The 269915-nt window shown below is 40.5% G+C and overlaps 3 protein-coding genes and 1 pseudogene across 18 annotated transcripts; 2 read left to right on the plus strand and 2 right to left on the minus strand.

Annotated features, from left to right (window-relative positions):
- The first annotated feature begins 12556 nt into the window (after positions 1–12556).
- Ankrd28 (ankyrin repeat domain 28) lies at positions 12557–159090 on the plus strand. 7 transcript variants are annotated; one of them, XM_028891267.2, is made up of 28 exons: positions 12557–12909; positions 68200–68283; positions 85068–85146; positions 96369–96439; positions 106917–107117; positions 109295–109382; positions 111240–111382; positions 113361–113573; positions 120764–120842; positions 122478–122592; positions 123902–123984; positions 125714–125777; positions 127367–127435; positions 129531–129671; positions 132774–132885; positions 134783–134809; positions 135138–135212; positions 138852–139053; positions 142632–142719; positions 143078–143195; positions 143276–143495; positions 145918–146005; positions 146090–146173; positions 146782–146927; positions 147688–147770; positions 148136–148218; positions 149950–150041; positions 155513–159090. In XM_028891267.2, the coding sequence occupies exons 1-28, from the start codon at positions 12883–12885 to the stop codon at positions 155797–155799; spliced, it is 3162 nt and encodes a 1053-aa protein (XP_028747100.1). In that variant the 5' UTR covers positions 12557–12882; the 3' UTR covers positions 155800–159090. The 7 variants fall into 7 exon arrangements, with proteins under 7 accessions (XP_028747100.1, XP_028747102.1, XP_028747104.1 ...); XM_028891266.2 differs by lacking the exon at positions 12557–12909 and adding an exon at positions 65571–67103; XM_028891272.2 differs by lacking the exons at positions 12557–12909; positions 155513–159090 and adding exons at positions 65587–67103; positions 150152–151917.
- Positions 48209–48692, minus strand: LOC114708179 (annotated as a pseudogene).
- An 18087-nt stretch (positions 159091–177177) lies between the features above and the next one.
- On the minus strand, positions 177178–209759 carry Btd (biotinidase). Of its 9 annotated transcripts, none has more exons than XM_037208738.1 (5): positions 209643–209684; positions 192280–192404; positions 183384–183642; positions 179517–179666; positions 177180–178654 (listed from the first exon to the last, which is right to left on the minus strand). In XM_037208738.1, exons 3-5 carry the CDS (start codon positions 183636–183638, stop codon positions 177482–177484), a joined length of 1578 nt encoding a protein of 525 aa, XP_037064633.1. In that variant the 5' UTR covers positions 183639–183642; positions 192280–192404; positions 209643–209684; the 3' UTR covers positions 177180–177481. The 9 variants fall into 9 exon arrangements, with proteins under 9 accessions (XP_028747043.1, XP_037064633.1, XP_028747045.1 ...); XM_028891212.2 differs by lacking the exons at positions 192280–192404; positions 209643–209684 and adding exons at positions 186156–186252; positions 186407–186829; XM_028891210.2 differs by lacking the exon at positions 192280–192404 and having other exon boundaries at positions 177178–178654; positions 209643–209759.
- A 38-nt stretch (positions 209760–209797) lies between these two features.
- Hacl1 (2-hydroxyacyl-CoA lyase 1) lies at positions 209798–242531 on the plus strand. 2 transcript variants are annotated; one of them, XM_037208736.1, is made up of 18 exons: positions 209798–209998; positions 210192–210296; positions 214498–214538; positions 216215–216295; positions 218085–218157; positions 221701–221778; positions 222591–222685; positions 224237–224349; positions 227591–227726; positions 229486–229591; positions 231071–231154; positions 231863–231964; positions 234130–234284; positions 235106–235264; positions 236514–236621; positions 240016–240202; positions 241874–241950; positions 242080–242531. In XM_037208736.1, the coding sequence occupies exons 1-17, from the start codon at positions 209909–209911 to the stop codon at positions 241904–241906; spliced, it is 1746 nt and encodes a 581-aa protein (XP_037064631.1). In that variant the 5' UTR covers positions 209798–209908; the 3' UTR covers positions 241907–241950; positions 242080–242531. The 2 variants fall into 2 exon arrangements, with proteins under 2 accessions (XP_037064631.1, XP_028747042.1); XM_028891209.2 differs by having other exon boundaries at positions 241874–242530.
- The last annotated feature ends 27384 nt before the right edge of the window (positions 242532–269915 follow it).

A 269915-nucleotide genomic window follows, 5' to 3' on the forward strand; every position in this document is an offset into this window, starting at 1 on the left:
ATTATTCCCTTCTGTCCACCCACAAAGCCCTTGCCAGTGCCTTCCTTATCACAAGTTCCAGGAAAATCATTGATTCTGGGGGCAGAAGAGACGGCTCAGGGGTTAAAAATAGATCCTGATCTTCAAAAGGACCTGAGTTTGGTTCGAACCCCCCTATCAGGCAGCTCACAACTGCCTGCAACTCCAGCTCCAGGGGTATCTGATCCCCTCTTCTGTTCTCCTCAGGCCCTACACTTACTTCTCTGCTGTCTTTCAAAGCAAGAGTCCTTGGGAAAGTTCTCTGTTTTCCTTCTGTCCACTTCTTTCTCACTCTCTTCTAGCTTGCTCGTCTTTCACTTGTAGCATTTTCCCCAAATACTTCTTACTTCTGACGGTTGCCATCAACCTGTATGTGGCTCAATTCAATGGCTGAGTCTCACTTTCTTTGTGTGGTGCCGGGGATTGAACCCAGGCCATTGTCCATGCTCAGCAAGCCCTCTACCATGAGCTGAAGTCTCAGCTCATTTTTCTTTTTTACTCTCAGTGTTAGCAGTACTCATCTAGTGAACATTCATTTTTTTTCTTTATTTTTATTTTCACACATCTCCTCTTTTTTTTTTAAGACAAGTTCTTTCTTGGTATAGCCCAGGAGATCCTTCTGGATCCACCCCTGTGGTGCTGAGATTCCAAGCCTGCACTGCCATGCCTAGGTTGTTTCTTCTTTCTTGAAATATGCTCTTTTAAGTTTTTGGGTTCTCCTGTCCCACATATTTCCTTTGTTGGCTCTTCTCACTCTATTGAGAACATATTCCACCTACCTCCTTTTATTGCAATAATAGTTTGTGTTATGTAAGTTGATTTTGAGGTATTAAATTCACCTTCAATAAATCCTTCAATTCCTTCATATAAATTGTTCAATTCCTTCAATAAACTCCTTCAATAAATCCTACTTGGTTATAGCACATAGTTGCTTTATGTTGCTGATTTCACTTGGATAATATTTGGAGGAATCTTTCTGCATCTTTCCTCATAAGAAATATTGGTGTATAGTCATCTTGTTACATTCTGTGACTTGGATATCAAGGTAATCCTAGCCTTCTAAAGGAAGCTGGGAAATGTCCTATTTTCTGAAAGAGTTTCTGAAGGATTGCCATTGCTTCTTTTTAAAATATTTTATAGGATTCACCAGTAAAGCCATTGGTCTTGACTTTTCTTCGTGAGATTTTGAATCATTAATCAATGTCTTTTCTCATTGTAAGTTTAGTCAGATATTTTGTTTCTTACTGCGACTACGTAGTGACTACAAGTGAATTTCACCTAAGTTGGTTAATTTGTTACCATTAGTCTATTCATTGTATTAGTTTGCAATACTTTCAAGGTGTGTGGAGTTGACAGCAATACCCTGCTTTCAGCTCTGATTTTAACCATTAGTGCCATTTCTCTGGGGGTTTGTTTTGGTTTTTCTTTGTCGTTCTTTTTGGTCTGCCTAGTGAAAGGCATTCCAATTTTGTGTCTATATATTTTTAAACATTTGGAGTTTCATCTTGTTGATCTGCTGTCTTCCTGCTGCAGTGTTGTTTGTTTAGTTGGCTCTCTTGGTTCTTTGGGTTGACCGGCCCTTGGCCCTCTCTTTCTTATGGTAGCCGGGGAGGTTCTTGGTTTAAGGCCTTTCTTCCCTTCTGACACAGGGAGCTCCAGTTTCACATTCCATGCAGGCGTGGCTTCAGCTCCCCACACACAGGCTGCTGAGTTGAGTTTGTACTCAGCCTAAATAATTCCCCTTGGGACTCCTTCCTCTCACGGGTTACTTAGATATGTTTTAAAATTTCCAAATACTTGATGTTTTTCCAGATTTCTCTCTCTTACATGCTCCTGCTTAATTCCATTGTAATTAGAGAATGTGGTCTCTCAATTTTATTGAGATTTATTTGGGGATCTAACATATGGTCTATCCTGGAGGATTTTCTATGTACATCTGAAATGACATGTTGAGTCTTTAGTGAAATGTTCTATAAATACCAGCTAAATTGATGGTGCTGTCAGTCTCAAATTTCTTAACTGTTTGATCAATTGAGAATTAAGTGCTAAAATCACACTTTTTAAAAATAAATTTTAAGCCGGATGGTGGCTTAAAGGCACATGCCTTTAATCCAAGCACTTGGGAGGCAGAGGCAGGCAGATCTCTGTGATCTACAAAGCATGTTCCAAGACAGCTTGGTCTGTTACACAGAGAAACCCTGTCTCAAAAAACCAAATAAATAATTTTTTAATATATTTAAAATCTAACCAGGTGGTGGTGGTGAACGCCTTTAATTCCAGCACTCAGGAGGCAGAGCCAGGCGGATCTCTGTGAGTTCAAGGCCAGCCTGGTCTACAGCTAGAGATCCAGGACAGGCACCAAAGCTACACAGAGAAACCCTGTCTCAAACAAACAAACAAAAAACCAAAAATATATTTAAAATCTAAAACATAATACCAGGAGACACACCTATACAATAAAATATAATGAAGCAAATTCACACATTCACCACCTCACATAACTATCTTTTTGTGGCAAGAACAGCTACAATACTCACATAGTGAAAGGTCTGAATACGGTATATTCTTATTGACTTGGTACACTCAATTTCTAGACATACTCATTCTACACATTTGATCTTTTGCTTGACTAATTTTTTCCCATTTTCTCTTCCTCCTGCCTCAGGTAGGTAATGTATTATCTGTGTCTATTATTTGGCTGGTTTTTGTTGTTCTTTGTATGTTTTTTAGACTCCATATGAAAGGGAAATCAGATGCATAGTTTGCCTATTCTTCCAGCCTATAAGTTATGTTTTTGTTGTTTTCTTTACCATGAAGAGACATCTTAGTTCGATGTAGTTCCATTTATTTCTGCTTTGATAGGTTGAACTTTTTGATGAGACATCCAAATCATTACCAGAGCCAGGGCCAAAGAATTTTCTTCTAACAGTTTTACGGTTTCAGGCCTTTTCTCCATTTTGAGTTGATTTTTATATGTAGTGTAAGATAGGGAACCAATTTCATTAATTTAGGTATGGAAATACAGTTTCCTCATTATTTATTGAGAAAGTCAACTGTTTCTAATGTGTCTTTTTGGTGCCTCTGTCAAGAATAAGTTGGTCATATATCTTTAGATTTATTTCTGAGTTCTTTACTCTGTTCCACAGGCCTCTAGCTGTTTTTATGCAAGTGTCATGCTGCTTTGATTACTATAGCTTTATAATATAACTTTCAATCAGTATGTGAGAGGCCTTGAATGATATTTTCCTTCTTCAGAACCACATTGGCTGTTTAAGATTGTTTTGGTACATAAAAATTTAGAATTTCAGGAACAATCTCTGTGATATGTCCTTGGAATTTTGATAAGGATTTTACTGAATCTGTCTATTGCTTGGAGTGCCATGGACATTTTTGACAATATTAATTTTTATGATCCATGAGCACAGGCTATCTTTCCATTTCTTTATGCCTTTAATTTCTTAATCCAACACTGAATAGTTTGGAGTGTACAAGTCCTTCATTCCCTTGGTCAAATTCATTCCAAAGTATTCCATGAGATTTATTTAACTATTTTTAATTATGTTTAGGTGTGTGTGTGTGTGTATGTGCAAGTGGGTGCAGGTTGAAGTTACAGATAGTTATGAGCCAGCCTGCCTGACATAGGGGCTGGGAACCGAACTCAAGTCCTCTGGAAGATAGATCAGGAAGCGTGCTTAACCTCTAAGCCATCTCTCCAGGCCCCCTAAATACTTTGATGCTGTCATAGGTGAGATCGTCTTCTTAGGAAATCCCTTCCTCATTATTCATTTGTGTTTGGGGGTGGGGCAGAACAAGGCATCAAGCGTCCTCTTCCGCCACCCTGTCCCTATCTCTTTTGAGGTATTGTCTCCGTGAACACGTGGCCCAAGGTTTTGGGCTAGGTGGGAAGGTAGCAAGCCCATCAACCTCCTTGAAGCTGAGGTCTGCGCATGCTTTGGATGCTAGCTTGTTATGTGACTGCTAGGACCCAACTCCCGTCGAGCTGAGAGAGAAAGGTAGCCAGATGCTCCTCTAACTCTCTGAACTCCCAGGTTTTCACTCTAGCCTTTGAGTCATTTTATTAGAATGATAGAGATTCTGTTAAAGCCGCCTTCAATGGCAGCAACAGAGCCATTGCTGGAGGAACAGAATTCCCCCCAGGCTATGGCCTTAGTAACTGGGCCACTAGTAGTTTAAAGCACAGGCACTGTGACAAAGGTAAAACAGCAAGTTTTCACTTACCTCATTTTGAAGCTAATTCTTAGCATTGCAATGGTCGTGCCTTCTGAGTGTATTAGCCTCTTATCAAAATATACAGTAGTATTCCTAGTTTTAAGCTTATTTTGTTTGCTATACAATCATTCCAGATCTTATATATTTACTACTGTATATTGTATCTTTGGTTTTGCTTTCAACCTACTTACATTTGTAGTTTTAGGTATTTATTTCAATGTCTTTACTTTGAGGGACTTGTTTTGTTGAGACAGAGCCTTGTTGCATAGCCCAGGTTAGTCTTGAACATGGACTTCTGAATGTTGGGATTACAGGCAGGTGCCATTGTTCCCAGTTTAGGTGTGTCTCTTGTGGGCAACATAAAATAGGGTCTTGCTGCTTCACTAGTCTGAAAGAATATACTTAGTGTATGTGAAGCCATGGGTCCAATCTCCAGGACTTAAAACAAAGAGGGCAAAAATGAAATGTAATTGTAAGCACATTAGCTATGGGTAGACTGAACACACTAAGTGTATTCTCTACCTGAGCTCTGCTGTCTAGCCCCTCTTTTTCCGTTTCAGTAATTTGTTTTGTCTTTCCTTATTCTAGTGAATATAATAATTGAATAATATAAGTGTACATAAAATCTTAATATAGTAAAGAAATTTTGCAAGATAAAGATTTCTCATTAGAGAAAATGTGCAAAATATAGGAAACAAATGGTTCGTTTCTGTCATTCAATCATAACTCCAGTTAATATTAGCATAACTTTCTCTGTTTTCCTTTTCCTAAAATGTTTATTTTTTGTTTCTATCATATTGTGTATATAATTATGAAATGTTTATCTTACGCAATCTACTACATATATTGCTCATGTATGTCAAACATAGAAGTGGCGTCATTATCAGAGGGGGAGCAGTTATGCGAAGTCTCCCTCAGTAAAACTGAGTAAATGAAACTATTCTCAATAGCCTGTTGTTGACACAGGTGTTCACTGGTCAAAAGTGGGATGTCTGCTGGGTAAAACCTCTGAAACTGTGAGCCCAAAGAGAGCTTCTGCCCTCTATATTGTTCTCTCAAGGATTTGCCACAGCGATTGAAAGTCTAACACAGCTAAACCTAGTGAATTAATAGTGTGAGACCCTCATGTTAGTTTGTGCGTTATGTGGATATTGTCTTTGCTAACTTCCTTAAGCAATTCCATGAAATTTTGCTTTATGTAACTAAATGCACACAAGTTCAAAACCATGTATTTAAAAAAAAAGATTTTCAAAATCTTTAATTATGTGTGTTTATTGAGTGTGAGTATGTGCATGTGAGTGGCCTGGGCTGGCTGAAGACATTCATAGGCCTGCCTGATGCCACTGGGCTCAGGTAGGTGGAAGTCACCCACAGGCCAGCCTGGGTCCTCAAGGCTTGGGCTGGCTGAAGACATTCACAGGTTCACCCAGTGCTGGGCAGCAGGGTGTCATTATGATGAGCAAATGTGTTGTGGAGAAATGGGAGAGAAAGAAGCGGAATGGGTCTTCTGCTGTGGAAAGAGGTAGAATGGAAGATGTGAAGGTGGTGAGGAGCAGGATGAGAGGGGTAGCCTGTTATGGGGTATTTGTATACGGTGTGAGGATATATTGTTATGATTAGTTTAATAAAGAGCTGAATGGCCAATAGCTAGGCAGGAGGAGGTTAGGCAGGACTTCTGGAGACAGAGAGGACTCTGGGAAGAAGAGAGGCAGAGTTGCCAGCCAGATGTGGAGGAAGCAGCATAGGCAGTATGGAGAGATGAGGTAACAGGCCACACACCAGAATGCTGATTAAAATAAATGGGTAAATTTAAGTTATAAGAGCTAGTGGGACAAGTCTAAGCTAAGGCCAAGCTTTCATAATTAATAAGAAGTTTCCATGTTGTTATTTGGGAGCTGGCTGGCAGGACAGAGAAAGACTCATTACAGTAGCCTGCTTGCCACTCAGAATCATGGTGACATCCCGGCCCAGGCTGCTGCCAAGGGCCATGACTGAGTCCATGGTCCTACCATAGCCAGGGTCTGTGTTGACATCTGTCACCCATGTTGCCACCAAAGGCCACAAGGATGCCCAGTGTCTGGGCTGCCACCTGTGGCCACGCGGGTGTTGGAGGGCCATGCTACTACAGGGGCTTTACTGATCTGAGTGGCCTACACTGCTACCCAGTGCCATGGTAATGTCCAGGATCGAGCTGTAGCTGAGGGGCATGTCTGGGTCCATGGCCCTACTTCAGCCAGAGTCTGATTTGATGTCCTTGGCTCTTGTTACCACTGAGGACCATACCAACACCCAGGGTCTGGCCCACCTCCTGAGGCCATGTTGGAGTCTGAGAACCATGCTGCTGCCAGGCCATACTGATCTGGGTGACCTCAGTTGGCACAGGGGCCATGGTGATGTCTGGGCCAAAGCTGCTGCTGAGGGCCATGTCTGGGTCCATGGTCCTGCTGCAGCTGAGGTCTGTGTTGTCTATGGCTCTTGTTATCACAGGAGGCCATAGGAACCATGCATGATGAAATCCAAGGGCCAGGCTGAGCCGGCCCTGCCCTTCAGTGGCCCTGGGAAAGCTGGCCCTTCCCCTTGCTGGACACTGCAGCAAGAGAACTGCCCCCTCACTATGAGTGTGGGAGAGTTGGCCCTGATGGCATGAATGTAGGAGAGCTGGCTCTGCCCCTCACCTGAGGGCGCAGCCACAGTGGCCAGATCTGACCTCCTCAACTATCACCCAGACCCACATCCAGGGACTTGGGTTGGCCCACCCTAACATCTACCCCATCTACGACCTACTAGAGCATGTGAAGGGACTGGTCCTGCAGAATGATACCGGAAGGATCTCCATGACTCAGGGCGGCCGCCGGATATCCCAGAGGAGATTCAGTGAGGATCCAGTGATGATGTTGTACCAGAAACCAGAGGCCTTGAACCAGACTCATTGCAATGAACATTTGCAAGTAAAGCAGATAAGACAAAAGGGTACACTGAGTGACACACAGTGACTCCTAATGCCACTAAGACAAATGAAGAGATATTGGAGAGGCAGGAAGGACTGAGGAGCAAAGTGGTTTGTTTGTTTGGTTTGGTTTTAATTTTTTTATTTTCTTTATTTTTTTGCAGGCAGGGGGCGGGGGGGGGGGCCGCGGAGATGCTGCAAGGGTGAAGGGTGGATATGGAGAGACTGGGAAATGAGCAGAATTGGGATGCATTATATGAAATTCCCAAAGAATCGAAAAGTTATGTTGGGGGAAAAAAAAAGGGAATCCAGAGCTTTCATTTTCTGCTTCTCTTGCAGCTAGCATGAGGCCTGTAGCATAGGCTGTGCAAACCAGAAAGACCAGTGGAAATGTGAGAAATGGATGTACACAAGCTCTGCACACAGCTTCCATTTTGATGGTTTAAAGATTAGGTTTCTGACAGAGAATTATCACTGATGTTGAAAGCAGAAGAAAATAAAGCAAAGTTGAGCTCCTGGTATTGATGCTTGATGGAAATAGTGAGTGCATCATGTCAGTTCTGTTGTGTGGTTTATGAAAAAAATTTTTTTCAAAAGCCCAAACTTGTTTTTTCTAGCTCTCCCAATGACTCTGTACTGTTCTCATTTTAAGAAACCCTCCATGGAACAACACCCCACACACACTAAGGAGCTTAATGTATATAACAACTTGTCAAAGAATAAAGTCAATGAATATTTCCATTCTGAGTAAGTCTAGAATATCTTAACTTTGAACTGTCTCCTAATATCATCTATTGTATTTCAAGGGTTACTAGTTTAATTGCATGTAGTTTTCAAGTTCTAAAATATCAGAATCTAAAAGAAAGACTACAGCTTTAGGTCGACTAAGATATTTACTAATTCATTCATTTATTCTTTCATCTCTAACCTCATCTCATTTCTTTCTTGGGATTTAACCTCTTTTTTTCTTGTGAGACTATATTCTTCAGGATTTCTTCCTTCCTTCTTTTTAAGATAGTTTATAGCCTAGGCTAGCCCTGACTCCATAAGTAGCCGAGGATGATTCACTGAAGATAATCCTCCTGTCTCTACATTCCCAGGCTGGGATTTTTGACATGTACCACCACATCCAGTTTGTAAAGGTTATACCCAGAGCCTTGTGCATGCTCAGCAAGCACTCTATCAACCAAGCTACATCAACAGCTCCAGGATTTCTTTCAAAGAGCATCTGTGAGCCTGGATTTTAAAATGTTTACCCTTTCTCTTGAAATTTAGTTTAACTAAGCCTAGTGGTGGTGGCGCACACCTTTAATCCTAGTACTTAGGAAGCAGAGGCAGGTGGATCTGTAGCTGGAGAACTTCTCTCCAGGTCCCACCAAGCCCCAGCAGTCCGGCAGCCCACTTATAAAATAAACACACAGATATTATTTAAACTGTTTGGCCTAATGGCTCAGGCTTCTTGTTAACTGTTCTTATATCTTAAATTAACCCATTTCTATAAATCTATACCTGGCAGTGTCTCCCTACCTCAGCCTTCCACTTCCCAGAATTCTCTTCTGTTTGTCTGCCTATACTTCCTGCCTGGCTACTGGCCAATCAGTGTTTTATTAATAACCAATCATAGCAATACATTTGACATACAGAACATCCCACAACATGGATCTCTGAATTTGAGGCCAGCCAAGTCTACAGGGTGAGTTCCAGGACAGTCAGGGCTTCACAGGAAAACCCTGTCTCAACAAAACAAAACAAAACAAAGATAATTTAACTAGTGTTTCAGGTATGGATTCTCAGTCCTTCAGAGACCTTTCCCATCATCTTCATGTTGCTGAAATACCTGCTGGCAAGTGGGCTGTCATTCCTCTAGGTCAGCTTGGCTTTCCTCAGCGTGAATGGCCGCATTTCCATATCCTGCTTGGTTTTCTAGACTTTCACTACTACCTGCTTCACCTTTCAGTTTATTCCTATTGAGACTGTTTCTTCCTTTATCTCATGACATTATCTTTATGTATAATACCTTTCATTCACTCTCTATCCCCCTCCTAAATTCCTTTAGATAAACACTTGGCCCCCATCATGTCTTCTGGGGCTCTGAACTCACCTTCACTGCTTTGGCAGTCCTGTATTTGCATCTTTTGGTAGTTCAGATTCTTCATAAAAAAATCACTTTAATGCAGAAGGGACTATCTGGCAAAAAAAAAAAAAAAAAAAAAAAAAACCCTCGAAATAGTCTATTTCCTACCATAAAGGCCACTTTTCTGGTTTCTCAGGGTATTATACATCAGGTCCTGCAGTGGCAAGCTGGGTGAGTCTGGGTACCATTAACTTCTTTAGGTAGCAACATAAAGAGGTTAATGAAAATTACATCAGGTAAAGAATATGAGGAAGGTACTGAGTAAGCGTCTAACATAGAGTAGATTAGGAAATAAGAGTCTGTGTGACTGCTTAGCTTACAGTAACTTTCCTGGTGATTATATCTCTGCCATTTATTTTGGACATGAGTCCTGATGGAGACTGTCATCAATTCCCAGACCTGGCAGTAATGAATGGCTGAGGCATGGACACATGGGTTTAAGCCAGCTAGTCAGCCTTTACTTCAGTCTTGTTAGGAATACTGACTACTTTATGACTGAGAAGCAATGTGTGAGAGGGTGGCTGGAGACTGTCAATGGTGTACAGAAAAAGAGACCTAAGACTTGGGAGATGGCCTAGTGGGTAGAGTGTGCCTGCTGCACAAGTGTGAGGACCAGAGCTCAGATCCCAGACCTTGCTGGCCACACAGTTTAGCCAAACAGTGTGTGTGTTCCGTGTTCAGTGAGAGACCTTGTCTGAAAAAACAAGGTGCAGATCGACTGAGGAAGACATCCTGTCAAACCTCCACAAAGATGCAAGGATGCACACAAGACACACACACACACACACACACACACACACACACACACACACAAACACACACACGGTTGTGGGAAGGAGACTATGGGCATCATTTTAGTATTTGGCCCCACTGGTTACTATGATGTAGTTAGGACTTTTCAGGAATATAGATTTATTGCTTTTTGTTTTGTTTTGTTTTGTTTTTGAAACAGGGTCTCACTATCCTGGCCAACCTGGAACTTACTATGTAGATCAGGATGGCCTCAGACTCACAGAGTTCCACCTGCCTACTCCCAAGTGCTAGGAGTAAAGGCATATGCTGCCATACCTGGCTGAGCTCTTTAAAATTTTAACACATGAAGGAATAATAATGTATTTTAATGTTAATGGAACTTGAACATGAATGTTTTCATTTTATTGCTTAATTATATAGTTTTATTTCTACTTTTTTTCCAGAGTCAACAGTTGTTACTATCTCAACAACTATGGAAATATAGTTGTTAAAATACTAATATTAAATTTGGAAGAAATTAAATTCCTTCAGAATTTCCACAGCCTTTCATACTGTTATCCTGCTGATTGTGTGAGATGAATAGGCTGGGTAAGATTAAACTTAATTTTCTTTCTTCTTTATTTTTAAATAAAGGGTGAACAAGAGATAAGACATCAAACTGTTCAAAACGGAGAAAAGTGAGTCCACCTAGGACTGAAGCCACTTCTGAGGTATCATCACACCCACAATAACACAGAGATAGTCCGCTGTAAAACAATTTCATCAGTTACTCTTATTAAAATATCATCAGCTCAATCCTAAGACACTGAAATGCACATTTGGTCCATTCTTTCAATTCATACCCTCAAAATCACTTGTATGCTCCCCAAAGTCAATCTGTGCTGTGTTGTCCTTTTAAATTCCAGAACTTTAACCCAGAGAGATTACTAAGGATGGGTGTTCAGTTCTATCAATTTCTGGGTCAACCTCCAGTGTTAGACAGGCATACATATAGAGGAGAATAAAATCTTATGTCCGCGACTGGCTGTAGTACATGGGAAATCGTAATCATAAAGTACTGTAATAAGGTTGTCACAACACCATTGTCTTGGAGAAGTCTGAGGCTTTCAGACCATCAACTCATTCAGTCTTCAATGCACTGATAAAAGAGAGATGGAGTGATAGAATCCTTATTTCATCTCCAGAGCTGATGGAGAAAGGAATCAGGTACTCAAGGAAAGGCCAAGCAAGAACCATTTGTCTTCCTTTGAAGCCTCTTCCATCAGTTAGGAGAATTCCTCCATTTTAAAGTAGCAAATACCGAATTCATATATGGTGAAAAAATATAATTTTAGAAGAGATTCTTTCAACAGATTTCTGGCATGGTTATGTTAAGATATATCAGAAGGCTCATAGTATTAGTTCGTTTGGTCTTGCACTTTGATATTTTCTGTTCTTATGGGGCTAAAGAGTTGTTTTTAAGTGCAGTATTATAATAAACTGACAGTCCTGGCACAGATCCGCATTTCTCTAGACTGCCATTAGGCTCAAATCGATTCTCTAAATAAAGTCTGTCCCAAGAGACACACTGATGCAGGGAAAAGAGGAGGTTTGTTTTTGTTTTTTGTTTTTTAAACCAAGCCGCACGTTTGTGTTCTAACCATCTGTACCTTTTATTAACCAGGGGCTGGAGCCGCCCAAGCGGACAGACATAGGCGAACAACAATCTCCCACACAAGCCTGGAATGGTAACAGTGTGCTGCCGCCTAAGAAAGAAAAGCCTCTTCTGAGCAGTGGGTTGGCGTGGGTGTGTGTGTCAGGGTGAGGGAGTCATTCCTCTTCTCCATCCGAGGATGCTATTTATTGGAAATCTTGCACATCTTTTTGATGTGGGAGGCAAAACCTTTTTGATGATATAGAAAGGGGGAAAAAAAATACATGCAAGATTGAAAAGGGAGCTTTGGAGAGAAATGCTCGGCGGTCACAACCTGTTCAGGCTATGAAGACCACGCCCTTCCGTCCCGCGTGCCAGCAGTCTCCGGTAACCACTTCGCCCCCAAAGCCGCAGAGGCATTCTCATTCTCCCTCCACGTGCGGGTCCGGTTCCCCGGTGCCCTCGCTACTCTCCGGGGAGCAGCACCAGCCCCGAGGCCCCCCCTTGCACCCACTGTGGCTGCTTCATTCACACCTGGCTGAGCCGAACCTAGGCGCACCACCTCCACGTGCCATCCCGGGCCGTTACCCGGTCTGTACCCTGCTTCGGTCCCTCCCCACCTCCCGCCCCGGCTCCGCCCACCGCGCCCGGGGCGCGCGCCCAGCCGCCCCGCCACCTGGCCCGCCCGCTCCGCGCGCCGCCGCTTCCTGTGCCCCGCCCCTCCTTCGGCGGGGAGGCGGGGCCTGGACGCGAGCGAGCGCGGCGGCGTGGCCAATAGGCGCTCGGCTTACTCTGGCCTCTCCCCCGCGCGGCCGCCAATCGCGGCGGGCGGTGGTGGTAATATTGTGGAGTGGAGTTTGGATGCCGCCGCTGCCGCGGGCTGGAGCGGCGCGGCGGCGGGGGCTGCCGGGGTATTTCGGGAAGGGGGTGTGAGGTCGACGGCGAAGGCAGCGGCTGCGTGTGGAGGCGGCCGGGAGAGAGAGGGAGAAAGGAAGAAAGAGGGCGGGAGTCCTCGGTGGAGGAGGCGGGACCGGCGGGGCTCTTCGCGGCGGCGGCGGCGGCGGGCGGCCGGGGAGGCGGCGCCGCCCCCTGCCCGCGCTCCTCTCCTCAACGAAGCCGGCCACCTACCCGCCGGCTCCGGACAGTGGCCGACCGGCGGCGGCCGCCATGGCGTTCCTCAAACTCCGCGACCAGGTAGGTGAGGGACGGCGGAGCGGAATCGCGCCACCGAGGAGCCGGAGGAGGGCGGACCAGCGGCGTGGGCCGCCCGGGCGCCCGCTCAGCGCGGTGGCTGCGAGGGAAGCCGGTGTCCCGGGCCGGGAACGGCGCGAGGCTGCAGCCTGGGACCGCGGGCCGTCCGCCTGTCAGTGCAGCCCTGGCTCCGGGAAACCCACGTGCTGCCGGGGGATCGCGGCCGCCAGCACAGGGGCGGGTTCCGCGCTCGCCGCCCTCGCGTCCGGCGCGCTGCCGGGTAGGCGCCTCCTCTTTCCTGCCAGGTGAGGCTCGGGCCTAACAGGTGGCTTTGCGATGCGGAGTGGCAGCGGTGCTGGCGGCCGTGACCTGGGGTCACGACCTTGCTCTCGGGTTTGCTTCGTAGGATGGTTCATGGTCCAGTGCTCTGCCTCGCGGAGAGGTGGTGGCGGAAGAAAGCAAACCTACCAGTCTTGACTGATTCTGCTGGAGACTGGGGGTTACTGTGCAAATCCCCGGACTTGTTTTCTCTTGACATTTCCTGCACCATCTTGGTTAGTTTTCTTGACTTAGGAAGAGCTTGTCAAAGAACACCTGAAATACCCAGAAGACTCATTCTGAGGGTCTGGAAAAACAACTTTGTATCTACCAATGAAATCGCAACTATGTCTGAATGCTTGTTACCTTTAAAAACGTGAGAATGTGGACTATAAGACTTGGTAATCGGCATCAAGAGATGCACACTCCCCAGTTTTGTTTTCTTTTTTTGAAGGAAAAGGGAAATTAATTTGTGAAATTTCGGAGTCGTGGGACCCTACTAATGCTGAGTACTTATTTTGCCATTATTTTCCTGAATAGGAGATACTGAACAGATTTGAAGGGAAAGTTATTTCCATGTATTGAGAAACCATTTCGAAAGTGAGCACAGGTTTAACAAAAACAATAGGGAAAAACTTAATATGCATTATATTATTTTCTACCAGTTAAAATTTAAGTTCTGAAAAATGAATATTCTATTTAGGCTGATGGCTGGCTTTATGTATCATTTGATATCAACATAGTTTTAACTGATATTGACATTAAGGTATGATACTTTGAAAAACTTCAGTTGATAGTTTGTATTTCAAATTAAGTGAATAACTTTACTGTCCAACATGTTACCATTAGCCACGTATAGAGTCTTTAAATTAATTAAATTAAGAAAACCCAGTTTCTTAGTTGTGCCAGTCACTTTTCAAAAGTGCTCACTAACCCCAGGTAGCTCTCTTGGTTATTGTGTTAAATACCACAAAACCTTTCATTGCTCAAAGTTCTGTCAGAAAAAAACAAAACAAAACAAAAACAAACCAACTGAATAACAAGCAGACTTAAAGCCTAAATCATCTAATTCTTATATAGTCAATACCATGAAACTCAAGATCTAGATTTTCCACTATTTCTAGTAGCACTTTATACCTGTATATTTGGTTCTAGCTTTTCACTTTTGGAAAGATTATTTTGTGATTTCATTGTGTGCATTAGGAATCTGGTGGATTTTTAGAACATCTTAGTTTATAAAAACCATGAAATAAAAGCAATCCATTTGCGTCTTTGCATTTGAGTATTTAGGAACTACAATTTTGAAGCATTTGTAATACTGATCCAGTTATATGTAATATCCTTTAGTACTTGGTGGTGATATTGATCCTTAAAATGTCACCTGTAAATTTGAGAATACTTGAACAAGTTAATGAGATGGCATTGGGAGGGAAGACTAACTGTACTACTAAATAATCGTCTCATCTAGTTCCCTTGAAAGACTTTAAGAACTGAGTTTTTTTTGCCTAATTTAAGGGGAATTGCCCTTTTTAGAAATCAGTTTATGTATTGATATGTTACAAGCTGTTAGAAGTGATGATAGTTACAAAGTGGAATGCAAATAGTTTAACCTTTCCCATTTGTAGGAAAAGCACTTCAACTAAGATGAAGTACTTTTTGGAGGAAGGATGCTAAGATCTGGTTGGTACACAGGATTTTAAGCCTGGAAGGTAGTTGACATAGCTTCTAACTGAAAAGCTTTATATACATTTGAGATAAGGAGTAATATAATTTGTTGTTTTTTTTTTTTTTTTTCTAATCTTGCAAAGCATAGTACATAGAAGCTAGAAATGAGTAAGGGTTTTCTTCAGGCGTTTAAACATGAGGAGGGTTCTACATGGTATAGATATAAAGTTAGAGGTGAAGAGATGGCTCAGTCAGTAAAGTGCTTGCCACCCACATAAGCATGAGGGTCTGAGTTTGATCCCAGAACTCATGTAAAACTGGGCACAATGACACATGCTTATAATCACAGCTCCTGGAAGGCAGAGACAGATAAATCCCCAGGGCTTCCTGACCAGTCAGCCTAGCCTACTTGGCTTATTCCTAAAGAATAACACTACAGGTTGACTTCTGGCCACTATATGCATATATGCATCCACAGGTACACAAAGAAGACAGATAGAAAATCAGTAAGCAAATAAAGGAAATTGTTCTCAGCCATTCAGTAATCAGAATAAGACAGCATTCTCGGTTTGTGCCAGTATGTAATTAAGGGGATAAGAAATAATTACTGTGTTTTCTGCCTATGAGTATATGAAAATATTTTTTAAACTGTTAGGGGTTAGAGAGATTGCTCATTGGTTAAGAGTACTGGCTGCTCTTCTAGAGGGCCTAGGTTCAATTCAGAGCACCTTCAGGTTCGATTCCCAGAACCCATATGACGGCTCACAACTGTCTTTAGCCCCAGTCCCAGGGTACACAACACTCTTCTTACTTCCTAGGGCACTAGGCACACATGTGGTACACAGATATGCAGATGAAACACTGAGACATACAAAATAAATTAAAAATTGTTAGTAAAACGAAACTTTTGTTTTCTGTTGGTAACAGTGGACATGAACTTTTTTCCAATAACAATAAAAAGCATGGGGGGTGGGATGGCAGGCAGAAAGACTAAAAGGAGAAATCTGGGGAGAGGAAGATCAAGGAACAAGTAAAGAAGAGGAGGATGCAGGGAGCCAGCCACCCAGCTACACGGCCAGCCACGGAGTAAGAAGTAAAGAAAGATATACAGAAATAGGAAAAGATAAAAGCCCAGAGGCAAAAGATAGACGAGATAATTTAAGAAAAGCTGGCTAGACACAAGCCAAGCTAAGGCTGGGCATTCATAAGAAAGAATAAGCCTCCATCTAATTTATTTGAGAGCTGGGTGGCAGTCTGCCAAAGAGTCAAAGAATCGAAGCAACCAACTACAGCTAGACAAGGTCTGAGAGTTACTTCAACATTTTGATCCTCAGGCCTGGAATGCTATATAGACCAGACTGGCCTTGAATTTGTAGAGATCTACCTGTCTCTGTCTCCAGAGTGCTGGGATCAAAGGCGTGCACCACCATATTTTTTCCTTATTACTCCAGCTGAGATTTAGTAAATGAGAATGTAGAGAAGGGACAGTCCTGTCTCATTCTTGATGCTTTCAGTTTTTCCCTATTCAGTGTGAAGTTGGCTATTGATTTGTTACAAATAACCTTAATATTTTGAGGTATGATCTTTGTATCACTAGTTTCTAACAGCCTTTTATCGAGGGACATGGATTTGTCATAGGCTTTTTAGGTTTCTATTAAGATCAATTGATTCCCCCCAGTTTTGTGTATTTGTTGCCTTACATTTATTGATTTGTTTATGTTGAGATATTCTTACATCCTTAAAAAGAAACAGACTTGATCCTAGTCTCTTAGTGAATTTTTAAGTTTATTGTGCAAATATTTTATTATTATTTTTTTAATCAAGGAAATTAGTCTGTAGTTTGTCATTGTTCTTACTGTTTTCTTATCTGTGCTGGACTAGTAGAATGAGTTTGTAGTGTTCCTTCCCTTTCTATTTTATGGAACAGACTAAGTAGCATTAATGTTCTTTAAAGATCTGGTAGAATTCAGCCATTGAGGAGTCGAGAATTCATCTGCTTGAGGATTTTTCTTTGTTGAGATTTTTTTTTGTTACTGCTGTAATACTGCTTGCTGTTGATCTTTTAAGGTTGGTTGTTTGTTTGGCAAGTCATACATATTTAGAAGTTTGTTCTAGATATTTTCAATTTATTGGAACACAAGATTTCAAAACACTACCAACAATCCTTTGTGTGTCACTGGTAATCTTTGGTAAAGCTACTTTTTTGGTCTCTACTTTTATTATTTTGGGTCATCTCTTTTTTTGGTTGGTTTAGATGAGAGTTTGTTAATTTTTCAAAGAGAGCCTTTTGTTCTTCTTGGCCCTTTCTGTTGTTGCTTTAGTTCCCATTTTATTTATTTCTGTCCTGATTTTCTTTCCTTCTAATTTTGGTTTTATCAGACTGTGATGCATCATTAGGTTATTCTTTTGTGATGTTTGGTTTTTTGGATATGCACGCCCATAACTATAAGTTTCCCGCTTAAACCCATATTTTATTTTTCTGTATCTCATCCACTTTAGTAATGTTTTCATTTTTATTGGGTTTAGGAAATTTTTAATTTAATTTCTTTAAAAATGTATGGTTTCTTTCTCTATGTTTGTATATTTTTTGTAGTTTCACTTGGTTTTGATTTGGAAAGGTAAACTATTTCAATATTTTTGTATTTGTTAATACTCTGGAGACTGGTGGTTACTGTGCAAATCCCCGGACTTGTTTTCTCTTGACATTTCCTGCACCATCTTGGTTAGTTTTCTCGACTTAGGAAGAGCTTGTCAAAGAACACCTGAAATACTCAGAAGACTCATTCTGAGGATCTAGAAAATAACTTTGTATCTACCAATGAAATTGCAACTTTGTCTGAATGTATGTTACCTTTAAAAACGTGAGAATGTGAACTATAAGACTTGGTAATCAGCATCAAGAGATGCACATTCCCCAGTTGTTGTTTTTTTTTCTTTGAAAGAAAAATTTGTTATGTCCTAAATGCAATCATTTTTTGGAGAAAATACAGCATGTATTCTGCAACTCTTGGATGGGATATTCTGTAGATGTTATTAAATCTATTTGATCTATGATATAGTTTAACTTAAAGTTTCTTTGTTGATTTTTTTTAATCTAGATAATCTGTCATGAGCAAGGAGTATTAAAGTCATATCTTGTAATATGTACACAAGTAGTACTTGTTTGATAAAATTGAGTGCATATGTATTTACAGTCATAACTTGACATTGCTGTCCATTAATACTCAGTCATTTTCTTGCTTCTAATTTTGGTTTAAAGTCTGCTTTTCATATACAAGTATAACCTACTCCTGCTATTTGCTTGAGATGCATGTGCTGATGAGGTGATTTTCTTGCACACAGTTGGCTCTTGTTTTTTAAACTAAACACCTGGTTTGTGTGTTTGAATTGAAAGATAAACCTTGCCTTTAGGGTTATTAAAGGCATGTACAAAATTCTCTTTATTCACCTTAGAAGTTTGCTGGTATATTGAATTTGATCCTTTACTAATTCTCATTTATTTGTTCTTCTAATGAGATTTTCTTTCTTCTTTGAGCTTTCATGATTGTGCTTGTCTGTCTTCCTCTTTGTGTAGTATTCTTGGAAGTATACACTGTAGTTTTGGTAGTCATGACTTGCTTCAGTTTATGCATATTGTGGACATTCTTTATTTCTCCTTCAACTTTTTTTCTTTTCTTTTCTTTTTTTCTTTTTTTTTTGAGACGGTTTCTCTGTGTAGCCTTGGCTGTCCTGGAACTCACTCTGTAGACCATGCTTTCCTTGAACTCAGAGATTTGCCTGCTTTTGCCTCCTGAGTGCTGGGTGTGCGCCACCACCATCCAAGTCTCTTTCAATTTTCAAAGATAGTTTTGCTAGATACAGAAACCTTGTTTGGCAATTACTTTCAGGATGTGAACTATATTAGTACATGCTCTTCTAGCCTTTAGGGTTTCTGTTGAGCTTTTTTTGTTATTTTGATAGGTTCATAGTAGTAAGAACATAACTTCTGCCTTGAAGCTTTCAGTATTATTTGTTTTGTACTCTGGGCATTGTAACTGTAAGATAATATGGAGAGGATTTCTGGTCACTTCAATTAAGAATTCTAAATGTGTCCTATACTCGGATGTCTGTCTCTTTCCTTGTATTTAGGGAATTTTCTACTATAATTTCTCCTCCTCTCTTCCCTCCCTTCCTTTGGTGATAAGATCTTACTGTGTAGCTCAGGCTGCCCTAGAACTCACTATGGTGATCCTCCTACCTCAGAGTCCAAAGTGCTGGGAATATAGACATGTACCATCATATCCAGCTATTGGTTGTAGTATTAAGGCAACTCCACGTAGTTAAAAGGGAGGTTTATTTTGTGGGGTAACTTACAAGTAAAGGGATAGGTTACAGGGTCCGGGAAAGGTGTAGCACAATCCAGAGGTGTTCTCTGGAAAACTCTGCTCAATCTATCTCCACCATCCAGGATCCAGGAGCCAAGAGAGCTGGCACATCCGGATCTCATGACAGTCACCAAAGCCTCAGTAGGGGGGTAGTACTTCCAGGTCAAAGCTGGAACAGCTACCCACTATACCCAGCTTTACAGCTTCCTCTTCTACATCAAAAACTTGTATTCTTGATTCTTAGTTATATCCTGGAGATCTTAAAAGTTGTGATAATGATACATTACCCCCTTTGTTGCTGTCTAAAGTGTGTATTCTCAAGCATTTCTTCAATCCCTGCTTTTCTTCCTTTTACCTGCTCTAGTCTGTTGGTGATACTTTCCATTGAGTATTTTATTGGATTATTGAGCTTTTCATTACCAGGAGCCCCTCCCCTTCCTATTATGTATGTCTTCACTGAATTATCCAGGTTGTTGACTTTCTTGTCCAAGACTTAAATTAACTTTGACATTTATTTATTTATTTGACTCTTCTTTGAGGTCCTTGATCATTTTAAAGTTCTTTTTAATCTAACATTCCAACCGTTTCCTTATTTCTGTATTTGGTTATGGAAAATGTATGCAGTTTTATAGGAATTATGTTGACTTTCTTTCTCATATCGTTTCTCTGCTATGCTTGTGCAGCTATTAGGATAGCTCTCTCTTCTGGTTTATATGTGATCTTCTTAATGAGCAACCTTTTCTTGAGGACTCTATTCCCAATGCTATTCAGAGGAGAAAGCCAATGATGCAGTAATACCCAAGCAAGCCAAATATAGAAATACAATAAAACTTAAAGAGATTGCTCTATCACTGTTAACCATAGAAAAAGAAAGCGCAATCAATGTGCAATAAACTGTGGAATTAAAACTATGAAGGTAAAGTTAGTAAAAGAGTGGAAAAGAGCAGGTAAAGAGAAAAAAGGATAAAGGAAAAAAATAAAGAGAAGAGCAAGAGATAAAAATTTGACTGAAAAGTTAAAAAGAAAAGTAGGTAAAATATTAGCTCAAAGGAAGAAGAGATAGGCTGGAGAGAGAATACAGCAATAGTAGAGCAGCCTTGCATGTCCAATCTCCAGGAGTGTGAAAATAACAGCAACAATAATAAAAAACAGCAATACATAATGAAACGAAGATTTTTTTTTAATAAAAAAAAGTCCTAAGAGGTAATAGAAAGGAAAAGAAAGAATTAGGGTCTGGAGAGATGGCTCAGGTTAAGAGCACTGGCTGCTCTTCCAAAGATCCTGAGTTCCATTTCCAGCAACCACATGGTGGCTCACAACCATCTGTAATGAGATCTGGTGCCCTCTTCTGGCGTGCAGACAGAACACTGTATACATAATAAATACATAAATCTAACAAAACAAAAAAGAATTAGAGGATTCTTTCCAGAATCTATAATAATTGCAATCATGCAGGTCAGGAAGAGGAACAGTTGTTGCCATTTTTCACTGTTTTCACCATACTGGTTGGCGCTGTGTACAGGTCCTCTGTGTGTAGATCAGCCCCAATGGGACATTAGTGACAAGGCCTTAAATGACAATATAGTTTAGATGTTGTACTTCTGTGTATACCTGGGTTTGGTACTAACCCCTGTGGGTGAGGAGATTTCCACTCACACTGGTGGCCCCCAAGTCAATGTGTCTTTGAGTGATAAACATCCAGATGACGATGTCTCCAAGTGCATATGAGAATGAGGAAAACATCCACTTTGGAGAGAACTAAGATATCCCACCAGTCACAGTGCCTACAAGGTCTTAGTCCACATCAAGCAGTAAACCACCCTGTAGGCGGGAGGAAGCCGTGGAAATAGAGCAGCCTGCCATTCTTGGGTTCTTCTCGTCAGGAAACTCCTGTGGCAGAGAGGCACAGCTCAGACTGGAGGTAAGAATGGCATGTGGAGATGGAAGCAAAGCTTACAGTGATGTAGTTCTAAGCCAAGGAATGCCTAAAGCCACCAACCACATTGGAGAAGATAATTTTTCCCCTAACATCTTCAGGGCTTGTCAGTTTGAGATTGTTAACTTCCATGACTGACAGGAAAATTGTTGATTTTTATTTTATTTTAAGAGTTTTTGTTTTGTTTTGAGACAGGGTTTCTCTGCGTAACATTCTTGACTGTCCTGGAACTCTTTTTGTATAGACCAGGCTGGCCTTGAACTGACAGATATCTGCCTGCCTTTACCTCCCAAGTGCTGGGATTAAAGGTATACACCACCACCACCACCTGGCTGATTTTTATTTTCTAAAAGAGAAAAAGTGTGTGTGTGTGTGTGTGTGTGTGTGTGTGTGTGTGTGTGTCTGTCTGTTTGTCTGTCTGTCTGTCTGTCTGTCTGTGTGTCTGTGTGTACACATACGAGTGAAGATGTTTGTAAAGGCTAGGCTTCAGGTTCTTCTTTAGCTGTAGTTATCAGTGATTGTGAGTTGCCCAACACGGGTGCTGGGATCCAAACTTCCATCTTCTGCAAGAGCAGTACATGCTCTTAAGCCATTTCTTTAGCCCAAATTTCTATCGATTTAAGCTACCAGGTTTGCCTTAACAGTAGTCTTAAGAAACTAACAAAAAGATTTAATACATTTAGATTTATAATCCATCTTGAGTCTTGTATATGCAATGTGGTAGGACTACAATTTCATTTTTATGTCTATTTAGTTGACCCCATATTATTGACTTATTATAGCATCTTTATCACAAATTACACAACTATGAGACTTTATTCATTCTCTTCCACTGATCTCTTTGTGTCTGTGTACCAGTACTATGTAGGCTTGATTTCTATAGTTTTGTAGTAGGCTTGAAGATGGGGAATGAGTCCTAACTTTGCTCTTGTTTTTCAAGAATTTGTCTTTATGGGTCATTTATATTCCTGTATTAGTTTTTAGCAACAACCCTGAATTTGTCAGAAAAGACAGTTGGAATGTTTCATAGTTATCGTATTTAATGTGTAAGTCAGTTTGAGAAATACTGAATCTTACAAGTAAGTCTTCAATCTGTGACTATGAATTGGTTCCCATTTATTAAGGTTTTTAAATTTCATTCAGTGTTACTATGTAGAATGTATGTTTTAGACTTCATTTGTTCAATTTACTATTTTTATGATGTTTATTGGAAATGGATTTCCTTAATTTTATTTTCAGAGTGTATATAGAAAGACATTTTTCCCTCCTCTGTGTAGCTCTGGCTGTCCTGGAACTCACAGAGATCTGCCTGTCTCTGCCTCCTGAGTGCAGAAGATTAATGGCATGCACCACTACCTCCCAGCAACAATTCATTTTTTTAATTGCTCTTATACTCTGCATTACTGCATTAGCATTCATTTATTACTACTAATAGTTTTTTAGTGGATTCCAGGGTGTTTTTTTTTTCTTTCTTTTTTTTCCTATGTATAAGATGTATCATCTTAACTGGATGTAACTTTACCTTTTCTTTCTGGTATGGATCCTTTTTATTTCTTCTAGCTTGCTTGCACCGAGGAGAATCTCCAGTACAATATTTCTAGTACAGTATTAAATAGAAGTGATGAGAATAGACAGTTTTTTGGGTACAAGTGGTAGCAGGATCTCAGTGGCGGTTTACACTGTCCTGGAACTCACTATGTAGTCTAGGCTAGCCTCAAACTCATGGCAGTGCTTCTGTCTCAGCTTCCCAGTTGCTGTAATTACAGACATGAGTCACCATGTCTGGGTTGCACATCCTTGTCTTGTTCATAATCTCCTGTCATTCATTATTAAATATGATGCCCGCTGTGAGTTTTTGTAGATGTCTTTTGCTAGACTGATGAAGTTTTCTCTTCTGGTCTTAATTTGTTTATTGGTAACTTCTTAAACATGAATATTAATAGTTTCATCTTGGGCACTGTAACTATTTGAGTAAAATGAGAACTTAGGAAGAAAAAAAATAATCTTTGTTTCACCCAAGATTGTGTTATTGATATAGCTTTTCTATCCTTAAGACTTCTAAACACTTCCTTAATAGCAAGCCCCAAATTTTTGATTATGGATTTGAGTTTTTATTTAAACTCAAATCTTTTCAGCATTTTCCTATTTGATAATTTCATGCCAGATTTAACACAACTTTTTATTCCTTTGATTGGCTGATTCTATTTTGCATCAGATTCTATAACCAGACTGTAAAGCATGCAAAAATGTTTTTGGAGAATTGTTGATAGGAAATATGGCCAAGCATAGTGGCCTCTGCCTGTAATTTCAGCATTTAGAGGAGGTTGAGACAAGAGAATTGCTGCAAATTCAAGGACAGTCTGAGCTACAGTGAGTACCAGCCCAACCCAGGACTACATGGCAAGACCTGGTCTCAATAACACCCCCCTAACCTCACAGCCAAAATGTTACAATATATGATTGGAGCATAGGACTTATGGAGTGTGAAGAAGTTATTTTACTAGAGAGGAGCCAGGTCATGAAGAGTCTGCATTCTAGGGAGTTGGAACTTGATTCTGAATATCCCTGAATAATCCAAAACAGATAGTACAAGATTTCTATTTTGAATGAATTCTGGAGAATTGATAATATTTTGGATCAGTAAAGTACAGGAGTTGGTAGGAAGTTAAATCCATTTGAAATGCTGGACAGCCAGTAAGATAAATTTGATTTTGGAAATATTGAAGTTCTGGTGGAACTTCTAAATGTTGAAGTGTCCTTGAGTGAGCTGTTAAATATGAGAGTGATTTCATAGAAGCGTGTTGTAGGTGGTAATCAAAGTAAATGAATTTATATAGGGAATGAGAAGAAGGGCTCATGATCAAGGAGAATATAATGGAGAACATAGATAGGCTGGGTGGAGGAAAGAAATTCTGAGAAACTACAAGAGGTAAGAAAAAGTCATCAGAGACTGCTTATCACAGGCCAAAGAGGAAAGACTGCCAAGTGGCAACTAGATTCTCTTGGGCTTTGTTTAACTTAGGCTTAAATTGCTCTGATTAAAGAAATAATGTTTTGAAGTCTGGAGAATAGAAAAATTATATCTAACATGATCTTGGTTGAAATGAGAGTAGTTTTCCTTCTAAGGCTTTTATTTTATGCAAATAGTTACAGTCCCCAAGGTGGGAATTACTATTGAATGTCCATCATAATTCAGAACATTATTTTAAACTTTCCTTTGGAAATGATTTTTCTATTTGCCCCAAGCTCTTTACTACTTAGGCCACTGTTTGTTTATGTTTATATTGGAATCACTTGGCAAACTTAAATACAAATTCTTGATGTATGTGTGTTGTGAGAGTCCAGTTACACCACAGACCAAGGAATCACTTTGGATATTGCTCTAGAATCTGAATCTTAACACTTCCTGTGGTCAAGGCTGTTTTGTTCTTAGTAAGTAGGCCCCAATTAACTAATATTTACTACCTGTTCATGCATTTCGTGGTGATGGTGGTGTGTGTGTGTGTGTGTGTGTGTGTGTGTGTGTGTGTGTGTGTGTTTGAGATATAGCCATAGGAAATTTAGCCCAAGTGTTGCATGTTACTTCATTTCTGGCAAATTTGTTTCCTTCCTTGAACATGCCTCTTATTTCCCACCTGTTACCAGAGCCGCTTTAGAAACAATGGGTTCAGATCCTGAACTTCTGTCAGCCTAAGTAGATTCCAGCTTGCTTAGTTTCCCAAGGTGATCCTTCATTAACTTGGAGTCTTCTGAGGATCAAGATTTGCTAAGTGTTGCTCTCAGCTTGTGCTATTTGTGTTTAAAAACTTACTTGGTAGGTGTATCTTCAACAGTTGACTTCCAGTTGTTGTATATTGTTTTTTTTTGTTTTGTTTTTTGTTTTTTTTTTTTGTGATACTTTTAATGGAAACACCCTGATTGTTGGATTAAAAAAAAAAAAGAATTCATGTCTACTATCTATTGATCCTGGATACTGGAGATACATCTATTATAGAACAAGTTATTGCCAGGTGGTGGTGGTGGCGGCGGCGGCGGCGGCGGCGGTGGCGGCATACTCATTTAATCTTGGCACTCGAGAGGCAGAGGCAGGTGGATCTCTGTGAGTTTGAGGCCAGCCTGGTCTATAGAGTGAGTTCCAGGACAGGCTCCAAAGCTACAGAGAGAAACCCTGTCTCCAAATCAAAACAAAACAAACAAACAAAACCCCAAGTTATCTGTTTCCTATTATGGGATAAAATGAAATTAGATAAGGACAGTTATATTAGCCATGAGTTGGAAACATTGAAGAAGTGGCTAATTGCATCCAAGTGTAAAGTTGGAAGGATTTTTTGAAATTTTTAAATTTAATAGAATTTTATTTACTGATGTTATTTTTAAGTTTGCGATTCTTTTGCCCTCCCTCCCTTGTTGTGGGGATTAAATCCAGAATCTTGGGCATTATAAGCTCAGCCTTTTTTTCTTTATTTTGACTCAAGGGAATTACTGTTGATTTTTTCCAGACTATACTCTTAGTCTTATATTAACTGAAATTTAGATAGATTGTTTATCTCTTGTTTTTGTTTGTTTTGAATTTTCCCCCCTTTCTCACATGTTGTTCCATATTAATGTCTGGGTGTACTATGCCTGTTAGCTAAGATTGTAATAGTCAGGTTGGACAAAAATCAGATAACAATGCCCCTTTAGTGTTTGGATTTGGATTGGTTTTGTTTGTTCTGTTTTATTTTGTTTGAGACGGGGTCTTCACTGTAGAGCCTAGGCTGACCTTAAATTTAAGATCCTTCTGCCTCAGCTGCTCCAAGTGGGAGACTGGCTCCCACTTTTCCCCAGGGTGCTCTTGAGAGGGAGAAGTGAGAAATATTAGGTAGAGGTATAGAGGAGGAGAGAAACAGATAGAAACACAGGATAGCCTTGGGAGGACCTGAATCAAAACCCACCAGCCCCTTCTGTCTCTTCTAAAGGGCTTTTTAAAGCAATGCAAAGGGGTGGAGCAAAAGACCTTCCTCAGCACAGCCAAGTGCAGACCCTTCCAAACACCTGGTAACCACGCAAGTAGTCAAGCAATCCTCTAATGCAGCTCTGCTAAGGAAAGCAAGCTCAGATCTCACTAGGAACCTTTGTGGGCCTCCACAACTGCAGGCATTTACTACCATGCTTAACCAGAATTCTGTTTAATGCTTAGTTATGCTGTGTGTTATAGTGCAACTTAAAAAAATACTACTTACTTCACTAATTAATGAAAACATTTTCCATTGTCAAATGAAAGTTGTAAGTAAATTTTGTGTTTGCTGACAAGGGTGGGTCTGGCTTCTTATCATTTTCCATAAATATTTTTAAGGTTCAATTATGTTTAAACATACAGGGTTTTTTTTTTTTTTTTTTTTTTTTTTTTTTTTTTTTTTTACTGCTTAATAGTATTATTTTGTGTGGATATACTGCATACAGTCCAGTTGGTGGAGACTTGAATGGTTTCCCAATTTTGGGAATTATGAATAACATTGCTCTGAATATTCACATATAAGTCTTTGTAAAGATGTGTTTTAATTTTTTCTGGAAGTAGTCCTAGAAGTAAAATTGTTAGTTATGGTAAGTTTATGTTTGCAGACTAGATGAATTGTATATGCTATGTTTTCCTGGATTTGGCTTCCTGGCACTTTGTCTTTAACTTTCATATGGAGGTATTGCTTTCTTCAGAATGCTTCTTAGTAGTAGTCTATCCTGTTGAATTATCTTCATGAGTTTATGAAAAATTAATTGTATTATTTAAACTATTTGATACAGTGAAACAATGTAGGTCAGGACTTTTTGTGGGAGAATTTTAAGTACTAATTCTATTTCAAAAGGTATGGGTTTAGTCATATTTTCTGTTTTCTCTTGAGTTTGTTTTCTCTAGGAGTTTTCACTAGGAGTTTGTTCATTTTTATCATAGTTGGTTTGTTTTTACCAATTCATATTTTTCTTTATAACCATTTTAGCTTCTTTAAGTTGGGTAGTAATGCACTACCTTCCATTACTGAATTGGGTAATTTGTATTTTCTTTTCTTCTTGGTGGGTGTAGTTATATAAAGGCTTACTAATTTTGTTCATCTTTTCAGTTTGATTCTGGCTAATACCATTCCTCTGCTTGCTTTGAGCTTAGCTTGCTTTTGTTTTTCTAATTCTTAAGGTAGAAGTTTGCTTGAAATTTTTCATTTTTAGTATTAATGTTTACAGCTACAAATTGCATTCTGTAAACAGTGTTAATTATATCCTGTTTGTACTGTGTCTTATTTTTATTCAACTTAAAGTGTCTTCTGAGTTCCTTTGATGTCACCTTTGACTCTTGGGTTTTCTTTTAGAACTGATTTAATTTCCAGTGGTTTTGGACTTTCAAATGTTCTTTTGTTGATTTCTAATTTACTTTACAATTGGAGAAAGCTCTTTGCATTACTTCTTTTGAATTTGAACTTATTTCATGACATGGTTTGGGGAATGTGACTCATCGAGAATTTGTTTGTGTTTTGCTATTGTTGGATTCTTTCAGGTGTTTTTTTGAGTTAAGTTAGTAGTGAAGTTCAAATCATCATTGTCTTTTCTGTTTTCCTGCTTATACTTTTATCATTGAGGATGAGATTGGCATCTGCCTGTAACCACTAAATTGTCAATTTCATCTATCATTCTGACTTTTAAAAAAAAGTCACCTATTTGTGGACTTCTTAATTAAGTGCATATGTTTTTATTTGTCATAATTTTCTGCTGAATTGCAAGTTTTAATATAAAATGTCTTTGTCTCTTTTTTTTAAACTTTGAAGTTGATTTTGTCAGCAACTCTATCTTAGCATTATTGTTTTCATGATGTGTTTATTTTCTATCCTGTTGGCCTTTATGTATCTTTGAATATTGAAAGATATATTGAAAGTGTCTCTTCTAGATAGACTATAACCAATGATTTGTGGGAGGTGCTTTTTGAGATGGGGTCTCGCTAAGAGCTTATATTGGTTTGGAACCTAATGGTCTTCGTGCTTCAGCTTCCTGGTAAAGTGATTCCTGAGTGTGGTACATGCTCACCTTCGTTATTTCTTTTTAAAATACAGTCAATCTATCTTTTTCAAAAAGTGTGTGTGTGTGTGTGTGTGTGTGTGTGTGAGAGAGAGATGTGTCTTTGAGTATGTATGTGCTTGTGATGTGGTTTGCCTGTGGAAGTCAGAGGACAGTTTGGGGATGTATTCTTTCCTTCTGCCATGAGATCTAGAGATGGAACTCAGGCCATCATTTTTGTGCCCCAAGTGCTTTCACCACTGAGCCACCACACTGGCCCTGACTTGACTAAACTCCTTTTAATGGAGTGTTTCATCCATTTACTTATTTTAAAATATTTTATTTTTAATTATATATATGTATATATGTGTGTTTCTGTGTGGGTATGTATGTGAGTGCTGGTGTGTCCAAGGAGTCCACCAGAGGTTGCCACCTCGCTTGAACCTGGCATTATGGGTGGTTGTAAGCTACCGGTGTGGGTGCTGGGAACCAAACTTGGTTCCTCTGCAAGAGAAATACGACTTCTTAACCAGTGAGCTGTCTCTCTAGCCTTAATTCTTTTTTGAAATATGTGGGTGGGTTTTTTTTTTCTCTTCCTATTTTATCATTTTTGATTTCTTTGATTTTCAAAAAAATTCTATATTTTTCCAACTTTTTGTTCCATATATCGTGTGTTATTTATTGCAGTGTATTTCATGTGAATGTTGTTAATGCCTCAATGTAGCTAACTCCATTTCCTCTCCTCGTCTTTGTGCTATTATTATTATTATTATTATTATTATTATTATATATATATTTTGTTCATTAGCATAATCTAATGACAGTTTTAATTATTTCTTTCTACAGTGTATACCAGTTTAAAGAATAAAGCAAGGTTTATAGTATTTTTTATTAACCTATACTCTTATCATTTGTAATTCTTTGTTCTTAGAGATTCAAGCTGACCACCTAGTATCATTCTTTTTAACTAATACAGATTTATTATATATAACTCCTCTTTTTTGTGTGCTGTTTCTGCTGTGTATATACATCTTTATATGTGGAAGGCCCAACAGTGTAATTATATTTCTTTTATTCAATAAGCTTTTAAATTAGAAAGAAAATAAAAGTAGTAAATATATTTATACTTTTCCTTTATCTGCAGTTGTCTTTGGCTGTTTTATATTTTCTTCATATGAATTCCAGCAACTATTTAGTTCCATTCTGAAGAATTTCCTTTAGTATTTGACATGTGTTACTTTTTGTCCCATAGTCTCTAACAGTCTCAACACTGTTCAAAAGTCAAAAGTTTCTTGAGACTCAAGGCAAGTGACCCCTTCAGATTTGAGCCTTGAAGAAAGGGCTTTGCAGACTGGATAATGAGAATACTTATTCAGAGATGGCTTAAACAAGCTGTAGAAAGAAAGATAATCTCCTTCTTTCTTTGTGATTTCCTCACTAATTTGGCCAATATTATCCAAGTAGTTAGCTACTTGAAGGCATAAGTAATTACAGATTTGGGGGCTGTGGGAAATGGTTCAGGAGGTACAGTGGGTTCCTTGCAAACATGAAGATGTAAATTCTATCTCTAGAACACATGTAAAAATGCCAGGTATAGCAGAGATGGGAGGACCTTTAGGGCTTGCTGGCCAGTTAGTTTAGCCTTATTAATGAATTATAAGCTAGTAAGAGACTGCATCTCAAAGAAGATAGATAACGTTCTTGGAGGTGACAACTGAAGTAGTCTTCTAGCCTCCATGTGCACATCTGTGTACTCCCACATGGGTGTATGTGCACCATCATATACATAAATACATGTACATACACTTATTAAAAAATAATTACAAAGTGCAGTAAGTTTATTGAGTAGGAATTGTGGAAGCTCATCATGAAGTTTGTGCAACAACAGCTGGGGAACCACTGTTTCAGAGTGGACACTCTGCTTATGTTTGTAGACATGGAATGGGAGTTGTATGTGTTGAAAGAAACAGCCTTTGATGTCTAATTTTACTCTTAAGGAAAGGCTGAACATGGTTTCTTGCTTGTTTTGGTTTGGTTTGGTTTTTTGAGACAGGGTTTCTCTGTGTAGCTTTGCGCCTTTTCCTGGAACTCACTTGGTAGCCAGGCTGGCCTCAAACTCACAGAGATCCGCCTGCCTCTGCCTCTGCCTCCCGAGTGCTGGGATTAAAAGTGTGTGCCACCACCACCCGTCCTGAACATGATGTATTAGCATTACCTTTCAGTAGTTTTGCCATCAACAGGGAAGTGTTACTTAAGTATTTGATGTCCATTATCTTCACTAGTTTTTATCCATAGAAATGTTTGAGAGGCTTTGCTTTGCTTCTAAGGAAAAATTGATCAGAAAATTTATTAATTCCTAGTTTATACTACTAGCTCTTCACAGTATAAAGAGAAAGAGGGAGAAATGTCCCTTCTAGTCTTTCTAGATTCTGTTAACAGCCCTTGCCAACGGTGTTTGTTCCTCCGTGACTCTGCAGAAGACCTTGTTCCTGGACTACAGTTGCTTTTGTGACTACAGGAGCTCTTTTTATCCTTATTCATCAAATCAATAAGCTTTCCTGACTTTTGAGTTTAGCATACTGTTTTTATTGGACTAATAAAAAAAGTTTGACATGAAGCTGTGGGGGAATTTGCTAATTCAGTTCTGAGCTTAAACTTTGTGTTAGTGTTATCAGAGCTGGAGGCAGGTCATAATTTTGCTGAGCACCAAATATATAACAAAGAAGTTTGAATTTAGGTACATAATTATGTTATGGTCTTCCTACATAGTAAATCACAATAACATTTCCACCTACCACATTCAGTATTTTACAGATATTTCTATGGAGAGTACTAAGAACATAGAGAAATGGAGCCTGTTGTTTTATTTTCCAGTAGCATTATCTGAAGTGATAATATTTCTTTGACATGTGTATATATGGTCTGTTTCCCTCAGATTAAATGAACTTTTAGAGTGCTAGGACTGCCATATATCATTATCATTTATAACAGTGTTTTATATATAGTGACATTCAAATAGTAGGTGGATGAATGATGAGTACTAATTAGGTAAGTTTGAGATAGGACCTGGCACCTGTATTTTTTAAAAGGTACCTTGAGTTATCCAAGGTTAAGGATAACTTGCCTTCCCTCTGTGGCTTATAATACTGTGCCTAAGAAGCACATGATACACACTGTATCTTTACTGAAAGATCATTGTTCAGTGTTTACTCCACTTGGAATTGGTAGCCTGACTGGGTTCCTAGAAGGAAGAATTAATCACTGTCACTGAAATACTGCTTGCATGTAGGAACCAAACATAATTGTTCTTTTATCATCAGATAATTAAGTTGAGGAAAGGTGGACAGATGGACTTAAAAATTAGTTTATTCACTTTCTTTTTTAAAAAATATTTTATGTATATGATTGTTTTGCCTCCATGTATATAAGAGTACTACATGTGTGCCTGGTGCCTGCAGAGGCCAGAAAAGAGTGTTAAGATTCCCCTGAAACTGCACTTACAGACAGTTATGAGCTACCATGTAAGTGCTGGGAACCAAACCTGGGTCTTCTGCAAGAGCAGCAAGTGCTCTTAACCTCTGAGCTACCTAATTATTTTTAAAACATCTCCAGTAGTGGGTTACTCTGCCCATGTAATAAGCCAAATCAAACTGAATTAGAAATCCAGATTTAGTGAGCAAAGCATCCCTGGGTGATCTCAGGGGAAGAGAAGAAACCTCTAGGCTGATCCCAAGGAGGCGGGCCTTAAATACCCTCTAGGCATGCATGGTCTTTGAGCAGCTCCAGGGGAGGAACTGACCCTTTGATTGTTAAAAATGGGGAGAGGAAAGGTGCCTCTGATATCTATTAGGTAGAGGCTAGAAATGTTACTCAAAATTTGCACTGAATGGGACATTTCCTTTTAATAAAGAATCACCTTTATTAAAACATCCCCATCTGAGGATGGGGAAATGGCTCAGTAGGTAAACTGCTTACTACATAAACATGAGTTTGGATTTCTAGCATTCACATAAAAGTCAGTTGTGGTGGTATGTGTCTATAACTCAATGCTGAGGGTCAAGACAGGCAATTCCCTGGGGCTTACCAGCTAGTCCAGCCAAAGTAGTGAGCTAGGTTTAATGATAAACCTTGTCTCAAAATGTAAGGTAGAAAGGTCTGGAATATTAGCTTAGTGATTAAGAGCAGTTGGCTGCTCTTCCAGAGGACCAGAGTTCAGCTCCTACCTAGTATCTACATCTGGCAGCTCACAGCCACGTACAACTCTAACTCCAAGGGATCCAACACCATTTCTTGCCTCCATGGGCACCCTTACACATGGTACATGCATATACACACATACATATAAATAAAAATAATAATGATCTTAAAGAATAACAACTTGGATTTCATATTAGAACAACTACGGGGATCCCACAAGTTTTCATTATGGACTACTATCCAGAGGTGAAGAGGTTAAATAATATGGAAGGTCTGACAAAATTAAAGGTGTAAAATATCACCTAAGACTTGGGGCTTAGTTAGAAATGTTTATGTCAGACAATAAGAAGGACTTTCATTGTAAGTTACCAGTAGCAATTGCCTCAGTGACCTAGTTGGTTTCTACACAACCTTCCATAGTTAAAGTGATAAGACATCAAATACCCCAAAAAGCAAATCCTTTTGTGTGCACTGTGGGAATTCGCCTAGTATCTATACATCAAGTCAACTTGGACGAATGTGTTTGTTGAAATGATCACAAAAAGCTCCAGAAAGGAAGATTACATTTCTTGGTACATGAAATGATAGTGACTACTAAGGATAGTTGGTGACACTGACAGACATGATTCAGGGTGTCTTGAGGGAGAACTAGAGTTCTCCAGGGGATCTAATGCCCTCTTGTAGCATCCACAGGCACACATGTCCCAAAACATGGCATATGCACATACACAAACACAAAAATCTTTTTTAAAAAGAAAATAGGATAGAGAAGGGATTAAGAAGGATGTCACAGTGTCAACCTCTGGCCTCCATATATGCCCACACGGGTGAGTGTACCTGCACACACATGCAGCACACATGAGTGGTGGTGGGAGACCCATCTGATTTAAAATTTAGTATTGCTGAGTTTGAAAACCTTTCTCTATAACATTCTGTGTGGCCACACAGTCCACATCTTTATTGTTGTGTGGATATGTATATGGATGTGTATATTCATGGAGACATACAGATACACTAGTTTTGGGCCCTGAGCAAAATTGTATGTCTCATGTACACAAGCCTGTAGGTTATTAATTTGCTTTCATGTAATGAGTTTGATTTTGACCAACCTTATTTTAGAAGTGACCAAGACCATTGAGTAATTTGATCGGACTTAGAGGTCTCAGCAAAACAGTTAAATTAATAATGTGGTTTATTACATCAGAGTAATACAGGTTTAACCCACTAATAGGTAAAGATGCACAGGCCTGGGTCCTGGAAAGTTTAGGCACAGAGATCTACTTGTCTCTGCCTCCTGAGTGCTGGGATTAAAAGCATATGCCACTCGACATCTTTAAAATTTTATTTATTATTTTACCTATTGGTGTTCTCTTTTATAGCTGTGTGGTCAGTGGATGCTTACTTCTCCCAATAGTGATGTAAGACTGAACTTGTGGAGGTTTACTAACCAGTAATAACCCCACCTGAGCTTTGGTGTGCAATGATTTTATTGAGTAATCAATCACAGGTAGGGTTAACCACATATGTGGCTGATCTTAGTCGTTATCCTTTTCAGAGGTAAATCAGATGCTGTATGGCCTAAAGTTCTGAACATATATCTTATTGTTTAGACTATTAGAAATAGACAAAGACCTCTAGTTTTGTTTTTTGTTTTTTTAAAGTAGGTCATTCCAAGGGCTTACAGTTTACCTTCAAGATTAGTAAGGGCCAAACCTTTCTTTGACTAAAGTTAAGTTTTCACTGTATACTGTGGGCTTCATTGTTTTCATTTTTGTTTTTCTCCTTTGGAAAGAAATAGCTACCGAAGGGCTGGAGAGATGGTTCAGCAGTTAATTCCACTTGAAGCTCTTGAGAAGACCTGGGTTCTGTTCTCAGCACCCACCGGGCAGCTTACAACTTCGTGGAACTCCAGTTCCAGGTGATCTGACACCCTCTTCTGGCCTCTGTGGGCATCCAAACACATGCATATACACACATGAAGGAAGACACATATGCACATAAATGAAAGTAAAATATTTTAAAATAATAATTATTATAGCTACCTGAGTTCTCAGAGACTAATTTAAGATCTATGAATGGACTTAAGATTACATTGTACCCATGTATTGTTTAAGGAACTTTTTTGTCCATTGAAAGCAGTGGTTTTAAAAGCATACTCCATGAACCCATAGTCCATTTTACCCTGGGGTAAGATTTCCACATAATAATGAAATATTATATGCTTCTTGTACTTTGTTGAAATTTGTACTAGTGGTACAAAAATGGTGGTACCTACTGTGTATCTTGTTAAGTGTCAAGATGTCTAGTTACTGTTCTGTTGCTGTGAAGAGATACCATAACCAAGGCACCTCTTTTTTGTTTGTTTCTTTGTTTTGTTTTTCAAGACAGGGTTTCTTTGTGTAGTTATGGTTCCTGTCCTGGATCTCGCTCTGTAGACCAGGCTGGCCTTGAACTCACAGAGATCTGCCTGGCTCTGCCTCTTTGAGTGCTGAGATTAAAGGTGTGCACCACCACTGCCAAGGCAACTCTTATAAAAAAAAAAGCATTTAATTGGGGGCTTGCTTACAGTTTTAAAAGGTAAGTGAGTCTATGACCATCATGGCAGGAAGTAGACAGGCATGGCACTGGAGCAGTGGATGAGAACCTTACATCCTGATCCACAGCCAGCAGACAAAGAAAGAAAGCTGGGCCTGACATGGATCTTTGAAACCTCAAAGCTCACCTCCAGTGGCACACCTCTTCCAACAAGTCCACACTTCCTAATCCTTCTCAAATAGTTCCACTCTCTGGTGACTAAGCATTCAAATATATGGAGGCCATTCCTATTCAAACCACCACATAAAGGCCCTATGTTCCATTCCTACACAAAGAAAGAAGGAAAAACATGAAGAAATTATTTTGATTGCATTTAGCTTTTGGGTCTATGGAAGATAATGCTTCAGTACTTCACAGACATGCCTTGTGAATTGCTTAACTAAACTAAGACTTAAAAAATAAATAGTACATTTTTATTTTTAAGAATAACTGACAAATCGTATTTACTCAGACTCAAACAGTCCATTGAAAAGGAAAAAAAAGTAAATTTATCACTTCAAGAAATGTACCTATCAATATTTTTTTACTATCAAGAAAATTAGAACTTTAAAACAGAAATTATAATTGGAAAGATCAGTACTGCCCACCTACACTTAACAGTATTTAGATTTTCTGGTCATTAGCATGAGCAAATGTGTTGGGTGTTTTAGGGGATTGGTATTGTATATAATGTAAAGTATCAATAATTGAAAGATTTGTATAATTCAATAAATAACATTTTCCAGATTATTGATTCATGGTGTTATTAAATCACAATAGGTAAAAGATCCATTCAAAGTGTATTGATTGTGTATTTGTATATATTCTTTTTCAATGCTAGGGGTCAAACTCAGGGTTTCATGTATGTTCTACCAAAATGCTCTATCACTGATTATACTTCTAGACCCTAGCCAGTGGATGTTAATGAAGCATGAAAAGTTTGTTGATATGGTTCCATTGCAGCTAGAGAGATCACTGTATCAATTTAAAAATAATTCTTGTCAAGTTCTGATGTAGTCAAGAGAAAATCCACAGTTACCTGAAAAAGATTTTTAAATGCTGACTTTTTCTGTTTACTTATGGATACAGATTTTCTTTATATAATTGAGCCAGGATGACTTTCTGCTACCAATTGGATACAGAAGCAGCTGAGACTTCTGTTAGTTTTTGTTAAGCTAGTCAGACATTAAAGAGTTTGTGAAAAGTTAAAACAGTGCTACTCACTTCATTTTTAACTTTTTGGTTTTTCTTTCTTTCTTTCTTTCTTTCTTTCTTTCTTTCTTTCTTTCTTTCTTTCTTTCTTTTTTTTTTTTTTTTTAAGTTTTTGTTGTGTGATATTTTGTTTGTGTTCTGACAAATAAAACTTGCCTGGAGATTAGAGGGTGGAGCTAGCCACTAGTTAAACATAGTGGCCAGGCAGTGGGGGCACAGACCTTTAATCCCAGCACTTGGGAGGAGGAAGCAAGAAGATTTAGGAGTTCAAGACCACCCTGGGCTACATAAAATTGAACCAGTCTAAAAGAGAAACAGAGTGGGGCAGTGGTGGTGCACGACTTTAATCCCAGCACTGGGGAGGTAGAGACAGGAATATAAAGCGGGAGGAGACAGGATCCCGCCGCCCTGCCCCCCCCCCCAATTCCGTTTGAGGGCTTGTAGAGATAAATCTCTAGTGGCTGCTGCTCTGCTTCTATCTTTCAGCTTTAACCCTTGATCTCTGACTGTGGGTTTTTATTGTTAAGACTAATTAGGATTGTGCTTAAAGTTTTCAGTTATTTATATTTTGTTTTCAGTTTTAATTTTGAATATAGTAACTATCAAAGGAATTATTCCCACAAGCAAAACTCTTTCAGCTCCCTAGGAATTTAAAAGTGTGAAGGGGTTAGGAGATACAAAAGTTTTAGAGCAGATGGCCCACTAAGATTGGTTGTTATTTTGTCTTTTTTTTTTTTTTCCCCAGAGCTGAGGACTGAACCCACTGAGCTAAATCACCAACCCCAAGATTGGTTGCTTGGGTAGTTTTTTTTTTGTTGTTGTTGTTGTTTTGTTTTTTTCGTTTTTTGAGACAGGCTTTCTCTATGTAGCTTTGCGCCTTTCCTGGAACTCACTTGGTAGCCCAGGCTGGCCTTGAACTCACAGAGATCCGCCTGCCTCTGCCTCCCAAGGGCTGGGATTAAAGGCGTGCGCCACCACTGCCCGGCTGCTTAGGTAGTTTTGAGCATACATTTTTTTTGTTGGGTTAGGCTGCCACAGGCTAGATTTAAGTTCCTTGGACTTTGATGAAAATTTTTTTTCCCCTAGACCTGTGTATAGTTTTAATAAACAAAATTTAGGGTAGAATTTAATAATAATCAATACATTCTAGCTTCATGTGGCTCAAAAATTTATTATAAATCAGATGATTGAAAAATTAAATCAGAAAGAATGAAAAAAAATTAGATGGTGAATGAATTTTCCAGGTCATAATAGACAGGTGATTATGGAGAAAACATTATGTTATGAAAGTTGAAAAGAAGCAAGATAAAAGTTTGAAACTTTAAAGGTAAAAGAATGATATACTGGTAAAAGGATAAATAATACAGATCATTTTAATTTTTGACATATCTTTATTCTAACCTTAAAAAAAGATAGTAGGCTTTCTGATCTGAAAATACTCTCTGTAGGTTTTTAAATTTTGGGTTTGGTTTTTTTGTTTGTTTGTTTTTTGTTTTTTGTTTTTGAGATATGATTTCTCTGTGTACCCGTCCCGGAACTTGCTCTGTTAATGAATGAATTATTATTGGTTGGTAGTAGGACAGTATGTAAGAGAAGCTTACTATGAGTGATTTAGAGGACAAGAAATTCTTTTTTTTTTTTTTTTGAGACAGGGTTTCTCTGTGTAGCCCTGGTTATACTGGAACTCTGTAGCCCAGGCTACAGATCCACCTGTCTCTGCCTCCCAGGGCTGGGATTAAAGGTGTGTGCCACCACACCTGGCTTCTTACATATTTCTTCATACAGTTCATCAGGATTGCCTGGTTTTTGCATTAGAATACTGCTATTAACACCTTTGAAAAGGTTAAGTTTGGTCTGGTTTTAAGAAGACTTTGGGAAATATTTGTAAAGCCATTGAAAAAGTATATCCAATAAAGCTATGAAGAATTCTGTACTAGTCAGGTTTCTTTAGAGGAACAGAACTGGTAGACTGAATCTATGTAAATATTAAAAGAGAATTGATTTAAGTAATTTACATAGGCTGTGGTCTGGCTAGTGGGTTGAGGAGATGGCTTAGAGGGAAGGAGCACTTGCTATGCAAAAATGAGAACCTGAGTTCTAATCCCCAGCAGGTACAATTGTTATTCCTGTAATTTTAGCATTGGAGGGAAGAGACAGGAAAGTCCTTGAAGCTTGCTGGCCTGCTAACCTAGATGATATTTGAGCTTCAGGTTCAGTGAGAGACCTTGTTTCAAAGGTAAATTTTGATGGAACAGGAAACCTGACATCTTTCTCAGGCTTCTGTGTGTACATTCATCCTCCTACATACACAGAAACAAGCATAGACCACACATCTATACATCACATATGGAAAAAACTAGAAAGGGCATTCATAAAAGCCTATTTGAGTAAGATGCAAGTTAAAACATTAACTGAACAATTACAAAGTACAGAAATACAAGTTTTAAAAATTTTAAAATAAAATGAAATAATCTTAGTATTCTTTCCTACTTGGAATGATGTAGTTTCTACCTTTCCTTTGACTGTCTTTTGTAGGATTCTTTGTGAAATGTTCAAGATAAGTCAGTATCTCATGTTGAGGGGATTTCCCTGTGGGAAGACAACTTCTAGAATTTCTAAGGTCACCTTGCCACCAATTACAACCTTGTCCCTGGTGTCTTTAGAATTGTGCTTTCTAAGTGCCTGCCTGTTATTACTTTTGTCACTTGGAAATCTTTTCCCAGCCCCTTCCCTTAGGAGACTACTAAAATCCCCAGGGTACTTCCTCATTCCTGTATAATTCATTCATCCAGTGAGGAGGATTTTGGCTTTTCCAGCATTTATCTCCGTGGCCTCTGTGGAGAATCTCTCAGCTCCTACACTACACTTAAGGCTCTGTCTTCAGAACCTGCTATATTTCAGCAGTTTTCCTCACAGTGTTTCCAGGCTCTGGTTACATCCCCACAGACTGGACAGTCTTCCCCAGCTCTGTATTATCACATTGCCACTGTGTGTACAGGGAGAGTACCTCCTTAACTGATACCTCTGTCCCTGGCTTGGCTGTTGCTTTGTTAAGAAAAACGCCACTGGGCGGCGGTGGTGGCGCACGCCTTTAATCCCAGCCCTTGGGAGGCAGAGGCAGGTGGATTTCTGTGAGTTCGAGGCCAGCCTGGGCTACCAAGTGAGTTCCAGGAAAGACGCAAAGCTACACAGAGAAACCCTGTCTTGAAAAACAAAAAACAAAAAACAAAAAAAAAAAAAAAAAGAAAAAAAGAAAAATGCCAGTTTGGCTTAATCCTTTTTCTTTAGCTTGTTCTCTTATTGGAATAGATTCTTTCACTAGGTGGTAGACAGCTAATAATCTGCCATCTTACCCGGCAATCCTAGCATATTCCAGTATTATATTTTCTGTTTTAGCCTTATTTAAGGTCTTTTGTGTATCTTTTTGAGTTTTTGTTGTTTGTTTTGTTTTCTAGTTATATGGCTAGAATCTTGATGCTGGTTACATTGAATCTGTAGATCACTGTCAATACTGTAGCCATTTTCATAGTATCAATTAATTTAATATGTAACTTAGTTGGGAAATGCTTAGTCCATCTAAGTGCCTTCAGTTTCTTTCTTTAGTGTTTTAAAGCTGTCACTGTAGAAGCTTTCTGCCTATTTGCTTATGCTTATTCCTAGGTCTTTTTTTTTTTAAGCTATCATGAATGAGATTTGTTTCTTGATTTCTTTTTCAGAAAGTTTATTATTGATAGTAAGAAAACCATAGAATTTTTGCATTAATTCTATACCCAACTACTTTTGCTGAAAGTGTATTTAATGCTAAAGGTTCTGTTAAGTCTTTAGGCTCTATTAAATAAAGTGTCATGTCTGCAAGTAGGGATTTGACTTATTTTATATTTGTCTTTTTTTTTCTCCTCTTACTGCTTGAGTACTACATTAATTATAAGTGGAGAAAGTAGATGCCCATGACAAGCTCCCAATTTGAGAAGAAATGCTTTTAGTCTTCCCCATAATATTGACTATAGGTCACATGCAACTTTATTAAGTTCTGCTTTTAGATTCTTTAGTGTTCATAGCCTGAAGGGATGTTGAATTTTGTCAAAGATTTTTTCTGCATTAATTGAGATGGTCATATGATTTCTGTTCTCAAGTCTCTTTATGTACAGTGTTACACTTACTGATTTATGTATGTTGGACCATCTTTTTTGTCCCTGGAATGAAACTGACTTACTCATGGTGCATGGTGTGTGTGTGTGTGTGTGTGTGTGTGTGTGTGTGTGTGTGTGTGACTTTTTGTTGTTGTTGTTTTGTTTGTTTGTTTGTTTGTTTTGAGACCAGGTCTGTGACCTGGCTGTCCTAGAGTAGGACACTATGTAGACCAGGCTGGCCTTAAACTCACAGAGATCTTACTTCCTCCTTCCTCCTAGCTTGAAGAACACTGGTGTTGGCTCTTCTCTAAAGCCGTGGTAGAATTTGACAGTGACTGTTTAGACAGGGCCTTTGTTGTGAGACTGTGTTAACTGCTTCAGTTGCATTATTTGTCTAGGTCTATGTTGTTTATCATCTCTATTTCATTTTTGTATGTCCTGTGTGTTATGATACTACACATGGGAGGCCTGGGCTGCTAGGTACCTGTCTCCACCCCCAACCCCCGCCAGGGGGCGTGGCCGAGACGGGGACCCCTTAAGACTGGGAGGAGTACCTGTTCTCTCTTCTCTACCTCGTGGCCTTGAATGCTGGTGCTTCGGATCAAGGCAGAGCTCTCCTAAGAACGCGTTGGTTCTCCACCTGTGCTCCATCCCTCCTGAATTCCACGACCAACTCAATTATTCTTGTTGTGACTTAAACCCTGAATAAATTCCTTTGACTTTCAAATAGACTCCGGGAAATTATCCCATTATCTAGCCTCCCCCCCCCATTTAACCATTTATCTGGTGCCCAACGTGGGACAAGCTCCAACGGGCATCAGTTCTCTATTTGAGCTACAGCTTATTCCCCACCCCCAACCCCTGCACGCCACTGCGTCCTGTATAGCCACTGTGTATACCTAGTGAGTGCAAGCATGAGCAGACTCAGCGTAACAGCTGTGCCGCCCCAGGCCTACCGACCTGCAGCACCCCCCCCCCCCACACACACACAGAGGCAAGGGATGAGGGGCAATTTTAAAGGGTACATATACTGGGAAATGGAGTAGCAGTGCAGCCGGGCAGGAGAGAGGGGCTGTGGCATGGCGTGAGCTGATGCACACCCAAGCCATGGGTCGGTCGGTGGCAGTGTTGGGAGGTGGGAGCTATGCTCCGCCTAGCTTGACCGAACAATATCAGTGGCAGCAGTGGTAGTGGTAGCGGTAGCGGCAGCAGCAGAAATACAGTCAAGTGACCACAGGTTTCGCTCAGCAGCCAGTGGAGCAGGGCTCAGGGCTGCAAGTCAAGGTCCCATGGGTGGAATAGGCAAATAAGTGACAGAGAAAAGAGATTTAAGAGATAAAATTACAGACAAGAAGAGGAATTAGAGGCAAGGGAAAGACAGAGAACGAGCTTTGCCTGGTGGGCAGTTTCACATGTGGAAAGGAACCTGGCGACCTGTGATGATGTAATTGCTTAGCAGAAACTGGAGGAGCATGGGGAGCAGGCATTGAGGTAGGAGCTGGGTAGGAGAGGGTAGGCACATTTTTCATTCACAGTGAGGTACACTGACCTCCAGTGTTCCAGTGGGTCAACGAGGACCAATGATAATGATGCAAGATAGCCAGTAGCCCATTGTACCAAAGGCTATGGGCCATGGAATTGAGTGGGCACATGCTTTCTCCATACGCTGCCGCATAGGGACAGGGGCCGGGGGGCTTAAAACCCGAAAGACATGTGGTTTTGGTACTGCGATGTTGAGAGACCACAGTCGAGCGATGAGTGAATCCTCACTTGTGGGAAATGGCCAGAATGGAAGGGAGGAATCTTACTGATAGGGTGAAGAGTCCCCACAGTCCTCCAGTCGGAAAAAGTGGTAGATAGTACAGGGTCCCAGAGTTCCCCAGACTGCCAGCGAGCAGGAGAAAGCAGTGGGAGGGCCTACCGATGTCATGGCACCAATGTTATGATACTACTGCATGTGGGAGGCCCTAGCTGGGCAGATGCAGTGGCAGCCGGTGGCATGTGGACAGTCACTCACACCCAGGCACTGCATCCATGTGGAGAGAGTTTATTTGATAGAAAGATAGTCAGAAGCCAGGGCGTGGAGGGGGATTGAGGTTGCACACCTCGTGGGAATGGAGGAGGGGAGGGGCAGTTTTCTTTTTTAAAGGGACTTTATGTCAGGACACTGGGCAGGTCTCCAAGGGGTGGGTCAGAATACTAATACTATGTAGGAATCTATCCATTTCATTTAGATTTTCTAGTTTGGGATAATATTAAGTTTTCAAAGCATTCCTCTGGATTTCCTTGGTATTTGTTGCAATATATATTTTTCAATTGTTCATTGAATTGTTGAATATATCTCTATTTTGGTTTGTTTAAGAGTTTGTCAATCTTGTTTGTCTTTTTATAGAACCAGCTTCATTGATTCTTTATATTCTTTTATTCTCGATTTTTTTTTTTTTTTTAAAGTTCTACCCTAATATACTTCTGTCTACTGATACTGGATTTGGTTTTTTTTTCTAAGACCTTGAAGTACATCACTGAGCTGTTTATTTCAGATTGCTCTGCTTTTGAAATGTAAGCACTCATAGCTACTCATTTCCTGTTAGGAAATGCCTTTGCTGTATCTCAAAGCTTCTGATGATTTGTGTTTTTAATCTGGGAGTTTATAAATTTTTTCCTTAATTTCAAATATTTGGAGAGTCAGAAAATTCCATGTGCTGCTGAGAAGATATTCCCCAGCTGTTGAGTGGAATCTTCTGTAAATGTCTGTTAAGTGCATTTAGCCTATGGTGTGATTAACTCTGAATTTCTTTTATTAATTTTTTTTACGCCTGGAGCAACTATCTATTGATGAGAGTAAGATGTTGACATCACAGACTGTGTATCTGTTCTCTTATGTGTAGTAGCACTTGCTTTATAAAATTGGGAACCCCCCCCCAACATTTAGTGCATATACATTTCAAAATGTTTTATCTTTTAAAAATGTTTTAATTTAATTCTGTATAAATGGCTGTTTTACCCACATGTATGTGTGTGCATCACTTATTTGGCTGTGTGGTGCCCACAGAGGCAAGAAGAGACAGGTCCCTGGAACTGGATTTGCATAAGGTTGTGAGCTACTATGTGGGTGGTGGGAATTGAACCTGGGTTCTCTGCAAGAACAGCCAGTGCTCTTAACCAGTGAACCATCTCTCCAGTCCCATAAAAATGTTCTATCTTCTTAATGAATTATAGTGGCCTTCTTTATCTCTTCTGTCTAGTTGTGAATTGAAGTCTTTGATTTTTATTTGGGAATCTTCCAGTCAACTGCCTATTTTTCAGGGCTAGATTTCTAGTTCCATTGAGAGGAGAAAACTGCTGTAACAGCATCATCAAACTGAGTAATATATAGGTATAGATTTAAACATTGGTTAAAGGCAAACTTTGTTAGTGATTAAGAGCATGAACTGCTGCTCTTCCAGAGGACCCAAGTTTGTTTCCCAGTACCCACATCAGGTTGCTTACAACCAACCACCTGTAAGTTCAGCTCTAGGGAATCCCATATTTTCTGACCTCCAAGGCACCAACTGGCACACACACTTGAGAACACCACGTGAACATGCAAGCACATGCCAAATTAAAAAAATAATCTTTTGGCCGGGTGTTGGTGGCGCACGCCTTTAATCCCAGCACTCGGGAGGCAGAGCCAGGCGGATCTCTGTGAGTTCGAGGCCAGCCTGGGCTACCATGTGAGCTCCAGGAAAGGCGCAAAGCTACACAGAGAAACCCTGTCTCGAAAAACCAAAAAAAAAAAAAAAAATCTTTTGAAGCCCACTAATAGACCCCCCAGTGACCATAGAACAGGAAATGACATTTTATTGCTCTAACACACTGTAATTACATAGACTTCAGTTTTGAGCAAATAGTGTTATGATAGAAATTCTGGTTTATCATTTTATCTTCAGTATTTCTTGATAAGTATTGGATCCCTGGTTGTTGGGTATCCTTCACCAATGCAATAAGCCAAATCTAGCTGAATTAATAAAATCAGAATTAACAATAGAGCAAAGCAACTCCTGGGCAGGAGAGAAAATCGGGGCAGGTCTGGCAACCAGGTCTTAAATATCCTGTAGGCATGGTCTTGAGCAGCCCTCAGGGAGGAGCTGACCCCTGAGGGATGGGGTCTGGAGAGGACAGCTCCAGGTGAAGAGCCACTGCTTGATGCTCTGAGGGCAGGGTTTGGAATGGGAGAGGGGAGTGAGACCAGAGTGGAGATTCCCAACATTTCTGAGATTGATATGAGGAAGCAGAATTACTGGTATATCTATATCTATAGATAGATCTTTATATAGCTATAAAAAGATATGTATACACTTTATTATAGTTATTTTCTTCAAAGTGATTATAACGTTATATTACAAATAACAATTATATTGCTATAACCAGTTGTTAATATCTCTATCACTTATTAACCACTTATAATTTCTTGTAACCACTTGTTAATTTCTCTTTACTTCCAAATTTGCTAAGAATTATTTTAAATTTACAATCTGATGTGTGTATATCAAGTTATATGTTGTAATTTGCATTTCCATATTCCTACTGAGACTGAATGTTTTGGGGTTTTTTTGTTTTTATTTTTTATTTATTTATCTTTTGGTTTGGGTTTTGTTTTTTTGTTTTTTGAGACAGGGTTTCTTTGTGTAGCTCTGGCTATCCTGGAACTCACTCTGTAGACCAGGCTGGTGCCGAACTCACAGAGATCCATCCACTGGCCTCTGTCTTCTGAATGCTGGGATTAAAGGCATGTGTCACAGCACCTAAGTGTTCTTTCTAATGGTAAAGAAGTTCCCTTCTGCATTGTTTGAGTGTTTTAATCATGAAAGCATACTGGATTTTATAAAATGCTTTTTTCTTTGCATCAACTGAGATTGTCAATTTTCCCCCTCATTTAATTAACATAGTGTGGCATTTAAAAAATGTTAGACCACCCTTTACATTCCTGAGATTAAAGTCTCCCTCAGTTACGGTTTGTAATCTTTCATATGCTGCAATATTTAGTTTACAAGAATTTTTGCTGAGGATTTTTATGTTTATATTCATAAAGGATATTGGCATGTGGATGTATTTTTCTTGTACTTTTTGGCTTGGGTAAAGGTAATACTGGCCTTAAGAATTATCGATGTCTACTTAACTCAGCTCGTTTTGTTAGAAAAACAATCACACGTTTTCTTCCTCTGTTTTGAGAAGAGTTCATGTTAAACTTTTAAATTTTTGCTAGACTTCATCAGTGAAGCAGTCCATCCTGGTCTGCTCTTCATCAGAAAGTTTCTTTTTTAAAATTTTATTTGTGTGTGTACATGTGCTGGTGCTTGCAGATCCCCCTACAGCTGCAGTTACAGGTTCTGAGCTTCCCACATGGGCTCAGGGAACTGAACTCCCACTCTTTACAACAGCAGCAAGTGTCCTTAAACACATTGTGTGCTGCATAGAACCACACATTGTTGGGGGCAAACTGCACATTATTTAAATCATCATAATTACAGATCATAATGTACTTTAGGTGTTGTTTTTCAATAATTATAACATTTTTATTTACAAAGCAATTAAACAACTAATTAAAAGATTAAACAATGTTCCTCCTTTTTCCTCGGGCGGCACAAACTCTGCAGGTTCTCATAGGAAATGTTTTCTTTCCATTTACTGAATGCATGTAGGTTCATGCTGCTTCATATCACCTGACAACCTTTTGGGTGGATCTTTACGAGGTGCTCTCCTTGCACCCCCAGGGTGCGCACATTTGTCTCTGTTTCCAGACAGCCTTCATTATTGTCATCTGTTATCCAGTCTTTTTTTTTTAAAGATTTATTTATTTATTACATACACAATGGTCTGCCTGCATGTGTGCCTGCAGGCCAGAAGGGGGCATCAGATTTCACTATAGATGGTTGTGAGCCATTATGCTGGGAATTGAACTCAGGACCTCTGGAAGAGCAGTCAGTGCTCTTAACCTCTGAGCCATCCCTCCAGCCCCCTGTTATCCAGTCTTGCACCACCGATTGCAGAAACTGTTTATATTTCCCTTGCTTGTGGACTGAGGATGTTGTACACGTTAAGTGAGTTGAAAAGTCCACAGTTTATAAGATACAGCACTACTATTTATTCTGTTGTCTATGTCATCTATTTCCTTGGAATGGAACAACAGCAAAGGAATTGATCTGCACAGGCAACACCTTTCATGTGGGCATTGTATTCCTTGATGCAGGTAGGTTTTACAATATTCTCTCCCATTTTCTATTTTTTTTTCTTTTTTCTGTTGTTGAGGCAGAAGTGTCATGGATCATTGATATTATTTGGGCATTGCACTTGTCTTTTCATGTTAAGAGAAGAATATCACCTTTTCTGGAAAATATTATGTCACCTTTCTTCATTCTTAATGTTTTCATTTTCAGATTTGGTAGTAAACCTCTCTTCTCCCTAGTAATCCCACAGACTAGTGTTTTCTGGAGCAGCAATTTAGCAGATGTAGCATTGTAATAATTATCCTGGTAATATAGTGCCATACGCCAAGGTAGGGGCCAAGGACTGAAAGAGTTGTTTCCTGCAGTTTCTTTGCTTCTGCAGTGTGTATCTCCATATTGCAGACATAGCCGGTGTCTCTCTCACACACCTCCCGAACAAGTAAACAGGATTTTGTTATTTTTGCTGGGGTGTATGTGTGAAATTTTAAACATCCTCTCCCTGGAATCATTCTCTCATCCAAAGACAACTGTTGCTTTGGTTTGTATATTGTTCGAAATTTATGAAGGAAATAATTCAGCACAGTATGGAAAAGTTTCCCCCAGCAACTGTCCATTTTGGTGTTACCATTGAAATGCCAGAATGTCCATATTTGTTCAAATCTATGATGACTCATTGTCTGTGGAAATATAGGGGTACATATCAAAGGATCTGTTGACCAATTGTCTTTCAAGTTATCTTTTCTTGTGTGACATATCAGAATAAATAGGCCAAAGAATTTTGTATCCTTCTGTGTAACCAGAGACCACATTCCTGTCCGAGATGGTGTTTTGCAGTTCATTGTGGTTTGATCGTGATAGTTGGACAGCTCTTTGCACAACATTTCAAACAATTCTTAACCAAAAAATATTGGTCACAGAGGGTACAGAGTCACACTGAGATTATCCCAGCATGACCTTCAAACATATGTAAGTGTGGTGGTGTGTCATTTTCCGACTAACAGTTAAATCACTACCACCTTGCTCTTCCTTACAGGTCTAATAATTTCACTGTCAGTAGAATCAGCAGAGTTGTCTCTGGAACTGTCAAAACAGTCATCCATATCTTGGGTCTCAAAAGGAATATCTGATAAATTATCATTAAATACTTCCGGAATTTTATCACTTTCGTTGGTTTCTCTCCTTTTTCTGAGAGAGGGCATTTCTAAAAGCACCAGGAACTTGAAGACTGAAGACTATTTGAATGTAACTGTAATGCTTTATGGGATCATGCAATTTTATAGTTTTTCGTAGATTAGCCTGCACGGTTTCTACCAATGAGATCGAATGAGATTGCTTCATTCAATGTGGACAAGAATAGTGTGTTGACTTCTAAGGTCCATAACAGATGGCTTGTGAAAAGTGAGAAAACTTGTGAGCTATAGAAAATGTATTAACTGCTGGGCCATCTTTTCCATCCCCTATTGGGAAGTTCTTGATTACCAGTTCAATCTTACTTTGTTGTTGTTGTTTGTATATATGTTCAGGTACTTTTTGCGGGGTAGGGGAGTTCGTGTAAATTATCTAATTTGTTGATACACAATTATATTAACCATAATAGTAGTGCTCCCCTTCCCCTCAAGTAAGGTCAGTATGCCTGCTTCTAGTTTTTTTCTTTAAAATTTATTCAACACCACACAATCTCCATTTTCACTGAGATGGCTGACCACATCCATAACTGAAGCAGCCTCTAAACTAGAATTGAATTGCTGAGCCAGCCCCAGCCTCAGCTTTCTTGTCAGCACCAGGGGCACAGCACTCCTGTAGGTGTGTCTGTCTGCCTCCCCTCTTGTGAACCTTGCTGTCGCTCACCCTCTGGACCTTGGTGCTGAGGCCTGCCAGTTTCAGGACCACTACAACTCAGGGTGGCAGGCACGCTCTCCAGAGGTCGGTGGAGGTCATCACAGAGATGTTGGAAGCCATCATTAGCAAGGTACCAATAGAAATGTCTCCAGGCAAACTGCTCCTTCATGTAGCCTTGAGACTTTAGTGACTCATGGCCTTCATTTCATGAAGGTTGGGCACATTCCTGTCTGCGAGCTCGGGGTGTTTGGGCATATGGACACCTTCTTGGCAACCTCACTCCTTCCTTAAAAAGAAGTTCATAGATGGCAATCTGATTCTTCTTCGGCATTAATGTGGTAACTGCAGGGTCTGAGAGGGAGGCTAGAAAGGAAGGTATGCATGGCACAGCGTCCCCTAGGAATTGTTAGATCTGATTTTTATGACTTCTTTCTTCCTTCCTTCCTTCCTTCCTTCCTTCCTTCCTTCCTTCCTTCCTTCCTTCCTTCCTTCCTTCCTTCCTTCCTTCCTTCCTCCCTCCCTCCCTCCCTCCTCCCTCCCTCCCTCCCTCTCTCTCTCTCTCTCTCTCTCTCTCTCTCTCTCTCTCTCTCTCTCTCGTAGGCTGTATTTATTGGGTCCTTCTCTTTGTGTTCAGCTGTGATTTGACAGAAATTTTCTTAATTATGTGCATCAAGAGACAAAAACTCTCTAGTCTTTGCAGAGCCCTTCTGTATTAGAACATTCAGTGTTTAGCAAAACAGCACTGCCTTTCTAAGGTCATCTCTGCTTGTAGAGGAACTAAAAGGTGCACCTGAGGTGAAAGTTGAGGTTCTTACTAGATGTTTTCTGAGCTTTTGTGTAGTCATGGGTATTCATGGAGACTTTGAGAGTTTCCAACATGCATAGTTTTTAAAACCTGTTAATTATCTCCTTTTTCAGCCTCTTCACAAACTTTGAGGTTTGTCTATTGCTTGTTGCAACTATTATATCTTGTCATGGGTGGCTGCAGGTGAGCATTGCCCCCAAATGCTTTTGATATATAACATCTGGGAAGCTACTTCAACCCTAGGACTCGCCAAGTCTTGGAAACCAAAACAAGGTCCAAACCCATCTTTTAGTACCCCCTTGCCAGTAACTGAAAACGAAGGTCAGTTGGTACCAACAACTACAACAATGTGAATTGCTGTCATAGTGATTGCAGTCATTTAAGGAAGTTGGGGGTAGTGAGTAGGTAAGTTAAATTGCCAGAGAGCTTTACCAAAACTCAGCAGCTTCTCCCTCTCTCTCCGTCTCTGTCTGTCTGTCTCTTTCTCTTTTCCTCCTCCTTCTTTTTGTTTTGTTTCTTCTTTTTTGGGGGTGTGTGTGCATGGTTTGAGACAGGTTCTCACTATGTAGCTCTGGGTGTCCTGGAACTCACTATGTAGATCAGGCTGACCTTGAACTTGAACTCATAAAATGCCTTTAAACCTATTGCTTGGGAGGCAAGCAGTGGGTTTAAAGGCATGCGCCCTGGCAACAGCTTCTCTATTAACCATTTTTCTGGGTTTTGTAAGATTGATTAAATTTTACTTATGAAAAAAAATGATTTTGATTGCTTTGCCATGTTCTTCATTACTTTGTGGTAGCATGGAGTTTTTTTTTTGTTTTCGTTTTATTGATTGATTGTGAATTTCATATCATGCATCCCAACCCTACTCATCTCCCCATCCCTCTATATCTGCCCTGTGCCCTTTGTAGCCTCCCCCAAAAGAAAATAAAAATAATAAAAATTTAAAAATAAAAATGCAAATTAGAGAAAGAAAAAAAATAAACATTTTGCAATGGAAGCTGTGATGTGTCATCCAGTCTACCCTTTTCCCAAACAGCTTTACTTGCAAATGTTCATTGTAATGAGTTGGTGGTCTTATTCAAGGCCTCTGGCTTCTGCTACACCATCAATACTGGAACCATGGGATAGAGTTTTAGTATTCCTGACTATGCCGTATTTTAATTTCACTACTGCCTTTTTGAACAAGCTAAATGGAAAGGAATACAATGTTCATTGTCATATGCCATTTTAAAAGTCTTTTTTTTTTTTTTGGATTTTAGTCTTTTGAGACAAGGTTATTTTGTGTATTTTTTAATTTGTGTTTCATATTACATTGCTTGATACCATGCTGGGCAAGTGCAGTTTATACCTTAATTTTCCAGAGTTTGAATGCCATTATAAATGGTATCTGAAAAACTTTAAATTTCTACTTGTTCATTAGTATTATCTAAAACGAACAACATACGACTTTTAATAAAATCCTACTTAGTTCTTGCAGCTTTTAAGTGGATTCGGTGTAATTTTCTACAGAGAAAAGTATGTTCTCTGCTAATGAAAGCAGTTTTATGCCTTCATTTTCCAAGCTCTATGTCTTTATTTCTTTTCACAGTGATGCTAGGGCCTCCACTGAATGGGAGCAGCAAGAATAGACATCCTGCCCTACTTGCTATCTTAGAAATCAATCAATATTTCCCTGGTACCTTTACATTTCTTTAAATATATGTAATTCTCAGTATAGTAAAATTAAATAGTAGTCCAGTTACCCTTCTATCATTAACTGACTGGAATATCTTGTAATTCCAGATGTACTAAAGTGCATGTATGTCTTTGTTTTCTTTGCAGATGTGCACATATGTAAACATCTATGAAAGCACTTCTTATATAGTTCATTTACCTTTCTTCCTTAAGAGATGAACATTTAAGGAAATAGAAGTGTTGTCTCTGGGAATTTTATGTTGTGGACACTTAGTATTTGTGTGAAATTGCTCATTAGTTTGTAGACTGCAAATCTTGCAGAAACAACAATACCCCCAAAATGGAGGGAGGTTGTGACGCTTCTTACAACAAGATACAATTTAGTATTAAGTGTTCATTCATGAGAAAAAGTCCATCACTGTTCTATGTTAAGTAGAGCACAGAGCTGATTCACATGATACATGTGAATGAGATACGATCCATGCTCTTGAAGATGTTCTAAGAAGATGTTCTCTGAAGACTGAGCCTTTACAATCTTCTTTTGTATCTAACTGTGATTTATCTATCAGTATATACACACATTTAGTCTGAGATTGAATCTACTTGTGATCCTAGTTTTATGATACCCAGTGTCTTCCACCATAAAACATTTTGGCAGTAATTTTGAGAACAGATTACTGAGAAACATACTTTGCTGTGTGATAATTTTGTGTAAGAAGCTGCTCTATATATGTTGTGATTATTAGTATATGTGTGTGGGTGTTTTGCCTGCATGCATGTATGTGCATCATCACCAGCATGTCTAGTGCCCAAAAGAGGCCAGAAGATGGTATCAGGTCCCCTGGAACTGAAGTTACAGCACGCTGTGATCTACCATGTAGGTTCTGGGAACTGAACTGGGATCCTTTGGAAGAATAGCTAATGAAACCAAAAAAATCTTGTTCATTGGTGTAATTTTAGCACTTCACATGATATATAAGTAGTTATTAACAAGCAATAAGTTGAGTAAGCTGGGATAAATTGTTAGGCCATCTAATTTGGTTAAAGTAAGAAAATAGAATTTAAGTATTTTTTAATTTTGATACACATTATTTAGTAATCATCAAAAGAGTCACATACTTTTTGAAGTGACTAAATTGTGTCTGTCAGTGCTGTAATAAAGGCTATTGTTTTTAATTAGAAATTTAAGCTTGACTGTGAAAATGTTAAAATCATTACTGTCAAAGTTGGGTATGTTGGCTGGCATATGCCAATAATCTTAATAGTTAGGGGGGCAGAGGGAGAAGAGGGAAAAGAGTTCAGGACTGGCATGGTCTTGTTTATGTATAACAAACAATCCAAAACCTCTCAAAGTTTTACTGGGCAGTGTTGTACATGCCTGTTATACCAGCACTCTGGAAACCAAGGCAGGAGAAGGGTTGTGTGAGTTTGAGGCTAGTTTGAACAACAAAATCAGACCCTGTTGTTGTTGTTGTTTTAGGAATTATAAAGCCCCTCATTCATTTGAGACTGGTTTAAAATATAAGATTTGGAAAATACTTTTATATTGGTAAAATATACTGAAAATTTTTTCTTTTGTATTTGCTGCCACCAAGTGGCAAATCAGTGACATTACCAAGTTTGTTATATAGCTAGATAGTGTACAGAAAATAATGTCCTTTTGGTTTGACTTGGTTTTGTTTTTGAAGTAGAGATTGACTATACAGCTCAAGCTACACTTGCAGTGTAGTTCAGGCTGGCCTTGAACTCACAAGCCTTGAGTGGTAGGATTTACAGGTGTGTTCCACCATACCCAGCCACTGTGATACTTTGAACTAGCTTGATTTGTTCATATTTTTAACAAAGGATAAGTAACACAGTTTAGTACTTCACAAGCCATATCTTACCTTCTTGCACCAGAGCTAGATAAGATCATTTCTATGTTTCTTGCATTTTGCAAAGGCCTATTAGGACATTAGCATCTAGTTACTGTTGACAAAAACGATTTTTTAAAAAAACGGCAAGATTTTTCTAGTGTAGCATGAAAAATAGTTGATGCATACTAGTTTACACAAGTTTAATTCTGACATGTATTCTTTAATAATATTGGACATGAGAATTATGTCATAATTTTTTAGAAGTGGTTTTGCTTATTTTGAAGATAAGCCATTTTGCTAAATTAACTAGTGGGCAACTTATTTTTATTCTAGGAAAACTATTATATAAGAATATATAACATTCTTAGCAAAGAAACTCAAATGTTTAATATTAGGAAATGGGTTACATGAGCATGTTATACTTTTTGTGTATAACATTGATGTAGTCTTTCGAAGTGTTATAGAGGACTGTATGGAGACATGGGTAAATCATCACTCTCTTCAGAAGCACATGCCCACTCCCACACAGCTGTCCTTAGGTGTTTCTCCCTTAACACGCAGTTTAAATCCCTACAAAAACCCATTCTTAATAAACTCCCACTTTGTTTTGAGGGGAAGAAGCAAATTAAAAAGTATGTAACTGAAAGTTTTTAGAAGCCTATATTGAGAAAATACCTAGCAGTATTTGATTTTTAAGAGATATTGTGGTAAATTCTTAAATTTATATATTTAAAATTAATGTTTCATATATAAAGATGTAAACTATTTTATACATCACTGGTGGCTTCTTAGCTTATGGCAAACCATGTATAAACATAATGGCTAAGTGGTTGGATATATTGTCAGAAAATATATTTGGACAAGGTTTTTGCTTGTGTGTGTGTGTGTGTGTGTGTGTGTGTGTGTGTGTGTGTGTGTGTTTAAGATTTAAAAGGATAATTTGTTGCCATCAGTTCTAAAAAAGAAAGCCCCATACTTTGGGTTTCTTCAGGAATCCAGTAAGAATTAGCTTTTATATAAAGGCATTTCTGAAAAATATTTTCCTAAAAGATATATGTGTACATAATATATGTTATATATACATACGGCATGTGTACATCTGTAATCCTCATAGTTGGAAATTGGAGGCAAGAGGATTGAAAGTTTGAGATCAGCCTGGACTTCATAGAAAAACTTCATCTCAAAAAAAAATAGCAGGAATAAAAAAATATATCCTACATAAATTAGTTTTCTTGATAAAAGGATAAAAACTAAATTCTGAACTAGTAAAAATCAAAGTAAATTTTGTATCATTTAATAACTCAGTGTTTTCTTAAAGCACATAGCCCCTTCACTTTGAAGGTTGGCATGCTCTTGCTTTTGATGTCTGTTTTCTGCCACAGGCCTATGATTGGAACTGAAACAACAGAACTACTGCTTCCACCAGAGGAAAGTAATACAGAATTCATGTTAGGTAGGAATTCACAGTATGTCCTGGTAGTCCTGTGTACTAATACTGGCAGCTCTTGTAATTGTGGGTTGGGTTTTTGTTTTGTTTGTTTGTTTGTTTGTTTGTTTTTCCACTACTTATGCCTCCTTACAACTTAACCTTTACACACATATAACTTATCTTTACACGTAATTACATGTAAATTAATAATGTCACTCCCAGTTGGAGGCAGTTCATATATAGTAGTGAGCTCTGTATTGGTGGAGGACTTTAATATGTAGCAACTTAGTGATTCTGGTAGATTTTCAGTGGAAAGGGGCCCATACAGATCTTACTTAATGTTCTCTTTATAGCTTGGAGAAGAAAATATTAAATACCTGAAGATAATGAGCAATGCTGCAGATTGTTTTATTTTGTCCTGTAAAACCAGGAAAAATTGGCATTCTGTTGTTGCCCAGCTGTCTGTTACTTCTCTCATTCTCTTAAATATTAAATGTAATACATACTCTAATCATTATCAGCCACAGTATTTAATCATGAGGAGGCTTCAGTTATGTGAATGTCTCCTGTGGCTTTAGTGACAGTAGTTTAAAAACCTCAAACTCCAGAGGAAAAGCGTTAGACTGGAGACACCAGGAAGGCCCTGAGTTTGATGTTTGTGCTGCGGTTTGGTGGGCTTCACGTTTGGGATGGAAACACGTTCAGGACTTTGTAGTCAGTAAGGAAGAAACTGGTGCAGTAGTTGTTGCTGTCTTCTTGTTAGATGTCTTGTGCTCTCAAAACAGTAATGCTGCTTGATGTTAAGTAGAATCAATACAAACTGGCTTCAACACAGAAAAAGACCCTGATTGGAATTTTATATAATTTGCCTTTAGTTTTATTTAACTTTTCCCCCTTTTTAAAGAAGAAGGCTGTTAGTTAGAAATGGAAAGCTACTTAGTACCCATCTGTGATAGACAGACTATTTGGTATGTTAAACTGCAGTGAATGTGATCACAGTCACAATTTGTGTTCCCTTTTAACAATTCTGACGTATGAGGTACATAACTGTTGGTGAATCTTTACCTGGCCCCCTTTTAAGAAAGTCTAGATTCCATTACAAATGACTACTTTTTATTTTTATTTATTTTTTTTTTTTGGCGGTGCTGATATGCACATACTAGGAAAGTGCTCTCTAAGGGGTCACCCCTCCATTCCCTGTTCTTTCCTTCATACCCCATTTCTCTCCCCACTTCTTACCACACCCCTGTAGACAGGGTGTCACTGTGTAGCACTGGCTTGCCTTGAACTCACTGAGAGCTGCCTGCCTCTACTCTGGTCCACACCCAGCTACTCTCTTCTTACTTTTAAAAGTATATTGAATGGCTCATTTATTATTATGTGGGATGGTCAATGATAACTACCTTTTCACTGGAAATTCTGTGCCTCATCTACTTTCTGTTCATAAACCATTTTGTATTACATGGGTCATAAAGGCTTTGGATAAATCATAAAGTATACCCATTCTAGTTCTTTTCTCAACCCAGCATTTGAGAAATGGATGGGCAAAACAGAAAAACAAACAAAAAAGTCCTATGCCAAAGAGAAAGACAAACAAAACAAAAAACATAAGACTTTGTGTGGTAAATGATTTTAATTGGAAAAATTGCAACAAATTGCAGATTACTAACAACACACAACACATATTTTTTCTGTTAGTAAGTGTTGGAGACATTTCTGAATTTTCCAATCTGCCTTTGCTGTTTCTTTGTAAAAGTTGTAGTTCTTATCTTTTGCCACTGGGTGGTGCATTTGCATTAGTACTACAAGCCCTTTCTAAATTTGTATAAGGAAACATTTGTGAAAATCCATAATAAAATTAAAGTGGTGGTATAGTTTGTTGTACAGTTGAGCTAGTTTTAAACTAGTTCCAAAAAAAAAAATCTTGTGATATCCTGTGCAGTTAGAGAGAGAAAGTGTGTGTGTGTGTGTGTGTGTGTGTGTGTGTGTGAGAGAGAGAGAGAGAGAGAGAGAGAGAGAGAGAGAGAGAGAGAGAGAGAGAGAGAGAGAGACTCATGTAATCCCAGCATTTGGGAGGCAGAAGCAAGAGGATTTTTGTGAATTCAAGACCAGCCTGGTTCTCATAGTGAATTCCAGGACTCCATAGAGAGAACCTGTCTCAATAAAACCAAAAAAAATTAAGAAGTTTTGATAGTGTAGGTGATAGTTTCATCAAACTAGGGATCTTATACATGCTAGGCAAGCTAGCATGACAAGCTAGCTAGACAAGCACACAGATGATATTGTAGTTTAAATGACATCCAAGTTTTAAAAAAAAATCACAATTTCTTATAGTGCTTAAAAAACAAGAAGCTCTGGTTTTAAAAGCTGTCCTTAATGATCATTTTGTCTTTTTCTCCTGGCCCATAGCCATTCACACCTTTATGACAAAAACTTTCCTTTTTAAAAAATAGATACTACCAAATGGCTTATTGACATTTTTTATTTGAATGAGTCAAGATTTTATTTGGGGTTATAACAAGGTTCCAATTCAGAAAAGAAAACAAACATTAAAAATAAGCATCTTAAAATACCCCACCTTGTAGTCTGCTCAGATTATCTGAGTGTGTCTGTTCACATATGAATGCAGGTGCTTTCCAAGGCCAGAGGCATCAGGTCCACTGGAGCTGGAGACAGACAGCTGTAAGCCATCTGGTGTTGGTGCTGGGAACAGAACTTGGGTCTTCTGCAAGAGCAGCTTGCCACTGAGCCAGCTTTCCAGGACTTACTTTGTAGCTTTTGAGGAGTAAATTTAGAGGCTTTTATAACCCAGTGAATTTAGAGCATTGGTTCTCAACCTTCCTAACGCTACGACCCTTTAGTTCAGTTCCTCAGGTTGTGGTGACCCCCACCCATAAAATTATTTTCATTGCTACTTCATAATTGTAATTAGCAACTGTTAGGAATCATAATGTAAATATCTGATGTGCAGGCTATCTGCTATGCGACCCCAGTGAAAGGATTGTTCTACTCCAAAGGGGTTGCGACCCATAGCATAGATGAAAGGCTTTGGCTCTGTAGGTTTACTTTTTAGCAGTGATTTTAATATATGCAGTCTTTATGTTTTGGTAATGGGAGCTTTTGTTACTTAACCTTTCTGGCCCTGACTTTTCTTAGTTATAGGATAGTGTTTCAGTTTAGAAAAATGAGAGTCATTGCTCTAAGGAGTAATGTTACTCAGAAATAAGTATTCGAACTATGAAGGCTAGAATAAATAACCTATAATCCTACTGTGGTTTAATTGCCTTTTGTTGCTTTTTAAAAAAACAAAACAAGAACAAAACACAAGCACATGTTTGAGTGTGCGCACATGCACACACGCACATGTGTGGAACTCTCCCGCTTCCTCCCCCTCTCCCTTCCCCTCCCTCCCCTCTCTCCTCTCTTCCCCTCTCCCCCTCCCTCGTCCCCTCTCTACCCTTTCCCCTCCCCCTCCCCCTTGTCCCCTCTCCACCCTTCCCCCCCTCTTCTGGGCTAGGGAATCTAGCTCAGTGTTAGAACACTTAACTAACATGCATAAGGCCTGAGTTCAATCCCCAACACTCAAACTTTCTGTCGTAATTAAGACTATCTTACACACACACACACACACACACACACACACACACACACACACACAGTTTTATTCCATGTGACATTTATAAGTATTGTTTTGTGTTTTTAGAAATCCCTTACAGAGAAGCAGGGATATAGCTTGGTTAATGGAGTACTTGATTAGCCTTTGTAAGGCCTCTGGAGTTCAGTCTCCAGCATTGCAGGGCAAAGGGGATTTTGAATATCAGATACATGTGCATTATATGGCATGTATTATATTTTAAATCATTCTTTTATTCAGCATTAAGGTGTTTTTCATGTTTTAATGATGTTTAATGATTTTACTATGTGCGCTTTATAAGCTTCATATTATTCCCTTATGTTAACATTTTTTATATAAGTCAAAATGATAGCTAAAAAGTTTGAAAGGCATATTGAAGTTATTGATAGCTGTTTGCAGATTTTTTTCCCCCTCCAGTTCACTGTCTTGTGGTCTCCGGCATTGAATTTTGCAGTAGCTTACTAGTGGTTATTTCTGCTATAGTGGCAGTTCATTTTTAGGCTACCTTTTATGTCTACAGTGAGTTATTTTAATGTATAAACGATTTTCACTTTTCAATTTGGTTTTAAAGGTATATTCCATCATGTGCAGATTTAAAAAGTATTGGCTATAATATAGCACTCATGGCTCTTCATGTCTTATCTGCTCTCTAATTTTCTACCTTATTTTATACAGCCCTACCATATATTCTATGGGTAAAGAGGTGGCTGGGGAGCATTCTAGGTAGAGGGAACAGCATTATACAAAGGCAGAACTGTATGGAATGCCATAGCATATTTTAATTGCAACAAGTTGGCATATATGAAACTTCAGTTAGTAGTAGAAATCATTTAGATTGTGTGTGTGTTACATCTCATAGAGGTCAAAAAACAACTTGTGGGCATTGATTCTCTCCTACCACGTGGGTTTTGGGAATCAAGCTTAGGTTGTCAGGCTTGGCATCAAGTGTTCTCATCCACTGAGCTGTCTGACTGGCCCTGAGACAAATATCCAGATGAACTGGGTAGTGATTTTTGACAGGTATAAACAACAAGAGATAGAAAGTTCACCTAATGAGATGGCACTTGCCTGAAAAGGAGCAATGCTTTTATAGGCAAGTATATTAGTAACGTTTGCAGACTAAAACATGTTATCTTTCCCCGTCTTTCCTCTATACACACACACACACACACACACACACACACACACACACACACACACACATGTGCACTGCGTGTATGTGAACAAAGCAGTAGCCAACGGTAGAGAAGACCTCTAGAACAGCATGGACTTAGGAAAAGAGAAGGTAAAATGACCTCTTTAGAGTAGATAGATTCAAGAGTTATGCTTAAGAAGTTATGATTTTATTCAGAATTTAAGTGAACACAATGAAAATTCTGCCTTTATTTCCTTTCAAAAGACTATAACAAAAAATTTTAATAGACTAAACAGCAGGTAAGGTTTTTTTAGAATATATCTAACATGTCAAAAGTAAAGAAGGCAAAAGGGAAAACTGTTCTAATAATAATTATGAACTACTATCGTATTTTGGAAAGTAAATTTATTTTTTCATATCTCAAGAAGTAGGTTGAAAGTGAGCAAAGCTACTTATCATTGGTGCTGAGTTGAAAGCCAATATGAATTTGAGGGTCTTTTTTCTCTTTAATGTTTTGTTACTCTCAAATCTCCCATTTGATCTGTCTAGTATTACTAGTTTTTTTTTTTTTAGTTTTGGTGGTAGTTTTGTTGTTGTTGTTTTGGCTGTCTTGCTGTGGAGCCCAGTCTGGCCTTGAGTTCATAGACATGTACCACCATACCCAGCTGAATGTGAATTATTCTAAACAGGCTAAATTTTGCCCTTTAAAAAACACTGAAGAGATGGCTTGTTGATTAAGAGACTTGGTGCTCTTGTAGAGGATCTGGATTAAGTTCTATCACCCACATGGCAGCTCACAAGTGCCTGTAACTCCATGTCTAGGAGATCTCATATCCTTTTTCTGGCTTTCATGGGTACCACACACTCACAGGGCGCACACCACATACATGCAGGACTCGTACATACACATAAATTAAGTTCTTAAGAAAGATTATTTACAATTCATGTTGGTTTCTGTAATTTGAAAACACCTGCGTAAATGTAGTATTGCGTTACTGTACTTTAAAAGTTAAAGAGAGCAAGTTTCTATGGTTACCTTATGTTTATTTACTTTTTTAAGCAATAATTACATGAGGCAGCCAAAAATTTCCACTAGTACCAAAAGATTAGTAGCTTATGTGTACGTTGGTTATTCCATACACAAATTAAAACTGTATATATCACTTCCGTTCTAAAGTAACTATCATTTGGAAAATACTAAAGAAAATGACTCATGTCTTTTTTAACTGTAACAGGGTGGAGACATACTGAACATACTATTTTAAAATTCAAGTAATGACTCAGATAGTTTAGAACATTTTTCTTTAGTTCCGTGTATCAAAGAATGCTGAATTTTTTGGGGTATGGTGGTGAGTGCCTTTAATCTCAGCACTTGAGAGGCAAAGGCAGGAGTTCACGGCCAGTCTGGTCTACAAGTTCCAGGACAGCCAAGGCTACACAGAGAGACTCTGTCTTGAAAAAACAAAAAACAAACAGACAACGAAAAATGCTGTGTTTGTGCATAGCAATTTTTATGATTAAAAGCAGGAAAGTATTTTTCTAATGTGTTTATAGTATGGAATTTCTTTTCTAAATAACTTTTTATGACTTTAATAAGCTTATAAAATGCCATGCTTATAACTGTTAAGCAATGTTAATTCTATTAGTTGTAGCTGGTACTAAACTTCTTAAAAACAAAGGAGATATCTTATTAGAATCTATGACTAGTCCATTCTTAGCTAATTTAGTTGTTAAACCTGCCAACAATCATGCTGTAATTTTTCATATTCATCATATACACAGCATCACAGATATTCTTAAAAACTTTTGAGCCAATATAAGGTTAATCATATTTTAATGAGTCTTTTATTTGTAATAGAATATTGTTTGTTTTTTAATATAAGGGGTATTTTAAGCTGAAAATACTTTATATTTAAGATAGAAACTGGATTAAATAGTAAAGGGTCTTAAAGCAGTAGGAATTGAAATACTGTGCTTTAGGTTGAATGGTTTGGTTACTCAATGTGGTGACCATAGGAGGTTGATCACTTTTTCTTTTCAGTTTTTCCCTCTTTCAGACTTAGCATGGACGCTAGGATAACTCCATTCAGTCACAAGATACCCAGCATACTTCATGGCGTTATTATCAAACATGTTGTCCAGTAGGAGGGCTGTTTCCTTCTTTCTCTCCCTTTTTAGGTACAAAAATAAAGACTTTCCTAGAAGCACTACAGCTGACTTCTTGGCATGTGACAGAGCAAGCTAGCTCAGATTGCATGTCAATTACCAAATGAGTCACTTAGTAGGTAGAATAGAATTACCATGATACCTTACTCTATGCAAGATTTTTTTCCAAGTCATGTGGGATATAGAAGTGGACTTTCAAACAAAACTGAAGGTAGGCTGTAAGAAGGGAGGGATTAATGATGGTTAAATTAAAGTTGAATTAATGTAGCAACCAGAGGCAAGCTACATATTACATAGAAAGGTTAAACATTGTCATTTTCTTCCAGAGTTAATTTTCCCACCAGTATAAGTTATTCACAACACACTAATAATGGAAAATACTGTGAGAGTTCTAGAGTTTTTTGTTTTTAAAGAGGGGGCACTCTTAGACTGAAGGAAGCACCTGTATAAATGCCACTGACATAAAAAGAAAATGTCAAATTTAAGAAAATATATTTGAGAATAGGAAATAGGAAAAATTAGTCCTTAATTTTGACCAAATACAATGAAAGTTTTATCTTCAAATGTTTTTCTATTAATCTTCCCTGTGAAAACCATCCTCCTTTCTGCATCCTTGTGATCATAACTCAGGAGTTAATCCTCTTCTAACTGTTGATTGGGGCACCCGGGCTTATTCTGTAGCTTGGCTATTGTTAGTGCTGTGATAATGATGGATACACAGAGTCTTTGTTACATACTATCTTTGACTTCTTTGGGCATATACTGCAGAGTGTTATAGATGGGTCATATGGTAGTTGTATTTTTAATTTTTCAAGGACCGTCCATGTTGATTTCCATAGTGGCTGGACTAATTTATATTACCATCAGCAGTATGTAAGAGTGATCATATTGGAGTTGGACTTGGCAACCCAAGAGGAGGAAGAGTTTTCACAGTCAGGAGTACCATAAAAAAATAAGCTAATAGCTATAATATATACTATTATATATAATATATATAGAGAGATCCTGGTGTAGACCATATAGGCGCCCATGCTTGCTGCTTCAGCCTCTGTGAGCTCATGTGTGCCTTGCTTAGTTGATTCAGGGGGCCTTGTTCTCATCCTCCATCATCTCCTCTGGCTCTGCCAGTCATTTCCCCTCTTCTACAGGATTTTCTGAGATCTGAGGGGAGGGATTTGATGGAGACCTCCCATTTAGTCTCTCTCTCTCTCTCTCTCTCTCTCTCCTCTCTCTCTCTCTCTCTCTCTCTCTCTCTCTCTCTCTCTCTCTCTCTCTCTCTCTCTCTCTCCCCCTCCCCCTCCCTCCTTCTCTCCCTCCCTCCTTCCCCCTTCCTCCTCCCTCCCTTCCTCCCTCCCTCCCTTCCCTCCCTTCCTCTTCCCTCCCTCCCTCCCCTCCTCTTCCCTCCCTCCACATAATGCTGTGGGTCTCAGCATCTTATTTTGGACATGTTAAAAAAAATTAATTTTAGCAGTTTTTGCTAACCCTTTTTAAATGTGATAACTATATAGGAGTATTTAAATTACTCATGTGGGTATCTTCATATCTATTAGATCATACTGGACTAAGATTTGAGTAGTTTATTCATGCAGTACAAATGGTGTTTTTAAAATTTAGAGCCTTTCTCCTCAAATGTAAGAATGAGTTCTGATCCTAAAAGCTCCAGCCAGTTGGTATTGGTTTCTTTGAGAGGAAAAAAAAAAAAACAAGAAAACATAACAGTGAGGTTTGTGGATAACTTTATAAAAGCATCCATTAGTGTCCCATCCCACCCCCCTTTTTTTAAGAGGCTGGACAATTGGAAGTTATCTTACATGCTAGTTACAGTTAATGAATTTGTATGCTGTTCACTTTCTCATGAATGTATGATCTGTGTTTCTTATGTAAGCCTCTGGTCTATGTTGCCGTTCAGTATTTTGTGTTCTTGTACTGCTTATTTTTCTTATTTATAATATAGCACCCTGCTTATATTGTATAAGGTACATACAATATTTTCTGGTTATTTGATGTGCTGTGCATAGAAGAAATAAGATTGTTCAATTAATGCTATGTATTTTGGTAAATGTCTTTAAAATAAATATCCTTGTTCAAGGTGATTTTTGTGTGCCTTTAGATTATTACAGTATATTACATTTTGAGTAGAGTTGGCCAGGTCTTGCCATCCTTTATGACTTTTTCTAAATTAATTAAATTTGTGTAGTACTGATGTGTTAACACTTCATTTTCCAATCATGGTGTAGATGCCGACATAGGGGCTTTAAATTAAATTTTGAATTTTTGTAGGACAGATTTTTATGTAAAGAATGTTGGGAAGCTGGGCAGTGGTTGCGCACGCCTTTAATCCCAGCACTTGGGAAGCAGAGGCAGGTGGATCTCTGTGAGTTCAAGGCCAACCTGGTCTACAAAACAAGGACAACCAGAGCTACACAATGAAACTCTGTCTCAAAATCCCTCACCCCCCACCCCCAACACACACACACACACACACACACACACACACACACACACACACACACAAAATGGTTGGGAAAACCTTCAGGGAAAAGTTGGGCTCAAACAAGAAATAGGATGCAACTTCTTCAGTCAAAAGTAGGTGAACTTACACACTAGATACTTTGGAACAAGTTAAAATTATTTGTATGAAAAAAGGTTCTTTTTTGGAGAAGAATCCTGAAAATGGGCAATAAGATGTTACTATAATTTAATTTTTATATGTATCAAGTATTAGAATGATATATTTGATTCAACTATATGGAGGTGGATAACATTTATGTATGTTACAATAGTTGCATATTTGTCTTTAAAAACATTTTGTATATTTTAAGGTAACTAATAGAAGCAGACATGGTGACATGTACCTAGAAAACCATCTACTAGAGAGGTTGAAGCAGGCGAATCTGTTCAGTGCAGTAGTTCTAGGCCAGCCTGAGCAATATAGCAAGAGCCCATCCACCCTCCCTACAGAAGATAACTGTTGAACCCATGTGAATGTTGGTTCTTGTGTAGGTGGATATTTACAATTTTCATTTAGAATTTCTGACGTTCTTACCTATATTAAGTCTCCCCCCCATGATTTAATAAGTAAATTGGCTTAAACAAAGAGTAGCATTGAAATGCTCATTCAAAAATAACTTATTCACAAATAAATAATATCTTTTGTTACCTAAACTTTCAATAGTATTTATAGGTTTTCTTTAATGATCATTTCTACCACATTGAATTAAAATTTTAAAAGAATTTTATTGGTAGTAGGAATATATATTTTTGGCATCAAGCATTTTAGTCATTGGATGACTGAGCAAAATAATTAATTTCTGAGTTCTTTTTTCCTGTATAAAATGGGAATATAGGAGATTATTATATTAAGGAAGGATATATAGCACCAATCATAAAATGCTCAAAAATAACATGAGTTTGCTTATAAGAATACGGGGTGATAAAAGGGGAAAACACAGACCAAGGTGGGGCATAGTCTGTCTTTGTAATAAATCGGGAAATACTCTCAGTCTTGGGCCAAGTGAGAAAGGTAGTGAAGGCCAGCTTCAAAGGGGCTGGGGTGGTGTGTTTGCAGTGTTTACCTGGGGCATGCTAGACTCGTGCTGCAACCCCAGTCCCCAAACGGTTGGTTTTCACACTTCACTGTAGCTTTGGGGAAATTATTTTTATCGGGAAGGAGGGGTTGGTTGGTTGTTATCTTTGTAAGATTCTGTGCTCTTTTGACATGTGAGTAATTTGGGACAAGAACTTTAAACAATTATTTTATGCAGCTGCTTAATGGGTTTTTAAGACTTTAGAATGTGTTCAGATATGAAGGTATTATTTAATTTTTTTCAGTGAAAATTCAAATGATTCATAAAAACTTTGACATTAGGATTTCCACCTTTATGAAATTTTCAATTTTTTCTTTAAAAAAATGTATGAGTCAATAAATGATTAACCTAGAAGTCATAGCAAGCCTTAACATTTGTTTTCTTTAAACCTCTTTTCATTCTAGAAAATAACATACATCCGAGGGGGGAGAGGAAGGGAAAGGAGAGGGGGAGGAGGAGGAGGAGGAGGAGGAGGAGGAGGAGGAGGAGGAGGAGGAGGAGGAAGAAAACGGTCTTGGCAGAAATAAGAGTAATGCACCTTAACTCAGCTTCATGGTTTTTAGTCTGATGGAATATTTCTCTTTCTTTTTGAGATCTCTCTTGGGAATTCACTACAGACATTCTTACTGCAGCTGTTAACATGGAGTTAAACATTTGCTGTACTGTGGCATGCGAAAGCAGTTAAGCTGTTTGGGATTGTTTACTTGCTAAAGCCAGTGTTAGTCAGCAGAGGCAGTACACCAGATTTCCTTGTGGCTTTTAGTGGAAAATGTTAAAAGCGCACTTATTTTTCAGTTATAGAATTTTCAGTTTGATCTGGATTAGTCACAGAACTGGCATGAACCTTCTAATTGTGAAGGCTGTCCAAATGCACTGTTTTTTTTCCCTGCTAGAGGAAGTTACATCCTGAGCAGTCGCTCAGCTCTCTGGTAAGTGTAACATGTGAGCATTACTAGGCATTTCATCCTGCGGGTTGCAGTCTGTGCTCTTCAGACTGTTGCTGGGTTGAAATGCTTCTGCAGGACCGATTCTGAGGTTGTGTAGATATTTCTCAAGGGCCTTCTCATTGAGGATATCAGCGGCATTTTGCAAGATCATCTGAGGAACAGGAAAGCATCTGAAATCAACTGAAAAGGATAACTGTAGCGGTTTTTTACTGGGGAAGGAAACTGTCTTGGCACAGAGGCAGATGATTGAATAAAGTAGTTGGCTCAGAGAAGATGCACAGTCTGCTGTTTTTCCTCTGAATGAAGACCGTTTAATGGAAGCTGTATTCGTGTAGAGATGAAAGGAAATACTAGCGTGATAAACTACTTTCTTCCCTTCTCTTTTTAAAATGAAAGAAAACTCAGAAGCAGTAATTGGAGCTCAAAGGTCTTCTGATTCTTTTCCTGTCTGCTTGTTGTGTTAGGATTCTCCACTGACACCATTTCTGCCTGGTGCCTGGTTCTTTTTGCTGGGCAGCCAGAAACAACTGCCTGATGGAGAAAGAATGAAAGCTTTGCCGTGCCTATGTTCCTGATGGGATAAAGCTATCTGTGTTTCGGCTGTTACATGCGAAGTCTGGATTAATCAGTTTGTGTTCTCGTACCAGTAATCCTGTTGTCTCCTGTGATCTGACTCATCACGTGTAAATGTGCTGCAGCTTTGCTGTTAATGCAGAGTGGTGGCTGTTTCCTTTTTCTTTCTTTCCTGAACACAGAAAGAATTGTCAACCCTTCAATTTTTAGGATTTATGCTAAATTCTATATCTTTTTGTTTCCTGGATAATATCTGTATTAAGTCAGTGAAACTGAAAAAAAATGAAGACAAAGTAGAAGTGGGAACAGAACAGTGAGATTCTGTTTTTTTATTTTCAGCTACAAGCCGCCCAGCCTACTGGTAACTATATGACCTTGTAGACAAGAGTGGGATATCTGTGGCCACCCTCTCCCATAGCAGTTGTTTCTAATTGCATTTTTTATGCTCTGGTGGCATGTCACCCAAAACAATGATTGTTTTGTACCAGTAAATTTCAGAGCTCAATGTAACTACTTTGGTGGAAGAAAAATATTTTTAAAAGAATTAGTCCTTGACAGAGTTTTAATTATTGACACATTGATGTGAAACTTTTTATAGATTGCAATAACCTGGCAGAAAGAAATAGGTTTTTATTTTAGGAAGTTATGTATCTTAATTTTAAACTTGAGTTTCTCTAATATTATCAACTATAAAACCAGCTGCACTGTTCAGAGAATGTTCATAAGTGGTGTACAGAAGAGGAGGAAAAACTGCTTGTGCTCGTCCCACTGTGACTTCTATCACGTAGTGTGGAGTTGAATGTTTTAAAAGAGCGAATGAGTCGAGTGTGTATTGTTGTTTTGGAGGAGGTAGAAGATGATTCTCCTGTATTCATTTCTAAGTTGCCCCAGGAAAGTAAATCTCTACATTCTCCATCCTCTGGAAATGTATTGGTAAGCTACAAAAGTTTCTGTTGATTATATTTTTTAGAGCTAGTTATGTAAATTTAATTTTTTAAGAATACACTGAGTTAGATTTTCTAGTTTCATTAGAAGCTCCAGGCAGTGTGTGGGTCTGTATGATGCAGTATTATTTGTATGTAAAAGGAGCACATTACTGAGTTTTTCTTTTTCAAATGCTTAGGTTCCACTTTAGACTGTATCTGTTCATCTCCTTATGAGGACTTGAAAATAAACTAAGAAGTAGTTATGAAAACATGCTCTTGTTTTGGTTTTAGATCTGATCTGACAAGAATCAGGAACTCTGCTTATTTTTGAAAAGGTTGACTACTACCAGCAACGTCAAGGCATAGCCTTTTCTATAAAGAATTTTACCTATTTGCATGCAAGACTTTATATTAAAAAGAATCAGGGTACATCCTTAACCTTGTTTTGAACACTGTTGTCAACTAACTCCTTATTTGACTAGTATAGTATGATGCCTTGGAGAGGCTATGTTGTTTTTAGGAAATTATATTTAGACATGCATATGTTTATCTTTTCATATTATTCAGATGTATATTATTTCCTGGTTTTGAATTTTTTTATCAGTTGCTAAATTTCCTTTCTAGGATTTCTATCATATACATATAGTAGGAACCCCATGTATGTTATTCAAAATCTCCTCCTTTCATAGCCCTCAGTGGGATTAAGAATTGCATATTTGACCGGTTCTATTCCAAAAATAGATTTGAATTATCAGACTTATATTTTTTTGTGTGTGTGTGTGTATCTTTGTTTTCATCATATATAAGCAGAGAGCTTTCACATAAGAAATAAAATGAGTGTCTATTGCATTATTTTGATCTAATTGCTTTTGAATAGATTTATTAATTAAGCTTCTTTGTTATACATGCTCCTCACAGGATGAATCCCATACTTTGATATGATCAGGCTGCATAAAATGTCTGATTTATGTTCCTTACCCTCTCAAAAAAGATTATGGCCGTGAGGGAGAAAAAAACATTAGATTTAGAAACCACGCAGAAATATCTTTAAAATTATACATATGATATGATTAATGTTTTGTTACTTTTTTTTTTTTTTTTAGCCATCACTGGTGCAAGCTATATTTAACGGTGATCCAGATGAAGTTCGAGCACTAATATTTAAGAAAGAAGATGTTAACTTTCAGGTAAAACAGTTCACTTACACCAACCTTTTTAACCTACTTTTAAAATATCTCTTTCCTAGTATTGTAATTTTGTTTGCATGTTTTTGTTTAAAAGCATAATTCTGCAACTGTTGTTTTAAGTGAAGGCAGGAAAGTCTTGCTTGGGATCCAGAGGGGTACACTGGACATATGTAATGCACTATATGAAAACCCACAGCTCCTCGAAGCCAATTAAAATGTTTTTGTCCTCTGACCTTTTTACTTTAAAATTTTCAAATACAGGAGTGTTGAAAAAATAGTCTCAAGACCCTTCCTTTGGTTCAACATTGATAACATTTTACTATTTACTCTCATTCACAAAGATAGATCGTGTGTGCATGTGTGTATGTGTATGTGTGTGTAGATACACACGTTCTTCTTTTGTTGAACCATGTTTTAAAAGTAAATTGCAAAGCTGGGCGGTGGTGGCGCACGCCTTTAATCCCAGCCCTCGGGAGGCAGAGCCAGGCGGATCTCTGTGAGTTCAAGGCCAACCTGGGCTACCAAGTGAGCTCCAGGAAAGGCGCAAAGCTACACAGAGAAACCCTGTCTCGAAAAAACAAAAAAAAACAAAACAAAACAAAAAGTAAATTGCAAATATGATAATTCATAATAATGTTTTTTTTAGATATAAGGGTTCTTTTAAAAACTTGACTGAAAAGATTTCTATAAAGTTAAAATGTATCTACTTTGATTATGAAATCAGATGTGATTTCTGTAAATAATTGTGGTGAGAGTTTAATGAAGACTTTATTAGTGTATATTTGCTATACAAAATGGTGGGCTTCATCAATGACATTTTATGTTTAAGTAAATCATGTACTTTTATTTTATTTACTCTCCATTACCCTTTCCTATCCTCCCCATCCCTTCCTCTTTTCAAATAGTCTTTCCATTTTCGTGGGTCATATTTGTTTGATTCTATGTAGACAGATAGATAGATACATACATACATACACACAGAGAGACACATACATATACAAAGGCTCTTGATTTCTAATTAGACTCAATTATGAGGGACTAATTGTTTGAAAACTTTTTGAACTTAAGAACATAGTAGATGTAATATTCTCTGGAAACAAATGTTCCTCTGAGCTAAGGATGACATGAAAAGTCCCATGACTCCTAAAGCTACTGTAACACCACCAAAAGAGATGTTCTAGAATTTTTTGTAATTATAAAAAAGCACATACTACAAACACATCTTGAACTCGGATCTTTCTCTTTAATTTTATAGAGTACACCGACCATTTAATGTTAGTAAATATTTAAAGTTTATCTTTTTTTTTTTTTGAGTTCTGATTATCTGAGTAGATTTGCATTATTGTCTCAAATGGTTGATTTCTAAGAACATGGAGTGTTGACCTAGAGACTACTATCATAACCCCCCCCCCCCAAACCTTTTTTAAGTAAATGGCTTCTTGGATTATATTTAGTTGGAGAAACATGCACCTAATTCAGGATTTACTTATTTTAAATGGAGTACATGGTTCACTTTACCTAATTAGGCTGTCTTAGCAAGTCTACTTTGCCTAGCACAGAAAATAGTTGTAGGGGTATAGATGTATGAGCAGAAGGGAAACAGACATACACTATTTCGTTTGGTTTTTGATCTTTAACTTTAATAATCATTACAAAGCTCGTAGGTGCCATTGCTTTTCTTTTCTTTTTTTTTTTTTTTTTTTTTTTTTTTTTTCGAGACAGGGTTTCTCTGTGTAGCTTTGCGCCTTTCCTGGAGCTCACTTGGTAGCCCAGGCTGGCCTCGAACTCACAGAGATCCGCCTGGCTCTGCCTCCCAAGTGCTGGGATTAAAGGCGTGCGCCACCACCGCCCGGCTTACCATTGCTTTTCTTATTTTATTAGGTCAAAATACCTTAAATGGAGCCTTGTTTTTGAACATCATTAGCACTATAAGAAATATTAGTGGCCCTTCTTTGAGGGAGAATGTAGTAGGTTCCTGGTCATAACAAAGGTTAAGTGTTGAAGAATTATACTCCTTAACTCAGATTTCATGTTTTTAAAGGTTATTTTATGCAAATGTATATATGGTATATGTGTGTGTGCCTATGTATCTCTGCATGTGGAGGCCAGATGTTGACATTGGATGTCTCCTCAAGTTGCTCTTTACCTTATATTTTGAGGCAGGGTCTTTCACTTAATCTAGAGATTTGCCTATCAGTAACCACCCAGCACTGACTGGGGTTACAGATGCTTGCTTCCACCCCTAGATTTTGCATAGCTCCTGGGGATCTGAACTCAAATAAGGCAATTTACTGGCTAAGTAAGTGGAAGCTTATTGCATGTGTAATTTGTTGATGGAAGTTATTTGTTGTAGGTTGGTGATCAAATTCAAGGCCTTACGCATGCTTGTTGAATAATTTACTCCAGAGCAAGATGATTATCAGTTAGTTGTCCTTATGACAATGCAGAGTTTAGGACGTGAGCCTTGTCCTGACAGCATGGGATGAGTAACAACTGCACATATTCAAAACAGACAAAGCAGAAAGAATTTTTTATTCTGTAGATTTACTTTCAAATCAGGAGAAAACATCTTTTCTAGAATACTGATGAAACAGCCCTGCAGTCTTGGTGGTTACAGGCCTGCTCTATCAGCAGGCAAAATAGAAAATGATTATCTATTTATGTAATTAATTAATTTGCTTGTATGAGTTGTGATTTGTTGCCTGCTTCATTTCCTGGGGAAAGAATAGGAACTTGTTTTCATTGCTATGTCTGGAGTGGATCTGTATCTTCATAGGAAGGAGGAACAAAAAAGTAGTTGCTTACATCTGTAATTACCAAGGCTAAATAACTGATTCTTTTACAACAGAAATAACAAACTTCTGGAAAAATGAAAAGTTACTTATGAAAGAAGCACTGTAAACCACTAGGGATAAATAACATAAAAATTAAAGCTATATGGTGTTTATAATATAAAGAACATGTAGACTATAAGTGGAATTTTTTTTATCATTTTAGATGTACACCTTTGAACAAATCCTACCAACTTCAGCACTGACATTATGCTTTTGTTGTATATATGTAGGGTTACATTAATGAGCTTCAGAATCATTCTTGAACCCAGATTTAGGATTCTCCAAAAATCCTCAATAGCTTTGAATGCCTTTCTGACTTTACCCAGAATATTTCATTTGTTTTTTTATTTATATGACTAAAATAATAATTAAGTATCTTTCCTTAGAATATATAAGAATTTGATCTCATATTGTAGTTGTCAAATAATTTAATCTGAAATATTGATGGCACCCCACTTCAGAGAAAAGTCTGATCCATACTTACAGGAAAGCTGTTTTTCTACAAGTAAAAATTATTTTTCTCTATCCAGAGTGGTAGAAATTAGTGTTACTTACAAAATTTGACTTCAGAGACAGACATTTGTATGAACTTTTTAAAAATGTTACTTAGTTTTACTCAAAGAACCATCTTGTGAAGTTAGCAGAAAAATATTTCTATTTCATCATTCACTGTCAAAATAAGATTCACAAAAGTTAAAAATCTCTAGGATCAGTAGATATAGCACAACATTTAGATTTTTTTTAGCTTATGCACTTAGATAAATTTTAGTTTCTTTTAACAATATTTTATACTTTCACTGAGTATGATTTTTGTCAGGTTTTTCTATATTCTGTACTTTTTGTTCCTAATGTAAACGGTGTTTCATTTAATTTGAAATGCTTAAATTTTCCTATGTACACAACCTGTTTAACAGGCCCTCTTCCCTGTAACACAGCCATTCTCACTGAAGATGACCTTTTTATGAGTATGTTGGAAAAAGCTTACATGCTCTAGAAGCTCATTGCAAACAAAAGGCCAAGGTGTATAAATTATAAACACTGTGATTTTTAACATTCCATACCTGAGATGAATCAATTTACATGGAGTAAAGTTCTTTCTGGAAGTACATCTCCACTGGCCAGAATGCACAGCTACCATTAAGATCCTTCTGCTCATTTCTGTGACCCTCAACATCCTTTTTCTGATTGTAGATGGTCTGCCCTGCCACCCATGGGGTGAGACTGTTTACAAAGAAGTATCAAATGCTAGGACTCTGAATTTAGAATCTACCTCTAGCTTTGATTTTCCACTATAGTAGAAACAGGGCACACCCAGGAGAATCCTCTATGTAGAGGTGCAGTGCTATTTTGGATGAGGTATGATATAAGCAAAATGGAACTTACCTTACCCTTCTAATATAGTTCCTAAGTTTATGTCATCCGGTGGGGTCCCTAGACCATACTACATAGCTTTTTTTGACATTTAAAGGTAAAATTTATGGATAGTTACTAGTTGTTTTAGTTGGTATTAACAACTAAAGTATTAGTTACTTTTAGAGGGCAGCCGGTATGAGGAAAAAGCTGCCGTACGTTTATAGATGAAAGTTAATCTCTATGAGATTTGTGTGTATGTATATGTATGCACATGTGTTGTGTGTATATAAATGGAGATCACATGTCAGTAAGGAGTGCCTTTCTGTCACTCTCTGCCTTATTCTTTGAGACAAGGTCTCACTGACCGTAAAGTACTGATCCAGCTAGACGGGCTAGTCAGCAAGCTCCATGGATCTGCCTGTCTCTGTGCCTCCTACCCTTAGTGATGGAATTATAAATATATGTCTGTGTGTGCTAAGGATTCAAACTCAGGTCAGACTTGGCAGCAAGCACCTTGACCCATTGAGTCACCTTGTTGACCCTCATAAGAATTCTTTATTAATCATATTAGAAGGCCTTATCATCTCTTAAACCTTTCCCCCACTCCCTTTCACTGTCCCGTTGGCAGTACCTACATTTTGGGGAGATCACATTCAAATCATTTTGCCCTCAGTGCTCAGGTCAGGAACCTCAACTTTTAGAAAAGCCATTTTTCTAAAAGTTCTTGTCATTAGAGTTTTTCTGACAAGCTGAGTTTTTATTATTGTATTACAGAGAGGAAAGTTACAATTGTAAGATTATCAAGCACAAGATCAAAAAAGTAACTGAAGAAATTATGGAACCCTGGGGCAGGTGGGAGTAGAGACAGGATGGATGCTGATCACTGCCATTCTGCACAACTACTCAAGTGAGCCAAATGTGTAGTTTTTTGGTAACATGGGGCTTCCATTTCAGATCATGTTGCCAGATTATTGGTACATACAAAGCCAATATAAGTAGCTGATACATTCAAAATTGTGCAAATCAAAATACTTTTACTTTGAGTCAGGACTGAAAGGGAAAACTTGCGTCATCCCACTCAATGTTGTATTCACAAAGAAAATATTTTACTCCGCACTACATAATTGAGATTCTCTACTATGAAATGATTGTAGAGTATTTATTAAATAAATATGCAGTTTCATAAAATTGCTAGGAAACCTTAAAATAAATTTTTCATGTCTTATAATCACTGTAGAATACATTTTATCTTAGTTACACATTTAAAAATAACACTATGCTTTTTTTCCTGTTGTTGTCTTGGCACTCTTATGCCAAAGTTACAGGCAGACACAGCCGCACCTGTTTTTTCCCATGTTGGAGGTTTGAACTTAGGTCCCCCTGCTTGCAGAACAACCGCACTTGCACACTGAACCATCTCCCCAACCTTTGTTAGCTTTATAGAGAATCAAGGATTTGAATAAATTTCACCATATTTCAAAGATGCTCTCCTATACCAATAAAATGTAGTAAATGAAGTGTTTTAGAATGTGTGATATATGCTTTTAAAAAAAATCAGGTACAAAATGTAATAATAGCTCAAGTATTTCCAAACATTGGTTTGGAAAAGCAATGGAATTTAGGGAAGGTTTGTGGGGGTTTTTTTTGTTTGTTTGTTTTTGTTTTGTGTTTTTATATAGAAACTGGGTTGCTTATTTGCCTCTCCAAGATTATTTTACATGAATCTTCAGTAATCTCTTTTAGTCTTAGTTTCCATATAGAAGCAAATTGGTATTCAGGGATATAAAGAGTGAGCATAGTATTTAAATTTTTCTGACAACTTTTTTGAACTCAAAAGGCTTTCCCAGAGCAATAAAACAAGCTAATAGGTATGCTTTGTGTTTTGGAAGGGAGTTTCAGTGCTAAGGATTGAACATAAAATCTGGCATGTGAGAGGAAGAGCCCTCTTATTTACTTTTTTTTAAAAAAAATTTATTTTATTTTATTTTATTCATGAGGGTTTTGCCTGCATATATGTCTTGTGAACTATGCAGGCAAGGCCAAAAGAGGGTGTTGGGTCCCTTGGAACTAAAGTTAAAGTTGTGAGTACTATGTGGGTACTAAGAACCAAACCCTGGTCCTCCAAGATGAGTAGCAAGTGCTCTTAACCACTGAGATCTCTCCAGCCTCCTTAAGACTTTGAAACTTGCCAGCCAGTGGTGGCTCAGGCCTTAATCCCAGCATGCAGGAGGTAGAGGCAGGCAGATTCCTGTGAATTTGTGGCTAGCCTGGTCTACAGAGTGAGTTCCAGGACAGCCAGAGCTACACAGAAAAACCCGGGGGAGGGGGTGGGAGGAGGGGGATGACAGGATGACAACGTAAGCTTTAAAACATGTTCTCGCTGAGTTTCCTAGACAAGCGTTGAATTTCCAATATTCCTGCCTTGTCCTTCTGAGTATTTGGGATTACAGGTCTGGCCTTAGCTACTGGTCTTAACTTGGATATCCCATTTCAGAGCCTATATCTTCTGCTAGTACTGATACACCTCCCCCTTAGTTTAAATGGACCTCAGTTGATATTTTGTAAAAATGATTACTGTTGTCCAGTTTTTTTCTCTTCTTGTTCTGAATATTAGCACATCAAAATACCATTTGTACTACAGAATGATGCAGTTCTCATTTTAGGGGACTAGAGAGGTGACTCAGTAGTTACAAGTATGTATTGCTCTTGCAGAAGACCCAAGTTTGTTTGTGATTCACAACTGCCTATAACTGAAGTTCCAGGGGATCCAGCACCCTCTCTGGCCTCTGTGGACACTTACATACATGTATACATGCACACAGAAAAGCATACACGTATATCTATATCTATATCTATAGTCAAATCTTATTTTAAAAATCGTAGTCTTTATTTTTTTTTTTAAGTTTCTGCTCCTAATTTAGTCTTTCATATCTTGAATCCAATAGATCATATAATATACAATATATTATTACTTAGGTCTGAGTTCTCTCTTTCTCTCTCTCTCCCCCTTCCTCCCTCCCTCCTTCCCTCCTTCCCTCCCTCCCTCCCTCCCTCCCTCCCTTCCTCCGTCTTTTTCATTTTTCTTTTTTCAAGACAGGGTTTTTGTGTGTTGCCCTGGCTGTTCTGGAACTCACTGTATAGCCCAGGCTGGCCTCTTTCTCTTGAGTGCTGGGATTAAAGGCATGCGCCACCACTGCCCTGGTCTGAGTTCTTTTCTACAGTAGATTTATTTTAAAATTTTACCTGGTTCCAGTGAATATACAACACAGTTTATACATCCTGCTATTGCTAGGTTATTTTCAGTTTTTGTGTGCTAGGAACAATGAAGCTTATTTTAAACATGTCTCTGGTATACATGGTATACATAAGCTTGTGTTTCTATAGGGTATACATATGGCCTATAGACTGTGTGTGTACATAGCACTTTATAATGTATATTGTTAATTCGTATTCTCATAAGTGCTGTATCAGAATTGTTGGTGTATATCTTTGGACCACATCCTTGGTTTTTTAGTAGAATCTGATATTATAAAGTGTTTGACTTCCTTCCCATTTATTGGCACATAGCACTTAAAACCCTTGAACTTCTAAGTATGATATTGTCTTTTGTATATTAGTCAGATGACTAAGTCTAGGAGCCCCCAAGTAGCTTCAGGATGGGATTCAATCACCCGAAAGACCAAGGCATTATTAACGGTCTTTCATATCCACCTTCTAGCTTCTGGAGAAGAAAGACTCAAGATTGGTGTGATCACCAGTGATCACACACAGGAGTTCCTGAAGGAATGGCATATACACAGGAAGACAGGAGGTCATAAGAACTCTTAATTTATAGTCAGAAGCACAGAAAAGACAACATGGAACTTGTGACTAGTGTACTGTGTCATTTAATACTGTCTCCCAAGTAAGGAGTGTTAGGCCTAAATTTGAATTAAAGGTCATCCAAACAAGTCCACAGCAGGACTGATTGCTTGTTTCCTGATGGTAATAGGGAACCTAAATATGTGACACATTGGTCACAGACATAGGACAGACTATGTTTGTTTGTTCCTATATCCTTAATAAAAAGACAAGTAGCCCAATTGAAAAAACAGGCAAAGGATGAATAGACCTTCAGAGAAAGTGCATAATGGTTGATAAGCACATGAAGACATGTGGAACATGATTAGCCATCAGGGAAATATTAATAAGAGCCACTCAATACACACTGGTATGAAGTTGTGTTTTTTTGGTTTGGGTTAGGTTTTTTTGCGTTTGTTTGTTGTTTGTTTTTTAAGTCAGAGTCTCACTGTGTTACCCTAGCTGGCCTGGAACTCACTATGGTAGACTAGGAACATCTTGAACTCAGAGAGATCTGTTTCCTGAGTGTTGTGATTAAAGGCATGTGCCACAGTGCCTGGTTTGATGGAGATAATTAAAAAGATAGATAGTAACAAATGACTTTAAGAATGTCCAGATTGTAGAGCCCTTGTTCACTCTGCTAATAGAAGACAGAATAGTAGTTCAACTCTAAATATGAGTTGCCATATTACCCAATTGTTTCATTCCTAAGGCTATACCTCCCAAAAATAAAAAACAAGTCCACATGAAGATTTTCTCTCTCTCTCTCTTTTTTTAGTTGTTTTGTTTTTCAAGACAGTGTTTCTCCATATGTCCTTGGCTGTCCTGGAACTAGCTCTGTAGATCAGGCTGGCCTCAAACTCACAGAAATCCTCCTGCCTCTGCCTCTCGAGTGCTGGGATTAAAGGCATGTGCCATCACCACTTGGCATGATTTTTCTATGTAGAAATAAATGTTCATGGCAGTATTACTGGTAATAGACAAAAAAAAAAAAAAGTGTAAGCAGTTCAAATTTCCATCAATTGAGTGAATAAAAAATGTGATATATCCCTACAGTGGAATGTTATTCTCATCAATAAAATGGAATACTAATAATTCTATGGTATAAACAAACCATGAAGATATGTAAGCAAAGCAGGCAAACCCATAGAGATGCAGTATTTATTTATTTTGGTACGACTAGGGAGAATGGAAATAAGGAGGATGGTTTAAGTCTGTAGTTCTCAACCTTCCTAATGATGTGACCATGTACTGCAGTTCCTTGTGTTGTGGTGACCCCCAACCATAACATTATTTCATTGCTACTTCACAACTAGTTTTGCTACTGTTAATGAATCATAATGTAAATATCTGATATATAGGATATTTGATGGGACCCTTGTGAGGATTGTGGCCCACAGGTTGAGAACTGCTGGTTTAAGAAAAAGAAGCTTCTCTGGCATGATGGGATGTCCCAAGGTTGATTGTGAAGATATATATATATATATATATATATATATATATATATATATATATATATATATATATAATTGAGAGTACCACACAGCACTGGATTGTGTATTCAGTATGTTTGCAAATAGCATTTCAATAAAGCTGTTTTAAAAAGAAAATTTATCAAACTTTTTAATCCACAAATTAATGCGAAAGACAGGGCTGCTTCTACAAACTAATGTATACTTCCTATTACAACATTTATTTCTTTTTTAAAAAATGAATGTATTCATGCATTTGTGGAGGACAAAGAGCAACTTTGGAAACCATCCTTAGGATTATCATTCTCCTTTGAGACAGCTTCCTTCATTAACCAGGGGACCACTAATTAGGCTAGACTGACTGGCCAAGAAGCTTCAGGGTTCCTTTCTCCACCTCCCCAATACTGGGATTACTCACACACATACCACCATGAGATCAGACTTACTCATGCTTACAAAGTAAGCACTTTACCAACTAACTGAGACATGTTCCTGGCACTTTTTGTGATCTGTCCCTGGTCCTGTTTGTATCTTTTGGGGTATTCACTTTTAGATCCAGGAAATAAAAGGTAGTACTCAACTATAGTAGCTCTTTCTGCAAGACTTCTGTAACAAATATTTCTTTATGATCCCAAACCCTGAAGTATAGAAAAGATGGACATTTGCTAGGCATGGTGGCACGTGCCTGTAATTCTAGCACTTGGGAGTTAGAGGCAGGATAATTGTGAGTTCAAAACCATGCTGGACATCAGAAGTTCCATGTCAGGCTAGGTTACAGACCAAGATTTTATCTTAGAAAAGGAAAGGAAACCTTTACATTTATGATGAATATAGATGAGTGAATCCCTATTGATTTATAGATTAAAACATTGAGCTTAAGTCCAGTGTCATGGCTTTTGCCTGTAACTAACAGTACTTGAGAGTAGGGCCAGAAGGATTGTACACAAACTTGAGAACAGCCTGAACTACAGAGTGAGACCCTGTCTCAAAACCAAAATTTACAGGAAAAAAATGGCCTTTCATTGACTGCTGGGTTATACACTGAAGAGTCCTGCTAACATTTTTTAAATTAATATTACATAATAAAGTTGAATGAATCACTTAATTATACAGACATGTCTCATTTTATTGAACTTTGCAAATTTGGTGCTTGTTAGACATTAAAATAATTTGGCAACTCTAAATTGGGCAAGTTAATCAGTAGTGTTTTTAGTAGATCAAGTGATCATTGGCATCCTTAAGCTATAAAGTATTTTTAATTAAGGTTATATCTTTTAAGAAATGAAGCTTCTGTACACTTAATAGGCTACAGTAAAGTGTTAAAATGCTATTGCTGCTGCTTTTGTTGTTTTATTTTTTGAGACTGGGTCCCTCTGTGTAGCCCTGGATGTCCTGGAACTCACTATGTAGATCAGGCTGACTTTTAATGAGTTTGTTTGGCATGTACACACACAGCAAGCCTCTTAAGTCTCTTGCCCATTTTTCTTTTGAGTTTTCTCTTGGATTTGCAACAACTTTTCATATTCTGAATGAGCCCCCTTTGAACTGTAGGTGTTATAAATTCTATCCTTGTATTTCAAGTTGCCTTAATTCTTTGTGGTATCATTGAACATGAGGTATTAATTTTAACTTAGTTCAGGTTTTCATTTGTCTTGTTAAAGAAGTGATTCCATCCCCCATGTGTGTTGCACCACAGAAACCATTTACTTGTTTGAAATAGGATTTCATTGTTCTAGAGCTCACCAATTAGGCTGGTGTGGCTGGCTAGTGAGTCCCAGTTATCTTCTGCCTTTGCTTCCCAGATGCTGAGATTGCAAGAACTTGCCACTGTGCCTCTATCTTTTAGAAATCTGTATATGTTAAGAGAGAAGCAGTATACACATGGAAATTGCTTGCTTGGTACATGGAAATCAGGGGACAACCTTGAGTGTGAGCCCTTGAGAGCTTTGCACCTTTTCGTTGAGACAGGATCTAGCATTGACAGGCTAAGCCATTCCCCAGGAACCTTCTTATCTGCATCCCTCAACACTCAGATTGATACAAGCACATGTTTCGTGTGTGGATGGGGGTGCAGGTACTTACCTGGGAGACTGTCAGTCCTTGGGATTTCAATCTTTTGTTTGAGATAAGGTCTCTGATTGGCCTAAATCTTGCAGATGCTTACCTGCACATGGGAGGCCATCAGTCCTCAGGGGCTTTCTACCTTTTGTTGGAGATAGTCTCTGATTGGCCTGAATCTTGTCATGTAGGCCAGGCTACTTAGTCCAAGAACCAGGAATCTGCCTGTCTCTGCCTCCTATCTCACCATCACTGAAATTTGAAACACAGGCATAGTCTCTACTGCACTTTTTATGTGTGTTCATAAATTGATTGGGGATTGAACTCAGATCTTCATGCATAGTAAGCACTTTGCCAAATGAACAGGCTCCCTAACCCATAAAATCTTTAATAACTTGAGTCAAAGATAATATTCCACATTTATGAGAGCTTTAAAATTTTTGCTCTTTACATTTAAAAGCTCTGCAATATATTTAGATTAAATTTTGCATATAATGCAGAGTAACTGGGAGGATTGTCTTTGAGAGGGTCGATATGTGTAAGTATGTATGCTCATATTGATATCATTTGAAATGGGATATCATTTCTGTCTCAAATTTTTTGCTTTAATACGAAGGTTTTAGCTCTTTCATTAAACGTATTTTCTGTCTTTCCCTCTATATTTTGTTTTGGGTTGTTTGTTTGAGACAGAGTTGTCATGTAGTAAGGATGGTTTGTCCTGATCTTCCTGCCTCTCTGTATCCTTCAAGTGCTAGTACTATAGGCATGTACCAACAACTCAGCTTCTTTTCCTTCTTGAACTCCCATAATGCAATATTTATTCTCCTGTGACCTATAGCACCCCCATCTACCTATCTCTCCCTCTCAACTTAAATTGTAAGCACAGTATTTGATTTTGTAGATGTCCAACTCATTATCTTATTTTCTGATATGTTAAAAGTATGATAATTGCTAAGCATTTCAATGTAACAGTATATTCACCAGGAATTTTTTTTTAATTAAGCTGAAGGTTTTTCATTAATAATGTATGGCTCAGCAATGGGAATATTTTTCTTGGACTATACTCACAGTGCATTACCTGTACCTTCCATTTTGAGTTTCTTTAAGTGGTATGAGAAATTAAGCCCTTAACTGAACATCTTAAACCAAGCCTGGTTTAAGCACATGCCTATAATCTTGTCACCATGGCAGCAGAGGCAGGATGATCTTGAGTTTGAGCCTCCATGGATTACATGAAAGTTGTAGGCCAGACTGTGGTACTAGGGTAAAGGTAGTCTGGGAGTAAACTCCTGTGGTTTTTACTTTCACTCTTTACCAAGGCACAGAGCCTAGCGCTTTGGTTGTCTGTCTGATCCTCTTCAGTTCTCTAGCACTTTTTAAATGTTTTTACAACTGTCCTTTATTAAATTTTAAAAATAATTTTGGCCTGTTGATCATAGAAATATTTAGTTCTTCATTCCTGATTTGTCAGTTTAAATGCTATTTAAATAAACCACATATACATAAATTACAAACACATTTTACCCTTGGTAAACACAGACGCCATTGTATGATCAAAGAGTGTGTGGATTTGTTAGTGGAAGACTGTATGAGTCAGAGTACCTCATGTGCAAAAAATAATTATTCATTTTATCCAGGAAACCGAGAATATTGGTTAATCATGTGAGTTAGTTAAATAAAGGTTGATGAAGAGCTTCTTGTGTCTCATTATTTAAGTAACCATTTTGGGGACATCCAGTTTGTTTTCAGCATTTTGTTTCCCACAGTGATTCAGTAAACTGTCATTTATTCTAAAGACAGATTGGAATTTTTTCATTTTAAAAAAGAAGTAATTTTAAAAGCTATACTTTGCTAAAGGGAATTTTAGCTATTTATTGCCTAATTTTCAGTGTTTAACTGAAGTAAAGTAAAATAAGATCTGTATTTTTTCTTTTGTTATTAATTCCCTGCTATTATTTTGATTTACATAGAGGGATATTATGTTCATATGAGTCATTAATAGCTTCATAGTATTCCAAGCACTGAGTCATAGAATTCAGGCATCTCGTAGACACAGATGGTTCCTTTTCTGTGTCATTGTGCTTTCTGTCCTCTTTATTCATTGCAATAGAGATGTTTTTCTGTTTGACTAGGTCTATCACATCTTTATATTAGCAGAGTTTGTTTGGTTAATAAGCAGCACCAGAATGTCTAAATTAGTATTCAACTTTCAGTAAATCTTTCTTTTTCAATGTTTGCTAGATATTCTGTGTTAGCTTTTTAACAATTGTTTTGTACATGATTTCTCTCAATCTATTCTGTTTCCTGGGATGAAAATTGAAATAAAAAACCTGATGTAGTAGATTCTAACTCTGGCCATAGAGCTAAGGACTCTTAGCTTACTAATTCATTTATCATTTGTAACACTAAATTAATTTCCCATGTAGTATTTTATATGGTATTGCTTAAGCGCCCCCCCACCCATTCTTAGCTGTTCTTTAAGAAAGTAATTTAGAGATTCTCAAACCAGAAAATTATTACAAAGTCAATTAAATTTGTTATCTTTTAAAATGTTGAAGCTGAGAAGATAGCTCAGTGGGTAGACTAGACAGGTGTGAGGACCAGAGTTCAAACACCCACATAAAAGCTGGATGTGGTGATCCATGCTTGTAATACCAGCACCAGGAAGGCATAGATTCCTGGAAATCACTGGCCAACCAGACTAGCCTAATCATCATCTGAAGTCCCATGTCCCAGTAGTTAATCCTGTCTGAACAAAGTGCACAGCTCTTGAGAAATGACTCCTGAGGTTGACATCATCTGGCCTCTACATGCACACATACATACCCATGTATCCACACATACAACCCCCTCCCCCAATAAAAAAGCTGTGAAGACTGGGGATTATTCTACTTTATACAAACTTATTTTTCCAAGTAGTCTAGAGGTCAGTGTTCCAAGATGGTGACTCAGTTCTTATGAAATCATCACAATCTTGTTTGACAGTCTGCTGTGATACTGGCCTTACATCTACATGTTCAAAGCTGGCTTGGTTTCACCCCTGCCTTTTAGCCTGTGGGAAGTGGGAAAACGCTCTAGCTGTAAGCTAGTTTTTTGTTTTGTTTTTATTTGTTTTGTCTTTTTAGACAAGCTCTTGCTATATAGCTTAACTTGATCTGGAACTCCACAATGTAGCCCAGGATAGAGTTGAACTATGATATTTCTCCCTCTGCCTCCCAAATGCTGCTATTAGGCATGCTTAGTCACCCAGCTTGACAGTTACCTTTTAAAATGAAGGTGATCTGAAAGTTCTGTGAATTGATTTCAGTCCCCTATTGTTGGTCCACACTAATTATAAGTAACAAAGCTAGGTAATCTAGGGATATAACCTCTCATACAGTAAATGACAAGCTACAGCTTGCTGCTTCTTTTTTTTTTCTGCCCCCAAGACAGGGTGTTTTGTTATTAGTTGTGAAGAGACACTATGAACATGGCAACTCTTGTAAAGGAAAACATTTAATTGGGTGGCTTAGGTGTAGTCCATTATCATTATGGTGGAACATGGCAGCATGCAGGCAGACATGGTGCTGGAGAAGATCTACATCTTGATTCAAAGGCAACAGGAAGTGAACTGCAACTCTGGGTGTGGCTTGAGCATATACGAGACCTCAAACCCCACCCCCACAGTGACATACTTCCTCCAGCAAGGCCATACCTATTGCAACAAAGCCACACCTCCTAATGGTGCCACACCCTATGAGCTTACAGGGGCCAATTACATTCAAACTACCCACACAGTTCCTCTGTGTAGCCCTGGCTGTCCTAGAACTCACTCTGTAGACCAGTCTGGCCTCAAACTCATAGAGATCTGCCTGCCTCTGCCTCCTGAGTGCTGGGATTAAAGGTATAGCACCATAGCCTGGCACAACTTGCTTTGTATAGACAGCAAGTAGAACATGGTGGAAAAGAACTTAATCTATTACAAAAACCCTCATTAGCAATACTAAATGTAAATCTCAAAATAATTATCTCTAAATAATGATTTCTAAAGTATAGCTATGTCAGTGATAGTCCAATGTAATTTTGTATGTGCTTTAATTAAAAGTCTCTTAATGTGACATTATGTTGTACCTTGCTTCATCAATTGGAGTACACTTTTGGAGGAAGAGAATTTTAAAGCTCTACATTAAATGTAGCTTCCCTTTCTGGAGGATGATTTGGGGGAAAAAGATGTGCTTTTTATATTAAAACAAACATGTATGTATTTTGAGTGTGAAAGTAAAAACCAATAGAAACATTAAGACTAACCTTAGTATTGTGTTAAAGGATAATTCTAAATTCACAAAGACATTTTTTTTCCCTGTGCCCCTATGAGTACTCCTGTGGAAACATTTGATGAGTAAATTATCTGATATTTTTAAGTTTGTATTTAATGTGTTAAGCTGTCAATTCTAAACTGTTTTAAAATTGTGGAACTGTATTGGCAAAAGGAAAGTATTGCTCAAGCCAGGCATAATGGTGCAGTCCTTTAATCCCAGCACTTGGGAAGCAGAGGCAGGCAAAATCTGTGAGTTTGAGGCCATCCTAGTCTACATAGTGAGACCTTGTCTTGAAAAAAACATGTATGTGTATATATATATATATATATATATATATATATATATATATATATATATATATATTATATATACTGTTTCCTCGTCTCTATTTTAATTTTTATTTATTCTTTGATGGATTTTATACAGATTGAATATCCTTTTTCTAAAATTATTGGGACTAGAGTATGTGAGACTTCAGATTTTTAAAAATATTTGGGGAATATATATGGGGTGGTTGTTTTGAGGATGAGATTCAAGTTTAATGAATTGTCATCTCACATATTCCTTATACACATCAGCTGAGGACAAGTGTGCATAATATCTTTAAGAATTTTACATGTGAAACAAAATGTCTTCAAAGTTAACTTTCCATTTGTGGTGTCATATTAGTCCTCAAAACCTTTTGGAATTTGGTTTGTTGCAGATTTTCAAAGGAGGACCGAACCATTCAACTCAAGCCGAGGTTTTAAAGCCAGCTACATTTGTAAAGGCTCTTTCTCATCTTAGCAATTGAAACAGTTTATATCTTGTTGTTGAGACTTGCAGAGTAGAGTTGTGGAAATAATAATTTGGTGGTTAGTAATGTTTTCATTTCATTTAAACTATATATTTTTTTATTATTTTAAAAGTGCTATTTCATCTTTTCACAGGATAATGAGAAGAGAACTCCTTTACATGCTGCTGCCTATCTTGGAGATGCAGAAATCATTGAACTGCTTATTTTATCTGGTATGACAGCTCCTGTGATGCGTTCATGTTGTTTGGTTTTGTCATAATTAGTGTTTCTCAAGCCTGACTGCCTACTGAATAGATAACCTGTTTCTTAATATTGGTTTCATAAGCTGAAACCAAATTATTCACTCTACAATTTCTGATCATATAACCTGTTATAGGTGCTTAAAGTACTTTAAGAAGTAGAACAAAGGTTGCTCCTTACAAACTTTCTACTGTGGTAAATACAAGTAATCTTACAGTTTGTTTAAAAAGGTGTGTGGGGGGGCTACTATGAAAAAATGAAAAACATAAATAAGGAGGAATGGGAAAGAAAGAAATGTTTCAAAAGGCCTTATGTATTGTAATTTTCACGGGCCTCATTGAATACAGAGTTACGAGGAGATAATTACATCTCTCCAAAGCTGACTTCTCAAAGGAGAAAGGGTAGTAGTGGTAATAGTGGCCTAGCAGCTAGGTGGGACGAAACAAGTCTTAGTGTATACAGAAATTTAAGGCAGTGCCAACAGAACTTCTTTCTTTAAATGGCTTTTATTGAGATCCGAGGATATAATTCAGTTAGTAAAGTGCTTGTTGTGTAAGCATGCAACTTAAGTTTAGATCCCTAGCATCCTCGTAAGACTCAGATACAGCAGTATACAGCTGTAATCCCAGTACTGGGGAGGCAGAGACAGGTGGATCTCTGGAATTGGATGGCCAGCCAGACTGCCTAGCAAAAGCAGTAAGTTCTAGGTTTAGTGAGAGACCTGGTTTCAAAAAATAGACAGAAAGTTATTGAGGAAGACAGCCCAATATTGGCTTCTGATTTCCATTTGCCACATATATGCCACGTGCACCTACATAAGAAAACACGCATGTGCACACACACCAAAAGGAAAATAGCTTTATTTCAAAATTTTTGAGGGTTTTTAAAATGCCTTTTTAGAAATTATGCTTTATAGGCTGAGTCTGTAGCTCAGTTGGTCTAACATATAGGAAGCCCTGGGTTCTACCCACACCCAGCTCCCCAGCACTTTCTCAACTATATGTGACAGCACACACATTACTGTAATCCTAGCTCTTTAGAGAGAGAAGCAGGAGAATCAGGAGTTCAAGATAATTCTCAGCTACATAACAAGTTTGAGGCCAGCCTACAATATATAATACCCTGTCATGCATGCAAGAGCAGGGAAGATTCTAGTTTATTTCTATTTTTTAACTTCTCTTAAACTTTTCAAGTCTTTTATTATATAACATTAGAACTTACTCTTATTGAATAGCTCTTGTTGATAGCAGACTGCCTATGAATCCCAAAGCAGGCAGTCAAATAGTTTAGAAATATTTTTATTATAGCCAGATTTTTTTATGTGTACGAATACAAGTATGTATGTTCACCACATCTATGCCTGGTACCCACAGAGGTCAGGAGAGGGGCTCTGATTCTCTGAAACCAGAGTTATGCATGGTTGTGAGCTACCACATGGGTGCTGAGGATTTGAACCTAGGTACCGTGCCAGAGTAGTAAGTGCTCTAAATCACTGAGCCATCTCTCCAGCCTCATAACCAGATTGTTTTACTGATACTTGTTTGTAAAAAATACAAGACACTGAATTGTTCTTCTATTGCTAGATTGAACATATAAGTTAGTACTGAAATGGAGTAATATCATTCTTTTGATATTTTAATTCAGACTAGAAGAGCTGAGGAAAGAAATTGAAGTTATGAGCACTGACTGTGCTTTTCCAGAGGAACCAGGTTCAATTCCTAGCACCCACCTGGCAGCTTACAACTGTCTGTAACTCCAGTTCCAGGGTATCCAGCACCCTCATACAGACATACATGAAAGCAAAACACCAATGTACATAAAATAAAAATAATAAATTATAAAATACACAATTTCAAAAAATAATCTCATTAAATTTTTGCCATTATACATGTATTTAAAATTTTTAAATCTGGCTCTTATAACAACATCTACAGTTATACAAAATTAAAAATGATGTGGTGTGGACCTATCTAATATTGTTAGTTTCTTTATGAATTATTTTATCAGCTAAAACTTACTGAAGTTATGAACAAGAAGTTCAAGAGAAAGCATCCTGTTTCCTCTTAACTAAGGCATCTTTTTAATAGAATATGTTGATGAGTCAAAACTTAATACATGGAATTTTTGTCACAAAATTGTTGGAAAACCTTTTTTTTATGTTTTAAAATAGCTGTGCTAGGGCTCGAGGGATGACTCACTGAGCAAAGTGCTTGTCATGTGAGCATCAAGACTTGAATTCAGATCCTCTGAAGCCACCCACGTGAAACCAGGCATGATAGCGGTTTCCAATCCCAGTGTGTCTGTGTGAGATGGAAGGCAGAGACAGGAGAATCTCTAAAAGCTGAGTATGTGGTGGTGAACAGCAAATATAACCCTGTTTCAACCGCAGTGGAAGAAAAGTACCAGCACTCGAGGTTGTCTTCTGACGTACTTACACAACATATATAAAAAGATAAAATAAAAAGTGGCTGCGTAAGAAGTAGCACAGGTCTGTTTATTTTGATGTCTAGGACTTTTGATAACTCTACTGCTGTGGGTTGTTTTTTATTATTTTTATTTATTTATTTATTTATTTGGTTTTTTCGAGACAGGGTTTCTCTGTGTAGCTTTGTGCCTTTCCTGGAACTCACTCTGTAGCCCAGGTTGGCCTCGAACTCACAGAGATCCGCCTGCCTCTGCCACCCAGTACTGGGATTAAAGGCGTGCACCACCACCACCCGGCATATAGTCTACTTTATTGAATATACTGTTGAAACTTAAGGTGGCTCTTTTCCCTCAAGTCCATAGGCTTTTATTGAGTCATCCCTTGGTGATTAACTGTTACCCTTCCTCATCACCACTAGTGTAAAACCACACCATATTGTCTGCTTCATCTCTTCCTTAGCACAGTTTTCTTTGTGGAGAGATGACCTAGACAGCTCCAGATCATCTAAAAGAGTATTTGGGATTTTAGAACACACATAGCCAAGAGAAAGGAGCACATTGACACTAGCACAAAGTATTCTTTTAGAGAACTCAGTAGCCTTCCCTGTATTTGAAGAAGCTTCAATTGAGAGAGTGTCTGTCTTCATTGGTACATATTTACATATAGTAGGTAGAAATTTTTTATATTTTGGTTTATAGTAGTGTTAGTTGTTTTAGTATTACCTCTGTGATTAAAACACAATAACCTATTAACTTATAGAAGGAAGGGTTTATTTGGGCGTGTGGTTTCAGTAGGGTCCACAGTGATAGAGATAGCATTAGAGCAAGAATCAGACATGGAGGCTGGAGGCTGAGGGCTCCCATCCCAAACCTCGAACTGGAATGTAGAGAGAGCGCTGGAAACTGCATGTGGCTTTTAAAACCTCAGAGGCAGCCCTCATTGACACACTTCCTCCAACAAGGTCACATCTCCTAAGCCTTTCCAAACAACTGGGGACTAAGTATTCAAATGCTCGAGATTTATGGAGGACATCTCATTTGAACCTCCATATTCCACTTGTTGGCACACATAGGCTTCTGACTATCTCATAATGCAAATAAATCCATTTAGTCTAACTTCAAAACTCTCCATAGTCTTTTGCAGAATCAACACTGTTTCAAGGCAGTCTCTTCAGCTGTAACCCCCTGTAAAATAAAAAAACAAATACATACTTCCAACATACAGTGATACAAGATACATATTACCATTCCAAAAGGGAAAAATAGAAGCATAGTGTGGAAACCGTAGACCAAAGCAGGACCAAAACCCAGCAGGGCAAACTCCAAATTCTGTAGCTTCTTGTGTGATGTCCAAGTGCTTAGATGGATGGCATTGTCCTTCCAGCTTTACTACCTGCAAGATTACCCCCACCACCACCTTGGAGTCTCCAATTCTGATATCTTGGGGTTTCCAACACAACCCAGATTTTACTTTCCAAAGCTTCAGACAATGACCTTTTCAGGCCTTCATGCAGGGACCCCCCCCCCCCACATACCTAGCCTCAGGGACTCTCTTGAACTGCAGAGGAAGTTTAAGAATCCTTCACAACTCTAAAGCCAGCATCATGTGGGTGACTCTGCCAAGTAGAGCTGCAAACATGGACTGAATTCTGCCCCAACACTTTTAACCACATCAGCAGCACCTATTGTTTTTGTTGTTTTTTAGGAGCAGAAAATTTTTTTCATAGGTTGGAAACTTAGTTGTCTGGGGTCTTGTCCTAAGGGCACCCTTTCTTTTATTCTCCTGAAGATTTGGCCTCTCCTTAATAGTGTGAATCTATGTGTAACATTTATTTTGCCAGTGTCTTTTTTTTTCTCTCCAAACTGTACATTTTGTATTTTTTCTATCCCATTTTCTCCTTTTCATTGTAGACCTACATATTAATGATTGCTAATAACCCTGCAACAGTGCCAATATTCGGCTATCTTGAAGTTTCCAACAAAGAAATTAGTCTATTACTTTTAAATTTAGCCTTAGGCAGTGTGACCAGGTCATGTGCTCATTGCATGAGTTGGCTGTTTGAAACCTGGAGCTTATGCAGGGACACTTGGCTCAGGCTGGGAGGAAGGGACTGGACCTGCCTGGACTGAGTCTACCAGGTTGATCGCAGTCCTCCGGGGAGGATTTGCCCTGGAGGAGGTGGGAATGGGGGGTGAGCTAGGGTTAAGGGGAGGGGGTTTGAGGGGGGAGAATAGGGGAACCCATGGCTGATATGTAGAACTGAATGGTATTGTAAAATAAAATAAATAAAATTTAAAAAAAATTTATTGAAAAAAAATTTAGCCTTAGGAAAGTTCTTAGGACAAGGTCAAAAAAGCAGACATATTATTTGCCAAAATATCAGGAATGGTCTTTAGCCCAGTTACTGATACTGTTTCATCTGAAATCTCTTGAGCTGGGTCTCTACTTTTCCCATGGTTCAAAGCACTACTGTCTTCAAGCTTCTACTAAGATGTCCCACTAAGCTCCCATCAAGCTTCGCTTAAGTGTTCAACCACTTTTCTAGTTTAAAGTTCCATTTTTTTTTTTTTTTTTTTTTTTGGTTTTTCGAGACAGGGTTTCTCTGCGTAGCTTTGCGCCTTTCCTGGAGCTCACTTGGTAGCCCAGGCTGGCCTCGAACTCACAGAGATCCGCCTGGCTCTGCCTCCCGAGTGCTGGGATTAAAGGCGTGTGCCACCAACGCCCGGCTTTTTTTTTTTCTCCATATTCCTTTAAAAAGCAGCATGGTCAAGTCTGTCACAGCAGTAGCCCACTCCTTAGTACCAATTTCTTTATTAGTTACTTTTTTTATTTCTGTGGTAAAACAAGACAACTTGCAAAAGGAAAGGTTTCTTTTGGGCTTACAGTTGCAGAGGGTTGGGGTTCATAATGATGGGGACAATGTGACAACTGGGAGCCAAGAGCTGAGGGCTCACATCATAAACCACAAACAGGAAGCAGAGTAACCTGGGATTGGTATGTCGCCTTTGAAACCTCAAAGCCTGCCCCCAGTGACACACTTTGTCCATCAAGGCAGCATCTAAACCTCTAACAGGACTACCAGCTAGGGACCAAGTGTTCAAATTCAAATGCCCAAAGCCTTTGGGAAACATCTCATTCAAACTACCATGGCTAGTAGTAACTATTTCCTCATTGAAGGTGGTGTTTCTTTATATTATTTTTGATGAATTGTTTTAAGATTAAACTTTATAAAATTTGTAGTTAAATTAATTGGAAAGTAACTATTTCTGCATGATGCAGCTCCAAGATTTGTAAGTAAATAGTGCTTTTGATATTGTACATATAACCAAGCTTTCTTAGAATCTGTAGTTAAGCTGAGATCCACTAGAACTAATAATTGTTTTAGAAGGAATAAAATAATAGCAGTAAGCAATAATTACTTAATATATCTCTTTAATACTATACTAAAATTAGCCTTTTCTTTTACCCCAAGCTCTATGAAAGAATTACAAAGCAAGAAAACTAAGCTAACTTTTATTAGCAATGTGACTTACAACTGAAGCTTGTACTATTGTAGCTGAAAAGCTAGAAGCAGAATTCAGACTCACATTCTGTTCAGTTCATATTACCTCTGCCATAATCCGAATCTCTCTTTTCCCCTGTTCCTACCCTTCTTCATTACCATTATTGCTTCACATAGAGTAGAATTTGAATACACATTAATTTTTATTGTAGAATGTCTGTCCAAAAGACTAAATTTTATCATCACTTAAAAATCGATATTTTGTTTGGAAGCTATTAATTTAATGCTTCCATTCAAATCATCTTAGCTGACTAAGTTGACTGCTGAATTGTTACACTGCCAGCATATGGAAGGCATTCTCAAAAATTCATTTCATTGTCCTCTTAGAAAATAATTCTTAATACAGAACAAGAATCTGCTATTTCTGCCTTTAAGAATTAGACCTAGCCGGGCAGTGATGGCGCACGCCTTTAATCCCAGCACTCAGGAGGCAGAGCCAGGCGGATCTCTGTGAGTTCGAGGCCAGCCTGGGCTACCAAGTGAGTCCCAGGAAAGGCGCAAAGCTACACAGAGAAACCCTGTCTCGAAAAATCAAAAAAAAAAAAAAAAAAAGAGTTAGACCTAAAGTATGAATAATCCCTTGAAAGTGTGCAACCCATGTGTATTAATTAGCCAGGGCTGTCATTGAAAAAAAAAGTGCCATCAAACAGGTAGCTTAAACAACAGAAATTTATCTTCTCACAGTTCTAGTCAGAAACCTGAGATCAAGCCATGAGCAGGACTCCTTCCTTCTTGAAAGCAAAGGCTCTGTAGTGTGCCTCTTTCCCTGGCTTGTGTAGAGGCCTTCTCCCTCTACTTTGAGTCTGTCTGTATCTGTGTCTACATGTCTTGTTCTTTTAAAAAATATTTTTATTCTCTGAGAACTATGTATTGGGGGCTGGAGAAATGGTCCAGCAGTTAAAATAGTCATCAATGCCATCTTCCTTAAACGGCTTTCTTTTTTGCCTTCACATTGTTTGCAATGATTTCTCCTGCCAAAACAAACATCTACCTAGGAGTAGCAGTGGAGATAGGATTCCTAGAGTATAGTTTCTGTTTGAATAACCAGGACATAGTGAAGAGGTTAATCTTTTCTTAGTGACTTTGCATCTTTATAATTCATAGATTTTTATCGTGTGTCATGTGTAGAGCATGTGATAACACTGCTACGGGCTGTTACAGGTTTGCTTGTTTTGTATTCTCTCCACAGAGTTTATGTTGTAAGGGAGTATAATGCTCTTCTTCTTCTCCTCCCACTCCTTTTTATTTTCCTTTCTTTCTTCCCTGTTAACCTTTCTGACTAGTATGCTATACTCTGTTTTTGGTTTTTTGAGGCAGGATTTCTCTGTGTAGCTTTGCGCCTTTCCTGGAACTCACTCTGTAGCCCAGGCTGGCCTTGAACTCACAGAGATCCACCTGGCTCTGTCTCCAAAGTGCTGAGATTAAAGGCGTGCGCCACCACCGCCCGAGTAGTATTCTGTACTCTTGACTAGCTGTTGGACCACATAACTACTCTGGCTGTATCTTTTTCATTACTAGATTGGCTTTGTTGTCTAATGTATGTATTAATGTATAGCTGATCCTAGCAGAGTTCCTTGTAGAACAGAACTCTGTTGCCTTCAGGGAGTTTACTGGAAGAGGCTCTAGCAATCTGACACATCAAAAATGTGCTGCTTTGCTTGTGGCTCTTAGATCATTATTATTGTTGCTGTGATTATTTCCTTTTATAGAAATACAGCCAACTACTGTTCTTGAAAATACGCATTACTATACATGTTTGTTAACATGCAAATTACATGCAAATTAACGAATGTGTGTAGGAGAGAGGCCTTTTTCATTGGTGCCCACAGAGTTTTTCATAAATTGGCCTTTGCATACAAGAAATTAAAACATTTGGTTAGTGCTTTTATTTTTACTTTTTAACATATTTTTATTGATTATTGGGAATTTTACATAATGTACCCTGATCATTCTACTTCCCAGTCCTCCCTGGTCTGCCACCCACCTTGTCCACCCCCTCCCCCCAAAAAAGTCCAATTTATGTTATCTATATAGTCACTGGAGCTGGTCAAACTCCTATGAGCAGCCTCTTAAAGAAGAGTGAGTCCTTCCCCACCCGCACCCTGCCAGCAGCCGTCTGGCGTGGAGAGCTACACTTAAGCACACCATGCTACACAGAATACACTTACCACATTTTTAAGAGTTCTCTTCGATGGCTTCCTGTCTAGGTTATTACTTTTGGGGGCTGAGGGTGGAAGGGGCTGTCTGATTAGTGCTTTTCAAAGAGGCCTAGGATGTAACAAAAGATAGCCATCTTCTAAAAAAAAAAGTTTAAAATCCCATCATTGAACAAGCCCTATATTTTTTAGTATTATTTGTCACAAATAGTAGTGTGATATCCTCAGTTAATTTTTTTAATGGATTCTTTATTGTAGTTGCTTGTTTCAATAAATTAATTTTGATTGTTATTAAACTTGAAGAAGGAAAAAGACTGTCAGAACAAAACAGAGTGAACAGGGAGTTTTCTTTTGAATTTTGATCTCCTTAGTGTACCTATAATTAGATTGTTTCCATGTTGTTATGTATCTCATAACCCATGTCCAAAAGAAAGACTTAAAAAAAGAAAAAAAAAAATTATCCAGTTCCTGGTTCATTTCCTATTGTTTGTGCGTGAAGCCAAATTCTTGGAAATTTTCATAATCATCCCTTAATTTCTTCCTGAATATGTTTTACTTTTTGAGTAGGCATACAAAGGTTATTCTGTACATAAATAACATGAGCTATAATAACAGAGAATAGCAATGAAGTAGCTCTTCTCCCCACCCCATCCTCCTGTGTGCCTGCCCACTATTCAGTGTGCCCCATAACCAACCACTCAGGCACCTACTCTTGTAATAGCTTGTTTTCCTCTAGAGTTTCAGTATTTGTATTAAGCAAATATAAATATAGACTTATCTCTTCCTATTTCTAATTAAAGGTAAGAGATATTTCTAGTTACTGCTTTTTTTCACTTGGTACTTCTCAAAGCTGTAGTAGCACATGGAGTGCCTCAGTATTTTGTGACCACCACATCTGTTCTCTTGTCGTTACTTTAATGCTGACTTCTTGAAGACGTTTATGAAATCTCATCTTTTTGCCTTTATGTATTTTCTCATCTAGTTGTCTGTGTATATCTTCAGGCCTATATCTCTACTATGTATGTCTACATTTGTGGACATGAGTATTTATGTAGAAAGAGCCGCGGGGATAATAGAGCACGATGGAACTCCTCAGCAGACAGATGAAAGAGTGACAGACCCTATTGGCCTTTATGAAGTAGGACTTGAGCCTTCCAAAGAAATGAAAATTTCAAATATTTTTACCTAGATTCAAAACCGAGTCTGACTTCGCTGTGCCGGCTCATGTGCTTTAACTGCCTTGGCCTCCAGGGGCCTAAATAGTTATTACACGGATGTACTCCAGTCTGGGGTGCGCTTTGTTATAGAGCATTTCTGTACCATCCCAAGATCCTGAGTTCGAGCCCTAGCATGACGAACTGTTTAAAATGTAGACACTACTCCCTTTGATCAGGGCGTTATTTTTGACTTCACTCCTTCCTTCTCCGCATTCTGGAAAGCTCCCATTGGCTCTTGTGTCATTGTCGTCACTGTCGATGCCTAGAGAACTCAACTACTCTCATTTTTTTCTTTAATTTAAAACAATTTTTTATATTCATTTTACATACCAACCACAGATACCCCTCCTTCCGCTCCTCCCTCCAGCCCCTTCTCCCCCCAAACCACCTGTCCTCCAAAAGGGTAAGGTCTCCCATGATGGGGACAGCAAAGCCTGGTACATTCAGTTGAGGCAGGACCTATTCCCTCCCTGCTTTATCAGGGGTGAGCAAGGTGTCCGACCATAGGTAATGAGATCCAGAAAGACAGTTCAGATCCTGATCCCACTGATAGGAGCCCTTCAAACAGACCCAGCTGCACAACTGTCTCCCTATGCAGAGGGTCTAGTCGGGTCCCATGTGGGTTCCACAGCTGTCAGTCTACTCTCAAATTTTTAGTACATTTGTTTTCTGCATGTTTTATAATCTCTTGTGCTCAGGACTTCTAAATCTACCATCAACATATGTACTGAGTTTGCTATATGATAATCTTTGTACCAAGATATCATGAAATCTGTTTTATAGATGAAGAAACTTAGGTTCTGAGGGGATACCCAACTACATTAGGGCTATGACATAAAGTCACTGCACTTGATTATCTGTTCCCTGGACCCTCGCACTTAAAAACACAGAAGCAATGTAAGCATTAGGAAGTATGAATTCTAGCAATACTTGACTCTGATTTGTGTACATAAGTATAAAACTGCAGAAATTTATTAAGGATTATTCATCATAATTTTTTTTTGATCATCTAGAAAATTAGGAATTGGGGTTTGCAGCATAAATGTAGAGTGGTGTATAGGACAGAACCTATCTGTCCAGAATCTGGCCAGTTGAAAAGCCAGAGTAATTTCTTTTCTGCTCACAGCATACTACTACTGTAAGCCTCTTGTATTTGGTTCATTTTTTTAAAACTTTATAATGTAATATTTGTATCTTGTTGGATGTATTAATATTTTGTTGGTACTTTTGTCTGTTGACTTAAATTTTTTTTTTAATTACACATACTTGATTTTTTTAAAAACCCTTCTTTAAACTTTAGGTATAACCAAGAAAGACATGTAAATTGGTTTGTTTCTTCTTTGTTTTCCTACATTTATAAACATTGGATCCATTTTTTATGATAACCTTATAATATCAGTCTGTTTATAGTTAGACCTGTACAACTATCTTTGTGTTACTTTATGACATAATACATTCAAGAAATGCAATGAAGATTTTAAATTAATATACAATTCATCTTGGAGTAAAATTGTGTTCATTTCTTTTAAGTATTTGAGGTTAACACATACTTTAAAGTAGGATTTGATTTTATCTTGAATATGCTCTGTATAAAGGTGGCTTTTCTAGCCTAGATATAAAATGATGTTTATTTTTAATAAAAAGAACTGATTCCTATTGTGATAATCACATCAACTTAAAAGAATGATTTTGTTTTATAACTTAAGGGTAATTTATTGGCAGAAAATATACAAGTAATTTTTCATTTGTTATCCAATTGGGACTACATCTAACTTTAGATTTATTAAAAATAATTCGTATAAAATATTTCAATTATTTTTTCTTCTTGTTACAGGAGCTAGAGTTAATGCCAAAGACAGCAAATGGTTGACACCTTTACACAGAGCAGTTGCATCTTGTAGTGAGGTATGACATTTCTCTTAGTCAATGTATATAAAGAAGCACTAAGTAAGCCTGCATGGGTCCAGCTTAAAACTGCATTTTTAATAGAAGAAAAAAACTACTAAAATGTCTAGGCTGGTCATTTTACTTCAGAATTTGTACAAACTAAGCTAATTGTTACATTTCTCCTTTTGTATGTAAGGCTCTTAGAGTCTGGAATAAACAAGAGTAGAAACCCTGTATCTGTCCTTCCAAGAGAAAAAAAATATTTTTTTTAAATTTTATTTAGTTTTATTTTTTATTGGTGTTTTGTCTGTATGTATGTATGTCAGTGTGAGGGTGTCGGATCCCCTAGAACTGGAGTTATAGACAGTTGTGAGCTGCCATGTGGATGCTGGGAATTAAACCTGGGTACTCTGGAAGAGTAGTCAGTGCTCTTAATCACTGAGCCATCTCTCCAGCCCGAGAAAGTGTTTTTCTAACACATAATCCTCTTCAAGTCTTTTCTATACTGGTTCATAATACCCTGTCCCAAGGTTCTGCTGAACATAATGTCATCAGTATACAATGATTAATTTGTAGAATTTATTTGAATGTTGAAGTTAACTTTAGGAATATTACTTTTAAGTACGTGTGTGTGTCCGTGTCCATCCCTGCATTCATGCTCTCGTGTGTTTGGGCACACCTGTTTATGTGTGTAAGTGTGCTTGCATTTGTATGCACGTGCATGTGGAGGCCCAAAGTTGACATCAGATGTTTTTCTTGGTCACTACCCACTTTATTCATTGAAATGGGGTCTCTTTCTGAACTGAGAGCTCACCAACCTCTGGCTAGGCTAGCTAGCCAGCTTGCCCTGGGTATTTTCTGTTTCTGCCTCCAAAGTGCTGGGATTATAGGTAGCTGCCATACCTACCTGGCTTTTTTTTTTTTTTACAATGGCTCTAGGGATCTATACCTAGGTCCACATATACTTGTACTTTATCAAACACTGTGCCATTTCTCCAGCCCTTAATGCCCATTTCAGTTTGAAAAGTATTGTCTTAATGTAATATGAGGTGTCTCCCATGGATAAAAGACTCTTTCCTGTTTATAATTCTATATACTGTTTGTGCATTAAGATAACTGACATTTTATTCTTAATGTTTTTGTTATCTTCTCGACCTTATAACACCTTTATAAGAACAGATATTTGAAGGCAGCTATTTAGTGACCGAGAACCCGGACCTTACTTTTTCTATCATTTTACCGCTTCATTAAAGTACATGAGATACTTAACTTGCCCTTTCATGTCTCTTTTTATTTAGTTTTCCGTATCCCCAGAGGGAGCTACAGTTATGATTTATATACTGTCATTTTCCCTGTAGAATTTTGTAAAAATTGAATCAAACAATATGTTCTATTTTGTTTTGATTTCTGCAATATAACCTTTTTAAGATTTGTTGATGCTGCCAGTGTTAATAATGAGTTTCCCTTTATTGCTGAGTAATATTATACAGTTTGCCTTTGCACTTTCTTATTGATAGATATTTGCGTATTTAATTTTATGACTGTTGAAAAGACACTGATATGAGCATTTGTCCTTATTGGGTTTATTTTGTTTGTTCAACTTGACACAGCTTGTCACCCGAAATGAGAATTTTTTTTCTCTTTTTTTTTCTTTTGAGACAGGCTCTCACTCAGTAATGTGGGCTAACATCAAACTCCTGATCCTCCTGCCTCATCCTCTTAAGTGCCAGGATTGTAGATGTCTATCACCATACCCAGCTTGGTCTGCTGTATGCTGGGGGTGGGGGGTGTTTTGCCTGCATGTATATCCGTGTACCACATATGTGATTTGTGCCCACGGGTACAAATACATCCAGTCCCAGTTCTCCTGGCACTGGAGTTATAGATGATTGTAAGAGTCTGTGGGTCCTGTAAATTGAACCCGAGGCCCTTTCAAGAGCAGCCAGCACTCTGAACTGCTCAACCATCTCTCCAGCCCCAGAAGAGGGAATCTTTATTGAGAAAATGGTGTCATTAAGATTTTGGCCTGTAGGCAAGTCTATGGGGTGTTGTCTTGATCAATGGTTGATGTAGGAGGGCTCAACCCACTGTGGGTGGTGCATCCCAGGGTAGGTGGTCCTGGGTTATATAAGAAAGCACGCTGAACAAGTTAGGAAGAGCAAAGTAGTAAGTGGCACTCCTCCATGGCTTCTGCTTATCTGTCCCAGGTTCCAACCTTTAGTTCCTGCTCTGACCTCCTTTCCTGATAACTTTAAGATGAAACAAACCCTTTCTTTCCTCACTAAGTTGCTTTTTGGTCATGGTGCTTTATCACAGCAATAGAAACCCTAACTAACTAAGGCAGCAGTCTTGAAGAGGTTTGTTTATTTTCTCTAACTGGAGTGGAATTGTGGGGTCATAGGCCTCTGTCTATTTTTGATACACTGCCTGACTTGCTCAACAAGCTAGTAGATTACTGAGCACCTCCTCGGGTTTTTTTGCCGACCCTATTAAGTACTAATGCTGTTTCCTATATTTCAGACGGTTCTTTCTGATTGTTCTTTATTTCAAAGACCAAAGTTGTGCTTATGTCATTTAGTCATCCTTGAACCCTTGTAACTTTATAGCTATTCACACTTTAATGTTCTCCATTCTAGCAGCCTGCAAGAATATACTATAGAGATTCAGCTGTATATTAAGCTATACCTAGAAAATTCAAGGCATTTTTCTAGAGGAAGCCATTTATCACGGAATATTTGGTGTTACTCAGTTTTTAATATATCAGCTGTCTTCTGCTATGAAATTCTTGTGTGCCCATATACTACTAGGCCATTGGCGAACAGTTTAGCCTCTCAGACTTAACTGCTGATCCACTTGGTAACTAACACTCCTGCAGGGCCTAGGAGACAGGATGCTGGCTGTAGATGCATAGCTTTGTTTCTTGTGCAAATGAAGCTCAGACCATGCCTTGCCTTCAGGCCTAGTAGCACCACAGAGCTATTGACTGAGGACAGTAGGGCTTTTTCCATAACCTAGTGCAGTAAGGACTGGGGCAGATTCTCTGGTCAGAGCAGAGTCCTGTGATGGGAGAGAAAACAGGCAGAGCAGCGTGGCCAGAGGAGAGGAGAACAAGGAGAATTTCTATAGATGGTGAGGCAGAGTCATGTGGCCGGAGAGAAGAGGAGAGGAGAAGGCGGAGTTTCTAAGGGCCAGAGTAAGGAGCAAGGAAGGAAAGATGGAGGACGAGGGAACAGAGGACAAGATGAGTTCGAGAGCATAGGCGCATACTAAAACTCTGAGGACAGGAAAAGTGGGCACAGAGAGGAGCTGAATGTGAGGGCAGAGCTGAAGCTGTATAGATAGAATTTTGTCATAGAGGAATAAAGTAAATGGACAAAGAGTGTGGTGTCTGTTGTGCCCTGGGCACGAGACCCCCAAAGAGACCACCAGAGACTCAACTCACCGAAATGCAAAAGCAAGGTTTATTTCAATTCATGCCTCGGCAGGGACCTCTGTGGAGCACCCAGACACAGTGGAAGCTAGAGGAGGTGCCCGCCCCTCTGCAAGCTCAGTTTTTAAAGGCAAAAATCACAAGGTTACATCATTTAGGGGTGCTAGTACGGGTACAATTCTGATTGCTCAAGTTTTAGAGGCTTTTCAGAATTTCTGTGTTATCTTACTTTGTAGTTTTAACCGGTTGTTTGTCAAACTTTATAGATTACCTCCGGCATTGGGGCATTCTGTGGTTAATCAATTGTTACCCGATAGTCCTTTAAACATCCTAACTTTGTACTTTGACCAACTCCAGCACGGGGGCATTCTATGGTTAATCAGTTGCTACCAGATGGCTCTTCAAACATCCTGACTTTGTCCTGGGACTTATATCAGCAGCTCTGAGAATTTTGAAACTCAGGGCTGTTTCAAGCTGGGGTGAGGGGCTTGCTTGAAATGGGGGTGCTTTGGCTCTTCAGTGTATATCGATTCTTTTCCCTCAGATACCCCATGCCAGATGTAGTGTCTTCCCCCAGGACTCTGGGAGGAATCCTCTCAGGGCAGGTCCCTAGGAAAATTCTGTTACTCCATGTGAATTAGTTAGATATATCTTATAGCAATTTTGAAAAGAATGGTGGTCAGTTAGTATCCTCTTTCTCCTAGATAAAACTCCCAAGGGGCAGTTTTACAAAACTTGAATAGTATGTCTTGTAAGTGATAGAATTAAGTTCTTTTTATGTGCCCAGGACTGAGAGCTGAGTAATATAGTAGTTCTATTTTTAATTTTTTTAAGGAACCTCCAAGCTGATATCCATAATGGCAGTATTCATTTTCACCTCCAGCAGTGAATATGGGTTCCTCTTTCTCCATATCCTTCCCAACATTTGTTGACTGACAAGCAGAGCCAATGAGCTGTGAGCTTGACCAGCATCTGCTGGGAGGTCCCTCAGCTATGTCACAGCTGGAGTGTGGCCCTGTTGGAAGTTCCAGAAAGTCCTTGAGCACTGGCCAGGGGCCTGTTCTGACAGGTGGGCCTGTGTGAACTCATCAGCTGTGCAAGCAATTTGAAAGTGAAATTAGACTCTCAAGCCAGAGTCACACAGTGGCCAGTCTCAAAGTCCTTTGCAGATGGGGATCAGCACAGTGGCTTGAAGTGCCCTCTCTCAGGGAGCACAGTAAGATCCAGGGCCACCTCCAGTTTTTGTGCTGTTCCAGTTGGCATTAGCTTTGCACTCTCAGGGCTCACAGCTTAGGGTTGGTTCATTAACACATCAGAGAGCCTCCCTTAGGCTTGACTCCTCTCTGAGTTGCCTTGGGACTGGCTGTTTAACACAGCGTGCACACGTGACATTCTTCAAATTCACACACAAAATCAATTTTACACAAGATGGTTTAAGTTATGTTCCCAGCACTGTCAGATTTATTTATTTAGATTTATTTACTTTGATTTTATGTGTCTGAGTGTTTTGCCTGCAGAGGCCAGATGAGAACCTTAGTCTGTAGCATGAAATCTAATTGTTAATATAATAAAAAACCCAGAACCAGATTTTGGGGTGAAACTGAATGATCAGAGAAGCAGAACAAGCCACAGCCAACCTCACCTCACCAACTCCTCAGCTTGATCCTGTCTCCTCAGACTGAAAGCCTCTGAGCCCTCACCCAAAAGGATCTCAGTTGAACTGCTTTATTGGTCCCCTAGATCTGGAGTTACAGATGATTATTGTAAGCTGCCATGTGGGTGCTCAGATCCAAACTGGGGTCTTCTGCAAGAGCAGCAAATACTCTTTAACCTCTGAGCCCTCTCTCTAGCCCCTGTTGTTAGTTTTCTTGTTGATGAGTTGGGGTAAGAGTAGTTTTAATTTGTGTTTCCCTGATGGTTAGAGATACTGAATACTTTTTAAAATCAGTTACTGGCCATCTGTGTAAGATGAATCTTAAAAAGGTCTTATTAATTAAAAACCCAGAGCCAGATATTGGAGTGAAAACTGAGAGATCAGAGAAGGAGAAAGAAGCCAGCCACATTCTTACCCCTAGAAAATCCTCAGCCTAAGAGACAGCTACTTCCTGTATACTCACACCTATAAACCCTTTCTTGTGCCCTGCCCTCTTACTTCCTCTCTCTGCTCAGCTTCTTCTTTCCACCCAGCTCTATCACTTCCTGTCTGTACAGACCTCCAGACCTCTATGGTTAACTAGTGCTGGGATTAAAGGCATGTGACACCACGCCTAGTTCTGTGCCCAGTGTGGCCTTGAACTCATAGAGATCTGGCTAAATCTCTGCCTCCCAAATGCTAGGATTAAAGGCATGTGCTACCACTGCCTGGGCTCTGTGTTTAATACAGTGGCTGGCTTTTTCCTCTGATCTTTATGTAAGCTTTATTTATTTGAGCACAAATAAAATATCACCATATATCTGAGTCTCTCTGTTTGAAAACTGCTCAGTTTACTTGCCCATTTGTTGATTGGCAGTTTTATTTCCCTAGTATTTAATTTATCCAGTTCTTTGTAAATTCTGGATATTGGCCCCTTGTGTAAAGTGTAGCTGAAAAGATTTTCTCTCTTCTTTGCTGTTTCCTCTGTTGATAGTTTCTTTTGCTAATAGTTAAATTTTTATATAGTCTCATCTGTTGATACTTAAGGCTAGTTCCTGTACTGATGGTGTTTATTCAGAAAGTTCTTGATAAACCTAGCATCTTGAAGGGTATTTATCTGTTTTCTTTTATTTTAATGTTTCAGGTTTAAAATTAAGGGATTTGATCCAATTTTGAATTTTTTTTTTTTGTGGTCTGATTGTTCTTTATTTTATATCTAGAATCCACTTATGAGTGAGTACATACCATGACTGTCTTTCTGGGTTTGGGTTACATCACTCAGGATGATTTTTTCTAGTTCTATCCATTTGCCTGCAGATTTCATGCTTTCATTGTTTTTCTCTGCTGAGTAGTACTCCATTGTGTATATGTACCACATTTTTTTAGTCCATTCTTCCGTTGATGGGCATCTAGGTTGTTTCCAGGTTCTGGCTATTACAAATAGTGCTGCTATGAACATAGCTGAGCATGTATCTTTATGGTGTGAATCAGCATTCCTTGGGTATATGCCCAAGAGTGGGATGGCTGGGTCTTGAGGTAGTTCGATTCCTAATTTTCTGAGAAACAGCCATACTGATTTCCACAGTGGTTGTACAAGCTTACATTCCCACCAACAGTGGAGGAGTGTTGCCTTTGCTCCACATCCTCTCCAACATTGACTGTCATTGGTGTTTTTGATCGTAGCCATTCTGACAGGTGTAAGGTGGTATCTCAGAGTTGTTTTGATGAATTGATTTTTTTTTTAGCAAGGTGAAAAATTAATCTGATTTCATTCTACTGCAGATAAGATATCCAATTTTGAGAGCACTATTTGTTGAATAGGCTATCTTTTTTTCAAATACATGCTTTTTGTCTCTATTGTCAAAATTAAGTGGGCATAGCTTTGTCTTTTATTTCTGGGTCCTTGTAGCAGGAATCTTAAAAGTACTTATTAATAAAATCAAACCTGAGGCCAGTTATTGGGGTCAATGCTGGGAGGTCAGAGAGACAGAACAAGCCACAGCTATCTCACCTCGCCGGATTCTCAGCTGGTCTTGTCTCCTCAGACTGGAGGCCTCTGAGTCCTCATCTGGAATGGGTCTCAGCTGAATTACTGCTCAAAAGCCTGAAGCTTAACCAGGCCAAATGCTTAACCAGCCAAAAACTTCTAGTTTCTGGTTCTCACGCCTTATATATCTTTCTGCTTTCTACCACCACTCCCTGGGATTAAAGGCTGGCTTTCTGGGATTAAAGGCGTGTGTCACCATGCTTGGCTATTTCCAATGTGGCCTTGAACTCACAGAGATCCAGAGGGATTTCTATCTCTGGAATGCTAGGATTAAAGGTGTGAGTGCCACCATTTTCTAGCCTTTGTATTTAGTGGCTGTCTGTTCTCTGACCCCAGATAAATTTATTAGAGTACACAATATTTTGGGGAACACAATACCACACCACAGGTCCTCCTTTCTGTTGGTTCTCCTTCCTGTTTTTGTGCCAGTAGGAGACTGTTTTTTATCACTATACTGATGATAAAGTTTGGGAGCAGGTATTGTCATAATCCAGCAGTGTTCTTACTCCTTAGGATTACTTTGGCTATCTGTACTCCTTTGTGGTTCCATGTGATTCTTTAATTGTTTTTTCTAAATATATTCAGTGTGACAGTATACTTACTGATTTGTTTATGTGATCTGTGAATGTATCAGATTTTTGATAATTACAGTAAATGTGTATATTTTTGATATTATAGCAATTTCCACAATATTAATTCTGCCAGTCCAAGAGTATGGAAGGTCTTTCCATCATCTAGTACCTTCTGTGATTTCCTTTTTCAATGTCTTGAAGTTTTTGTTGTTTGGAAGTCTTTTTATTTTTTGACTAGGTTATATTCCTAAATATTTCAGGTTTTTTGGAGTTATTTTGAATGGAATATTTTTATAATTTATTTCTCTGAGAGTACTTTGTTGGAAAATATGAGGGCCACTGGGATATATTTTTTTGTGTTGTTTTTTTTTATTCTGCAACTTTATTGTGTTTACTAGATCACAAAGATTTCTAGTAAACTATATAGTACTTCTTAAGTCAAGGATCATGCCATCTACAAATAAAAATAATTTGACTTCTTCCTTCCTTATTTTTATCTATCTTCTGTGTCTTTCTTTTGCTATAACTAAGACTTTGAGTACTGTATCAAATAAGAGAGGGGAGATTGGGCATTCTTATGTCTTATTCCTGATTTTAGAGGAAATGCTCTCAGTTTTTCTCCATTTAATATAATGTATGTTATAAGTTGGTTGTATATACTCTATTAATTTGAAGTATATTCCATCTGTTCCTAATATCTCCAAAACTTTATCATGAAGGTATAATGTATTTTGTCAAATATCTTCTTAAAATCAGTCAAAATGATTATGTGGTTTCCGTCCTTAAATTCATTTATATGGTGTATTATATTTATTAATTTATATATGTGAACCAACATTGCCTTTCTGGGATGAAGCCCACTTGGTCATAATACATAATCTCCTTAATATAATATGTTCCTGAATTCTTTTTGCCAAGTATTTTTCTGAGAATTTTTGTATCTATCTTCATTAAAGAAACTGGTCAGTAGTTTTATTGTTGTTCTTGTGTCTTTATCTGGTTTGGGCATCAGAGTAATACTCACTTCATAGAATAAATTTGGTAGTGCTCCTTCATCTTCTGTTTTGTGGAAAAAGTTAAGAATTGGTAAGAGATCTTTCTTGAAAGTTTAATAGAATTCAGCAGTGAATCAGCTTTTTGGACTTTTCTTTGATGGGAGGACTTTGACTATGTCTTCAATCTCATTACTTGTAATGAGTCTCTTTGCATTATTGATATCATCTAAGTTTATTTTTTTAGGTGATATACATTTAGAAAATCTATTTCTTCTGAGTTATCTAGCTTTTTAGAGTCTAATTTTTCAAAATGGTCCTACTAATGTTCTATATTTTGCTGGAGTCTCTTATGATGACACTCTTTTGATCTAACAACCAATTCTGATTGATTTTGTGTTTTGTTATTTTAATTTTTATTTCTTTAATTTATTCCCTAATCTTTATTATTTCTTGCCATCCACAGAGATATTTGCACTCCCATGTTTATTGTTGCTTTATTCACTATAGCAAGGAAATGAAAGGAACCTAGTTATTCATCAAGAGATGGATGGATAATTAAAATCTGATACAAATGGAATATTATTCAACTCTAAAGAAAAATAAAATCACAATTTGCAGAAAAATTGATGAACTTACAATATGTAATCTTAATTGAGGTCAAACAGTTTCAGAAAGAAAAAATACTGCATGTTTTTCCTCATGTGGACTCTAGTCTATAATTTATATATTTATATAATGTATATAAACAAACAATGTGTATACAGTATAACATGTAAGAATGAGAACAAGAAAGGGTAAATGTTAGGTGGTGAGGAAGGGGGGAAGCAGGTATAGGACACAAACTATGAAAGAATATAAAGCTCATTGTTTTTCTAGTTTAGCTCTCATGGATTTGGGATGGAGGTTGTGGTAAATTAAATGCATAAAATAATAATTGATGTTGAAAGTAAGATTTATTGTGAAGTTCCACAGCTTCAGGATGACTCTTCTAACCATGAAGTTCATGCAATTTGGAGTCTGGCTGACTTCTTTGTGTGACTTTTTTTTATTTGCAAGTTCTTGAAAATAAAGTTTTAATTATTTTAAAAAGTCATAATATTGAGATTCTGTTCTAGTTCTGTTGCTTTTCATTTTCATATGTGTTTTTGTACTTACCTACTAAAGATAAGATTATCACTGTAAGGAGACAGTTTTGCTGTTTTAATTATGATTATATTGCTTAATGCCAGTGACATGCTAAATTCCTGGAATCCTGCATACATCTGCTTTATAAAAGTGATAGTGTAAGGTTCCCATATGCTTCTAAGGAGATGAATTTCTCGGTATAGTAATGCTTAAGTTGTTTCAGTAGTAACATTCATGTTAAATAGAATTGCAATAAAGACCTTTTATGTACTAATTTAATGAGCCAGACCTAGTGTTTTTTTTCACTTGGTAAAATGTAATGCATAATTCTTTGAGAGATGAGAAATGTCTTTTTAAGTTTCTGTATGTTTAATATTAAATAATAAATCTAATTTAAGCTATATGTGTATGCTAATGTATTTTGCTAATAAGAAACAAGATATGAACACTTAATGAAAAACATGCATTTGTTTTTTTTTCTTATACATTTTAATAGAGTGCTGTGCTTTTAGTGAGAAAAGAGAATATTTTATCAAGATACATCTTTTTATGGTTCTAAGTACTATCTTTAAATTCAAAATACTTTCTTAAATTCCCATACTTATTGTGAGCTCCTTCAAAACTTTTATTTTCTCCATATGACTACATCTTCATAATTTCTAAAAGTATTCACTTCTCTTGTTTATATTTTAGGAAGCAGTTCAGATACTTTTGAAGCATTCTGCCGATGTTAATGCTCGAGACAAAAATTGGCAGACCCCTTTACATATAGCTGCTGCTAATAAAGCTGTAAAGTGCGCCGAGTCTTTGGTACCTCTTCTGAGTAATGTGAACGTATCGGATCGAGCAGGGAGAACTGCATTACATCATGCAGCTTTCAGTGGGCATGGCGAGGTAGGTGCATTCAATTAGAAACTGATTGTCTTTCTTCCAGCCTTCGGGTATTAATGAATTTGCCTTCTTTTAATTCATTCAGTTCATAGGAAAAACAAACAGAATTTGCCAGCTTTTTTCTTTTTCAGTGATATAAATGTTCTCAAATTTAAAAATTTACTTAGTACTTAATACACATACACTAGAATTTCACAATGACCTAGAATGACAGCATTGTCAGCTCTACGATAACAAGAGATGTATTCTGTCATTGTCTACAAAGTACAGTGAGATAGCAATTTCACTGTTCTTTCAGAAGGAAGGATAATAGCAAAGAAAGGCAGTGTTTAGAAATGATGCTTTCTTCTAGTTTGTATTGAGATAATTCCTTAGTGACAGAACCAGTGAAATAAAACAGATTAAGAAAATAGTTAGGCTGGAGAGATGGCTCAGTGGTTAAGAGCACTGGCTGCTCTTCCAGAGGTCCTGAGTTTAATTTCCAGCAACCACATGGAGGCTCACAACCATCTGTAATGAGATCTGATGCCCCTTGTGGTGTGTAGGCAGACATTCAGGCAGAACACTATAAATAAATAAATCTTTTTTTTTTTTTTTGTTTTTCGAGACAGGGTTTCTCTGTGTAGCTTTGCGCCTTTCCTGGAACTCACTTGGTAGCCCAGGCTGGCCTTGAACTCACAGAGATCCGCCTGCCTCTGCCTCCCAAGTGCTGGGATTATAGGCGTGTGCCACCACCGCCCGGCCCAAATAAATAAATCTTTTTAAGAAAAGAAAATAAGTCACCACAGAGCTGGGGAGATGACTCAGGCCATAAGTACTTTCTATGCAAGCATAAGGGAGGACCTGAGTTCATATCCCTAGCACCCACATAAAGAGTAGGTGTGGTGGTACACACCTATAACCCAGCCAAATCTCTGCAACTTGTTGATCAACCTGCCTATCCAAACTGGTAAACTCCAGGTGAGAGACCCTGTCTTAAAAAAAAAAGTTGGAGTGCTAGGCAAAGGTGGCACATGTCTTTAATCCCAGCACTTAGGGAAGCAGGCAAATCTCTTCTTGAGTTCAAGGCCAGCCTGGTCTACAGAGTGACTTCCAGGACAGCCAAGGCTACAACAGAGAAACCCTGCCTCAAAAAACAAAAAAAAAAAAAATAATAATAATAATAATAATAATAATAATAAAAAGGTGGGGCATGGTGGAGGAAAACACCCAATATCAATCTGGTCTACACACACACACAAACAGGTATACACTACACACAAAATAGTTAATCTTTCAAGCATTTGTAAGCCTAGCTGAACCAGAGTTAGAGGAACCTTTGTCCAACCTCCCCTTCTCCCCCTCCCCCGCCTTCCTTCTTTCCTTCTGTTCTTTCTTTCTTTTTTGTACTATTGTTCTTACTCTCTTTACTTCCCTTTCTTAATTTAAGATGAAATATTACTATGTTCCAAACTCCTGAACTCCAGGCTGTCCTCCTACCTCAGCCTCTTCTAAGCAGCTGAAACAATGTACCCAAATCCTAGTCCTAGTATGCAGACAAAAGAACACAAATTTTTTGAATGGCCTTTGCAAGATTTTGCAGCTGGAAACCTAGTAGCCTTGTTGTTCTTTTCATTTTAATGCTCTGAATTCTTGATCAACTGTAGCATAGATCACAAGAGAGAAACAATCATAAATATTATATTATTATTGATTCACTATGAGATAATAGACTTTGTAAATATTGAATTTGAAATAAAGACTTTAAAATGTAAAATTTGAAAATAGACTGTAATACTTTGATTTAAACATAGTAGATCTACCATGAGGGATAAAATTAAATTTCAGACATTACTGGTACGAGACAGTTCTTTACATTCTAATAATACTTTAGGCTATTAATAGCAACACAACTTCTATTTAAGTATTCCATCTTTAGACTTGCAAGGTTTGTACTTACTTAGATGTTCATAAAATACTGAGTTGCAAAGTGGCCTCTTAAAAGAAGCTGCAGCCTGACTTTAGTAACACAGTGAACTCCCTCCCATGTTATCATATTAAATGTCCTTCGATATTTATCAATATTCAATTTAGTTCCTTTCTACAACTTCAGTGATTCAGTACTAGAGAAATCAAGTTAAATAATCACAGGGCATATTTATAAACAATTCTACTTCTGAAACTGTTTACTTTTATTCCAGATGGTCAAACTACTCCTGTCCAGAGGTGCCAATATTAATGCTTTTGACAAGAAAGATAGACGTGCCATCCATTGGGCAGCATATATGGGTATATACTTTTTAAATTTACTTTTGACAATATATTTAGGGGAAATAATGCATTTTGGGTTTGGCATTTATGAAACTTTTTTAAGTATAGCAATAAGTTATATAATATGTGAGGTTGCTGCCCAAACAGAACAAGTAGAAGTTAAGTTTTACTACAACAGTACACTGGATCTAGTTTATAAAACTAAATGAAACGAGACATCTCAGATGGTTTCCTGGGATATTTAACTTAAGATGGGTGTTTACTAAAAGCTCGTTCTCATATCCATTCTTCTTTTTATTGGGTTTTTAAAGTGTAAGTTGTAAAGATGAATTGAGAAGCACCTTATTAAAATCTGGAGGTATAGCTGAAGTGATACTGTGTTTTGCCTTGCATGCACAAGGCCTTGGGTTCAATCTCCATCACTGCAAAAAAAAAAAAAAACTAAACCTATTATGAGCTAAGCACTGTGTGTGTGTGTGTGTGTGTGTGTGTTCATGTTCGTACATGTACATGTGTGTTAGGTCAACTTCCAGTGTCATTCCTGAGGAGCTATCTGCCTTCTTTTCTGACTGGGGCCTTTGACTGGGACCTAGGGTTATATTAGACTGGCTGGCCAGAAAGCTCCAGAGATTTTTTGTTTCTGCCTTCCCAACACTGGGATTATAAGTGTACAGTCACACTTCTAATGGTACCATTTTGGTCATATACCCTATTTTGATAGCCAAAACCTAAAAATGTGGTCTGACTACCAAAAATAATGGGCCTTTTCTTATATAAGGAAATTTTTTCTTGTGTTAAAGGTAAAATAGCCAGGAGTTCTGCTTCATTCTAAAGTCTGTCACACTGTGTGGAGTTTTATATCCTTAAGTTTTCAATACTTTCCTGAATATTCTATTGTTGGTTATTCATTGAGACAGTTTAAAACTGTGTATGAGCTTTAAAACAACACATTTTGTGTTAAAAAGGTTGGCACAGTCAATGGAGTATAGTGAGCCTTTCACTTTAAAGAAATTAGGTTTGACTTAATAGTTATTTTCATGAAATGAAGGCAGAATAATTTTGTGGCTTGCTTAAAGTTGAGCTTCTAAAATAGTTAAGTGTATGAATCTTAGTCTGGTCCTAGCATGAGTCAGATGTCCTTGATACACTTGATTATGATTTAAAAGGTCTTCTGTGCTTTGGAGTTAGCAGTACATTCTTCATCTACCTTTGTTACTAGAACAGAATACCCATGATTGGGTAGTTTATCCTGAGCAGAATTTTGTTTCCTGTAAGTTTTAGAGCTTTGGAAGTCCAAGATGAAGGTTCTGTCATCTGGTAAATGTTCTCCTTCCACCTGTGTCATGTGCTGACATGACGGAGAACATCACAGAATAAAGGAGAAGAGAGAGACGTTAAATGACCTTTGGGCAGAGGGACAAGATCTAGTCAAGGCTGACACTAGATAAAATAGTAAACAGTATTATTGTTAATTGTTCTCACCACCAAGATTTGTCAAAATTATTCTGAGTTCTTGGATTTTTTTTTCTATCCTCTTGAATTACAGCATGAATTATTAGTCGTCATGCATCATAAACTTAATGTGTTGTTTTACATTTCTTTGGGGGTGGCGGATTTGGTGGTGGTTGTTGTTTCGTGACAGGGTTTCTCTGTGTAGCTTTGGAGTCTGCCCTGGAACTCACTCTGTAGACCAGGCTGGCCTCAAACTCACAGAGATCCGCCTGCCTCTGCCTCCCAAGTGCTGGGGTTAAAGGCGTGCGCCACCACCGCCTGGCCTGTTTTACATTTCTTAAAATGTATTCAGGATATATTTAATAATTTCTATGTGCTGATCTGTTTGGATTCGTTTGCTTATTTTTATAAATGTATCTTCAGGTCACATCGAAGTAGTGAAATTACTTGTGTCTCATGGAGCTGAAGTGACGTGCAAGGATAAGAAGTCTTACACACCTCTTCATGCAGCAGCCTCTAGTGGAATGATCAGTGTAGTCAAATACCTTCTAGATCTTGGAGTTGATGTAAGTATATAGTTTAAGCAGTATAAATTAATGTATTGTTCTGTGTTTTTACTATATTGTCAGAACTTAGGTTTGAAAGATAACAGTAATATCTTTGTCTTTTTACCAAATCTTTTCAAACCTTTAATTAGCTAGTGTCCTGATATGATCAATATATATTGTCTTAGTTAGGGTTACTATTGGCTGTGCTGAAACACCATGACCAAAAGCAAATTGGGGAGGAGAGGGTTTATGTGGCTTATGCTTCCCTATCACTGTTCATCGTTGAAAGAAGTCAGGGCAGAAATCTAGAGGCAGGAGCTGCTTCAGAGGCCATGGAGGATTGCTGCTTACTGATTTGCTTCTTAGAGTTTGCTAAACTCTCTTTCTGTATCACCCAGGAACACCAGCCCAGGAATGGCACCACCCACAATGGGCTGGGCCCTCCACATCAATCATTAATTAAGAAATTGCCCTATAGGTTTGTCTACAGCCTGATCTTATGGAGACAGTTTTCTTGATTGAGGTTCCCTCCTCACAGATGACATATAACACTAACCAATACAATAGGTAATTAGTCAAAATATATAAAGAGTTAAAGCCAATTCCAAAGATGAGTGATTTGCCCAAAGCTTTTTTTTTTCCATCACGTTTCAGGTCCTGTAGCTCTGTTCTTCCGGTTCTCTGGGAACCAGCAGATCAGACACATGTTGATTAGGTAGTTGTGTTATTGTCAGTTTTCTGAGTAGTAAGTCTAACTTTATTTAAGTGACTGTAGCAGATCACATTATCATGGGATTCTGACAAAAGCAAGGGAGGAAGACGAAATACTTATTAATCAAATATACGTATGAGTACTATAAACACTGTAGTAATACCATTCATTTTGATTAGGGAAGAATCCTGCTCACTTGGTATATATTTGATCCCTGAATAAGAATACATGTAGCTTTTATATGACAGTCTTTAGATACATGTCCTTTATTCTCTCTTTTATTATATTTACTCTTTTGGTTTTGGGGACAGTCTCATTGTGTAGCCCAAGTTGGCCTCAAATTTGGAATCCTCCAGTCTCAGCTTTCAAGTGCTTGGGTTATAAGTATATGCCACCATCCCTACCCTAATGTTATTTACTCTTATTGTAGGGGCACGTGGATCAAACCTACTGATTCTTGAAAGTAGTGAGTAAGGAGAAAGAGTGCAAAGAGAGGGAGGCAATAAAGCTGTCAGAAAGTATGTGGTTCTAGTTTAGACAAGACATGCTAGGACTATAGAGGTGCACTGACTGTTTGAGGACTGTGAGAAACACTGTACTGAAAAACGAGGAAGGAAGACATTGAAAATGTGGGAATTGGAAGAAGTTACAAAACACCCAGACATATTGTTGAGTGGGATCCTGAAAAGTACAAGATGGCTAAAAGTTTCATTTTTGTTCACCAATGCCTGTAGCTGTTTCAACCAATTAGCATAATGGACTTAAAAGATCTCTGAAACAGATGAATGAAGCATCCTTGTTTCTGCTCACCATTTGTAATAAATTCTCCCTTAGCTCAAAGACTTTCGAAAATACATTGTTTTCTTTCTTTCTTTTCTTTTTTTTTTTTTTTTTTGGTTTTTCGAGACAAGGTTTCTCTGTGTAGCTTTGCACCTTTCCTGGAACACACTTGGTAGCCCAGGCTGGCCTGGAACTCACAGAGATCCGTCTGCCTCTGCCTCCCGAGTGCTGGAATTAAAGGCATGTGCCACCACCGCCCAGCTGTTTTTATTTTCTTAAAATAACTCTTGTGGAGGAATTTAACATTATATGTGTGAAATACATTCTCTAAATGTATGTAACCATTTAACATTAAATTGCTTATTGTTATGTTTATTATTGTAAGACAACTTAAACATTATAAATCTTATCTTTTATTTATCCCTTTTTCCATAACTGATAATTTAAAATACCCTACAGTAGTAATAGAAGAATTACTTAACATTCACATTTTTTCTCCTGTAGATGAATGAACCCAATGCCTATGGAAACACACCTCTTCATGTGGCCTGTTATAATGGCCAGGACGTTGTTGTGAACGAACTCATAGACTGTGGTGCTAATGTGAATCAGAAGAATGAGAAAGGATTCACTCCTTTGCACTTTGCTGCTGCATCCACACATGGAGCACTGTGTTTAGAACTCCTGGTTAGCAATGGGGCTGACGTCAATATGAAGGTATGAAACAAAGTTAGAACCCATGCTTTCTGTACTTAGTTAACTGTCTAAAACAATATTCATAACACAGACCATCTAGAATTTAAAAGACCTACTGGTGAGCTTAAGAACGTGGAAAAGGCCAGGCGTGGTGGTGCACGCCTTTAATCCAGCTCTCTGGAGGGAGAGGCAGGCAGATCTCTGAGTTGAGGCCAGCAGAGCTGCACAGTGAAACCCTGTCTCTACTGCCAACCAACCCCCCTCAAAAAAATATTAAAAAAAAAAAAACATGGATAAATCTCTAAAATATTATACTGAATCAGGGAACGAATTTAGTACATTTTCCATCTATGCAAGATTCTAGAACAAATGGAATTCTGTTTATTTGGAGTTCCAGAATTTATAGTCAGGGGGCAAATAACAGATCAATTGTTGCCCATGGGAAAGAAGGATCGCCTGGGCAAGGGGCATGAGGAGACCTTACAGGGTAATGGTGCTGCTTTGTACTTGGCAGGCCTTATGAAATGTAGATAAGCACTTGTGGAAACTCACCGGGGTTCTTAAGACTAGTGCACTTACTTCATTATATGTAAACTTTGTGTTAGAAGGGAAACAGTAGGTGTTAAATAATGAATGATACACCCTGATTGTCACATAGTGATTACATTTGTGACTAACTCTAAAGCATCAAATAATTGTATCGATAATGTGATGAAAAACAAGGAGTAAAATGTTGGTGGTAGAGTCCACACATGTATATGGATATTCATGCTTTAATACTGTTTTGAAACTGGTTTCTTTTCTGAAATTTCTGTTATAAAATTTTTCATGGTGTTAGGGTAGAAATATTATCTGTATTTACACGTAAAGAATAGTCATTTGGCTTCTTGTTCATAATTGCTTTTAGCAGTAAGCGTTTTAGAAATATGTTAAAATTCAGGAGTCAAATTTATTTTCACTGTGTAATACTGTGAAAAACACAGGTAACCAAGATTTTAAGCATTATTATTTCATAGTATATAATTATTTTACATTGTTAAAAAGTTTTTTAGTTTGCTCCTGTATCATTCATCATTTACAGTACTTGACAAACCCCATCTTGTGTTACCAAGAAAGCCACAATCAATCAAATTTGAATCATGTAGGATTAGTAGAAATATGTAAGCTTACAAATACTGTTTATAGAGAATTTCTGCTCCTTTTGAACGTGAACGTAGATGAGCACTGCCTTTCTTAATTGAGAACACTAACCTACACAGGAGAAGTGAAGCAGCATTAAGTCTAGTGGGAGTTAGTTCATTCTTTTCTCTCTCAACTGAGGGACAAATTTATTTAGTTCATACTCAGGGAAGGAAGACCAGAAGGTATCATTAAGAGCCTCTAGTATGCTTTGAGCTAAACTGTCTTTTTAAAGTTCTTTTAAATTTTAAATTACTATTTTATGTGTATGGATATTTTGCTTATATACATGCCTGGTGCCCATGGAGGCCAGAAGTGGGAGTCAGATCCCTGGAACTGCAGTTACAATTGTGAGTCACCATTTGGGGGCTGGGAGTCAGACTGGGGTCACAGGTACTCTTAAATGCTGAGCCGTCTCCAGCCCCTAAACTATCCTTTTAAAGAATTTACCGTTAAGGGTTATGGAAATACTCAGTACAGTGGCTTGCCTAGCAGCCACTGGTAAACCTTCTCTTAGAAACAAAGTGGGTGGCTCCTGAGGCACAGCCCAGTGTTGTTCTTTGGCCTCCATGTGCTTGCACATTTCCACTAATTTGCACACACAAACAGGTACACAATGTATACATTTAAAGATAAGCATAATGGCAGACACTGTAATTCTAACACTTGGGAGCTAAGGCAGGAGGATGGTGATTTTGAGCCCACCCTATCTCAATTAAAAACAAAACATCGCCCGGTGGTGGCGTATACATCACATGGTGATTAAGCAGATTTGAAGCCTACACTAGATATCTAAAACTTGCCTAACAATGTATAATAGCCCTTTAAATTCAGTTGTCTGAATTATATTAGTACTGAGTTACATTGAAGTATGTTTCTTAGGTTTTGACTTCTGAAGTCCACCTTGCTGTGAAATTGTACAAAGATTATTGATGGCTCTAGGTTTTCAACCAACAAGAATATTAAGTCTCATTGACTTGTATTTCCTATATTTGTCAAGTCACTGTTTATTGACCACATCCTTAACATTTGACCTGTTAGGGAAACCATTTTACTGATCATTTACTCCCTCCCTGCTACTGCTGTTCTTTCTACCCTTCTCTTTGTTTTGTTGTTCCTAATCTTAACTTGGAAATATAGAAATTGAATTTAAATTTATAATAATTCACTTTCTAAACATTTGATCTTTACAAGAGCAGTAGAAGTAAGTGAATGGGCTTTAAAACGTAATTATGGTCTTGCTTTTATAACTTTCTTACTGTGAGCCTGACTACATTGACTGCTTTGGTTGCATACATACACACCTTCTCCTGCTTGCTGTGTTATTCCATAATTTCCATATGGCTCCCTTCCTTCCCTTATTCCTGTGCTGGCTAGTGTCATGTCAACCTGACATAAGCTGTAGTTATCTGAAAGGAAGGAACCTCACTGGAGAAAATACCTCCAGAAGATACTGCAGTGAGGCATTTTCTTAACTTGTGATTGATGGGGGAGGGCCCAGCCCACTGTGGGTGTTGTCATGCCTGGGCCGGTGGTCCTGGGTTCTGTAGGCGGGCAGGCTGAGCAAGCTAGGGGAAGCAAACCCATAAGCAGCACCCTCCTTGGCTTCTGCATTAGCTCTTGCTTCCAGGTTCCTGTCCTGACTTTGTCGATGATAAACAGTGCTGTGAAAATGTAAACTGAATAAATAAACCATTTTCTCCCAAGTTTTGGGAATGGTGCTTCTGAAAGGATGATACACGGTGCTGGTTGCGGCACTGGTTACCTCGTGGAAAGATCACAGTCACGACAGAACCCATCGTTAGTCTTCGGAGCTTTCTTAGGAGGGAAAAGGGGGAAGGGAAAGAGGAGAGCCAGGCCAGGACAGAGAGAAAGATGGTGGGGTGGGCGAGAGGGGAGCAGAGCAGAGAGAGGGTGGGGTCTGCGTCCAGCTTTTAAGGTGTGTATGTAGTCGCCAGCGCACACTGATGACCTGGAACTGCGCATATGCAGTCATGTAGCTGGAGTGAGGGCAGAATCCTAACATTCCAGACTTTTTGCTTATTATAAAAAAGCAAGTGAATAGGAATAGGGGCGTCGTTTCTCCTGGAAAAACTGCTTCCAGCTGACTTCGTGGGCGTTGGTTGCCTCTTGGGGAGGGTAGGAAAGGGGGCCTTCCAAGGTAGACAGGCGTCCTGGGATGGTGGGTAAGGCTGTCCCACTGCCCTGGAGCCATCCATCCCTCTTGGATTGGCACTCTGTCTGCTTTTGTGTCTGACAGGATGCTGGTGAGACAGGAAAAGCCTGAAGTAGATCCATCATGTAGCTGCAGTGAGGGCAGAATCCTAACAGCTTCACCACAGCAATAGTAGCCCTAACAAAAACAATTTTCCTCCCAGTTTCTGGAGACAGACTCTCATGTAGTCCAGAGTAGCCTTTAACTTGCTATATGCCGAGGTTGGCCTTGCATATATATACATCATAAGTGCTGGGATTATTTATATGTGAGTATAACCACAATGCCTGACTGTCTTTGAGACACTTTTCTTACTACATACCCCAGCATGACCTCAGACTCAGTACTCTTCCTGCTTCAACCTCTTGAGTGCTGAAATTGTGTACAAGACCAAATGCTCTGTTCATCCTTAAGAATAAATTTTTCACCTGGACTTTAATCCCAGCACTCAGGAGGCAGAGGCAGGTGGATCCGTGAATTTGAGGTCAGCCTGGTCTACCAGTGCTACACAGAGAAACTGTCCATTTCCCCTCCTCAAAAAAAAAAAAAATAATAATTTTCGTGCTGGGCAAGGTGATACTCGGGAGGCAGAGGCAGACAGATCTGTGAGTTCAAGGCCAGCCTGGTCTACAGAGTGAGTTCCAGGACAGCCAGCACTATGTAGAGAGACTCTGTCTAAAGAAATAAATAAAAGAAAAGAATAAATTTTTCAACTAAAAAATATCACTAAAGTTTAAGCGTAAAACTACTATAAAATCTGTGACTTTTGTTATTACTGGCTTCTGATAACAACTCCTAGAATGTTGGTTTATTTGCTGGCAAGAAGGCTCAGCGGATCAGGGCACTTGCTGCCAAGCCTCACAACCTGAATTTGATCCCTGGAGCCCACATAATGGAAGTTATAATCCTGCAAGTTGGCTTCTGACCTCTACACTGTGACACATGTACATATATGCACAAAATAAATAATACGTAAATAGATGTAAAAAAATTAACTCCTAGCTTCATTCTAATATGATTTTAGATGATTAAAAACAATCTCTGTATTTTTCTCCATTTCAAAGAGAAATAAATATGCTCTCCTACTGGTGCTAAGGTATATTTTTCAACTGGTAATCTTAATCTTTTCTTCCTTGGAATATTTAAGAATACCTTCTATAATAGTATGTAGAAAGTAAAAATATTTTAATTAATGTTTTCTGTATGCTTATACAAGCCCATTTCCTTTTTTTTAATAATTTATTTTTATTTTATGTGCATTGTTGTTCTGCCTGTATGCATGTCTGTGTGGGGATGTCAGATCTTGTAGTTACAGACAGATGTAAGCTGCCATGTGGGTGCTAGGAATTGAACTCATGACCTCTGGAAGAGCAGTCTGTGCTCTTAACCTCTGAGCCATCTCTCCAGTCCCACAATTCCATTTCTTAAGGGCTAGAAGACAAAGTGAAATTCTTTCATCTCAGGTTGTATGTTTCCTCACTTATAAAACAGAAATAATAGTGTATTTTTACACCAGTTTTTTTATATTTGTATACTTAAAAGTGTGTGTGTGTGTGTGTGTGTGTGTGTTCATGCATGTGGAGGTTAAAGGACAACTTGCAGGATTAAGTCTCTTCTTCCACCATGTGTATCCAGAGATCAAACTGAACTCATCAGTGAAATGAAGCACAAAAAGGTCACGGTCACGACAGAACCCAGTATTATTTTAGAGCTTTATTGGGGGAGTGGGGCGTGAAGACAAGAGAACCAGACCTGGAGAGGGAAGCATGTGCAGAGAGAGGGGAGATGGAGGGGAGAGAGAGAGAGAACAGGGTCTGAGTCATGGCTCTTTAAGGCGCAGATGGGCTTACAGAGCCATGCCACACATGCGCAGATTGTGTGACCACACTGAATGTCCGTGATCACCAGCACACACTGATGACTAAGACGCAAGACCCTTTAGTTAACTACTGAACTGCTCATGTGCAGTCATGCAGCTGGAGTGAGGGCAGAATTTTAACAATCAGACTTGGCAGCAAGCTGTTTTTCCCAGTAGGCCATCTTTCTGGCCTAAAAATAATAGTGTTTATCTCATAGGGTTGTGAGGATTAAATGACTGGCATATATGAACTATTTCAAAATTATACCTAAAACATATTTACAATACTTAAAAATGTTAACTGAAGTTATATCTTTCTTTTTTTGTGTGTTTTCGAGACAGGGTTTCTCTGTGTAGCTTTGCACCTTCCCTGGAACTCGCTTTGGAGACCAGGCTGGCCTCGAACTCACAGAGATCCTCCTGCCTCTGCCTCCTGAGTGCTGGGATTAAAGGCATTCGCCACCACCGTCCAGCCTAGTTATATCTTTCATATTTCACTGTATTATGAATCCTGTTTTCATTATACATTTTTATTCACTTTGCTTCTTGTCTATAAAAAAAATGGCTGTAAAATATCAACACTGAGTTGGAATTTACCACATAGTGAACACTTTTGAAAACATAAAACTAGAATGCTTTTGTTAAATACCTTTGTGCTTTTTTTTCGTCCTAGTTAAAGGAATAAAATAAAAAGTATAAGTATGCTATGTAAGCAGTTTTAGACTGTGCAACAGACCTATAAGGTGTAGATAGTATTGTCCTCATTTTCAGTTGAGGAAGTAAAGGCTCAAGAAAGTTAGCAACTTGTCCAATTTCTTGTTTCAAGAGTCAGAGCTGAGATTCTTTGACTAATGTTGCTGTGGTTCTGGAGTCTGCATACATACATGCTTTCTAATCCTTTTTCCAATGTTTCTAGATTATTAGAAATTCCTCAGGATTACTAGATGGTTTATGCTTTTAAAAAAATCATAAAATTAAAGAAACAAGCTGGGCATGGTAGTGTGTCCCTATAATCCCAGCACTTGGGAGGCTGAGACGGGAGGACCACAAGCTCAAAACCATTTTGGACTATGTCGTGAATTTTAGGTGACATCAAATGCCTGTCCTAAAACAAGGTAGCAAAATTATAGACTCAAACATCCCATAACTATTGATGCCCATATAGCATGAAAAGTTTTACAAGGTTAATACAAACTTGGAACATTTGTTATAGTATATGTACAGAAGGCATACCGAATAGTGCTGAAGGATTAGGAGCGCCAAACAGTTTCTTTCCTTTGTATAGTTTAACTACCACAAGATTTTAGAGATAAAATAATACCATTTAACCAGGAAGAAAATAGCACATAAGTCAGTCATTGTTTTTTGCATTTGGAATTTCTTCTGAACTATAGAAATGCACAGCCAGGCAGCCCGATTGTCTTAATTCAAGTAAATAGCTAACAATATTGATTACAAGTAATTATAAACAAATTAAGACAGTGGATTTTTTTAAATGATTTATAATAACTAAAGATGGGAGGTTTTTGGGTTTCATAAAATCAAAAGCATCAGTGCAAGGTGAAAGTTTGAATGTTAAACTTGGGAAGCACATCGTGACTATTCCACTTGGGATTATGGTGCCCGTGGTTGAATCATTTAATATCCTATGTTTTAATTTTTCTACTTGTAGAATAGGAATGTTAAGATTATACTTTATACCGCCATACAAAATTTGTATAAATAGTAAGTGTGGGGAATTTTGTATGTTTTTGGTTTGATATACAGTTGATACTCATTTGATATTTATAAAAATAAAAAGCCAGTTAATACTTTGAAAAGCTGGTTTATGTCCAGAAGACTTGATTCTTGAGTAATATTTATAAAATTTATAAGAAGATATGTAAAGTACAACTGAGGGATGCATATTCTGGTACAGCATAGTAATTAAACTTTGTTGTTGTTGTTACATTATTTCAGAGTAAAGATGGGAAAACCCCACTACACATGACTGCTCTCCACGGTAGATTCTCCAGATCACAAACCATTATCCAGAGTGGTAAAAAGTATTTCTGTTTGTTTCCTTTATTTCTTCAATGTAGTTTTTTGTTTTTAATCTACTCAGTGAATGGCACTGTGGAATTGCCATAGCAGTGTGTATACTATTAAGATTTTTAATTCAGATCTCTTGAAAATCAGCAGAGGATAAAATACTACGATAATAGGATTCATAGTTATTTCTATTCTTCTGAATTATTAATTTCATTTCTTCTCTTTTGAGTAGATAGGAAGGGAGGAGTCTCCCTGCATAGCTTTGGCTGGCCTTCAATTCATGTTCCTCTTACACCACCTTTTCCAGCTATGAATTTTATTTCTATAGCAATTAGTGTTGACCTTCCCCCCCCTCCCAATATTGCTAATTAGAAAACTGCCTTTCTACATGATATATATTAATATTTGCTTTGTTGCATTTTTCATTTTTCCCTGTTTGAGTGTTTGAAATGAACTCTTTTTAGGGTTTTAGGTTATTTTCTGCACTTTATTCTCATGTGTTTGAATTATTACTAAGTAAATTAAACTTTTAAATAAAATAATTTTTATGGCTATTAATGTAAATCTGTATTTCTTAGACCATGTTCTAAAGGACTGTCTGTTAATAGTCCCTAACATATAATTTTTTAAAAGGCTTTGTTGTTCTTTTTAAGATTTTATTTATTTTTATTTCATGTACATCAATATTTGCCTGAATGTATGTCTGTGCACCACATGCATGTGGTGCCCATGATGACCAGAAGAAAGTGTCAGATTCCCTGGGACTTATGTTACAGACAGTTGTAAACTTTGATCTAAGTGCTGGGAAGTGAACCCAGGTCTTATAGAAGAATATCCTATGCTTTTAACCAATGAGCCATCTCCAGCCCCTTGTTGGCATTAAAAAAAAAATTCTTTTATGTGTCTATGGTGTATGAAGAAGAGAGCAAAAAAAAAAAAAAAAAAAAAAAAGGCATGCAAATGCTATTGTGTTCATGTGGGGATCAGAGGACAACAGATGTTAGTTTTTACCTTCTGCCTTGTTTAAGATAGAGTTTTATGATGTTAGCTGCAGACTGGTCGGCCCACAGGCTTCTGGGGATTCTTTCATTCACACCTCCTAACTCATTATTTGGGCATTTGACTTACAGATGGGCGCTACCATCCCCAACTTTATATGCGTTCTGTTCCCCATTTTAATAGCAGGCATTTTACCCACTGATCCATCTCCCCAAGAACCCTTTGTTAGGTTTTTGTTGCTAGAGTTCTGCAAGGGAAAAATAATAATAATAATAATAATGATGATGATAATAATAGATTCATGATCCAAAGATTTTTAAAGTACTGTGTATGAGCAGTCGACTTCATGAAGCACAGGACTGCTCTAAAGTGCTGCTCTAAAGCAGTGTCTTTAGCATAGTGGTCTTTAGACTCATTATGCCCTAGAACCCTTCTGTTAGTTTAAAATGTGTTTAAATCCAATGCTCAATTCACAAAACTTTTAAATATGCAATTGGTAACCCCAAGTAAATATACTGTGAATGAAATTAGTTAGAATTTCTATATCTATTAGTCTATGCTTAAACAGCATATTTCATTGCATTTTACAGTATTGGCCAATCTGTATGTAATCTAGTATCTGACACTGTGTCCTTTATTGTAGGAGCTGTAATTGACTGTGAAGATAAAAATGGAAACACCCCTTTGCATATAGCAGCCCGGTATGGCCATGAGCTGCTAATCAACACTCTTATTACAAGTGGTGCTGACACTGCAAAGTAAGTAATACTTACAGAGGTGGTGATCACTATCTGGGCAATCACAGAAGCAGGTGGACTGGGGTTTTCTAGAGATTTCCAGTGGGATCATGGTTTTCATCTTTAACATTGTAGGAACTGGCTTGTTTGCTTTTTTTCTTATCTTTTATTTTGACACTGGTAGATTTCATATGTTTTATGTATAATTTTGTTTGATTAGCCAGCATGGCATATTTTTATATTTCTGTTTCCTTTTTCTCCAGCATAAATAGTACACAGTTTTGATAAGAAATTTAACTTTTATGATCCCTTTGTTTTCAGTCTAGAAGTTACAGATATTGTACACACCAAGTGCTTTTCTTGGACCATCTGTAGATAGTGGTTTCAGACTGTGCTGTGCAAAGCTCAAGGAGTCCCTAGTTGCTGATACAAAGAGGTCCCTAACCCCATACATATTAAAGTTGCCCTATAAAATTTTAAAATATTAATTATTTTGTATATGTTCTGCAAAAGTCAAAACCATAATCAAATTGGTGTTTCTAATTCTTATATGTCACTTTATATGTATTAATGAACAAAATGTAAACGCTTTATGTATTCATAGATGATATGCTATTGTACACATGGTCTTTGCAATTTAAAAATGTACATCGTTGATTTAGCAATGTGTGTAGAGGCTTAAGATTTTTCAGATTTCTATAGATAGCTCTAGTTTACTGTATGGGATTTAATTTTACTATATAAAGATACATAAAATATTCTCAATTATTTATAATTAAGTTGATTTCAAGTTCTCACCAATACAAAATGACTGAGATGAACACTCTTGAGCACAGCACCTTGCAGAAATGGTTTTAAATAGGGAGGTGACATGGGGAAGAAGTTTTGCTCCCTGAGCAAATACCTAGAAACGTTAACCCAAAGGTGGTGTTGAGCATCTGACTTTAGAATATAGAGCTCATAAATACACAGTGAGTCTTGTTGGGTGGTGGTGGTGCACACCTTTAATCCCCAGCCCTTGGGAGGCAAAGGCTGGCGGGTTTCTGTGAATTCGAGGACGGCCAGTGCTATCCAGAGAAACCCTGTCTTGAAAAAAATAAAGTAGACAGTGAGTCTAGAATGGTGATAGTACTGAGGTTAGAAAGACAAGCTTTGGGAAAATATAGCTGGGTAGTTAGTTATGCCACCTTTCAATGACTGGCCAGATTTTTGTCTAAAGTATTAAGAGATTTCTATTCAACTAATTTTTATGTAAGTAATGTTTTTATAATATATTTATATTATTGCATTTTTCATGTGTTTAATGAAGTTTCTGTCCTGTTAATTTAAGGCGTGGTATACATGGAATGTTCCCACTCCATTTGGCAGCCTTAAGTGGTTTTTCGGACTGCTGCAGGAAACTTCTTTCTTCAGGTAAATGGAACCTTCACAGATAAGTTTGTTTGCTTGCTCACATGCTCTCTCAGCCTTCCTGCCTCTTCCCTCTCCTCCTCTGTGGTTACAGTTATCAGCTCTGAGAATTCTTTGTGTAGCTTTGCACCTTTCCTGGAACTCACTCCGTAGCCCAGGCTGGCCTCAAACTCACAGAGTACCACCTGCCTCTGCCTCCCAAGTGCTAAGATTAAAGGCGTGCGCCACCACTGCCCGGTTCAAAATGTTTTATTCTTATGATTTCCTTTGTTAGTTGGTGACATGGAGTGTGGACTGTCTGTAGAGCAGCTTCTATCTAGTGATGGTAGTCTTCTTAACTTGTCCTATTTAACTTGTCCTAGAAGCAAAATACCTTATTTGGCATGTTTCATTGGTTTGAGTCTTCATTTTGAGAGTTAAGTCATAATATGAATATCTTATAGGCTTATGAAATTATTAATTCATTACCAATACATAGTTGAAAATGCTATAACTATAGTTGACGTGGATTTTTGTCAGTATTACTGCTAACTATGATTGTTATTAAGTGCGATCAATGAATTACTGACTATAGGATTTAATTGTTTTTAAATTTCTATTTCGCAGTATATATGTGAGTTAAATATTAACATTCATGTTTACTGAAATTAATTAATGAGGTTTTATTGAAAATTCAGAGTGAGACAGATAGGTTTTTGTTGGTGGGGGTGTGCAATACATTTTTATGTGAGTAACTTTATTGTTGTTGTTTTATTTAAGTTTGTATCAACAAGTATTCATGTGAAACTGTCCATTCTCACCCACTTTGCATGAAAGGGAATATGAAAAATCTCTCCCCAGTATTAAGAATAGCCACATGGAACAAAATACATGTCTTTTTTTTTTTTTTTGTGGAAGGGAGGGAGATGATGAGTGGAGAGTCTGTAAAGCCCAGGCTGACCTTGAACTTGCAATTCTCTTGTTTCTGCTTCCCAAGTGCTCAGACGACAGGTGTGTACCATCATGCCTGGCTAAAAATGCTTTATTGAGATATCTGTGTACTATACACTTATAAGTTCACTTATTTATTGTATACAGTTCAGTATTTATAATATGTTCATGTGGGTATATAGCCATAAATTACATCCATTGGTGAACATCTTTAATTCCCATCAAAGAAATGCCATTAGCATAATGCGGTGTATTAGTCATCACTCCTGGGTTATTTCTATAGAATTACCTAACAAAATCTTTTATGGCAGGCCTTTTACACTTCATGACCTTAAGGGTTCTGTTTGTGTCCGTTATTCATTTCTTTTTTCTTGTTAACTATTATCCTTGTTGTACCTTATAGCCTTTTAGAAATTGGAGAGGTTTTGTTTGCCTGCTTGATTTTAACAGGTTTTATACCATGTGCCAAGGCTAGCAAGACTCCTGGCTTTGTCTTAGTGATCTTCCTGACTTAGTCTTCTGTGTAGCTGGGAATATGAGACTGAAGGTGTGAGCCATCACTCCTGGCATAGCCTTTCAGACGAGCAATATAGCACTTGTAAAATTGCCTAACCTTTATGGAATTTTTTGTAATATTGTGCATTACTAGTGTTCCTTTTTATTCATTTTGTACTTGTTATGAATATGTAGGTTTGCTTGGGATTGAAAAGAACAATGTGATATATGACATTTTTTGATAATACTATCTTAAAATACATCTATAATATTATATAAGAGAGAAGATATATATTCATTCTTACAGGATTTGACATAGATACCCCAGATGATTTTGGCAGGACCTGTCTACATGCAGCTGCAGCTGGAGGGTATGTTAATAGTATTTTTATTTCTTTTATGGAAGTCAGTGTTATGCACTTAGTATCCCAAGAGCACCTGGGTTCATTCCAGAAAGATAGACAGGCAAACATCAGTCATGGAGGCTATCTCTTTGTGCCTCTATGTTAGTTCTGAGTCCCCACAAAATAGAAACTGAAACCTACCTGGAATTTAACAAAAGAAAGTTCAGGGCAGCAAAAATTGCTTCCCAGCACCTGCCTCCCCTGTCATCACGCGCGCCCCCCCCCCATTCTTTTTTCAGCTAAGTCATAAGTATTAAGTAGGAAAGAACCTACAAAAAAAAAAAAAAAAAAAAAAACCCTACAAATGGAAGTGTTAATTTTTATAAGGGAAAATAATTCCTAAACAAAGAAAAATGTTCATGAAATGATGAGAATATTCAAAATACTGAAAATATTGTGAATGTTCTAAATAATACTATGTACTCTGCTGTAAATGGTACTTTAAAAATTGCATCTTCAGAGAAAAAAATGTTGATGAAATAGTTATGTCTTGGCTCAGAAGAAGAAATGTGATTAGAACATTATAGACTAAATTTCATTTATATTGTTTTAGTTTGTGTGTGTGTGTGTGTGTGTGTGTGTGTGTGTGTGTGTGTCCTGATTTTTGAGACAGAGTCTTGCTATGTAGCCAAGGCTGGCTTAACACTCAGTCCCCAACCTCAGCCTCTGAAGTGCTGGAACTGTAGGCACACAACACCCTCCTTGTTAGGATTACGTTTTAAGAAGCTCTCTAGGGACAGCTAGTCAGTTCTACTGAATGACCAGAACTCCTGGTCTCTGAAAGCTTTTTCTTACCTTAATGCTTTTGATAACTTAGATTTGTGTTAAGCCATTTAATTCACGATTTATCAAAACGGACATTTTTGTAAGCACTTTATTTCTAATGATAATTCCTTAATATTTCCTTGTTATTTCCAAGAACAAGTCTGCTGAACCAAGACTGCCAGCAGGCAGGTCTAAGTTAGAGAGATGCATTGAGAGCACATGTGACTCACTCCCTTGTTCTTCTGAGGTCACCGGAGTTTTCGTTAAAACCTAATCTGTGTGCAACCTGCCTGCAGAAGTCAGCAGGCACAGTTTTCATTCTAATGTACACAGTTGTTCAGGTGTATAAAAATTGAGTTACAATAAGCATGTAAGCATGTCCTACAATTTTAACCAACGTTCAGTCTGAATAGGAGACAGTGGGGTAAATTGACTTATTATTATGTGTTTTAAGGGTACAGGAATGTTTTGTTGTTTGTTTTTAGTTCATTTTAATTGAATATTTTAACACTTAAATATAAGACATTCAAATATAAGTGTTGGTTCTTAGGATCTTTTACAAAGTGATCTTCCTTTTTTACAGTAAAATAATTCATTTATTTCCTGTGTGGCAGTATGTATGCACATAACTTTTTAAAGTGCTAAATATAATGAATTTTAATGTTTTATTCTTCGTAAAATGTAAAGTAATCCTCATTTAGAAATATTCATTTATGCTTATTTAGGCCTACCATTTTTATCATAAAATCACTGATAATTATACTTTTAAACTTTCTTTTTATCCTGACTAGAAATTTGGAGTGCCTAAACCTTCTGCTGAATACTGGTGCAGACTTCAACAAAAAGGATAAATTTGGGAGGTAATCTGTGATACAGCTCCTCTTTAAAGCTAGGTTAAAATTTCCCTACTTAATGGCTTGCTTGACCTTTTAACTGACTTCTGAAATTTAACTTTGTGTTACACAGCATATTTTGAGTTATAGTCAGGATGAGTTGAGTCTGAAGTAGAGCTAGGGTTGTGGCTTATCTTTCCAAATGCACAGGATTAGGTTTGATCCCTAACATTGCCAAAAGGAAAAGAAAAAGAGCACGCAAGTGTACAGTAGCCAGCTGAAGTCAGTGGGTTCTAAGTGTTCTTAACCCCAGTCTTTTAATTGGGTTCCCCTACAGTCCTAGCTACCTCTGTCCTGCCCCCCTAATTTTTTAAAGAATTTATTTTGTATGTATAGGTGTTTTGCCTGCTTGTATGCTCATGGAGGCCAAAAGAGGACCATCAAATCCCCTGGAACTGGAGTTACAGATCATTGTGAACTCATCATGTGAAGGCTGAGCATTGAACCCAGGTCTTCTAGAAAAGCCAGCCAGTGCTCTTAACTGCTGAGCCATCCCTCTAGCTCCATTCCTATCTTTCTTGATATTAATTGCCCTTTTCCCATAATTATGGCATAGAAATGTAAAACTCTCTTGGTCCAAAGTGCCTTCAAAAAATTCATAGTACCTAGAATTTTTCTAAGTCATTCTTTTGTGAAAGTTCATACTTCCCATACCTGCTTCCCACTACTTAAAGGAAAAAATAGGTTACAGATATATGTGTGATTCCCCCACCCATACACATCCATATTACCTACTGAATACAGCCTGCAGGAAAGCAGCTTTAATAAAAGGACAAAATCTCATTGTCTAGCCTTATTACTACTAGCATTTGTAGTAATAGCAGTTGAAGTTTCTATTATCTGTTTCTACTTAAAGCAGGATTAGACTCACAAAGTACATTAAAACCATTCAAGAAAGAATTAAGTGCAGTTTGAATTTATTTGAGTGATGTAGGTGACAGTATAAGCGATATATGTCAGCAAGTAAAAACTATGTAAGACTGTGAAGGGAAGAGTGTAGTAAATGAGAAGGAAATGTGTGGGTGTGTATTGGTGCATATGATAGTACCAATGCAGAAGGAAGAGAAAGGATAGTGTATGGTAGGAAGTAAGAAATGAATAGAAGAAAACTGTTTGACCCCATAATACTTTGAAAAATAGATTGAGTTCATAAATGTACTAATAGAGGGAACAAATGGCCCACAAAATGAAATTTAAAGCTAAATTTTATTTGTAGTAATTTGCACATTCCATGCAACAAATAATAAAGAGGGTTTTTGATGTATTTTCTAATAGAATTTAAAGGCTTTGTATTTCCAGGGTTAATTGCATTTTAAAAATCTCTATAATTGCTCGGCATCATGGCACATGCTTTTAATTCTAGCATTGGGGAGGTAGATCTGTGTGAGTTCTAGACCAGCCAGTGCTACATAGTGAGACCCTGTCTCAAACTAATAAACAGAAAACACTATAATATCCAATAAGGCAAAAATAATGTTTTGGTATCATTTTCCTGATAAAAGTATTAGAGGGGAAAAATAAACTGTAAGGAACTCTGAACTGAACTTACTATAATTTTTGTTTTTCATTTAATGAAATTATAGAATCATCTTAATTTTATCATTCTAAAATAGTTATTCCTATGTTTAGTAGCATTCTGTGTGATTTTAGTAATCAGAGAGGAAGTAGCTATGATTACTAAGTCTTTAGAGATTGAAATGGTACATTAGCTCCTCTGAACAGGAAGTTAGTCTGTAAAACTGCACCTAGCTTATGCTTGAGAATGCTGGCTGGTATTACTGCTGAGGCCAGTGTGGAGTTTTAGTAACCACTCCAGTGTGCGTCTTGTGTTTTCCTTTTGCTTTTATTGCTCAAGACACGGACTATGGGGCATTTTTGTTAGTGTATGTAAGGCAAACTTTATTAAAATGAAACTTTTTAGGTTTCTAAGCAGAATATAGAGGTTGGGATTGACGTGAGACTGTATTGTAACTAAATGTGTGGAATAAAGGTCCACTGTGCTTATGTTTACAAATGTGTATTCCTTGCTTTTGTATTTCCTGTGTTAATTCGGTCACAAAAGATCTCCACTGCACTATGCTGCTGCCAACTGCAATTACCAGTGCCTGTTTGCTCTTGTGGGGTCAGGAGCAAGCGTGAATGACCTTGATGAAAGAGGCTGCACACCCCTGCACTATGCAGCTACGTCAGACACAGACGGCAAGTGAGTACGTGTGGGCAGAAGAGGATTGTTGTTCCTGTAAACTGGCATCTTCATGTGGGGACTGTTCTACTGCAAATGTGTATTTCCTTTTTACATTTTGATTATCATTCCCTGAATCCACAGTTTGTAAAATAAAGACATTTCATAATTATTATTAAATCCTAGCTGTTGCTGTCTCCCAAGCATCTGGCCCTTACTTGAAAAATCTGATAGAAGATGATCTTTTCTTATTCTTCCTACAGAACAGTGTTTGTTTGTTGTTTGGTTTTTGGTTTTTCATTACAGGGTTTCTTTGTGTAGCCTTGGTTGTCCTGGAGCTTACTCTGTAGACCAGTCTGACCTCAGGCTCATTGATCTGCATGCCTCTGCTTCCTGAGTGCTGAGATTGACATATAGTAGGTCCATATTGCTTAAATAAATATTATTTGATAGCAAACCAAGTAAATGTTGGTCAAAAGTGATGGGTGAGAAGAAAAGGATAAGTGATATAAACTGGCATAAGAAATCCCATTACCAGATCCATTTGTAGTGCCTCCATATAATATTTGTCTTCTTAGACTAAAATAAACTCAGTGAAAACAGCAAATTAGATCTTCATGTTTCTAGTTTTCCCCATGTGTGAGTCAGCAAAGAGTAAAAATGTTAAGAATAATGATTCCTAGGGAAAGATGCTTTTAAAAAAATAGTTCTGGGAAGTTACATTTAACATAAAAGTCTATCTTTTGTTTTTCACTTTTTTAATCCTTTTTTAAAATGCATGTAATTCACCGGGTGGTCGTGGCGCACGCCTTTAATCCCAGCACTCGGGAGGTAGAGGCAGTGGGATCTCTGTGAGTTGAGAGGCCAGCCAGGTCTATAGAGTAAGTTTCCAGGACAGGCACAAAGCTACACAGAGTAACCCTGTCTCAAAAAAAAAAAAAAAAAAAAAAAAAAAAAGCCATATAATTCAGGCTGAGGAGATGGCTCAGTAAATAAAGCACTTGGTAAATCCAGATTAGTAGTAGACATCTGAAATTCTAACACTTGTACATTGTGATGGGAATTAGATACATAAGAACCCCTGGAAGTTCCCTAGCCAGCTAGACTGAGGTACATAGCCACAAACCACAGGAAAACAGTCTCTATGGTAGAAGTAAGGTCTGATGCCCAAGGTTGTCTTCTGACTTCCGCATACCTCCTATGACACACACAGCCATGTCCAAATACATGTGCATACACACACAAAAGTTTTGCTATTTACTGTGAATGTATATTATGATATGTATGTAGATATGAACATACATGCCACAGTGCACATATGTAAGTCAAGATAATTTTCAGGAGTCTATTTTCCTTCTACTTGGGGACCAGACAATTGAACTCAAATTATCAGGCAATTCCTGCTTGAAAGGATTGTATTTGCTACCATTGAGAGTATTATAATGTATAAAAGTTCTGAAAGTAATTCCTGAGAGGCCTAAGTGGTTTTAAGCCATTCAACAGTAAGGGAATAGGGTTAGAAACTGGGGAAATGGATTTGTAGGTAAGAATGCTTGCTGTGCCAGCATGAGAACCTGAGTTAGGATTCCTAGCACCCATGTCAAAAGTTAGACATGGCTACACACACCTGTAACCAGCACTGGGGGTTAAGGGCAGAGATAGGTGGATCACTAGAGTTTGCTGGCCACCAGCCTAGCTGAAAAATAGCAAGTGCCAGATTCAGTGAGAAATCTTGTCTCAAAGGAATAAGGCAGAGAGTAGTAAGGTGTCCTCCTCTGGTCTCTGCATATACATGGGTGTGCACTTCTGCCACAACTCGTGTCCATATACATAAATTGAAAAAAATAGAAGCAAAGGTTAGCATCTGAATGTGCACACCTACACATAGACACACATAATTTAAAATATTTTTTAAAACTAGAGAGCTAAGTTGTCAAGAACTGTAACCTGATTCTGGCTATCTTATGAGTGTATATTGATCCATATTATCTGAATGAGTAAATAATACCTCCTATACACACACGCACACGCACGCACGCACACTCGCCTTGATATGATCTCACAGGAGGGAGTGGGGTTGGCAGTTAAGTCAGTACTCAAAGACCTTTTGGGGCCAAGTTTTAACAAGTAGTAAAGACCATAAATAGACTTACTATCTGATGTGCTGACATATATAAATAGTCCTATTGTATGAAACCAGTGCTCATTTAGACTTCCCAAATAGTTATGTAAAAAAGCCCTTTCATGTTAAAAGCCTGACAAAATTAACAAAAAACACAAGCAATTATATCTTAGATATAATACTTACATTCTGTAATCATGCATATAAAAATTTTAATGACAAGAAGAGAAAAATTACCAGGATATAATCATTTATTTAAAATGTAGGTGGAAAGGCCAGGCATGGTAAAAGCCAGAGGCAGGAAGATCGGATTAGCCTGGTCTACATAGAGAGTCCTAGGACAGCCAGATCTACATAGAAAGACCTCATCCCAATTAAATAAATAAACAAAATGTAGGTGAATAAGTATATAAAAATATATTCAGTACTAAAAATATAAAATCTAATGTGAAGCTCCAGCTTTCATTCCGAATGGTTATTCTTATTGTATAGTGTAGAACTTTTCTGTCCCGCCAGCCACTCCCCAAATAACCACACAGAAACTTACTATTAATTATAAATGCTTGGCTGATAACTCAAGCTTGTTTTTAGCTAGCTCTTATAACTTAAATTAACCCATTTCTATTAATCTATGTGCTGCCCTGAGGCTCTTTTAACTCATGTACGTACTTCCCATCCCGTTCGCTTTGCATCTCATGGTGTCTCCTTGAGACTTCTCAGACTCCTCTCCTTCCCAGCATTCTTTTAGTCTGGTTCTCCTGCCTAATCTTATCCTGTCTAGCTATAGGCCAGTCAGCTTCTTTATTAAACCAATCACATTGACATATATTCATCCACACAGTGGAAAGGCATATTCTACAGTATAGAAAAATGTATTGAGTTTTATGGTATTTCTTTAGATCTGGTTAATTTTGGCATGTGATTTGTGTGTGTGATATTTTTTATAATAAAGTATTTAAATGTAAAATTTGGAATTGTCATTTTGCTGTTATTGTATGTAGGTGCCTGGAATACTTACTAAGAAATGATGCAAATCCTGGGATCCGGGACAAGCAAGGATACAATGCAGTTCATTACTCAGCTGCATATGGCCACCGTCTGTGTCTTCAACTGGTAAGACTTCTGAGTTCTCATGACAGGACTAGTGTGAGTTTTTAGTTTAGTAACATAACTAAAATGAGACTAAATGGTCCAGGAAACATTTAATTTTATTCTTTAACATTTTCATACTCTATTTACCTCTTAAATCCATAGTTGCTTCAGTAACATAACTCTCATTCCCTATTTTCCTTTTGAAAAAGGAAAAAAAAAATCCAATCACTGAGACTAATGTGGTAGGACATACCTATAATCCTAGTCCTTAAGAAGCTAAGGCAGGAATACTGTAAGTTCTGGGCTATGGTGAGATATTGTCTAATTGATGGGGCATTTAATCTCTTAAGGGGGAGAGTCAGGCACAGTGGTGCATCCCTGCAGTCCTACTTGGGAGGCTGAGGAAGGACACTGGCTTGAGTCCAGTACAACATAATGAGTCACTGCCTCAAAAAACAGTTCAATCTCTGAAGAAGGCTCCTAAAATTGTGTTTCTTGAGACACTCACACATATCAAAGATATACTTTGGCATCAAAGTAGCTGTGTAACTGAGGATGACCTTGAACTTTTGAGCTTCCATGTCCTGAATCCTGAGCATGCACCATCACGCCTAATTTAGGTGGTGCTGGGGATTTAGTTCATATGAGCACACTACCAACTGAGCTATACTCTACTAGCCTTCAAATCCTCAATTATTCAACATCTAGGTCTATTGCACTTATTCTACCCTTTTAAATAAATGTTTTCCATATATATTTTTTAAAGCTGTAACCATGTCTTACTTGAAAAAAAATAAAAGACTCTTGAGAGAGTTATGTTTCCCTCATATGTTTAGAGAACTCTGCAAGGTCCTTTTATTTCCCAGTTCTTCTTAATAAAGTGTAATCTGCTTCTGCAAAGGAAGCTTGGATTTCAACTGTGGTCTTGTCCTGGAATATACACACCATTCAGAACCATACTTTGCCAAACTGAAGAGAAGGAATGAGTTAAAATATACTCCTGTGTGACAACCTGTTCAGGTTAAAGCTTCCTTTATAGATATGTACATTAAGCATTGCTTCCCTTCAGTAGGAAAGAAAACTCAAGGAAGGTATATAACAAGGTCAGCATATTTAATATAGCATTTCATGTACTACTATAAAAATAACCCATAATTTCATAGGTCACTATACATCTTTAGAATAAAATTTTAGGCTTTGTATATAGATTTGTTGTCTACTGTAGTGTCTAATTACCTGTGTAAAAGACCTCTTTTCTGGAGACAAAGAAAGCATGGGTTTAAAACAGGAACTAATAAAGCCCTATATCTATAAAGATGTCAAATGGTCCTGTAGCCGTTCAGTCCCAAATAAACACACAGAGACTTATATTAATTATAAACTGCTTAGGCTTGTAACTAACTAGCTCTTATGCTTAAATTAACCCATAGTTCTTTTTTTTTTTTTTTTCTTTTCTTTTTTCAAGACAGGTGCCTGTCCTGGAACTCACTCTGTAGACTAAGCTGGCCTCAAACTCACAGAGATTCACCTGCCTCTGCCTCCCCAGTGCTGGGATTAAAGGCTTGCACCGCCACCGCCTTTATAATTAGACATGTTTTCACATAGTACCCCTGAGACCAAAGACAGCTATAATTCTTGTCTATGTTTAGCCACATGCCTTGGTACCTTTTCTCAGTCCAACATTCTCATCCTATTTTCTCTGTGTCTGGCTGGCAACTCCATCTCTGCCTTTCTTCTTGCCAGCTTCTCCTAGTTTGGACACCCCATCTACACTCCTGCCTGGCTACTGGCCAATCAGCATAGCATTTTACTAAATCAATAGGAGTGACAAATCTTTACAGTGTACAAGAACATTCTTGCACAGCAAGTAACTTCATAAAATGTCGTGTTTTTTTTTTTGTTTTTTTTTTTATTTCAGATTGCAAGTGAAACTCCTTTGGATGTTGTAAGTACTAATTGATTCCCCTCTAACATTCAAAATAGTTTTTTTCTTTATTCTCATTAGAACTAAAATTAGACATGTTTTCACATAGTACCCCTGAGACCAAAGACAGTAACAAGAATGTGTGTTCAGGAAGAGGAGATATTTACCTAATGGAAGAATGTTTCCCCAGACATCTGATTCTTACTATACTTTTGTGATTATCCTGTTCTGTGAGCTTGCTGAGTTATTGACATACTCTAAAATGGAGTGAGGGATAGGAGAGATAACGACTAATGTTATATTTAAAAGTATCATTTCTAAAATTTTTAAACGCCTCTCCTTTTTTCAGTTAATGGAAACCTCGGGAACAGACATGTTGAGTGATTCAGATAATAGAGCAACAATAAGCCCTTTACATTTGGCTGTAAGTACTGCCTTCATAGCCACCTTGATGGCTGCTTCACTACAGATCTCTAGTATCTACTTGTGTTGACTCAAACTAGTACCCTAGACATTCGATTGGTATAGTAATTACCATGGAGTTACAACTTGAAGAACTTGTTTAATCAGAAACTTCTTTAGTGCGTTCCTGGTTATCTGCTTCCTACTCTCCTTTAACTGGTTGTCCTTGGCTTCCTCAGGTTCTGCTTTTAAGTGAGAGAATCTGACATGAGTTTAAAAATGTGCTGCCCCAGTAAAAGGACTGTGGTTTGTTAAGCAGGTTATATAAACCACACACTTTCTGTAATCCAGCAGTTGTTGGCTTGCTTGTGGACATGGGTGCTGGCTAACCGTAGTCAGTGCCACTTCGCTTGCTCATTGATTTGGGGACATGCCCCATAATTTCCCATCCATTTTCAGATTCCTCTGACAAGGAGATTAGGAAATACTAAGTAAAACCCATCTTAGCTATTCTGTACTGAAAGAATTTATTTTTTTTTAAACAAATTTGCGTAGAGGACTTTGGTCATCAAGAGGCCAAGATTTATCACTAGCTATTTATGTGGTGTTAAGAATAGTACTTCATTTAACAGGATCACTAAAAGTTCAGTAATCCATTTATTTCTTTTCATGTATTCTATAACTTTTTATCTTAATATCCTCCTTATATATGGTCAAACACTGACATACTGATTCAATCTTTCTGCCCTGTGCACTTCTCCCCCACCATAGTACTACATTCTAGTTATCTAAATAACTAAGAAGGTGCCTGGCTTAGTTAAGGTTTCTATTGCTGTGATAAAACAATGACCAAAAGCTAATGGGGGAGTGTCTTAGTTACTGTTACTATTGCTGTGATGAGACTCCATAACCAAGGCATTTTGTAGAAGAAAGCACTTAATTGAGAATTTGCTTACAGATTCAAAGGGTTATTAGTCCATGAGCCATCATGGCAGGGAGCATGGCGACAGGCAGTCAGTAAGTCATGGTACTGAAGCAGTAGCTAAGAGCTTGTGTACTGATCTGCAGCCAGGGAGAGGGCAAGACTGGGCCTGGTGTGTAAGGATTATGTCCTTAATTACATCACCAGCCTGCGACGGCATCCCAGCCTAAAAAGTGGGCGTGCCCTCTGTGCCCTCTTTTTCCGCACTCTTCTTCTGTATTCTCTCCCTCTGCACTCTCCCTCTTCTTCTCCTTCTCCCTGTCCCTCTCTCAGGGCTTGTGATTCTTCTGCCACTGCAACATCTCTAGGCATGGCCGCCCTGCCAGCCACAAGCGTGACCATTTAACCAACATGGTGTGGGCTTCACCTCCTCTAGCTAGACCACACCTCCTAATCTTTCCTTAGTAGTCCACCAACTGGGGAATGAGCTTTAAAACATCCGAGTCTGCTGGGGCCATTCTCATTTAAAACACCACAGAGAGGAAAAGGTTATTTTGTTTATACTTCCACAGTTCATTATTGAAGGCAATCAGGGCAGGAACTCAAACAAGGAGCAATCTGGAGGTGGGAGCAGATGTGAAGGCAAGGAGGAATGCTGCTTACTGGCTTTCACCTTTAGCTTGCAAAGCATGAGGACCAGAGTTCAGATCCCCTGAACCCATATGAAAAGCAAGGCATGCTTATAACCCCAGTGACTAGAGGATCCCTGAAGTTCATTGTCAGTCAGCCTAGCCGAATCAATGAGCTCCGCTTTCAGTTGGAGATCTTGTCTCAAAACAATGAAAGTGAAAGCCAGCCAGGGTGGGGCACACCTTTGATCCCAGCACTCAGGAGGCAGAGGCAGGTGGATCTCTATGAAGTGAAGGCCAGCCTGGTCTGTATAGCAAGTCCTGGTCCAGACAAGCCTGCATAGCAAAACCTTGTCTCAACAAAACAAGCAAAAGAATGAGAAGAGCAATTGAGAAAAGATATTCTACACCCATCTTAGGCTTTCACAGACATGTGCATCCATGTGCTTGCAAAACTACTGCTACACACACACAATACCACCCACGTATGTACACACAGCAATAAAGCACATTTGCATACTAACGAGACAGTTGTACTTATTTATTTTTACATAAATTTTAACCAAATATTTATTTTTCAGAGTTGTTGACTAATTTCTATATGCCACATTTAAGTGGAATCATACAGTATTTCCCTTCTGAATTTTTTTTTGAGTGTCTTATTTCATTTAACAAACTTTCCCCAAAGTTCATCCTTAGCAGTTCTTCCACTTTTGAGATTATATGTGGACACTGCAGTTTATTCAGTCAGCTCGTCAGTGGACACTTAGCGTTGCTTTATCCTTTGGCTGTGTAAGTGCTGCTGTGTTGGTTTTTCTAAACTGAAATGGACATAGTTATGCAATTTAATGACTAAATTCAGTGAAGCATGATTATATTGCATTTTTAACATTTTATAGCTAATCCTAAGAAGATTTCAGAAATTAGTTGAAATAGTTTTTTTTTTTTCCTATTATTATTAATTTAAACTCATGTTTTCAGACAACCTGATACAGCGGACACTGGAGTAAGGCTTAAGGAAAGTGTTACTTCTTCCTAATGTTGGTACTAGACATACAGGCTTTTTCCTTTGGTTCCATAGAGGAAGTGATGAGAAGAGCCCTATACCAAAGCATCATGATTCCTGGTCTTCATTTTCTTTTCTCTTTATTTATTTTTTAAATACTATCTTCTGTGTGTCCAAATGAGATTCTTCAAAGCTCATTCTTGGAGTAGCGTGAGTTCATCCACTTAATATCACCCATTAAAATTGGGTGTGATCCTAAAATGAATTCTGTTGTCTACACTCACTTTATCTTTGAGATAGTTAAGCTTGTAGATAAACTTTCAGTACAGACATCAGCAAAGCCTTGCTCTCTCTTTGCTTGTACTTTCTGACTTTTTCTTTCCTTCTTTTAAAGTGGACACCCTGAACCCTCAGTCCATCTCCTAAATGATTTTGATTCTGTCCTACCTTACATGAGTTCTGGAAATGGAACTTACGTCACCAGGCTTGCAGAGCAAGGGCTCTTACACACTGAGCCAGTTCACCAGCACGATTTTTGGGTATTTTTTACAATACTGCTTTATCATCCTTTGAAGCTTATTGCTTTATTCTCTGTACAGTATCCGGTCCAGTGTAAATGTATGTGCCATTGACATCTGGATTTTTAATATGGACTGTCTGGAAAGTTCCTTGTTATTAGCCTTATAGCCAGGGCTAATAACACATCCAGTTTTTGATATCTGCCATGATTCAGGCATTGTTACCACCTGTCATTTGAGGTTTTATTATTTACAGAATATGTATTTCTTAATATGGGAGAGTGGTGGTGATTTTTACAATAAAAAAATCTATGATTTAAACTTTTTAGCTTCTCAATATAAAAGTTTGTATTATCTCAGATATAACAAATGTAAACATGAATTTGCTTACTTTACCTTTTCCAAAGCATTGGGGTATTGGGCATGTAACTTAGTGGTAAAACTTGCTTATTTTCTTACTTACCTGGCATGCACAAGTCCTTAGTTTCTATCCCCAGAACCATGAAAGAGAGAGAAACCTACTTGGGGAGTCAGTCTAAATATTTTTTTTATTTGTTTTTTTAATTTTGTATATTTTTATTTCTAGGCCTATCATGGTCATCACCAAGCCCTGGAAGTGTTGGTACAATCTTTGTTAGATCTTGATGTAAGAAATAGTAGTGGTAGAACACCCTTAGATCTTGCGGCATTTAAGGGCCATGTGGAATGTGTGGATGTACTCATTAATCAGGGAGCTTCAATCCTCGTAAAAGATTACGTTTTGAAGAGAACACCTATCCATGCAGCAGGTATGCCAAATATTATACTTGATAATGCTGTTTATAATCTTAATGTACTTTTTCATACTGCTACTGGTAATTGTGTTTACTTTTTATGTTAAGTAGTCAAATGATTGTATTCTGAAGGAAAAACAACACTTTTAAAAAATCCTATACCTTTGGAATTGGATTTATGAAATAAGATATTTAGATTATAACTAGAGTTAAGTGTTCTTTTACTTCCTTTTTCCCTCTTTCTATCCCTCCCTCCTTCCCTTTCCGTTGTGTTGTGTTGTGTTTTGTTTTGTTTTGTTTGAGACAGGGTTTCTTTGTGTAGCCCTGGCTGTCTTGGAACTAGCTCTGTAGACTAGCCTGGCCTCGAATTCACAGAAATCCGCCTACCTCTACTTCCCAAGTATCTTTTACTTCTTTATAATGGAAGTTAGTTTAGATTAACATGTACCTTCATAGCAAATTATTAATGTTTTTAAAATGAATCTTTTTATTTTTAAGACTTATTTGAATTTCATGTGTATGAATATTTTGCCTGCATATATATGTGTTTGCCACGTGTGTGCCTGGTGCTTGAGAAAGCCAGAAGACAGTGTCAGATCCCCCAGGACTGGAGTTGTGAATGATTGTGAACCATCATGTTGGTATTAGAAATCAAACCTGGGTCCTTTGCAAGAGCAGAAGCTCTCTTAGCTACTGAGTCATCTCTCTAGACCTAATAGTCATTTTTATTTATTTTACTGCTGTATTGCATAAACTCTTAGAAAAAATTTACAGAATGTTAATTTCTGCAAGAACTACTCCAAGTTGTAGTTTCATATAAGTACTGCACGCTAACCGATTGCACCACTGGAGCTCCAAAGTTGTGGTTTCATAATTTTGCCAATGTACTAAAAAATGCAGGCATGTGTAACCAAGTTATTGGTATACAGGAAAAGATTGGCAAGGGGGAAGAAAACAATCATAGAAATGACTTAGTACTAGCCGTATATTAATAGAAGACACAAATTTCCCAATTCTTTTTAAGGATTACTTACTATGAGGCACAGTACTTTTTTTCAATAACCAAGACTAGTACAATTAAAAAATAATAGTCAAGTGTTAGTCTTAGTTCCAATCTTTATGTGATCTGATTCAGTTCACTTTGTGTTTATGAAGTAATCCTTAAGAAACCATTCAATATATGACTTGAATTGTACTTGTATTGTTTGGGGACAGATACATTTTAGAAGACTATAGAAATATAGAAAACATTCCCTGTTGTTCCCAGAGCAGCTTTTAAAAACTATTGGATATTCAGGTAAGGCCTAGAGACAGATATTTTAATGAGTATTTAAACTCTCTCTAATAAAGATGTTTGTAGAAACTATCAAGTAGTATGAATAAGGGGCCATTTTCTATTATAAATAAGAGTGGAGTCAGCTGGGCAGTGGTGCCACACGCCTTTAATTCCAGCCCTCAGGAGGCAGAGGCTAAAGGATCTCTCTTGAGTTCAAGGCCATCCTGGTCTGTAGAGCGAGTTCCAGGACAGCCAGGCCTACACAAAGAAACCCTGTCTCAAAAAAAATAAAGAATGGAGTCATACAAATCTATCTACAAAATGATACTGTAACCACAGCATATTTACAGAACCAGTTTAGAGCTTTCAGTGGAGCATCTGCCATCGTTGTCGTTCCCTCGTTTTTCAACACATGGTCTCATTACCCTAAACTGGCTTGGAACTCCACTGTATACAGCCCATGACTGCTTCAAACTGACAGTTTTCCTGGATCCAGCCTCCCTCTCAAGTGCTAGGAGTACAGGCAGCCACTAGTCTAATTCATATACGTTCTTGAAAAATAAAGAGCACTGAGACACTCTGCCATATAATGCACCATAAGTGCTACCCATCAAAAAGAAGAAAAAACACTGAATGAAACTGGTTCTGTAGATGTCTTCCACATTCAGAGATCTCTTAGGAAGCATCTTATTACTATGCTATCGGAAAAGCACAGATTCCCCCTGCTTCCTGAAGGTTAACATGCTTTTCTCACAATGATAGTATGGTGGTATTGTGGTTATTGAACTTAGAACACAAAAATACTCATCAGTATCTGCTAGGTACTGAATGCAAAGGAACTTTTTAATAATAGGCCAAATTAGATCTCTTTGAACTATCCCTAAGTATTTTGATACTTGTTTATTACTAAGCTAAGAGCTCTTCCCAGAGTGCAACATACAGATTGAGGGTGGTTTTGAGTCAGAAGTTTTTGTAACTTACTAGTTTCATAGAACTGTTAAGAAGTACTGTAGAAAGGCTGGAGCTGTACTGACTCAGCTGGCTGAGTGCTTGCCTAGCATATGTGAAGCCCTGGGTTTGACTTCAGTACCACATAAAAAGTCGAATAGTGCTGCATGCTTGTAATCTCAGTAGAGAAAGGTCAGAAGTTCCATCCCCAGTACCGTATAAAGACGGTATAGTGATACTCACTTTTAATTTCAGATAGAAGCACAAAGATCAGGAGTTCAGGGCCATTCTTTCATAAACAGTTAATTTGAGGCTTGTCTAGGCTGTAGGAGACCCTGTCTCAAAAAAAAAAAAAAAAAAGAAAGTACTATAGACAATTGGGCATCTAGTTTTCTGTCATTACTATTTTCTATCTATTTGTCTATCTTTTGGGGAGGGCTTAGAAATAGTGGAAGACTTTCCTTTCTATATCATTGTGTCACTTAAATATTTCCATACACTTCAAGTTTATTACTTAAGGCAGGACTTGAATTTTGAAGGAGATAAATTTTAAAGGCTTCTTATTTAGGTGGAGGGGTTGTTCTTCCACTTGCCAGCAAAGCTTTGGGGCATATAAAAACATTTCTTGATAAAATATGTGTCATTTATTATGTGTATGCTATTTGGAATTCGTTTTAGCTATAAATCATCTAACCAAACGTTTCCTAAATTGACTGGGGTTTAGTCTCACCCTAGAGAGTGGTGCAGTTCTACAGTTGGCTGATTCCACAATGTCAGTCAGCAGTCCCCCAGACTCTTCATTGCCTCTTGTGTCAGAGCAGAATATGATTGATATGATTGACTTGGTCTGCGACTGCCTTAATCTAACATGGTTGACTTGATTGTACCCTTAGCTAGAGACAGGTCACTCTTTGTAGTGGCAAGATAAATAAAATGAGGATTCTGTTAACATGAGGGAGGATGAAGGGATGGGGGGTAATGTGCATCTGCTTGCTGTATGCAGGAATGAGTCCCTTAACAACAAATGCAGAATAAAACTTACTTTGTACGCATAGTTGTCCTGCTTATTTAATTCAGTGGAATTGCCCCCAAATTATGTTCTAAAAGATGTACTTACTCTAAGATATTTTTGTTTTATTGTATATATTAAAATTATTTTAAGGGGGCTGTCAAGGTGACTAAGAGGTCAAGAGCACTGGCTGCTCTTCCAGAGGACCTGAGTTCAATTCCCAGCAACCACATGGCAGCTTACATGTAACTGTGACTGTAACTCAAGTCCAGTGGATTCAACTCCCTCACAAAGACATGCAGGTCAAACACCAATGCATACCAAGGGGGAAAAATTATTTAAATTTTTTTTACTTTACAGCAACAAATGGTCATTCGGAATGCTTACGGTTATTAATAGGAAATGCAGAACCACAGAATGCTGTAGATATTCAAGATGGAAATGGACAGTAAGTTTTAATAATTTTTAAATTAACTTTTTTTTTAAATATCTCATTATATAACCCAGGCAGTCCTTCATTCCACAATCTCACTACTTCACCCTTTTTAGTGTTGGGATTACAGGCATGTGCCACTATACCTTGCCTTTAGATTGCTATTACAAGAACTAGATATTCTAATACTTTGACCCCCTTTTTAGTAAATATGTCATAGTTTGTATATTGAAAATACATATATATATAGTTTTTCTTTTAAATACATACAAAGTTATGTCACCGAAGTGCACATATAGAAAATAAGCCATCCCATCATTGCTGTTTTAGAGTTTTGTAAGTGATGCACTAACCTAATTCTGTTATTGTTTAGGACACCTCTCATGCTGTCTGTTCTCAATGGACACACGGACTGTGTATACTCACTACTGAACAAAGGAGCAAACGTAGATGCCAAAGATAAGTGGGGAAGGACAGCATTGCATAGAGGGGTAAGCCAGAATTAGATGAACTAACATTGGCCCATGGTGCCCCACATCATGTATTTAATATACCCAAATTGTTTTTGCAGGCAGTTACAGGCCATGAAGAATGTGTAGATGCATTACTTCAACATGGTGCTAAGTGCTTACTAAGGGACAGCAGGGGTCGGACACCTATACACTTGTCAGCTGCCTGTGGACACATTGGAGTTCTTGGAGCTCTTTTGCAGTCAGCAGCATCCGTAGATGCAAATCCAGCCATAGTAGACAATCATGGGTATACAGCACTTCACTGGGCTTGCTACAATGGTTAAGTATTAATTAAAATTAATTAAAAACTTGCACTGAGTGTCTGCCTACTAGGTACTAAGTAAAAACAAGCAACACAAAATACATTGTGATATTGATGACAACAGCATATTTATAAGGCGGGCTTAAAATATAACATTAGTGGAAAGAGTAGGAATAATCTGTCTACTCTCTAGTTGTATCTTACTCCTGTCCTTTATCACACTAAAGACAAGTCACTAATTTTCAAGTGTTTGAGATAAGCCTTTACATTCTTTTCCTTTCTACTCACTTGGATTGATGTTGAGTGGTTATAGTACAGTAGCTAAAGATTGTCCCTGAAGGAATTGCTATATATTGCTGTTCACTTTGTTTTATAATATGAATTAACATTTTGTGAGTCTGATAACCTGAGAAAGTATTTACAAATGTGAATTTTATGTAAAAATTAGTAAGATAAACTTTTAAAGCAAAATTATTTTGGGTGGTGGGTTTCAAGACAAGGTTTTTCTGTGTAGCCCTGGGTCCTGGACTTCATTCTGTAGACCAGGCTAGCTGCAAACTCAAGAGATCCACCTGCCCAAGGCAAAAATTTTTTTTTTTTTTTTTTTTTTTTTTTTTTTTGTTTTTTTTTTTTTTTGGTTTTTTTTTTTTTGGTTTTTCGAGACAGGGTTTCTCTGTGTAGCTTTGCGCCTTTCCTGGAGCTCACTTGGTAGCCCAGGCTGGCCTCGAACTCACAGAGATCCGCCTGGCTCTGCCTCCCGAGTGCTGGGATTAAAGGCGTGCGCCACCACCGCCCGGCTTGGCAAAAATTTTTATTGGCTGATTTTTTTTTTTTTATAAACGTTATCAGTGACCACCATTAAAAACCATGTCACATAGAAGTGTATTTCCTAAGGTAGAACATTTACTTGTCTTGTGGAGATTTACTCTCATAACATTTCTTATCTTATACATTTTGTACAAGAAACAGAATTTTATACAACTAGCATGTCTGGTTGCCCTTTAAAAAATTCAAAACAGATGTGTCTAATTTTTCAGACAAGCAAAATTGTAGTGATTCTGAATTGAGCTCGAAGAAATGTATGTTAGTTCATGCAATGAGACCACACAGTCTAAAAAAATTACTGCCATATTTTTAACCAAATGCCTGCATTATAATTTGATGTTACAAAAGTGGAATATATTAAATGGTTTTACTCTGATTAGTAATTTTTCTTCAGAAAAATGGAAGTATTCTAATTAAATCAAAATAAATGTTTCTCTCAAAATGATGACCAGATTTTAGAAAAGACTTGGCTATAAACTTAGTAAGCTTAAAGTCCAAAATTTCAATTTATATAGTCATTTGCTTGTATAATTTTGAGTATTTTTTGCTTATCTCATTTATTCCTTTCAAAAGCTAATTAACTTTTCTTGACGCTCTAAGCACCCTCAGAAATAACTTTCTGAGCTGGGCAGTGGTGGCACACACCTTTAATCCCAGCACTTGAGACTTGAGGCAGACGGATCTTTGTAACTTCAATACCAGCCTGGTCTTCAGAGCTAGTTCCAGGACAACCAGGGCTACATAGAGAAACCCTGTCCCAAAAAGAGAGAGAGAGAGAGAGAGAGAGAGAGAGAGAGAGAGAGAGAGAGAGAGAGAGAGAGAGAGAGAGAGAGAGAGAGAGAGAGAAAGAGAAACAACTTTCTGAAATACTAAAAGAAATACTAAGATTGTCAGCTTGGTTCTACCAAGTGCTGTTCCCTGGAGATAGCAGATAGAGTACTCCATTCCAACACAGATAGTGGGTCTCTAACCCTTGGTCTCAGGGTTTGTGGGTTACAGCTACTGGTAATGTCTGCATTGTTAACAGGACCCGAGAAGTTTAAAAATCTTTACAAGAGCAACTTTTTGAGGGATGCGCAAAAAGGTTCAGCAGTAAAGGTACTTGACACCAAGCCTGACAACCTAAATTTGCTTCCTGGGAACCATCTCCTAGGCTAAGAAAATCTGAAGTTTTGGTTGAGATTTATTGCTTTGTTGGTTTTTTGTTTTTTGTTTTTGTTTTTTTTTGCTTATGTTTTTAAAGTTGCTTTTTAAAAAGCTATCTGCCTACTTCTCTCAGCAGGCAGTATATTTGTCCTTTTTCACAATATCATGTTTTAGGAAATTGTCCTATGCATGCTATTATAGAAAGATACATATAGTTTATTAATTGAAAAGGAAAGTTGCAGAACAAAATATACCATTTGAACTGTAAAAAGAAAAAAATAAGTATATGCAGGCAGCTGTGTATGCCTAGAAATTTTCTAGAGCTATTGAGATCACTGGTTATGGTCTAAAGAGTGGAGGTGGTATGGAGCAGGGTCTTAAACATTCTCCTCATAGATACTTCTGTGTATTTGAGATTGTTGCAAGTATCTCTTGGATTTTAATATCTAGTTCTTATGCACCTACTAGGTCATGAGACATGTGTGGAACTGCTTTTAGAACAGGATGTTTTCCAGAAAATAGATGGAAATGCTTTCAGTCCATTGCATTGTGCTGTGTAAGTAAAGTCATAGTGAATCAAATTCCTTGAGTATTTTAAGAAACACTGTTACTGTGACTGATAACCTTGTATCCTGTCCAGGATCAATGACAATGAAGGTGCTGCTGAGATGCTTATTGATACCTTAGGAGCCAGCATTGTGAATGCCACAGATTCAAAGGGAAGGTAGGATTCCAGTTAGTAGCATACGGTATTACTTTCAATAAGAGAAGGCACTGTAATTATTGACAACCTGTTTGAGAGCTTATAGAGAATGCAAAACTAATTGAAAACAGGATTTTGCAGATGTTGTAAATTATTATAAAGTCTTAAGTTCTTTGCATTATTAGTGCATTTAAATTTTTTTGTCATTTTATTTTAAAATGTAAACATTACTCTCCTGATTTAAGAAGTATGATTTTAAACCCAGAGAAAATAGCTTAAAAAGTTAATAGTTTTCTAAATTGGATTAAAGACTGAAAGAAGAGTCGAACAATTGTAATAAGTAGTTTTTTGAAAGTAAACTGTTATTCTTTTTAAGTTTTCTTTAATAATACAGTGTTATTTTAACAGTATTATATAGTTCATCCTTAGTTTAGACAAGTTGTAGTTTAAGATAGATTGTGTAAAGTATACATATATAAACTAGAAATTTGTGAGTTCCATTGAGCTTATCTTAGCAATGCTTTTATAACCTAATATGCAAACTCTTGAAAAATGTTTGTCCTGAAATAAAGAATAATTTTCCCAACGTATGTGCCATTCAGCTTGTGTTCTACATTTCACTGTCCCAGGACTCCTCTCCATGCCGCTGCCTTCACAGACCACGTAGAGTGTTTACAGCTGCTGCTCAGCCATAATGCTCAAGTCAATTCCGTGGACTCTACTGGGAAAACACCCCTCATGATGGCTGCAGAAAATGGACAAACTAATACAGTTGGTAAAGAAACTGCTTAGAGAAGCTGAGGCCTAGAGTGTGAGGTCAGCCTTGGCTACATAGTGTCTCCATAAAGAAAAGGAGAATTGTTTAGAACCTGGCTTAGTGTGCACCTATAAACTCAGCTACCCAGGAGCCTGTCAGAAGATTGCAAACGTAAGGCTACTCTGGGCTAGGTAGTAAAGCACAACCCATGTTGCTTTTTGTTTTTTAAACTGTTTAAGAATTCTGTTCTATGTGTGTAACTTAGATTCCCGACCCTTCTGACTTCCATGAATTATCTCACCATTCCACATTTAATTTTGGAACATTGCCCTTACTGACTGAAAAGTTTTCTTTAACAAAGTAGTTCAACCTCATGATTTAACAATACTGGCTATGGAATGAGATTGAATGAGTGTGAGTCCTAGATCTTAAGTGACCTCCTGCCTCAGTTTGTTCACTTGTAAAATGAGACAACATCTGCTTTAGAAGATTGATGTGAGGTTAACTATAACCTATAAATTCAGGACATATAAAACTTGGGCATTTATTAACACTTCAAAATGTTAATTATTGTTGCTACCATCTGATTTGCATAAGAATATAAAGGTTCCATATTGTATGACAATATAATGCATATGTTATATTACAGTGTTTTTCTTGCAATTAAGTATTTGTAAGAGGGATATTTTGTGCTGTATGTCTTCATTTCTCTAGTGATTTAGTGGTAGTCTGTAAACATGTTCATAAACATAAGAACTGATGCACTTTTTCTTCCCAGAGATGCTGGTTAGCAGTGCTAGTGCAGATCTGACTTTACAAGATAAGAGTAAAAACACCGCCCTTCACTTGGCTTGCGGCAAGGTATGTACATAGTTTAAGAATGTAGTTTCATGGTTACTATTGGGTGGCATCAAGTTTTTTCAGCTCACTAAAATGAACAGAAGTTAGAAACAAACCTAATGATTACTAACCCCGAGTTTCTTGGGTGGAGGTGGGGTGGGGAGTGTTGGCTTACTAGGTTTTCAAAAACAAGTGTAACACTTACTTAACTGCTACTGACCTGTCTTCTTATTCCCATTTCTGATGCCTTTTAATAAATACTTCAGACATTCGCTTAGAAAAATTGTGATAGGTGTGTAATATTGTACATATGGTAAAGATGATTGAGTTTATATGTTTGTTCTTAATAGTGTGCAGTTTTTAAGAGCTATTTGCCACAATTTTAGGGTCATGAAACTAGTGCCTTGTTAATACTGGAAAAGATAACAGATAGAAACCTCATCAATGCAACCAATGCAGCCTTGCAAACGTAAGTACTTTGAGTATCTGGGTAAACTTAGTGATCTATATAATTCTAAAAAAGGATAAATGCACTTTTTAAAATGTGACCAGAGGATTGGGGATTTAGTTCAGTGGTGGAGCCCTTGCCTAGCCAGCGCAAGACCCTGGGTTCAGTCCTCAGTTCCGGGGGAGGGGGAAATGTGACCAGTAGTATAGATTAGTTACAAACTGTTTAAATAATAACTCACGGTCTCCCCCGAGGATCTCAGTCCTCGGGGGAGACCTTGATCTGGAGGAGGTGGGAATGGGGGGAAGGGGAGGGGGACAGGAAGGGAGAGAACAAGGGAATCTGTGGCTGTTAGGTAGAACTGAATAGTATTGTAAAATAAAATAAAATTTAAAAAAATAACTCACTTCTGAAATCATGTAACTAAAAAATATATTACTTTAAAAGATTTTGAACTGAAACTTTATTACAACGTTGATGAATTTTTTTCTCAGTTTACTTATTCATATAATTTTCTAAAAGAAGGCTATGCTATTCTGTGTGTTATCAAAATTAACTAAAAAGTGCCATTTCATACTAGCAGTAAATGAGGTAAGAAGCTGTGTGTGTGTGTGTGTGTGTGTGTGTGTGTGTGTGTGTGTGTGTGTGTGTGTAGCTTAAAGAGGTTTCCGAAAGAATCAATCTCTTAGTATAAGCAGTAAGTCTTGAGTTTGACTGACAGAGATCTTAGGCCCATGTCTCCCATCTTTGTCTTCCAATTTCCATTGGTTTTAAAAGAGAAAAAAAAAAAAAGCTTGAAATAGTTCACATTCCAGGTTCAGGCAAATCCCTCAACGCTCCAAATATTAGTCTTGAGGCCAATAAACATCTTTTAAAGATTATTAGAATTTGTGGTATTGTAGTTTATAGCTTTTATTATGTATTCATTAACTTCATTTCTTAGCAAGTTAAGACTGTAGTTCCCCTAGTCCCAGTGGACATCTACATACAACATTGTGGAAGAGGGGATCAAAAGATGGTAAGAGCCAGAGGGTCAAGGAATTTTTTGTGAGATTGTGTCTTCTAGTAAGGTCAGAAGCTAAACCCATAAAGTCTTGCCAACATGGCTGCCTAAACATGACCTGAATAAGGACAACAACATTAGCCATGCCAGAGTGGACCAGGGAAAACCCAGGAGGTCTCAACCCCTCACAAAGAACTACTGGTACCTAAGGAATGCTGAGAGCAGAGAATGGTCTTCTCCAAGGAAGAGCATGCCAATCCAATACCAGTAGTCAGCCCAGAAAACAAACATACAACATATACAAGTGGCATTATACAAACTGAACAGGTTATATTTAGGAATATACATGTATATACATATATACATGGAATAAAAATAAATAAAAAGAGGCTATGAATTTGAAAAAGAGTATATGGGAGGGTTTAGAGACGGGAAAGGGAAATGATGTAATTATATTAAAACCTCAAAAGTACAAGAAATTAAAAAAAGAATGTAATTCATTTGGTTAACTTTTTAAATATGGAGGTTTGGAAAGTACAAAGGATTCGATGGGGTCAGGAAACTACTACTGATGTCTAAGGCCGAGCTTCTTATGGAGGTGCTACTGCCCCTCCCATCTTCCTTGATTGAGAACTAGGTGTCTCGGTCCTTATCTCTAGGTCTTCACAACTTGACCAGATAGATGCTCTGTGCAGGCAGGTGTATGTCTGTGCATGGACTGCACATATATGTACAATTTTCCCCCGCAGGCCCCTGCATGTTGCTGCCCGAAATGGGCTAACAATGGTTGTTCAAGAGCTTCTGGGGAAAGGAGCAAGTGTACTTGCCGTGGATGAAAATGGTAAGTAAGCTCCATGCGCCCTTTCCATAGCCAACTTCTTGGCAGAAGTTTTTTCTTGATGGTGCATCTTTGAAGTAAAATAAAGTTCTGTACTTTTTTATTGGGCAAAGAAGAACACTGAAATTAATATTGAGGAGTTCTTTGTAGTAGAGAAATAAGAGCAAAAGGAACAAGAAAAAAGTCCATCTGGTAGGTGAGCATCTGAATTTGCATATCTTCTATTAAACCAAATGTGATGTTTACTATTTGGTCACCACTATTATTTATTTTGGTAGCCAAAGATTCATTCAACAAATATTTACCAAGGCCCTATGAGAATGTCATAATTTCAGGCAAAGCCAGTCCTTCTACTCTTAAATGAGATTCTGTTACCTCTTTCCTATTAGAGACCCTCACTTTAGCAATTACTCCCTCTCAGTATATCACTTTATGTATTTGCGGTATTGGAATCTAATCCAAGGCCTTGTGCATACTCTGCAAGTGCTCTACTTAGCTGCACCCTCAGCCTCACCCGTCAACATAAAGACATTCATTAGTCTGCCACCTTAGCAGTCACTGATCTCACAGCTGCTGCCAGCTGCCACTGTGTTTTACTCCAGGGATGACTTCATATAGGCAGGCCTTTGTCCCCACCACACTGTAGAACTCTTCTCATCAAGGTTCTTGGTTCTCCACGGTATTAAGTCAGTTCTTGTTTCACTTGGCAGGTCAGCTTTTAGTATGTGATTACTCCTTTTTTCTTGGTAAACTTCTTTTACTTTGCTTTTAGGGGATCCACACTAATGTAAAGTTCTGAAGTCTAAATCCTTTTTTCTTTTTTTCTCTGTCTGCATTTACCCTCTAGGTGACTACTCTAACCCTTGATTCTAAAAACTATTTGCTGAGACTTCCTAAATGTATATTGCCAGCCCATCCCTTCCCAGTGTCTGCATTCATATATCTAACTGCTTAACTAATAATACCATATGGATGTCTAATAAACAGAACTTTCAACCCTTTTCCTTACCCTTCCAATCCTGATTTCAGTTGAAGACAGGTGCTTTCTTTATAGCTCAAGGCAGGAATGTGAATTGTCCTCGGTTCCTCTCTCATGCCCACTGTACACTCCATCAGCAAATGCTATTGATTACTTTTAAAGTAATCCAGTATTTGGATCCATCTTTCTCTCTGCTTACTACCCTCACAGATATTTTTTAAAACACATGATAATATATTTCTCCTGTCAATTTATTCCTAGTTCTCACAGTGACCTACAAAGTACTCCAGTCTTGTGACCTTTCTGCCTCATTTTGCCCCTCCAGAGAAACTGCCACAGAGTCTGTATGTGCATTATAGTTTTTGTTTTAGCTGTCTTCTGCCTGGAACACTCTGATCTGCAAATATTCTTTGACTAAATCTTTTACCTGTTTCAAATCATACCTTCTCCTTAAAGCTTTACCTCAGTAATAAATTGTATTACGGCATTCGGTGTCCCAGTTAGCCTATTCATCTCTTGTTCTCAATAAAGCTTATTATAGTCTAACTTACTGAATATGATGTATTTTTTTCATGCTGATGTGTGTCTCCTCCATTAGAATGAATATGCACTCCATAAAAGCAGAGAATCTGTCATCTGTGTTCCCTAATGTTTTCTAAGTGTCAGAAGAGTTTGGGAGTTTAGTAGATGTTTGTTACATGTTTTATTATGTCAAACTGTTAAGCTGAGGCTTCTGTGTGGAATAAGTATGACATAGTCTACTCTCTATAAAGGAACATTAAAGAATGTTGACCCTTCCTTACAAGATCAGATCAAAGACATTCCAAAATAGCAGCAAGTGGGGAGGGAATGTTTGTTTGTTTTTCGAGACAGGGTTTCTCTGTACCTTTGGTGCCTGTCTTGGATCTCACTCTGTAGACCAGGCTGGCCTCGAACTCACAGAGATCCGTTTGGTTCTGCCTCCCGAATGCTGGGGTTAAAGATTGTGCACCACCGTCACCGGCTTTTTTTTTTTTATTATTGATAACTTTTTTTCATATAATATATTTTGATCATGTTTTCTCCTTCCAATTCTTCCCATATCCTCTTTACCTCCCTACTCACCCAATTTTATGTTCTCTCTCCCTCTCCTTAAAATTAGACAAACAAACAAACAAAAAAAACCCACAAAAAATGGAAATCAAAATAAATAAGCAAAAGACCAATAAGGAAAAAAAAAAGTCCAAAGCAAATGATACAAGTCTACAAAAATACAAAATATTAAAAATATTTAAAAATATGAAAATAATAGTTTTGTTGGCCAACTTTTTTGTTGTTGTTGTCGTTTTTTGTTGTTGTTGGTTTTTGCTAGGGGTGGGGTGGGGGACATTTCACAAGAGGGTCTCTCTGTGTAACAGTTGTGGCTGTCCTGGAATCCCTCTGTAGACCAGACCGGCCTCCTCCGACTCTTACAACCTCTCCCCGCTCCTCTTCCACAGAGATCCTTGAGCCTTTGAGGGGAGAGCTTTGATGCAGACATCCCATTTAGTATTAAGTGCTCTAATATCTCTCACTCCGCACATTGTCCAGTTGCAGGTTTCTGTGTGTATGTGTTAGTTAGTTAGTTAGTTAGTTAGTTAGTTAGTTAGTTAGTTAGTTAGGGAGAGAGCCTTCTAAGCTGAAAGAGCAATAAACCTATTGAGAGAACTTGAGGTGAGTCAAGCGTTAGATCAGGTTGTTAGGAGCCTAACGTTAGAAAGATGGCAGCTTGTCTGAAAGGGGAGCAGCAAGACTGGAGTAGGGAAACAAGACTTAGAAGCATAGATGGCCACCAGCATCGAGATGAGGTGCTCAGAGTGAAAAAGAACATGGATGCCAAAGCTACACAAAGAAACCCTGTCTTGAAAAACCAAAAAAAAAAAAAAAAAAAAAGAACATGGATGCTTCCTAGAGTGTATGGTCATAGGTCTTTGGGATCTGATAAGGAGGGATGAGGTTTTGTAGATGAAGTCATATTTACTGTGACTTGAGAAGCTTGTGTGGATGATACTTTAAATGGCATTGAGCCAAGAATACCCTGTATTAACTTTATTTGGACACAAATAGAAAGCTGAATGAAACTGGGCAGTTAAATGTATGGATCTGAAACACAGAAGCACAATCTAGATATTTCTAGGAATACAGCTACTTGTCTAGATTAAAATGAATGCCACATTATGCATATTATGATAGCTGCCGACATGTACTTCTTTGTTGACTGTTTATAGGAATTCATGTTGTCTTTTTAAGAAATGAAAAAGAAGTGGGCCAGTGTGTGGCACTACTTTATTCCCAGCATTCAGGAGGCAGGGGCAGATGGGTCTCTGAGTTCGAGGCCAGCCAGGACATACAGAGAAACCCTGTCTCAGAAAGATAGAAACGAAAAGGATCATATCCTGTTGATGAAGGTTCCCCACTGGTAACCTAGTTCTCCTCTAATGCCTTTGACATGTTTCATAGTAATGTGGCTTTAATTCACAAGCTAATATGTCAATAATCTCATTTTATGATTGTGTGTAGTGATAGTTGTTAATCAGTCTAGTAACAACAGGTTGATGATTAATTACGTTATGAAGACTAAATAAAGACAAGGTAAAGGGGCCAGTACATTCTGTGCCTTTGTTCGCTTCCAAGAATGGGGCTAGTGGTATTGGAAGAGGAGAAGGAGGAGGAGGAACATGTTACATATTCATGGACTGTCCTCAAGAAGTTTCTCATGTAACCACACCAGCTCATGTAGAAGAAGAAAGAAGCTTCTGTTTTCAGAAGCCACTGATGAGAGATGTGTTCCCACTCACTCAGGTCATCGTGTCCTATATCTAATGGTTTGGCTCTTAAAAGATATGTGAGAAGAAAGCTGTTGCTCAGGCACTTTGAGGAAGTAGTTTAATTAAAACATACTCATCCTTCAGCCACTCTTGCCAGTTCTTTGGGGTAGTCAGCTAGTTGTTCCCTTTGACCTTTAGCAAAATGGCAATTTTACTTGAAGGCTAATAATATCTTCGTAATAATGATAATGAAAATATGTGGAAGAAGAGGGGACAGCCAGATGCCCAGTAGTTAAATGTATGTATTGTGGTATGATCCTATAATGAAATACAATACAGCAGCAAAAATTACCTGACTATAGTTGCCTGTAACAAAATTAGGTCTCATACACAATTAAGCAAAAGAAGTCAGATTTAAAAATATGTATACTATATGCTTCTATTTATATTAGGTTCAAAAACTAAGTAACAAGGAAATAGTTACCACAGAAGGAAAAGGTCTGGATAGAGTTACCACTGTGGAGGAAGAAAAGACATACAGCACTTGTGGTGTCTGGTGATGTTCTTTCTTTGTCCTTTCTTGTTCTGGCTGGTGACTATCAATATTTGGTTTGTGATAAAGCTATTTTAAAAACAAATAAGTCTTTTCAAATATATATGCAGATGCTGAAATAAGCATAATATGAAAAACAATGCAATAATAAATGAAGCTATAGTTTAAAATTATAAGACATCTGTGGCATTAGCACTTTTTGGCTCCATATGGTTAAAACAAGTTAAAAACAAAACTTCATATGGAATAATTGAAACTTGCCATCACACAGTGTTACTTTCACCATCTTCTCCCACTTCATCCACAAGGCTAGTTCTTTGCCAACCAAGGTACCACGTGCTTCCTCCATTGTTTGCCCACTGATGCTTGCTGTTGGGGCACTTGATGTATGAAGGTTGTCTGCTAAGATAAAAGGAAATACTTGTCTTAAATTCTTGGCTTTTAACATTTGCCTGTTTAGTTTATTATTTTCTTGTATGGATGTGTCTACCCAGTAGACCCCAGGAATCTGTAAGTGCATACCACTGTGCCTGGTTTACTTACATGGATTCTGGGTTTGAACTTAAGTCTTCATGCTTACAGGGTACTTTATCTACTGGGCCAGCTCCCCAACACCCAGTTTACCTACTATAGTCTTCAACTGAGGCTGCCTGACAAACACATTAGGAAATGTTAAATTGACAACTATAATATATTTGGTTTGTAGTTAATGAGCATCTCTTTAATGCTTAATTCATATATATTTAGATTCTCAGCATATAAAAGTTGAATTACACAGGTATGAATTGACACTAAGCATTGGCTCAGTGTTTTAAAGGGAGGTTGGCTAATCTATGTGTTTGTTGTGGTTTTTTCTTCTCCTTATTCTACGAATGCCCAGTATTTTCTGAGTTGGGTTGGATGTGTGATGGGTTGGGTGAGATGTTGGGGAAAGTGTGTATCTCAAGGCCCTAGTTTCTTCTCGTATTTAGTATGAATGCTTTCTTTCACCCCGCATTTTTATGATCATGTCTCTTTCTGCTTACTAGAAAGTTATCAATCTGCTATAAGAATTTGTTATAAGAATCTATGTGTAAAGTTTAAAACCTTTAGACTTACTACCCCATGTTTCATGGGTCTTAGGATACTAATTTTTAAATTTTAAATTGAATCCTAGGCTATACTCCAGCTTTGGCCTGTGCTCCCAATAAGGATGTGGCTGACTGCCTGGCTCTCATTTTGGCCACCATGATGCCTGTCTCCTCAAGTAGCCCATTGTCATCCCTGACATTCAATGCCATTAACCGTTATACCAACACCTCAAAAACAGTTAGCTTTGAAGCCTTGCCTATCATGAGGAATGAACCTAGCTCCTATTGCAGTTTCAACAACATTGGTGGGGAACAAGAGTACTTGTACACTGACGTGGATGAGCTCAACGACTCTGACTCTGAGACCTACTGAAAGGCTGAGCTAAAGGTCTAAAGAAGTTCCGACACTGAAACTTCACACCGGGCTTTTTCAGGAAGAAAAGCACTTTTCTTACTCATATACAAATTCATTCTGAAGAAAGATCACGCAGTGAACAAATGGAAGAAATGTGATGACATTAGGAAGAAGAATCTTAAAGGCAAGTTTTGCAAAAGGAACTTCTAGAATCTTAATAATGACTTGACCAGTGGAAAACACATTGATGTCGATTGCTTTGTGGGATTGTTTAATTGGCTTTGCAGGGCCAGAAACTGGGACACTGCTCCCTGACCTGCTTATGCAGGCAACACTGCTCTAAAGGAAGAGATAAGGACACTAGGTTCAATTGTACCCAGAAAATTACAGCTAAATTTAAATGCAATAAACGTTTGGTATAGTAGGCATTATGTACACACCAAATTGCCAAAGGACCAAATAGCGTACAGATTTTTTTTTATCGGAACGCCATTTTGTGGAAACAGAAGTAGGTGAAATGAGAAGTCATCTAAAGCGAACTTCAGTACTTCTGAAAATGAAGCTAAGATTTGGTTTGGTGTTGATTTTTGTAAAGAAAACATCGGAAAGCCTTCCAGTGCTGTATTAACCCATGAAAGAAAGCAAGTGTCTTTTTATGGTTTGTTTGTTGGTTGGTTTTTTTTTTTTTTTTTTTTTTTTTGCATAAAAATTTTAAGATTCCAGTTTTTATAAAATTCGAAACCAGCTGACTAGGTGCAGTGTGAGTGGAAGTACGTGTGACAGAGATGTCGATAAGTCAGGGCTACTACCCACTGTTGAGTGGTTTGGTTTTAAAATGAACTCTATTTCTTTAAGGAATTCCATAGTGGAAATGTTTTTGATGAAATTAAAAATCAGATCATATTACCTATTGTAGCTCAGTGGTCCTGGGGAGTGGGACTGTTTGAGCCTCTGCTTGGGTGACACACCTCCACCTTTGGGTTGGAGGACTTTTGGTGTCATTTATTAATGTTTGAGCTTTGCAAAGCAAGAATCAAAATTTTTTTAAAAATTAAACTGTTGTTATGAGAGATCATCTAAAGCTGGTTTTAAATTGTATAAAAACTAGAATTTTAAATTTTTTATATATAAAAAAAGACATCTGCTTTCTCTCATGGTTTAATGCAGTATGAAGGCTTTCATATGTTCATATGTTTCCTTTCTTTCTTTTTTTTTTGAGACAGGGTTTCTCTGTGCACCTCCGCTGTCCTGGAATTCACTGTGTAGATCAGGCTGGCCTCAAACACACAGGGATCCACCTGCCTCTGCCTCCTGAGTGCTGGCTAAAGGTGTGCACCACCATGCCCAGATTCAGGTATTTTCTTTATAAAAATCAACATCAAAGCATTTGGCTTCATTTCAGAAGTGTTGAAGTTTGGTGTAGATGATGATTCATGATATAAACAGAATCAGGTCACTTGGAAGGCATTTCTATATTGGGCAGAATTTAAAATTCTTCAGGCTTTAGGTTCAAGTCAGATCTAGAGTAGCATGTTTGCAGCTTGTACTGTCGGAGAGAGATTGCCTGCCAAATTGGAGACTGCCTTTCAGGTAATAGAGAAGGGGCTGACATTAGGCTTTTAAACAACACTTCTCTGTGGTTCTGCTTTTATTGTAACTGTTACTTTCCCAGTAAAAATGATTTCACATGGGGGGGGGTGGATCTTAATAGAGCTGGATAAAGTTCCATACATTGCAACAAAATGATACCAATTCACCTTATCCTTTTTGTATTGTGAAACTGGAACTTTATGACATTGTAAATTATCAGCTGGTTTTTCTGAATATAAAGTGTGAAAACACAGAACAGTATTTTGATCTATTTGATAATTTTGTGGGTTTTTTGAAGAATTAATGAGCATGTACATAGAAATAGTGACTGCTTGAATACTGTATTTACTTGCACTCTTTGAGTACATCAAAATTCCTGTATATTTTAGAGTATAATAAAACACAGATGTGAGTTGTATTTAATGAATAATGTATTTGTATCTGTGCATATTACTTAAAAATCTATAAAGTTTCTAGGGCATTGACTACTAGATTTTAAGCATTTTTTTCTAAAATATTTACAAAATTATAAATATAATCTCCATCTTTTCTTTATAATATAAAGAAGTTGTAATGAACCCTTCCTAACTAATAGTGGTAGAAGGGTAAATATGCATTTTAAAGACCGTAGACTACATTTTCTATTGTACCTTTTAAAAAAAAGAAAACTCAAGAGGATTCTAAAAGTATACCATATGTGTGCTTTCTCTTTCCTTTTAGGAATTCTCTTCTGAATTCCCTGAGGGAATTTTCTAGAATCTCAGAATTGAAAGAGACCTGAGGTTCATCCAGTCTAACCTCTTAACCAATGCAGGCGTCCCTTCTCCAAGGTTGTCTTTCCACCTTGAACACTTGCAGTGACTCTACCTCACAAGCAGTGCATTCATTGTTGAGCAGCTCTTTAGGAGGGCTCCTTAGCGGAGTTGAAGCCTCCCTCCGGGTAACTTCTGTCCTGGGCCCAGCTCTGTCCTCCAGGAGAGTGTGGGGAGAATGAGTCTTCCACCCTCTGCCACGCCTTCTCTTTCACAGGCTGTTGACTCCTTTGCTGCAGTGATTTCCAGAAGGACTCAGTAGACACATTGTCTCCACATCTAATGAAACCCAAGGTGTAGCTATAAAGTAACAAACTCATCTTTTAATTTATCCTCCTGTGTATGTAGAGACCGAAGATCATGCCTCACTTGATGTAAATGATGCCATAACTGAAAACATTTGGGAGGTAGTTGGTGCTGTTGCCAGCCAACTAGGAAAGCTGTTCCTTTGCTTTGTGGTAGTTTGTCCCTGACCTGAGCAACCCACTTCATTTGGTGTGCACCCGAAGAGGGAAATTCTGAAGTACTGTCCAGAAAGTGTTGACCAACACCAGTATTTGGAATAAATACACATATACGAGCAAAGCAAAGGACCCTAAGTTACTTTATAGTTACATGCACCTCATGTGGGAAAAGCACTGGACCTGGTTCTGTGGTGTTTTATCCTCGCCCAGAAGGGAAAGCCTGTCAGCCTTTAACCTCTGTGTGAAAGGTGATATCTGAAATACATGTATTACAGTAATACCAGCTTTTGCTCAAAAACAACTTTGGGGAAATAGTGATGATAGGTGACCTCGAACAGTGCCATTTAGTTCAGGAGATCTCTAAATGTAGCTGTAAATTTGGGGTTAATTTGGCTTCATACATTGGATCTTTTAAATGAAATAAAAATTTTTAATGCAAAAAATCAAGTGTCTTTCTTTTTCACACGTAAAGAATGTTTCCCTTTAAAATGTGTAGTGATAAGTTATGGCAGGTTTTCAGATAGGTGTTTTGCAGGTTGTTTCAAGTAGCCCAGGATGGATTCCTGGTCATTCTTCCTCCACTTCCAAGTGCTGGGATTACAGGTATGTGCCTCCATGCCCATCTCTGAGTTTTGTCCTTAAAAGTTCAGTGGCTTTTTAATAAAGTTATCTTGGACTTTTGAACTTATCTAAATGAATCTTTCAAATGTATTAAGTATTTATTTCTTACCTGCTATGTACCCGGGGTAGCAATAGGCAGAATGGTGGTAGTACCTTCAATGGCGAATAGTTTGATCTTGAGACAGTAGATGCAGAAAGTGATAAAATATGATTGAGATAAGCTGCTGAGGGAGACAGGAACAGGACATCTTGAGGAAGACAGAACAAGCTTCATGGAGGAGGTGGCGCAGAGATTGACATCAAGGAACAGGCTGAATTAGTGATTTCTTAGGTTCCAGAGCAGAGCCAGCGGCCTCCAAGTGCTCAGAAGATGGCTACGTGGGGATGCCGTGCTCTTCAGCACTTTGCTTCCTTTGTATGAAAAGAAACTATAAGAAACTAGATGGAGCTTAGATAACAGGCATAAAAACATACAGACATTAATAACTGGAGCAACAGATAAAGGGGACTTTAATCTTTCTTGAAATCATCTCTGCAGGTAACAATAATAGAAAAGACCAATACAGCATTTATCATGGGTCAGGCAAAGTCGTAAAATGCTTGAAATACATTATCCCTTAATCCCATAACTGAGAGAGGTTCTCTTATTAGCATTTAACATATGGAAGAAGATGAAACAATTTTTTACCAGGGCGGTAATTTTTAAAGCCTGAATTCAAATTCAGGCAGTCCTCCTTTACCATGATCCTTTAATGGTCTTCTATCATGTTTGCTGATTTTCTGTTAAAATCTTGACTTCAAAGTTGTTAAATTTCCTTCAGTTTTATTTTCATAGATGACTGTTTTTAGAACAAACAGGAATTTGGTTATGACCGATACTGAACACTTGCTGCTTGCAAAGGATCTGAGGCTCTGGATGTAGAGAGGTGAGGGAGGATGTAGTGTCATTCACCCTGTGATGGAGTAGCTCCAGAAAACCGGCCATCTGCTCACCTCCCAGTTACTTGAGCACCCTATATCTCACTTGCTTAAAATAATCTTCATGCCTTTGTAGGTTGGCTGATAGAGACTTGTTGAGTGACTGCTTCGAGCTGGGCCTGCACAGGCCTTTGCCACCTCTTAGGAGCTGACCTTCGTTTGTCTTATCTGTGTTCACCCTTGAGCCTGAGTTGAAATATAAGAAGTTACATGGGCTGGGTGGTGGTGGCACACACCTTTAACCCCAGCACTCAGGAGGCAGAGCCAGGCGGATCTCTGAGTTCGAGGCCAGCCTGGTCTACATAGTGAGTTCCAGGACAGGCTCCAAAGCTACACAGAGAAACCCTGTCTCAAAGAAAAAAAAAAAAAAAAAGAAGAAGAAGTTACATGGACATTTTCATGAGCCTGGAAGGAATCTGATCACACCAACATGATTTGTGCCCTCTGTGTATCAATCACATCTACTGCCACCCCATTGAGCTTAACAAGTGGCATGGCAAACCTAGCCCCTCTAGGACGGGAGGATGATTTGGGTGCAGCTTCCAAGTTCATAGTTCTAAGATGGTGTGCCTGCTGGTTGGTTGCACTTAGAGGTGTATTTCATGCCTATTTCTTCTTCCTTTGTATTTGTGCTCCCCTCCTATTTGTTTCCTTTGAAACACGGTCTTGCTGTGAGGCCTAAATTGACATCAAACTTGGGATCCCACTGCTTCAGCTGAGGGCTTCAGTTACAAGTGTGTCCTGCCACCATGCTCAGTGCTTGATTCCCTTCTAGTGTGGGTGGGTCTGGGAGGTGGAGAGGTTTAGGGAGTAAACAAAAAAGTCGACTCTTTTCTGAAGGTGGAGACCCAACTTGTGCCTATCTCAATGTTGCTCCAAAAGAACCTAATCTTCTCTAGTTCTTACTGTGATCATCCTTTCCAAAGCAGATGCTAGACTAAAGGAAGATTATAAGGTTTGCCTAGTGGCTGCTTTTAACAATCCAAGAAGATGGTGACATGTACAATGTTGTCTACTGCCAGTTCTCCATCCTTCAGCACGACTGTGTCTCCATCCCTGCCTAGTTGAGTTGTTTCTCATTTCCTTCTGGTTACTCACTCTTGCATTCTGCCTACTGGGGTTTTTGTTTTTAAAGAAAGAAATGCCCTTTTTAGCATTAATTGTAGGTGATGGGTTTATTATATTTCTGTCTGATGTTTTAGTTAGATTTTAAAACAAAATTTGAATAGTGATTTAAGCTTAAAATATTTCTTCCTCTCTAATCTTTTTTTTAAGTTTTCAGTTTTAAAGCTTATTTTCCACACTCAACAAACATCTTTTAAGCACACAGTATGTCGAAACCATAGTCTTAAATACTGGAGATGCATTGGGACCAGGAAAGACCTTGCCCTCAGACTGCTTCTGCTTTGGTCAGACAGATAAAAAAAAAATTCCAGATTATTACTTGCCTGTAGCAGGAATCTTAGAAAGTCTTATTAATAAAATAAATTCAGAGCCAAGTATTGGGATGGAGCTGGAAGATCAGAGAGACAGAACAAGCCACAGCTAACCTCACCTGGCCAACTTCTCAGCTGGTCTTGTTTCCTCAGACTGGAAGCCTCTGTGTCCTCATCCGAATGGATCTCAGCTAAACTGTGCTGCTAGAAGCCTGAAAGCTTAACCAGCCAAATGCTTCTAGTTTCTGGTCCTCACGCCTTACATACCTTTCTGCTTTCTACCACCACTCCCTGGGATTAAAGGCTTGCTTTCTGGGATTAAAGGCATGTGTCACCATGCCTGGCCATTTCCAATGTGGCCTTGAACTCACAGAGCTCCAGAGGGATTTCTACCTCTGGAGTGCTAAGATTAAAGGTGTGAGTGCCACCATTTTCTAGCCTTTGTATCTAGTGGCTGTTCTGTCTCTGACCCCAGATAAGTTTATTAGGGTGCACAATATTTTGGGGAACACAATACCACCACACTTGCCAGAAAAAGATTTAAGAGCAATGCTTACTGAGTCCTGGTGTGTGAGAGAAGCCCTTGAGGATAAGAGGGTCGCTTGTTTACACACTAAGGATTACACAAATATTTGTGGTATAGAGTGACAGAAGATGATGCTGAATATGTAAAAGAATGTTCAGACTCCTGGTAGCAGTAGAGGGTGGGGATGCTGAGCTAACCCGTCAGCATCAACCACAGCATGTCACAGATTCACCCAAGAACCCTTTATCCTTTGCTTTGTTGTTGTTTGGTTTGGTTTTGGTTATTTGTTTGTTTGAGCTGTACTGTGGATTGAACTCAGGGCCTTAGATACACTAGACAAGTGCTCTCTGCCACAAAGCCCTATCCCCAGCCCTTGGATTTTCTTTTGAGCTAGTTTGTTGAGTATGAGCCCTCTGAATGCCTGCTGACTGTACAGTGTTGAATTGCTCTGCTTCCAGGGAGCTTTAAAGATGACACCACACTTTGAGTTGGAGAAGCACTGTTTCCTAAAGCATGAGCTATATGCAAATAAAGGATTGGTCAGAACATCAGGTAAGTTGGTTCTTAAGTAACAGCAAGCACTGTGGTTTGATCTAACAGAGACAATGCACATTTCATATGGACAGGAACACTTGCCACTTAACCTCTGCTGCCTTGGTAGCCTGGCATGAGCCCATATTCTGGTCACTAAGGCACAACATACATGAAAGAAAAGTTCTTTGTGATTCAGATGGCAACGCCTCAAACAGGAAATGCCAAAACCCGAGAGAATGAATAAAGAGAATCCAAGGCAAAGTTGCTTCTGGAGGAGAGTGGTCTCCTTTCAGCTGAGCAGCCACAAATACTAATAGCATGAGCGGGCAAGGGTAGCTGGGCAGTTGTAACACACACCTTTGATCCCAGCACCAGGAACATGGGGGAAGGGAGAAGGCCTGCAGTTGCCTGCATCGTTGATGTAGGAACAGGGTATGAGAACTGTGGTCAAAGGTTGGGCATCAGGGTCTGAGCTTGGGACTCCCATCTCCATTCTTCCCCAGTGGTGTACTTTCCGTGGAGCTATATGCCCACAGCTGGCTAGAGGCTGTGTTCAGGGAAGGGGCCTGTGCTTCACTAGGAGTTTCCAAGCTCTAGGAAGAAGGATGGCCAGGATCATAGGAATGTCCATTCTGGGCACCTGAGGAGCTTGAATTTGTAAGGTAGCAACTGCCTTATCCAAACCCTAGCCAGATGCCTCACCAGTTGAGCTGAGAGAGGACTTAGGATAGATAGGCTTTCTCACTGCCAGTTTAGAGAGCTGCTCTATTGCTTACATTCTGACTCCATCAAAGATAGGTAGTAAGAAAAGGAAGGGCCATTCTCCATCAAGGAGGTAGTGACAGAGAATGTGCCACCCCATTCACTAGCATATTTTGGGGGTGGACTTCAAGAAGCACGCCTTGGCACTCCGAGAGTTCCAAATGTTTACTATGAAGTGTGGAAACTCCAAATGTGCAACAAAGATCTGGGCAAAAAAAAAAAAAAAAAAAAAAAAAAAAATGTGTTCATGTGCATCTATTCAGAAATATATAGACAGTATAAAGAACTGTCTATATGTCAATTACAGTCATGAGACTTAATTTAAAAAACCACATGATGACAGTGAAAATGGCAGAATAAGTAGTTCTGAAATTTGCCTCCACAGAAGCACTGATAAAACCAGCAAAGTATGTATGTCAGAATCGAATTTCTCACAAGTGGACATATTAATGGCTGCCAGCAACCTCCAGAGTGTGTGTGAAGGAAAAGGCACTGACTGTAAGAACAAGTGTCCCAGCCTTTGACTGGTTGCATCCCTCATTCTCCAGCTCTGGTAGCTTGGAATCTAACATCCCACATTCCTGATGCAGCCTGGCAACCATGAGACAACAAAACAAAGCTAATGCTCTTTCAAAGCAATGTTCCCATTCTTGCCCTGTGTTCAAATTCTTAATCTTGTTCTTTGACACTTAACAGTTGGGTATCAGATCCAGTGATGAAAAAATTGAAGTTGATGCATCCACTTTTATACTTGAAGATTTCCCTACCAGTTAATCAATGACTGGAGACTAGCAAGTGGAAAATCAGCAGCATCAACAGCTGCATATAGTGGACAATTTCTGTAGATTACAGCAGCAAAATACACATTCATCTGAAACACACCAAATAGACTGTATTCTGGAGTATAGAACATCCCTTAGCAGACTTAAAACACCAGAGGATGTATGGAGTCTACTCTTAGGCACTGATAGCATTGTTAGAAATCAATATAACAGAATACACTTAAATATTAAATAACATATATAAACCAAGCAGGTCAAAGAAGATTCTGTAATTTTTAAAACAATGTGAATTCAATGAAATGTAAAGATAAGAATTTTCTGTGTTGCTACTCAAGCAGTGTTTAAGTATAAAGTTCCTGGCATTGACTGTCCATGTGAACATTCCATCTTAAAAGATAGAAAACGCAGAGTAAGTTAAATCCAAAGTAATTAAAAAGCAATAAATGAAAGTGGAGGCTCACACCTTTAATCCCAGCACTCGGGAGGCAGAGGCAGGGGGATCTCTGTTAGTTCCAGGACAGCCAGGGCTACACAGAAATCCTGTCGAAAAAAGAAAAAAGAAAAGGAAATCTATAGATGTAACCAACCGTCTTATTAAATAAGAAACACAGAAATAATGCAAAAGAGAAAGCCAAGAGGTCAGAGCTCAGAGCTAGAATCTCACCCTTCCGCCTGCAGTGTCCCAGCTTCCCGAAGGAGACTCTATTTCCTGTCGGTTCGTCTATTTAAAGTATTTTGTTCTGCCTTCTCATTGGTTGCAAACCCAAACACGTGACTGCCTCGTCACTGTCTGAATGTACAGCCCCCTAGGTCTTAAAGGCATATGTCTCCAATGCTGGCTGTATCCCTGAACACACAGAGATCTTATGGGATTAAAGGCGTGTACCACCACCGCCACACTCTTGCTATGGCTCTAATAGCTCTGACCCCCGGGCAACTTTATTTGTTAACAAACAATCAAAATCACATTTCAGTACAATTAGATTACCACCACAGAAATCAATCAAATTGAAAGTCATTTAATTACCAAGACAGGAAATCCAACAACTGGTGCTTTGCAAAGATTGATAGAAATCTATCAAAGCTTAAAAAAAAAAAAAAAAAAGGCACAGTAAGAAGACCCTACTACAGAGCCCATGGACATGAATAATAAAGGATTGCCAAGAGCAACTTCCTACACACAGATCTCATAATCTAAATTAAGTAGACTAATTCCTTGAAAGACAATTTGTAAAAGGCCACAAAAAATGTATGAGCTACATGAAGTAAATTTATAAAACTGACAAAAAATAAATGAACATTTCATGCTCATACATCATCAATAATGTGACGATATCAGATCCCTCCCCCTTATTTATAGAGTCAATACAGCCCAAATGAAAATTCCAGCCAGCTTATTTTATAAGCAAATTGATTCTAAAGTTTGTATAAAGGGAAAAGGACAGAGGCATTCATAGAATACTGGAGAACAAAGAACTGACAGGAGTTGATTTCATAGCATAATATAAAAAGCTATGGTAGACTATAGACTACTGACTATAGAGAGTGTGACTTTGGGAAAAAACTGGAGCAGAATAGAGAGTTCAGGCATAGGAGTCACAACATCATCGGCTGGTCTTTGAAAGCAGAGTTAGGGTGATAGAACCAAAGAAAACAATTTAGACAAACTCCTGGGATTCATGGACATCTGCTAAAAGTCAGTCTTAGGCACCCTAGTTCAGAAATTGGTTGTGGATATAAATGTCAAACTCTCAGAAGATGCCATAGGCAAAATCTCAATGGCTTGGGGTTTGTTTGGCAGTGACTTTAGGTACAACACCAAAGCCACAATCTGTAAAGGAAAGAAGCTAGACCCCAATAAAGTTTTTAAATTCTGCTTTGCAAAAGTTGACTGTAAGAGAATGAAAAGTGAGCTCATAGACTTGGATAAAATACTAACAAAAGGCATAGCAGATAAAAGAATGTTATTCAAAACATACAGATGACTTAAAAATCAGTTATAACCTTTGTGGAAAACAGACCACAGAATTTGCATTTCACCCAACCAGATAAACAATATTCTCCCCTTATTTGTGGTTTCACTGCAGGCCAGAAAATTTGAATGTCAAAATCCAGAAGTAATCAATTCTCAAGTCCTGAAGTTGTATGTCATTCTTTAGTGTGGCAAAACAGCTCCCTATCTTGCTCTGTCCCATGAGGGACATAGATCATCCCCATGCCCCAAAAACCCATGCTGGACACACTAGCACCTGCTGATCACTTAGCCATCTGGCTATCAGTCCGATTGCTATAGAGTCTCAGTGCTGATATTCAACTAACCCTTATTGTGCCTAATAATGACCCCAAGCTTGAGCAGTGCTCTGAAAAGCAGGCACACCGTGGAGAAGCCATATGGTGCTTCCTGCAGCAAAAGGTATAACTGATGACTTTATATTGAAATAAATTGCTGTACTCAAATTTATAGTAGAGTAAGGTAGTTTGAGAGGTCACACATAACTTGCTACTGTATGTTTTCATACTTCTATTATTGGTTATCAATCTCTTGCTAAGATTTACAAGTTAAATTTTTATCATAAATGTATACAGATAAGCCGGGCGTTGGTGGCGCACGCCTTTAATCCCAGCACTCGGGAGGCAGAGCCAGGCGGATCTCTGTGAGTTCGAGGCCAGCCTGGGCTACCAAGTGAGCTCCAGGAAAGGCGCAAAGCTACACAGAGAAACCCTGTCTCGAAAAACCAAAAAAAAAAAAAAAAAAAATGTATACAGATAAGAAAACAAATAGAAAGTCTGGTACTGTGAGGTTGCAGGCATCCACTGAGGTCTTGGAATGTTTCCTTTGTGTAAAAAAGGACAGACAGTACAGATGACAGGTTGGAAATATGCTCCACACTATGAAAACAAATGAACCGCTACACCAAGTAGAGTGGTGGGGAGCGAAGACATTGATACCACAGAACACTTTTGCTGAGCAGTCAGAACTCCATGCATTGCTAGTGGGAATTCAAAATGGTTCAGCCACCTTGAAAACCACTTTGGCTGTTTCTTACAAAACTAAAATACCTTTGATTCCCCCCAGCACAAAAGGAGGCAAAGGCAAGTGGATATCTGTGAGTTCAAGACCAGCCCTAGTCTACATAGCAAGTTCCAGGGCTACATAGACCCTGTCTCAAAAACTAAGACATACTCATGTTACTCCATGTTTCAGCAACTGTGTTCTTTGATATTTACCCAAAGGGGCTAAGAATGTATGTCTACACGAAGGCATGCCCATGAGTGTTTATAGCATAGACAGTTGCCAAACCTTTGAAGCAACCAAAATGACCTTCAGTAGGAAAAAGGTCAAGTAAACTAATACATCCATGGTTATTCAAATCTAAGAAGAAATGACTTATCGTGGAGCTGGGAAGATGGCTCTGTTGGCAAAGTGTTTGCTGTGCAACATGAGAACCTGAGTTCAGATTTCAAGGACCCATATAGAAAGCTGGGTACTTTGGCACATACCTATGATCTCAGAGCTAGGGGGCAGAAACAGGATCCCTGGAGTTGCCAGCCAGTCTAACTCAAGTGGTGAGTTCTAGGTTCAGTGAGAAATGCTGTCACAAAAAATTAAGTGGGAAGAAATTTAATGCACCCGATGTCAACTACTGGTGCCTTCACACACATAATACATACACACATACATGCAGACACACTTGCATACAAACACATATACATGCACCACACACAACACACAAATCCAGGTTACCAAGTGAAAAGCCAGAAAGATTGTGCATTCTCTAAGTCCAACAATATTCTCTTGGGGGAGGATACATCTCTAGAAAGACAGCAAGATCCATGGTTTCAGGAACTGGGTTGGGAAAGCAGAATACAGGATGTCTGGAGCACCAGACTATTCTGATGTAAAGAGAGCTGCCCAGTCTTACTGCTAAGAAACCATAAAGCACTAAATTGGTTTTGTATTTTTCCAATGCAAGTCATTTTTAGTGACATCATGATGTTTATACTTTTTACTTTTGACACTTATAGTAAATTTCCATGTCAACATGGATCTAAAGACATTTAGACAGACACTCTAAAAGACAAAGCACATTATATGTAAATGCATTTTGTGCTTAATAGAGTCTTGGTATTCCATTAAGACTGGATACATGAGCAATTGTGTCTTATGTGTGTCTCAAGTCTTGGAAAAGCAAAGCTAGAACCAAATCTGCCCTGGGGTTCAGGCAAAAGGAAGGTGGATTTAAGAGTTCATGGAAGGAGGCTGGTATGTAATATGCATTAAGCAAATGTTACCTATCTTATAAACCCTGTTGTTTTATGGAAAAGATTAAATGAGATAATAGGCAGCCTAGACTCTGAACTTGGTAACTTGGTGGCTGTGTGATTTTAAGACTAGTAATTTGCAGCTGGGTGGCAGTGGTGCACACCTTTAATCCCAGCACTCAAGAGGCAGAGCCAGGCAGATCTCTCTGAGTTTGAGGCCAGCCTGGTCTATAGAGTGAGATCCAGGACAGGCACCAAAACTACAGTCTCAAAAAAAAAAAAAAAAAGACTAGTAATTTAACTTCTCTGAACTTCAAGTGTTTTTATGGGGGGGGGGCTCATTATTTAATTTATGTGCGTTGGTGTTTTGCCTGCATGTATGTCTTTGTGAGGGTGTTGGATTCTTGGATCCTTGAACTGGAGTCACAGTTAGTTATGAGCTGCCATGTGGGTACTGGGAATCAAACTCGGGTCCTCTGGAAGAGCAGCCAGTGCTCTTAACTACAGAGCCATCTGTCCAGCCCAAGTTTTTGTTTTTAATGAAAACATCTATTGTTTTATTCCCCTGGATGTTGCTGTTTGGGGGCTTCTTGTTTTTGTTGAGAAGGTAGTGTAGAAGATCAGCAGGGAGAATACATGCAGAGGACTTGGCACATGGTCTGGTCCAGGGAAGCACCCCTGAAAGGCCCCTTGCAAAAAGCTTTCCTGCCATGACACCAGGACATTCTGTCTCCAAATGAAGACATCATCTTTTCTCAGGGAATAGAAGTAGTCCCAGTCATTCAAAAGTCATCTAAAAAATCTACTGTCTTAGTCTGGGTCCTCTATGGAGCAAATGCAGGTTCACTGTGCAAGAGTCTGACTGAAGGAAATGCCATTGTGGAAGGAACTAGGGATGGTGGAGCCGGAGAAGGCTGCAAAGCAGTCGTACAACCAACCAGTCTAAGCTATATGACATCAGTTATGAATTCCTTCTGTGTAACAAGCGTTTGACAAAGCACTCAGGAACCCTTAGGCCCAGAGAGCCTTCCCGCCCAGAATGTCTCTGCCTTAGTTTCCTCAATGTATTCTCAGAAAGGGGTGTGTGTAAATTAAGTATTGTATTTGCCAATCACAGTACAGTTTCCAGTTCAATCAATCCATATAGACCAGTCTCAAATCCTGCATTGCGCCCATCACTGGCTGAGTCACAAAGGAGAGCTGCAGTAACCGAGTCCCCTGGGACGTGTCTTGCCTGCCATGCTGCCTTCCAAGGCAAGTGCAGCTTATCTGGAGCGGCTATGACTCCCAAAACATACAATCCAGATGTCTAGTAAATGGGGGATGCTTGCCAGAACATGGGCAAGAACACAGTAGGCTGTGTGCCCAGAGCCTGTGCTTAATGGCCTGGCAAGATGGTTTTGATGCCAGGCACTTTCATTCCCAAACACTATGGTTTGTCTATGTGAGCCAGTGTGGCATCACTTAGGTAAGAGGTATGGGAAGATGATTCATTAACCAGAGAAGAGCTATGGAAAGAGCTGACACACATCTGGGCAGACCAGGGCTTTGTTAGATGTGCTCTGGCTTGTATACAGACCATGGACATGAGTTCAATGACACCTGTGTTTACTGTGAATTGTTCCTTCGTCTTTGCTGCTAGACTGGCTGTGTTCTAGGTCCTAATATATTTTGGCTGCTTGGAGACTTCCATCTTGTTCATAAGATTCATGTCCAGAGAAACTGCCAGACTGCTCTGGAAATGGCCTCAAGCAGCCCTCCCCTCACCCACAGGTGTGATCTGTCCCTGCAACAAAAAGGCACCTAGGCCCATCCCATCTTAAAAGGGCATTGCCTGACATAGGGAGAGGCCATCTCTGGCAAATGCTTAGGCATGCCTTGCAATTGCTATTCATAAACACAGCAATTTATGAGAATAAATACCTTAAGTAATTAATTTCTCATGCACAGACTACCTAGTTTCAAAATATTGATCAGACACAACCTGGTAGTCTCAGGGAAGTTAGCCTCTCATTTATTCCTCTGTGAAATAAGTTAGTAAAAATGTCTGTTTTGGGCTCAGTGTTTAAGAGTGCTTGCTCTTCCAGAGAACATGTTTGGCTCCCAATATCCATATTAGGTAACTAAGAACTGCTTATAACTTCAGCTCCAAGGGATGTATGCCCTTTTCTGTCCTCTCTGGGCACCTGCATGCATGTAAGTGTGCATGCATGTACATGTACACACACACACACACACACACACACACACACACAAATAAAATTAAACCTCTTTCTAAAAATCTGGACTGAGAACATTAAATTAGCTACTACATCTGGCATAATAGTAACCCTCAGTAAATAAAATCTGCTAACAGAGAAAAAGCCTCCGTTGAGACAGGCTTAAGATGGCCATGAATTCCTTTACCAGATCCTGACTGGCAAATGTGGTCCACTTCCTCCATGCAGCTGTAGGGAGCTGGAGTAACACAACCCACACAACGCGGATGGTCACTCTACCTATTTCTGGTCCAACCTTAAGAAATTTGAATAGTGGATTTGAGGCCAGCTTGGACCATATGAAACCCTGACCCTCCCCTCAAAACAAAAACAGGCTCAGCAAGGTGGCTTGGCCTGTAAAGGCACTTGTGTGATGGACAACCTGAGTTTGATCCAGGTCCCATGGTGGATGGAGAGAACCAACTACCAAAAGGTTGTCCTCTGACCACTACATAGTCACTGTGGCACACATGTGACTTCATTCACACACACACACACACACACACACACACACACACACACACACGTAATCTAAAAATAAATCCTAGCATATATGAGGCCCTGGTTCCCATTCCTAGTACTGAAATTAAGAAGTAAATGACATGAAAAGGTAGACATGCTGTGCACACACACAATGAAATGGCTCAGCCAGTAAAGGTGCTTTCCATCGAATCTGACCACCTGACTTTGAATCCTGGGAGTCCAACGGTGGAGAGACAGCCAGCCTCCACAGACTGTCCTTTGACCTCCATATGTACACTGTGCACATATACAATAAGAAAATTAAAAAAAAAGAAATTGGAGGTGGTGGCACACACTGCAGGCGGACCTCTGTGAGTCTGAGGCCAGCCTGGTCTACAGAGCAAGTTCTAAGACAGCCAGGGCTACATGGAGAAACCTGTCTCAAAAAAAAAAAAAAAAGCGGGGTGGGGGTGGGGAGTGAAGGGGTGGGGTGGGGAGTGTCTGAGGGCACTGGCTGGCTTAGTCTCCTTCCCAGAGACAGGAACATTAGGCCCAGAGAGGTAAAGACGTGTGTGAACCCAACGTCACACAGCAATTTTGTAGGACAGCAAGCTTCCTCTCAGCTCCCCAAACAGTTCTCTTAAAATCTGGCATGTCGTTTAACTTTTTAATTTTTTATAGCATTACTTTTTCAGGAATGAATCTGTATTTACATATGTCCATTTTACATGTTCAACATACATTGCCCATTCCTTGGAAAGATCTAAGATAAAGTGTTTCACGGCTTGTAGAATGTAAGGCTCACATTGTATACTTTCTGAGGAAAAAAAATGTTCTAACACATTTTAAGTTCATTTACTATGCCAAAGTATTGGTTTGCATGCAAGTACATCTTTGTGTTTTTAGTTCATCAAAACAGTCATTTGTTTCATGTATATGTCAAACTCTTGGCACAGTTCGGCCCCATTTGCAACAGTTCCAATAAAAAGCACATCATAGACCAGAGGACACAACCTTCTTTGTTCTTTTAATGTTTTCAGAAAACTCTGGATTGCAACTATTCTTTGAAGATGCATTAATTTTACAGAAAACATGCCTTTCTGTTATCTCCGGATGTGGGCCTTTGTTGTCTTGGTCTCGATGGGCTGGTGAGAGGGCTCAGAGGTAAAGGTGCTTGCCTCCAAGTCTGACAACCTGATTTCAGTCCCCAGAGCCTGCATGACAGAGGAGGGAATGAGCTCCTACAGGGTGTCCCCTGGCTTCCACACTGCACCACGGCACATGTGCCCCACCCATATTCCCACACAAATAAATGGAGGGTTGTTTTTAACTGACACAGGATAAATGTGACTGTTAGCAATGTAAGAGGAAAACAGCAGATTCATAGAGGGAGAGTTTGGCAGCCACAGGGGCCTTGATGGGGTCTAAGGTGGAAAAGCATTAGAAGAGACATATCACACTGTCATTCTATGGGCAGCACAATGTGGCCTTGGAGGAGGAGAAGAGCCTTCCCTCCAAATCCCAAAGGCAAAGGGGTTTGTGAGTTACGGATCTTCAGAAGGGTAGGCATCTTCATTCCATTTGGTCCTGCCTAGGCTGGCATACATCTGAGGAGCACCAAGCAGGCACCCAATATGACCATAAACTAACCTTTCAGCAGCAAGCTGCAAAGTGGGGTGGAGCAAGCTACAGGGTCTGTGATCTAACAGTGAATCAATCATGTCTGCAATCCCAATATGGGGAAGCAGGAGAATCAGGAGTTCAAAGCCAGCCTGGCATAGTACTGCATATAAAGAATATTAAAGTTAGAATGAGTAACTCCAAAGAACTCTAACACACATACCCTCTCTTCCCTCCTCCCTCCCTTAAATTGTTTTTTGTTATGGAATATTATCTTAACTGGGCAAAGATGGGTTCATTTGTTTATGTTGTGGAATACTGTTTTAACTGTGAAGGTGTGTTATGTTTGTTTCTGCTGCCATTGTTAATGATGTAAGGATGTGTTATACTTCTTTGTGCTGCATGTGTTTAATTATGAAAAGATGTGTTGCATTTGTTTCACTTTGGCTGCCTAAGGTACCTGATTGGTCTAATGAAAAGCTGAAGGGCCAATAGCTAGGCAGGAGAGGGATAGGCAGGGCTGGCAGGCAGAAAGAATAAATAAGAGGAGAAATCTAGGTTTGAGAAGAAGGATAAGATAACAAGGGAGAAAGAGAAGAAGACACCGGGGGCCAGCCAGGCAGCCACCAGCCAGCCAGGCATGAGAAGCCGTGAAACTAAGATATACAGAAGGCAGGAAGAAAAAAGTCCCGAGGCAAAAGGTAGATAAAAAAACAGGTTAATTTAAGTTGAAAGAGCTAGCCAGAAACAAGCCTAAGTTAGGCCGAGCATTCAAAACTAATAATAAGTCTCGGTGTCGTAATTTGGGAACTGGTTGGTGGCCTAAAAGAAAAAGCCTGGCACAGTTTTTCATTCTAAATTCTAGCAACTGTTCCATTTCCTAAAATGACTATTTTATGGCTCTCCACTAGTTGGTGAGCCCACTAGACAGTCGGCCGGTCAGTCGGTTGTGAGGTGTATGTGACTTAGAAGGGGACAGGACTTGTGAAACTCAGCAGCAACCAGGAGAATCCGGTCAAATGGCCTCCCTCCCCAGCTCAAACCCATTGTTGTGCAGATCCACAGCCCTCCACAGCCAGCAGAGCACACAGACAGTAGCCGCTAATGTCTCCTCACTGACCTTTTATAGTTTTAACTTTTTTAAAAAGACTGTCAAGCAGCCCAAACCATATGGTTCACTGATGCCGGCTCTGGTTGATTGCTGCATAACAAGCCACCCCAGAATTCAGTCACTTCTTTTAGCTGACTAGACTGCAGCTTGTGCTGGACAAAGTGGAGATGGCATCCCTCGGGCCTTCTTAGATGCTGTGGTCCCTCAGGGCTCTGGAGCTTGTTTCTCAGGGGGCAGCAGAGTATTTGCTGGGGCTGCAGCTGGCCAGGGCTGAGGCTGGAGGCCACATTCTCGCACCCTGTGAGCCTGCACATACGGCTTACATTTTCGAGTAGCTGTTTGTGGTCACAGAAATAGCACAGCCTCCATGGTCCTCACGGACTATGCTACACATCCCAGCCCTGAGTTTAAACAAACTTTTTGTTGGTTTATGTTTGTCTGTTTTTGAGACAAGATCACACTATGTAGCCCAGGCAGGCCTTGGTCTTTCAATTCTCCTGCCTCGGCCTCCTGAGTACTGGGATTGCAGGTGTCATGCTTGATTTAAACCTAGCCCTTTTTGTACAATACCATGACTGTAGAATCCATCTGGTGTTTATTTGAGTACTAAGTTTGTGAATTTGTTACAACAGCCATGTTAACTAACACAGTCCCATGCTGTTTCACCCATGAAGTGGTCACTCAGGCAAGTTTTTTTTGGGGGGGGGCAGCAGGGGGCATTTTTGCCCCTGTGGCATGGGTGGTAGACACTGGAACTGGATCAATCTTCAAGAAGGCTGTTGGGTTTTTTTGTTTTTTTTTTTTGTTTGTTTGTTTTTTTGGTTTTTTTTTTTGCTTCTCTAGGGTCCAGATGTTAAGCTCAGTGTGAATACATCTCAATTGTGCCCTTCCTTCCTTTGTGAGAAAGGCCAGTTAGGCACAGCTGTACCTCCAGAAGAGCCCATGCAGACTAAGCAAGCCACTTCCCCAAGTCTGCCTCCACCGAAAGTCCACTTGGCTTCCTGCCTGCGTGCTGTGGTCAGGATTGCCATTTGCTTCCTGAACTTCAGGATCATAGCTAACAAAGGCATATCACAACCATTAGTCATCGGTGTATTTTTATCCAGAAATGGTTGGTTTTCTCCGTTTCCCCATCCTTCCCTTTGTTCTGGCAGCTCCTTTTAATTGTGAGAGTCTTTTTGTCTTGCCGCCTTGCCTTTATTTGCTGTTGCCCTTCTGTCTGCAAGAGCAACTCATTCTGAATTGTCATTGGAGAGTGACTCTCAGGAGGGTCTGGGCTCCAGACGGTGTGACACAATGCAGATCTGACAGGTGCCTAGGACTGTCACTTACTGAGAGAACTGGTTGAAGCTGGTCTGCATTCAGGGCCAGCCTTTCTATACCTGCTTCTCATGCTCCTTTGGGTCATCCTGGCATGAAGCAGTGATACGCATTTTTAAGAAACTTCCTGTCTCTCTGGGTTTGGGGGCAGGGAAGCAGCATGGACTGTGGACAGCCACATCTGGAGCCACATCCTGCCTGCCAGCTCCCGCCTCCTGGCAATGTCTGCACTGAGAGCAGGTGGAGACTGTCATCTGGTGGGAGAGGCCCTGCACCATCCTTGGGGACTTCCTAGGGCACAGGAATCCCAGGACTTCCTGAGGGATTCTGAATTGTTCATCCCTGCTCATTTCCTCAAGACTTGACTCATCCCAAGCCTTTGCAAACTGTGAGTCAACCAGGGCTGAGGCCACCGGCTGCCTTTCCCTTTTGACATGATGGCTTGCTCCAGGGATGAGACAGCACCAGGAATTTAAATCACACTGCCTAGTCCTGTGCAGTTACAATGAACAACAAGGTCAATGAACAACACTTGCAAGAGCTGTCCACTGGAACCCAGGATACATGCTCAGCTATCCTGCCAGGGACCAGAAGAGGGACTTCCCTGCCAGAGAATGGGAAGAGTGCAGTTTTCATATCATACACTTTTGTATTTTTGTTGTTTTCTGGGAAAGGGTCACACTATATATCCCTGGCTGCCCTGGAACTTCCTATGTAGACTAAGCTGGTCTAGAACTCACAGAAATCTGTCTGCCTCTACATCTGCCTCAAAATTGACTCCATGATACATGTGCCCACACACACCACACCACACACTCACATTTTTAAAGGAGTTAAACAGCAACATTTAAGAGGCAAATTTCAGAAGAATATATCCATTCTGCACTCAAAAAATGTATAATAGGCCGGGCGGTGGTGGTGCACGCCTTTAATCCCAGCACTCGGGAGGCAGAGGCAGGCGGATCTCTGTGAGTTCAAGGCCAGCCTGATCTACAAAGCGAGTTCCAGGAAAGGCACAAAGCTACACAGAGAAACCCTGTCTTGAAAAACCAAAAAGAAAAAAAAGTATAATAGAAACAATTACTCTGTATAGAAGTAAAATATTTTTAAATGGTTTTGAAACTTTGGATGCAAATTAGGTATTAGTGGCCTATAAATATCTTCGCTATACTACCCGTAGTTTCTCCGTTTCTGGTGTGCAGCTGTTACTGTGGGCAGCCCTTGCCCTGTGCTTCTGTGGGCCCTTGGAAAACACCTGCTGTGACGGACTGAGCAAAAATGTGTGCGGGCAGCAGGCTGGCCAGGCAGCTCCCACAGCTTAGCTTTCTGGAGCCCCTTGTCTCTCTGCAACAAAGGCGACTTCTTGGGTGCAAATTCAATTAGAGCGGTCTCACTGTATCCCACAGAGTTGAGCAAGCTAAACCAATTTATTAACGTCTCTGGAGTCCCTGGATGAGATGCCTTGGATGGAATTATTCTATTACTCATGTTTTCCTAGCCTGCTCTTTCAACATTTTCCAGCCCCTTCCCCTTCCCCAGCTCCACACTCCTCCAGTTACTCCAAGGCTTGCCTGCACATCCATCCACTGACAGCAAGGCGCCAGTGAGAAAGCCTCTGTTTGGAAGAGCTGTTTCTAGGGCTACACTCCTAACGCTGAGGTGGCTCTGGTATTGCCACCTCAGCTGGTCAGAGTCCCTGCTGACCAGAATAGGACCGGTTACCATGGCGTCCTCTTACACAGCTTGTGCTTTGAGAATCTGTTTCTTACCACAGAAAGTGTTTGAGGCTCAGAGAATACCGGCACCGTGTGTCACTAGATCAACAATGAAACGAAACGAAACCAAACCAACCAGTGCTCTGTGGAACTGTAAAATAGCAACCGATGTTTATTTTTTTATTTTAGCATTTAAAACCAATTGTGTAGTGGGAAGAAGGTGTGGCTTGAAAAAGTATGTGAATAGAAAATACCAGAAAAGGTCTCAGTCATTATGTGGAAAGGAAGAAGGAACTGCCTCTCCCATCTCCTTACAGTTCCCAGGGTGGGATCCAGTGCCACGGAAGTGGCTTCCCACCCTCTGGGCAGAGATGGTCCCAGCACGTGGGGTCTGTGGCCTGTGGAAAGGCGCGCTGGCGGAGCCCATCCCAGCGACCACACACCACCTAGTCCCTCTCATACAGCCGCCCATAGAGAGCGGCTGTCACCAGGCCAGAGGACAGTCCACTCTTCCTCAAGAAATAGTGGTCATTTTCCCACCCGAGCTGGTTAGGGGTATCCAGAGTCATCCCTGAGGTGAGGAATAAAGGAAAGATATAGGAAGTACTGAAGTTCCCCCACAGGTGAAAGTCAAATAGGCCCTGGGCCTCTGTGATCTCCTGCCCGCAAGTGTCAAAGCCGAGACCTCCACACTTGACCAGGGCACAGACTTGAATGTAGTAACTGCCATGCACTGTGTGGAGTCCATCGAAGACGCCCAGGGCATACAGCTCATTGGACAGGGCGGGCCTCTCGTAGAGTAAGTGACAGCAGAGACTGTTAGAGCAGACCTGGAGGTAGCCTTCCTTTCCCCAGACAGGGACCAGGGTGAAATTGTCATACATCATCTCCGAGTGGAAAGTAGGTGGTGCGTTCATGTTCCACTTGGCAGCCTCATCACAGTGTACTTCCTGGGCATCCTTCTCACAGTATGGGTCGCCGGACAGGATTTTTAAGAACTTACTATGGGATGCGTCCATTTCACTAGTTGTATTCTCTGTCCCAACAAGGCCCAGCGGGTTTGTGGCTACCTGGGCAATTATAAGGTGGCCTTTGGGGTGGTCCATGTCATGGTACCAAAAGGACTTCAGAGGGGTGTGAATGCCACTGCCAGTCATCCCCAGAGTCGGATGGTGGATGTTAGCTGCCAGGACACTGACACCAAAGGCTGTGGCGAATGCCTTCTGAATCTCAATGGCTGCCAAGAGTGGCAGCTGGTTCATCCAGGCTGTGGGGTACACAATGTGCTTCACCTCAGCGTCTCTGAGGAGCTGGATGGTGGGGTCAAAGAACAGGATGTCAAAGCAAGTGAACACGCCGAACCTGCCAGCAAAGGGCGTGTCGAAGGTGATGAGGTCCACCTCGGCAGGGGTATCAAAGGCTGCCTCAAAGTACAGGTTGTGTTTACGGTAGCGGTCAACAAGGGTCCCGTTGGTGCTGAACACCACATTTGTATTAAACTGGTATCTCCCATCAGGTGGGCACCCGGGGTCACTGTGAAGGCAAGGTTGTTTTGTGCCCAGATTGGCCACCAAGAACATCTGTCCCTTGATGGCCATACAGCTCAGGCGCTGGAGGACCTGCAGTGGGCAATAATAAAATAAGTAAGTTTAAATCCTGCCTTTGGGATCATATTTTTGGGAGAAAAGCTCCTGCATTGTGTCTAATTTATATAAACAACTATCATAAGTCAGGAAGAAAAGACTTGTAAGACTTGTACAAAGGATATGAACAGGTGGGTCACAGGACAAGGTAAGAAGCTTCTGCAACGACGCTTAAACTCAACAGTGACAACAAAAAGCTAAGCTGGAGAATTTTTCACCTTTGTTGGACTGGGAAAGCTCAGTATTCCATCCTTTGTTAACCCAAGGGCAGAAAACAGGCTCATAAGCTAACACCAGAGATACAGAAAGTGAGATAAGCATCTCTTAATCTCTAAATTTAGTATTTGAAAACACATTAAAGGTGTTTAGCCTTTGAGACATTCCATTTCCAAGACTTTTATGGGAAAACTTGAACATGCATACAAATACACACACACACACACACACACACACACACACACACACACACACACACAGGATATTCATTGAAACAGTGCTTAAAATAGCAAGAGTTAAAAAGAAGGGAGGCTGTCCCCTACTAGACAGGATGTCAGTGAAAGGGAAGATGAGGAAGCCCCACACACCACTGTGGGAAGCCTCCGGAAGAGGGAGCGGGTGAGGGCCAGGCAGGGGTGGAGGTGGACTTTTAGAGTGCCGTTTTGTTTAATCTTGACTTAAGGAAAAGACCAACAGCTGAGTAATGTCCCCTATCAGCACAGGGCCTGAGGAGTTTGGGTTTGGTGGTTTGGATCCCAAACCTCCTTCAAACCTCAGGCAGCATGCTGTGGCTTTTGGCCGTGGACCTGGTTCTGCTCAGCCTGCTGGACTCCTCACCTACCTCGGTGTCATTGAACCGAAAGGGCTCCAGACATGGGTTCCACCTGACCAGCCTGGGTGATGGCATGAAGTCCAGAAATGGGTAAATGGATGTTCTTGTAAAGTTGAACCCATGGATGCCATCTTCTGGGAACACTATAATCTGCACGCCCTGTGAGCGGAAAGCAGAGGAGAGTGCTGTGAGGTACGGAAGCACCAGGTCTTTGGCTGCCAAGCGTCAGCAAGCTCACTGCCCAGGGCTGTGAAGGTGATGGATGGCTGGACTCTCCAGCCATCAGCTGACCGCCCAAGTGCCGGACAATGGCCATACATGTGCCAGTGTCCTCTAAGAAGAACCATGAGCATGTGGGGCTGGAGGGAGGGGCCCACGGCGCTCACCAAGGAAACAGGCTGCCTTCTTGCTGGTACAGTGGGAGCTGGGCCAGTTGTGAAGCACCTAGAATATTGGGCCTGTTCACAGACGGGCTGTCTCCAGCCCAGCAGTCCTCACCCATGCTCCCATGTCTTAAGACATTTGCAGAACTTGGAACTTCTGGAAAAACACTGATGTGGAGGCCCATCCATAAAACGGCGGACTGGAATGTGGGTGAGGCCTGGCTGCAGCATTTGTTTAAAAGATTCCACTGAGTAATCACAGTTGGATTCTGGGGGCCGTGGATGATGTGCTGAACACAAAGCAGCTCCCACTGGGGACCGGAGAGTCCCTTTAGAGGCTCTTGCTGATCTGTAGGCCTCTCTCCACACGGAGCATCTACGGCCACCCAGGGAGAGAGAAACAAACTGGGCGGCCCTCAGCTCTCTTCCCACCTCATTCTCCCAGGGCTCTCCGGTTCTGTGGATTCCAATGTCAAGCCTAGAACACTGGCCCAATGCAGAGGGTGGAGGCGGCAGGCAGCGGAGGCCTGCCCTCTACCATAGCAGGTGCGACAGCACTCACTTCCTCAGCCAACGCGACGGCACTTGGGTTGTTTCCCCCTCCTGGGTATAAAAGCTCCAAATTTTAACCAGAAAAAATTTGGAAGACCAAAAAAAAAAGTGAATTCACGTCCTCTCACACAAAGATGCTTGTGTGATTCGGCTGGTCCTTTCCCCTGCGCGTATCTGGGTACAGATGAAACAGGATCTTCTGTAGCATTTGTCTTCCCCATAGAGAATGTTCAGAAATGCCATCTGTAATGGTCACCTCACACGTAAGAGGCCACCATTTCTCCTCCACTGATCGTCTGAACCCAACCTCTGCAATAAAAACAGATGCGGCAGCTATCTGCGTGAGTTGTGGTCACCACCCTGACTGAGAGGTGCTTGTGATTTTAGTTGACTCCCTGATCGATCATTCCCTTAGAATAAAGTGAATTTCACACGTGAAACCCCTGGGTTAAAGAGCGGGGAAGCCGGGCGGTGGTGGCACACGCCTTTAATCCCAGCACTCGGGAGGCAGAGCCAGGCGGATCTCTGTGAGTTCGAGGCCAGCCTGGGCTACCAAGTGAGTGCCAGGAAAAGGCGCAAAGCTACACAGAGAAACCCTGTCTCGAAAAACCAAAAAATAAATAAATAAATAAATAAATAATAAAGAGGGGGGAAGTTTTACTTTTTTTTTTGTTTGTTTGTTTGTTTTATTTTGTTTTTCGAGACAAGGTTTCTCTGTGTAGCCCTGGCTATCCTGGAACTTGCTCTGTAGACCAGGCTGTCCTGGAACTCACAGAGATCTGCCTGCCTCTACCTCTGGAGTGCTGGGATTAAAGGCGTGCGCCACCCCCCCCAGCCCCCCACTGGGAGTCACACTTTTAACTTTATACTTGGAGAGAGGTTTTCCTTTATTCAGAAAACAACAACAACAAAAACAAAAACCTTTGAAGAGTGTCTTATGGCGCCAGCCATTTCAGTTCTGTCTACACAGTGACTACGTGGCTTCGACTGAATTCTGACAGGCCCAATGAGGTCAAGGACTCCGGGGGAATGAAGGTCACCGACCTCTGGGACTGACTGCACAGTCTAAATCCAAGTACCTCGTCTTCCCTCTGTGCCGGGGGAGCCTGGGAGGAGCTCCTGTCTTCGGGGAGTCTGCTGTGGAGCTCCAAGCCACAAGCCCGGCCGAGGAGCTGAGGCGCCGGAGAGCGCATAAGCAGCTGAGCAGCTGGCGCTGCTCACAGGACCACGATGGGAGCTCCAAGCGGAGAGCTCCATTTGGTAGGCGCCCCGGACAGATGGAGGATCCTGCCAGGAGAGGTGAACCTGCAGGCGCTGAGGTGGCACTGTGCCGTTAAGAGCCTCCTCCACAGGACCTGCCCTTGTGTGGGTCAGTGCTGGTGGGAGGCCTACAGGTACAGCTGGGATTTATTTTACACTGACTTCAGCAGAGACATAAATGGGATAAGTATCAAATGCGTGAATGCTATGTGGCTGTCAGGAAAAGGTCCCTAAATAGCCCGACAGGCCGGAGTGGTGAGCAGCTCCGAGGAGGAGGCTTGCTCGGGTTGTCAGCTGACCGCCCAAGTGGGGGGGGGGAGGTCTGTGTCAAAGGAAGCGCCCTGGAAACACAGTGTGGTGTTATTGCCAGAAGTGTACTGGGAACAGCATCTGGAGCAGGAGCGCTGAGAGAAGCCTGCCACCACCCTCTCAGACAGCAGTGGGGATGTGCCCAGAGTTTAAGCAGAAGCCTGGAGAGGACTGGAAGCTCAATCTTCTCCCGGGGGACCGGGGCAGCTAAACTACCTCCAGGTGTGCAGAAGGTGGAATTCCGCTGCTTTTCTGAGCTCAGGGTCAGACTATGGTCAAAACCTTCCCAGAAGTTGCACAATGGAACACGTGGACCTGGAAAGTAGTGTGTTCTGAGCTACTGAGGGTGGCCACAAAGCCAGGTGCCAAGTTGGGACAACAGAGTGCCATCCATGAGGGTGCCGAACCATACACACTAACTAGCCCGGGACTTTAAAATGCACCAAGAAGTGAGAGCTGTGTCCTTTCAGGTCACGAGGTGTGGGCATGGGGGTGATGGGATCTGCTGGCATGGCCAGGTCTACGCCAGCAGCAGAGGCAGAGGTTTGACTCTCTTCTCAATCAGCGCAGCAGGCATTCCTAAGCAGCTGGGCTTGGTGAGCACACCAGCAGGGATGAAGCTCAGACTCGCTTGGTCCCAGCCTTCCCCGCCCCACAGCTTCTTCTAAAGGCAGCACACTCCTCCCTGTCCCAGGGGAGCCTATCCTCCACCTCCACCTTTTCTGGCTTGCAAAGGTGCGGGCCTGGGGTCCTGTTCTGTCTGGACTAAGGGCTCCCCATCTGGATGGAGTGCACCCCAGACGATGTGCAGACAGCCGGCAGCAGTTCTGTGGGCACTTACAAGTTCCCATATGCTCAGAATGCTTTTCGGAGCATGGAGTTCACTGCGCTCAATGGTTTTCAAGGTGTTGGTTTTTTATTTTGTTTTGTTTTTCCTTTGTAAATATCATAGTCCCCCAGGGGTGGGCTGTGCAAATTCCTACTGCCCAAACTGCACCCATTCTGGACCAGCTGGCTACAGCACCAGACCCAAACCCTAGCTCTTGTTTACAATTCACCATTGAATCCTAGGCAAAGGCACACAAAGACCTAGGCAGGGCTTCTTCAACTTGGGGAAAACACTCCTTGGGGGATGACCTTGCTTAACATGCTGGTTCTGACTCTGGAGTCAGATGTGGGGCCTGATTTAATAAGGGGCCATGGGCAGTTGGTTGGTCCACTGACTAACTTCTGGGTAGCAAGATGCCAGTCAGCTAACCCGTCAACTCAGATCTGCAAGCTGACCCAATTTTTCAGGGGGACCTTGAGAACCTGGGGTTTCTCCTCGCTCAGAGCAGCTGGCTCTGTGACAGGACCCGAAAGCGGCTCTTGCCTTCTGGGCTGCAGCCATCACTTGCTGTTCATAGACGTCCAGGTTGTGCTTCATGAGCTCCAGGGCCTGCTGGCGGCTGCTGAGCTCCAGAGGGTTTGGGCTCAGGACCGACCGGTGTTCGTACACCGCAGCCATGTAGTACTCAGCCTTGCGGTGGGGCTCGGGTGAGACCAAGGCGATGCCCAGCGCAAGCGCGGAACAGCCGAGGAGGAAGAGAGCAGGCGCGGTGCGGGCTCCAGACATAATGCAGACCATAAATCTGGAATGAACCGGCAAGGGGAGAAGAGCTGAATAAGGAAGGCTGCCAAGGACTGAACTTTCGCAGCTGTGATTTATTAATCCTGGCAATTACACTCGCCCGCAGCGATGCTGTGGCTCAAAGAGTTTGTTTCATGTCCCTAATAAAAGCCCGTGTGTTTCTCTCCAAACACGTAGAGCTGCCTTTCAAACGACTCACTGTGTTAATAGACTGGTTTCAGAACATTTCCAAAACAGACTCGGTGTTTGCCTCTGTTTTCTGACGCAGCACGCAGGAAGCCTGCAGTGCGACACTGCCTTGCTAGCCAGGCGCCTACACTGTGCGCTGCAGGAACTGTGCGCAATTTTGGACACAATTTCTGTCATGTATTTGACGCTCTGTCGGAGCCTTCTTACTCATCGCTACAGGTCAGCCCTCTAGGACAACAGTGATGGTCCTGAGGCTCCTGAAGGCAGAGCAGCTTCCTAGCTGAATTCTGCAGTCTATTTGGGGGCTGGAATCCTAGCATCTGCAGGGCAGGGCAGCCATACAAAAGTCTCCCAGTCTCCCTTGCGAAGGCTTTTCCCTCGAACCTGAGTGGGCCTTGCCAGCCACTGCTTTCTCCACCTTTGTCTCTGCCACTCCAAATCACTTGCTTAAAAACAAACCTATTTGGAAATAAAGTCCTTTTTGCAGTGATAACATGGAATTTTCTAGAAGATAAATTGGAATTTTGTAGTGAGTAGACTCCACTTAGCATAGGAAACTAGACACAAGTGAATGACACGTCTGTGTACCCCCCCACCTCCCCCCGCCCCCACTCCTACCCCTGACATAGAAATGGTTACTCCCCAACACTGCATGTGTTACTAAGTGTTTTCCAGTGAATGGCCCAATTCTGCCTTGAAAAATCACCCTGGCCTAAGCTAAGCCCCTCCCCGGCACAAAAATTTATCAGGCAGTGTATCACAGCCAAGCAGCTGCCCTGTGGAGACAGACGGGCTGACAACTGCCTAAGAAGAATCCTGGTTCGATACCAAGGTAACAAGGAAATCAAGACATCCCATGCTGTTCTTTAAGAAGAATGCGGCACCCCATCCCCCCAAAAATGACATCTGTCCAAACCTCAACTCAGAATGCTTATGTTTATATTCCAAACAGACTCCCTGGGCTACTAGGTTTCTTTTTATTATTTGGCTAAAAGTTCCAGAAACAAGCCATAACAGATGCAGAGATCCTCATTCAGAACCTTCCACATCAAATGCTCCTCAGGGAGAAGCCTTCTCTCTCCCTCCCCCATCCCATCTCAAACTGCCATTTGTTTCCCCAGGGAATAAATGTCCCATACAAAGCCCAGGGTTTGCTGCCACTCATCCGGACACTGGAAGCAATGTCCTATGGCAGGAACAAGGGGCCTTTGAGTGAGCAGTCATGAGTTTTGGAGTGGAAACAAAAGTATAATTGATAAGCTTTCTTATTGGAACTTTGTCTCCAAAGACACCAAGGAATAATTTTACATGCCTCAAAAAATCTACTTTGCAATCCTTTTTGAAAGGATGATTATGGGGCAGCTTGGGTGAGGTCACAGTCATGGTGCCAATACTTTTAAAGTCCAAGTTGATGGCCTCTTGAAGAGGTGTGGAAACAGGCTGAGGTAGAGACCTATGGGGCGAGTCAGGAACTCCCAGGCTAGGAAGGGCCTTCACAGTTTCTGTTTAACAGATGTGGGCACACAGGGCTCTGTGTACACTAGGGGAGGGATGGAACTCACATATGGCAGCCTAGGGCTCTACCACTAAGCCTTACCCCAGCCCCGACATACAGAACATCTAACTCTAATCCAGAACATCTAACTGTAATCCAGCAAAACAAGGAAACCGCAGAACCAGCAAGATACCACATTCCTTTCTATTTTCAGAAAGTGAAATCTGTCTTCTTTGCAGAAGGAGTCCAGGAGAAAAGCTTAAGTTGCAGTCATTCGTGTGTGAACAAAGGTAGATCAATAATTAGAGGCTATGCACATTTAACCAGACATTCGTGCTTCCAAGACACAGGCTTACTGAGGTAGGAGAGAATGAGTAATTGCAATAAAAATAGCTGCAAGGGTCTGCCCTTCCCAAACAGCGGTGAAGCAGGAGACATCTGCACTAACGCCGGGAGGCTGGCTCTCTCTCTGCACTTGGCATCATACACAGTCTCAGGAAAAACCTAACACGGCTGAGCAAGGACACTGAAGGGCCCAGCAGCAGCAGCAGCAGCAGAAGGGGTGCTCGGCTTTAAAGGGACAGGACTGGGGACTCAGATGGAGCTCAGCTGACAGCGTGCTTGCCTAGCATGCACAAGGCCATGTCTTTGATCCTAGCACTGCAAAAACCAAGCATGGTGGTATGTACACCTGTAATCCCAACACCCAAGAGGTGGAAGCATAAGAATCATTAGTGCAAGGTCATGATCAGGGGAGACGGCTTGGTGAGCAAAGAGGATCTAAATTCAGATCCTCAGCATCCACATAAAAGCCAGGCATGGTGGCATACCTGTAACCTGAGCACTTCCGGGGATGGAGATAGGTTGCTCCTGGAGACTCAGAAGTCAGCCACTCTAGCCACTAGAACCCTGGTTCAATGAAAAGCTCTGTCTCAAAAAAGAAAAAAAAAGTAGAGAATGCTAGAGGAAGACTGCTGATGTTGATCTCTGGCCACCACTGCACACATACGGCACATGCTGGGCACATGCATCACGTATACCACACAGCACAAAACAAAAGGAAATTCAAGGTCATCCTTACCTACACAGGGACTTCAGGGTCAGCTTGTGTTAAGGGAGGAGGGAGGCAGAGAGAAAGGGAAGGACTGGGCAGCCAGCACTTTCAGATACACGTAGATTAGGCAGTTGCTAGGTGCTGGCTCATGACCACACCACATGGACAGGTATACTGGGACATGGGACTCCCTGGAACACGGGGCTCTGGGGCCAGGGAGTTCCTGGAAACCCAACCAGTAACCACCTTTGGAGATGGTCAGGACCTTGACCCTAAAGAAAACAACAACTGTAAGTAAATGTCTGGCCCAACATGATGGTAACATAGTCCTTTTACTGAAGGACACAGGGGACTGAACTGTAGCGGGGCCTGGACCAATCCACAGCTGTAGAGACAATGTACCTGCCCTCTGTGGGCAGGCTCCGCTCTGAGACAGGGCCTGGGCTCTGAGGTACCCCATTTCTAAGAAGATACTCACTTCAGACATCCATGTATTAGCCGACTGAGCCAGGCCCAAGCACATGTCTGGAATGCATCAATGAGCAAACAGAGCCTCTTGGGGCTCATCTCTGAATGCACAGGAGGCTGGACATGACGAGAACAATCTCTGCATGTCAGCAGCGTGTGCCAAGAGGAGCGGCAGTGAGTGTGGGTAGGGTCTCCACAGTGTGGGGAACGAAGGTCCTCGAGACGGGGATCTCACCCGAGCAAAGATCTGACCCGAGGCAGCTGTGAGAAGGCACGCAGGCCCTGGAGGAGGAGCCTCCATGCAGAGGGCCTAAGGCAGCAGCAGGCCTCTCCGTTCAAGAAATGGCAAGAGGAGCTATATGGCTGGAGCACAGGATGCAGGTGGGAAGTGGTGGCGGGTGGCATTAGAGGAAGAGCAATGTGTATTCAATGGACCGGAGACTCCGTGCACATCACTTCTCCTCCACCCACACCTCTTAGAGGTGTTTAGCAGAATTATGACCTATTTATCGTTTTCATTTGGAAATTAAGCATGACTGAAGGAGAAGCGATTGTGTGTCAAATTGACAAGGGGTGGACTTGATATATAGCTAATCTTGGTTGTCAACTTGACGACATCTGAAATCAACTAAAACCCAAGCTACTAGACACCCCTTCAAAGGGGTTCTTTTTTGTTTTGTTTTGTTTTTTGTTTTTTGAGATAGGGTTTCTCTGTGTAGTTTTGGTGCCTGTCCTGGAACTCACTCTGTAGCCCAGGGCCTCGAACTCACAGAGATCTGCCTGGCTCTGCCTCCTGAGTGCTGGGATTAAAGGCGTGTGCACCACCACCGCCTGGCGCAAGGGGTTCTTTAAACAGAGTATTTGAAGCAGGGAGATCTATCTATGTCTGGGCCCCACCTCTGGTAGCAGGCCACATAAATGAACACGGAAGAAGAAACTTTGCCTTTTGCCTGCTTGCCCTCAGTCTACCTGGCCAGTTCATCTATCCTGTGGCTGCTGGTGTTAAATCCGACTTCTTCAGGATCCCACTGTAGACTGAAAACCAGCAGCTCTCCAGGAGTCCTCCTGGAGCCCACCCTCAGACTGGGACTGCAGAGACAGCCGGTCTCGTGGACTGAACTACTAACTAGTTCTTGGCCTTTCTGCCCCGAGACAGCCATTGCTGGGCGATCTGGACAAGAGACCGCAAGCCAGCTGAAAAGGCCAAGTGTAAATAAACAGTGTGACAACCAGTGATGAGGTGAGAATTCATGGCTGAACCCACAAGAACAATCAGGAAAGGATCAAGTCCTCTGAGGTGCACTGGTAAACTGTGACTTTAAAGAAGATGACAGGCAGAAATGGCTCTGCACTGTGCCTTGGACAGGGGCCAAGTTCTGCTTCACTAACTAAACGGCTTAAACTAAAAGAGAAATCCAAGCATTATGACACGTTAACCTAAACACTGTCTTTCTCTCAAACGGGGCCTACTTTCACAATTTCAATTGAGTAAAACCTCTCGGGCTAAGGATGTGGCTGTGCAATACAGCGTTTGGCCAGTTTGTGCAAGGCCCTAGGTCCTGGCCCACTACGGTAAACATCTTCCTGCAGTGCCAAAGGTACAAAGTCAGAAGTTTGGATTTTTTCTGTTGTCCGTTGCATTTGAATTAAAATCTTGGGGTCTACGTGTGAACCACTGCATGGGAGAACACCCAGCTGGCTGATTTTGCAGGTGTGACTGCCACCTGGTGGACCTCCCGAGAATCACTACGCCCTGTGGGTATTTGCCAGGCAGAAGCAGAGGGGTTGTTTTCCTGCTCTGTCTCCTTTTCACTTCTAATAGCTTACTATCTTCTTCATAATGACGAGAGAAAACCGAACACATCTGACTTGGTTAGGGTTTGGTCTTCCTAAACCAGGAGTCAGAAACTGCCTTTACGTCTCAGATGCTTTCCCCACAGGGCTGAGGGGATCTAGGCAGATTTCAGTGTTTCATGAGCATGAAGGGAAGAGTGTCAGAAAACTATAATCCCAACTATTCAGAAGGCTGAGGCAAGAGGATAACCTAGTTCAAGACCAGCCTGGGCAATACATTGAGAATTTGTCTTAAAATGATTTGGAGTGCGCCTCAATTAGGCGTCAATAGGGAATTCCTCCATTTTCCTGTTGAACTAATTAAAATGTTGAACCATTACAAGTGGTTCATAAGAACCACCGTTGAAAGACCCAAATATGGCAACACAACTGGTCTGGAGACGCCTGTCAACCTTGCCAGGGATGACAAGCTCAGCAAGCAGCGTGAAGGCGGCCTTTTTCTATTAAATGCATGATGGGTAACCAATGTCTAAGTGAATGAAGGACGCATCGGCTCTAGTATACGGCAGACAGAACCAGACATCTGCTACGGCCAGTTCTCTCACCGGGTGCTCTTGTCTGCCAGCCCTCAGGAGGGAGACCTGAAGACACGGAAGCAGGCAGCAGGTAACCAGCCAAAGAATCCTGTTCCTCACATCAAAATGACAACCCTTCACAGGACAGTATTTAAGAAACACCACAACTGCTGGGCGGTGGTGGCACACGTCTTTAGTCCCAGCACTCGGGAGGCAGAGCCAGGCAGATCTCTGTGAGTTCGAGGCCAGGCTGGGCTACAGAGCGAGATCCAGGACAGGTACCAAAACTACATAGAGAAACCCTGTCTCAACAAAACAAAACCCACTACAACTAAGTGACAGAAGAAAGTGAGAAAAGAAAGACAACCCACAGAAGCTCAAGCAAGAGTCCTACAGGTAACATGCAAAGGCCGCTTCTCCCGTGGAGAGGAGGGGTGCATGCGGGCAAAGGTAACTAGGTCCAGCAAGAGCGGAACAGAAAACCTCACAGATCCTGATGCCATCAGTTCCTAGATGAGGAGGAAGAGGAAGCATGTGACAGCATCGAGGGACTCAGGCACACCACACTGAGAGAGCCAGTGGTGTTCAGATAGAGGACAGAACATGATAAAAATGACAGCTCCCCCCCCCCCCCCGCGCCTATTTATCTGCTCAACAAATTTTCTCACCACCAACAACCCAGAGGTGTGAAAGAGTGATCCACATCTGCACTTGTGCCTGAGAGGCCCTGAGCATTTCTGTCTGGTCTGATCTGGTTAAATCAGGAATTTTGTGGATAGCTTCTTTTTCTGTAGTATTAGGTCCATCCTGATCCATTACAAGTCCCACTGTCCTATGCTTTCCAGATTCTTAGCAGGACAGGCATTTGGGCAGTCTCCCAAATCCTGCAGCTTCACCAAGCTTGAGGGGCCGAGTCCTCCAGACCGGGGTCATGCTGAGGGTGCTGGGAAGGAGGTTTCAGTCCCTTCCACGGAAGCTGTAGGTTCTACCCTGCTCAGCATTAACTGCAAAGCAGAGGCAGACATTCTAGATCCTTGGTTGGAGAGAGGTTGCCCTTTATCTAGAAAGGGGCTTAAGCCATAGCCAGAATTTCACACATGTCAAAGCTCACACAGTCTTTGTATGCCTCATTCAAAAACTGGAGGAAAGGTTGATGGAATAAGGAACCTGGGGTGAGTAAATAACAGTTGGGAAGTAAGCTCAAACATCCTGTGACATGTGTGGACAGACTACTCCTGGGCATCAGGTATTTGGGACAGCTGTCTAAGAGCTGAAGCAGCTAAAATGACCAAAGAACAGACTGAGGAAATCCACGTGCAGACCATATACATGAAGGCAGCACTTAGACAATGGAGAACAGACTTTAACAAGAAAGTGACTCACAGGCGTATGGAAAACTTCCCTAGAAAACAAAAACTCAAACTGGTACCTTCCCAGACTTTGAGTTTAGGAAAAACGTAAGGCAAGCAAGTAAAGTGATAGGAGTAATATCTAACTGGCATAAACAAATCTGAAAATTTGTATTCTGAGTCACAGTTTGCTTTATCTCAGGGAGTCATTCAAATGAAGGATGAGTGTGTTGGAGTGAGTGATAACAGAACATGGAAGTCAACAAAACAGGCTTTCAAGTTTCAATACACAGGAGGTGAAAAATCAGCTCTGATCCTTGGAATAGAAGAAGGTTAAAAAACCTAGCTTTCATTCCTTCATCTAGGAGTTGAGAATAAATCATCTGATGTAGATAGAGTGAGTGCCTAGTGTTCAATTCACTGACGTGGCTGATCCTGGGAATTGAGTCCAACAGGAAAGTGGTGAGCAGATCAATATACAGCAGGGAAGAAATCATGGAAATCAATGCATATCAGCCACACGGAGTATTGAGCAGAAGTTTAAAACATAATTAAGAAGAACCTTGATAATGAAATATGCTTAATATGTGCTGTAATGGGAAATTGTTCTAGCAACCGTGATAGCTGCTGGGTAAAGTACGTGTGCATGTCAACACAAACCACAGATGACGGATGAGGGAAAGCATGCGGGTTATTTCATTACTTACCGTGTTCTGTGGTTTTGCTTTGTTCTGAGACAGGGTCTCACTATGGAGATGGGGCTGGCTTTGAACTGGCAGTGATCCTCCTGCCTCTGCCTCCTATGCTGGAATTGCTTAAAATGTTTTCTTACTTAAAATGTTTTCTTAGCTGGGCACAGTGGGGCACACTTTTAATCCTAGCACTGGGGAGGCAGAGGCAGGTGGATCACCACGGTTTTGAAGCCAGCCTGGTCTACATAGAGAGACCCTAATCTTCCTTCCTTCCTTCCTTCCTTCCTTCCTTCCTTCCTTCCTTCCTTCCTTCCTTTCGTAAGTTTTCTTAAGTGTTATATTATTTTTCTAATAAATCAAAACTATTAAAAATTAGCAAAGAATTCAAGTTTCTAGTTTGGCCTATAGGAAGCACAGATACTAAGGCTTTATCCTAATAACAAACTGGGGTTCAGGGTCTCTCCTCAGATATGGCAGAGAATTGAAGCCCTGGAGTAGACCACTGCCCCGGTTGTAGTTAACACATGGGCGAATACAGAGAACCACACTTACCAGGGGAGAAGCAGGAGCAGCAGTTCCTTGGTCCCTGGAACCTGGCAGGAAACCTAACTGGTAATTGAGGACTGCACTCACCATGAGAAAGGCTGAGATGGACAGGCCCATGGACCAATCAGATGGACAGGCCCAGGGACCAATCTGAGTGTGCCTCTAGGAGTTGTAGCGATTTTCACAATGAGATTAGAGAAAAGCCCGCCTCCCACTTCTAGCAGGGTCAGGGGAAGTCACCAGTCTTCCGAAGGCCCACCCTGTTAAGAAACTGCTTGATCAAAGCTTAACCTTGGGAGGTTTTATCTGAACCTAACTGACCCGGAGGAAGAGAAATCTAACTCTAGCTCTCTCCAGCTGCCTCGTGGGAGGGGGAAATGCTTTCCATTAGATCCTTCAGGCCATTCCACCTCACCTGATGGAGAGTTCTGAGTCCAAGGTCAAAAGTACAAGGATACCGACAGTCCAAGACATACCTGTCAGCTCCAGGGCGCCTCTCTTGGAGCTGTGACAGGACAAGCAGTGCAGAGGTTCCCCATCTTGTATTCTTGCTGAGGCTCTTTTAGACTTAACTGGGATTTAATCTCCTTGTTGGTAAACTCTGTGGAAAATTACCCAAGGTCAAGATGCCCCAGCTAATTTATGCAAGCTTCTGTTAAACTGCCTGCTTCTGGAAACCTCCCCCTCCACCGACCGCTTGCTTATCTTATCTTCTGTTAAACTGCTTGCAGGCACAAAACCTCCCCCTGCAGCTGCCGAGAGAGATACCAAGATGTGGTTTTTGCCTTTAAAAACCCCTTCCTCGCCGGGCGGTGGTGGCGCACGCCTTTAATCCCAGCACTTGGGAGGCAGAGGCAGGCGGATCTCTGTGAGTTCGAGGCCAGCCTGAGCTACCAAGTGAGTTCTAGGAAAGGCGCAAAGCTACATAGAGAAACCCTGTCTTAAAAAAAAAAAAAAAAACCTTCCTCTAACTACTGGGTCCCAAATACCTGAGTGTAGTCCCAGCCAGCTAGAATAAAGGCTTTCAATTGCAGACAGACTGTATCTGAGTGGTCTTCTCTGGTGGGCTCCCCACAACACAACCTCATTACTAAATGCCTGGCTACTGCAGCTGCTTGCTTTACCAGAACATAATGTCATCTCTCAACAACAACAACAAAATTTTCTTTTAAAGATTTACTTATGTATAGAGTGTTCTGTCTGCATGCCAGAAGAGGGCACCAGATCTCATTACAGATGGTTGTGAGCCACCATATGGTTGCTGGGAATTGAACTCAAGACCTCTGGAAGAACAGTCAGTGCTCTTAACCTCTGAGCCATCTCTCCAGCCCTCTTAACAAAAATTTACAAGGATACTAAAAAGTCAAAGCCAAAGCTTGAAAAGACAGCCAGTATCAGAATAGTACTTATAATAACTACAACGCTATGCTGAGGACTCAGCTGGGAAAAAACTGACAATACAGAAGAACAGATGGGTTCTTCCAGACAAGCAAAAGAGGGAAGGTATAAAAAAAAAGTGCTGAAATAAAAAAACAACAACAAACAAAAACACTGTAACAGAAAATAAGAATCCCTTAGCTGCTCCTTAGTAGAACAGATGTGGCTGAGAAGATAATTTCTTTTCTTTTTTTTCTTTAATTTTTTTTCTTTTCTTTTCTTTTTTTTTTTTTTTTTTTTTTTTTTTTTTTGAGACAGGGTTTCCTGTGTAGCTTTGCCCCTTTCCTGAAACTCACTCTGTAGCCCAGGCTGGCCTTGAACTCACAGAGATCCGCCTGCCTCTGCCTCCCAAGTGCTGGGATTAAAGGTGTGCACCACCACCGCCCGGCTGAGAAGAGAATTTCTTACCCTTATCTGGCAATACAAACTTAAAACAAAAGGACCTAGGAAACCAAGAAAGGGGGGATTGTTTGAGGCAAACACCGAAATACAGCAAGACTGTCTCTCAAACAAACAAATGAACAACCACCACAGACAAACCTCAAAAAGAGAACACTGGCACGCGGACTCCGGGCAGATTACCAGGATGTAAACACACAATGGGATGCCCCACAGAGGAGAGGAAGGGGCAGGGCAGGGTTCAGAGCTATGACTGAGACTGCCTACTGACTACCGGACCCTAGAGCCAGGTCAGGGCGGCTTAGGCAGACACAGCAGGCGCTTCCGGGTGAACCCACAGGTGAGCCGTTTCCTCTGAGCAGCTCTGCAGGTCGGAGGCTGCAGCTTTGAAGGGTAAGACCATTCCAGGGAAGAAGTACACGCCAAGGAGGGAAGGAGAACCCTGGGAATCAAGAAGGAGCCGGAGGGAATCTTGCTGGATGGAGAAACAGCGCCGCTGCAGAGAAAAGCAGCGAGCCTCAGCTCCCGCCCTGGCTCCCTAAGGGAGGAAGGGCACAAGGAAGCCTGGCATCCCTGGTGTCCCAGAGCCACAGAAGAAACCCTCTGTTCCCCCAGCCCTAAATCCTGGGCAAGCTTTGCCTGCTGTGACAGGCCAGCATTGGAGAAGTCCCTGGCGGTGTTTCCCGGGGACTCAGAACGTTGTAGCCAGGTTCCAGCTTGAGGGGTTCTAGTGCTTGAAACAGCACCACGGTGGATCCTGGAGACAAGAACAACCAGGGCCGCAGAGTCGGAGGGGAAATGGCAATGGGAGCCAGCCAGGGTGGAAAGATTTGAATGAGAAACACACCCCCTTGGCTCAAGTACTGGCACACTTGGTGCCCAGTTGGTGTCGCTGTTTGGAGAGGTGGTGCAACCAGGATGCAGCAAGTATGTCACTGAGGGATGGAGCTTCGAGAGCTCATAGTCTAGCAATACCTCCTTATTGCTGACTCTGCCTTGTCTGCAGCTGGAGACTGGTTCGCTCAGCTTCCTGCTCCAGATGCCTGCTTCCGTGCTGTCCCCACCATTATGGACTCTAAATCTTTAGAACCGCAAGCCAAAATCAACTCTCCTGTAAGTGGTTGTAGTATTTTTATCACAGCGACAGAAAAGTATCTACTGCACAGCTGGACAAGGAGGGCTGAACATTTGACAGCTGAGAGCCGGTGCAGTGGCCAGTGGCCCCCGCCTTCCGGTGACAAGTGAGCCCTGGCACGAGGATTACGGTGGAGATTGGCAGTCCCCAACTCATGGCTGGGAAACTGCTCAGCCTTAGGAGCAGCCTCACTCACTGCTATGTGTGCCTGGAGCCAGGCAGGCTGAGAGCTGAGCCCAGGTCTGCTGGACTGCTGGATTTCCATGGCCTCCTCCTTCCTCTAGGGTGAATGAGTATCTCTAACCGCTGTGTCTTTTACCAAGAGGGTCTGCAAAAACTATGGGCAGAGTAGATCCTAATGTAAACTGCAAGCTTTGGATGATGATGATAGGTCAATGCAAGTTCACCAACTGTACCAAATTTCCACACTCTGGTCCAGGATGTTGACAATGATTCAGGTTGTACAAGAATCAGGACAGTGGGTACAGGGTAACTCTGTACTTTCTGTTCCATTTTACTATGAACCTAAAGATTTTCTTTAAAGTCTTTTAAATATAATATAAGTTAGAGATTGGAAACCAGAATGGTAAAGGACATTTCTCAACCTTAGTATCTAAGAAGTTTAGTTTTTAATTGTCAGAGACAGTCTAAGAAAAAAACCTTAGGGTTGTGGTGAGATCTGTGCATCTGATTAAGAAGAATTATTCCCTCACTGAAAAGACAGAGGGCTGGGGTGATGGCTCAGCAGTTAAGAGCACTAGCTGATCTTCCAAAGATCCTGAGTTCAGTTCCCAGCACCCACGTGGTGGCTCACAGCCATCTATAGTGGGATCTGATGCCCTCTTCTGACGTTCAGGTATACATGCAGATAGAGTACCATATACATAAATTAAACACATTTTTTAAAAAGATGGAAAACACACACACACACACACACCTGCCTGCTGGATCTGTATATATGGACCATATATCTCATCTTCTGCTCTGAGAACGAAAATAAAACACCATCAGCACTCTACCCCACCATCCCCAGAGAAGGGGCGAGCATCCCCCCGTATGATCCCTGAGAATTAACCCATTTCTGACCCCAAGGGATTCTTCAAGTAAAAAGAGATAATGAGGGAGGGGCGAGACCAGAATGCCCTGGTAAGTGCTTTCTGGAAGAACACTGCTCCCCCACCCACCATAGGGACACTGGGAACTGACAGACCAGTGCTGTTATCTGTGAGAAGCAGAGAGAACTTATTTTCCTACACATCCTCTGAAGGCAGCTTGCCCCTGGGATGCTGATCACACAGGAATCAAAGTCAGCTAATGAGACAGACCCATGTTTAGCCATCTCCCCTACAACCCCCTTCCTAAGAAAGCAGGGTGGAGAGGAACTACTGTGGAGGGGATACGTGCTCCGGGCCTCCATCATCACTGCACTCCCCTTGCTAATAAGTTTCAATAAGCCTTGTGTCTGGGTGTTGTCTTTGGTCTCTTGGCAGCCCGCCCATCTGCCATGGCAAAGTTAGGCTGTGAATACCACACTCTAGAGATGTTATAACCAAAGCTTTTATTTACATTCAGTTTGGAATTCAAATTCTTACAACATATACAACCCCAGTAACAAGATAAAAGAGTACAAAGTGCTGAAGATGTTCACGGTCCTGAGATGCCTGGAAATGCCAGTCCACATGCCCTCTACAGGGACTCTTGACCCAGATCACACAGGACATCCCAATTAGAGTCAACAAAATGTCCAAAATTATAAAACACACAAAGAAATAACTCCAGACGGTCAAAAGAACACAGCAAAATGAGACTCCCAACAAATTCAGATGATTGTAACCCAAGTGAAAATTGTCAAATGCATTGATGAAAACTGAAAAGTACCCAGAGGATCCTAAAGTGGATCAAAGAGTGAGGTACTAATAAATAAAGTCAGATGGAGAGGTTTTCAAGATATGGACATCGGATCGAGCAACAAATGATGCTTAAAACATAGCATAGAGGGCTGGAGAGATGCTCAGTGGTTAAGAGCCCTGTTGCTTTTGAAGGGGACCTGGGTTTGGTTCCCAGCACCCACATGACTGCTGGCAATCATATGTAACTCCAGTTATAAAGGATCTGATGCCCTCTTCCGACCACCTTGGGCATTGCATGCAGACATACTCAGACAAAACACCTCTACACATAAAATTTAAAATAAAAAATCTTTAAATTAAACAAAAAGCATGCATAGCACAAAAATGACAGAAAGCGGGTAGGAGACAGGTAAAGTTCATATGATGTCCCACACTGTTCCTAAAAAGTAATTACAGAATGGAATAATTGTCTCAAGTCCAATAATGAAACGAACAAATAATCAATTCAGGATAAGGAAGAAGAGCCCTACAGCAAGACACAGTATTATGAAACTGTGTATCGTGGATCTCTGAAGAAGAAGGGAATGCAGGGTTGGGCGGCGCACGCCTTTAATCCCAGCACTTGGGAGGCAAAGGCAGGTGGAAGACTAAACTGAGAAACTCTGTCTTGAAAAAGAAAGGGACGCAGAAGCAATCATGGAAAACATGACCTAAAGACATAGTTACTTGGAATCGTCCCGACAGCTCGATGGAGGAAGCTGCAGCAGCCTGAGTTCATGCCACAAATCCCAACTAAAGGTGGAAGAGAGCCAACCCTAGGGAACTGTTCTCAGACCTCCACACACGCACCTGGCATGCACTCCCCCACCCCACATCATAATTTTAATTTGAAAAAAAAGGATACAGTGATTTTTTTAAGGTAATCTGAACAATAGTAGACTTTTAAATATCAGAGAAAGAAATGAGATATCTTCAAAGTGCTGAGAGAAGGTAATTATCAACACATAGCCTTGTTTACCTCCCACATAAACGCCTACAAATAAACCCAAATAGTGCTGCAAGGATTCACTCACTCCGAAACGAATAAACAAAAAGCCGAAGATATTTTGAAAAATCCTGTAAGAAACTGAAGATTACTCACCAGAAAATTACCACAAGCACGTAAAAATTGTAACGAAACACTCTGTTATGAATGAAAACAAAGTAACAACTGCTTATTTTATATATAAAAACCAGCACAAACGAAACAAGAGACGAACGCATTAAAAGGAAGAGGAGCAGGGAGGAGGGAAAGAAGAGATGGAGCAAGGGAAAGCTGGGGAAGGGGGATGCAGAGGAAGGGGAAGGAAATGAAATGTCACCTGACAGGGATTAGAAAAGAAGTAGCAGGGGAAAGAATAAGGCTGCAGAAACAGCCCTGAGGGTAAAGTGTCTGTTGGCAAGCGTGGGGACCCGAGTTCAGATCCCAGCACCACATAAGAGCCAAGTATGTTGATGTGCAGCTGTAAGGTCAGCATTGAGGGGTGGAGGCAGGCCGATTCCAGGTGCTTCCTGTCCAGACAGTCCAGCTGAATCTGCAAGCTCCAGGTTCAGTGAGATATTCTGGACAGCAATTGAGGAAGGCACCTGATACTCCTAATGTCTACCTCTGCCCTCAAGTCTTGTGCCCACCCCACCCCACCCCCACAATTACGGCAAATATGGAAATAGTCAAAGGAACCAGATGATGCTGTAAATAAAGTAAACGATAGAAATGTTCAAGGATTTAAAAAGTGAGCAATAGGAATGGGAATAAAGACCTAAAAAGGAGTCTAGAGAAAATGATTCGTAAGGACGACAGCTGGATGAGCTCCAACGAAAGGGTAATAGGTGATCCAGGACAACGAAAGGACTTGTGTGGTGGGCACAACCTCAGGGACCTCCCTGTACTGTCAAGGCATTCTTCAACAACCAGGGGAGTTTGGAACTCTGGCTGACACCGTCTCTGCGGCCCGGAGAGCGAGATCCAGAGCAGAACCCAAGCCTGGCTCAGACTCCGACCCACAGAAACTTTCAGCTAGTAAATGAGTCTTATTTTAAGATGTTAAGTAGGTGCTAAGAGAATTTTAATACAAATAGGCACTGCATAATAGATCAGAAAAAATATTTAAGGCTATAATTGAAGAATGTTCTCTAGGGACACAAGTAGATTCCAATGACAAAAGAGACAGCAAAACTCAAGAAAGGAAGAGAACGCCTTTCTTCATACCAAAGACAAAAAAATCACTTGGAGGCCAAATCAAAAGGCATTTTTGTTTGTTTTGTTTCATGAGACAAGGTCTCTCTATGTATCCCAGGTTGGCCTCAAACTCATGCTCCCCCAGCCTCAGCCTCCCAAGGGCTTGCACCACCATGCCTGGATAAAGACAGTTTTTTACAAAGATTTATTTATTTAATCATATGAGTATGGGTGTTTTGCCTGCCTGCATGTCTATGTAGCACATATGTGCAGTGCCAGTAAAGGACATCAGATCCCCTGGAATTGGAGTTACAAGAAGTCATGAGCTACAATGTGGGTGCTGAGAATCAAACCCAGGTCCTCTGCAAGAGCAGCCAGTGCTCTTAACCACTGAGTCATCTCTCCAGCCCTGCAGAAGGACTTTGAAGGGCAAAAATTCAGGCTGTTCTCACACTTCATCACAATAACATTAGTGCTAGCAAAAGCCTACAGGATCATTTCTGAAAAAGAAAATATGACTTAGAATTGCTACAAGATGTCAAGATCTGGTTGAAATTTAAAAGTAACTAATAACAAGTTTGAAAATGCATGCATTTGGGAGTGTTTGTCTCATCAGTTTCATCAGCCTTTCTTGAAATGGAAAACGTGTCGAAGCCAAAGTTGTGCTGAGCAGGAAGTAAATGGAAAACTTATGGCAAGGGCCTCAGATAGGAAATAAACACAAGGAGTCTGTTTACAGAAGAGCATGCAGATGCTGTAAACTTGGCAATGTCGAACCGAGAAAAGCGGCCAACAGTCCGAGAGTGAGGGAAGGAGCAGTGTGGTGCTAACGGAAGCAGACAGCAGGCAATCAATGTGGAATTAAGTGAGAAAATGGAACCCGAGAGAAGAAAGTTCTGTGCTAAAAAGAAAAAGAAATGCAACACTATCAGCTAAACTAATTAGGGAGAAAAATGAGAAATGTAAAAATAATCAATAATAAAGTCGAAATCGTGAGTACAGAAACATGAAAATAATGAAAAAATTTAGCTAAAATGAAGAATCTCCTAGAAAATGTCCCCTGCACTTGGTAGGTTGAGGTAGGACAATTATTGTGAGTTCTGGGTCAACATGAGCTGCTACATAGTGAGTTCCATAGCAGCCTGGGCTATACCTACACAGTCAGAGCCTCCCCCCCCACCCCTCCCACCCCGTCGCCCCTCCCCCACACCCAAGCTTCATCTTCCAATCTCAGAATTGTAATAGATATCTGGTATACCTACCTATGACCTTGAAGTACCTTCCCTGGGACGTGGCTTGGGGGCTACCCTTAAGGACCTGAGACAGTACACTGGGCTCTTCTCTCCCTCGTGGGCTTGGATGGCAGACTGACTCAGGATAGTGTGGGACAGTACCTCAGCCTTCCAGGACCCTGCAACGATTCTCCTATTCTGTTTTAGTAAGTTTTCTTTCATCCCTTTTACCCTTTAAGCAGACTCCTGTGGATTTCTCGAAATGCAGAATAGGTTCAGATGGTTTTTGGAGGAATTCTATAGAGGAGCAAAGCATCTCAATGCTACTGGAAGCATCCTGGGATGGTAGAATATTCCTTTACACTGTGTGAATTGCTGTGATTGGTTTGATAAAGAAGCTAACCAGCCAATAGCTGAACAGGATAAGGTTAGGTGGAAGAGCCAAACTGAGAATGCTGGGAAGAAGAAGGGTGGAGTCAGGAATAGAGAGCAGACTCAGAGAGAAACAAGATGGACATGCTATACTGAGGAAAGGTACCAAGGCACATTGTTAGGATCCTGTACATGCGCAGTTGGGGGGGGGGGTGTCTTGTGTCTTACATCATCAGGGGCGCTGGCAACTACGTACTCACCTTAAAAAGCCGGACAGGGACCCCCCACTCTCTGTATGTGTTCTCCCTCTGTTCTGCTCCCTGCTTCCCTCCCCCACCAGGCCTGGCTCTCTCCTCTTTCCCTTTCCCTCTAATAAAGCTCTAAAAGTACCACTGGGTTCTGTTGTGACTATGACCTTTCCACGCGGTAACCAGTGCCACCACCAGCACCATTTACCTTTCACACATGGCAAAGTGTAGATAAAAATACGGGATAGTTGAAAATGTAAGAGTTGGCTAGTAACAAGCCTGAGCTATTGACTGATCATTTATAACTAATATTAAGCCTCTGTGTGGTTACTTGAGAGCGGCTTGAGGACAGAAACTTCTGCTTACACAGGATATAGAACTTTTTTCCCATGAGGTAGGACTCAGAGATTTCACTAGGTCCCAGATCCTTCTCTTTCTGCCTCACTGTCCTGCATGTGTCTTCCAACTGCAGGGTTACCTTGTGGTGGCAAGGTGACAGCTCTGACTCTAGACACCATGTGGTGCAGAAGTAGGAGGTACTTGCCAGTTCCATCAACTTTCCCCCAAAGCCCTGCCTGGCAATCTCTTCAAGCTACGAGAAAGGCTGGATAATGTAAACTACTTTACCATCTTGAATAAAATCATGGTTTTTGTCAGACATAGGAAATCCAGTTAGATCTGAATTTCACACAAAAAGTGTTAAGAGTATCTTTATTCCACTGAGAATCTAAAGCTAAATTTAACTATGTGTCTAGGTGTCCAGGTTTTGTTTTGTTTTGTTTTTGTTAAATCAGCCAACCTTACCCATAATTGCTCCTGTAATCATAACACTTTTAGAACCACCACATCTTTTTTCTTTCTAACAGCTTTGTTGGTGTCTGGCTGGAAACTCTGCCTTGCCTCCACCCTACTCCTTCCCATTCCAAACCCCGCCCCTCGCAGAAAGACCATCAAAAGTCCATGGTCCTCCCCAGAAACTCAAGACCACACCTACAGGGTATTTAAGCCCCCAGTTTCTGGACATGTCATGTGATTTCTCCTCCTCCCACTCCCATGCCTCACCTCTGGGGAGTTGGAAAGGTCACCTGAGAGTACTTGGCTCATTAAACCTGATCTTTTTAATTCAGCTTGATCTGGCTTACTGCATTGACAGAGAAACCTAATATTGAGATACCAAAAAAACCTATCAGTTGGGGCTGGAGAAATGGCTCAGTAGTTAAGAGCACTGGTTGTTCTTCCAGGAGACCTGGGTTCAATTCCCTGCACCCACATGGCAGGTAGCTCATGGCTGTCTGTAACTCCAGTTCCAGGGGATATGACAGTCTCACACAGACATACATGCAGGCAAATGCCAATGCACATAAGATAAAAATAAATTACCATTGTACATTAATTTACTATTGCCCATTTGAAAAAAAAATAGATCTTTCAAGTGTCTTTCAGTCTATAGACTCTTTCGTCTTTATTTCCTTAGATAGAGAAGATGCTCTCAGGAGATGGCTTGGCCTTAAAGTGCCTGCCATGCACGTAACAGTTCAGATCTCCAGCACTCACATGAATGTGGGGAGCAGTGGTGTATGGTTGTAACCCCAACACTGGGGAGAAAAAGGGGCTCCCTGGAACCAGCCAGTCTAGCTATACTGATGAGCTCCAGGTTAAGGGAAAGACTGTGTCTCAAAAATAAGGTGGAGAACAATGGAAAAAGACATTCAACATCTACCTCAACACGTAACTGCACACTCCACACAAATATGTACATACAACACACACACACACACACACACACACACACACACACACACACACACACGAATAAGGCAGAAGCCTGGTGTGGTGGCTCAGATCTGTAATCTCAACACCTGGGCTAAGGCAGGAGGATTGTAAGTTCAAGGCCAGTCTGGGCTACATAACAAGTTCCAGGCCAACCTAACTACATAGAGAAACCTTGTCTTAACAAAACAAACAAAAACTATAAAGACGTCAAAATAGACGAGTAAAATAGTATGATATAGGTGTTAGAAGAGGAAAATCATAGAAAGTTTTATTTGGTATATATGGTGGAAATAGACCAAATATATGTGTATATATACGTAACACATATATGTAATGGCTTCAACTAGAAATGTATCCCATAGGCTCATGTATTTGCTCACTTGATTCCTTGCCGATGGCACTGTTTGGGAAGGTTATGGTACCTTTAGGAGGTGGAGTCTTTCCAGATAAAGTATGTCACTGGGGGTCATTTTAAGGGTTATAGCCTCATGCCACTTCTTGCACATGAGATTCCCTCTCTCCCCCTCCCTCCCTCCTCTCCTTCTCCCTCTCTCTCTCTTTCCCCTTCTCTGCCTCCCTCCCCCCCTCTCCCCACCACCCCTTCCTATGTGGATGAAAATGTGATCAGCCAGCTTTCTGTTCCTGCCATCCTGCCATGATGGACTCTATCCCTCTGGAACTGTAAACCAAAAATAAATACACTCTTTCTTTTTGAAGTTACTTTTAGTCATGGTATTTTATCACAGCAACAGAAAAGTAATACATATATGAAACTTGATGTGTATCTAAAGAGACATAACGTAACATTGGAATAAGAATGAACTGTTACAAATGGTGCCTCAACAACTACTATGGTAAATTGACTATTGCAAAAACCAATCAATTAGTTTCCGCTCTATTTCTTCATAATGTAATTTAACTCAGTCTAGTCTAAGTTCAGCTAAGTAACTTGTGTTGAATGGGACATTACCAAACATGCAAAGGCTTATACAATGGGTATTGTTCCATTCCACAGCTATAAGAAATGAGTTTCAGAGGTAGATATGCCAGATGCCCATACAGACAACCCTGTTTGTCAACTGTCAGTATAAGAACAATCCAGGTGACAGGTAAATGACCACAGAATCATGAATGAGCCCAGCTAAACCAGGGTTCACAGATAGATGAAATAGATGGTAGTTCTTTTCACCACTAAATTTGGGGTGGACAGATATCCAAGCAAACCTAACTGATAAAGAGATTATATAGAAACGACAAATCCAGGTTCCACCCTCCCCATGTGTATTCCCTGATCTGTTGTGAGCCAGGCCAATCCAAGGCTTTCTCAGAGGCCCCATGAAATAACAGACAACACTAGTTCTGTGTCCTTGCCCAGAGGCAGACTTGGCAGGATCTCATCTGGGGCTAGATCAAGGGCTTAGAAGGAGTTAAGGTTTTAGTTCCTGGGAACCTGGCTTTTCCCCTGAAGAGACTGGGGTTATCAGTCCCAAAGCTGTCATGTGCTCCGTCTGTCTACACACTTGAGATGCCATGTGTCCTCTTCGTTCAACATTGCCTGATCAGCTTCCTGCTGACACCGTCCCACAGTATGATCACTGTCTGCTGACTCTGTCCCATGTTCCCCCTGTAAAATGTATACAAGAGGCTGCACTTCTTAATAAACTTGCTTGGCATAAGCCGTCGGCTTATCTGAGATCTCCTGATCCCAGAACTTCTGGGGCTGTTGCTGTTGTTGCTGGTTTTCTCTCCCCCTCAGGACCCTGTCACTGAAGAACCACTTACTGGTCCAGGTCACCTGGTAGACTAGAGACTTAAGTATGAAGAATGAGCTTGGCATGTTGGTACACATCAGCAGTCCCAGCACTCCGGAAGCTAAGGCAGAAGGATACCAAGTTCAAAGCCCGCTTAGGCTACACAGCAAACCCAAACAAGGCCAAAGAAAATCAAACCAATACAAAAGAGAAAACAAACTTTTTGATACAGAAAAAGGCCTAATAATTTCAAATTAGGCACCATTTATAAAACGAGATACAAACAATAAAACTTAAAGGAAAACAGTTGTTACAGATAATTATAAAAATCAGTATCTCAAAGGGAACTACAGGCAGATCTCTAGTGTGAGACCAATCTGGGTCAAGTAGGAAAATTTTTTCTTAAAAATTAAAAAAAAAAAAAAAGCAACTGTAAGCAAAGTTAAAAGACAAATAATTTGCATTCAGGACATATAAAAGATACCTATAAACCAGTAAGAAAAAGATAAATAATCTTCACCAAAAATGAATGCTAGCTATGGGCTCTTACACTTCAGAGCTGCTAGAACAGTGGGCAAAAATAAGTGTCTTTATACAGTACTTAACAGTGGCCAGGGTTGGTAATGCAGACTCCATAATCCCCGGCTGCTTGGGAAGCTAAAGCAAAAGGCTCACCAGTTCAAGACCTGCCTGGGCTACAGAGTGAGTTCAAGGCCAGGCTAAGCAAGTCACAGGCCCGCCTCAAAATAAAGAGCAGGGGGAAGGACAGGGATAGACGTAGAGCATTGCCTCCCCAGCACCTCAGAACAAATAAATAATGCCTGGTCTCATATACACTTTTACAACAGCAGAAAACGGATTAAGACACCTTCAAGAATGGATAATGAAGGTCCCATAAACATTAAGTTCAAAGTCATGGCTCCCTCTATGGGATGGGAAAGGAGATGCCCTGGGGGAGCGGGGTACAGGAAGCCCACTGCGTATTTACTAAGCTAGAAGCTGGTTTATGGGTATGTAGTAAGTTCTGATCCTTTCGTGTGTCTGGAATATGTCATAAATATTAACTGTAAGAACAATGAGTTGCTGATAAGCCCCAAGAAGGAGCTCAAAGGTTATGATGAAGAAATCTGTTTACAGGCTTAAATCTTCCATTATGAAAGCGTCCCTCGTTCAACCCTACACCTGGGAACTTTGCAGTTTTATTCCGAGGAGAAACACTCTGCTGCTAAGCCTTTGTGCCTTCACACCACACATATCATTGTGGTGGTCATTGCTAATGTTAAACTCTTTCAAATTTACTTTAAAAAGAAAAAAAAAAACAAAACAAAAAAACAAATCCATAATTGATAAAGCAGGAAAAACCACATTTTTTTTTTTTTTTTTTTTTTTTTTTTTTTTTGTCAAATAACTGATTTAACTTTATTTCATGTGCACTGGTGTGAAGGTATCAGATACCCTTGAACTGGAGTCACAGACAGTTGTAAGCTGCCATTGGGTGCTGGGAATTGAACCCGGGCTCTCTGTAAAAATAGCCAGTGGTCTTAACTGCTGAGCTCTCTCTCCAGCCCCTGGAAAACCACATTCTTTCTGTTTTCTTTCCACACTGCTCCCTGCTTCAGTGCTAGGTCGTGGCTGCATTAAACTGCTAAGCAAAGTTCAGGCCTTGGGCAGAAATCCAGCTTTCTCTAGGTCAGAGGGCACCAGGGAAATGTGCTCAGTGCCTTTCAACAAAGCAGGGACCAGGAGCCTTTATTGTTGAGTTATTACTGAGGTGTCCCTAATAGCTCCAGAATATAAAGTTGTTTCCCTTTGTTTTCTTCTTCAAGCCCATCTCTAAGCTTTGCTACTTTACAGGTCATAAATTTAAGGAGAAGCAAACAGAGTCAACTTAACCTGTTTCACTGACCGACCTTTGTATTACATTGTTTTGTGCCTGTTCTGTCTCTGTTCATGCATTTCCTACAGCACATACCCTGCGGTGCAGTTTAAGGGTTGTATTTAAAACGGTGCTCTCTATAGATTTCCCTTTTATTTTGCTCCTGGCTTTTTACTTGCAGGCTGCACAGCACTGTATTCTCAGCTACTCAGAGGCTGAGCCGAGAAGACCCAAAGTTCAAGGCATAACTTAGTGAACCCTGTCTTCACATAAAAAAGGAAGAGCAGGGCTTAGTGGTATGAAAGGCCTAGAGTAAGTCTGACCACCCACCCAGCTTCTCCTATTGCTTGACCCTTGCCCTGTATTCTCAGTCACAGGAAGAACGGTTAGTTAAAAACTAAGACAAGACCCCAGCTGTGTCAAGAGCTGGGTTAAGATAACCAGACTTGTATAAACAAGCTTCTACAAACCCCTGCTAAGCTTGTGCAAATACCTTGTTATCACAAATTGTACTACTAATTATAAAATGTTATCACAAGTGGTAAATTCCAGGAATGTACCATCACCCAAGACTTAACTTCAAATTGTAAAAATTCCTTTTCTTATATCACCTTGACACCCTCCACCCTCCGCCCCACTTACAGCTTTTGCTTTAAAAAAAAAGGGCCTACTCCTCTGTTAGAGTCACAATGCAGATCCCAACCTCCCTGTGGCCCTAACTAGTTAGAAGTTCTGGTACCCCGCGGTGATGGAATACAGTTGCTTCTGCTCATCTAATTTTGGTGGCCTCAACCTTAATATTTGCCTGATTCCCAGACCCAACAGGTATAGTAGCAGCCTAGCAAGCACAAGGCCCTGGGTTCAGTCCCCATACCAGAAAAGAAGACCTGTACTCAGTTTCCATTTTCTCCTATTGCCAGCAGTTTGATTTTTAGCCATTCTACAATGTCACAGATTTCCTAGGCAGCATTCATCGTCAACTTGAAACAGCCCAGAATCACACAAGAAACGAGTCTCCGTAACGTAACTGTCACTCTCTGGGCACATCTGTGAGGGACAAAGCAAGATGAGTACTAATCAATGCAGGAGGCCTAGCTCACAAGGCAGATGGTACAGGGCTGTATGGAAGGGCTAATTAAGCACCAGGGTGGGAGTAAGCCAAAGAGGGAGCCAGCAAGTAGGTTCTTCCGTGGTTCCTGCTTTGAGTTCCTACTCTGACAATCTCCTCTCAAAGACAGACTCTGACACCTTTTCCTCCCTGAATGTGCTTTTTGTCTCGGTGTTTCACAACAATATGAAGTTAGAATAATAAATAAGCCGGTGGTGGCGCACACCTTTGATACCAATACTAGGGAGGCAGAGCCGGGCGGATCTCAGTGAGTTCAAGGCCAGCCTGGTCTACAGAGTGAGTTCCAGGACAGGCACCCAAACTACACAGAGAAACCCTGTCTGGAAAAACCAAAATAAATAAACAAACAAACAAACAAACAAATAAATAATAAAAAAGAATAACAAATAACACTAATTTGTTCTTTGTTTGATAACCAAGCACTACATTTTGGTAAAGCCTGGTCTGTTTTTCACAGGTTCAGCTAGGATTGTGCTTATAAATGAGCACAAAGATCTCCAGTGTTTTTATGAACTGAGAGATAAAACCCAGTCTGGGGCCATGGAATTACTGCCTATAGAAGCTGCCTTCTCCTGAAAGTTAATCTTCTTTAGGCATAACATTACAACTTTTTTTTTAATCATTTATTTTTGATGTCACTCTGTACTCAGGCTGGCCTTTAGCTTGTGATCCTCCTGCCTTAGCCTCCTGAGTACAGGTATTACAGGCATGCCTCACCACACCCTGCTTACAGCTCTTACTAAATCACCCGGTTACCGAGATATTATCTTCACCCACTTGGAAGAAAGTTATCAAGCCTCTCCTCATAACCTCAAATCTAGATCTCTAGAATAACCACTATTTAGACTCTGATGGTTGGATCTGCCCTTTGGAAAGCTTGCTGCCAACACTGCCTTTGGAAAGCTTGCTGCCAACACTGCCTTTTCTTTTCTTTTTTATTATTATTTCATGTTCGTGGCTGTTTTGCCTTCATGCATGTTTGTGCATTATGTTAGTACCTGGTGCCCTCAAAGGCCAGAAGAGAGCATCGGTTTCCCTGGAGCTGAAATTACAGATGGTTGTGAGACACCATGTGGGTGCTGGAAATCAAACTCAGGTCCTCTGGAGGAGCAGCCACTGATCTTAACCACTGAGCCATCTCTCCAGCCCTCTAGCCTTCTGTTTTTTGTTTGTTTTTTAAGAAAGTTAAAATTTAGGGCTGGAGATAAAGTTCAGTGGTAAAATGTTTGCTTGATATGCACAAGGTCCTGGGTTCAATCTCTAGCACTTTTTTTTAAAGACTCATTCTTCCTGTAATAAGTGAATTTATAAGCAACGACAAATTTCTTTCCTTCCGTCTCCCCCCCCTCCCCCTCCCTCCCTCCCTCCTAGGTAGACTAGCTGGCCTTGAATTCAGAGATCCACCTGTCTCCACTTCCAAGTGCTGGGATTTAAAGGTACACGCCACTACTTCTGGCCAAATATGATTAACGTGTGCAAAGTGAATAAATTACAGATCCTGGGGTCCTTATGTTGCAGCTGGATGGAACAGTAGAGACTTTTGACCTCGCAGTCAAGATTACATCACTTCTGCTGAATTACTACAGGCAAGGGAAGCATGGAATGCTGCACCCTGAACTGCAAGGTGAAGACAAGAACCAGCTCAATGAGTTTTCTCTTTGCTAAATGGCAAATTAAGGCCTGTTGAAGTCTGATCCTTTTTTAAAAACCTCTTAATCTGAGTTACAGTGGTTTGTTCCAATTAGAGTTCAGTTTGCACTTCATACAGAGTTCTGGAAGTGACTGTTTTGAGAAAGGAATCCACGTAAGGCGCTATGAATCGACTACTGTCTATACAGCATGTGCTGCCAGGGTCGAGAAGGCTTAGCCTTGAACCCGTAATTAGAAAGCAACCAACATTACTACTTCCATAAAAGCTAAGAAACCATACATTCAATTATTAACTTATAGCTCTAACAGACCTTAGTGATACTCAACTGAAACAGAAATAAATAAATTAAACCGGGCGGTGGCAGCTGCGGTGTGAAGAACGCTTTGGACAAGTTTATCTCTCGGCAAAGAAGCTTGGTGTCATCTCTGATAATAAAGTCGACCTTTGCTCACAGACTTAAGTAACGTGCACATTCTGTGGAGTGCAAAACCACAAGGTTGTGAAACCAGAGGGCACCGAAGCATGACAAGACCCAAAGGGCATGTTCTTCAACTTTAGACTCTGTCCGAGCGGCCCGCCTCCACCAGCTAGAATCTGCCCGGGCGGGGGCGGGGCCCGGAGCCGGGGCCACGCCCCCTCCCCACATGGTCTCCCGCGGCTTTCACCTCGAGGTGCGCATGTGCCACCGCCTACGCCGGACTGAGCCGCATCGCTGCCTTAGCGGAGACCGGAACCATGGCGAGCCACCTCAGAGGCTGGGTTTCTTACCCGCTCGGCCTAGGCCGCGGCCTCCGGATCATCCGGCCTCTGCTGATGGCGGAAACGGGAAGGACTGAGAATGGGCGTGCTTACATGACCGCCTCCCCGAGGACCGCCTCCTGGTCCCGCCCCTCCTCCCCGTCACTAAAGTCGGTTGGCTGCCCTCCTGTCGGTCAGAAGCGGGTGCCACCAACAGCGTGCGGCCGACTCCGAAGCTTGTTTGGCTAGTGAGGCTGTGGGCCGTCAGAGTGCCTTGAAGTAACTTTAGGGGGAAGATGCCAGAAAGTAACTCGGCAGAGGGTGGCGACAGAAGCGAGGAGCAGGTGTCTGGGGCTAAAGTCATCGCCCAGGCCCTGAAAACGCAAGTACGACGGGTCCCTAGGGAGCGAAAGGCTCTACGGAAGCAGGCAGGGGACTACGCGTTGTCATGGAGACGGAGGGCTAGGAGGTGGAGGCGGGGGTCGGGTTGGTCCTTCCCACTTTGGACCTCCCGGGAGGATGAGAAGACCGGGTGGCCGGCGTTTATGCCTCTGTTTCCCCCTGTCTCCCCACCCCCAGAATGTGGAGTACATGTTCGGCGTCGTGGGCATCCCCGTGACCGAAATCGCCCTTGCTGCACAGGAACTGGGCATGAGGTACATCGGGATGAGGAATGAGCAAGCGGTGAGTGTGGACACCGCGGAAAGGCAGCTGTTCGCTGCACACAGCGTCCCGTCGCTTCTAAAGCATTGCACGTACCCCTGTTCCTACTTGACAGGAAAGAGATTAAGTCACATTGCCCAACGTGAGTCGTTTGGTAGTGGCATTTGAACTCAGACACTCTGAGTTTGGGTCTGTGCTCATATTGTTCTAGTGTACTCTGCCGAGTCCAGATGTCAATTGGAAGGGATGGTCTCACTCCACTATTAGTCTGTAGTTCTAGCAGAGAAGCTATGTTATTTCATCACGGCACATGTGTATTGTCAGTGTCTGGTGTGGTTCCTGGACATGACAGGTGCTCAGAGAGCACTTGCGGGATGAATGATCGAAGGCCAGGACTCGTGCTGCGTAATAGGTGTGGGGGTAAGGTGAAAGACATTAGAGATGGAAAGGCAAAGTAGAACCCACTTGCGGTGTTTCCTCTGGCTGCCCAGTCTTACCCTCTCTCAGCAATACTGGCCTAAAATACCAAGAACCTGGTGCAGATGGAGTGATCCAGTGGTGCTTGCTACCGAGCCTGATAACCTGAGTTCAGTCTCCAGGACCTACCTGGAAGAAGGAGATAACTGATTCACGTTGTACACACACACACTTTAAAAAAAGAGTAAGACTATTTTGTAATATGCCAGCCCCGCTGAGGCACAGTCCTGTTTGCCATGTCCACTGCTGCCCTTTGACCTATGCCCCTGCCCCCTCCCGCCACCCTTTCTCTGCCATCAAATGTGAGCTCCAGTGCAGCAGAAGTTTGGTTCGTTTTTCATATCCCCACGGTGCTGGTTTGATTGAGGCCTTTGTGTAGTATAGATGCTTATTACATTATTTACTAATTGAAAGACGTTTATCCACGAGGTTTGGAATTTATAGGAGTGTCTTAAATCTGAAAACTGGTAGGTATTGAATTTGTGTTGCTTATACGTTTACTCCCCTCTCCCCCTTTTACAGTGCTGGGAATTGAACCTAGGACCCTGTGCGTGCTAAACTAGCACCCTGCCAGTGAGCTGTACACTTACCCTTCAGTGTTCTGAACAAGTGTCTATCCTTTTACCTGCCTGGGAAAGTATGGCTGTTGATCTACGTTTGACTGGTTTTCTAGAGGCAGTGTGTTTGCCACTGCCTCCTTTTTTATGCATTAGACGTGTGCTGAGCGTGTACTAGAAGCTTGGTGTGTGCTGCATAAGCAGCGAGAGAGAAGGAGGTAATGAAGAAATGAGGTTTATTTTTAAACTCCAAGTCGATCAGTTGGAGAACGTGAGGGCAAGACACTAAAAAGACAGTCTAGAATACTGGTCCTCACAAAAGAAATACATGTAAGAGACAGTAGCAGCACAGAGTATGTGCCTGGTCCTCTGATAGGACAGGGAAGAGTGCTCATTGGGGAGGTTGGTCATGGAGGTAATGTGTGTTCATGCTGCGTCAACACAGCTCAAAGGCATGGCAAGCCTGGAGAGTGGATGGGTAGGCCAAAGGATGCTTATGGAAAACCTGTGGCTCACAACTGTAACCTCTATCTACTCAAGTGAAACAGAACATCTCTGGTTTGGAGCCAACCGGGTCAACTGAGACCTGGAGGACTTGAGTTATCTTTTAGTGATAGAGTGCTTGCCTAACATGCCTGGTGCTCTGGAATTCCCTAGTACATGACAATAGAATTAAATACACGGACAGATATAGTCTTCTGAGAGAGCATCTCACAGAAGATGGGGCCAGAGCTGTCTTGAAAGAGTAAGGGAAAGCTAGCTCTTCTGGAGGTGGCTGCTAGGTTAGGGCTCAGATGACTGCACATGATAATGCTACTGACTGAGGTTGAGAATAGAGAGGGGGAAACAATCTAGAAGGGAAGGTGGGGGCTTTAATGATGGAGTTGTCGAAAGGGAAAGTGCAGGCAGGCTCAGGATTCGAGAGCATGCTTGTGATACAGAGAAAGGTCTACCTGGGTACTGCTTGGTTATCAGTCATAGCTCCTTAGAGCAGTTGAGTAGTTTGTCGAAATCACACAGTAGAATGAGGGGAACTGCATCAGAATCAGAACACTTTGACTCCAGACTTTGCTGTCTTAAGAACTGTGTACTAGCCAGTGGTGGTGATGCACACATGTGATCCCAGCACCCGGGAGGCAGAGGCAGGCGGGTCTCTGAGTTTGAGGCCAGCCTGGTCTAGAGAGTTCCAGGAGAGCCAGGGCTACACAGAGAAACCCTGTCAAAAAACCAGAAGAAAAAAGAAGATAATACTGTAATGTCCTAGACAAAGAGTAATTCTAAAATGCACTCAGTGCTTTTCCTGGGCATCTTGTATTTGTTTTAAATTAGTGTTTCCTATCTTCCTTATACACTGGATAAAGTACAGTTCAGTGAAAAGTGGCCAGGCATGGTGACTCCCAGTTATAGCTCAGAGCTCACAGGCTTGCAAGGATTCCTTGCATTCAAGGCCATCCTGGGCTACAGAGTGAGATCTCATCCCAAAACAAGACAAGACAAAAACCCATGTTGTCCATAAAGAAAATTTCAACAAATTGCTTGCTAAGAATTGAAAACACGGTAAATAATGTATAACCTAACCATGTGGAAGCAAACTCAGTAGCAGATGAATACCTCAAAAATCACATTTAAAATGAAGCAGCACAGGCCAGAGAGATGGCTCAGCGGTTAAGAGACTGGCTGCTCTTCCAGAGGACCTGGGTTCAGTCTCCAGCACCCACATGGCAGCTCACAACTGTTGGTAATTCCAGTGCCAGGGATCTGACACTTTCACACCAATGCACATAAAATAAAGTTAAATAAATTAAAAAGAAAAATGAAGAAACAACAACTCACTGGCCCATATATCTATCTGAAAACTTCAAGCCAAACTGATCAGGGATAAAGGAGAAAGCACAGATTACCAGTATGAGCAATGGAAATGTAGACCTCACTACAGACCCTATTTTGCAAATAGATTGAAAAAATCACAGTGAAAAATAGAAAATATTTTTAATCGATGATAATGAAAAGATAAATATCAAATATAACTCAATATATAGCTAAAATATTTTTAGACAAAATAGTTGAAGTGAATCTGTTAGTAAAGATTTAAAGCCAATGCTGTCAGCTTGTTTTTTAAAACATCAGGTGTTAGCATTTAGGCATTACCTGGCCTGCCCCCTGGGGACCTAGCAGGATGCACTTGCTAACATTCAGGCAAATACCTAGACAGCCCAGCTCCTACGGGTAGTCTCTGCACATGCGCTGCGTGGATGCGTAGTCTATATACATGTGCAAAATCCCCTTGTTAAAGGCAACCCCACCTTCCTCCCTCTTCCCACAGGGTTGGGGCTGCATCTCTTCTTTTCCCCATTTCCCTTTCTCTTTTTCTCCTTTCTTCTTCCTCTTCTCACCTCAGCTCTCTTCTCTCCCTTCCCCCCAGTAAAAACTGTCCACATGAGTACAGTCTGCATGGTGTATCTCTCGCCTCGGCTCCCATCAGCCTTGACTGCTGCGCGCCATTTTTAAAATACAACATTTTAGGAAAGGAAAATCAAACACAAGGGAAGTTAAATGATTACTGTATAAGCAGAAATTAGAGAAGTAGGAATCAATACAGAAAAACTAAAAACCTAAAAATCCCAGGACTTGGAAGGCTAGTCACCATGGGCTACATAGCAAATTCAAGGCTAGCCTGAGGTAAGGAGACTAGGCTCTGAACAAGTCAACTAACCCTTCGTAAGTGGAGTGACAGACATAAATAAATGATCGCTGTGAAGAAAGGACATTCCTATTGATTCAAAAGATACTTAAACAGGTGTAAGATGGTAATAATAATGAAACTTACTTTGAAAAACTAAAATTTAGATACCTGCTTAAGCCATTCTGTGAAATTTATGATTATCACATCTCGTAAAAAAAAATGTTCCCATTCTTCTTTTTCTTTACTATGTAAATTCTCATCTAGTTTTGTTTCTTTTTGTTTTTGAGACTATTTCTCTGTGTAGCCCTGTCTGTCCCGGAACTCTATATAGACCAGACTGGCCTCGAACTCACAGAGATCCGCCTGCCTCTGCCTCCTGAGTGCTGGGATTAAAGGTGTGCGCCACCATGACCAGCTTAAATTCTCATCTTTTAATAATGGATTTTCTCGTATTTATCCCAGAGTCCTGTATGTTTCATTCAGCCCTGCTGTCCTTTCTTTGTAGGCTTGTTATGCTGCCTCAGCGGTTGGATACCTAACAGGCAGGTAAGCTAAAGTCCGCTTCATTGGAAGCTTGGGATAGAAATACGTATGTCGACTGAAAGCTTAGTTGGCTTGAGAAGATTGTAGAAGATAATATTAGTAAGATGTAAGAGCACTAACTTCCGTAGGCCACTTCATATAAAAGGCTTGGCTCCAAAATGAGGTTGCTAGAGCATATCCCTGCCTTCTTGTGTAGGCTAATTACCCCTCATTTTTCACTAAAAATGAATGCTTTTTAAAAATAACCATTTTAGAAAACGTAGAAAATATATAAGGAAGAAAAACTAAAAGTACTGTAATTCCACAACCGTTAAGTTTTTTTCATATAGTCTACTTTTTTTCTACATTCACATATTTTGTAGATGGAATTTGGACCTCTGATAAAATTTGTACCATACTTTTTTGGCATTTATATATAAGCATTAGTAAGATTTTTTTATTTGTAAAAGTGAAGTTAGTAATTAAATTATAAGAAATATAAACAAGCAAGATCTCACAATCCTTCCTTTTAATGGGAACCTGCTGAATTTGAGCCTGAGGAAAACCAGGCCCTCTGAAACAAGCCTCTGGACCATGCTGTCACTCTGTGTACATGTAAACAATGTCTTAATCTTTTTGTTGACCCTGGAAAACATTGAAATTGCAGTCTTTGGTGTCTCAGTTGATTCTGGAATGATGATTATTTTAACAAACTAAAAGTTTTGTTTGAAGTTTTTATTTTGAACACTTTAGAATTATCCTGTCTAGTATTGTAGCGTTATTGATGTACAGTTATTTACATTTAATTAAAAAATGAGTAATATGCTAAGTAGAATGCCTCATTTGTAAGTGTTCAGTGACTGTGGAGTCCATATCAGGTTAAACTCCACAGGGACTATGACTACTGCTGTAGAACATTCTAGGGATGGTACTGTTCTAGACATTTAGAACTGTGTTAGTGTTAAGTCTGAAAGACTCTTAAATTAGAAATGTAAAGTGGTGCTGGGCAGTGGTGGCGCACACCTTTAATCCCAGCACTTGGGAGGCAGAGGCAGGTGGATCTCTGTGAGTTCGAGGCCAGTCTGGTCTACAGAGTAAGTTCCAGGACAGGCTCCAAAGCTACTCAGAGAAACCCTGTCTTGAAAAACAAACAAAAAAAGAAATGTAAAGTGGTAAATTATTATATTATATAGTGATACTTCATTATTAAGTGGTTTAGGCTCAGGAAGTGTGTAAAAAAAAAAAGCATTCAGAAAGATTTGGAGGAAAACCATGCATTTAGAATCACTTCCTCACAGAGATTTATTATATTTATTTGTTATGAAATGAAAAAAATTCATATAAAATATATGTGGCTATCAAAAATTTGCTTCTATAGTCAGTCAACCTGTTCTAACCCAAATACCCAAATACGATTGGAGCAAAATATAGAGACGTTAGTAAAATACACTGTGAAAGTAATAGTGTACATTATATCTTAAAAGAAACTTGATGTTACTCTTTCTTAATTAAGATATTCTAATAATTGTTTATCAATTATAGTTTGTCATGTCTTTCCTCTGATCTCAAGGTTTCCATGGAAACCCTAACATGTTACAAATTGGTAGTTGGCATGTTCCAGGCTGAGATGGAGGGCATCTACACCTCTTTTTCAGCTGTTCGGTTTGATCTGCTGTTGATAAACTCTGCTTTACTTCTAGGCCAGGAGTATGCCTTGTCGTCTCTGGCCCGGGTCTCATCCACGCCTTGGGTGGCATGGCAAATGCAAACATGAACTGTTGGTAATTAGATCTTTCTTGATGAAAACATTTTTAAATGTGTCTTTGCAGAATTTGCAGAGTATAACTGATCTAGGGTAGAAAGATTTGAGGAAAGCAAAAATCCACCCTGTAACCCTTAGAAACAGAGTAGAAGGTCCTTTACTGGGAATCGGGCTGGAGGTAGGGAAGATGGGGTCAGAGGGGGCAAAGCCTGAGGTCAGTGTGCGCATGAGGACAAGGGTTAACAATGTTGTACTGGATGTCGGAGGTTTGCTGGAAGAGTAGATTGGGTACTTTTATGACGTAAAAAAGTAACTGTGACGTGATGAACGTTAGTTTGCTTGACTGTAGCATCAGTTCACTATGGATATCAAACATATTTTGTAGCCTTTAAATATATGCAATGTGAGGAAGAAAATATTAAGTCCATTACTAAGAAAAAAGTTAACATTTTAGAGTTTCATCCTGTGTATGTATGTATTGATGTTTGTGTATGTGAGCATGTATGTAGTTCTAAAAAAAGAACTGCTTTTAAAATGTGTTAATTATTGAGCCTAGGCCCTCACTATGTTATGTAGGCCAGGCTAGTCTGGAATAACAATAACAATAATAATAATAATATAGTAATAATGATAGTATTATTATTATTTGTTTTTTTTGTTTTTTTTTTTTTTTTTTTTTTTTTTTTTTTGCTTTTTCGAGACAGGGTTTCTCTGTGTAGCTTTGCGCCTTTCCTGGAACTCACTTGGTAGCCCAGGCTGGCCTCGAACTCACAGAGATCCGCCTGCCTCTGCCTCCCGAGTGCTGGGATTAAAGGCGTGTGCCACCACCGCCCGGCTATTATTTGGTTTTTTGAGACAGTTTTTTTCTGTGTAACCTGGCCGTCCTGGAACTTGCTCTATAGACCAGGTTAGCCTAGAGATCTACCTGCCTTTGTCTCCCAAGTGCTGGAATTAAAGGCATTACCATGCCTGGCAAGTCTGGAATTCTTTTTATTATTATTATTATTATTATTATTATTATTATTATTATTCTCTCATATATTAAGATTTATTCATTCATTCATTTATTCATTTATTATGTATACAGTGTTCTGTTTGCATGTATCCCTGCAGGCCAGAAGAGGGGAGCCAGATCTCATTACAGATGGTTGTGAGCCACCATGTGGGTGCTGGGAATTGAGCTCAGGACCTCTGGAAGAACAGCCAGTGCTCTTAACCTCTGAGCCATCTCTCCAGCTTTAAAAACTGAAAGTTTGGGGGCTGGAGAGATGGCTCAGAGGTTAAGAGCACTGGCTGCTCTTCTAGATCAGGTGCCTTCTTCTGGCCTGCAGTCATACATGCCGGGAGAACACTGTATACATAATAAATAAATAAAATCTTAAAAAAAAAAAAAACCTTTAAGTTTGATGTACATTTTTTTTTAACCTTAAGAAATAAAAATTGAGAACTATCGCTCATTTTGCTATTTCCAAATAGGTTTACTTAGGAAAATCTAAAGTCTTCTCTCCATCTCAGGAATAGTAAAGGCATACATAGAATCGATTCTGTCACTACATCCGGAAGCCTATGTAACATTAGCGTCTAGAAGGGTGAAACTGATGTAAGCAAAGCATTTACTGGACGTTTTCCGTCTTTGTGATTCTGAGGGTGAATCTCGCACATCAGATTTCATCTTCAGTCCTTTTAACCTCCAGTTTTTCAAGGAAGATGTAGTTTTCTCTGTCTGTCCTGTCTTAGTCACAGTTGTCTGTTGTGCACGGTTTATATATTCTCATTTGTAACTGTCTGTTTAAAAATGACTATTTCAGGCCCTTGATTGTGGTTGGTGGTTCTTCTGAAAGAAATCAAGAAACAATGGGAGCCTTCCAGGAGTTTCCTCAGGTATCCAGCCCTACCATCTGAGCAATGGTTAAATACCACTAAAATAAAAACACTTTTAGCTGGGGTTTCTGTCGCTGTGAAGAAACACTGTGACCAGAATCAGCTAGGGATGAAAGAGTTCATTTCATCGTCCAGGAAAGTCAGGTGGGGACTGATGCAGAGGCCATGGAGGGCACTGCAGGTCAGTAAGACTTGCTCCTCATGGCTCTCGCAGCCTGTTTTCCTGTACACCTCGGGACCACCTGTAGGCTGGGCCCACCACATCCATCGTTAATCAGGAAAGTGCCCTGTAGACTTGCCTACAGGCCATCTGGTGGAGGTGTCTTCTCAGTTAAGATTCTTCCAAATTACTCTAGTTCTTGACAAGTTGACAAAAAACGGACTATCACAAACACAATTTTTAAAATCTGTAACAAAACCAAAAAACTAAAAATCTGTATGGCAGGCAAGGTGGCTCAGTGGGGAAGACGCTCCTCACCAAGCCCAAGACTAGTGTTCTGTCCCCAGAGCACACGGGATCAGAGGGGAGAAACCGATTCCCACAAGTTGTTCTCTCTGTACACATATAACATACATTAAATAAATGTAACAACATTTTCATCTGTAAATTAAAAACTACAAAAAGGGAAAATGACAAGTGCTTGAGGGAGTTTTCTGAACAAGGCTGAGGGGCTGGAGACATGGGGCAGCAGTTAAGAGCACACACTGCTCTTTCAGAGATAAGAGTGCAGTTCCTGGACCCACTTTGAGTGGCTCACAACCATGAGCAACTCCAGCTCCAGGTGAATTTGATGCCCCCCTCTGGCTCCTGTGGGTACTGCACTCAGATACGCAAACACATACATAGAATTAAAAATAAAGTATTTCATTGCTACTTCATAACTGTAATTTTGCTACTGTTATGGATCAAAGTGTGAATGTTTGTGTTTTCTGATGGTCTTAGATGACCCCTGTGAAAGGGTCATTTGACCTCCAAAGGGGTTGTGACTCACAGTTTGAGAACTGCTGGTCTAAAGAAATATACCAAAATTGACATAACTTAAATTTTTTTTCATTTTATTTATTTATCTGGGTGCTTTGCCACATGTACGTCTATGCACTGTGTGTATAGTGCTTGTGAAGGCCAGAAGAGGGCATTGGATCCTCTGGAACTGGAGTTTCAGATGATTGGGGTCTACCATGTGAGTGATAGGAATCTAATCTGGGTCCTCTAGAAGAGCAGCCATTGCTCTTAACCACTGAGCCATTAATCTAGCCCCTATAGATCTATTTTTATTTATTTTTAGTGTGTATGTGTGTGTGTGTGTGTGTGTGTGTGTGTGTGTGTGTGTGTGTGTGTGTGTCTGCATGTTCAGGTGCCCACAGAGACCAGAGAGTATCACACCTCTGGAGCTGGAGTTACAGATGGTTGTGAGCTACCTGAGATGGGTGCTAGGAACCAAACTCGGGTCCTCTGGAAGAGTGCTTTTAAACACTGAGCCATCTCTCCAGCCCTTCCAAAACCGACCTGATTTTTAAACTGAAATTTAGTCCTTCACATAGTAATAAAGATGTAAGAAAAATAATAAAAAGAGCTGGGTGGTGGCAGTGCATGCCTTTAATGCCAGCACTTGGGAGGCAGAGGCAGGCAGATTCTAGTTCAAGAAAAGTCTGGTCTACAGAGCAAGTTTGAGGACAGCCAGGGCTACACAGAGAAACTCTGTCTTGAAAAAGCAAAGCAACAACAACAACAAAAAGAAAAAAGAAGAAAAGAAAAAAAGCAAAACAAACAAACAAACAAACAAACAGATGTAAGAATAAAAATGGCTTTGGGGTACAATCCTCAGACTCTATAGAAATAGTTAAAAGAAAAAAATTTTTCTCAAAATTACCAGACTTAGTATACATTTATTTTTATTTTAGGAGAGAAGAAAGTATTTCAAAAGTTGAAAAAAATAAATTTGTTAGCAAAATGCTACAGCAAGACCCCATCTCAGACAAAACAAAAGAAAAAGGAATTCGGGGCAGGTGAGAGCACAGTGGGTAGGGCGCTTGCCATCAAGGCTGGCGACCTGAGAGAGAGCCCTCAGAGAGCCCATGGCAGGAGACTCAGCTCCCACACGTTGCCACATCACCTCCACACTCCACAGGCACAGGGTCTACGTCAGGGTTCTGTTGCTGTGAAGAGACACCATGACCATGGCAACTCTTATAAAGGGAATCATTGAATTGGGACTGGTTTACAGGTTCACAGTTTGGTCCATTATCGTCATGGCGGGAAGCATGTCAGCGCACAGGCAGATATGGTGCTGGAGAAGGAGCTGAGAGTTCTGCGTCTGGATTTGCAGACATAGGAAGAGAGAGTGACACTGGCCTGGCTTGAGCATTTGAAACCCCAAAGCCCACCCCCAGTGACACACTTCCTCCAACAAGGCCACACCTACTCCAACAAGGCCACACCTCCTAATAAATAGTGCCCCTCCCTATCAGCCCATGAGGACCATTTCCATTCAAACCACCCCATACAGACAGGAAGTAAATAAGGGTAATTTTTTTTTTGTTTCCAGGAGGGTGGTTACACAGGGGAGTGCAAGGAGAGGCACCCAACTGCTGTGTCTGCTGTAGGAGCTCATCCGATGCCAGGGCCAAGTCCGGGTGTTCTTGCTGGCCCCTAGGTTCTTGGTTTCTCCAGAGAAGTGTCTTTTAAAGAAAATTTGAAGTTACTACAAAAATAGTATTGATGTGAAGCAGGGAGCAGAGCATTAATGTCTAAACTATTAAAGTATATTTTCCTAATATACTTTAAAGTTTATGTTTAAACATTTAAATAAGTTATTTAATAATATTAAATAAACATTTAAAGTAATGTTCATTAGATTAGATTAAAAACTGAAACAGTTTGATTTAAAATTCAAATATCTTTTTTATTGGAAATTCTTAAAACTGAAGGACATAAACATAAGACTCTGAAAACCAAAGGGTCTTCTTGGCCCTGTCAAGCCTGTGTGACTAAGGCTGGCCATCATCTTTTCCATAGTTTTCATACTGGGACGTATCAAGAGAGAGTTTCTCAGAGAACATTAGACAGTGTAGAGGTAGCACTCCAACTCCCATGTTCCCACAGTCCAGCAGCAAACACGTGAAAGGAGAAGCAGCAGAAATGGAAGGCAGGTAAACTAGGGAAGAGAGCAGGTGACTTCACATATTCCCAGCGGGCACTTGCTTTAGCAGGCCTGGCCAGCTTCCCTTCCGTTTATGTTCACCCTGCAGCTTATAAGAATGCCTGTTTGCCTGTGTTGTGGTGCGTGGTGTTTATGATCTTCATTTTTGCCAACCCAAGAAAGGAAAATAATGTGTTGTTTTGTTTCCAGAATCATCCTGAGGAAGGACTTTGATTGTGATTTGGATATTTTTTGAGATAATATATAAAAAAAAATAAAAACCACATTTTTTTCTATCTTGCCTCTAAATGTAATAAGAAGTAATGACTTGAGCATTTTGTCTTCCTTTATGAGAGCAATATGATTGTGTGCTAAACTTAAATGATGTTCATTTTTTGTATAGGTTGAAGCTTGCAGATTATATAGCAAGTTCTCTGCCCGGCCAACCAGCATAGAACATATTCCTTTTGTTATTGAAAAGGTACAGTATTTATTGAAAATCTCTTCAGGGATTGGACCCAGTGTCTCATATATTCCGAACACATGCTCCGCTAGAGAGCCACACCTTCAACACTGCTATTTTTGTTCTTAATGGAGCGATAATATATCCAGACTGTTGAACTATTAAAAATGACATTGTTAAAAAGCTATTTACATTCTAATATTCACTGCCATTACATCTAATTATTGAAATAGAGGTAAAGTAAGCTATTTTTGGAAAAAGCTCCTGTATGTTCCTAAAATACATCTTTTTAGTTAAACCAAAGTAAAGATAAACGTATCATAAGCCCCTGGGTACTGATCTCTTAAGCATTTGCAAGAATATTGGGAATAGTGCATTTAAGATCATCTTTTAGTTAATTAAATAGCATGTTGTAAATAAATGTTCCCTAGCAAGAGTCTTATGTGAAATTATATTTGAGCAATTTCAAAAGCATGCGTTACAGAATTAACCTGACAGGTATTACATTGTCACAGTTTCTGAGAACTCTGCCAAATGACTAAGGTTCAGAAGTGGGTGGAAGTTCATGTTCCAGCCTAACCAGAGAGCAGAGCCTGAGGGATACTCTTCAAGTGTAATAGAGTATGGATTTCAGAGCCCTACAGGAATTCTTATCCCCTTTAGATGAAAATATCTTTCAAAATGTAGTTAATGGAGGACATTTCAATTTTAATTATAACTTTTTTATCCAACTAAGAAGACTTCAAGAAAAATTAGTGGTTATTTCACACTTTTAGATGAACTCCCCAAAGAATATGATAATTGAGACATTTTGTTTGTTGTAAACACAGGCTGTGAGGAGCAGTATCTATGGTCGGCCAGGTGCTTGCTACATTGACATTCCTGCAGATCTCGTGACCCTCCAGGAGAAGGTGAATTCTATAAAGTAAGAATTATTCAGAATTCATCCTAAATTTTGTGTTATCATACTTACTTTTTAAAAAGAATTTATCTAGCTGTTTGTCAGTCTCCAAGTGTCGCAATATTTTTTGATGACTTTGTAATTAAATTGAATCCTAGTCAAAACACTTAGTTCTCTTCATTTAAATGGTATTACTTAGTAACTGCCTGTGGATTTAATTACTAAACCTAATACTTGGAACTTTCTGATTCCTCATTCAAAGTTATTTGCCAGTAATCTCAGATACATATCTGCATTAACGTGTGGGTCATTGACAAGCATCTTATTGTAAGCCAAGAAATGAGGTAGATGATTAGTGAAAACTTATTAGGACTCAGCATAAAAAGTGATTGTATAGCATCCCTATAACTTTAAAATGTTCTGAAGTGTGTTTTTGTGATTTGTCCTGAACTTTCATTTCTTAAATAGTGAAAAGAAGTTCAAAAAAGTCACACTTGATTGTCATTCACCTTGATAAAGATACTGTTATGGTCCAGCAATTCCCAAAGTGGTATTGCTTTAGTCTTAGGAATAAAAAGTGCTTTTTCTATTACAGCCTTTTTTGAAAAATCCAGGAATGTAGAAATAATTCTTTTTTTAAAGATTTATTTTATTTTATTTTTGCATCCATGTGTTTGTGTGTGTGTCTGTGTGTGTTTGTGTGAGTGTCTGCCACATGTGTTCCGGTGTCTGTGAGGTCAGAAGAAGGTATCATCCCCTGAAGCTGAAACACACAACAGGTCCTGAGAGAGCAGCAATTACTCTTGACCACTGAGCCTTTTCTCCAGCCCAAAAGAAATCCTTTTATCTAAGGATTGATATTTTTAACATTTAGTACCTTCCCTTTTTATCATGTATATTTAATCAACATGTTGAATTTTGCATTTAGAGGGTTTTTGTTTTGTTTTGTTTTTTTGAGACAGGGTTTCTCTGTGTAGCTTTGGAGCCTGTCCTGGAACTTGCTCTGTAGACCAGGTTGGCCTTGAACTCACAGAGATCCACCTGCCTCTGTTTAAAAGAAGGTCCTTATCTTTCAGAACTGTTGGCAAGCTTTGAAGAGTAAAGGTCTGAGTCCTATAGTGAATTTAATAAGATTCAAGGGGGCTCAAGGGAGTGAGGGGGATTCTGTGTGTGCATGCGTGTGATGCAAATGTGGTAAAATGACATTTCATTGACTCTCCATATGGAGTTTATGGAATCTTTTTTTAGGTAGGGTCTATGTTTCCCAGACCATCTCGGAACTACCTGTGTAGACCAGGCTGGCCTTAAACTCAGAGACCCACCTGCCTCTGCCTCCTGAGTGGTGGAATTAGCGGTGGGCACCAGCACTCTTGGCCTAAAGCATTTATTTGTGCGTGTGCATCTACATGCTTTAGTGGTCAGAGGACAATGTGCTGAGTCAGCTGTCTCTCTCCACCTCCAGGGACTGAACTTAGGTCCTCAGGTTATCAGGCTTAGTGGCAAGTGCCTTTCCTTGCTGAGCAATCTCCCAGCCCTTCGCCTCTTTACTTATTATAGCATTGTTTTTCTTCCCAGGTACAAGGAGTGCTGCATGCCACCTCCGGTTAGCATGGCTGAACCCCCTGCTGTGTGTATGGCAGCGTCTGTTATTAGAAATGCCACACAACCCCTGCTCATCATCGGAAAAGGTAGCACAAGAACTCCTCACTCACAGGCTGTGGGGATGTTGGTTCTCTTTAGACACTGTCTTCACTGTTTGTTTTCATGTGCTCCGGTGTTTGCAATTGGAATAAGTGTTTTTTTCATCCATTTTCAAATCACAGAACTTATCTTCGGTGGCCCAGAGACCTCACTTTTACAAAGAGTAGTTTCACTTCTTCACTTAGAAGTTAATGGGTTTTTTTTTCTATTACACAATATTTTAGAAAATCTAGAAAAGTTTTAGAGAAAAGAAATCTCTCCATCCAAGGAAACCAGTTTTGGCCTTCAGTACTTTTTTTTTTATGTTTATAATAACTATTTTTCTTAAAATTATTTCCTAAGCCGCGTGGTGGTGGTGGTGGTGGTGGTGGTGGTGGTGGTGGTGGTGGTGCACGCCTTTAGTCCCAGCACTTGGGAGGCTGAGGCAAGTGGATCTCTGAGTTCAAGGTCAGCCTGGTCTACAAAGTGAGTTCCAGGACAGCCAGGACTGTTACACAAAGAAACCCTATCTCAGAAAAAAAAAATTATTTCCTTAATGCAATTTTCACATTGAATCACATACATTGACACTTGCTGTCAAATGTTTGTTATAGTAGCTGGGATAAACATTCTCATGCAGAAGTTTTCCCCTTGTTAGGATTTATGTTAGAGCTCCAAAAGGAGAATTAACTAAATTAAAAAGTGTGGGTATCTGGAAGACTTTTGTAACTGTTGATAAATTACTTACTCCTTAGGTGTCATAGAAACAATTTATATTCCCATTAACAATTATTCGCCGGGCGGTGGTGGTGCACGCCTTTAATCCCAGCACTCAGGAGGCAGAGGCAGGCAGATCTCTGGGAGTTTGAGGCCAGCCTGGGCTACAGAGCGAATTCCAGGACAGCTAAGGCTACACAGAGAAACCTTCTCTCGAAAAAAACAAACCAAACCAAACAAAAACAAAAACCTCTGTTAACAATTTATTATTATTGTTTTTTTTTCTTCTTTCTTTTATTTTGTGTTGTTTTTTTGAGACATTTTTTAAGGATTTCTTACATAGCCCAGGTTTGCCTCGTACTTACCATGCACCCTGGGCTGATTTTGGCCTCACCATCATCCTGCCTTGGCCTTCCAAGAACTGTGGTTATAGGCATGGCTGGGAATCTGTTGTCGCATCTGCTTGCTGTTCTAGAGCCGCTAGGATTGCCTGTGACCATGTTCACGTTCTCAGCTGCTTCGGAGCCAACTGCAGACAAACTGAAGATAGTTTCAAGGAAGGTGGTGGTGCTGAGGGGGTAGCTCAGTGCTGGAGTGTTTGCTCTTTGTCCGGAGTTCTAGCCCCAGGGAGAGGGGAGCAGTGAAGGAGAACCCTACAGGTCAGTGCTGAGTTCGATGTTCTGAATGATGTATTGATTTTTTGACTGGCAAGTAACTGCTTTGAGTCTCATCACCTGACTTCAGAGGATAGCAGCTACCTAAGCAGGACTTAACCAATAGCAAAGGTTTTCATTCTTCCTTGAACAAACATTTCCTGACTAGTGCTTACTATAAGGCAGCAATTGTAGAAAATATTCATGAAGGATACAGTGAAATAATAATTTCTATCCCAGAGGAATGCACTTGACAACAAATGAGTGTAGTATGCTGGTGTTTGTTTGTTTTGTTTTGTTTGAGGCAGGGTCCTGGCTGGCCTAGAACTTACTATGTAGTCCACACTGGCCTCGAAATTACAGAGATCCACCTGCCTCTGCCTCTTGAGTGTTGGGATTAAAGGTGTTCACCACCAAGCTGACTAGTATATTCTTAATTTTTTTATTATTACTATTTTGTTTTGTTTTATTTTTGAGACAGGGTCTCTGTACATAGCCCTGGCTGTCTGGAACTCACTATGTGGACCAAACTGGCCTTGAACTCAGAGAGATCCACCTGCCTCTGCCTCGTAAGTGCTGGCATTAAAGGAGTGTACTTTTAATTTTTTAAAAATTCTGTGTATGGTGTATGTGTATACATATTCATGTATGTACACATGTCGCTACCAAAAATTGATATTAGTTATCTTCTTCTGTAGCTCTCTACCTTATTTATTTATTTATCTTTTTGAGATTGGGTCTCTTACTGAATCTGGAACTCACCGATTCAGCTAGAGTATCTGGCCAGTGATTTCTGGGATCCACCTGTCTGCACTTCTCCAGTGCTAGGGTCACAGATGTGCACCACCACACCTGGATCCAGACTTTCCAGTGTACACCACCACACCTGGATCCAGACTCTAGTGTACACCACCACATCTGGATCCAGACTCTCTAGTGTACACCACCACACCTGGATCCAGACTCTAGTGTACACCACCACACCTGGATCCAGACTCTCTAGTGTACACCACCATACCTAGATCCAGACTCTCCAGTGCTAGGGTTACAGATGTGCACCACCACACCTGGATCCAGACTCTCCATTGTACACCACCACACCTGGATCCAGACTCTCCAGTGCTAGGGTCACAGATGTGCACCACACCTGGATCTAGACTCAGGTCTTTACACTTGCACTGCAGGCACCTTACCTACTCAGCTCCATCCTCACTCTGATAATATACCCTTATGTTGTGTGCATAGGGAAGGTGAGATGGAGTTACAAGAAAGGGAAATTTTTGTGTGGGTGTTGTGAAAAAAGGGTCCAGAAGATAGGACACCCACAGCTGTACCATGAAAAAACAGTAGTATGTCAAAACAGTAAGTTGTTTTCAGTGTCATTGAGGGCATGTTTTATTCTGCAGCACACAGTTGTAAAAGCAGATATGTGCTCACTCAGGTTAGTCCTGTTACAGCCACAGCATTGTAGAGACTCTAGAAGGATCTGCAGAGCTTTTGAAACTCATGCATCCCTCCCAATATACTGCAGAGGAGGCTTACAGGTAATGTAGAGCATTGGTTTTTACAATGCCAGTACAGTAATGTACAGTCTTGGTTTTTCAGGGTAAAGGTCTTCCCTGCCCACCTATGTTCAGGGAATGTGGTTAGTAGTTGAATAGGCCCTAAGCATAAAGCAGGAAGCAAGGCAGCAGGAGATAGAAGATACAGCTTTTGTTTTATTAGTTCTTCAGAATAGCCTCACCGTTCATTTGGCTTTCAAGCTGATGTTTGTGCAGGAGAGACTACCTGGGGTCATCTAAAAGCAAATCCACGAGATATGTTGGAGGTTCCCATTGCCAAGTGTAACTGCATCATCCAATGATTAAATTTCTTGTAGGTGCTGCTTTTTCCCATGCAGAGGACAGTATCAGGAAACTGGTGGAGCAGTGCAATTTGCCATTTTTGCCCACCCCTATGGGGAAGGGTGTTGTTCCTGACAATCATCCAAACTGTGTAGGCGCAGCCAGATCCAGGTGCGTAGCATTCCAGGTTGTTTGTTTGTTTTTTTTTGAGGCAGGGTTTCTCTTTGTAGCCCTGGCTGTCCCTGGAACTTACTCTGTAGACCAGGCTACCCTCAAACTCAGAGATCCTCTTACCTCTGCCTCCTGAGTGCTGGGATTAAAGGTGTGTACCACCACTGCCTGGCAGTAGACTCTTCTCCAATTTCCATTTTTTCTATATTTGTAAAAATTCTTCAATTGGAATCACACTAGTATAATATCTGCCTTCTGATACACTGCCTGGCAGTAGACTCTTCTCCAATTTCCATTTTTCCTATATTTGTAAAAATTCTTCAACTGGAATCACACTAGTGTAATATCTGCCTTCTGATACCTGCAGTGATTTGCTTACAGTACTATCTGTAGAATCTTTGTAATTTTCACAAAGCAAAAGACCCAAATTTAGATGATCAAGTTACTGAAAAATTGTGAAAGCACAAGCTGGTCTCAATTACTTGGATATTAGGTGAAAATGCATATTGTATATTTTAGAAAACAATACTGAGAATATAGCTCAATTGGGAGAGTGCTTACCTAGCAGGCATGAAGTCCTGCATTGCATAAGTTGGGTGTGGTGGCACATGTCTTTAATCCCATTACTGAGGAGAAAATCACAAGTGCAAAGTCATCCTCCTACATAAAGAATTTGAGGCCAACCTGGGCAACATGGGACCATGTCTTGAAAAAAAAAAAAAGAATGAAATTCTGGAATACAAATGATGTTTATAAATACCTGCTCTGCTCCTAGAAATCAGTGTGAAGTATGCATTGAGTTGCAGGCATAGAGGTTGGGAGACTGGGGTGTATCTCACTAGGTGCTTGCCTAGCATGCATGAGGTCCCGATTCTGTCCCCAGAAACACCTACAGACCAAAACCTCTGCAGGCATAGTGTGCATACCTGTAATCTGAACATTTGGTACAGGCGTAGTGTGCATAACTGTAACCCGAACATTTGGTGCGGGTGTAGTAGTGTGAATACCTGTAACCCGAACATTTGGTGTGGGCGTAGTAGTGTGCATACCTGTAACCTGAACATTTTGTGCGGGCGTAGTAGTGTGCATACCTGTAACCCCAACATTTGGTGCAGGTGTAGTAGTGTGAATACCTGTAACCTGAACATTTGGAGGCTAAGGTAAGAGGATCACAAGTTGGAGGCCAGCTTTAATTAAAAAAGCAAAATCCTAACTTCAAAACAAAAATAACAACACATTATGTTGTGTGTGTGTGTGTGTGTGTGTGTGTGTGTGTGTGTGTGTGTGTGTGAGAGAGAGAGAGAGAGAGAGAGAGAGAGATGTGATATGTGTTGGGGGTGGGATGCATACATGCAGGTGTGGATGCCAGAGTTTTCTTAGGTTTCTTCTCAGCCACATTCCCCTTAAGTTTTGAGACAGGTTTCTTACTGAGCCTGAAGCTTGCCAGTTAACCAGGCACCTGACTTCCACCTGTCCCCACCTGTCCCCACCCCCAGTGCTTAGGTGGGGACAGCACCACAGCAGTCAGCCTTTATGTGGGTGCTGGGCGTCCAAACTCAGGTTTTCATGCTTGCAAAGCAAGCATTGGCCCACTGAGGCACCTTCCTGACCCCAAAACTTATTTTATTAGAAAGATCAGGTTTACTATAGAAGCTTCAAATTATTTAGACTTTGAATGTTTTAGGAGTTTAGAACGAATATGTTAGAAAGTGTCAGTATGTTTGTCGCTGTCGTTAAATCGGGTTCTTTTTTTAAATAGGGCTTTGCAGTTGGCCGATGTGATTGTGTTGTTCGGTGCGAGACTAAACTGGATATTACATTTTGGACTGCCTCCAAGGTACCGCGCAGATGTGAAGTTTGTTCAGGTACTGGGGTGGAGCGGGGAGGACTCTGATGAGCTCTGCACTTCTTTGTTCTCCCTCTTCTGGGAAGAGTGTTTCTCCTACAGAAATAGATTTTACAGATTATCTCACATAATTACAGGTACCAAAGGCAGCTGCCTTTTCAAGCCTACAAAGAATCTTGTGCTAATTTAAGGAGAAAAGCTTTCAAAGTCAAGTTTGAAACCATTTGAAAAGCATAATTTGCCTCTTCTTAAGAGCTGGAGTATATTTAAAGACAGACAAAGAGAGGCTTAAGTAGGAAGGTAGACTGGAGTGATACCCTCAGCCTTGTGAGGAGGTGAATTTTTCTTTTAGATGCCAAAACTGTGTCAGCCTTTAGAAATCTCTAGGTGATTCTGCTTTCACCTGCCATTAAACAGAATGTCTGGAAAGTGCTCTAGCCTCTCCTTGTAACTGCATGTATGTTCCTGGTGCCTGCTGAGGCCTCACTACCCTGGATTTACACATGATTGGGAACCTTCATGTGAGTGCTGGGAATTAAGCTGAGGTCCTCTAGAAGAGCAGCCAGGGGTCTTAACTTCTGAGTCATCTCAGGAGTCCTTCTTAAAGTTTGTTGTTGTTTCTGTTTGGCTGTCTTTTGTTTTTTTAGTTGTTTTGTTGTTATTGTTTCGGTTTTTCGAGACAGAGTTTCTCTGTGTAGCTTTGGAGCCTGTCCTGGAACTTGCTCTGTAGCCCAGACTGGCGTCAAACTCAGAGATCCACCTGCCTCTGCCTCCCAAGTGCTGGGATTAAAGGTGTGTGCCACCAACACCGCCCTGTTCTTAAAGTTCTTTTAGAACATCATTGCTTATTATTTTTATTAATTACATTTGTGTGTGTGTTTGTGTGTGCGTGCGTGTGCACGCAATTGCATGTCATAGCACAGAGAACAGCCTACAGGAGTTGGGAGATTCCCACCAAGGCATTGCAACAGACCTTCTTCTTCTCCCTCCTCCCTCCTCCCTCCTCCCTCCTTCCTCCTCCCTCCTCCTCCTCCTCCTCCTCTTCTTTTCTTCTTCTTTTTTCGAGGTAAGGTTTCTCTGTGTAACAGTTCTGGCTGTCCTGGAACTCACTTTGTAGACCAGGCTGGTCTTGAACTCACAGAGAACAGAGATCCACCTGCCTCTGCCTTCCAAGTGCTGGGATTAAAGGTATGTGTCTCCACTGCTGCAACAGCCTTCCTTAAAGGTTTTTAAGAGCTGGCTGCTCTTCCAAAGGACCAGGGTTCAATTCCCAGCACTCACATGGCAGCTCAATACCATATATAACTCCTGTTCTAGAATATTTAATACTCTGTTCTGTCTTCTTTGGGCTCTAGGCACACATGTGATACACAGACATACGTGCAGGCAAAACACTCATACACAGAAAATAAAATGTAAAATAGAAATAATTTTTAAAGTTTGTTCAAAACAAAAAAGACCAAACATGGCTTGTTCTTCAGGTTTTTGTCTCTTTTAGATTGATATCTGTGCAGAAGAATTGGGGAATAATGTAAGGCCTGCTGTGACTTTGCTAGGAGACATAAATGCTGTTTCTAAACAGGTAAAGCTTTCTTGGGGTCTTAGTTTCTGTGAACTGACAGGCAGTTCTGGATAATGTTAGTCGGTTAGGCAGTTCTGGATAATGATTCACTTGGTGGCAGGTCTAATGACATCAATTTTAAAATAAGTTTATGATGGAAAACTAACTTTAACTGTGACTTTGAAACTTGGTAAACTCAGCTTATTGTACACTGTTCATATTTGTGGAAGTTAAGCATTTAGAACACTAGTTTAATGTCATGAAAATTTAGGTCATTCAAACCAGAATTCAGTAAATAGAATCCAGCTTTCTGAAAAAATTACAGTACAGCTTTAGTTAAGCTTGATGTATGCAGTCGGAAAATCTAACAGTATATTTTTATGTATTAAAGAGATTTTTACTCTTCAAACTATAATCAGGGACTTGTCTGGCTTCCTGTTTATATGTAATCAATCATTTCATTGTGGCAGGAGGTAAAATGGTCACATCTGTCACTTGATTTCGTATGGCATTAGTTACCTTGAGCGCACAGCATTGAGAGCAGACGCAGTCCTGTCACATGTGCCGTCTCCTGCCACCTACTGACCTGCCGTCAGGTGCTCACTGCAGGGAGAGAAGCAAGAGTGTGAACAGTGTGAGCACACGCCAGAGCAGTGTGCATGTGCCTACTTTAAGAAGTTTATTTTTAGAAAGGAAAGAAAAGGTTTTGTTTGTTTGCTTGTTTTTTAGCTTTTGGAACAGTTTGATAAAACCCCATGGCGGTATCCTACAGACAGCAAGTGGTGGAAGACTCTGAGGGAAAAAATGAAGAACAATGAAGCTGTGTCCAAGGTAATGTGGGACCAGTTGAAACTCATGATTCCTTCAGGTCCATGGGTTGCTTTGGCCTCCCATAATGAGATGTAGACAATCCTAGGAAGTGCTGCATTGTGTTAGCTTGGGGGTCAAAAAGGGTGCTGCTGGGGCCCAGCTCTCAAAAGGTCACAAACCGGAAAGTCAGATAAGAGCCGAATAAAAAATGGTAGTGAAGCCAGGTATGGTGGCGCACGCCTTTAACCCCAGCACTCAGGAGGCAGAGGCAGGCCGATCTCTGGGTTCAAGGTCAGTCTGGTCTATATAGTGAATTCCAGGATAGCCAGGGCTACACAGAGAAACCCTTTGGGGGCCGGGGATTGGGGGTTAGTAAAGTTTCAGCCTTGTAAATAGTTAAGAAAAAACATGTGCACGCCCATGTGCATGTTTGTACTTTACCTGGAAAAAGGCCTCAAGCTCCTTGCATAATTGAGCATCCGAAGGGTTATGGCTCTTGAGTTGCTGACCTTGGGAAGTTGTCAGTTTGATTTTGGTGCATAATATCACAATTAAATCCTAGGGCATAAAAGGATCGATGCAAAGAATGTCACCTTAAATCCTACAACATGTTAGGTTATGGTTAACTGCCCTTAAGATATCTTTCCTTCAAGGCATGTGAGTGTAATAGTTCCTTCATCAAAATGGAAAGTTTGACCAATGTATAATCTGCCCACCCACCCACACTACTGTTTATCTTTTATGTCACTGTTGGAAACTCGTGTGGTTTTCACGTCTGCCCTTGTGGCTTTGCCTCGTGGTGGAGGATTTGGAGATGGTCATGAGTTCTGAAATCACCACTAATCCTTACTAGCTGGTACTGCAGTGAGTCACTTTGGCAGTGTTGGTGCTCTCTGTTCAAAGTCATTGTAAATATAGCACTTTCTTTTTGACTGACAGATGGGATGTTGGGTTTTCTTTTACTTTTTGTGTATTCGTGGGTGTCTTGGTTCAGCTGGGTGCAGTGTTCAGTATACACCTAGGGTTTCTTTTTAAGTTATTTATTTTACATTTTTGTGAGCATGAATATTTGTCAGCATGTATGTTTGTGTGCCATGTGTGCCTAGTACCCTCAGAGGTAAGATGGAACTGGAGTTAACAGTTGTGAACTACCATGTGTGTGCGGGGAACCCAACCCGTGTCCTCTGTAGGAGCAACAAGTGCCCGTGACCACTGAACCATTTCTCCAGCCCAGCCTAGGATTTCCTCCTGATAGAATGACACATTTGTCAATTTGAAACTTGAGTTTGGCACTTTTGTTCCCTAATGTATCTGTCATCATAGAGTATGTTTGTACTTTCAACCAAACATCGTACAGAATTGATGTAGCTAACTCCACCATGCAGGGAAATCTTAATCAGTGACTGTTTCTACTGATTAAGTCAGTCTGTTTTCTCAGGTATTGTAAATAATGTCTTTTCCCTAGGATCCCCTAGGGTTTGCTCCTCTGTCTGTTTCAGGAGTGTGGGGTGTTTTTCTGTGCATCGTGACTGTAACCTCCAGTAGAGCAGGGTAGCCCAGGTGAGGCTGGGAGCGCCGGGACCAGACAGTACTGTACTGAGGAAACACCAGTGACTGGCTCCCCTTAGCACTAGGGGGCGTGAGGCTGTATGAAGACATCTACCTTGCTATGCTGTCATTTGGGGACTTTTTAAATAGCAGATGCAACATAGTACTCTACTCTGTATGAGAGAAGAACCAGATTTTCAGATCATCTTCTGTAATCCTAACATTTTAGTTTTAAATTTAGGACCATACGTCAGATAAAACTTTTCTGAAAAATAGTTAAGACAGTGTTTTTCTAAGAGTACACAGGCACAATTGTTCTGTTTAACCCAATATTGCTCAGCCATCTTTACTGTAAGACTTCTCCAGGTGTTTAATATGGTAAGGTCCATCAACTCACCAAGACATGGGAGATCTCCCAGCTTATTCATTGTGTCCCAAACTGGGACTGTAGGGCACATTGTTCCTAGCATGGCCCTGTATTGTTCACAGTTCAAGAGGAGAGCCACTGTACAGCCATTTGAGAATCTTGTAGCTTATTGGTGGTATTGAACTGTTCCAAAATAACTTTGTAATAGCTGATTGACATTGGTTATTTTTATTATGTTTCAATATAATTTAGTGTATACTTCTATTTTTAGGAATTAGCTTCCAAAAAATCCCTCCCTATGAATTATTACACAGTATTCTACCATGTTCAAGAACAGCTACCCAGAGACTGTTTTATAGTGAGTGAGGGAGCAAATACTATGGACATTGGCCGTACTGTGCTTCAGAACTACCTTCCTCGTCACAGGTAAGACTCCGAGAAAGAAATGACAGTGTGTTTAATTTGAAACCACAGTAATGCAGAGTAAGAAAAATATTTGAGAATTGTCCGTGTCTAGTGTCTAAGAACGTACTTTGTAAGTGTATTTTTAAATTTTCTTTAGATTTCTTTAGTTTATTTTATGTGTGTGAGTGTTTTGCCTGCATGTATGTATGTGCCTGCCTGGTGCCCTCCGAGGTCAGAAGAGGGCTTTTGGATCCCCTGGAATGGGAGTTACGGGCAGTAATAAGCCTCCGTGTGGTACTAGGAATTGAACTCAGGTCTTCTGCAAGAGCAAGAAGTGCTCCTAATCTCTGAGGCACCTCTCCATCCCACATAAGTATATTCTCTTTTTGTTTTGTTTTGTTTTGTTTTGTTTTTGAGACAGGGTTTCTCTCTGTAGCCCAGGCTGGCCTCGAACTCAAAGAAATTCACCTGCCTCTGCCTCCTGAGTGCTAGGATTAAAGGCGTGCGCCACCACTGCCTATCTCAAGTGTATTCTTAAGTAAGATTTTATAGTTGTATAGCTTTTATGCTTCATAGTTCTTGGTATAATGTGATAATTTGTAGACTCCGTGTTCTAAGAGTATATTTACATTCATCCAAGCAATCATGAGTGGCTTTTTCTTCTCATGCTGCTTATCCTTAACAAATTATTTCCTTGTATTCCAAAAATTTGGTATTAAAGAAAAATGTCTATTTCTTATTTTTTTCCATAAACCACATAAATATAGATTGAAAGGTTTATGCCAGCTCCACCCCGCATGACACGTGCAGGAGAGTTTGAATTTAGCTTTGTTCCTTAACAGGCTCGATGCTGGTACCTTTGGAACAATGGGAGTCGGTCTGGGATTTGCTATTGCAGCTGCTATAGTGGCTAAAGATAGAAGTCCTGGGCAGCGGGTCATCTGTGTGGAAGGAGACAGTGCCTTTGGATTCTCTGGCATGGAAGTGGAAACCATCTGCAGGTGAAACAGCCATAGTCACAGCCTTTCATTCTCATAAACAGGAAAACTTACAATCCTCACTTGCTTCACAAACAGGAATCCTGGCACAGTGTTGTGTTTTGAGGCTCCTAGTTATAAACTTTCAGGTAGAAACTCCCACTATATCAGCATGAGGACTCCCCGACCTACCCCAGCTGTATTTAAACTAGAATAAAACTGTTCTACTTAGGGCTCTTAGTAGGGTTTTTGTGAAACATATTTTGGGACTTTCAAAGCTTTGGTATATAAAACTATCCAGATCAAACCAGGTTTGGCAGTGCACTCCTGTAATCCCAGCATTTGGGATTAGATATGGCAGTGGAGGAGAAGGGCAGGAGTTCAAGGTCAAACTGGGCTACATGAACCTGTGGTTAGAGGTCTATATTGATAATCAACTGACATATGCCAAAAAAGATGTTTGAAGAGAATTTAGCCTTTTAGAGGGTGAGGATTAGTTCCCTTTTAGCTTGGAGAACGGATAGTTGCTATGTTCATGTTACTTAGCTCTGTCATTACCACAAGCCCTCAGAAAAAAATATATAAAAGAAAACCCGCCGGGCGGTGGTGGCACACGCCTTTAATCCCAGCACTCGGGAGGCAGAGCCAGGCGGATCTCTGTGAGTTCGAGGCCAGCCTGGGCTACCAAGTGAGTTCCAGGAAAGGCGCAAAGCTACACAGAGAAACCCTGTCTCGAAAAACCAAAAAAAAAAAAAAAAAAAGAAAGAAAACCCACATTCTTTTTGGTTTTTCATCTTTGCTATACTGTTTGAGACAACATTTAGATGCTTGTTTTCCGTACTGATGGTGCCATACTATTTTCAATCAGAAATGCAGATTGGGTATTTATTAGTTGTCTGTGTGTCTTTCACAGCATCTGGCATGAGCTGGTTGTCATTGAGGCGTTCAGCAATAGATTGGGACTTTTCAGACAGTGTTCCTAGGAACCGTGTAGTAATGGGCCTAGGAGCGTAGGGAATGGGGAAGGTGGAAAAGTTTAGTGATTTAGTCCATGGCTAAACAGACTGCCAGCCCCTAGTCTTGAATACATCCTACAGCGGCAATGTTTCTATCAATGCTTTGGTCTTTTTATTAGGATAGTAAATGCTTGATTTCCCTCTTAATATTGAAAAATCTTATAGAAAACATCTACTTTTAAGTAAAAAGTTTTCAGTTTTAAGAAAAGAAATTGCTTTAAAAGATTGATCTCTTCATAGTTTACTTTCACTCTTAGGTACAACTTGCCAATCATCCTCTTGGTAGTAAACAATAATGGAATCTACCAAGGTTTTGATGCCGACACTTGGAAAAAAATGTTAAATTTTCAAGAAGCTGCTACATCGTGAGTAACTCACAACAATGTTTGGTTACAGTATGTCAAGTATTTAGCCTATCTTTTAAAAGTTTGCTGTATTGGAATGTGCATACGTGCTATAAACTTGGTTAGTTTGTCAACCCCTTTAAAGGGCAGAAGCCACTTCTTCATGGTTCCTTTTATACAACTATCCATGATTGTTTACAGTCAGGGAACCACTGAGGCCTCAGATCAAGATTTATGATGTCTATACTAGAGTAATAGCAGTGCTGTTATTTATATCAGGGAGGTCTGTTAATCCTGGTTAGTGACAGTTCTCTCAAGAAACAGAACTCATGAATGTAAATGTGAATCTGCATAGATTAAAAGGGAATTTATTGGAGTGGTTTATAGGCTGTGGTCTGGCTACCCAATCATGGCTATTTTCCAACAGAAAGGTCAAGAATCCAATAGTTGTTCAATCTGTGAGGCTGAATGTCTCAGCTCATCTTTAGTATTCATTGGAATTCTGAAAAAGTAGTCTCTAATACCAGTGGAGGAATGCCTCAGCAGCAGAGTAGATGAACTTGCCAGCAAGAGTGAGGGCAAGCAGACAAAAAGCAAGCTTCCTTCCTCCATGTCCTTTCATGTGGACAGCCATCAGAAGGTGTGGCCTAGACTTAGGGTGAGTCTTCTAACCTCAAATGATCCAGTCAAGAAAAATCCCTCACAGGCATGCCTAGATGCTTGAGTTTGAGTTGATTCCTGATGTGGTCAAGCCAAAGGTTAGCCATCCCAGGAGCTGGCATATTATTTGTGATTTAAAGATCGTCCTTTCTTTTACCACAAAGCTAAACCTTCATCATCTGATGGAGAGTCAAACTAAGACTGTGAGAACTGCTACGGCATTGACAAAAATTTAAGAGACATCCAGAGAGAAGAGTACTAGTAATTTCATTTATGTATTGCTTCACTGTTGTTTTTCCATAACCATTTGTATTAGTTACTTTTCAATTGCTATGATAAAACACTGTAACCCAGGAAATTTATATTTAACAAAAAGTTTAATTGGGCTAACAGTCCTAGAGGGTTAGAGTTTATGATGGGGGAGTGAAGGCATGGCCCTGGAGCGGCAGCTGAGAGCTCACATCTTAATCCACAAGCAGGAGACAGAGAACACGCTGGGAATGGCACATGTTTTTGAAACCTCAAAGCCTGCCCACAGTGACACACCTCCTCCAATAAGGCCACACCTCCTAATCCTTCCCGAACAGTTCCACCAGCTGGAGATCAAGTATTCAAACATAGGAGTCTCTGGGGCCATTTCTCATTCAAACCACCATGCCACACCTTTTGGTTTCACTCTAGTTGATAATGTAGACTGTGCTGTCTGGTGAAGTAGCTCCTGATCCCATGTTACTACTTAAGTTAGTTAGAAATAAATAAAGGGAAAAGTTCAGTTTCTAGGCTGAGGATATGGTTTAGTTGGTGGTATACTTGCTTCTTATGCACAAAGTCCTAAGTTTGATCCTCTCAGCATTGTATAATAGTTGGGTATGCTGGAGCACACCTATCAGTCAGAAGATAGATGCAAGAGGATCAGCAGTTCAAGGTCACTCTTGGCTGCGTAGCAAGTCTAGGCCAGCTTGAGTTACATAAAACCCTGTCTCATTAAAAAAAAAAAAATCAGTACCCTTTCATCTTCAGCTGTAAGTTGACAGTTGATGATGATCTGATGCCCTCTTCTGGCTTCCTTGGGCACTGCACACATGTGGTACATACACATACATGCCAGCAGAACACCCATACATATAAAATAAAAATAAATCTTTTGTTGCTGGCCATGGTGGCACACATCTTTAAGCCCAGCACTCAAGAAGCAGAGACAGGCAGATCTCTGAGTTTGAGGTAAGGCCAGGCTGTTCAATAAATTGAGTTCTGAGACATCCAGGGCTACACAGAGAAGCACTGTCTCAAAAATAATTAAATAAGTCTTTAAAAAATTCAATTTCTTGGTTTAGTTACATTTCAAGTACTCATAGTAACAGGTAGTGATGTGGCCACCATACTGTATATAAAACATTTCTATCCTTATAGAAAGTTCTATTAGACATTACTATATAAATAATAAAAAATATAGTGAGCAGGTATAGCAACACACACTTGTAGTCCACCTATTCTATCTAGAGGCTGGAACAGGAGGATCACTTGAGTTGATGAGTCCAAGACGTATCAAGACTCCATCATACACAAAAAAGACTCAGTTGAAAATATGGGGAAAATTGTAATTCGAGCACTCGGAAGACTGAGTGAGGCAATAGGATTCAGAGTTGAGGTTACCAGCCTGAGCTGCATACTGAGTTCCAGGCCAGTCTACATAGCAAGGTCCTGTCTCAAGCAAAAATAAAGAGAAAGATGCAATTTCATGTACAGACACCTCAGCTCTGATGGTGCTGCCTCCATACCATGCCCTCTGCTGGTTGTGTGGTGAACAGCAAGTGACATGGGCCAGACTGCTCTGTAACATTGCCAGTTAGCACCCTGATGACTTAAGTGTCCACAAACATCACAGCCTGCAGCCAGGTGACTTTGTATACACTTTGAGAAATGCATGTATTTACCGAAATCACGTTGAGCCACTGAAAATTCAGTATCAAGAACCAAAGACGATTGATGATTTCAAAGTTGAAGACTGTCAGGTTGAAGGGTATAGTCCACATCCAACAATTCAAATGCAGATGACTGTTTAAAGTGCTTTAAAAGGGGTTGTTGGATAGTGCCTTTAGGCTTGGATCCAATGCACAACTGATCGGTTTTTGTTTTTGTTTGTTTGTTGGGTTTTTTTTTAAATTTTTATTTTCTTTGCTCTAAAGAGAAAAAGAACTAGGTTTAAAAAAAATAATTTGGCTGCGCGGTGGTGGCGCATGCCTTTAATCCCAACACTCAGGAGTTGGAGCCAGGCGAATCTCCGTGAGTTCAAGGCCAGCCTGATCTACAGAGCAAGATCCAGGACAGGCACCAAAACCCTGTCTCGGAAAAAAACAAAACAAAACAAAACAATCCATCAGTGGAAAAAACAAACAACAACAACAAAAAAACCCAACAAAACCAGGCATGGGGGCACACACCTTGAACTCTCAGAGATCTTCCCATCACTGCCTCATGAGTATTGGGATTAAAGATCAGCCTGGTCTACACAGCAAGTTCCAGGCCAGTCAGGGTTTTATAGATCCTGTCTCAAGGGGGCTTGAAAATACTGAGATGGAATAAAGTAAGGACAGAGAAATTACATTTGTTTTACATATTGCTGTTACATAGAGCTGTTCTGGAAAAAAAGTATGCCCTGTGGGTCAGCTTACATTTTTCCAAGATAATTTGGGGAAATTACTTTTTTCCAGCAGCTGAAGGATATAAATTTTGTTGATTTACAATTGCTTTTCAGTGTCCCTCCAATGTGTCTCTTGCCAAACTCGCATTATGAGCAGGTCATGACTGCATTTGGAGGCAGAGGATATTTTGTACAAACACCAGAAGAGCTCCGAAACTCTCTGAAGCAGACACTGGAAGACACAAGTAAACCTTGTCTCATCAACATCATGATTGAACCACAGAGCACACGGAAGGCCCAGGTCAGTTCAGTTACTGAGCAGAAAGCAAGAAATACATGTTCTCTCCTGACTCCTTCCTGAGAGGCATACCCTCTGGGACCCAGAGTTCCTTCTAAGTTCGTTTCTGAGTTGGGCAGTTTCGTTTGCTTGGTCAACAAGTGTTTGTTGAGATATTGTTATGTGTGCTTGTAAGAGTAACAAGTGAGCAAAACCAGGCTCAGTCCTCACTACAGAGCTTACAGTTCAGCAGGAGAAGTAGACAGACAGTAGGGTGTCTCACAGCTCACGTGACAGAACAAGGAAGTGATGGAAAGTTCTGAACAAGTCCAAGTGAAGAAATACGTCATCAGTGTTATAGGCAACGCTCATTGGAAGTAGTGCTTAAACTGAGATCAGAGTGAGTTAGCAAAGAGGAGACGGGAAGGAGGGAGCAGGCCAAGCAGAGGACTGAAGGACAAGAAAGTGCAGCGAGCACACTGTAGATGAGACTGCAGTCCGTGTTTACCTTCAACTGTTATGTGACCTCCAATGCATGGTGGCGCAGTAGCTAGGGCCTCTCTCTCGGTTCCTAGACACAGATCTGTTGTCAAACTGTCTTCTTTGAGCAGATGGGCAGATACCTTAGCAATCAATAAAACACACAGCCACTAATTTGGAAACTGTAAGATATGTAGAATTCTGCTGAAATTCTGTTTATGTAGTAGACATCAGAGACTTCAGAATTTACCTTAGAGCCAAGAGAAAGGGTACCGAGGACAGAGCCTGCTGCTTAGGAAGATGAACACACATAGGCTATGTGGGGGAGCAGGCAGGTGGCATTGGCAGGGATCTTTCTAATCCTTTTGAGGATCTGCTTCAAATCTGTTCTACAGTTTTCTCCTGAACGTCATTTGGGTATTTCTGGAGAAGTATAAATTATCACCCCCCATTGGTAATTCTGTAGAATCATTTCTATATTAAACACTTTAACATTTTTAACCTTCATTCAGGTGGAATTCTGACAAATTTTTATTTCCAAGCTTTTTTTCCTTTATTGAATGTTTGTCTGTCACCAATTGCCCTTGATTCACAGTGCAGGCTGGCTGCTCCCACTTTGTGCAGGAATATCTCTATGGCAGTGGTTCTCAGCCTTCCTAATGCTGAGACCCTTCAATACAGTTCTTCATGTTGTGGTGATCACTCAACCATAGAATTATCTCATTGTTACTTCATAACTGTAATTTTACTACCGTTATGTATTGTAATATAAATATTTTTGGAGGTAGAGGTTTGCCAAAGGGGCTGTGACCCACAGGTTGAGAACCATTGCTCTATGGTAACCTGTGTCTTGGCCAAGTGGGGATATTGTTAGTCCTGCAAAAAGCTCCATAGTTCTTCCTGTTTGTGCTTCTCAGACCTGAGATCATGGTCTCATCTCTTCTCTGCTGAGTACATTTCTGTTTCTTTCCAACTCTGGTTTTCTGTGTCCTGATCACTGTTAGTAGAAGACTCGGGGGAAAAAAGAAGTTTCTTAGGCTGTTTTACATAAGACAGCTGGTTCGTTTCCACAAATTACTTTTTAGCTCCTTTGACTAGACCAAACACAAACCTTATTTGCCACCATTTTATAGTTCTTCTAGTTTTTAAAGTAATGACAGTGAGTCTAATACAATTATTTATTCTGACTGAATGTTGTCTTTTTTTTTCCTCTAGGATTTTCACTGGCTCACCCGTTCGAATATGTGAATAAACTAGTTGATGGTTTGGGGGAATTTTCTCTTTCCAGCAAGGTAGAATTTCTTTTCCTAGCAAAATTAACATACAGCTAAAACTGTATTTTAAAATACACTTTAAATTATGTTTATAGTAAAGAAATTGTCTAAAAGCAGAAAGGGTGCCGTTGTTTGTTATGATTTTAGATCTTCAGTGATCCCAAAGGTTTACATGCTGAAGACTTGGTCACCAGCTCTTGGCACTGCTGGAAGGTGGGGGAGTCTCTAGGAAGTGAACTAATGAGAAGAGGTCACTGAGGATCAGGACCCTGGCGTGCATGCCACACCTCCAATCCTCCCCCCCACTTCCCAAATACCTTGAGGTGAGCAAGTCCTCTCATTAGTTCCCTGTCATGATGGACTCCAGGTGACCATAGACAGAAACCTTCACAGCTGAGCCAGGAGCTGGAGAGACGATTCAGCATTGAAGAGTACAAACTACTCTCGCAGAAGACATGAGTTCGGTTCTCAGCCACATTGGGTGGCTCACAACCTGGGACTCTCTCCAGTTCCGTGGGCACCTACACTCGTATGCACACACCCACACACAGACATACATATACATGTAATTAAAAACAAAATAAAGCTTAAAAAATTATGAACCAAAATAAATATTTCTTCCTTTTAAATTGATTTTCTCAGGTATTTTGTTCAAGGAATGGAGATTGACTAACAGTATTCTACCACATAAATACCCACATGATAGCATTGTAAGTGTCTAACTGCACTTTTTTTCCCTTTTTGTAAGCCCATTTCCCAAGTTAAAACTTAGTCTTTTAAAAACACTTTCTGGCCAGGTGGGGATGGTGCACACCTTTAATCCCAGCACTCCGGAGACAGAGGAGGCTAATCTCTTAAATTCAAGGCTAGCCTCGTCTACTATGGTGTATTTTGAACAAATAAAATTTTCTTGAAGATCAGAGGACAGAACAAGCCTCTAGATTAAACAGAGGCAGGCAATGGTGGCACACATCTTTAATCCCAGCACTCAGGAGGCAGAGACAGAGATGCGTCCATGTAGATTTCTGTGAGTTAAAGGCCACACTGGGCTACAAAATATGAATTAATCCAGTCTAAAAAAGAAACAGAACCAGGCATTGATGGCACACACCTTTAATCCCAGCACTAGGAAGGATGAAACAGGAAATGATATGGCTGGTCAGAGAAAGGAATATAAAGTGGGAGGAGACAGGAATTCATCATTCAGGCTTAGCAGTAAGAGGTGGTGGCTGTGGCTGTTCTGCTTCTCTGATCTTTTAGCTCTCACCCTGATATCTGGCTCCAGGTTTTTATTCTAAGACCCTTTAGGATTCGTGCAACAGTCTACAGAGTGAGTTCTAGGCCAACTAAGGCTAGACAGAAAAACCCTGTCTCCCTGTCTCGAACAAACCAAAAACAACAGCAACAACAACACTTCTGGAGAAAGAACTGGAAGCTCCAACAATGATGTAATAGAGATACAGTTTCAGTAAAGTTGGAGTGTGTAGACTCCTTCTATTTTGTATTTTCCTTTTGATGACTTAGTTCTAGTCTCAGTTGTAGTGGAACTTGTCCTATAGTTAATGAGTTGAATGTTTTTCCTGGAAAGAACTTACTGATCCAGAGAAGTCATACCACTTCCAAAGTAAACATTGCAGATTAGCTACCTTGTGTTCATACTGCACGAAGAACAACAGAATTATCCATGATATTGGGGCAAATGTTCAGATGGTAAAACCACTTGACTTGCAAGCCTAATGACCAGTGTTTGAGCTCTAGAACTTACGTAAATGTAGGAGAGACCCAGCTGTTGTATTTTAAAAACAGCGGGAAGGAGTCCGACCATACAGCAGGGCCAAATAAGTCAGTGCACCCAAACTTGTGCTTGTACAAATATGGGAGGAAGACAAGCAATATAGCTTGGAATTTCAAGATTTTAACATATGTTTCACAGGGGGTTTTGTTGTTATTTTGTTTTTTATTTTTCAGGTTTTTGGGGGGGTTGTTTTGATTTTGTTGTTGTTGTTGTTGTTGTTGTTTGGTTTTGTTTGTTTTTTTTTTTTTGAGACAGCCACTGTCCTGGAACTCGCTCTATAGACCAGGCTGGCCTCAGACTCAGAGATCTACCTGCCTCTGCCTCCCAAGTGCTGGGATTAAAGGTGTGCGCCACCACTGCCCACCTATGTTTCACAGTTTTAATACAATTTAGTGATAGAAGTATTTTTATATAATTTTTGTCTCTTAGAAAATGTTAAAAGTGTTTTTGCAGTTGCTGGGAATATATGCTAAGCAAACAGTCTACCATTGAGCTATCTCCTCAGCTAAAGGTAAATCAAGGCTGTATTTTAAAATACTAGAAACGAGGGCTGGGGAGCTGGCTCAGCACTTGCTGCTCTTGTAGAGGTCCTAGGTTCAGTTCCCAGCACCCATGTGAAGGCTCACAACTGCCTACAACTCCAGTTCAAAGGGAGCCAGTAACTTTTTCTGGCCTCTCAGAACCCAGTTCTGAGAGGCCAGAACTGGTGAAGGTTGAACCACCTGCTGTTACCTGGTTGTTATTTGCTGCTGCTAAGGTATGTGGAAGAAAGCAACGGATGGCCTCCCACGGTCCACCTGTAGAAGTAGCAAAGACACACTGCTATGGATTCAGCTCTCCCAGGCCCAGCCTTCTCTACTTGAGGTTTCCACTGGACAACCCTCCATCTCCCTCCTCTTCAAGGCCTTTCTGTCCAGGAAAAGGGATAGCTGGTCAGCAAATCCACAGCAAATTCAGACAGTGTGCTAACCCTCCATTTAGGGAGCAAAGAAAGGCACACCTAGAAATCCACTATCTCCAGTTTCAGGGTGTGAAGGGACTGCTTACAGGTGGCAAGAGTCATCATTCCTTTCCTCTCTGGCCTCTGGTCTTTGGAGCCAGCTCTGTGGTGTGGTCATCTCCAGTCATGTAGTTTTCCTCCTGAGTCTTGTTCTCTCAGTCCCTGGATGTTCCTGAAAGCAGCCTCCCCACTCACCTCAGGGGAGTCAGGAAGCCAGGTGAGGTCTCACTCCAGCTCTGCTCCTGCTATCCTTGCTTCAATGCTTGGTGTGCCAACACCCATTCTTACCCCACAGTACTTCTGCAAAGCCTTCTCTTCCCTAGTGCTCCTGCTCCACTCTGCATCTCTGCAACATACAGTATCGATGCTAAATTAAACTCCCACCTCCCCCGTGAAACCCAAGTCACCCCATCATCTTCTAGACCTGCATCCTCATGTTTGCGTTCAGTCAGCTCCATGGTGACTAGCCCTGCTCACACCTGGCAAACAGCAATATAGTATCACTGTCCTGGAAGGAAGAGACTCGAGGTCTTACATCACTAAAGCCATAACAGACTTGTAAACGGGGTGCAAGGTGCACAGATGACCTATCTTCCATGAACCCAAGGCCACCCTAGTGCCTGGGTATAAATAAACCCAACAGTGCTAGGGGGCAGAGGTTGGGGGCATGTGAGGCCCCAAATTAATTCAAATTTAGGTTTCTGCTGACAATATTTCTTCCACACTTGAGGGCTGCAGTCTGAATTTAATACCTGCAACATTCATAAAAAATTAATAGCTTGGCCAGACGGTGATGGCACACACCTTTAGTCCCAGCACTCGGAGGCAGAGGCAGGCGGATCTCTGTGAGTTCAAGGCCCACCTGGACTACAGAGTGAGTTCCAGGAAAGGCGTAAAGCTACACAGAGAAACCCTGTCTTGAAAAAAGAAAAATTAATAGCTCACTGTACCACCTCCCTCCACACTCCGTCAGCTCCTCCTCCTGTCTCTACCACCCTGTGTTACTCTCACAGTTTCTGTGATTATTTGTACTCTGTTGTTATTTTTACATATTAACTGATGAACCTTGTCAACTTGATTGGACTAAGGGATGACTAAGATGTTTAGTAGAAGATGAGTAAACGTTAAGTTAGAAAACCATCTTGGTTGTGTGAGACTTTTTCTGAGAACACTAATGAAGAAAACTCACCCTGAGTATGGACGGCACCATCCAGTAGGCTGGGAGCCTACTGGATACAGAGCAGTGGCTCAGCTGACAGAGGCACTTTCTACCACACCTGACGACCTGAGCTTGGTCCCTGGGCCCCACATTGTAGAAGGAGATAACCAACTCCTACAAGTTTCCCTCTGACCACACACATGCACTGTGGCATGCATGCTCGTGTGTGTACACACAAATAAATGTAACTTTAAAATTCCTTTACAGGTTTTTTTTTTTTTTTTTTTTTTTTTTTTTTTTTTTTTTTTTTTTTTTTTTTTAAGAAGAAGGAAGCCTGTTGGCGTGGGTACATTCTCTGCTCCGATTGCCATGCAGTGAGCTGCTTGCCCACCAGGCCCTCCCTCCATGATGCTTCTGTCCTACAGTGCCCTAAAAGCATGGCCACAACCAACCATGGGCTGGAACCGTGAACATCGAGAAGTGAGGGCCTTGCTGGGACCACCTGACCATGTGGTTTTTAAGATTTTTTTTAAATTGGTTTGAATATTAAATGTGGAGAAGCAGTCCAGAAGGTTTAAAAGGTTAAAACAGGTTCTGATAAGAGATCTGGAGCTAGAATTTTAGTAAAAATATGAAGAGTAAAAAGTATTCATGAGGACTTTCTGGGAATTAAAGCAGAGGCCACTCGTGAAATTCTAGTTAAGAAAAAAATGTTCCATGCTCTAGATTTTGAGGCTGATTTTTTTTTTAAATGAACTAATTTGACAGTAAATTTCAAGGCAGCCCAGCATTGGGGCTGTTCTGTAATTATTGCTAGAGCCTTTTTGCCAAGTTTACAATAAGACTTGAGAGTAAAAAATCATAGCTAAATGTTAGAAGAACAGAGTTTTCTCAGAAAAGAAGCCCATGTAATATAGGGTCAAGGAAAAAGTGGCCCTTGAAGAGATTTGGGGCTGTTAAAATAAGGCAAGTCAGGGCTGGAGAGATGGCTTAGAGGTTAAGAGCACTGATAGCTCTTCCAGAGGTCCTGAGTTCAATTCCCAGCAACCATTTGGTGGTCCACAATCATCTATGATGAGATCTGGTGCCCTCTACTGGCATATAGGCTGTATATATAATAATAAAAAATTCCAAAAAGGGGGTGGGGAGGCAAGTGGTTTATATCTAGGTAGTAGGGATGATGCCTTGATTTTAGGAATGAGATTCTACCCATCTCTATATCTTTCTTGATCCAAGGGGTTTGTGGCTATAAGCAGGCCTTGACATTGTCCATAAGGTGCTCCATAAGATGCTGGCTATGCAGACAAGCGGAGTCCAAGTGTGCCCACCTAGACTTGAAGCCAGGAAGGAAGCTGCAGTCCCTGCAGACAGTCCCAGAGAGGGTTTTGTGTGAAGCTGCGAGGGGGAGCCAAAGGTACAGTGAAGACCCCAGAACCATCTGCCAAGTGGAGGTACGGGCAGTGAGCACACCCCGGCCTGAGAGAGGCACAGTGGGCTGCACAGCAAGGCCATCGCTGTGGGACCACCTCAGCCCTCCCAGTGCACCTCACACCGTGCACCCGGACGCCAGCCACGGAGCTACAGGATTTAATGTTCTCTCGGCTGCGTTTGGCTTGCCCGAATCCCATTCTTCCTTTCCACACCCAGTTCCTCTCTTTCAGAATGAGAATGCTTACTGTGGACCTACATGTTGGAAGTATGAGGCTTGCTTTTTAATATTATAGGGGTTCACAGCTTACCTTGAGTCCCAGACTTGGACTTCGCAGCAGTACCAGAACTGTTAAGACTGTGGGCACTTGTGATATATTACATCAATAGTTCTCAACAGGTGGGTTGCAACCTCTTTGGGATCAAACAGCCCTTTCACAGGGGTTGCATATAAGATATTCTGTGTATCAGATATTTACATTACAATTCATAATAATATTACAGTTATGAAGTAGCAATGTAATAATTTTGTGTTTGGGGGTCACCACAACTTGAGGAACTGTGTTAAGAGTTACAGCATTGGGAAGGTTGAGTGACTGTACTAAATACTGTTTACATTCTGTGATGGAGATGAGGATTTGGGGGCTAGGGTGGAAAAGTATGGTTTGAATAGGAATGTCCTCCACAAGCTCATCTATTTGGGCCTCGGTTGCCGCTAATGGGCTTTGGGGAAGTGATTGAATCTGAGGGGTTTGGCCTAATTGAGGGATTAATCCACTGATGGAGTCAGAATATGTGCTCTTGCTGGAAGGTGGTAAAAAGTAGGTGGGCCTAGCTGGAGGGAGTAGGTGACTAAGGGTGTGCCTAGGAGAGCCATATTGTGTCCTCTGTTCCTTTTTTGGCACTTTCTGCTTCCTGTCGGCCACAAGGAGAGCTGCTTTGCTCTACTGCATGCTCGCTGCCATGATGTTCAGCTCATCTTGGATTGGAACCTCTGAATCTGTGAGCCAAAATAGTTCTTCCCCATAAGTTCACCTCCCTCAGGTATTTTAACACAGTTATGAATAATGAGCATATTAATGTAGTAGCAAAACTTCAAATCTAGTATTTTCATTAAAGTAAGGTTATTTTGGTTTTGGTTTTGAGCTGGTGTGTGTGTGTGTGTGTGTGTGTGTGTGTGTGTGTGTGTCAAGGATTAAAAGCAGAACTTTGCACATGCTAAGCCAACACTTCTACTACTAAACAATACCCCCAGGCCCTTAATGTATGTGTGCTTTTAAGATTTATTTACTTATTCATTCATTCATTCATTCATTTATTTATTTTGGCTTTTTTGAGACAGGGTTTCTCTGTGTAGCTTTTGGAGCCTATCCTGGAACTCATTTTGTAGACCAGACTAGCCTTGAACTCACAGAGATCTGCCTGCCTTTGCCTTCCGAGTGCTAGGATTAAAGGTGTGCACCACCACTTAAGATTTATTTTTATTAGATTTTATGTTTATTAGCCTTAAGATTTTATTAGTGTGTGTGTTGGGGGGGGGTGGTACCATGTGTATGCAGGACCCATGGAGGCTATAGGATGTTAGATCTCTTGAAGCTGGAGTTACAGGCAGTTGTGAGGCACAATGGATGCCAGGAACTGAACTCAGGACCTCTGGAAGAGCAGCAGGTGCTTTTAACCACTGAGCCATCTCTCCAGCCTTTCTGCCCCACCATGTTTTTGTAAACAGTGTATTAATGGAAACAAATTAATTCCGTAAAAATTACTTAAAATTTGTTAAGAAGGCCAATATATTAGGAGACAAATGCCATTGAAAACTGCACTTATATTTACATTTAAGAGTAGGAGCGCCGGGTGGTGGTGGTGGCGGAGGCAGTGGTGGCTCACGCCTTTAATCCCAGCACTCGGGAGGCAGAGCCAGGCGGATCTCTGTGAGTTCGAGGCCAGCCTGGACTACCAAGTGAGTCCCAGGAAAGGCTCAACACTACACAGAGAAACTCTGTCTCAAAAAAACCAAAAAAAAAAAAAAAAAAAAAGTAGGAGCTAGCCCGGCGGTAGTGGTGCACACTTTTAATCCCAGCACTCAGGAGGCAGAGGCAGCCGGATCTCTGTGAGTTTGAGGCCAGCCTGGTCTACAGAGTGAGATCCAGGACAGCCAGGACTGTTACACAGAGAAACCCCGTCTTGAACACTCCCCTCCCCCACCCCCCCAAAGAGAAGGAGTTATACCATATCTCACAGAGATACAGGAGACAAGTATGTATGTGTGCTTTTAAGATTTATTTACTAATTCATTCATTCATTCATTCATTCATTCATTCATTTTGGCTTTAGGATTAGCACTTGGGAGGCAGAGGCAGGAGGATCTCTGTGAGTTCAAGACTAGCCACATCTACAAATACCACAGCCTGGCAGTCATGGACCTCAAGCAGAGAAAACACGACTGAGTTAAAGGGTTTTAAAGAAAGGAAAAGGCAAAGCTGGGTAAACCAGTTTCAGGATAGGTCTTGGGTAGTGTGGGGCTGCCTCTAGTTGTCTCCAAGTGTCCCTGATGTAATTAGGGCAGGAGGATCTAGAATGGAGAGCAGATAAGGTGGGCCACAAAGGGAGTCTGGGCTTCCAGGCCTGAGAATGGTTGGTTTACACATGAAAAGTGATCTGACAGCCACAGCAGGTTTGCCTTCACTGAGAATGAGCCATCTGGAGCAGGGCAATCCCCGCCCCGACCCCAGGATGAGCATGACCTGGTGTTAGTGCATCCGAATTACCGGAGGGAAAAGATGTGGTTAATAGAACGTCACTGAGTAGTCAAGGAAGTAGGAAGCGAACATTTGGGAAACTGGGGCTATTTTTTGTCATTTCTAGAATAACATCTTTCAGTTTCCTAAAGTGGTTGTTTTGTTTGCTTGGTGGCGTTTGTCCGTCAGCAAGGGTTTTAAGGTTTTATCATATTACAGAACTTTTATTAAATTTGTTCCTGGATGTATATGGGTTTCATTATTGATGTAAGTATGTTCTCAGTTTCCACTGTATTTTATGTGTAGTTCTTGTAATTTTGTGTGTTGATTTTATACTTAATGAATATTTTCTTCTTGAGATGGTTTTTCATATAACCATTGTTGGCCTCGAGCTCACTATTTAGCTGATGACCATGAACTTTTGATCCTCCTACCTTCACCTTCTAAGAACTGGGAGTCTAGGTGTGTACCACTGTGTCCTATTTATTCAGGGCTTTGTGCATAATATGCAAGTATTCTACCAACTGAGCTACATCCTCAGCCCTGCAGCCCTGAAGGAATTAATTATCTCCCCCCCCCCCCCCCCCCCCCGCCCCAGACAGGGTTTCTCTGTGTAACAGCCCTGGCTGTCTGGGAACTCATTTTGTAGATGTGGCTAGTCTTGAACTCACAGAGATCCTCCTGCCTCTGCCTCCCAAGTGCTAATCCTAAAGCTGTGTACCACCACAGCCCGGCTGGAATTAATTATCTTGGGACTTTTCCTTTCTCATCTAGTGGCTCGTATTCACAAAGCAATGTTCAGTTGTATTGGTGGGCAGGTGTGCTTCTAAATGTTTCAGAATCACCACATCCCTTCTCAACTTTCCTCTTCAGGAGCAAAAGATGACAGGAAACCTCCAATGAGCATTTCCTGGGGCTGCAGTGTTTGCATACTGTTACAGTTTTTAAATGTTCTCCAAAATAGATTTGAAGTGTTCTCCAAAAGCCCATGTGCTAAATGCATGACTGCCAGGCTGTGGTATTGGGAAATTAGGAGGTGGAGGAACCTTTAAAAGTGGGACCTAGCCAGGCGGTGGTGGCGCAAGCCTTTAATCCCAGCACTCAGGAGGCAGAGTCAGGTGGATCTCTGTGAGTTTGAGGCCAGCCTGATGTAGGACCTAGTTGGAGGAAGTTAGGTCACTGGGGGTGTGCTCCTGAAGGGTGTGTTGAAACCACGACCCTCTCTCTCTCTCTCTCTGTGCTTCCTAGTTGCTATGAGGCCAGCATGCTCTATTACATGCTCCCTAACATGATGTCCTACCTTGCCAGAGGCCCCAAACAGTAGAGCCTACCAAAATAGACTGAGCCCTCAAAAAACATAAGCCAGAATAAAAATTTCCTGCAGTAAGTGGTTTTTCTCAGGTATTTTGTTATATCAGTGAGAAGCTGATTTTCAAATGTTTTTCCCCAAAGATATATAATGACATTGGGAATAAATATCTACCATTTCTAGGTTGGGTAACTATAGTAATTTTTAAATTTGATTATTGCTTATGAAGTATTAACCAATTCCTTGTTACCTAAACTGCCTTCCTTCCAGGCACTGAGACCAGTGACAAAGACCAGCACTGAACCAGCTGGTTTTTTGTGGTCTTAACTTTGGAGAATCGTGGGCCAGCTTTCCTTTGGCGAGTCAGCCAGGATAGCAGTAGTCCCTCTCCTTTCCCACAGAGGTGGAGGCACTAGTAAAGGGCTGCCGACCCGGGTCCTCTTGAGAGACCAGTGATAACGCATGGGGGCTTTGAAAAGACCTGTTGAGCCACCAGAGGAGGGTGTAGATCAGACCCCAGGGGGAAGCGAGAGAGGAGGCGTCCATGCTTCAGCAAGGCAAAGAAGAGGGAACAAAGCTTCTCCCAGAGAAGGGCCACCTTCCTGTCCTTGCTGGACTCACTGGTGGGGGTAGCACAATACCTGGAAGATGTGGCCATGGTACAAACACGTGGCAGACTTGAGAGTGGCGGTTGGGCTCCTGTCCCAGGCACGCCTCCACAGTTGGAAGGAGATGCCCCAAGCATATCCTGAAGGTCTCCTTGCAGCTGCCTTTAGACTGAGGTGGAAACCTGTGAGGTACAGTTCATTCTGTGGGACAGATCCAAGGATGTGACCCAAATCTGTCTGCAGCTGTCCATTTTAGATAGTATCTCAGGGGGGAAAGGCTTTGAGGATGATGAGTCCGCACAGGCTCTGCTTTGGTAGTGTACACCCTCTCAGAGCATCAGTCTCCTCTAGTGAGGGTGGTAGAAAACCTAACTTAGAGTTATGTGGCTGAGATACTGTTCATGGAAATGCTTAGCAGCCAACGGGGGAGCATACACACACACACCCCCTCTGGCCTCTGCTCACATGTTGGGCCCCAACCCACAAAGTAAAGGGTCAGCAGAAGTCCAGCTATGGCCCATCGTCCCCCAGCCGTACAGTGACCGTGTGTCTGACAGTCTGAGGAGCCAACCACAGGCAATGTTCCCCTGGGCAGGTTTTCTTCCACACCTCAGCACAAGGCTGTGTTGTTAGCTCAGGAAAGGCCCATTCATCTGAGGCAAACCGAATTAGCCAGCAGTCGGCAGCCAGGAAGTCACATGCTACATTCCCAAACCAAGTAGAAATTAGTTTTAAATTATTTGTTGGTTGCTATTATCCATGCCACAGCTCTCTCCTATTAGGGCACATCAGAGCAAATTGACTGCAGTCGATGAATGGATGTTTGGCAAGCCGTTTGCGAGTGTGGGGCTGTCCTTTCCTGTGTGAGCAGTGGAGTCCGCAGCCCACCTATCACATCACAATCAACTGAGGGGCTTCAGATAATTTTCATGAAACATATTGGAATCTTCAGGTGGAACCCACACAGCCACACTGTTTAAAGTTCCCTCTGCCCATAAGTTCCAGTGTGCTGCACAGTTTAAGAACGAGTGAAACATAGTTTCAAAGCTTCCACTTCTAATCATGGGGACAAAATGACCTTGAAGAAAGCACGGTCTATTTCCTTTTCTTTTACATTTATTTTATTTTCTGTATACCGAAGTTTGTCTTCATGTATCTGTGGACCATGTGTGTGGCTGGTACTCAGGGAGGCCAGAAGCAGGTTGTGGTGAGGTGGATGAGAACAGCCCGCATTGGCTCAAATAGTTGAGTACTTGGTCCCGGTTAGTGGAACTATCTGGGAAGGATTAGAGATGCAGCCTTGTTGGAGGTGGTGTGTCACTGGGGACAGGCTTTTAAAGTTTCAGAAGACTCCTGTGATTCCCAGTGCTCACTCTCTCTCTGTCTCGTGAGTTGTAGATTAGGATGTGAACTCTTGGCTATTCCTTCTCTCCACCATCATGGACTCTAACCCTCTGAAACCAATACGTCAGATGAAATTCCTTTATAAATTGCTTTGGTCATGGTGTTTTATCACACAGTAGAAAAGTAACTAAAAAAGAAGCCATTTTGCCTGCTTGCCCTCATTCTTGCTGGAAAGTTCGTCTACCCTGTTACTGAGGCATTCCTATTCTAGTGTTAGAAGCCACTTCCTTAGGGATTCCAACAGACTGAAGACCAGCAGCTCCTAGGACTTCCCTGGCATTCCAGCACTAGGAGTGCTGAGAAACTGCTGAGACATCCAGTCTGAACAACTTCCATGTTCTTGGCCTTTCTGTTGGGAGACGTCTACTATTGGACTGCTCAGACCATGGACTATTAGCCACTCTAATAAACTATATATATATGTGTGTGTGTATGTGTGTGTGTGTGTGTGTGTGTGTGTATTCATTCTATCAGTTCTGTTCCTTCAGAAAACCCTGACTAATACTAGGGTATTGGACCCCCTGGGATTGAAATTACAGATGGTTGTGAGCCACCATGTGGATACTGGGAACCTGGGTTCTCTGGAAGAGCAGCCAGTACTCTAAAAGGTGAGTACTTAAGCCCCCAGAATTTAAGTCTCTTTTAAGCATTTAGTCTGTCTTAGTGTTATGACTGACTCTGAAGTGTCCTCCATAAAGGCCCGTATGTCTAGGGCTTGGTTTCCAATGCAGTGTTCAGAGATGAGGCTTTAGGGAAGTGACCAGACCATGAGGGCTCTGTCTTAGTGGGTAAAGCCACTGATGGATTATAATTTGATAGTGTATTGGGAGATGCACTATCTAGATTTCCAGCTAGGAGATGGGGCCTAGCTGGAAAAGTAGGTCACTGAGAACATGGTCTTGAAGGGTATTCTCTCTCTCTGCTCTTCCCGCCCCACCTCTTCTCTTCTCCCTGCCGCTCCGCTCCCTTCCCTGCTCTGTCCTTTTCTTCTTTGCCATCATAAGGTAAGCACCCCACCACAGCTCTCATTGTTGTGATATTTTGCTTTACCTACCACCCAAGCATGGATCATGCCAACTAGGGGTTGTAACCTGAAATCATGAACCAAATACATTTTTCTTTCTTAAGTTGTTTTTCTCAAGTATTGTTGTCACAGCAATAAAAATGTAAGAACCATAGCTTCTTTCCTCTCCCTATTTCCTTCTTCCCTGGGGCTGATTTCATGGGGGATAAGGCAGGCCTCATGTCATCCTGCCACCAGGGGAGACACCTGCCACATTGTTTTTCTATCACAATGTGAATGTGGCATCAAATTCTCCATTGTGTCATGCCCCATTGGGACACCAGAGTGCTCCACTGTGACATCAGTATCCCTCTGTGACATTAAAATGCTCAATTATGACATCACACTGCTATTGTGGTATCACAAATGTAAATTGTGATAATTCAATGCTCCATTGTGCCATCACTATATTGAATTATGATGTCAAAGTTCACCATTACGTCATCAGGATGTGAATTGTGGCATCACATCACAATGCTCTCCTCTCTGCCATCAGAATGTTCCATTGTTTCATCCAAATGCTGAATTATGTCTTCACAATGCACCATTGTGCCATCACAATGCCCTGCAATGATGCCAGAATGTGCCTTTGTGCTGGGACAATGTTCCTCCTACATAGTGCCTCATTGTGACATTATGGTGATCTATTGAGCCATCATAATGCTACAATATTCAATCAGTGCTCTTGTGTGACACCACAGTGCCCTATTTGGTCATGGACATCATCAGAATTTTTCATTGTAACTTCACAGTACACTATTTGGCCATCACAATGTGAAGTGTGTCATGATGGGGGCATCATGATGCCCATCGTGCCAACACAGCAGGGCAGTGATGACACTAGAGAGCAGTGTGACAACACAATGTAATGGCAAAATGGAGCCCTTTGATAACACAGTGCAACACTGTGACAACACAATGATGAATTGTGATATCATAATTTAATGGAGCATCAACTCATCACAATTTACATTTGTGATGCCATAGTAGAGAATTGTGATGCCATAATTGACATTGTGGTGTCATAATGGGGCAGCATTCTTTTTTGTTGAACTCAAATATATTCTGTGCATACACATGTGCATATATGTATATATGTATATATATGAACTATTCAGATAAGTTATAGAAGGCTATACATTTTAATCTTTCATTTCCCACTATTATTAGTGCTTGTTTTCTGTCTTTGATAATAGCAACCCTGTGTGTGTGTGTGTGTGTGTGTGTGTGTGTGTGTGTGGTGTATATACGTGTGTGCACTTGTATATGTGAATGCATACACATGGAGAGACCTAAGGTTGATTTTGGGTGTTTTCCTCTATGGATGTCCACCTTAGTTTTTGAGACATGGTCTCTTTATTGAACTTGGAGCTTGTCGTTTGGCTAGAGCAACTGGTAAGCAGACTCCCAGAGGCCTCCCATTCTCCACTGCCTCCCAAGCAGGAGTTGCAAGTGAACACAGCTGTTACAGGCTGCACCGCTCATCTTTTATGTAAGTTTTGGGGATCCCACTCATGTCTTCATGATTGCGAAGTGAGAAACTTGCTCACTGAGCCCTTTCCCAGCTCTACACTTTTTTTTTTTTTTTGAGCTAGGTCTCTCACTGGGACCTGGAACTGGTTGATTAGGCAAGGCTGGTCAGCCAGGTCAGTATGCCCAGGGATCCAGTGTTTCCCCCTCTCCAGGACTGTGATTACAAACACTTGTCACCACACCTGGCTTTTTACGTGAGTATTGGAGATCAAATTTGGATCCTGTTTATGCTGCAAGCACTTTCCCAACTAAGCTATCTCCCCAGGTCCCAGTAATGGCCATTCAGTTATATATTATATATATTATCATAATTATATATATTATCATGGGATCTCTGACAATATCTGTGACTAAAATTCCTTCCCTAGAGATATGAGCAATGTCTACCCCTTCCCCTTGGGTCCTAAAGAAAACAAAGTAAAGATCTCATCATGGTTCTCAATGGAGTACCAATTTATTGGACTTACAGAGCATGGATGAGGGGGATACCAACAGGTGCATGGGTGACCCCCAAACAGCTGCAGTACAAAGTCCTCACCCAGCGTCCCCATGTCCTCATAGACATGTCCCCATGTCTGCTTTTCCATAGTCTTCCCCTATATACACACTCCAACCCTCCCTCAAGTCCCAGGGAGGAGTGGCTGGAATATCCAGGGAGAATCCAGTGATCTTCCCCACCCTTCCTCCTCTGAGGAAGCCCCCAGGCCCATTTGTGATGGATTGTTGCAAGTAGGCTTAGCTGACCTCATGAAGATGACAGTAGTGTTGCTCAGAGGACAGCGCCTTCCAGCATATCTCACTCTGGTTCTGATCTACATTCCTCTCATGATTAGTGAAGATGGGTTTTTCTTCATGTGCTTGCTGGCTGTTTGCTTATGTGTTCTTTGAGAAGTACCCAGTTCTTTAGCCTAATATTAAATCTTTGGCATTCATCTTTTGAGTTCTTTATGAATTCTGGGTATCATCTTTTATAAGATGAATAAATTGCCAATATATTCTCCAATTTTGTAGGTTGTCTCTTAGTTCTGTTGATTATTTCCTTTGCTGTGCAGGAGCTCCTTGTATATAATATAGTCTGACATAATCCCATTACCTGTACCTCTGGTCCTACCTAATTATCATTGCTTACAGCTGGCCTTGTGCAACCTTTCAACATTGCAATATGACATTGCCATCTACCAAGTTCATATTCAAGATCTCTGCCCTAGCAAGTTACAAAAACAAAACACATAAAAATCTCATAATATTTTAAGTATTTTGTGTTAGGTTACATTCATCCTGGGATGCATGCAGACCACAAACCTCAGGGTGAACATACCTGTAAGTGTTTCCCTTGTGTTTTCTTGTAGTAATTTCAGTTTCAGGTTTAAAATTGAGGTCCACGATCTACTTGGGGTTGATTTCAATGTACTAGCGCGAGAGGATCTAGTTTTAACTTCTACATATACAGGTCCAGTTTTGCCAGCACCATTAACGATGTCACTGGTCTTTTCTCAGAGCCTTTGGAAAAAATAAGCCAGCTGCATGAGTGCAGATTAATCTCTGGTCCTATGTTCTATTCCATCGTTGGTGGTGTCTGTTCTCATATGAGTATCATGCTGTTTTAGTTACTATAGCTTTGGATTACATTTTGAAATTAGATATTGTGATGCTTCCCGGTTCTCAAGACCATGGCTTTTTGTTTGTATGCTTTTCTGACAGTGCTGGGGGATGGAACCTAGGACCTCACACATGCTTGGCCGGTGCTCTCTCCCCTAGTTACTGCCTTAGCTCTATGCCTACAATTTTCCCCTCCCCACTTCTTTTATTTTTGGCCCTGCTTAGAATTGGTTTGGCTACTCCAGTTCTTTTTGTGTGTGTATGTGTGTGGTTCCAAATTAACTAGGAATTGTTTTATATTTCTGTGAAGAATGTTGTTGGTATTTTGATAAGAATTGCATTGAAACTATAGATTTTACTTACAATATGGTTATTTTAATTGTACTGATTTTTCCTATTTCTGAACTAAAGAATGTTGTTCCATTTCTTCTGTCTTTTATAATGTCTCTCATCAGTGTTTTATAATTTTCATTGTAGAGATCTTTTATTTCCTTGGTAAACTTATTCATAAACTTTTTACATGGATATTGTGAATAGGATAGTTTTCTTTTTTTAATTAATTAATTTTGCCATGGGTGTTGGGTCCCCTGGAACTAGAATTACAGACAATTGTGAGCTGCTATGTGGGTGCTGGGAATTGAACCCAGGTCCTCTGGAAAAGTAGTTAGTGCTCTTAACTACTAAGCCATCTCTCCAGCCCCAGGATCATTTTCTTAATTTCTCTTTATGAGGTTCATTATTTGTACATACACTATGACTGTTTTTATATGTTGCCTTTATATCCTCCAGCTTTTCGAAATACTTTTCTAAGTCCAACATTTTTTGATGGAGTATTTGGTTCTTTATAGGGATAGAATCATGTCATCTGCAAACATGGATAATTAAACTTCTTCCTTTCCAATTTGGATGCCATGTGTTTCTCTTGATTAATTGCTCTTGTTAAAACTTCCAATACTTTATTAAATAAGGGTGGTGAGAGTGGACATCCTTGCCATATCCCAGATCAGAGAGGAAATGCTTTCAGCTTTCCCCCATCCAGTCTGATATTGGCTCTGTGTGTGTGTGTGTGTGTGTGTGTGTGTGTGTGTGTGTGTGTTCCCTTGCACGTGCCTGTACACACACACACACACACACACACACACACACACACACACACACACACTGTTCATTATGGTAGTTATAGTTATTTTACTTTTACTTCTAATGATTAACTTGTAAAAATTTTAGTGTGGCGGGGAAGAAGCACGTGGGGACCAGAGGACAACATCTGGGAGTCAGTGCTCTTCCTTGTTTCTGCTGTGCAGGCTGGCTCCTCTCACACCCCCAGCCTCAGAGCTTCTCTAGTCTGCTCCTCCCTTCTTGCCTGGAGCCCTGGGACCACAAGGGCTGGAACACACAACACAAATCAGACTGGCCATAAACCCACTGAGCCACCTCTTGGGCCTTAACTTTTATTTCTACTGTAGGACTCCTGTAAGTCTTTCCCTGAGGGCTAGTCTGATGATGATAAAGTCCTTCAATTTCTGCTCCTCTTGGGAAATTGTTTATCTTTCAGGTCTGCAAATAGTTTTGCTGGGTGTAGTATTCCTACTGGGTTTTTGTTTTATTTTGTTTCATTTTAGCATTTCTGTATGTCATTGTATTCTCTGTTCTGAAAGGGATCTTCTGAAATATTTGCTGTAGGTCTAGTGGGAATCCCCCATACACAACTTAATGCTTTTTTCTTGCTGTCAGGCCTTTGCCACGGTGAGCTTACAGTCTTTCAGAAGAATAAAACCCATGTCTAACCACTGCTGAGACTGAAGACATGTTCCCTTTGGTGCAGATGTGGAAACTGATGCCCAAAGTGATAGTGTTCGAAGATACGATTGAACTATCACACATGGGACTAGTTAGTGTGTTTGTAACAGAGGCCCCAGGGAGACCCCTGACTCTTTCCACTCGCTGAGAACACAGCAAGAAGACAGACATTCATGACCCAGAAAATGAGCTGAGTCTGCCTATGCCTCAGTCTTCAACTTCCAGCCTCCAGACCTGTAAGAGAGAAAATCCTGTTCCTGACAGGGAACAGTCTGTGGTATCGTGCAATAGTAAGCCACAGGCTAACAGGAGTGCATTACCAGATTGAAGACATCAACTAGAGACTCTCTCTCTCTCTCTCTCTCTCTCTCTCTCTCTCTCTCTCTCTCTCTCTCTCTCTCTCTCACACACACACACACACACACACACACACACACACATCCTTGTTTCTGAATGGTTTAAATGGCCCCTGCCACATGGTAAGACATTTGGTAAGGCATTTCAGGTACAATGTTCCCAATCTATACCCCTGGTGAAAAGACCTTTTCCTTATATGTCTACCTCATGTCACCCCATCAGAATCCACGCCAATCCTCCCAGCAAAGATGAATAGATCCACCCAATTGATTGATAGGAACACTGCCTGGGTCATCCTACTCATGGGCAGGAGTCACCTTTGCAACTGCCATCAGCCGAATGACTGCCACTCAAATAGAGGTAACTGTTGCTGGCCCAGGTCTGGGCTCTGCCACCTCTCCTGCCTATCCCTGGGGAAGGGCCAGCCTCAAATTCCCTGGGTATTGGGTTTGTGTAGCACGTGCTTAAACTGTTGAGTCATCTTGCTGGCCCTCCCCTGCCTCTCAACCAGTATATTTTAAAATGAGTTTTCCTCCCAGCACAGTATGGGAAAGATTATTGCCACTGTCATGACTGAGCTCCAGATGGAAAGAATCTCCTCCCTGAAGAGGACAACTGAACCCCTGACCTGGAGCTGTAACTGCAGCCTTCCACCCAGATATGCTTGACTGACCCTGGCTCCTGGGCTTTCTAACCAGACTTGTATTGTGAAGCTCCATCCTAGAATTCTGGATCTGATTTAAGATGAAGTTTCCAGAGGACAGACTGAGGCTTCTCAGCTGTCCAGTTCTGCCTATCACCCGCTGATGCACTCTGACAGAGGTGGCTGGGACCTCTGTGCAACTGAACCACTATTAATTCTGGGCCAGAAAGACTAGCCTCAGAGCTGTGCGTGTCTGCCAGCAGCAATCAATAGCTCTGTCTGCCCCCTGGGACATGTGGGCAAAGGACTTGGACTTGGACATACAGAAAGAAGGCCATTCTTCTTTCTGACTAAGTTAATTCCTTATGTTGTTTAAAATGGAAGTTAAACATTTTGTAAGCATTGTACATAATACAACTATTTCTAAGATTAAAAAGGAAATCTGTGGGTGTGCAACATTCTCAATCTTTCTATTTGCATATATAAATAGTAAAGTCTGTCCGATTGTTCACAAGTTGAATGAATGTGTGGGAAAGATGTGCAACATGTAGAGAAGAGGTGTCAGATGGACTGCTGCATTCCTGTTCCATTCAGCATTGTCCACTGACTGCTCTTCACATCAGTACACAGGTCTGAACGACTCTTAACAAAATTATTTACTTATTTATGTATTTATTTTTGTGTGTATGTGTGTGTGAGTGTATGTGCATGTGAGTGTGTGTGCATGTGAGTGAGTGATGTTCATGTGAGTGTGGGTGTGCCACAGCACACACATGGAGTGAGAGAACACCTGTGGAAACTGGTTGTCTCCTTCCTCCATGTGGGTCCTTGGAACCAAGCTCAGGCATCAGTCGCCCACTGAGCCAACTTATGGCTGTAACATTTCTTTTTGTCTGTTTTATATATGAATGATGCTCCTAACATCATAATTCAAGGTTACTGAGTGTGATTGGTTAGTCGTAATTGTTAATTTGATGGGATTTAGAGTCAATGAAGAGATGCGTCTCAAGTGTCTAGGAGGGTAATTCCAGAGAGGGCTAACTGAGGGAAGAGCCACCTTGATTGACTGGTGGTGGCACTATCCGTGGGGTGGGGTCCTGCACTGAATAAAAAAAAGAATAAAACAGTGGGGGATCAGCATCTGTTTCTCTCTGCTGCCTGACTGCTGCTGTCATGTGACCAGCTGCCCACACCCCTGCATGCCTCCCTCCCCTCCCCCCGGGACTGTACCCTCAAACTGTGAGCCAAAATAAGCCTTCCTTGTGCCGCTTGTGTCAGGTATTTGTCACTCCAACACGGAAAGTAATGCATTAAGATTTCTCCTGTTAGTGGCTTTAGCGTCTATATTTAGGTCCATGACTTATTTTGAACTGATATTTTAAGGTAAGTCTCACCACACAGCCTGTGATCCTCCTGCCTCAGCCTCCCGAGAGATCTGATTATAGGTATGCCCAGCTTGAACGAGTTATTTTTATTGTATTTGTTTGTTCATTTATTGTGTGTGTTATTCGTGTGTGTGTGTGTGTGTGTGTGTGTGTGTGCATGTGTCTGGTGGGGGGTAGTGTGGGGTGGTGGGTTGTGCACAGCTGCATGTGCACATGGAGGCCAGGGGTTGATAGCCAATGTCTTCCTCAGTTGCTTTTCCATCATAATTTTCTAGACCGAGTCTCTCACTGAGCCTGGACCTCATCATTTCGGCTACACTGGCTGGCCAGCAAGCCCTTTGGATTCACCACATTAGGGTTACAGGTGTGCACCTCCCTGTCTGGCTTTTAGATAGGTTCTGAGAATCCACACTGGAGTCCTCACATTTGTCCAGCAAGCCCCCCCTACTGAGCCATTCCCCTGGCTCCTGAACTAATTCTCACAAGGGGAACAAGGTAAACGTTAATCTTCATTTCTGGCTTGTATGTTAAAGTTTTTTTCTTTCTTTTTTTTCCAGCTTCACTTGTTGTAAAGACTTTTGAATTTTTTCTGTGCTAGGGTCTCAAACCCAGGTCCTCATACCTGCTAGACAAGTGCTGAGATATGTTCCCATCCTGTGTGGTTTTAATGACAGCGTACCATGGACCACGTTTTCCATGTTTCCAGTCTGATGAACAACGTCTATTCTTGAACCTAGAGCATCAGGCAGTTGGCTGTGTCCGTGCAGCTTCTCAGGTGGCCCCTGTGTTGACAGACACCATTCTCCAGCTGACTTTCCCACCTAAAGCTTCTGAGAGGAGGGTTCTGACTGGCTTTCCTGGGGTGAGCCTTTCTTAAATGTTATGGACACAGAGCCTCCATTGTTAGACCTAGCAAGGTCAGCCCTTCTTGGAGAGTCTAAAGAAGATGATCATCTCTGCCTTCGTTGGTTGGGGTATCATAAGAAAGAGGCTCACCAAATACACAGGGAAAATGGAAATTTCCTAAGAATTGCTTAAATAGTGGAGGCTTGTAGGCATGTCTCTGTGGGGCCCCGAAGGGCAGCCATTCCAGTGTTGACTGCATCAACTTTTACCATTAGTTATATCAGTTATTTCTGCATCTCTTTTCGGCATATGAGTGACATACACACACGGGGATGTGAGGGACTTCGGTGGCCATCGTTGTACCTCCATCTACCACAGCTCTTTGGATTTCATCTGTGCTGTCTCTAGTTTCTAGTTTGAATGCAATTCATCCCACATGATCTCATCTAACCTTTCCAACAACGCTATTAAGGGAAGTATCTTTCTCTTTTGGATGAGACAACAAAGACATACAGGGAGTCAAACAATTATCTCCTGCAACTCAGAGCTGTGTCAAGGCCAAGTCTAGTTCTAAACTGTAGAGTGTAGTCTTATACTGCTGTGGATATTGCTCTATATAAATAAAACACTGATGGCTAGTGACCAGGCAGGAAGTAGGTTGCCAGGCAGGAAGTAGGTGGGACAAGGAGAGAGGAGAATTCTGGGAAGCGGAAGGCTGAGGGGGGAGACACTGCAGCCACCGCCAGGACAAGCAGCATGTAAAGACTCTGGTAAGCCACCAGCCACGTGGCAAGGTATAGATTTATAAAAATGGGTTAATTTAAGATAAAAGAACAGTTAGCAAGAAGCCTGCCATGGCCATACAGTTTGTAAGTGATATAAGCGTCTGAGTGATTATTTTATAAGTAGATTGTGGGACTGTGGGGCTTGGTGGAACCTGGAGAGAAGCCCTCCAGCAACAGGCCTCCACCTCCAGCCTGGAACTCCAGATTTTTTTTCAATCCCTTCTTAGGCTGCCTGACTGTTTGAAGCTGTTCCATCCATAACTGCTCTGGGGGACTAGCCACAGCATGTCAGTCCAAACAGTGGGTCCTTCTTACAAAGGAGGCTCCTCATACTTTCTCCCCACATACCAAGAAATCCACTGATTTTAGAGCATGGCTACCCCTGAGGACAGTGGGATACCAAGAGCAAAAAGACCAGGCCATATGGAGCAGGAGAGGCCAGTGCCTACCCAGTAAACGCCAGAGCAGCATGCACATGGCTGCAGCAGCATCTCCCAGTGGCCAAGTCACAAGGGGAAAATAAAAGGAATGCTTGTGTCAGCCTCCAAAGGGGCTCATTCCTGACAATGAGTCACTTCCCAAACTTCCAGGTCTGTGGCTGAGGTTGTTTATCCCATGTGCACACGGAGGAGCTTGTTTTCATTGCTTTGAGACCACCTCCCAGTAGGCTGGGCCACCTCACTTCTGAGTTATGACATGCTGCTCTTGTTATGATTCTGTTCCATCTGACTCCATCTTCATAACATTGGTTTTGGTCTGTACAACCTGTTCTGAGAAATTATAAAAATAGCAATATTGAGGTAAATAAGGTTATTTTTCTCTTGTCTTTATAGGAAACTCCTGCTGCTTTGAATTTAAAATCGGATGACAAATCCATGATTAACCCCACCCATCGGTGCCCCAAAGCCGGGAATTGAATTTTTTTTTTTTCTGTGATGATTTCATCAGTTAACACTCATTCTCTCTTGGTCAAAGTCCTCCCACAAAGAAGTTCTGAGAAGATGGTGGGGGTGGCTAAGGGTGGTGGCTGAGAGTCAAAATACTTACAGCCATGGTGAATGTGAAGCTTGACAAAGGCCTTTGCACTGTGAAGAGTTTCACTGCCTTGTTGTCCGGTTCCAGGCAACAGTAAGCATACCTGCAGGGCTGGCTCGTGGACCAGCTTGATGGGGAAGTGTTATTATAATGAGCAATTGCTGTGGAAATTGGACCTGAGAAATAAGGGAGCTGATGAAGCTGTACACGGCTGTCACCTCTGCACTGGGAAGGGTCAGTGCTGGAGCTGCTATGGCCGAGCATGAAGGACAGCTGAGCATGAAGGAGGGGGGAGCAAGGAAAACAACAGTCTGGGAAGATGTGAATTCACAAAGACAAACTAAAATCCATGAGTACTGTGGTAGTTTGAATGCAACTGGCCCCCATAATCTCACAGGGAGTGGCACTATTAGGAGGTGTGGCTTTGATGGAGTTGGTATGGCCTTGTTAGAGGAAGTGTGTCACATACACACACGGGGATGTGAGGGACTTCGGTGGCCATCGTTGTACCTCCATCTACCACAGCTCTTTGGATTTCATCTGTGCTGTCTCTAGTTTCTAGTTTGAATGCAATTCATCCCACATGATCTCATCTAACCTTTCCAACAACGCTATTAAGGGAAGTATCTTTCTCTTTTGGATGAGACAACAAAGACATACAGGGAGTCAAACAATTATCTCCTGCAACTCAGAGCTGTGTCAAGGCCAAGTCTAGTTCTAAACTGTAGAGTGTAGTCTTATACTGCTGTGGATATTGCTCTATATAAATAAAACACTGATGGCTAGTGACCAGGCAGGAAGTAGGTTGCCAGGCAGGAAGTAGGTGGGACAAGGAGAGAGGAGAATTCTGGGAAGCGGAAGGCTGAGGGGGGAGACACTGCAGCCACCGCCAGGACAAGCAGCATGTAAAGATGCCGGTAAGCCACCAGCCATGTGGCAAGGTATAGATTTATAAAAATGGGTTAATTTAAGATAAAAGAACAGTTAGCAAGAAGCCTGCCACGGCCATACAGTTAGTAATATAAGCGTCTGAGTGATTATTTTATACGTGGATTGTGGGACTGTGGGGCTTGGTGGAGCCTGGAGAGAAGCCCTCCAGCAACATTATACTCTTCCCAGGTGCTCACTAGATCTGAATAAACCTTTACAATGATTATATCATGTAAATTAAAGCAAATCCAACAACTCTATGGATTAGAATTTTAATTGTTTTTTATTTTTTGTTTTTTGTTTTTATTTTTATTTTTCACGCATCTATTTATTTTACATCCTGGCCTCAGCCTCTCTACCATCCTCCCCTCCCACCCACCCCTTGCGCCCTCCTTCCCACCTCCAAATCTCCTCCTCTTCCTTCTCCATCCAGGAAGGGGCAGGTCTCCCATGAATATCAACAAAGCATGCATGCCAAGTTGCAGTAAGATTAAACACCTGCCCATGTATTAAGGCTGGGCAAGTCAACCCAGTATGAGGAGTAGGGTCCCAAAAGCCAGTGGGAGTGGGAGTGGGAGACAGCCCCTGTTCCCACTGTTAAGAGTCCCACAAGAGGACCAAGCTACACAACTATAACATATATGCAGAGGGTCTTGGTCAGTCCCATGCAGGCTCCCTGGTTGTCTGTTAAGTCTCTATGAGCCCCTATGAGCCCAGGTTAGTTGATTGTGTGAGGCTTCCTGTGGTGTCCTTGTCCCCTCTGGCTCCTACACTCCTTTCTCCTCCTCTGCAGGATTCCTGAGCTCTGCCTAATGTTGGGCTGTGGCCCTCTGCATTTGCCTCCATCAGTTGCTGGGTGGCATCTCTCTGATGACAGTTGCGCCAGGCACCAATCTGGTCACAGGAGACAGCCAGTTCAGCCTACTTATCTGCTACTGTTAGGAGTCTAAGCTGGGGTCATCCCTGTAGACTCCTGGGAGACCCCCCTGTGCTAGGCTTCTGCTTGACCCCCAAACGCTGGCCCCCTCACAGTCCCCCACAGCACTCTTCCCCTCCATACTACCCCCCAACCTGATTACTCATGTTCTCATCCCCACCTGCCCTCAGTCCACTTACAAAATCTCTATCTCCCCTTCCCAGGGAGATCTGGGTGTCCCCCCATGAACTTTCCTTGTTACCTAGTCTCTCTGGGTTTGTGGATTGTAGCATAGTTATCTTTTATTTTACTGCTGATATCCACTTATGAGTGAGAACATACCATGTTTGTCTTTCTGGGTCTAGATTACCTCATTCAGGATGATTTTTTCTAGTTCCATTCATTACCTTCAAATTGTCTGGGTTCCTTTTTTTTTTTTACAGCTGAGTAATTCTCCATTGTGTAAATGTTCCACATTTTCTTTATCTGTTCCTCAGTTGAGGGACATCTAGGTTGTTTCCATGTTCTGGCTATTACAAATAATGCTGCTATGAACATAGTTGAGCATGTGTCCTTGTGGTATGATTGAGCATTCTTTGGGTATATGCCCAAGAGCTGGTATAGCTGAGTCTTGTGGTAGATTGATTCCCAATTTTCTGAGAAACTGCCATACTGACTTCCAAAGGGGCTGTACACTTCAACCAGCAATGGAGTGTTCCTCTTGCTCCATATCCTCTCCAGCATAAGCTGTCACTTGTGGTTTTTGTTTTTTTTTTTAATCTTAGCCATTCTGACAGGTATAAGATGGAATCTCAGTGTGCTTTTTATTTGCATTTCCCTGATGGTTAAGGATGTTGAACATCTCCTTAAGTGTTTCTCGGCCATTTGAGATTCTTTTGTTGAGAATCCGCAGTTTAGATATGTACCCCACTTTTTTTGAGTTCTTTATATATTTTGGAAATCAGCCCTCTGTCTGATATGGGGTTGGTGAAGATCTTTTCCCATTCTGCAGGCTGCCATTTTGTCTTATTGACAGTGTCCTTTGCCTTACAGAAACCTTTCAATTTCGTGAGGTCCCACTTATTAATTGCTGATCTTAGTGCCTCTATTATTGGTGTTCTATTTAGGAAGTTGTCTCCTGTGCCAATGGGTTTGAGATTATTTCCCACTTTCTCTTCTATCAGGTTCAGTGTATCTGGATTTATGTTGAGGTCTTTGATCCACTTGGACTTGAGTTTTGTGCATGGTGATAGATATGGATCTATTTGCAATTTTCTACATGTTGACATCCAGTTAGACCAGCACTATGTGTTGAAGATGTTTTCTTTTTCCATTGTATAATTTTGGCTTCCTTGTCGAAAATCAGGTGTCCATAGGTGTGTGGATTTACAACTGCGTATTCGATTTAATTCCATTCATCCATCTGTCTGTTTTTATGCCAATACCAAGCTGTTTTTATTATTATAGCTCTATAGTAGAGCTTAAAGTCAAGAATGGCGATACCTCCGTAAGTTCTTTTATTCTACAGGATTGTTTTAGCTATCCTGGATTTTTTGTTTTTCCATACAAAGTTGAATATTGTTCTTAAAAAGTCTGTGAAGAATTGTGTTAGGATTTTCATGGGGATTGCATTGAATCTGTAGATTGCTGTTGGTAGAATGTCCATTTTTACTATGTTAATCCTACCAATCCGTGAGCATGGGACCTTTGATCTTTTGATATCTTCTTCAATTTCTTTCTTCAAAAACTTGAAGTTCTCGTCATACAGACTTTTCACTTGCTTTATTAGAGTTATACCGAGATAATTTGTATTATTTGAGGCTAATGTAAAGGGTGTTGATTCTCTGATTTCTTTCTCAGTCTATTTATCATTTGTATATAGGAGGGCTAATGATTTTTTTTTTTTTTGGTTTTTCGAGACAGGGTTTCTCTGTGTAGCTTTGCGCCTTTCCTGGAACTCGCTTTGGAGACCAGGCTGGCCTCCAACTCACAGAGATCCGCCTGCCTCTGCCTCCTGAGTGCTGGGATTAAAGGCGTGCGCCACCACCGCCCAGCCGCTAATGATTTTTTTAAGTTAATCTTGTATCTAGTCACTGCACTAAAGGAATTTATCAGCTGTAGGAGTTCCCTAGTAGAGCTTTTGGGGTCACTCATGTGTACCATCATATCATCTTTGAATAATGATACTTTGACGTCTTCCTTTCCAATTTGTATCTCCTTGATTTCCTTTAGTTGTCTTATTTCTCTAGCTAGAATAGGTATGGAGAGAGTGGCCTTGTCTTGTTCCTGATTTTAGTGGAAGTGCTTTGAGTTTCTCTCCATTAAATTTGATGTTGGCAGTTGGCTTGCTTTTATTACTTTTATTATGTTTAGGTATGTCCCTTGTATCCCTGATCTCTCCAAGACGTTTATCATGAAGGGGTGTTGGATTTTGTCAAAGGCTTTTTCAGCATCTAATGAGATGATCATTCTTGCATCTCTGGGATGAAGCCTATTTGGTCATGGTGAATAATCTTTTTGATCATGGTGGATGATCTTTTTGATGTGTTCTTGGATTCGGTTTGCCAGTATTTTATTTAGTATTTTTGCATCTATGTTCATGAGTGAAATTGGTCTGTAATTCTCTTTCTTTGTTGGGTCTTTGTGTGGTTTTGAGTATCAGGATGACTAATGGCCTCATAGAAAGAAATTGGCAATGTTCCTTCTGTTTCTATGTTGTGGAATAATTTGAAGAGTATTGTTATTAGCTCTTCTTTGAAAGTCTAGTAGAATTCTGTACTAAACCATCTGGCCCTGGGGTTTTCTTAGTTGGGAGAATTTTAATGACTGCTTCTATATCCTTAGGGGTTATTGGTCTATTTTAAATTGATTGTCTGATCTTGATTTAACTTAGGTAAATGGTATCTATCAAGAAATTTGTCCATTTCTTTTAGATTTTCCAATTTGGTGGAATACATTTTTTTTGGAAGTATGACTAATGATTATCTGTATTTCCTTGGAGTCTGTTATGTCCCCCCTTTTGTTTCTGATTTTGTTGATTTGGATTTTCTCTCTGGATAAGGGTTTGTCTACCTTGTTGATTTTCTCAAAGAGCCAACTCTTTGTTTCATTGATTCTTTGTATTATTCTCTTTGTTTCTATTTTATTGGTTTCAGCCCTCAGTTTGATTATTTCCTGTCCTCTACTCCTCCTGGGTGAGTTTGTTTCTTCTTGTTCTAGAGCTTTCAGGTTTGCTGTTAAGTTGCTAGTGTGGGATTTCTCCAAATTCTTTATGTAGACACTTAGTGTTACAAACTTTCCTCTTAGCACAGCTTTCCTAGTGTCCCACAAATGTGGCCATGTTGTGCATTCATTTTCATTGAATTCTAGAAAGTCTTTAACATCTTTCTTTTATTTCTTCCTTGACCCAGTGGTAACTCAGCAGAGAGCTGTTCAATTTCCATGAGTTTGTAGGCTTTTTGTTGTTGCTGAAATCCAGCCTCAATTCACAGTAGTTTGGTAAGATACAGGGGGTTATTTCAAGTTTTTTTTATTTTTTATTTTATCTGTTGAGACTTGCTTTGTAGCTGAGTATGTGGTCAGTTTTGGAGAAAATTCTGTGAGGTGCTGAAAAGAAGCTATATTTTTTTTGTGTTTCGGTGAAATGTTCT

The sequence above is a fragment of the Peromyscus leucopus genome, chromosome 9, assembly GCF_004664715.2.
Source record: "Peromyscus leucopus breed LL Stock chromosome 9, UCI_PerLeu_2.1, whole genome shotgun sequence".
Lineage (NCBI taxonomy): Eukaryota > Metazoa > Chordata > Mammalia > Rodentia > Cricetidae > Peromyscus > Peromyscus leucopus.

Coding starts and splice junctions, on each gene's coding strand:
- Ankrd28 (XM_028891266.2), top strand. CDS start 66,987: ATGAGTCGAGTGTGTATTGTTGTTTTGGAGGAGGTAGAAGATGATTCT. Junction 123,985..125,713: donor CAGGAAACTTCTTTCTTCAG/GTAAATGGAACC, acceptor TCATTCTTACAG/GATTTGACATAGATACCCCA. Junction 125,778..127,366: donor CATGCAGCTGCAGCTGGAGG/GTATGTTAATAG, acceptor TATCCTGACTAG/AAATTTGGAGTGCCTAAACC.
- Btd (XM_028891210.2), bottom strand. CDS start 209,674: ATGATCCGGAGGCCGCGGCCTAGGCCGAGCGG. Junction 179,667..183,383: donor TGATGGCTGCAGCCCAGAAG/GCAAGAGCCGCT, acceptor TTCCGCTCACAG/GGCGTGCAGATTATAGTGTT. Junction 178,655..179,516: donor TTCGGTTCAATGACACCGAG/GTAGGTGAGGAG, acceptor TGCCCACTGCAG/GTCCTCCAGCGCCTGAGCTG.
- Hacl1 (XM_037208736.1), top strand. CDS start 209,909: ATGCCAGAAAGTAACTCGGCAGAGGGTGGCGACAGAAGCGAGGAGCAG. Junction 218,158..221,700: donor CCTTCCAGGAGTTTCCTCAG/GTATCCAGCCCT, acceptor TTTTTTGTATAG/GTTGAAGCTTGCAGATTATA. Junction 221,779..222,590: donor TTCCTTTTGTTATTGAAAAG/GTACAGTATTTA, acceptor TTGTAAACACAG/GCTGTGAGGAGCAGTATCTA.